The sequence below is a fragment of the Aphis gossypii genome, chromosome 2, assembly GCF_020184175.1.
Source record: "Aphis gossypii isolate Hap1 chromosome 2, ASM2018417v2, whole genome shotgun sequence".
NCBI lineage: Eukaryota > Metazoa > Arthropoda > Insecta > Hemiptera > Aphididae > Aphis > Aphis gossypii.
In genome coordinates, this window is record NC_065531.1 from 15,374,287 (window position 1) to 15,662,644 (window position 288,358).

At 28.8% G+C, this 288,358-nt stretch overlaps 6 protein-coding genes, 1 long non-coding RNA gene and 5 other non-coding genes across 17 annotated transcripts in view; 6 read left to right on the top strand and 6 right to left on the bottom strand.

Annotated features, from left to right (window-relative positions):
* Nucleotides 1-2,401: 2,401 nt before the first annotated feature.
* Nucleotides 2,402-5,800, bottom strand: LOC126550252 (uncharacterized). The gene is made up of 2 exons (XR_007604296.1): nt 3,926-5,800; nt 2,402-2,589 (listed from the first exon to the last, which is right to left on the bottom strand). It is a non-coding gene; the product is annotated as an uncharacterized LOC126550252 (long non-coding RNA).
* Nucleotides 5,801-6,073: 273 nt separating this feature from the next.
* LOC114128327 (growth factor receptor-bound protein 14-like) lies at nt 6,074-92,574 on the bottom strand. Of its 3 annotated transcripts, none has more exons than XM_050201420.1 (11): nt 92,555-92,574; nt 51,395-51,503; nt 50,795-50,951; nt 50,590-50,711; nt 50,386-50,445; nt 48,728-48,859; nt 48,580-48,636; nt 9,575-9,775; nt 9,132-9,490; nt 8,976-9,069; nt 6,074-8,899 (listed from the first exon to the last, which is right to left on the bottom strand). In XM_050201420.1, the coding sequence occupies exons 1-11, from the start codon at nt 92,557-92,559 to the stop codon at nt 8,741-8,743; spliced, it is 1,455 nt and encodes a 484-aa protein (XP_050057377.1). In that variant the 5' UTR covers nt 92,560-92,574; the 3' UTR covers nt 6,074-8,740. The 3 variants fall into 3 exon arrangements, with proteins under 3 accessions (XP_050057377.1, XP_027848615.2, XP_027848616.2); XM_027992814.2 differs by lacking the exon at nt 92,555-92,574 and adding an exon at nt 86,334-86,599; XM_027992815.2 differs by lacking the exon at nt 92,555-92,574 and adding an exon at nt 73,217-73,433.
* Nucleotides 92,575-100,529: 7,955 nt separating this feature from the next.
* Nucleotides 100,530-142,654, top strand: LOC114128322 (amyloid beta A4 precursor protein-binding family B member 1-interacting protein). 3 transcript variants are annotated; one of them, XM_050201419.1, is made up of 9 exons: nt 100,530-101,071; nt 124,572-124,705; nt 135,716-135,833; nt 135,954-136,052; nt 136,145-136,195; nt 136,887-136,999; nt 137,200-137,425; nt 137,517-137,692; nt 138,110-142,654. In XM_050201419.1, exons 2-9 carry the CDS (start codon nt 124,577-124,579, stop codon nt 139,619-139,621), a joined length of 2,424 nt encoding a protein of 807 aa, XP_050057376.1. In that variant the 5' UTR covers nt 100,530-101,071; nt 124,572-124,576; the 3' UTR covers nt 139,622-142,654. The 3 variants fall into 3 exon arrangements, with proteins under 3 accessions (XP_050057376.1, XP_050057375.1, XP_027848609.2); XM_050201418.1 differs by lacking the exon at nt 100,530-101,071 and adding an exon at nt 110,721-110,882; XM_027992808.2 differs by lacking the exons at nt 100,530-101,071; nt 124,572-124,705 and adding an exon at nt 131,085-132,043.
* A 4,029-nt stretch (nt 142,655-146,683) lies between these two features.
* Nucleotides 146,684-160,412, top strand: LOC114121705 (putative uncharacterized protein DDB_G0282133). Its single transcript, XM_050199795.1, has 7 exons — nt 146,684-147,288; nt 152,355-152,518; nt 152,586-152,701; nt 154,796-154,966; nt 155,656-157,193; nt 157,276-157,399; nt 157,471-160,412. Exons 1-7 carry the CDS (start codon nt 147,119-147,121, stop codon nt 159,445-159,447), a joined length of 4,260 nt encoding a protein of 1,419 aa, XP_050055752.1. The 5' UTR covers nt 146,684-147,118; the 3' UTR covers nt 159,448-160,412.
* Nucleotides 160,413-174,741: 14,329 nt separating this feature from the next.
* LOC126550202 (MOB kinase activator-like 2) lies at nt 174,742-183,834 on the top strand. Of its 2 annotated transcripts, none has more exons than XM_050201282.1 (5): nt 174,742-175,354; nt 176,732-176,895; nt 180,016-180,430; nt 181,586-181,797; nt 182,542-183,834. In XM_050201282.1, exons 1-5 carry the CDS (start codon nt 175,182-175,184, stop codon nt 182,646-182,648), a joined length of 1,071 nt encoding a protein of 356 aa, XP_050057239.1. In that variant the 5' UTR covers nt 174,742-175,181; the 3' UTR covers nt 182,649-183,834. The 2 variants fall into 2 exon arrangements, with proteins under 2 accessions (XP_050057239.1, XP_050057240.1); XM_050201283.1 differs by having other exon boundaries at nt 174,746-175,354; nt 181,589-181,797.
* A 2,558-nt stretch (nt 183,835-186,392) lies between these two features.
* LOC114132597 (protein LZIC-like) lies at nt 186,393-188,886 on the bottom strand. Its single transcript, XM_050201617.1, has 5 exons — nt 188,607-188,886; nt 188,255-188,390; nt 187,950-188,105; nt 187,685-187,826; nt 186,393-186,562 (listed from the first exon to the last, which is right to left on the bottom strand). Exons 1-5 carry the CDS (start codon nt 188,687-188,689, stop codon nt 186,522-186,524), a joined length of 558 nt encoding a protein of 185 aa, XP_050057574.1. The 5' UTR covers nt 188,690-188,886; the 3' UTR covers nt 186,393-186,521.
* A 4,765-nt stretch (nt 188,887-193,651) lies between these two features.
* Nucleotides 193,652-288,358, bottom strand: part of LOC114126312 (alpha-mannosidase 2) — a 125,995-nt gene continuing 31,288 nt past the window's right edge. The window contains exons 2-6 of the mRNA XM_050199609.1: nt 275,223-275,324; nt 236,125-236,297; nt 204,397-204,530; nt 196,443-196,732; nt 193,652-196,328 (exon numbers count right to left, since the gene is read on the bottom strand). Coding sequence (XP_050055566.1) covers nt 193,950-196,328; nt 196,443-196,732; nt 204,397-204,530; nt 236,125-236,297; nt 275,223-275,324 — 3,078 coding nt within the window. The 3' untranslated portion in view covers nt 193,652-193,949. The remainder of the gene's footprint in view (nt 196,329-196,442; nt 196,733-204,396; nt 204,531-236,124; nt 236,298-275,222; nt 275,325-288,358) is intronic.
* Trnav-uac (transfer RNA valine (anticodon UAC)) lies at nt 232,329-232,401 on the top strand. The gene has a single exon. It is a non-coding gene; the product is annotated as a tRNA-Val (tRNA).
* Nucleotides 233,647-233,719, top strand: Trnav-uac (transfer RNA valine (anticodon UAC)). The gene has a single exon. It is a non-coding gene; the product is annotated as a tRNA-Val (tRNA).
* Nucleotides 239,084-239,165, bottom strand: Trnas-uga (transfer RNA serine (anticodon UGA)). Its single transcript has one exon. It is a non-coding gene; the product is annotated as a tRNA-Ser (tRNA).
* On the bottom strand, nt 239,444-239,525 carry Trnas-uga (transfer RNA serine (anticodon UGA)). The gene has a single exon. It is a non-coding gene; the product is annotated as a tRNA-Ser (tRNA).
* On the top strand, nt 244,805-244,886 carry Trnas-uga (transfer RNA serine (anticodon UGA)). Its single transcript has one exon. It is a non-coding gene; the product is annotated as a tRNA-Ser (tRNA).

The window sequence follows — 288,358 nt, forward strand, 5'->3', positions numbered from 1 at the left end:
CGACTTGTTAATTTTACGCATTGTTTTCGTTTGCGAAATATTATTTTTTTTCTTAATAAAAAACCGCATACTTTCCGGAGTAGAAAAAATTAAATTCATTATGTGCCAAGATTTAGAATTTGCTGTTGACTCCTGTAGAACCACGAGTTAAAATCTTTTTCTATGTATAAACTCACAATGTATATTTTTTGGTTTATTTGGACTCGAGACCGCAAAATTATTTTCTGTCAAATACTTCAAATATAAGGTCTAATTTTTGTTAACTAATTAAAAATATGATATTAGTTTTTAGTATAACGTGGTAAGCTTATTAAATTAAAAAATTAAAGGCAATAAAATGTTTTTAATCTCCAGTTAATTATCGCGTGGTCTGCATTTTATATTAATTAATATTATTACATTATTGAATAGCCGATAGCCATCAAATAGGTACACTTAAAAATCTCTACAGCTGTTGTAAGCCTAAAACAACTATATCTATATAATTATATTAATAATATGTACCATAATATGATATTACCTAGCGACTATAATGTCTAATGTCTATAATCTATTTATATATATTATAGTATGATGAATATTGATTCAATGATCAATCACTTAGAATAAAATGTTAAAGTATACCCAACAATTAAAAACGCAACAAATATTAGTATTTATATTATAAATTTGGATTATATTTTTCTTAAGTTAAATATTCGTTTTAATAATTATATTTGTGTGATTGTATGTAAAATACGATCAACGCCGTATATGCATAATTAATAATTATACACGTAAGACCTACAACTGGCTAAAACTATAGACTACTGTGGTATAATATATATATATTTATAGAAATGTATACATTGCATATAGCCATGCAATCTAATAAGTATACTTGAAAACATACACTTTTAAATCATATCTACCTACTCAAATACTTATTTTAAATATACTTTCTTAAAGTATCTATATTTATATATATAATCAAATACATACTTTTTCTTTTTTCAATCAAGTAGAACAAAAAATTGAAAATATATTATAATAGTAGTTGATTATAAAACAATAAGTTTTTTTGTACCCTCAACCACAAATTCAAATACCTCGGCAAAGAGAACTGATGCCTAAGTAATTTATTGTTACACCGAATAATACGGTGTATTTTGCTTTATGAAGTATAAATGCTAATAACAAATTCAGTTCAGTTTATTTATAAATTAAAAAAAAATTAAAGTACCTACTTGAAACTTGAAAATATCTTATCATCACATGCGATGTCCGTCACGGCGAAAAGTTGAACTTTTTCTGTGTCGTTTGTGTGACGACGTATATAGTATTGAAAATACACAATGAATCTCCACTCTCCAGAATTGATTATCATTCATTAACAGCCATTAGTCAGGTGGCGATGCACGAGTATATGCATCTGTTTTGAAGAGTATCTAGTCTATACTCGTTAATCGGTAAGACGATAATCCACGTCGTCGGTCGTCCTTCAACAATAATCCAGTTTGTCATTTTATCGAGTCGATGAGCCGTAAGACCGTCTCGAGGACAGCTCATCACATATCAAATAGACAGACTGAATTTCAAAATTCCCAATATCAAAACCGATAGGATTTCAGTTCTCTCACATGCGGCTTTCCTGCAGCTTATCGATTAAGCATATAGAACACTATCAACGCCCTGGAAAACTGACCCCCATAAAATAGACTCTCCTGGACTAGTTGCAAAGCACCGTTCTCTGCCCAACAGTTTTCCTATTTATGTAAAATCCACCATCCGTGGCCATTGCAATCAGTAACCATATCTGAACCACTTAGACTAATGATGATAGCTTAACGTAGAACTTAAGCTGAGTTCAGAACTATATATACTAAGGCGATGATGACCAATATTGAAGTCGAAAATATACAAACAGCCGTCACAACATACTTATACTGATATCGTATGGAACGGCTGTCCCTATAGAAAGCTGTGCTTACGTCGTGTCATGGCGGCAGCTGCACGTTATGAGTTATGACCAGCAGTCCAATGTTGTTTTGAGTTCCCGAAAAACTGTCGCGGGTTTTCGAAGTAGTCGATGTAAAGCAGGCACGCCAATTTATTTTGGAAAACGACATATCGAGTCATCGATAATGCAAGTGCCTATAATAATTTATGAGCGTGGAGCAATTTTTATATCATTCAGGAAACAGACGATAAATTAAATAAAAATAATGAACTTGAGCTAATTAAGTCCACATTGAGTATGTTTAACTGTAAATTGTTAATAGTTAATAAACATTATATTTAACTAAATGCATCCTATATGCTACTCAGCTACTCTTTCTTGTTGCACACTATAGCAACTGCAGTGTATCTAGGTATAACTATAGTTTATAGTGTTATAGATATAAATAACTAATACGTATGATTTTAAAATGACATATTCTCATTTTATTTTTACATATTTTTTAATTTAAACGATAATAGTTAAGTTTTTGAGTTACATAGATTTTTATATGAACGTTCGCTGCAGCGGCGTCACGTACTCACGTAGAATATCCGAAAACGTTAACGGAAAAAAAACACATGGCAACGTTTCACCGAACAGGATGACATCTGTCACAGAAATAAACACAAGTAATCAAAAATAATTATTGTATACTACTCTACTAGCTACAATGACTGGACTTGTTTAAACTATTCTAAAATATTCAACTGTTGATAGGTACCACCTATGTATAATTGAATAATAATTTAAGTTTGAATACAGAATAAGTAAATAATAATAATAATAATAATAATATTAAAATAGCTAAAATAAGTACTGATTTAGTTATAAGGTGGTGGTTATGATAGATATAAAAGATTTCTTAATTTCCCCCGAAAAAAATCTTCTACATACAACCGTGTGGTCAGTATTCAGAATGTGTTATTCGAAAGTGTTTTCACCGAGTGAAATAATATTGTTTAGGTTAAACGATTTCACTAGTTATTAATAACCATATGACCCCTTATTTGTGTCAACAACAATAATTCATTTTAATTTATTATTACTTATATAACATATATCTTCTCCCCGCTATCAAAGGCGGATCCAGAAATATTTCACAGGGGGGGGGGAGGCGCAAAATTTTCTTTGTTTTTGGTTTTCGTCAATTTTTAGCGAAACTTTATGATATCTATTTTTTCTGAGGAAATAGTTATTGTCGACGACAATACAAACGGTACTAATCATATATCAATAATACGTCTATACATATATATTATATACATATATTGATAATGATTGGTCAAATATATTTTATTTTCAAGATTTTACTGTAGAACAGTAGAACATGGGCGTGCGCAGGTCACAGGAATTTTTCACAAGGTGAGCAGAGTTATTCTAGTTACTTGACCTATACCTATAGTACAATTTAGTTAAATAAATATTGTCTCATATTATATATTATAATGAATTAAAATTTTTTAGACGCTTTTTTATTGATAATGAAAATAAAGAATATTACCTAAATGTAAATTTAATATAGTGTAACACTGTATTCCAGCTAACCGAAACTCTTAAACCAATCTTTATGAAATTGTATTTGACACTTTAGTTCTTGGATAGTTTTCAAGAATTGGTTGATAAGGACATATTTTTATACGATTACTGATCAGATACCTAATTCAATTTTATTAGAAGGCAATAGAGTTTCTGGATCTAGAAGGTGCAGGAGAGTACAATTCGACTGGTTAAATGGTAATACAATCTGAAAGTAATAGTAGGTAGGTATATATATTTGTAGATTATAACACAATCTATATGGAGTATAGTAAGTATTATGATTTATAAAGGTTAATGGTTTGATGTGTAATGCACTATACTAACATTTTTAATGATTTAGTTACTACCAATGTAATTTGTACAGTTAGTCAATAAATGAGTAATGTTATATTAATTTATAATTACATTTTTAAAATGGTTTCCAAAATAAACGGAAACCGTTTCAAGGTTTTGCCATCAATGCGTAACAAAATCTGGACGAGCATTCAAGAAGTTGGCGCCGTATATATTATATTGATATAATCGTATGCAAATACATAAGACCATCAGCTCGACAGCATTTTCACGAATTAGCTTTAACTGACTATAATCGGAATATAATATGTATGTCTATAAAAACCGATTAAACGTGTTATTATAAACTATAATCATTCATTAGAGGGGCATCACTTAAGAATATTCAGATGACTATAGGTGAAATATTTCTTTCCTAGAAAATTGACTTACTCATTTACTTGTGAATGAATTTATTAAATAGACATATTATCTATAGTATAAGAGTATATTTAACATTTATTTTATATATTTGCGATATAATATGATGTTTAAATTTAATTTTTCTATTTATTATATAGAAAAGTTAAATTTCAGCGTATAACTATAAGCTCTTTTATACTCTTTTTTGCTGGGAGAGCAAAGCACTATAGGACCTGTGACCCCTTTTATACAAAATTATTTTATAATCATTCGTCGTAACATAAGATTCTATTTTAGAATATTTCAGTGTACCAAGATATTATGACAAATAAACTTATTTTTGTCTTTAGAGCAAATAGGACAATTTTAAATATAATATTTATGTTGAATTATTATATCACACTGTACATTTTTTACTTGACAAAATGGGACAACATTTTCAGGTAGTAACAAATTATTTTTAACATCAAAATATTATCATATTATCATATTTAATTACGTTATTTTGAGCGACCATATTGAGTATTGAATATTAAGGCGTTAAATATAGGCAATTTTATGCACATGCATGATTCAGTCAGTACCCCGCGCCGTAGACGTATGTTATAGCGTGTAGTGGAATCATTAAAAAAAATAATGATGGTGTTAAATTTAAGTTTTGATTAAAGAAAATGAGGGCACTTCTAAATGCGTATTCTTTTGCAAATTGTAGACAGATTAGTTATAAATAATTGGTGTCAGGAATCAGGATTATGAGTACCATTAGGCGTGGGACACCATCAATGGCTTTCTAGATGTGAATTTAAATAATTTTCTTCATAACTTGTAAAACAAAAGTTACGTGAACACTAATGCACCAGACCCCGGTATCTATCAAGTGATAATAAACAGAAAACGAATGAACAAAAATTTATATTAACCGAAAATTATTACTCTTTTCCATACTATCATTCGACACATAAATGAAGCAATGATTGGTATTATAATGCAGCCAATGTACCTACATAGTCAAGGTAGTATAAGTACACTAGGTACCTATCGGCTATTTCTAGTATATTCATAACACCCAAGTGGCTAATTCCATTTAATTAGGCTCATATTATGGTTTATTCCAAATGTTTGTAAATAATACCAATGTTTTAATGTTAAAACGTACCAATTGAGACACAGAACATAATTCATTTTGATAGGGTTTTTATTTCTTCAAAAATGGGTATCAATTTTTGTTGCTCTACTAAAAGTAAACATTAAATGCATTTATGTATATGATATACACATAAAAAACAAAAAATACGGTTTAAGAATAATTCAATGAAAAATAATCAATGGTTTCTTTTATAATTATTGACATAATGTTGTTGTGCAATAATGATTTTATCAAACATTGATGTGCACTTTATGTACTTTATTACTACGCAGTTCCCCATATTACTGATAAAAATGCGCACATGCGCCATACCGATTAATCTCCTTTAAACACATATAATATAATATACAAATTAATAGTAGGGAAATGCAGTTTTTTTGATAACTCTTCCTGTTAAATTGCTGTTTGAAAAAGATTATCAATAAAAAAAATTGTTTACATACATTTTTATCTACTTTTGCATTTGCTTCCTCCTCTACTAATAATCAATATAGTTGTATTTGTTTTTTTTTTTTTATTCAATGAGGTCAGAGATTAGACAGAAGCATCCAAATTTCTTGAACTTGCTAAGGTTATGACGTTATTGCGTAATACCTAGGTTAAGACGTAGATAGAAAATAAACAAAACTTGTATTAATATAATACAAACATGAATAATTAATTGATCTAACCAAAAACTGTACAAAGATGTGTCTACAGAAGATTCAATAGTTCATGAAGTTTTTTTTTTTATTTAAATTTAGTATACAAAAATACATAATATTAGTTATTACTTATTATCATAAAGAAAACATACATCGTCAAAGAATTGACATTTTATAAACTTTCATCATTGTTTATCACTTTATCGAATCTAAAGTTTGCGTAAGACATGTCAGTGTACAGATTTTTTTAATAGTATTTACACACACCAAAATTACAACAATATGGTTATATTGTGTTTTCTATTTCACAATTAAATACAATATCATATGAAAAAAAAAAAAATAATATAATAATAGTTTTATTTTTAAACTGTCTAGGATTTGATTGTCTATAAAATTTAACTATTGGAAGGGAGGGAGCAGAGTTCCATCAAAATACAAATAATACAATTATATAATTTCTTTTTAAATAATACTTATCAACTAAACATTATCGAATTACAATACATGGTACATCATTCAACATAAGATATTGTAAAAATTATAATAATCATACAATTTTTTTCATAATAACAATTCGTAGGAACACAAAATGTCGATATAAAAAACACGACCGTAATCTGCATTTTTATTTTTTTTTTAAATAAATAGTTTTCTTTTGAAATTAATCAAAGTAACATAATAGTTGTAATACTCTACAGGGAAAAATAAATTAAAATTAATGGGTCTTTTGTACTTTAATAATCACATAAACATTGACTTGATAATAATATATGTTTTTTTTTTTTATTGTTATTTATATTCTATACGTTAAATTATTGTGAAAAAGAATAATATTTTTATCGCGTGTATTTATTTAATTGCACTGCGCTTATCACATTTGTTTCCACATATAAATGACTTTTTTTCACCTTGAAAGGAGTATGGAATCAACTTTTATAATATTAATAATGTCATTACCTATTGATTGCTTGATATATCTTACATATATATTCAAGTATATACTTTTATATTTTTCAGACAGAAATATAATATATATTAAATTTCATGAAAAAAAAAAACACACACACATTACATTAATATATATGTATAGTGTAGACATTTAGAACTTAAATACAATATGTGCATGTATGTATTAACAGCTATATTTATTTGTACGTCACAATTAATTAGGTACAATTATATTATTTATGTGTTATTATATTTTTATTTTTTGTAGTTATTGCATACATTTCAAATGACAACACAGAATTTTGTAAACAAATTGTTATAACAACAGCACAAAGGTATTAAACACACATACATTCACATATTATAACTGTATAAAAGCTTTCATATTTTACAGTATTATATATATATAAATCTCATGATAAAGTGTGTGTCTTGGATTTGAAACAATAAATAAATATTTAATAATACCTAATGGTAATGCACATCTTGTAAAGAAAATAGTATATTACCAAGGGGGAAGAATTTGAGATCATATCTGTATGGTATAAATTTATAACATTGGATATTATAGTGTTACAATGTGAGCGGTAAAACAGGATACAGTGCGTTGACTTTGGTCTTCACTCTTCAGATGGAATACAACATATAAATAACTAGGTGTTAAAAGTAATCTACCAACCATGCTATATGCATGTCTCAAAATATTTTACAAAAATAATGATAAGAATATATGAAAAAATAAAATAGTTATTTTAAAAACTATTAAATGGTTATATAATTGTATGACATACAGATATGATTAAAATTGTATTATAGAGGTAATATGAATTATTACTATTTCAAGAGCTGTATACAGTGTTTATTCATTTTGATATGCTATATTATAGAAGGTAGATACTGCTTGCTTTACTAACATGCATAAAGTATTCAGAGTAGATCATGGTACTTTCCATTGTCCCGCGTAAGCTATTGAGAAAAATAACATTGTCCACTGTCTATGGATATATATAAAAATATATACATATACATACATATATATATATATATATTATACATATAAATACACGAATAATATATGACATAACTACTTTAAAATTTTTTGTTTTTAACGGATTTTACAAAGTTTATAATAAGAATTATTATTGCTTTTACATTGACTACTGAATACCATGTTAAATAAGTTAAATAGAATATGTTATTTCCATTTAATATTAGGTATGCTTACATGCTAAATATTTGGTCTGTCATGCTTAAATTGCAAGACAAAAGTTATCACAATATAAATATTATATTATATTATATATTATATTTTATTTTAAATGACAATAATTATTAATGATTTTTTTTTATTATTATTATTCTCTCTAATATTACAATTAAATTATAAGTCCTAAAGGTGCTTGATTGAATGTTACGAACTAGTTAATCTAGGAACTGATCGCGCAAAATTATTATATCCATTAGGATTACACGTTAATAACTAATTGTAACACTGAAATATAAAATTTTTGAGTCCGAACAGTGCAAATAGTAGATGTTTTTTAACGATTCAGTCAAATTTTTTACAATAACGTTACATTACGTTAGAAAAAGAAAAAAGAGAAAAAAGAAAAAGATAAACAATTAGTAATTTGATGGTCGAGATTATTAAAATACCTAAGCCGTAGGTATTTTACCTGTAGAATTGTGTCATTATTTTATAGGTCACACACCTTTTGGATGAGAATATTTTGTGTCAACAGGAACTGTATATGTCGTCTGTGCATTGTATTAATGCAAATTTCATTTGGTGACTGGTACTTGGACAACATAATGCATCAGTCGAGTGGGCAGACTACCTGCATTTAATTGATAAAACTCTACTAGTTGTAAAAGGTCATAAAATTTGATCACACCGTTGTCTAGCGTAAAACAAACTTGATCGTTAATTGGATCCATTTGCTGTAAAAATATTTTTTAAATTTAACTAAATGTAATAAAATTATGAAGAAATTAATAAATAAATTTGAATACATACCGCTACAATAGGTGTATGGATAATTTTACCACCACATTTGAATGTTAGTACATATGAACCACATTTACTTTTGCTCTCCCTTATTAAAAATACCCTGTAATTTTAATTTTTAGATAAGTTAAATTGAACATTTATAAATATAATTATTGTACTTACCCATCTTTATTCCCAAGCCCATTAAGGACATTGGCAGCTTGATCACGGCTCATGTTTTTATGATACCATGGCTGAGATAAGTGAATATCATTTTCAAGTTTTGTAACAGCTGTTTGAAGACCAGGAGTAGTTCGACCACTGGATCGCCAGCTTCGCCGCACACTACCAGTCTCTGCTTGAGCAATGGCAAGTGCTTCTTTGGGATCTTCTACAATACGACCAACATTACCAGAAAAGTCCATAGCTACGTGGGACCGTACGCTCTCATTGGGCAATGGCTTCTTATTATATTCATACTCATTAGTATCGTTATGCTTCTTCACAAATGATCGGTAGTTGTCTCTTAATTGCTTTCCGTACTACATAACCACAAACAAATATATATTTAGTCAATATTTAAGCAATCAATTACTATTAACTTAACAAAATAGTTTAATACTCACTTTCGACAATCTCATAGCGCACATCCAATAGGATTGAGATCTATTGGAACCGCACGCAATGTACTGCTTTATGCCACTAGCGGGCACCAAACATAAGCAGTGATTTGAAGGGGATCCTGGTACGTTCTTAGTAGTGGAGTATATTTTAAAGTCACCTAGGCAAGCCCAGACTTTTACTTGACATTTATCACGCTTTCCAGACTGCAAAAATATAGTAAAATATATTGTAATAAAAAATAAAATATTCAAACTAGTTAGGCAGAAACAAATAAAAATAATAACAACTAATGGTATATTTCAATTGGAAAATGTGACTATTCATATTATTTTATTAATTTCATAGAAAATTTTATACCAAGAAACAACGACGCACTAAAAAAAATAACATGATATTGTGTCAACACAAACGCAAATTCAGCTAGATAATGTTTTAAATCAGCTATTTTGAATATTTATAAACCTACCTCAACATAAAAAACATGAACTATAATAACTTTATGTATTAGCATAAAATCTATGATCGGTACAAATTTATTGGATATATATGAAAATTAAAAATCATTAAACCGTCCATTTTTGTTTTTAAGATACTTAAATTTTAAATTGAAATCATGTTTAAATACATTCCGATGACACCACTGTTGAGTACAACTATAAATCGAAATATGATTTAAATCATGGTTAGAAAATAAAAATGAATGAATCCACATATTATTTACTTCAGTGAATTGATTAACAATCACGTTTGTAGAAATATATTACCTTCAACGTTAATACAATAGACCATAAAAACATTTATTCATTGACGACAAAAAAATGGATTCTTTTTAATCAGAACATCTGTGATATAAAAAAGTACATTAAATAAATAGGTTACATTTATAGTTTTTGTAATAAAACTATGGCACTACACTAAACATATAAACGGTGTGAAAAAAATATGGATACCATATAATATATTTATAGGTTAGGAATACAATTAGGCAAAAACAATAAGTGTTTTAATAAAAAAAAAAATCGACAAAACTTTTTATGACATATGTGGAATACCGTGAATTGTATTATGGTATTATATATGTTGCGGTTTAATAGGTTATATTTTTTAGAACTTTTATTTCCAAATTGTTTAAAATATATAAATAATTTGAATGTATAAGTAGTATTTAAAGTAGAAGTAAAAAGATTTTATAAACCAATTTGTCAGAAAAGGGTCTTAGAGTACAATAAGGGTACAATGGTCAATGCCACTAATTTAAGGTTTTCCCAAGGTAATAAAATCTTAATATATTATAGAATATAATAAAATTTAAATATAAATGTATTATACTATAATAATTATAGTAAATGAAAAAAAAGATAGTTATTAGAAGGATTACAGTTACATTGTTATAAAAATATAATATTAGTCACATTACTATACTAAATACGAATATATTTTAATATTAATACAATTTGTATATTGATTAACAAAACAATTATTCATAGAATAGAACGATTAAAATTTTATTAGCATTATACTTACAAGTTAAAACCTACACTGTAGTTAAAAACTCAACTTCAACAATGCAATTTCAAGTTTCAACTTATAAAATGTATGAAATCATTTTATGGGTAATGGTAATCGCTATGGTTTTGTTCCAAAATTAAATATTACTACAATTATATATTGCTATTTCTACACACGATTCGCGTTATGAAATGAAAAAATGATTCAGTTCCAATTCAGACGAATGAATGCAAAACGTTTTTTTAGAGAGAAAAAGAATTTTTATTTTTAACACAATATGACTTTCCAATTGAAATTTTCGTGGGCTCATAGTCTGAAAATCAACTTTTACTGAATCAAGAGTGCCTATATAATTGTCGACTTGAAGAAAACGAAACTTGAGTATCAGAAAAAAAAACGCTGTAGGCTATCGAATGACGACTGACGAGTTATCGACTGTTTTCTACAAGTCTATAATTCTATCGACAATCAACTAACGTTATAATATACCGGTCCAAGTTATTTATAGTAGACAATTGATACCAAAAACATTGTGATCATAAAAATTAAGATAAGATTTAGAATAATAGATATCGTGTATAAAATGGGACAATTATTTTAGTTGTACATTATTATCTTTGTACGTTATTATTAAAATAGATTAATAATTATGACTATGGGAAATACACGACCAAGTTCAAATTTGGAAATATTCTGATGCGAATTTGTATCGTTGACGTATACTTATATACTATATGTATATATATATATATATATATAAGCACTATATTATACCATGTACGTTTATAGTATATTGTATTACTGTATAATATAAACAGCCTTGTAATAAATTTAAGAAGATGGTTAGTCTAGAATTTTTAACCTATCACTAAAAAACATCAACACAATTTCTATCAACACTGCTAAAATGTGAATTTGAATTAACACAAAAAGACAGACTTGTTGAGGAATCGGCGTTATTAATGGTTACGAAACGAAACAATAATTATTAGCACATCATTAAAAGTTACTAAACTATAACAACGGCATAGTGCGATAAAATCGTAATATATCAGTGCCACGGTTTTGTATTATATAGGTATAGGAATTAGGAGTGGCCAGGCAGTGCAATCAAAATGCATTGTGATCAATCAACTCCAAGGACGAATTTATGACGCATCGAGACTAATATCTATAAAAATGGTGAGCGACGGTGCGAGTGCATAACGCTAAGTACTTATATATACATATTATATAGTTGTAGACACCAAGCCTCAACGTGTTATATATACATTATATTATATTATATTATATTAATGCAAGTGCATGTGCATGCCCGAGAGATACGGACATAGATTGATTACGATAGATAATAATTTAATAACACAAGCGGCATAATAAGACGTGCCTCCCCGCCGGGTCAGCGCACATGCATTTTTGCAGCGTTTCGTCTACTACAACGAAGGTAACGAATTATTGCCAACAGAATATTATGATGTCTTGACAACCGCACGGATTTTTCATCGAGGTCATCTCTCGAAGCAAACGGCGGTAAGTAATGTATTTTATTAGACTTAGACAGCAACACTTTTTGCCATATTTAAATAATAAAATATTATATAAAATATAATATCATCAAGCATGCGACTATAAAAAACGCAACGTTCCGATAACGTTGTATCAATTTAAAGAGAAAGAGTATTGAAACCTGAGTATTATAATAGGCTACCGGCTACCGTATATACAGTTGTATATATTATTCTACTATCGCCAAAAACAATATATTGGACATGGTTTTTGTTTACTTTTACCATTTCATTTTTTAACACGTACCGGAATAATAGGAAACGCTGACTGTATTCTGAAAATATATTACAAAACTAGGAAGTTATTATTCTTAAGCCAACTCAAAACAATCGAATGCATAATGAATAAACAACTAAATGATTTAAGTAAATGGTATAAAATTACATTTTTGATTTAAATCGTCTAAAATATTGTCGTCAGCAAATTGTTCTAGAAAAATAATTCTGCTATATGCACTTTAAGCTTTAAATTGAAGATTAAACTCATAGTATAGATATATGTATATAAAAAAATAGGTACCTACATCTTTTTTAATCAATATGAAGACATTTTTTTTTCGTGAGTTTTAGTATAATACGCAATTACCGTCAATTAAATATTGTATATTATAATATTAATAAGGCGTAATACCTAATATATAATAATAATAATATAATGTATTCATGCGGGTAAAAGATAACAATAATATATTTAGAAATAAACATAACCATATTTTATTAACAGTATTTAATTTTAATAGTAAAAAACTAGATATGCCCATGTATATTATAACACAGGTACCATAATTGAGATAAGTAGCAAAAAATGTCGATTTAATATATACCATAATCCAATATACACGAGCGACCGATAAATTTACAAGATCAAGTAAGTACATTTATCGAATGAACGATGACTCTCAATTAGACAATTTACTTATCGATACAGATACGAAGACGGGTGGTTAAGCAGGACCCGTTTGCCTAGTAGAAAAAATTTACGGAACCAATAAAAAATAACGGGTAATAATTATTGTGCAATCAGACCAACACTTGAGTTGTTAACAAATATGAATAGTAACACCACACACATACACACTATAAGGATACCCGTGGATCGCAAATGTAAGATTTCGAAAAGATAACCACACTTCAGTTGTGTGTAGTGTCAAGTACGACTGATATTGAAATAGTGCACGTACGTGATTAAACCAGAATTCTAAGCTACATCTTCCTATATTTAATATAATCAGTCAATTTGTATGCACTATCCTCTTTTTATTGCACAAGTAATCCTAATAAACCAGTAGTAAAATTGATATCTCTCCAGAAGTAGGTACACAAAATATTCCGTACAACATTTTACTACTAATTAAGAGTAGGTAATTAAAGATTTTTTTTATTGATAATTTGTATTCAATAACTTTTAAAATATTATAAACTAGTTTCAATTTTCTACAAACATTATTATTATTTTTTTACTATCACATATTTTGTAAAAATGTTTATAATATTTAGTACCCAACATCAAACGAAATGCAGATGGATTGGAAAATGTATTTTATTTTGAGGTCTCCTATTATTAAAAATCTTTAGAGATACCTTAAAAAGATATACCTAGTGCACCGCGTAGAGAAGTGTCTACTGAGATCAAGTACATGTATGTTAGAGAATAACGAGAAGAATAATGAGTTCCACTAGGATCAAAAAATTAACCGAATCGCAAGATTTGAAGAAATACGCAAAGGTAAGTTTATTGAAACGTACCTATGTTCTTATATAATCGAATAGTGACAAACCCACACCTATATACGAAACACGCGCCACGGTCACGATCGCCAAACTATTACCACTCAATACATAATATTATATTTTATCGTCTTATATTATTGTCAACACCCACATCTTGTACAATCTTTAATAGTGCGTCGTCTACCGTGAGTAAATCCCACTTGACATTTTACAGCAAAGTAATTATTGTTTATTGATTAATTATTATTTAGAACGGCGTATACGGAGTATATCGTAACAAACGAACACAAACAGCAACTGATATACTTATATAGGTAGGTACGAGAAAAACACGTGGTCGGCGATTTTAATTTTTAACTTTAGGCCGAAAAAAAACTTTTGGATAGAATTTTATAATATAATGACGATGATTCATACGCGAGACCTTCGCGGATGTTGGCCGCAACGCGCGCGATCGGTTTCTCGATAGGCCTCTATCTATTTCGGCCATACACAATAATACACTATAGTATTTTTTTACATTAATAAACTTCGCTCAACGCTTTCCTCCGCTAGTGGGCGCGAACTTCAATACGATATGCCACGTTCACGAATTATTATATATAAATATATGAACGTGTGTGTGTGTGTGTTCTCGCGCGAACACAAAGTTACTGTTAGAGTATTTTTAATTTTAAGCTATGCAACAAATAGAGCCGCGAATAAGTATAGTAAAAAAAAAACTGACAACTGTTTTTCCATATAGTATTTAAAATAAACTATAAATTTTAATCTCTTCATTTTCTAGTGAAAAAATATTGAATATATTTTTACAAAACTATTTGAAAGTAAAAAATTTATTTACGAATCTTTATATATTTTTAAAATACATCAGAAGACTAAAATTATTTATAGTTCTTAAAAGATACTCACCCTAGAAAAATAATAAAATATTTAAATTAAAGTAGCTTTATAAATTTATTTGTTCCTTAACATAGATTAAGACAATAAAAAATGTATAATACTTATAGCTAAATTTATAATAATTTTTAATATATTCTAGGAATTAACATATATTATTACAAATTATTTAATAACATTTGAATTAACTAAAAAAAAATTATGGCATAATAATTTTAACTGATTTTATCCATTTTTTTAATTTTCTATTTGCTGTTTAGAGTAATATCTGATAAAATTATTGATATATTCAATAAGTCCATATATATTTCAAATAACTTATCACAGGCTACTGTTTAATGAATAACTGTAAATATTTTATAAGGCTATTTTATATTATCTACTCATACCTACATATTATATTCGCCATCTACCTTTATACCTACAATATGATTGATCAATAAAATCTTAACAAATATTTAGTTTTTTAATTATTATCTATCACTAAAAAAGAAACAATAAATGAACTTATGTTAAAAAAAATATTCTACAACAAGATTTAGTCACATCAAGGTCTTTCAATTTCATTAAGTAAGCTTCCAAACAACTGAACGTGATGTAAAATATTTTATAGAAATTTATTTTGCTCGTTGTTTTAATTCACGTTCATCTTTTACATTATTGGTTATCATATTTTTCCAACTAAAACTTATACTTCGCATTTGGTATAAATAAATATAAATATTTTTAATTTGATGTATATAGTAAGCATACATTTAACATCAATTTTAGAGGACATAACTAATTTAAAATTACATGAAATTAAGTTTTTTAAATTTTTTATTAACTAAATACTTAAATATACAATGATCATCAATAAATGTACGTGAAAACTAAAATATATTTTGAAAAATTAAAATGACAAGTTGACTGAAACAAAATGAAATATTAACTCTCTTTAACTATTAATCTTAATTATAATAGCAACGTTAATAAATATTCTATAGAAAATCTGAATTAAATATTGAACAACTATTTTTACATAATTTATTTATACTTCAATATTTTATATTATAAAAGGTGCACTCAATGTTTATTAAAGGATTTGTACTAGACATTTTTTGGTTTAATATACATATAATATATATATTATTATGTACACAACTTATAAAATATAGTATATTTAATGGTATATTAATTAATACACTTTATTTAAAAAATATATGATACGTAGGTACAGCTTTTATTTTTTAAACGGTCAATTATGTTGCAATATAACAAAATTATTCCGTAGACTGTATAGAAATACTAAGTTACTAAAAATTAACGTATAATGGAAACTTTAAATCATTATAAATATTAGTTTATGTAAAACAGAGTCAATTTATAATGAACAATTGTAAACTAAGAAAGCTCGATTACTCTTATAAAACGTTTTGTCAATTAAAAAGACCGTTTACTCGTACAGTGTTTTACTCGATTATCTATACTTCAACGGAAGTAAATTATCAATTAGCAATGACAAAATGCAATTAAACTTTAAAAATTGAGCAAATTTATTACTTACCTAACTTGAAAATTAACATTTAGTTAGAAAAAAATTCTCGTTATTCGATTAAATTATTAGATTATTCTCTGCATATTGGTATTATTTTACATTTTGAACAAATTAATTTAATTTAAGAATAATGTACTCAAATACCCAATAAATAAATATGAATTTTACATTGATCATATCTTTGTAGATAGTTAATTTTTGTTATTAGGTAATAAAATATTTATGATAAGGAGATAAGTGATCAATAATTCACGCATAAATAATAAATATTAGTTGTTGAAATACGATAAATATAATCTAACTTCATACATTATAATGTGTTAATACTTTGATAAGGTCAAAATTGCAAAATAACTCTGTGAAAAAAGATCATTACTACCTATACTATATTATAATGGAATTTGGATGGCTTTATCAACAAGATATTATCTACGATTAATTAGGTAATTACCAACGATGTTACACAATATTATCACTATATTATTGTTTATACACATGTATTAGATACTTAAGTACGTAAAACCATTGTATTAGAAATGATTTCTCACGATAATATATAATAAATATTTTCCTTATATATTCCATATTTATATTGACCTATAATAGTATTAAGCTAATACAAGTGAGGGGGATTATTTTTATACCATATTACTGGGGGCTAAAATAACTAAATGTTTGTACTGCATACTTTTTAAGTGACGTACAAAACCGCGAAGCCTTAGTCTTTCATATAGACCCAAATTAAAGTTAAAATCAAGCAAACCTTAAATCGATATAAGTATTTTTTTAATTATTGATTTTATAAAAAGTCAATAATGCAGTATATTATTATAACTTAAAACTTATTAAGTATAGTTAAAGTATAACTTCTATGAAATAACTCTAATAAGTAAATCAGACTTATAGAAATATTAATTTATGAAATTTACATACATATTTTTATTAGTTTCAAAGTTTTGAATTAAATTTTATTTATATTATTTAACAATTATTAAAAATAACGGTTAAGAAATAAAAACCTATTAGGTTTGTGTTCTCATTTGATGTAAATATGTAATGGAATTGAAGAATATTTTAACATTGATTATATGAGACCTATATTCTGGAAAGAGTCGGAAAGACACCTCAAAACAATAAAACTAAAATAATTGTGTATAACTGTATCAGCACTTAGTTGACCAAGATTATTTTCTTATTATATATTTAGTATTTACCCATTATAAACAATTATTTAATTGTAAATTAAATATTGTATTAATATACTAGTCGCTTTATAAACTATAATTAAATATACAGATTTACTAATCTATTTAAATTTTAAATAAACGAAAATATAAGATATTATATTATAAAAAAGAGGTAGATCCGTATTTAATATAGATGCATATTATGTATATTAGAATTTTTAGACTTCTCTATTTGGTACCTGTCGGCTGTCTGCGTTAGCAATTTTCATTAATAGAGAAAGAGAGAGATACACGCGCGCGCACACACACACACACATACACATACATTTTATATATAATTGTGAAAGTATTCTCATGCCATCGGCTACTAGACAAAAGCAGTGGTTGTGTACGCACGGAGTACACCTTCACTAGCAAAGTATAGGCGGGGACAGAAAAATAAATTGGTGGTCTTTTTTATCAGGTTCTAACCGCAGGTTAAATACGTGCAAATAGAAACAAAAAAAAAAAAATTGTAAAGGAAGGAGTGGTCAAAGTGTAGTTCAGTGCGTGTGTAGAGAATGATAGAGCTGATAGAACAATAGTGCAAGCTAGAATAGGATTTGATTGCAATGTCAGTTTCTAATTAGTTATCTTAAAAAAGTATAAACAAACATTTGTGTACCTAATCTATTTACTCCATCTTGATAAAAGTATGTGAAATACTAATACTTGTAAAACAGAAATACAATTAGGTATAGTAATAAATAATATCATAATATAAGATATCGATATTTAATAACGAACTATTCCCTGATGGAATACAATATATTAAAGTATAACATACAATTTTTTACAGTTATAATTGAACATTTCATTAATCATTTATAAGTGATAAATTTAGTAAGATTTTTATTATACGAAAAATAATGTAGGAACCTATACTATTGAATCTACAATAACCAAGTAATTAGAATGTTATAAGTTCAATCGTTAGGAAAACGTAAGAAAAACTGTTAGAAAACTAAATATTTATCCATTGATCATATTTTTAAAATTTTTATTATTGTTGAAAATAAAAATGATCTATACAAATATATAGATATACCTAATAATAGTTATGATATTAAAATACATTTGTTTAATATGAATCGCTTGATAGGGGCGGTTACAAGTTGATAATACAACGCGCAAAGTTTAGAATATATTATCTAGGTGTAAAAAAGAAAAGAAAATTTTGTATTTATTTATTTTGTCAGAATAATAAGTCATAATTACGAGTTTCTTTTGAATCAGTGAGGGACCTCATAAAACTTATTAAAATGTTTAAATATTTAAAATCACAAAGCGTTGTCTGCAAAACCATTTAATGTCTGCGTAAAGAACCTAAGTAGTTAGTAACGAGAATATATTATTTATAATTCAAAATATCAACCCAAAAGTACCATAAACAGAGTTTTTGGTGGTTAAATTAAACTGTATAGAGCAATAATATAGCTTCATAGTAGCCCAGCCGGTTATCAAGATACTGTTTATACTCGTATACAGGCGACATTAACGAATCGTTACTTAACTCATTTAATAGTCGTTTAATATTAAATTAGATGTAGTGTATACTAGATTATTGTTTAAAAAATAAAGATACATTGTGTAATTCAAAGGATAAAGATGCTTTAAGCGTAATAAACAATGTAAATCTCGTAGTCTCGTATACAATAAATACATTATATTATAATACATTTTCAGCCTACTAAATAATAGCTGCAGTTAGGTAACCCTATATTTGCGGCAGTGACCTTTGGGCTTTGAGCTATATTTTTACATGATAAGAGATAAGGAAAATTTAATTTACTGTAAAGAGTATAATTATTATAGTTTTTAAATTATTCTAAAGGTAAAATCAAATGAATTGGTTTCAAGTTAAGCTTTATCGATCACACAGTTAAAATGCAAGAGTAAAATTTTAACTTACATTTTCAATATTAATAGATTGCACATAAAATGTACCTATACATAATTGGTTAAATGCATTTAAACTTTTTTTTTTTCATATTATCGTTAGAAAAATTTTTTTGTATGGCTTTGTTAGCAAATAAGCCCGACAATAACCTACATTTTCCTGGCGGGTTAACCGTTAAAATAAAGTATATTTTATTGTTTTATTTTTTATGTGACATAATATACCAGTATACCACCACCATTAACGACCTATAGGACAAAACAATTTGTTACTAAATTAAACACAAATGTCTTTCAGTTTCACATGTCATAACTATGCAGTGTTCTTAAATGCAGCTCTCAAGCATAACAATAAATTTACAAAATTATCTTAATTGCAGAGGTTTACTTATCTCTTTCCGGATACAAAACCAACTCGCGGCAAAATTGTACGCTTTAATCGATTTTTCTCTCTCTTTCAACATAATTTGTCATCATTACGAACGTGCCTCATAATAATTCTTGGGTTAGAATAGATTTTCATTCGTACACAAAGGAAATTTAATTTTTCAGTATGTCTGGATTTTGGTAATCAAAAACATAAATAATAATAACAATAATTGTAATAATTATTTATTTTAATGTTTTTTTTTTTTTTTTTTTTTTGACAGTATACTCGCCAGTATCGTATTTCAATGTTACTTTAAAATATAGAATTTGCGGAAGAAACTCGATAGTACATTAAAATGTCATACAAGCTTGGATATAAATTATGTGAACGTAGACACTATATAATATTATATAGATGAATATATTACTCATTATAAAAACGACATTGAACTGATCGTACAGTTATATAAACATTTTATAAATTTCAAACTGTAAGTTAATTTTAACAATATATATGCCAGATTGCATTAAAAATTGATTAATTTAATAGTCCAATAAAAGTTATTGGACCAATCACGGGCCACTAAATCATGTTTAAGGGATCATTAATATTCACTGTTGATTCATTAAACGTTAAGTGATAATTCACGCAACTCGACAATAGACTACCTAAAATATTAAACCTGTATTTTATACTTTGCTATCTAGTACATATTATATATTAATTGATGACAACATAACTATATGTAACCAAACTCGTGAAAACGACGGTTTACTATTATCGTTCGAAATGAAAAATTGACGAAACGTTTCAAATCTAAGTACTGCAGTGATATTTAGACGAAATTCGTTTTGACACGAAATTCAAAACCTTATCTCGTACAAACCGCTCAGACGACGATCTACTGAGACAACCGAGCGGAAGAATCATGTATGATTTTGCAAAAAAGAACCACGAACGAATTGGGTCAAAATTTGTTTTTGAAGGTCTCGTATCTAGGTGTGGGTAGGTATATTTTAATTTATGGGGCCTACGGAAATCCGAGATCCGGATTTTCGAGGGAAAAGCAAATGCTGTACTACGGGCGTCGCAATAGGCGTAGATCGTTAAAATAGGAGCGAACGTATAAATTTCAGCGCCGAGTACAGCTCTCGCTCACACACTTTTGTGCCGGGCTTATTGGTGGTTACCAATAACGCCTACGCGATTCGCGATTCGGTTTCGAAAAACGAGAGAAAATCGTTTGCCGAAATGTTTCGCGATCCCGATCGTACGGGACTTCGCAGACGGCGGCGTTCGTCGTCAGATAACAAGTGGGTCGTAGTATAGGTACGTACCTTCTCCTCTCGGTGGTCCTGGGGCGACCGATCTTGGCGAACCGAAAAGGTCGCTGCTGTTCGGGGGAGGGGAAAAAAAGAACCGCTGTGGAAAATTCACTGGCGTTTTTCACGTCCCGTACATGGCGGTCGGCGGTTTTCAGCTCTCTGCGGTCGACGACGCGCGGAAACGCCGGCGATTGACGTTCCTCCGGGACTCGTGCGGCAATATTATTATCGTACGGTAGCGGTAGTAGGTATAGACGACGACAGTGTAATATTATAAATTATAATTTATTATTATCTTCGGTGTTGTTGTTATCGAGAAAAACGACGACGCCGAATCGGCTCGGTGGACGGACGGCGATAAGTGAAATACTGCAAATATATTATATTAATATTGTAATATTTTGTGTATCTCGCGACGGCACGCGATTACTACGGAGGCGGCGACAGCAGTTGTACGCGGTCGGAGACGACGACGACGATTGGGTTTTGAACGCGACGGATAGGCATCGGGGCCGCCGGACGAACACTTACACAAAGGAACAGCTGATATCGAACGGATTGGGCCGTCGTCGGTACTATGTGTAGTGTGTGTGTGTGCGGCGGCGGCAGTGGTGGTGGTGGCGGCGGAGGTGGTGCCGGCGCTGCTCTGCTCGCTCGCTCACTCACTCGACGGCTGGCTGGCGGACCGGCCGGTAACACCGCTCCACCACCACCAACGTCACGACCACCGCCGCCGCCGCGCGCGTATAACGGTTGAATCGTGCCGAACCCCGGTCCCCCCGCCGTCCGACCGCACAGCTGAACCCGCAGTGTGGGCGACTCGCAAACGTACAATTACCGTATCGCGCGACCGGCTGGTTTTAAAAAAATTCAATTCAATTTTTTTTTTCATTTACCATTGTTTCGTCCGTTTGTTTTTTCGCCGGACGACGACGACGACGATACGACTATATTATTATTACTAATTAACACTAATAGCCTGCTCTGCGGCGGCAGTAGTACATAATATTACTACTGATTTTATGATCGACGTATTCGACAGTACCTACCTATTCGAAACGATCGTACGGTGTCATTGATTTTAAAGCGAAGACGCTTTGTCCTGCACACGGGAAACACCACATTATTCAGTGGCGTGGTATGAAAAAGTACACGAGTTCTTTTGAATCGGTACCCGAATGTAATTTAACAGTGAAATCGATAGTTGAAATCTTTTCAAGCCGTAAAATGAAAACGTCCGAAGGCGATAATTTCGACTTCTTGACTAACTGTATATAGGTACCTATATCTGAAAACGATTAGACGTATATTGGTATTTTTCGAAACGTGTACAATATAATATTTAAATAATTTTCAAAATTGCTGAAGATGACGTTTCTTCTTAAAACGAGAAAAAATCAAATTTTCTGAACGTGTATACTATTCTAGTATACTTGGGTGGTTAAATGAATTCATACGAGGAGTTCAAATAATGATAAAACGATATAAAAACGACGATTGAATCCGTCAACTGTTACATATTTTATTATTCATGCACTTGCGACCGATCGCCGATCGGATCCAATATTCCAATAAGGTCATACAATATACAGTCGATGACGATATACAGGGTGTTTTTCGTGAAGTTTATCCCCGCTCGCTTACAAAATACCATGCATCGGCACTACCTGACTTAATCTATGTATAATATGAATTTTAACTTTAAATGTTAATATAACGATTTTGTATGCATAAAAATATAAATAAATATAGATATACTATATTTCGAGAAAATTATCAATAAGAAAAAGTTTAATGACAAAACTAAGTCCGCCAAGACACCCTAATATGACGGTACCCGCACACGGGACTCGGAACATGCCATAAATATATTTTTGAAAAAAAATCGTAAAACGGACCGCATCAAACGCATCAGCTGCGCTCGATACCACAAAGACGATTAGCAGCGCGAATTTTATACATGTGGCCCATGGTAAGCAGCAGATGGTGCAAACGTATTCGGATCGTTTTCCATCCCTAAAACGGAATTCGAAATTCGCGATGACGTGGGTGTCATGTATAATGGGTTCGTGGGTGTATATAAGTATTATGTAGTCCCGTACTGAATCAATGATTGGGAAACGTCGATTAAAAATACCCCCTTCTGCTATCCTCATATAACGGACATCTATACCATATTCATTCATAGGCGTTGTACCAAAAATTTAAAAATTCCATTTCTCGAATAGCCGTCTTCCATTCTGTGACTGTAGGTATAATGAAAAAATTAATCATAATTCAGTATAATAATTCTAAATGTTAGACATATAAAATATTGTTGTTTTCTTATTTAACATTTTTTGAGATAAAGTCAGACTTAAAATATGTGCTTTATATTATTTATACATACATATTTTTGCCATAATGATAGAACTATTTTATTTTACATATAAAAACTAGATACAACAACTCCAATTAACTATAACTACTGAAAAAAATGCTGACAAATACGATTAGAATAACGAATAAGAAAAAGAAAAATAATAACATTTTTCAAAAGTACCTCATCATTTATTATACATATAGGTAGTTATTCCTCGAGGCCTGTGAAAATAATGTAGTCAAGGATTCGACCTAAAATTTAGTATATATTTTGGTCGACAATATAACATGATAACACGCAACCCATTATTTTTATATAAAAGTAAGTAACTACAGTAAAATAGAACTTTTGTCAAATTGAGCACTACGTGACTATTTCACCAAGATTTTACTTGGAGTTTACACACTTTTACTGAATTATTAAATATTCATACAGAACTATTTTGGCGTCCAACACTAAGCAAAAAGGATATTGCCCAATATTGTTTGACCTGGGTTGCTTAAATAAAGAGTGAAGCGATGGTTCAATTCCAGACACTTTTAACTTTTTATGAAGATAAATTGGATGTTTGATTTTGTAATTAGTTGACATTATAAATAATTTAATATAATGTATGCATTTAGAAAAGTGTTAATAAAAAATATAGAATGTGTGAACGTTTTTTTTAAATTACAGTTTTTGACTACCTAATGTACTAAAAACTTGTTCATGATTATGCAACTCAAAAAATATACCCTAGCCATTATTCATGACACTGTGCACTTGTACACTGTGTATACAAAAATAATAGTTTTCATATGAGCTATAGTATCTAAGTTTGTTAATTTCATTCTGTTTTAAAATTTTTCTATTTTTATTATATGTATACAATAAACATATTTTATATTTTTAAAACTTGTCACTAACACATATTTATATTTATAATACCTAGCTTATAAATATTTTATATATTCTATTAATATATAAATGATATTTTTTCTTGATACAACAAGAATTAAAAACTATTATTTTGAATTTAACCTATCTTACATCGAACAGTACAATAAATAATGATATAATAATGTACTTATATATTTACTATTATGTAACCTGCACAGGGTATCTTTAAAATAAATTATTATTGTAGTTCAAATTTTATTAATATTTATTTATTATACATTTTTTGATATAATGTTTATTATAATTTTATAAAATAAAAAAAAGTATATGTAAATATTTTATTTGTCAGACATAATTATTTAAGTATCTAAAAGAATGTAACATTTTTATGCGGGTCTGTGTGATACAATTTATAAACTGAATATATACTTTATCGGTATAATGGTATATTGAATTATAATTTTCAAGGTAAGAATTTCCAAAAGTAGGTGGCCAAAACGTATTTTACAGAAAAAATGTTCAGAGGAATAACTAATAAGCAATATGTTTATTTACTGGTGTATTATACTTAGGATAACGAGATCACATAATTACGCGCATAGAACGTAGCGTAATTTTATCATGTTTGTGGTGGAGAGGGGATAAAATGTTCGAACACTTTGTCTATTACTCCCTGAAAATATATTTGTATGCATCATAAGCACCCTTCAACACAACTATTGTAATATGTGTAATATAAGTACGTATTGTATACATGTTTGCACACTTGAAACAAATAATTACATAATATTTAAATATCCACATACAATTGATATAGTTATACATTGTAGGTATGACGTCGTTGATCCTCGATCAAATAAAACTCGATCATTGTTCTGTATATTTTTGTCCCACAATACGATAGAATAGAATATTGTATTTGTGCAATAGTGTTTATTAATATTAGGTAATATTGTCTTAATTACGTAAGCTAGCACGGGAGGTTTGGTTTTTTTTTGTATTATGTCTAAAATAAACTATAATAGTGTTAAATGTAAGTAAACAAAAGCGGTGAGCTATATATAGACTTTAAAAAAGCTGTGTCAGGGAATATAGACACGTCGTCTAAATCCTTTCCCTCATAAATTACACCACTCCAGTGTTAAAATGAATATATAGTGCTTAATGTTAATTAAAACTATATGCGATGATCAAATGTACCACTTTAAAACTTATTCTAATCAAATATTGAAATATTCAAACAACAAACGATATACCTAATTCGTGTCAATGATAGTAAGAGTATAAAATTGAAAAATAGAATTTAATACATTTTAATTGGCGTGAAATACATGTTTGCTCGGTATAAGAATTTTGGTGACACATCGCTTCTGCATTCGTACATTTAACATTGGGTGTACAAATTACCACCGAGGAACCGGTGAAGTGTGAATAATATATTTAGATGACTGATATACGGTACGTCTTACGGTCCTCAGAGCACTGCTTTTGACTGGTATAACCCAATAGGAAAACTGGCGACATGTTTTGTTTGAATTTTGTCACACTGCAGTACACCACTAAATTATATATTGATATACGTATAGTATATACGCACTTCACGGATTACAAAACGGGTTGATCGAGAATCGGATGGCGCGCAAGAGAAAATAGCCGACGGCGGCAGTCGTTTTTCTATGACTGACTGACTGACCGAAAATATTGCGGTAATCAGGTCGAGCGGGAACACCGTAAAAATTTAAATAATATGGACCGTGGTATGAAATCTATCAAGAATCGACATGGTTGCCATCTGTATTACACGCAGTATTTCCGAACAGGTCAAGTAAACACGATATTTTCCGAAGGTAAACTTTTAGAAAAACGGTTGTTCGGCGCACCAGCCGTTTCCACCGCATCATCCGCGTCCATTGTTTTCCGATCAAATCGTTTTCGAGTTGCCGTCCGCGAGTGCGTATATAGATAAAGTATAGATACTTATTGATACTGTAAAAACATACTTAAACAGTGACTTTACTATAGCGGTAAATGGAGTGAAATGAAATGCCGGCTATCGTTATTACACCGTTGACTGTGACTTTTCGTGAGTTGCGCACGACAGATATACTTAAATTCTAACATTCGCTTCATCACAGATAGCAAGTAATCGCAAACGATGGGTAACACCGATAGATTATTTTGGATTAAATTTTTGGGAAATCGATCTCTACTATAGACATTTTTTTCGAATCAGATAACCGAACAATCTGTTTTTTAATCCACGTGTAATATAATAATGTTATATAATAATATAATATTATGTTGTGCGCTTGAGTGCAAAGAAATTCCGGCGAAACGAGTATTGTAATATAATTGCGAACACGTGTCTCGTAAGTTTATCATCACTTCTGGTCCAACAAAACGCGTCTCTATCATTTTCTGAAGATTACTGGTCAATGGTAGAGCGTCAGATGTGTAAGATGCATTATTCATATCAGTCTCCTATCTATTTGTTATATTATTCACCGGTTTTTTGTAGAAATAAGTCAATGAATATTTTATAAATTTGCCTCTATATATGACTGTTATTTTAAATTGATTTATGTTTATATAATATTATTATATAGGTTATATAAAATACAGTTCAAATTGTAGGTAATAATTCGCATTATGTGCTTCGCTTTTTTATAGTAATAACATAATATCATAGATATATCATATAAATATATGATGTATTATCTTGTATACCGTCGTCGACTCCTGTAGTATTATTCATAAAAGATAATAATACATAAAAAGAGAGAGAGAGAGAAAGAAATGATCTGCATCGGTATATTATATTGGCGTATCTATCGATTTCTCCAGTATTGACTCCATTAGTACAGTCTAAAAACAACCTATTATAATTCCGCCACCTACCAATTTTTATCTGTAGTAATCCTATATCCGCTTTAACTAATTAAAAAAATATATTTGCTATTGACCTAATAATGTAATTAATATTTTTGGAAATAATACTCTAAGTAAAAATAGATATAATACTATTAACAAAATTATAACATACCTATAAAACTGCAGATGGTATTATGTACATATATATTATATAATATACTATGTACATATATATATATATTAAAAAATAACAATATACCTAACCTATAATATTAGTCGTCTTATACGCCATTCTTTACGTTAGATTATCATCCATTATAATGACAAGTGAATATTTCAGAAAAACTCTATAAAATGATATTTTTATATTATACAGGTACCTATAGTATAATTTATAATATAGGTATGTTACTAAAATCAAACTATAATTTTTGTTTGGTAAGATTCATTTTTCACATTTTTGGTTAAGTGACTGAATCGATAGGTTGTTTTTAGATTACCTGTCCTGTCAAAATTTATACGCTGACGGAACCAACCGTGCATATTAATTGCATGCCAAAAAAGTAAACATAAATTGGAAGTCTAAATCGCATAATCTCTTAAAAGGATCTCTCTGAATTGTAAGAAACGTCTTACTTTCAGTCCGAATTGCATGCTGTATATAATTTTATTCATCACAATATATAACATATAAAATCGTATTTAAATGTTTTAAACTTTCAATTAAATTTTGTCAACATAAATTGTAAACTTAATAATATGTTTTACCTGCAGTTATTTACAATTCACGATGTTAAAAATCACAGTCATATGCTACTAATTTTCTTTACTGGCGGGAAAAACAAAATAAATTTATGAAGTTGCTTTTACTAGTTTATTAATAAATATGAATGACTTTAACTTAAATTAGAAACCTAAATAGGAATAGGAATGTACAATGTTACAATGTGATATATATTATGTAAAAATGCGTAGTTCAAATTTTAATATTAGGTGTCGGAAGTATTGTACAAAGATAAATTTATAAGTTTAGCGATGATATAATTATAAAATAAATCAATTAATAGAACAGTATAATATGTAAAAAAATTGGCATAATATATAGTATTGCCCAAATAGAAATAAATAAAAATCGATAAATTTGTAATAAATTAGTATACGTATAAAGTTTAAGATGACAATGTAAACGATATATTATTATTGTAATCAAATAATGAAATAGAATAAAATTATAAAATATCTAATTTTAAAATTAAAACATTTATAGATTTCATATGAAATTAAGAACTATAACTTTTTTTAGTAGAATTACACTGCAGTGGTGTTTAAATAAGATATTATACATTATTATACTATATTTATATATAGGTAGTGAATTGTGATAAGTAAAATTATATACGACATGAAATTTGGATACTGCCAGAATCGATATACCTTTTACCCAAGTATTAAAAGGTCTGGCGAAATCAATGAAACCCCATTATAATGAAGGCGATAACGGTAGTATAATTGGTTTGAGAAGGAAGGTACATGATAGGTATATATTTATGATTAAACTATATGCGGTTAACGCGTTTGATGCCAAAATGTCGCCTATATACGTTATACTTATGCTTGTCGCATAAATAATTATTAATTACTGAACATTTGATAAATCAATAGTGAGCTAATAATCCCTTAAACATGATTTTATGTCTCGTGATAGGTCAATTACATTTTAGTGAACCATTAAGTGAATCATTTTCTTATGCAACTCGACAATAAAATTTCAACCCAGTCTAATGCGGTCGCCATATTTTAGGAAAAACAAACAAAAACATATCTATTTGTATGTTACGTTTATATGCTTTATAGTAAACGAATATATTATACTATTATGCTACACGAATGCTTCCTGCAGCAGACAACGGTCGGTTATATAGTTTTCTCTTTTATATCCATGCCCATGCGACTTGTTTTTACTCTTTACATAGCAATTATATATGGATGTATTAATAATATTGTCTTAATAATCAATCAAATTATGCAATACCAAACTAAATATTATAGGTACCTGAGTTTAGTCTTTTATATTAGGTCAAATTGGTTGTAAAAAGAAACTATCATATTCATTAATATTAAAACATTTGATAAAGTTGTCCTAAAAAATGCACATTTAAATAATATGTACTTAACCATTAAGTAAGTGTTTGTATTGGCACTAGTCACCCAATAATAAAAAAAAAACATAAAACATTATTCAACAACATTTTACGTATTTAATGAATTTATTAAAATTAATGTCTAATACACCATAATGTGGAGAACAAGGTTTTTTCTAAACTAATATTACACATACTTATACATTTTAATCATAACGTGACAGAGGATTACAATTACTATGCTAACTACACCTATACAAATTAGTATAGAAACACTAGAACACATATTTCTATATATATTATGAATTATGATGTACTGCGATCATAATTTATTGTTTGTCAATTTGTCATAAACTATAAAATTACGTAATATTGATTAAAATTTAATAATTATTTTATACGTCTAGAAATTTAAAAGATTTTTATACTCAAAAGTAAGAAAAGTAAACATTTCTTTATCGCTGTAAACAACAAATGGAGTAAAAAACCAACATGCGTTTCCATAATTTTTTTCGCGCATTATTATTTAAAAAGAAGTATAACACAATAATAATAATAAAATATAGATACCTATTTAATCGCCATATAAAAATTATTGCAGTTATAAACGAAAATAATTTCCCAAATATTTACAGCACAATCATCATAATTTCTAATATTCAAGCATATTAATATTTAATTGTAAAAACGAAAAAAAAATACGTGAACTTCGAACTAAAAATTTTAAAACAAACCTAATTCAATTGCTTAACTAAAACGATAAATTTATTATCATTTATCATCATTGACAATCAATATGATATAAATGATCAGTAGGTTAGGTTAGGTTAAGTATAATGTTAGTGCATGTTGTCTGGTATTCAGACAAATATAAATTATAATATAATTTATATAAATTAATATATGTCATTAAATATTAACTACCGCTTTTAAATTATTAAATTACCGCTTTTATTTTAAGTAATAAATAGTTCATAAGTCTTTTCTAAAAATATATTTACGTGTATAAAAGTTTAAAATTATATAATTTAAATTTTCCAATGAAAATAATAATTATATAACTAGAATAATATTTCTCAAAAATATTTTACAGTACATAATAATATTTGTTACTGCAACAGATTATAATATATAGCACTACATAAGGTACCTATTTACCGTGTATGAAAACATCTGTATTTTTCTATATACCATTGGCAAATGTGTTTAAACTGCATTTATTGCTGTACGCCCCAACAACACTTTAATTTCAAAAAGAGTTCTTATATTTTATTACCATTTAAATTCAAATAAAAATAATATATGAGTATTGAGTGTCTATATACACATACAAAACTAGTTTGATTAAACAGAATAAAAACTGGTTGAAGAATTTTAACTTCTAAAATAAAAATATATACTTCTAAATAAATTATCAAGCTTACTTATATACACACAAAATGTAGATTATATAGTTTAAATTAAATGATACTCATGTAGGGTATTCTCGGAAATTTAATTCATAATAATATATGTAGCGATTAATTGACATTGATAAAATATGTATTAAACATACAATTTATGTTTTAATCATTTAATATTGTTACAAGATTGTGAGACTTTTTTTTTAATTTCAAAATAAAAACTGTTTCGTGTTATATAAAATCGAAACGAAAAAGATAAGACAGAATATTATATTTATTATGTTTTAGAAAAAATTTTATACGAATTGAATTCATTGTGAACTATTACGCACAGGTATACTACGCAAATGAATATACTAGGTAATAAACTAGACATAGCTAATAATTAATACAAAAAAATCTTATACACGTTAATCAATTACATTTTGAAACAAACATAACAATATTATAATAGATATATTTTAGAAAATATTTTTTGAGTATAACTTAACTATCAATAAGAATTGTTATTAAAAAACGCATACCTACTACATTTTACAAATATAGAGATGAAAAATTAAGTAGAATACCTAATGATTGCTTATGCATTTTTGTATAAAATAAAACGAAAAAAAAATATTTACTATAATATTATATTTAGTTTAGGTCAAGTATATTGAATGTACTTAGTGTAAGTATATTTATAAATTACAACAAAACGGCTACATGCCATAGTATTTAATACAAGTTAAGTAAGTATAAAAAAGAAAGGAAAATTAAGTCGTAGATAATTATGAACGTAGATATTAACTTCTATCGTTGAAACATAAGTTTTTCAATCAGTTTAACACACGAATAAAATATTAATTCCATTGAATAAATCCAATTGCATATTATAAATGAAAATATACAATAATAAAACGATTGTAAATTAAATTTTATGAACACTAGAATATTAAATATTTTGTGGTTTGCATAAGTACATACAATGTCATGTATGGCGAAACATAAATTATAAATTAATGTTCTGCGTTAAATATACATTTATATACCTAATATAACTCAGAAATGTAAAAAAAATTGTGATATAAAAATAAAGTAATGGAAATAGTTAATAAGAAATAATAATCATTATAATCATCAACGGTGGTGGTGGTGGTATATAGGTTATATATATATATTATATACGTAAATAGAAAATACAAATGACAAAGCTCACTACATTCGAGAAAATATTACCAAGAGCTGGAATAATAACTCTATAATAGTTATTTACAGTGTTTCTTATTATCACGTCGTACTTGTCCTCGTATACGCGCACCCGCTTGAGTAAAATATAAATTTTACCTTCCGACACCTGTCTAAACTTTTAGATTTACTTAACTACCTATCAGAGTAAAGATTTCTTAATGGAAACCTTTCCATTGGAAACTATAGTAATTTCACATTTAAAATATTTACATCAAACAGTGTTATAATAATTGAATTTCGAGAATGATAAGATTTTATGTCATAAAGACATAAACCAACAAACATCATTTGAGTTATAAAAAATGAAGAGCACTGATGCTCTATACTATAGTAATAAGTTTTCAAAATCATACTTAAATCATACGAACAGTACAAAATAAGTTGCAGGTAAATGAACAAAAATGGAAAGCTTGAAGTCACCTTGTATAGAGTGTGCCCATCATACGCGTATGCATAAAGAAAAAGAATATAATAAATTACGAAAATTATAAAAGGTGTTACTGTATACACATATATTATACATTATAGTAACATACTATTTTTTACATCCTATTGTTTGCACTAAAAGAAGAAATGATGGTCATTGTCACTCAAGACCTTATATAGGTTTATACTTAATAATATTTCGTAAAGCATACAAGTACAGTGGAAGGGAGGGATACACGTGTGTCGTATCACTAACGACCGTTTTATTTTTATATTAGGTATCATAGTATACCTGTTGCTTGTACGTCGTTACAAAATAATAGACCTTTGAACAAGATTAATATTTGAGAGATCGTAAAAGTGTTAAGCAGATACACGATTTGAAAAATATATACATTTATTCTAGTATATTCTCCCGAGATAACTGAACATCACTAATTATACATATAGCCTGCGCTATATTAGGACTACCCAACTACCAAATTCGCACTGCATAGAGCGAACTAATTATATAGTATCATTGTCTATTGATATTAAACTTATAGATGCGAGGCATTGTATACAAAACATAACTGATCAGATACCATTACATATTAAATTAACCACAATATATGGTTACAAATTTTTCTTCTATATCGTTAAAATGTAAGTTTCTTTATCACGTAAAAGCTTCTGCGGTGCAAGTGCGAGAACCATAGTTTCTCTCTACGTTATGTTCGTCTAAAAGTAAATAGGAGTGGTGTACCCACATGTTTAATACGCTGCTGCTTATTACCTTAATTCCCCTTTTTCTTTTTCTTTCGCTTAAACGGTCCCATAAGATCGACTACTTGTGCCGCCGCCTAACGCATTCATTACGATCCATTACAAACAAGTGAAAGATAATAAAAATCCAACTCTATACATACCATATAGCAATCGCGTAAAGGATCTTTTCGAGGAAAAAAAAGTCGATAATGCTACACGACGTATACCTATAATTGCAACACACAATAATGATATCTTTTTTCTCCGTATGTATTGTATTTATTATTGTATCGTCGTCGAAACAATGTTGCCCTGCAACACTCGTAGTGCATCATTAATTATTTCACAATGGCAGCGTTTAAGAAGCGGTTTTTTTCCCTCTCCACGATAACCCCCCCCCCCACCTCCCTTACCTTAGGACATTTATTCAAAGATAAATCACAGACAGACTCGAGATTTTGACAACTCGACAGAATAATAAATCGCCAAAAAGTGTGCTCCGCTGTCACATAATAATAATTGGTCGAACGGGAGTGGCGAGTATAGTATATACAATATATACATATACACTATATAATAATATATGTATAGTACTACAGAGTTCTTAAAGTTCTTTATAAAAAGAGTTTATACAAGTTCTTTATAGTTAATTGTGTGTGCACAGGCGTAGGTACACACTCGGGTTTAGGCCTTTGGTGTTCCGCTGCTGCTGCAGCACACACATCACCGCGATGTTACGACATCGTGATGACGATATTATACTCTATATACTCTTGGCATAATGTCGTAGAAGGGTTTTGCATTTCGGATGAAATTTCGAGTGCACGCCGGCGCATTATGTACCTCATCTATATAAGCGGCGCACAAAAGGTAATCAAGGTTAAAACCACATATACCTATACAACACCGCTGGTATGACCTCGGTCGTGTTTGTACAGTGCCGCGAGAGAGGGAGAAAGAGTGGGCGAGCGAGTGACACTAAAAACGGAGGGGAACAAAAATTTTAAAACTCCTGACTACGCACACGGCCACACGGGTAATTATTGGTGTGGCGTATATACTATACAATATAATGCTGCAACAGTACTATATACTGCAGAGACTGTCAGAGACATAGACTAAACTATACTTATTATATCTACATATATAGCTGCCTAATGCATATATATGTATACGGACGCATTCGGGCCGGGCCAGGCATTACACGCGCAATGAAACTAGTTCCACGATATATGTATTTATTTTCATTAGGCTGCGTTTGCTCCGTGCCAGAATAAATGAGTTGCAATTTCTTTTTTAACTCGCTCGTGCGCTAATGTTTTCCGGCGAAAAAAAGTTCGCATCAACGACGATTTCGTAATCCGTAACAACGCCGTCGCAAATGACAAATCGCGGTTTAATATTATATACATATGTATACTGCTTGCACCGCGCGTATATAGTGCAGGTCGGACGACTAGCCAACTTTCGCTACAATGTATACTTAGCAAAAGAAAAAAATTCCAAAATTAGGCAAAGCTCGTGAAGCGTATAAACAATATATAGAGAAGTTGAAAACTGGAACCACAAAAATAGCTACTATGTTATACGTATATACCTATATATAGATATGTCGAACCCCCGCAACAGCATTTATGTTGTCACTTTATATAATATTATGTTCATGTACAAAAATCTGTCCTTACATAATATTATACGGCGCGGTCCATTTAACGCAAAACAAATCATCGTTTCAGAAAATATTTATATACGTTTTTAAAAATATTCCTTTTACATAAACAATTCAAATCGTTACAAAACAACATTTTTAATCGTTATATATTTTAGTATTTTATACTTTTGAATGAACCATTTACATTTTAAATTTCATGGACACAATACTAAAAAAGAAAATATGAATTTTTGTAACTAATTCAAAGCTATTAATAAAACATTTTTTTATCCATTTTTATTTCTTTCTAAGTCCTACAAATTACTAATACGTATTCTATTATTTTATTTTAAATTGGAATTAACTTTCATTGTTTTAATAAATATATTATACACCTGACATCGCCATGGGCTGTATAGGCCCACAGGCCACAGATCATAATACATTATAATAAAGAATAATTTAGTTTAAAGTACGATTTGATAAGAGTTAACCAATTGCTCACTGTATATTTTACAATACCTAAGAAAAACTTATTATTTAGTTATAATTATATAATAAAATTAATACACTAACCGAATTTTTTGCGAGTATTAATACATAATATTATAATATAATATATTATAACCTGCAATAATAAATTGTTTATGATGATGTAGATAGAATTCGATTGAACAACAATATTTTCATATCTGAAGGTAAGAAAATTTGAACACAAGCGCAATTGGTACACTGACAATAAACAAAAACTTTGTTCTAAGCGCAATAATTGGTCCATACCCTATTTTATGTCAAGAATAATGCAGCGGGGATGTAATGTTTCGAACTCCCCAAAGAACACTATGACAAAGAAACGAGTTCTTTGTGGGCAGTTAATTGCTAGATGTGGGTAAGGGAGAGGTTCTAACAGTGAAATGACGGCGAAGTGCGATATTTTTCAAAATAATGAAGTTGATTGATTAATTCTCACAAGAATTCAGCGTAAGAGTTGGGTGAAAGATTTGAACAAAAAATACGATAATATTGTATTTATATAGATGATTCTGAGAGAAACTGCAGCTGCATACTATATTAATTAATAACGACTGCGCGTAAAAGTTGTTTGGTGTTTTAGTGTTTTAGAGTAAAATTTGTAGTTGGATGAAGATTTTTACTAGGGATAGAATATTATAGTGAAAGCTAGAAACAACGAAATTGTCATTTTTCACGGATGACTATGTAGATATATTATACGAAATATATAAGTTGCTCAATTTGGATTTTTTTTAGAGGGGTGATTTTTTTTTTGGCATTGATGAGCATTTTAGGAGCCAAACTTATCAAGCAGTTATATATAATATAAAAGCCGTCAGGTAAAAATAAATAAAGAAGAAAAAGTACATACCTACTGAAAATATACATTGAATATAGACAGGTTAATGAAATTATCTATTTTTAATAATTAAAAAATAATATTCTGTATCAATAATAAAAAACCAGAGAACTCAATTTTGTCGAATAGTATATGTTTCGAGTGTAGGTCTAACATCACTCTAATCTAATGGATAAGTTAAATTTGAATTCAATGTCAAATTATTGTAAATAAAAAACGGTTTTGGGAGATGAGGATGAGTAGATCAATATATGCCATACAAGAAAACTTAATAATTTATTATTATGTATTTTTAATTCGGTATAGGTCGAACTAATATGTTTGCCAAAATATTGTATGTATATGTTTTAAGTCTTTTTTTTTTTGCTGTAATTACATATATTTAAATCGTAAATCATAGTCTCATAATTAATAAAAATATTAAATACTAATATATATAGATAACTGAAATTAATACATTCTATCTTTTTTTGAGAAAATAATATATTCAAATATTATACAATATTACATGGAAACTAAAATTATAGTTTATGGAATAAAATCAAACCGTATAACAACTATACTGTAAAATTTTTGGTATTAGATACTTAAATATATCAGCATTTGTTGCTGTCAATATCAAATATTAATATATATATTAAGAATTTTTTTAATTAATTTTATAATTTTCTTTAACTAATTAGTATTATTTAATTCTCAAATGCTTCCACGTGTATAATTTATTACTGTATACCTACTACTTACAATTTTTTTTTAATATATTATAAATTGTTTATTTCAATAAAATTATTGATTAATAATAATTACACATCTCTCTCCCACCTATATACAATGTATGTATATATTAGTTATCGAAGTTAACATAATTTATACTTTGCAATAAAATAGCTTGGTTAGTAAAAAAAAATTTAAAGCATTATTGAGTTCGCAGTTTTTTAAATGAATATTTTAATATTAAAAATTATCTTAATGATGTATTTCGATCACAGTTAATTGTAACGACTAATAAGTAATAAGAACAACATTAATTTAAAACTGCATAGAATTCTATTAAAATTAACATTTACTTTTCCTTTATATTTATTACATTATACATTCCGATTTAATATATATATTTTATCATTAAACTAAATATAATATTAATACCTACAAATAATCGCATTTATGTTTTTGACGATAAAATGTATGTCATATTTTACAAATAATACAATATTCTATCCTTATTATTATATAATTACATAACTCTCTTTGGTTTTTTTCTACTTTAAAATTTAAATTTTACTTTAATATTTATTTCCACTGTTTACTTGACAAAGTAGAACAAAACACCAATTTATTCGTACAACAAATAACTGTTTATATACTGTTTATACATGACAAGTCGTCTTGATTTATTTAAAATTGCTGTTCTACTTTTATTAGACGTTTGAATAACACGATAATGTATGAAACATGTCTTGATAACTGATAGTTATAATTGTTAAAATTGTATATGAGTCTTAGCTAGTCTTAGGTATATTATTTAAATTTTTAGTTATTAAATTAATATAAAATAAAGAATTGCTTTCGTGAAAATAGAATTACTTTGAAGTTTTTAATAATAACACTATATGAACTACCTGTATGTAATATTAAATTTTAAATTATGATGCGAAAAAACGGATAGAGTATCTAAATGACAAACGTTAAAATAAAATAGCATGAGAATTAATTTTGTTATCATTACACACAACAAAAATTATAGGTATAATTCAGATCACACTCAACTGTATATTATCGGTAGCTATATTATATAGGTATATTTATACACCTTCGGGCTACAGTAGTGCCTTTATAATTTATGTAGCTTACATTTTGAAAATAATGATTAATAAATTTTAATATACGTGACACGATATTTATTATTACATTATAACAGAAGCTCTCAATTATTTTCATAAATTATACATTTCTGATTCTGATATCTGTTGTATAATTATATTTATTTATAAAACTTATATGCAGTTAGAAGTTTTAATGATCCGATTTCATATAAAACCATAGTGAATTATTTAAATTTTTTTTTAAAACCAATTCGATGAAAAATTGGGATTATCCAAGTGAAATTTATTTGAGTACTAAATAATATTATATAGTGAAAGAGGTATCACAACTCACAAGGACGGTTTTTAAGAGTTCAACAATAACTATATTGTAGTATTACAGTATAAAAACACAGCAGCATTACACAAATTAATATGCCATACCTAGGTTGGGCTATAAACCTATATAAAAAAAGAAACATATTGAATGTTGTAAAACATATTATGAAATAAACAGATGTTTGGCGTATTTTAAATGAAAATTATTACTTTATATTTTTTTAAATAAATAAAGTGTTTAACGTAATAAATTTTTAGTCTTAAAACGTACATGTTTTACCTTATTATTATTTTATCAGTTTTGATAAAAAATGCCTATTTTTTTTAGCTTCTATGCGAAACAATAAATAATATATTATATAATATTATATTTCTAATAATAAATTACCAATATCTGAGTTTTGTATTTGGCAGCAATAATAATAACTATCCTCATATCTTAAAAATTGAGGGTGGTTTCTGGTAACAAATTGAAATTAGTTGTTACATTGAGAGAATTTTTACAATATAACAATCATTTGACTGATTTTGTTTAATTATTATAAATTTAAAAAACGAATAACTAGGTATATAGATTTGAAAATTTTTGAAAATATTTAAATTTATTAGGCATGATAATATAATATAATTTCCAACAACAAATGTTACAAATGTAAACGAAAAAAATTGTAACAATACAATTTCTACAATAGATACGCGATTAATGATGAATATTATGAAAAATTCAAGTAATTACATATTACGAGCACAATACACCTATCTTATAATTAAATTAATCAACACGGTCTTACGCAAACGTGAAAATTATCATTATGAGACCTGTTATTATTATAAAGCAAAAACCTTCCATCTTGATTTTAAAATGAACGCATACTTGAAAATAACATTATAGGAAGACAAAATTATAAAACAACGCATCATAAACTTATAGATTCTTGATTTAAGTTTTGTTATCAAGTATAGCCGACTGCTGTCATTAAGTTATTACATATAACGATTAACTTGGTGAAATTTGACATTGATCGATAAATATCCATAATTTTAAAACGCGTTCTATATAAAATATATTATTCAATAATACAATAAATTATAATTCGTATCATCCAGTTGCAACTTTATCTTACAACCACGAAATTTTAGGAACAGTTATACGTAATGTCGTAATCTATAAGATGCTGTAGTAGTTAAATACAGTGGCGTAAAAAAAAAATGTGTACCCAGGGCAGCAAAATCCTAAACACGCCTCTGGTTAAATATTGTAATAAATATAATAAAACTAATGCAGAAAATACAAATAAAAATCATCTACTCGTACACATGTTTATTCTAAAATTAAAATATCTATGAAGTATAGATTATTCAAGTTTATATTTTCAATACGGTAATACGCATACAACATAAATATGTAATACCTATATAATTAAAACTATTAATCATAGAGCATTTTTCAAATGCAAATCTAATTATTTAATTCGATTTATTCTCATCTGGAGTAAAACAAAAGATACTTATTGATTAATAGATAAATAGAATTAATAGATATTTTTAGAATTGTTATGGCTTGAACGAAACTCATTGGTATGATAAATAAAAAATACGCATCTCTTTAGACTGCAATTATTATACCCACATAAAATACAACACCTTCAGACTTTCGCTGATCAGCTTTTCTCCCCTTCCAGCTCAATACACTACTGACACTTAACAGGTACAGTATAGGTACACCCATAGATAATGCTTTATCCTATATAGTTATGTTTTAACTTATAACATAATGATATATTCATTATTCATGTAGGTACCTATAATAAACTATACCTACATAGTAATAACATTATATCTCTAAACATATATTATAATAATATACGGTACAAAGAAAACATTAATATATATGTTCAACATTTTAAGAAGCAAATTAGAATTAAATGTTGTACATCTGTCGCTATTCAAATATGTAGATTACTCAAAATTAATATTCATGAATTTTCTAACGTATAAGTCATTTCTGAGGAAACCAGACTTATCAGAGATTCAATCATCGTAACAACTTTATAATAATAGAAATTATGTCATGTTAAGGAATTCCTTTTTTTTATTGTATATTTTCCAAATTAAATTCAATACATATTATATTATTTCGATCGCAAATGAATTCAAACTTTTCATCCTCAAAAGCATTAGGTATGTACTCATATAGGGGAGTTTGCATCTATTATTATTTATCGTCGAGTTTCATTTACGCACATCGTATTTTTTTGCACGAAATTCATATAATTATTATTAATGTATACGACACGACACGCGTAACCCCGACCTTGGTACACTAGCGAAATCACGTTGCGCGGTCGTCCGTCAGTGTGTGCGGATGCACATATACCTACACGGACGCGCGTGTACCTATACCTATATAATACGTTGTGTGCCATGCGTGTATGCAGCGCGCGCGACCGACCGACCGACCGACCGAGAACGGCGGCGGCGTATCACGGTGGCGGGCAGGTGTTAGCCGGCGGCAAACGAAATTTATTTTTTTTCTTCCGACGACGGCGACGGGCGAGGAAATCCCCACATAGGTGTACGTACAGCGCGTACATAATAATACATTTCGCGTACTCATATATATATATATACCTATATTATAATATTATAAATATAATATATATATATATATATATGTAAGAGTGATACGCGTACTATATAGGTAAAACACCGCCGGAAGGGGAAACGTAGGAGAGGAGTGCGACGTTGCCGTTACGCGTATATGTATATACATCTACGATGCCGCCGCTGTCGGGATGCTGACGACGCTGCCGCCGCGCGAATGCATATTGTGAAAGCGGCGGCGGCGGTCGACGCGTTGCGAGGTTTATTGCACATCGAACCGCGAGAGTCGGGTCTTCCGGTTGCGGTGGGGGGGAGACCCGCGAGAGAGCGGCTTTTGTGTTGCCACGCGGCGTTTTCGGCGAAGGGCGGAATTCCGGGCCAGGATATAGGCATAGGGTAGGTCAATAAAACGTTAGCCGGCCGCGCAAACGGAAGGGTGATGCAGGCCTCCTGCGTGGCACGTGCGTGCGTGCGCGGGACAAGGCCTTGCCCCGCGCCCGCCGTCCGTCGTACTATATTATTATGTTCGTGTGCCGGCAGACAACGGAACCGCGGGCGTCTAACCGGAACGGGCGTCTAATCCCCGCAAGGGCGGAGCGCAAACAGCTGTTGGCGGTGGGGTGGGACCGAGTAGGGGTGTGCGGCACCGTACGCCGCGTGACGTTTCGTCTTTGTGTCGGCGCGACGGCCGTCCGTCGTCCTCCCCCTCGCCCGCCCCGTCGCCGCGGCTGCTGCAAGCGAACGTTGCGCGCTTTGGTGCACCCTCGGACCGACGGGGACACCCTTTCCGTCCATGCGCGCAACGTAAAATAATATAAATATAATAATAATATTAATAATAATAATAATAGTAATAATAATAATAACAACAACACGTCGGCCGTCGATAAACGTTCTATATGTCTTTCTTTTCGGAACGATATTATTTAGCGGGTAGCGTCGCAATATTTCTTCGGTTTCGTTTTGAAAGGACTTCAACGCGGACGACAACGAAAACGCAGTAATTTCTTATTCGACACTTATTATTGTATACCTCTCGCGGATATGACGATTCGGTAACGGATTACATAACCACTCCATTTTTTTACCAAACGATCGTTGAAATAATACCTATAAAATAATTCAAGTGATTTCGAATTGTACGCAAACCGAAATATCTAAAAGAATACTAATCGCCACTCAAATACTCACTTCAACGCATACACCTGCTCTGCACACACAAAGTCTAGAATTGACAGGGCACCCACACTCCCACTCAAAGACAACACTTCACAGTTTCTTTGATAAATAAAATATTTCTAGGAGATATGTTCAACATAAAACACTCAAATTTTAGATTTTGAAAAAGATAAATATAGATTATACTTTCAGACTATATTATGTATCTATAATAGCCTATTACCTATAAAGTATTTACAAACTTGAAAGTTGAAACAAAATGGTAGAAGTATGTATCATTAAAAGTACACTACTTTTATTTCATGATAAAAAGTAGCAAAATATCTGTAACTTACGTTTAACGGCACAAAAGCATTTATTTTTTAAAAATATAAAAGTTAGGTAATGTTTGTCCTGCGTTTATCTTAATAACTTTCCAACGATTTATATCGGCTTAGAAGTGCCGTGCTTTTCATGAGAAATAATGAAATAAATATAGCTATAGTTCCGTAAATATTTTTCTTTGTGGTGGCAAAACGAAGTGTATTATAAGAAAACGTCCAACGTGATTTTATTTTTTTTTATGAAATTAATATATTACATAATAATTAGTTATTGATTGTCGAATAAACATAATGAGTAAGTATTTAAAGTCATTTTCTTATAATTTTTTACAGTAAAATATTGTACAAAACTAACTCATTCTTACTATAATATGTATAATATTGTTAAACTATAAGTACATTGTAGAAAAAACATGAATACCAACAGTATACTTAAGTATAAAGTTTATATAAGACTGTTTTTTAAAGTTTTTCTAGGATACGGGAATATGCAAATTTTATTTTTTTCTATTACTCTGTGAAATGTGAATGTTAAATGAAATAAAGTTTTTTTTTTATTAATATTAATTTGATGAATTTAAATTATTCTAGAGCATTTCTAACTTTATTGTTCAATATGCTTTTATTTGTATTGTTTTGAATATTTTTCAAATAAAAGTTCAAAGCAATTCAAAGACCTCCCCTCGAGAATAATTTAAGATTTTTTTATATCCTTGGGGTGTGATCAGTAGAAAATGAAAAATGGTTATCGGAAGTTCTAGTTAAGCTGAAAGACCAAATTTTTTAAAATTTCAAAGAAAAGCTTTTTGATATATAAATGTACATAAAACGTCAGAAACCGACAAATAATGTAGTCATGTAAAATTAAAAATATTAGGTACCTCAAAACATTTCTGAGAAGATATTGGAAGCAAATCAGCATCATACTATTTACAAATAAATAATAAATAAACTGTGAAAAAATTATTGGAAAATAATTTCCATCAACGGAGAAAAAAGATTTTGTTTGACTATATAATACAAATAAAAGTTATAGTTGTATAATAGATCAATTTAATATCAAAATGTCTTTACTTAAATAATAGTCTATGCATAATAAATAATAAATATATATTATAATGATTGTCGGTAAGAGTAGCAGATATGATTTGAGATTTATTTATTTTTATTCATTAAGTCATATACAGGGTGATTCACCAAACATTAAAGAAGCGTAGTCCTGTATAATAGTAATGCCAACTTTTATTTTAGAAATGAAAATTATTCCTTTACATCATAAATTAATAATAGATAATATATTTTGAAAACACCGATGTACCTATGTATCTAAATTAAAATGAATAGATATTTAATTAAGATAATAGTCATTTTAAAAATGGTTTTATAAAAATATTAAATATATTATACCTTTGTGTACTATATGCATGAATGTTTATAAATTAAATAATGAATTATCTAACATTCTATTTTAATTTTTAAGTAACTTAAAAACTACTCGTTCAGAATGAGACTTCCTACTTTATTTCGATTCAGATGCATTAAAATGATTTGATTAACAAATTATAAGAAATAAGGAAGACCTTCATTTGAAAAATAAAGGTTTTTATTAAAATAGAACACTCTTTAAATGGTATAAAAAAATTTAATATTTCAAAATATGGTTTATAAAAGAATTTGATAGATCCAAAAATCAGAACCAAAATAAATAAATACTTTAAGGAAAAATTCACTCTGTATAAATAGTTAATTTTATTGTTCTTGAGTAGGTATAATAATTGCAACAAATGTTGGATCAAACCCTGAGATTTGTATAATATATATATTATAAACGCGATTACCCAATTTTTGCGAAGATTTATTACCACACCCGCACGTGGCACATCTATAAATCGGATCTTCCGGAAAATCCACCGAGATTTTTATAATCCTGTACCCAATTGTAATTTATGCGAAAACATCACAAGGATTCAAAAGGGACAGTCATGGAATCAGCCATTGTTGAACTGAAGTAGTGAACGGTTTTATTGTTTTCCCGGCTTACCACATGAAACATCGTTGGTGATATTGAAAAATTACCAATATACAAAAAAACACAAAACTACAATTTTACGTTTTTTTTTGTGAAAATTCAGATAAATTCAAGGTTAAGAAAACCACAATGGTTATTAATAATCAATCGAAATCTATTGCCATTGAAATAATAATAGTACATAACATTATACCTGTTATTTTATGCCAATGAATAAAAAAAATACATTTTTTAAGATTCGAAAGAGAACGGTTTGTGTGTTTATTCTACAGTGTTGTTTTTTTTTATGTTTGAAGGTAAAATAGTTTATTTAATGTAGAAGAAGATGCGATCTTCAATTTTGAGAAAGATTTCTTATAAGAAAATGGGTAAAAAATTATCAATTTTGACAAAATCGATTTTATCATACATACACAATACTTATTTATATTGTTTGAATTTTAAATTTTGAAGAAATTTTTGAAATTGAGAATTATTTTATAGATTTATAGACGATTGTCTCTACTCAAAATCTTTTTAGACCGTATATAAGGACTTATCAATGAATTTAATATGACACATCCATCAATGCAGTGACCTACTAAATGACGGGTAGGTACATCAAAGACCTACTATACAGCAGAGCAACTTCCGGTTTTTCTTTAATCCATAGTTGCTATCTTTATAATTTCCAAAATAATTAACAGTTTCTAACAATTTATAACATGTGTTAGGACACCTTTAAAATAATTTTTATAAAACCTAGATAATAACGCAATAATATAACGACAAAAAAAAAATGAACAGTCATCATTTTTATTTAAATTTTAACTACACTGCAGTACTTCACATTTGTCGAATTTGTTCAAATAATTACCAATGTTTCATTTTCAATAAAACACAATATTTATTATTAGTTTTCCATTGCATCGAACATGTTCACGCTTTTACATATTATTGAAGTATACCGTATACGAATTTACGCGCAAGCTGGCAACGTCTCACCATAAGCAATGTGTCAATCAAAAATTATGTTTTGGTTCTGGTTCGCGTACGCTGTTGCCAACTATTCCGAAGACTTATTATTACTATTATTATTATTATTGTACGCTGATAATAATTGACCGAATTTTTAAGGCCAAAAACCGTGTGGCACTGTCCCAAGTTATCTTTCACTATTTTGACGTTGGTTTTTTTCTTACATTAGTCAAGAGATCCAGATAGAATGGACATTCCTATTTTCTTGTCATTTTCAATTTTTTATAGTCATTTACATTGGAGTATATATTTATATATATATCAATAGGATAGCCAAAGGTCATAAGAAATATCACTGCAATTACATTAAGTTTATGCAATTCAAATGGATCCATCTACAATTAATATAAGATATTTTAATATTTAGACGATTTCTTTTCCAAAAAAACTAATAAACTTCAGGTGTCCAATAGTTGATGATAGATTATAATTAAACCTTTACTAAATATATTGAATACATTTCTCTAAAATGTAAAATTTAAAAATAAATGTTCCGAAAAAAGAATACATGCCAACAAATCAAATTTGACAATTGCAAGTATCAACTAGAAACACTTAACTCATAAAATTAGGGGAAACATAATTATGCAGCCATTGGTTTTAATATATGATGATAAAAATCATAACATTTTTAAAAAAGAGAAACACATGCAATAAAATGTATGTACTTATAGAAAAATAGATAAGCTAGCTTATATTTTAATAGCAATTCATATTCTAAAATATATGGATTATAAGTTTTTTTATGTCATTCACTATTCACTGGTCAGTTATTACGATCTGATAAGATACATAGTAAACAGTAAGTAATAATTGTTTTGGATTATACATTTACAGAAGTTTTCATGGTAATGACGTATTACACATAAATTATTTATGGTAAAATAAAAAATTACATCATTGTTTTTAAAACAGAAATTGTAAAATTCAAACATAAATGAAACAATAAATGGAAATCACTGAATTTGTTAGTATTGGAATAAATTATTTATGCTTTCTATTGGTTGAAAATAAATCAAATTGATTTTGGAAGTATATTAATAATAAATGAATTATAAAAATATAAGTTAATAAAAACAATAAAAAACACATGCATTATTGGTTCCTCCTAAGCCATTAAATTCAATGAAAGTTTATTATATTAGTTGCAGAATTGTAAAATTAAAAATATAAAATATAAGTATCTGAAGTATCTTATATCTATAGAAAAAAAAATAAATACATTTTTAAAGATTTGAGTAGATCCCTAGATTACCTACTATGTAACTAATAAAATATTGAAAAGCAAGATTTATAATAATTGATAAAATACACAATATATAGTATACATTGATAAACAGCATATTATTCATAACAACAAAATTAAAATTAAAATAACTTCAACAATAATCATTGATTATTTAAATTATGAGTGTTTAGTAATTATTGTATTATATAAATAATTATAAACTTTAATTTAACAAAGTAAAAAATTTTTATTGAAAAAAAAGGTTTCATCGAGGCTTAGCGAACCTAAACATTTGTATTCTACAAAGAGTAGATAGCAATATGTTGACTAAATTAACAATTCAAAGTTAAGTCTAAGAAAATACAAGCACACCAATTATCTAGGTTTTTAAAGAAAATTTGATATTGCTTATGTCTTTCTAATTCAAAATAATAATTGATATTATATGTACCTAAGGAAAAAAAATAATAACTTTTTATTTATAATAATAAAAATATTATTTCATTTTGTATTTTTTTAAATAGATTTTAATAATAACATATACTTTGAAAATATAGTTATTTTTATTCCCATAATTATTATTTATCTTTTAGTAAAATACTGAATGTTACAACAATAATACAAAAACTGAACAAAACACGACGATCATAGGTTTATCCAAATATGATGATTCTATAAATTGGAATTGATTTAAAAAAATACTTGGACATCAACATAATATTACAATAAATTATATAGAAATCAAATGGTTTTGACTTTTGATCATTGTATATCTAAAATTTCAGTAATGAGATATTTATAATTCAAATCGGGCATAATAACTAAAACAATTAAAAGAAAAATTACTAAATACCTACTACAGTTAATAATTTGACTAATAAATTACTTAGAAATTATTTGAAAAAGTTAAAATATTAGATATTTTGAATGGTAAATTATTTAGTTACATAATATTGTTGTTCGTAGCCTATGAATTTAAATGAATTTATTACATTGGATATAATTAAAGTACATACATTGAAAAATTCAACAACTTTATCTTATTAGGCACATTTATCCTTTAACCAAATCTTGACATAATGAATTTATTTTGTATTCATAAATTATATTTTATTATTTTTATTTAAAATTGCATAATTTGAATGGCATTGTGAAATATCATGTGTTGTTACTGAATGATATATTGATATTGAGTTATTCATAATAAAATTATCGGTCTCTAACTAATACTAAAATAAAATTAATGGTAGGTACCTAGTATGCAATTAAAAATGAATTTAAAATATTCATAGTAAAATTAATAATCTATTATTTAACTAGTACCATAAAAGACGGATCTTACCAAACTGCGAAAGTAGCTAATCCCGCCTTTCTTAATGTGTGGTACAAGGTTTTTGTGCTGAAAAATTATTAAAAAAATATAATTTATTTAGTAATTACTATGTGTACCTACAAGTGTTAGTTAACTATTAGAATTTCTAAACACTTACATTTGTTGAGAGATAAAGATTTTTATCCTTGAGAAACAAAACTGTTATATCCCAGTAGGGTTTTGGATTATTACAATCATAAACCCATACCTGACCATAATGTAATGGACAGATGTCGCCATTGAGAACTTTCTATATAAATAATAAAAGTATTATTTACTACCAAACATTAATAAAAATGATTGAATTAATTAATTAAACATTATTCAATATTTTGAACTATTTACACATATTTTAAAATAATTCAAAATTTAAGCTATATTATATATACATTTTAAATCTATAAATTTGAATATTTATCAAGATATCATGTCAAAATTAAATGTTAACAAGTGGTTTGTGTTAATAAAAAAAAATGTACAGTAATATTTTTTATTAATACGTGTTTAAGAAATACTTAATTTATTAAGATAGAAAATATTTCTAATACGAAATACGAAATACCAAGAGTCACTCAAGATTAACATAAAAATAAACATCATGCCTAATGCCTTGAAATCATAAAAATATTATTCAAAAATAGAAAATAAAAAAGCTTCTTGAAAGGAAAATCTAACTTAATATTTATCAAAGTTAATTTAGTTGAAACAAGTAATGAAAAACACGTTATTAAACACAATTTAATTTAAAAAACTATTATTCAAATATTAAAAAATTGATTTGCTTCAAATTTCGAGTTCAAGTGATTATTATTTATTAATAATCACTAAAAAAAAAATATATACCTACATTAATACAAATTATATTTAAAAATAAAAATTGTTATAATGAATCAAATGATTTACAAAAGATAAAATTTTAAATAAATAATTCAACTTGGCCTCCAATTGATATTCTAAACTTGGCTGAAGTTCAAATAATTAACATTCTGATTAAGAACAATCAACGCAATAGGTATAGAGCTGGAATAATAAACAAATAAAAAATGGGCTGTTCCTCAACCTCATAATATAAGTCTAATTATGAACAACAAAAAAATACAAAATACTAGGTCAGCCAATAAAGAAATGGTTAAATTTTTAATGATGTTACCTATTTTGTATAATAAAAACTAATTAGATAAATTTTAATCTAAGTATTTAAAGTGGAATTTAGTTTTTTCTTTATAAATAATTCAATTATAATTTTAAATATTTACATAAAATATAGGTTATAATTTATAAGGCATTTAATAATGAAGAAATTAAGTAATTATATAATATAATACAGTGATGGCCAACATGAATGTGTTCGCAAGTCATATGGGCAAATACAATTAAGCTGATACGTTATTAAATAGGTACATTTTATATAATTTGATAAATCTTAATAAATGCCTACCAAAAAAATTAAAATACATAACAATAATAAGTAAATTTTGATTTTATAAATAAGATGCGAGCCACAATTTGGTCACCCCCGATATAATATATTGCTTAAATATGTTACATCTATCTTAAACATTTTAGTTAGGATTTAATTTCGATCTAAATTAAATGAAATATACTAATTTACATCAATTAAAAATACAAAAGTTTTTTTCTTCCAAAAATAAAAAAATATAACTTGGAGAAGTTATCAATAATTTTTCTTTTCTTTTTTTCTATGTTCTTATTATAAACTCAAATTGTAACAATAGAAAAATATTTTTTTTCTGTTTAAAAGCTTAATTAAATTACCTGTATAATTTTGGCTTCTTTTTTTTTTTTAAGATCCCATGTTCTGTAAAGTGAGAATTCCTATAAAAAAACATTAATAGTTATAATTGTTATAAGAAATATACATATAGAACAAGCATTTAGAGTTAAGACACTTGACTGGAAAAATAGATATCTTTTAATTCAAGTTCTCATGGTATACTCTACACATAAAATAAAATTTACTTCTGGATGCTTAAACATGTGAAACATTTTGTTGCTTAGACGAAGCGTCAATATCCTGTTTTCATCAGCCCCCATATTTTGGTAACACAATAACACGGATTCGTGATTTTCTATTGTTCTCTCTTAAAAAAAATAAATATAATATATTATTAAGTATAACGACTAATAAACTAATAAGCAAGGGTACAGTTTTCAACAAAATTACCTATTCCTACGTCTTTCCAAACTTCCACAATTGACCAGTCGTAAGATGTGCAGATAACTTCTTTGGCTATTTTGGAGCATATCTGTTCGGGAGTTGTCTTCGGAGTAACTGAAACTGTTTCACATGTACCATCAACATTATAAACTTTAATCTCCGCCTGAAACCATCGAATTTACATAATTACTAATACTATTATTACTACTTACATATTATGGAACATCTTCAAGGACAGTAGAATTTTATATTCCAACTAAATATGTCAAAGTTTATAGTAGATACAAGAAAATAATGCTAAAAAATTGTTGAACTTATATCAATAACATAGCGTTGTTGTTGTTGTTGTTGTTATTATTAATTATTAGTATGATAGTAATATTATGATGATGTTGATAACATTGGTTCTGAAAAACAATTCATGGAGGAAAGCATACGTTCGTTTACCGCGTTTTATTTTAATTTTGAATTGCAACTGTACAGTGCCTACTACCATTGATTTTATAATATACTTATATATTATAAAATCAATGCTACTACCTATATTATAGCTATCACTTTATAATTTGTGGCTTATTTGAAAATTTGAATAGTATTCAATCTTACCGACGACGGAAGGAGCTCCAATTGGTTATCGTCATCTTCGAATTGCTTGTAAGGCAATGACGAAGACATGTCGCGCTTAGGAATTACTTGCTTAATCAAAGACCAAAATCTGTAAAATTTTAAAATAGGTATTCATAAGAAAAAAAATCACCATATTTTTATTTCACGATAAAAAGCATTAGCCAATAGTAGAGTCGGTCGACGATAACCGGTTTACATTAGATCGTATATTTTTGATGCTTAATATTAACACCCATCAGTCAACATATTATTATTATATATTCATGCCTTTCATCTGAAATCTATGCATACTGTGAAATATTATAATAAATGTAACGGCACATGCAATTCATATCCATTATTGATAATATTATCTACAAGGAGATTATTACCAATAAAATTTATCGCTAATTCTGTAGGCGAGGATCGATTCAGTTTTTTTGTAAGTATACTATATAATATACCTAGTCAATATTGTTAATAGGAGTAGGAACTCATTTTCTGAAAATATTTCTCCAATATTATTATAATCTCTAAAATCTATACAAAACGTTAAAAACAAGCAACAAAATTTTACCGAGAAAATAGATTTAGCCGGTTCTCTAACTCTAGCCTAGTGGCTCTATATGGTTAGGTATATGGTATGTATTATTGAGTTCGCTTGTTCACGCCCTCCTACTGCGTGATGTATTTACTCGTTTATCTACCTCTCGACTAAACATTAAAACTGACATAACTATGTTTGAATACTTAATGTATATTAGTAATTCAGATTATAAAATATTTACATAAATCTGGGCAACATCTTTGCAGCTGCCTAATACTATACAGTATCATGTTGAGACACGAAATCAACATGACGAAATACCCTGTATATATAAATAACCATAAAGATACCCCCTATCGTGCTACAGCTAGCGTGTCACGTAAGAGCCGAATATATATTCAAATACTTGCAGACAGCAGTGTATTCAAGTATATTGTTATTTACAACTATATACAGGGTAATCCATTTAAGTGTCTATACAATGTACGCATTGTACACTCTAAGTTCTAACACTCGTTATTTTTGGTGCCTTAAATTTTTTGGAAACATTTTTATACATAATTTGATGTGACGGCCATAACATTATTCGAAGTGTTTCGATATATAGGTACATTATAGTCGAATTTTGGATAAGAAGTAAGTATAGTAACTATTAACTAGTTAATTATTTATGGTTTTATAAGTGTTAAAAATTTAGCCAAGTGGCGTTGAATGGTCCACTACTTCGATGATCCTCTACATTATTAATTCTTATATGTTAATATGTTATAATGACTACTAAATTATATAAACTTCTTAGAATGGTGCATTTAGCTAATAAGGACATCTTCTTTTTTTAAATTATTTATATTTAAATTTTAAATTTTTTGTTATATCTATACAATCAATAAAAATTCAATTATAAGTTTAAATTTAAACTAATTATCACTATTTAATAGCTGTTATATGCAGGTTCAACATTTTATTTTAATTTATTGAAATACTCCAAAAAATATTTTATTTCAAAATGTATAATGTACTGTCAAAAAATAAAAACTTAATAAATTATAACATTATTAAACTATAGAAATATATATAATATATATTATATATATTAAAAAAATTTTGATTTCCAACGACAAAAAATTATGTAAAAATAAAATATTTTCAAAAGATTCAAAACTTTTTGAATAATGAATGTAGACACTTAAACGAATAACGAATTGCTTTATACATATTTATACCAAACACGTGTTACCGACCAACTGTATAATGTATATATAATATTGTATGCGACGTGATACGACTCCATAAAGTGTCGGCTCAAACATTTATTTGTCACGAGGTTGTTTTTATAATTTTTATTTTTTCCTGCACCTGCCGTCTCTATTTTGGATTTACTATATTATACTGTTTATGTATATACCTATACTTATGTATTAATAATGTGTACATGAGTTTATTATAAATTATAATATCCGGACACAAGTATATACGTCTTATTATATACTTTAGATAATCATGAGCTCGAGACTCAAGTCTCAAAATAATATATTTATAAACACCTTTTTAATATCATCTAAGAATTTACTGTCACGTCACACGACACGCTATAGTGCTATACAATATAATTTTAGTGTATCGTGTTTACTGTATAGGAATATATTATATTAGCCTTTAAGCATATAGAATTCATTTGTAGTCTATACTTTACAATTTTTATCTTACTATTATATATTTAAATGTATTGCAGTCGTTATAAGAATACATCAATAGGTAATTTAACTTATTTAATACCTACTAACCTATTATTTTTTAATAATCTATATTTGAAATCCTGTTAATGTTGTTACTGCATATGGAATACAATACTGTGACTGTATTAACCTAACCAATCATCTTAAGCAATGCGTCCTCAGTGATTTTTAATGATTATGTCGGTATTAAAAAGATTTCACTTTTTTACATTTCTTTTATCATTATAAAGCTAAAGCTAAAATTAGGTTACAAATTATTTTACTAACCACAAGAGGTACCTATAGCAGTTTTTTTTTTTATTAAAATATATATTAACAATCTCCATTTATTTTACATAAGGCAGAATAGATATAATAGTAAATTAAATGATTTGATACTTAAGTCTTTATAGATGCTATTTAATGTTTGTACGATAACGTGTTATAAATTATTAATTTTTAAGAGAATGTATTACAGGTACTTATAAATGAATTGTTAATTATGACATATTGACATGTACCTATTTAGAATTAAATACTATATAGTATTAAGCTACTCAATAACTTAGCTTGTGGTTTTGATGTTGTAATATCCTCCCGTGACTGTGCTTATACAAAAAAATATTTACTAATAGTGTTTAAGTGCTTCAAATATGATAATGATATTTTGGTTTTATTTCACATTTAATGATATTATTGTAGACTATTAATTTATGATTTCGTATTTGAGAAGGACTACAACGGAGAGTGTATGAATCCCACCCAAGTTGTATTCAAATCTAAATTTAATACACTCTAAAAAATTTCTGGTTATGTGCTTGTACCTATATATCTTTACCAAACAGCCACCATCGCAGTAATACCAGGAATATTTATTTATAATTAGTAATTATGAAACTGTGTTGACATTTTAATAATATGTCTGTAGAACAAAAAATTTAAAAATTAATTACTGGTTAATCAAACCAAGTGTTTTTTAAACTAAAAAACTCTTTCACTAAATTTGTGGATTATGTAGATTTGAACAACTACTGGTTTTTAGTGCTTACCAGTGCCTGCAGGTGCTGACAATGCTTTTCAAACAGAAAAACTGATAAAATACACATTTTGGTTAGTTTCTAATGAATGTAGGCCTACGGTTAATGACATTTCTCTCCTCTCCATCTCCCTTGATAGGTAAGCGGGTTTTTTTCACTGGTAAAATTAATTTTTAATTGGCGGGGGGCCAACGATTAATCTAGCACTGTACGGGGACACCGAATGTATGCTAATAAAGAGTGTGACTAATATATTTCTTAGCAGCAGATTCAAATAATTTTAATGTTACAAAAACTGATACTTAAACAATAAAACTTGATACCTACCTATACAAATTGGACTTGTCACATATTATATATATAAAAAAAAATAGTTCATGTAATGTAATAGGATATTTAAAAAGATAACTATACACAATGACTATACTGACTATAGAACATTAATTTAACTATACACATAATATTATGTATGCAGAGATTTTATTTCCGTCACAAACGCTTATTTTACATTCATAAATTTACAATGTACAAACATTTGTAATCCTTACAATTTAAATATTAGGTAGGGTTTTATATTTCAATAGAATTATATAATTTATGTATTTTAAGGATTTAAAACGATGAATATATATTGGTGTTACAATAATGATGACTTTATGAGTAGTAAAAATATTTAATTTTTCAAGTTTGAAGGCAGTGGCTAATAGGAAGTTGGATCTAGTTAATGCTTAGGTAAAAGTAAAAAACTCTCAGTCGGTACTTTTCAAATAATAGGAAAAAAATGAAAAGTTAGGGATAAATGAAAAATTGTACACAAATAAGCCAGTTTTAGACAAAATCGATTGAGTATTTTGTTATTATTCAAATGCATATATAGCTGTATATATAGAACTAGAGCTCTATAGCAGTGTGATTTTATAATTACATTTACCTATATTTATTAAAAGTTCTAAAATTTAAAAGATACTTTTGCTATTTCATGTTATTTATAGAAATATTTGTAATCTTTAAAATTTTTTAGTTTATTCTCGAATTATGGTTAAAATTTTTATATACGAGTAAAAATGCTTAAAACTGTAATATATTCTAAAATATGTGAATATTATTTTGTGCGTAACAATTCATAAAATGTTTAATTTTAACACCTAAGGATTAGAACTGTATACTTAGTATTAGTTTTATTAGTTAATACCTAGCATATACACAATATCACATGATTTTAATATATAAACATGGTCGATTGTTTTCAGTATAAATATAAATATACGCCGTAGGAATTACAGTCATTTGGAAGCTTGGAACTATATTCCATAGTTAACGCATAATGTTTATCTTGGAATATTTTATTGCATATACGCCGTGGCTAAATATATTTTACACAACGAAGATGTACGTTCTACAATCTAAACAACTATAAGCATTTATAATTTTATTAAATTTAGTAAAAGTTCAGTAGCAAGAAATAATATAATTGAAACCGGTTGGAAGAAATGGAAGAATATATTATAATAATAATATATACTGCGCATAATATTTGAAACAAGATTTGATTCGTTGCATTTCAATATTTTATTCTTTCTACGCATATCACTATGTTTTCTATTTAAGTGATGTATTACATTGATCATCACAAATAACTTTTTAAATAATTTATCTAAATGTAAACATTATAAGGCAAAGTCATCAGCCAGGATTATCTTCTTGCCCTCTAAACACTCATAATGAACATTTCATTTATTATAGGTATTATTATTAATTATTATGAACTATCTGCCAATTGGCATTTGGTTATTAAAAATTAAAATCGAGCCAAAATATTGAAGTACAAACTATCGGAAATAATAATTGTAACAATTATTATAATTTTATGTTTAAAAAATAAAGGAAAGCTGGTTCTGCAGCTGTCCTACTATATAGGCAAGTACATTACGAAAAAATTGTACTTATACTTCATCATTGAGTAAGTTATTTTAATGAATATTGTGTATAAATTTAATTCAACAATAAATCATTGTTATCAAATTTATGAAAAACTATTTTAACATAACATCTCATCTCGATCAACCTCGATTTCAATAAGGTATTCTGTAATATTATATTAGATAATTATGTTATTTATGATACCCTATATAAGAATAATAAGTTTAACTCAAATTTATTTTTATTAACAATTCTAACCATATCATACCGACATACTAGAAAAATATCACAGTTAAAACCCGAAATCCGTCAAAACTAGTTTCCACAAATCCCTTATTTGGTCAATTCTGGTTTTGACTATAGTTAAAACTAGAATTAACCACAGGTGATAAGTTAGTCAAAATTATTTTAATTGAAATGCGTGTATTATTCGAGTTTTTAATACTATACCAAAACCCCACGCTTTGCTTTTGAAAGAGGTCGAAGATGCGATACCTATATGTAAATTTAAACCTATTATAATGGTATAAATAATTAACTTGAAGTCAGTCTAAATATAATAATATTTTAAAGATGTGACTGTAAAGAATATTATAAAAAATATCAAAAATTGTAAAATCTGTAGTCACAATTTATTTTTTAAAAACGTTTTAACTTAGAATTATTTTTAATGAATTTCATAAAAATCGCGAAAATTAGTAAATTATTTTATTAGAAATTTAATATAAATAAAGAATTGTTATTTTTTATACAATGATTTATAATTGAATTCAAATTTAACAGACTTATATTATTAATAGTGATCCACTTTTCACCAAATGCATAGTAAAGCGGTACTCACCTGCCTTTTTAAAAAATTCTTATCGTATGCGATGTAGAATACCTAACTAATGTAATGTTTGATAATTTTATAATGTCATGTGTAAACAATTTTAATGATATAATGTATAGTATATACTATATATATTGTACAAGCGCTATCTAATTTCGTCGAAACACCGTCAGAGTCAGAGGCTGGTATTGGTTGAGTGATATTTTTTCCAATCCAATTAAACGCTTGAAAGCGTTTGATAAATTTATCTTCGAGTATTTTTGTTGGCCTAATCTACCTACTACAATCCTACATTAAATATATTATACAATCCTCCAAACGACGGCAACTATCTATAGTTATATATTAATAATTAATATATAGGTACTATATATTATACTAATGGTGATTTTACTTTTAAAAAAATATTTACATATATATTTAGTTCCGATATAGCAATGGCAATATAGGTATTTATATAAGTTATAGATACTATTTTTCAATAAAACTAAAAATATTAATTGAATTTTGAATCAATATAAAATTTTAATATTATATGTTTCAATAACTAGTAAATACTTAATACTAAATATATAGCAGTTATAATATATATATATATAAATATAGGCATTTATATTATTATTTATAAGATTACTTTTCTGCGTATAATATAATACATTAATACCTATAGCATTAATATTACATAATATATTATAATATAAATATTATCAACACAATTTCAAATATGTCTATAACCCTATGTATAACCATAAGCAAGAATTGGGGCCTAATATTATCAGTGTTGTCTCCTTGGGTTTTTTTTTACAATATTTAAATTTATGAGCGAGTATAAGCTTTATTCAATTTTAATATTTCACATACTCATAACACGCCTTAAATTAAATAATTGTAAAAACCCAACGAGACAACACAGATAATTGTCTTACACCTTAAGTTTGATAATAGGCAATTCTTTATAATATTTGAGCGAACAACGCAATTATGTAGGTATGACGTCTTTTAAAATACTAATGAAAACGCCAAAACACTTAAATAAGAGTACCTACATTGATTCTAATAAAATATTATTCTGTTAGTAATATTAAATACAGTTGACAACTCGCATTTTTTTAAAGTAATTTTATCTAGTACGAGTATACTATAGTAAATAATAAATGAGAATAGTCTGTATTAGTTTTAGACTTATTTGCAGTAAAAAAAAACAAATATTTTATTAATATAATATTTTTATCATTATTTTTAAATACTAATTTTTCTGTACGGATTCCATAAAATATATGGATAGCTGTAATAATACGCATGAGGCATGAGTAAAATGTATACAATTGGTAAGTATACATAGATGTTGTATAGTGTTTTAGTGTTTAAGGAAAGTAGACTTATGCAAGCGCCGGGATGAAGGAGCTGCTTTGTTTGCAGCAGCTTCAAATTACTTAAAAATATTAACCCCTTCTAAAATTAAATTAAAAATCCACATACGCCTATGCGTTTCTACAATATCTAGGTCATAATATGTGTAATGTATTGGTTTAATTGTACTTAAACTTAAACATAGATAACAGATTTTTGATCTTTAATTTTTATAAACTTAATAAAGATAAATAATTTCAATATAATATTGAAAAAATATTAATATTTATACCTATATTTGTAATTGGTACATTACGCATTATGGGCCCCTCAAAATCGTAATTTTTCAATTAATTTGTTTATTGCAAATTGCGATTTTTTTTTAATGGTGTAGCAAGGTTAGGTTAGGCACTTAGAAAATAAAATTTATGTTATTAATCTTAAATAGTAATAATTTTAGTAAATCTAAATAACATTTTAAAATAATTACGTGGACAAAATACATTGAGGCATCGTATATTGTATTATGATAATATAGCTATTTAATATCTATATTATACAGTATAAACACTCACACATATAAAATTATTTGAAAGGCAATAAAAATGTAGAACTTATATGTGTCAAAATTATGTAAAAAAACCACTAAGGTTAAGGAAAATTTCGTTAAACTTGGTGCATCCAGTACTGAAGATATAGTTATATAATATTATAAGTAATACATGCAAATTTATTAACAATAATTGCATACATTGCATACCGATAACAAGTTTTACAAGAGTATTTGTCTTAGAATGACCATTGCACTTATTTGAATTTCTATTTAATGAATAAGTATAGCCAACATTATTTTTTATTTCCGTGCAATCAAATTAAAACGTACATTGACTACCTAGTCATATACACCTAATATTAATAATAATTAAATTATGAACATTTTTTCATTAGAAAAATATGTATTAATATCGATATTCCTAATAGGTTTTGAATATGTATAGATATACATATACCAATAAATATTATATTGAAGCCCTCTAAAAGTAGTCAAGGTATAAAAAAATCATAGTATTATACTATAAATGATTTATGTCTTTGATTAAAACAATTGTTTGATTATAGATCACCCCATAATAATAATATTTATAACTATAAAATTCAAAAATATATAAAAAATAAAATATACATGAACTATATTATACTCATAATGCATAGATACATCATAATTCTACTAAATTTTGTATTTTAGATCTGAATAAAATATGTTTTTGTATCAAGTGTATAAGAATTTAATAATCGACGTATAAAAATATTCATAATAATTCTTACTTTTACACCCTAAAGAACGTATAATGTATAATATATATTTATATCATATCATATTGAATGTGCGTACCTGTAGCTGGTATGCGACAAAATAAAATATCTAAATATTCCAATAAATTAAATGTCATGATAACTAAAATCATAAGACTGGATAACGCGGATTACATAATATACATAATATTATACATAACAATGCAGTGTGATAATTATTGTGGTACTTTGAAAAATATAATTAATTTTCTTGAAAAAGTTGTAATTTATACACCTCTCTTGTTGTTTTTCACCGTTCGATTTATAAAATATGTTAGCCTTTACCTGTATTTTGAATTTCTTAATTATACAATATTACAGAGTAAAATAATTAGGTACCCGCGGTGTACGCTATAGAGATAGAGAACAAAATTATCGTTATTCCAAAAAACTAATGTGTAGGATATAATAATTCGAAGACGAAAGCGGAAGGAAAGAAATCACACGTGCACGCGTAATAATCACTGTTATCTATATATGACTAATAAACCGTGTGAATAATACAAGTAGATAATAATATAATACTATATTCCATGTATACTGTACAGATACTAAATATTAGCGAAATACCCGACATTGACATAATTATCAAATACCACCATTTGTTTTCTCACTGAAAAAAAATTATACATTACATGTGAACAATAAGACCCCGTTGTGGTATTTGCAGTGTTATGAAACGAAAAAAAAAATAATAAATTTATTCGGTCTAAATATTATAATAAATAATAATGGCGAATAGTTGATAGCATTGTATATTATTCTACGTATTACGACCGCAAATATACTAATAATATTGTAGACGTGTGTAGTAATATTATGATTAAACAAATGAAAAATTAACGGCCTTATAAGTACATATTTTGTTAATGTCGGTATTCAACGTCAAAATTTCCCGTGCGTGTGCATTATATACAAGCCACACACATATGTTCTCCGTATAACTTTGGGGTGTGTACGAGGACACTTAACTGCTATTTTTACGATTGTCAGCGTCGAAATTTCATCTGGCGCATTATTATTATTATAAGCGTATATGCACTATAAAGTATGTATATATATTTATTTTTAAAAAATCCCCCTGTATACCAAATGACAACGTGGAAAAACGTTCAATCTTGTGTTGGTGACTATATTATAATATATAAGTATGGGTCATGGGATTTAATGTTATAACGTAGCACACTATTTTTTATAATATACATACAAACGGGCCTTAATCTGGTAGAATAAAGCAACGTCTTTTGGAATTAACAGCGTGTGACCCGCAATGTGTGTAATTATGTTTTTCTTTTTCACATTCTCTCGACGATTGTTATTATTTTAAAATATTCATATATATAATCGTGCTTATTGTATTGTTCCAAAAAACGTCGTACTATATAGATACTACAAAGACATTATTATACGATTTATACGCCGTATACATGCGTATAGACTACAGAACAAGCTGCAGCTAAAATTTAAATGCACACATATCGATTCATATAATGACGTATCGTTATTTAAAATCAAAATTAAGTCATTCAAATAAAATACATATTATATTATTATGTAGATGTTTGATCGATGAACTCATAGGGTTTTTTTTCTTAATATCTGATGCGTTTCGCAATCAGACATAATACTATATTATTCTTATTGAAAACGACTACCAATTATACTACCATAATAATAATAATAATAATAATAATGTATTTGACCCTTTTTATACACTCATTAATTACAACGACATTGAACTAGTAATCATTTCGCGATTTTTCATTTAATTGTACACTAATATAATAGTGATGTGTCGCGCGTAGGCAATGGTACATAAAAAAAAATAAAAATCACATCCCTTGCACTCGGCGAGAAGAAAATTAGAAAACTTTTGTATAATAATATAGCTATAATTATTTATTAGACCTTTATAAAAATCATCGATCAGATTCTCGCGGCCACGCATGTGATATTGGAGTAATAGGTAAAAGTAAAAGAACAAGAATTAAAAACGATAAAAAATAATAAAATGCCTTCGAGTTATTGCAATATTATTCATGATTTACATTAAATTGCTGCTGCAGAATATTATAGCAACATAATCGTCCATCTCGACAACAAAGGATTTTACCGTATTAGCACTTTAAGTTGTGTGATTATAATACTGCGGTAGGCTTACGTGTGAATAAATTATACGATTTGGTGAGACATATATAATATTATTATATGTTTGCGATGGTATTTATGTATATTATTATAATTATGATAATATAACGATGTGTGTATAAAATACGATTTTATTAGTATAACAGTGTTTCGTCAAAACCGTTCCACTGCAGTGTTATCCGGTATGACTTTTCTGCTGCAGTTATATTACAATATAAAGACACTTAATTAACGGCTTATTTAGATGGTTATGGTTATGACTTATAATATGTATTTAGTGTTATTGTGTTAATGACGGATTCTCTGTTATTGGTATGTGCACTCACAATGCTGTGGTAGTGCAGCTGCAGTTCATACATCTATAATACGAGTATATAATATATATATTATTATCATTATAATAACCGTTATACGGTTCTTGTGGAGAAGAGAAAGGTCGACCGATGCAGAGGCGACGTCAAAACTGGTATAGTATTGTGTATCGAAGGTCTGACGAAAACGGTATCGTATAATATATAGATAGAGAGATACTCTGCAGCATCAACGCCTATTAATATTATATACACACACTGAATAATATAGGTAAGATTAGGAATCGAAAAGTATGATAACGCGTGTAAATCGTGTGCAGCCGTTTCCTTTTTCGGCGTATAGGCTGTCATTAGTTTTACAAGGCGCACCGAACAGAACCACAAAGGTTTAGAAAGAAAAATACAGTTATTTACTATTTTTTTTTTTTTTTTGTATACGTTTTTAGATGACAATGAATCGTGTTGCAGCGTACCATGCGATTTGTGAGAGATGATGGTTTCATCGAAACATCGTCTAACCTTATATATTATAATAATTATAATAGGTACGTATATACTATATACGTATAAAAACTTTAAATAGGCTTGTAAATAATGTTCGTCATCGTTTGGAGTTTATAAGATCACGATTTTAATAATACATTCTAATCACATTTTATTGATCGTAATGAGTTTTATTTTCTATTCGATTTCGTCATATTGTGAAAAATGCTGCTATATTTTACGGCGGTATGAATATAATGCGGAAAACGATAACAAATCTTATTAATGCGGTACCTATATTGATAATTGATATACGTACCTACGTATTAGAACAGATAATATTATATTTAAATCGTGTATAATATTTATATATTGTTCGGTGAAATCGGCCTTTTAACATTATTATCGCCGAAAGTTTATAATTATTAATTAACTCGTTATAATATAGAACATATAATATTCTTTGAGCAATAATCGTAATCTTATATAGCGATAATGTTGTTAAATAGTTTTAATTGGTGCGATAACTGTTTTAAAATTGTCTCTGTAGTCTGTACTACCTATATAATAATTATTATTTAACACATAATATTAATTAATGTTATTTTTTAATTTTTTATTTTTAACCAAATATATGGGACATGGCCGCATGGGCTTGTAATGATAATATTATGTTGGAAATTATATAATTCAAATTCGAATCAACACGCCTTCTGAACAGATTGTATGCTTTTAATATTTTTATTATACTTACGGTATTTTACGGTATTATAGTTACTATACTTGCAAACGGTTGGTTTAAAAACCCATACTTAAAACTTAAAAGCTATTACTATTTTGTATGTATTATACAATTTTATAAAACTACAGTCAACAGAATAACAACGACCTTTTATATCTCATCAAAACATCCATTTTCTTATCTAGTTTATTATTGTATGGAAATGAATAAGTAATTTTAATTTTTAAACCTCACTCTACGCTGTCGTGTATCATCACAGTTTGCCTACGAGAAGAGGTTTCTTTTAAACACTAATTAATATTAAAACGGCTTGAGATTTTAGGGCATAGTTGAGATTTGCAATGATGCACTTCAATCATTGCATAAACTCATACTAATTGCTAATTGCTAATTGCATGCAGTTGTAATAAGCCCATATATGCTATGAAAAAATCTACGATGAAGATATAGTCAAAATAAATACAATTTTAATGAATTCAAACGTTTAAAAAAATATGTTCAAATAATATACATAGATAACTTTTTTAGATTTGTATCAAGTTAAATAAATCAAAAGAAATAATTTTGTTTTGTAGAAAAATTTTCAGTTTTCATTTCAGGTGTTTGTATTTAATTTATTAATTATATTATTATGATTAGTGAGTCAAATAAAATGTATTAAATTACCTTATAAGTTATAAGTATATAACATATTGTGTTACCTAAGTATAGGTACTAGCCGCTAGGTACCTATATTCGTAACAAAACACCAATAAAGATACAAAATATCATACTAGTATTTATAAAAGCAATAAAATAATATAATATTATGATTTTTATTAGATTATCGTTTAAAAACATTTTTCCTGAATTAAAAAAAAAAAATTCATCTATATCAAAATGAACAGAATTAGAATTGGGGTTAGTAAAATATATATTAAATTTTTTTTTTCATTTTAAACATCATATTATGTACTACCTATGCCAAATAAAATATTTATTACTTTTATGATATACTTTTTACGGATCGTATTTAGTTTGATTGAATGTATTATGGTCTGAAATAAATAGGTACATTATAATTTATAACATATTTTATATATCTATACAGGCTATAATACAGATAAAATTTAAAATGATTTAATTTATGCTTCACATTGTAAAAAAAAATTACTAATCGAAAATTACTGTAGGCGCTATCAATACCTACCTATAAAATGCAAGTATTTGTATATGTTACACTTGCCTAATTATAAAAATACTTTGTATATAAATTCTACAGGGAAATACAAGCCAATTAATAACATTCATATAGTTAATAAAAAAATGTTATAATATCAATCAATAAATTAAACTTGAAATTGCTAAGGTTATAGTTATAGACTTATAGTCATGGGTATCTCCTAATCAATGGTTGAGTTATGTATTTTATAATTTATGGTCAAAACACGAAGCCACATTGATAACACCTATATATATAAATAAAAATATATTATTTAAAATATATGAGTTTATTCATTCAATTTATTATTCGTACCACGCATCTGACAGTTCATTAATCTGATGTCAAAGACAATGCAATTGACAATCATGTTAAATTGTTAAATAAGTTATAGCCTTATAGAAATTCATATTTCTTTTTTTTTTTTTTTGAGTAAGAAGATTTAAATAATTAGTTATATTTATTTTCTACGTGCTTAGAAACTGTTAAAAGAATCTTATCGGGCAAAAGTTATGTATTTTCTTGTATTATAATAAAGATTCAATTAGTAGTATTGTAAAAAGTAAATTTACTGGACGTTGATTAATATCAAATATTATAACGATTAAAGATTAACATGATTATAATATATAATATTATATAGGTAGGTAGGTACATTTGATTGATTAAACTTTTCTCATAAATTATTAATAACATTCTAATTTTTAATAAAAATAAAAGTTAATAAATACATTCAAATCAGAGTCAATAATATATTATGTTATTTTGAAATTATATTCAGATTCAGTAGAGTATGGATGACCTGATACGCGATGCTTAAAGTTACCAAAATAAGATTAATACTGCACTTGTAAAAATGTATATTATATTATGTTGAAATGTAAGCAGTGGCGTATCCAGTTATTTTTTTCAAGGAGGAGGTTATAATTCTCTAACCAGCTTAACCCCTCTCAGTAGGATACGCCACTGATTAAGACTGTGTAAGAATATTTCTGATTTAGTGAAGAATTATTTTATCGTCAGATCTGCTGAGAATTAATCGATTCATCAAGATCATAATATTCGACTACTGTTCATTTTATTGCATGTTATTTAAATAATATGATCTTATTTTCCAACAACGGTTATTGATATTTGATTACATATTATACAAATAACTGTGTTCCGCACCGAAAATTGATACTTGTAAATGAATCATCGTATGAACATCAATTGCTACTCGCCTACTCGGGTAGTTATTAATCAATAATGATTGTATTACCAGTTATAATATAGGTGTTATTGACGAGAAAAATTAATATCCTTCACTCGAACTCTTAAACACCTATTGTCCGTTATAGTATTATGTAATGCAATTAAACATTACACATATTATATTGTATTTGTATAGTACTCAAAATGTTCAAATATAATGTTTTCGTATGTAGCCGACGATATTGAATTTTAATAAACTCAAGTTTTTGTTCCTTATAATAATAAGGATATCATTAATAATATTAAGTACCTATATAAGACAATTTTTCGTATTACACGAGTTTTAAGATAAAAATACCAATTTAAAAGTTATTTGTTTTTATGGGACATACAGGATGTCACATCCAGAGGGATTTTTTAGATAGATATCTAAATAATATAATAAATAGAATATACCTACATACCATAGATACGAGACAGAAAATGCTAACCTTATTTTTTTGATTAACTGCTTATTTATATAGTCTATATTTATCATATAGACTGAATTTCAATGCTATCCAATTCAAACTTATAAACAACAATTTAAACACATTATTTAAAGGACGATTAAAAATTTAAATATTTTAAATCAACACAATTTAAATATTTATTATTTAATACTTTAAAAGTGATCTATACCAACTATATTTACTATTTGAAATTCATTTTATCAACCATACAATATATATTTTTTTTTATTATTAGTAAAAATAGTGGAAACGATTAATCTTAATAATTACAGAGTACTGATATAAAATAGTAGATACAATATTATTAATTATTAAACATTAATTATCAACAAAATAAAAAATTCTTTAAATAATAGTAATTTATTAAGTTTTTTTATATCACGTCACGTCATGTCACCTTCTTGTTTAATCGAGTTTAGTTTCCTAGAAAATATTCTTTCAATCACGAACAAAAAAGTTCTAACTAGTAAATAAAAAAATATATGAATAACCAGGTTTCGTTAATTGAATACTTTGGTCATTAGCTGCAATTTTCCACTTTATTGTATTTTTTAAGTTTAGCTTAAAACCTATATGAGAGAATTTAACGTAGTAATAAGTTAATTTTTATTTTTGACAATAATAAAAAATTATTCACTGTGAAAAAAGATATTACCTATAGCAGTTTGAATTTAAATTTTTTCTCCCGAACAATATTTAATATGTTGTCATTTTGACATAGCATCTTTTGATTTTGAGCCCGAGTCACTGTATCTGACGCACAAATCTCTCTCAATAATTTTTTCAAAATCTTTGGTATGAGATATGCAAGTACGATTAACTGAAAATAGGACGAAATATATTTCAAACGCGATGTTGCGTACACATCGAATGAGCAAACGTGTTTGGAGATGAAGTTTTTTGTACATATGGAAAAAGAAAAATTATATTAATAATAATAATACTGTCTTATGGATATTCGTGGACCATAGCAATACTCGTCCGCGTGTGCTCGAGCCGAAGCTTATAAAAATAGAAGACTTGTATCGGTATAAAAAATCGGATAGGCGCCAAAAAATAATGGTACGCACATATAATATAATAATCTCACAAATTCGAAATGTCACAAATGCTTAATTTTTTTTTTGGCTGGCAGTTTTTAAGCTGCAGGAGTGTTTTTCTCTGTAGATTGTAATAATATGATATAGTATGTCATTAATTTACTGACTCGTCCAAAACCAACTACTGGATTGATCGCGCATGATGCTTATACATGTCTTAATAAAATAAAAACGAAAGCTAAAAAACTATAAACTACTATTTTTACAATTTAAAGGAATGGAAGTGAAGTAGTCATTCGATTCCACATCGCCTGTGATTAATATTATATTCTTACTGTAACGCGTATCAATATGATATTTCACCATTTTAGTAAGTACCTACTATGTATTATAATAATTAATATTATGTTTGTAATATACAGACTTATAGAACCATTTATGAAGTTGTGGGAAACTGAGTAACAACAAAACGCACGTGTTATTCAAAAACCGTAAACAAATCCAGACTATAATATACACGACGTGATTTACTTCGAATTTTGATTTAAAAAAAAATGTATATGATAATAAATAAAGGTATACTTGTAGCAGCATTCAATGTTCTAAATAAAATACACATTGAAAAATCAAAACTCAACACTACGTCATTAAATGCACGATATGTCTAAATTATAATATTATATGTACTCATCTAACACTATTTTTCCCAATATTTATATTTATATTATAACAAGCGTTTGTCAGGCCATCACAAACCTATATTACTCTTGGCGGCGAATAATGTCACCCCGAGGTGACAGGCAAGCTGATTGGATCCAGTTTTTGCTCATCATCGCCCGCGAATGAAATAGTTTTACTACACTGGATATATATAAAACAAGGACACTGTAGTGAAAACTAATTTATTTTAAAATTCGTTCGTGCGTTTTTCGAATAAATTATAGAAAAAGTTCTAGTTGGACATAGTTCACATTACTTTTCGAAGATTAATAGTGTACAAATAAATATTCCAATACTGACAATACCATTATAAATAATATTATTATTTATAAGTGCGTAATGAAAATGAACTTTTTTTTATATTTTCAGTATTTATAAAACCGTTTGATCAATAATATAAACCTATAATATATAATGTATCTAACTTAACGGAGAAACGATATTTTCAACGGTTGACTAATTTAGTATGGACTATACTATAGTTAACCAGAAAATTATTAGAAGTTTGGTGCGATTTATCTATGAAAAATTAATCTAATATTTTAATAGAAATTTAGTAATTTTAGTATAATACATGATATATTTGATTTTATGGCATTTTATATTCTATTAAAATGTCGACGCGTGTCATTTTTAGTTATAATAGTTTTTCAATTAATTATATATTAGGTTTTATAGATGTTTAGTAAAATATTTTTATTGATATATTTTTTAATAAATTATTTTTTTTTTTTTTAATCATGGGTTTTATAGAACCTGCTGCGACTATTGAACAGCAGCTTCATTTTCATATATTTTACAAGAAAGGTAAAAAATTATTTACAGTTGGTTAGAAATTCTCAATGCAGAATCTATTAAAATGTTTATTTCTGTATGAGATAATAAATGATAATAAAAATAAAGATAAAACCTTGATACTATTGTGTTTCAGACTATTGTAATTTAATTTCTAAAGTTAATTTAACTACTTTTATGTTGTCTAGTTGTAGCGCTTTTTTCATTATATTTTTGTTTTATGTATATAAAACTTGAACTATAAAAATGTAATTTATTTAAGTATAAACAGGTTTTATCGTATACTCGTATAAGGATTGAAATAAAAGGAGTGCTGTCTTAAACTTTGTTGCGCTTAAAGTCAGAATCGGACAACTCCAATGTTATTAATAGGCAATAATTCAATGAAAAATAATTAAAGATATCCATTTGTTACACCCGTCTGTAGACATTTTTTCTCTTAATATTTTAGATGAAAAACTGTTTTAATCAGAATATCGGAGTTGTCTGGCAGTCGCAAGTAATATTTTGATAGGTATTAATTTTAGATAGGTAGTCCACGTACAAAATTTGTAAATATTGTCGGCACGGACCGCATTGTGCGCACCATAAAGTACCTACAGACGCGTATTATTGTTTTTTAATACCTATATATACCAGTTACCTATATCTTCTATTATTATTTATAACGCGTTCGTTTACCGCGTACGTGCATATAGTAAAAACTAAACGATTTAAATAAATATAAAAAACATTCAATAGGTACCAAATAACATATTGTGTGTAATATTATATGTTTTTTAACATTTTCAAAATTCTGACATTTTATGGTAAGTATGTAAAATTATTATTGTATTATTTTATGTCAATCGCGGCAGATATTATATAATTATGGCTACCAAAACCTACTTGACGACAAAAAATTACTCACTATGACTTACATATTGTTTACACAAATACATCATACATGCACATTGCACAGACGCCACAGAAGTAGTAGGTACATGTGTAACGTATACAATATACATAATATTATTCAATTATTGCATTGTTTTGGATTTTTTGGAATATGACGTGAGCGACTGTGAGCGTGTAAGATTATGCACTACAGGCGTATTGTGTCTGGTGCAGTATGTTACACGTACGATAAAACTACAGATATAATATTATACTTGTTATAATAATATATACCTACTATATAATATTATAATACGCTACAGTTCCATTGCGGTTCGTGAAGTCGGATCGAAAGACTAAAGAGTTTATAAATGAGCAGTCCTTGAAACAATTTAGGATTTGTTTTTAGATTTATTGTGTGTGTATGTATTATATACTTTAAAATTCAAAACGTACTCCTCCGTATATATTATATTAGCTCCGTCTACTGAAACTTGCACTATCTCTCATTAGACTAACAAACGACAAGATAGTATCTACGGTTAGAAATCACTTCAAAGTACTTATATATATATATATATTTTAGAAACGTCCCAAGTCCATAGAGCTGTAACGATATTATCGTATAGACATTTTCAACGTGACAAAATTGACCGTGAAAACCACATTTTTCAAAATGTTAAGTTGTAAACTCATTGCACGTGGCATAAAATGGTAGATAGAAGATTATGTAAAAATACTGTATAGAAGGTATACCTATATAGACATATAGTTTCTGTACCTATCAAACGTCTATGATCAAATTACATATGTCTCCATCACGAGTGTGTTATAAAGTGTGTACCATATTCTAGTGTGATGTGGTAGTCGTCTATCTAACTCCAACTGTTAAAATAATTTTACGTTCTCAAGAATTACCTAAATCACAAAGTTTGGGTGTATATTGTTAAATAATATAATGTATGATTATGTAAAACGTTTTCTTATTAAATTGATGTTTACCTCTATATGTATACTGTTACTGCATATATTACATTACCTATTTAAAATTATTATTCAATGCTAGACTGCTAGATCACAATAATTATTATTTACATAGGTTACATATCTACTTATTTCATCAAGTGTCGAAAATAAAAATGTAATGCAAAATAAACGAGAATGCTCAAGTTGATACCTACTACTTATTTTAAATACAATATATTTTATAGTTTATAAAATAATATAAACACCAATACCTATACATATTATATTTACGTATATGATAAGCCATAAGCGATTATTTTAAACGTACCTATATAAAGTATACAGTTTCTGTTTTATTTTATACATTTGTGCACGAATTCCATGTTTTGATGATTGTCGAACAAAGAAAGTATATGAATCATGATACACAATCGGAAATCAAAATGTGGTATGATCGATAAACGCAATAAAAAATTATTCGTGTTTTTCATGTCTAATATACGATACAATATCCTATACTTAGTCACGTATATAATATACAGTGAGAAAACATAAATTATTATTTATATCCCCAAATATAAGATTTCATGATCACCACATGCCAATTTTTAATAATAATAACGAATAATTTGTTTCAGATTCCATTCTGATAAAATATAACAATAATATGACTCCTTAAACACGATTGTTTCGTAAACTACAGTACCACCAATGAATAAATAATGTACAGACAAAAAGTAAAGTTGTACATTTATACAACTACGCAATTTCACATATCACGTGGAACGCTATACATTTATAAACGTTTTTTTTTCTAATAAAAATAGGTAGGTTATTCGTGTTAATTATGGTTTATAGTAGGCCTGTGATAAAAATAAATGTGTCAGATATTAATCTTGATAAATCTAACTTTTAAGTATAAATATAAGTATTCGCTGTTCATGTTATTTGACTAATTTTATCTTAACAATATATCAGTCGGCACATATAAATTCATATATAACGCATAATATTAATGGACAATTTTTTTTTAGATATAGGTAACGATTTTCTATAACAAATCAAAACTGAAATCGTATGTCCCTACGTCTCATAATAACAGACCGAGTTTCATATCTGAATAAGCGTTAGGTTTCAATTTCAGCCAAAAGTTGTATAGTGTAAAATCATGACACTTAAATAAAAATAGATTAATAGATATAGAAAAAGTTTGTGTTCAAGTATACGAAAAATCGTTAAAAATTAAAAATAAAATCAAAACCCAAAGCTTAAACCAATTGTTTAACAAAAAGAGTGATAAAACAACCAAAAATCACTGTTGCAGTTGTAGATATACTTACACAGTTACATTATTAAAGACGCCGATCAAACATGCGGGCATTCGGTCAATATTTTTACATCGAATTTAAATTTTTTATAAAATTAATTACATAGTATTAAACATTATTTCTAAATATGGAAAAAAAATAATAAAAATCATAATATAGGTATTTTATCATCCATTGAGTACGAGTGAGTTCATTATAAAATCGGAAATGTTCTCTTCGAGCAGTATACAACAAATGAAATAAAGTAAACAGGAGGATGATTCAATTTAGATAAGACGATTAATTTATTATAATAATGCGCACTCGACATTTTCAACAATCAATCTTAATTTTATCAAAAGCAGTGTTCTGCGAAGAAAATACCGAAACACTATATTATAAAACATAAACTTAATCCAAAAAAAGTGAAAATCGTTATTCAAGTCATTATAGATTTAAGATTATAGGAGGTATATTACAAACACGATTTGTATTTTTATTTAAAAGACAAAGTGGGTTTATGGTCAACGACGTTATATTGTTATGAGCGCATCGACAGAAAAATAAAATACCTAATAATAATATTATGTTGTTTTAACGTCGAACACATAACACGACACGCCGATGACCATCGTCATATATACTGCAGCACGTTATCGAGCTCGAGATTTAAAAATATAAATATCATTAAAATATAATGTTATACCTAATAATAATATGCAAAGTTCAAACGTTATTTTTATAAATTTTACTGCGCATTAAAATATACGTACCGTATAATAATCGAACGGAAGAATATATTGCTGCGGTTGCGTCTGAACAATTTACAATAAGTGCATCAATCGCGTTAAATGCGTAACGTCTATCGTGTACTGCGACGACGGATATCGGACCAGTGGCCTTCCACACGCGGAAAACGATCAGACGTCGAATATCACTGCTTTGATATGATGTAATGTTCGCCGGTGCTGCAACCGCGATGTACAACGCCGCCGGTCCGACATATCATTATTATATATGTACTAATTATTATTATTTCACCGTACGGCCAAGACCCGCGATTGGCTACCTCCCCGTGACCGGTCTCACGGTAGGTACGCGCATACATATATTACAATACGCGTACAATGATAATATTATTTAATTAAGAATTTTCTAGTGCATCGCGCTCGCATGCATATTATACAGACATTATTATTATGCATTTATGTGCATATATGCGCTTACGTCAAAACTCGCGATTAACTTTACTGCAGGCAAACGTCTGCTACGATCTTCCGTTATTCATATATGTATTTATTATATTACGCGCTATTACAATACCGCGAGTATGTACCTACCTTCAATTATATACGTCTAAAAATATTAATATAATTACGATTAAAATCGATCGGGTGTAATCGAATATTCTTGTTCGTTATTTTACGACGAAATCCAATCGTCCACGCGGATAGAGACGCATTATGCGGCGTAGAGTGTAATAATTAATTATTGTTTTTCGGCGCAAAAGGTTTAGGTTATCCTTTTCCTTATATTATTACGCTTTTGCAGCAGTTGTTCGTTCTACAGTTGTCGTTTTTTTCGTCGAATAAATGTTCGTATAAATTAAATGTCGTACCTACGTACGTACTATATTGAGTCACAAAACATAATATGTACCTATACATATTTTTTTAAGGGTATAGGTAGATAATAATGAGTAATTTATTTTACCATCATGTAAAAATAAGTATTACGCGTATTTATAACCTTTCAATAATGTTTACATCGTATAAAACAATATGGTTTAAAAAAAAAATGATAGAAAATCAATAATGTCGTGATTTTTGAATCTGAATATTTTGCTATGAATTATGTTTTAAATACAATCATCCATTAGATGTCAAATGAACGATTCAATGTTGGGTAAAGGATCCGTGTAAGTACTTCAAATTTTGAGGTCTAAATCCATGAATCCATACGATCCCTATAAATATGAACCTGCAGTACCTACATAGAATCCAATGTTTTATCGTGGTATGTATATTAATATTATATACCTAGGTACTTTTTTTCAAGTTTAATTAATGAAATATTAATTCACGCCGGCCTTGATTCACAGGTTAAACTTAAAAATGTTTCTAAATGAAGTTAACATTTTTTTAGCAAAATATTTTACTCTTATAAATGTAGCTTTACTATGCATTATTAAAATGATTTGATTTAGCACAACATATATCTATGTTCTTGTAAAATGATGTTAATTTCACTAAACATGATTTGATGTCAGATAAAAAATCTAATACTAATCGTTCTACTGTAGAGTTTAAATGCTTTAATTATGCAATTATGTTATAAAAAACACGATCAAGCAGTATTCGGTTTTGATAAACAATTTGGGAATATATAACCTTACATGTTTTCAGAATATCGCTATACAATTCATTCTTTTAGAATAAAAACAATCCATTTAAAAGCTGCAGTATAATCTTTACTTGACCAAATCACTTCTCAAATATGGAATCTCAACATAATATTATACTATTCAATTACAATTTCTTCCAATACTGTCGAAATTGATGATGAGCCAAATATATCGTTATTTCTTTCCAAGTTAAAACTTTACAACATAACTCATCCCGATGCAGTGTACGACAGACGGAAGAATGAAATTTAATTTTTATTACTCTCTGTATTCAACAATACACATGCGTAGATAATTATATTATTATATTATTATTCATTGACGTCCGCTACTGATTTTACAAGAATACGTCCGATAAAAAAATTGCGTTGTTCTTTTATTAAAAAATCAATCATAAAGAACAAGTGTGGTTTGTATTTTAATGAGTGCCAGCCATTTATAATACTTCAAACGAGCCATCTTAACGGCGTAAAATTATTTTGAAACGTGTGATTTCACTAAAATGAACACCAGTCCACAAGTAGTCCTGTACCTATATCGATTCGTTCGATAATCATTATTCGTTTTCCTCGATTAAACCCTCTCAACAAGAGTGCGGCGACAGACGGCAGTATAATACACGCGCCATACTTACACAGTACGACGAAGATGGCTAATGGAAATTTCGCGTGCAAAAAACACAGGCGTGGCATCGCATAAAATCCGTTTGCGGTCCAACGAATTTTTCGGCAACGCAATTTACGAAATTAAAATAATATAATGTATTGAGCAGAGTTGGCGCCGCACGGAATACATAGATGTCATAGATGTCATAGTTATGTGACGAATCGTCATTCGACTCAAAATTTAGTCATTTTCCAACTATATAGTTAAGTTACGTCAACATTAAAACTAATTATAAGTTAGTTCTTGTACTTTACCGAATTCCTAAATTATAATTAGTTAGTAGTTAGTTGGTGAAAATAATCTTAAGTTAGTTCAGAAGTAAGAGTAGGTTATTTTTTTATAACTTAAAAATATAAATTTAAAAATCCGTTTATTCAAATGTAAAGTATTCATTAAATGAATAATTGAATTATACTAATTATATTTATATATATATATTATTTAATAAATATAGTTGTGCAGGTTTAAACACTTTAAACTATATATACCTATCACAAGAAATATAAGGTATTAATAAAAATAATATTAGAATCAATGTACCAATATAATATTATCGAAAAATACTAAATATTAATTATTGATTATTATCTTGTAGCATAGATTACGTTTACGTTTAACGGAACATTAATTTTTTTGTAGTATCAAATATAGATATACCTTTCAATAATTAATTAGGCGTATTATTTTTGTTTTTAACGCATTAGATTAGATTATTATATGTATTGAATTCAATTCATTAAGTCACGATGTAATTATAAATTAAAATCAACTACCTATAGTCTTAAAGCGACTTTCTAACTAAACTTCAATTATCTATGACTAGTTAATGCCCAGCTTTGCTATTCGTCCTTAATATAACGACGCTACTCAAGTCCAAATCCTTTTTTGTTAGTAAACCTCGAACGAAATGCCAACATATTTTAATAATAATACGTCGCGCGATCGTCATCGGGGAATCATTGGCAGATTGCCTACACGAAACGCCGTGCACCGCTTTTTCGCGCGATTTCGCATTGAATTTTATTAGCACAATTGTATCGTAATAATATAATCATACGTACAGACCGTGCGAATTCCCCCTAAAACGTAGACCAGAACTCTGTCAGCGTTGCGATTTATTTATCTAACCGTCGACCGGACGGGGTACACATATGCATTGTACAGCAGAAAACTTTTCTTGCTCGTTCACTTCCGCCGGAATGCGTGCACATAGAGAAGGGTCTCCCGTAATCGAATTATTATCGTGATTGGGATTTACAATACGCTCGACCGGCCGGCGACGCTTCTACGATCGCATAGATGTTTCGGTTCCGCGGGGCCAAATAAATACACTCAATATAGGTATGTATAATACGTGTATAATGTATATGGTTTGGTGCTTATTCGGGAAAACGTCGTACATGCGATATATATATATATATATACGAGTATATGGTATAGGACCAAATAGAGTATAGCGACTGATGGGGGAATCGAGCGTGAGTCATCCAAACACTTAGCCGGGATCTTTTGTGCCTTTTGTCGTCGTTTTCGCACAGTGTTTTGTTATATAATATATATATATCGAAAAGCTTTTTGTCCGCAAACGATCTAATAACAAAACCGTCATACGACTAAAATGTTTAACGATTTTTTCCATTTTTTCGTTTCTTATTTTCGTAAAGTACACCTTTGCTATTGTTTGACTTACATCACACACCGCGACTGCTGTGACTCACGTGAAGATTATGAACTACGCCGATGTTAATTTATTTTTATACGTTTATTTAAAGTGTATTTTTGTCAACCACTTTCAATATGTGTATAGTTTCTATATACAGTACAGACACACACCTCCCCACGCACACACACGTGCGAACGAACGCACATAAATATATTCCTAGGCATTGAGACTTTTCGAGAATAATATGAATTTGAGAATAGTTATGTTAAATACGCGATAAGCGTCGTTTATCGACTGTATATTGAGCTAGGATTTATAATGCAACAGTATGTTTTATTTTGCGATTTCTGATTATTGCTTTTGTCAGTATAATGTCTACGAATCACCTCGTGATGATGTAAATGGTGGTGTTTTTATTTAGCATATTTTTGCATATTTTGGACCAAATGCATATTATAATACATGATATGAATAAAATGAATATGATTGCGTATTTTGAATATACGAACGTGAAAAATGCATGTTTTATGCCTTTAGTGGTGTATTTCGTTATACTAGATGTTTTTACTTCATGTAAATGTCAAACGAATTTTTAATAAATGTAAGAATTAAAGGTCAAGCAGCAGATCTTTCAGTTTCGAAAATTTAAAACACTATGAAATTACTTTGTGTTATACATTTGAATAGATTTAATAATATTTTTGGCGTATACAATATTAGTTGAGCATTTTTCACAATTTTTTATTGCATATAAATCCTAGCCCTTATGATGAGTGATGAATGACGAGGTTTGGGTTTATTTAGGTAATATATAGTACACATTATACCTATACCTACTTATATATTTTCCTGTTTGGTGTAGAAATTCGTTTTGTCAACTTTCCAATTTTAAGTTTTAACCATGTGTTTCAGATCCAAACGAAAACTTCGTCTGTCCAAATACATTTCAGAGATAATAAACCGAAATAGTTCCGAAACTGTATATTGGAAATATTAAAGCTTAACGAATAATCTTATACGACTTATTCAATACAACAGTGATTTTCAACCTTACTATAAACCCATGAAGTCACAACTTATTTAAATTAATATTATTATTAACCCATGCTAAAAAAAAGACAACTGATTGTAAATTCTATTTTATGTGTATACTAACTGAAAAATTTAATCGGTTCAATATTATTATTTTAATTGCTTTGTAGAACTCAATAAAATACATTTTTCTTGTACTTATAATTTTAATTTTAAGTTTATCGCGACTCAAATTTAGGCCACCAACCATCGGTTTAAGACTACTATTATAATATAATGTACAGTTTATATATATATATTATAAACAGAATCGTTATCTTAAATTCATTTTTTTTTTTTTTAGTTTTATCGACAGCATCGTTAATCACATGTACTCGTTTTACGATTAATATTTTATATAATATTTTTATCTAGAATCTATAACTATTTAAGTATAATAAAATATATAATACACATATTATATCGATAATGTTTTTAAAAAATCCGTATATATGTCAAGAAGTTATAACCTAGGATCTAGATAACGAAATAAAAATTGTTTTTCAAAATGACAAGACTGATGGGTTAGAAGAAAAATATAATGACAGTTCTGAAAAGCCAACTGATAAAAAATATATATGAAAACTTAAAACATTATTATTTACTGTTGATTTTGATTTTGACATTTTACGAATAGTCTTTGTGTCTGTAATATAATAACTAACAATCGCTTTATAATATTATATTCTTTTTTACAACTACAGTTATTGTTTAGTTTTGAATGATACATTTGACAGATGAAATGTTCATCTTTATACTAACGCTATGGGGTTAGAATAATGTCAAGATATAAGAATACAATATTATACGTGGTCATAACATGTTTTTATAAACGTTTGATCAGGAATGCGCATAATAATATTATAAGAGAAGTACAATACGTATTGTACAGTGGTACACATTATATGTTATATGTATACTTAGCTGTATACCTATACAGAATTCGTCAACCTGTGGGCTATATGTTAAATTTATGTGTCCGTAAGGTTACAAATGGGGTGTGTGGTGCGTGTTTAATATTTATAACGCAACCATTTAAATATTAAAAATATTTCATAAAGAATAGGGCATCGATAAACAGTGTTGAAATGACCTTGATGGCTTGATGTATTTTTAATGCATGATACTTTCTATTCTTCCAAAAACATTTTTGAAAACGGAATAAAAAACAGCTCATATACATTATACATTCATTTTGTATAATAGATTTTGTATTTATAATAAGGATTAATACAGGTGACAGTATTTATGAAATCCGATCGAGGTTTTTAAAAAAAATATATATAATTCAACATGTTTTGGAAAAATTAGTATGTCTGGCAAACTGCAGGATATTATACTACTCGATATTATGTAGGCATAATTTTGATTTGAGATACATGATGTGGTATAACAAACCAAAATTCCTTACAAGATAGGGCCGTTCAAACTATTCAATGGGCTATTAATATTATAGTTATAGAATTGTTATACTTGAATTGGTTATAAATAGTGTTTTTTTTTTTTAAACTAAAAATGGAATATAATTATAACTATTATAACTTTTTTATTGATAGTTATTAATTTCATTGTTTATGAATTTTATTAAATGTAATAAAATATTACACGATAATCAGCATTATTTTACCTTTTAATTAGTTATTATAGGAGAGATTGAAATTAAAATAAACATAATTATTATTATCTGTACTCTGCAGTCATCAAAACTTGAAATGAAAAGCCTATTTGATTTTTACACGTACTTGTAAATTATATTTTATGCTCTCAGTGATTGTAACAATGTCATTCTAAATCAAAAAATGCACCAGTAACTAGAGAAATCTGACACAAAGAAATATCGCATTGACATAATCCGTCATTATAAGTGTACACTCAATAATAAAAAAAATAATAATAACAACAACGAAAAAAATTGTTAGTGGTATTGATGTATGAATCTCATTGTTTTCTCTAGTTTGTTAGAACTAAATAGCTCGATCGTTGTAGTATTTGACATTATATTATTGTTATCGTACAGTTGATTAAAAAAAAAAACTAAATATCAGACTATAAAATAAATGTAAATAAAATTTTACAGGCATAACTCAAAATAAAATATATTCTTGTTATAATTTTTTTAATTATTTAATACGTATACCTATAAATAAATGTGCTAAACAAATGATATTACAACTTTACTGATAGGTATAACTGAAAATTTAAAAAATTTGAAAAAAATTATTTTTACAATCATGACTGTAAGTACAAAGTTAGGATTTAAATTTATGCGAAATGAAACTAAACGTAGATTTTATTCAAAAATAATATTTTTAACTTTTTAAGACATGTTTTATACAGAAAAAATATAAATATCATATGATATTTTTAATCGTAATAATTTTATCTATAAATATTATTTGTAGCAAAAAATAAATAAGTTGTTTTCCATTATTATTAAAAACAAAAAACAACTTTGCGTTGTAGTGCCTAACATAAATTTTTTGATCACAATCAAGAATAGAATGTACATTATTATCTGATTTAATTAATGCCATCCGAGTATTAAAACGAAATCTGTTTAGAATTTCAAACCTGATCCATGATCACATGTGGTCCTATGAATTTCACCGAAAATTTTGATTTTTAGATAAGCTTTAGAATATATTTTTTGGACGAAGCATAACATTATTATTATAATATTTTTTTATTTAAAATGATTTAGCCGAATACCAGGTTTATCTTAAATTCCTGATTCCGCGCATACTAATTATTGAAATCCAGATTGATATCCGTGTATTTTTTAATGAATTCGGTCTATTTTTTGTAAAAATTTAGAATTACTGCATTGCGTATGCAATGTTTCCATTAATCGTTAAAACTTACTACTAACCATGAAAAGTGGGTATCAAGTATCAACTAGTTAAAAAGTTTATTTTTTTAACTCGTTAGCTTATTTTTTAATTAACATAAAAATTAAACTGTCTTGATTATAGTTTAAAATTATCCGTTACAACAACTTAGCTTTTTCTAGTTAATTTAAAAAAAAAATTAAGTATATAATATGTTAAGTTAAATTATATATTTATTTATATTTAAAATAAAATACTAAGACAAGAAACAAAATCAATGTAATTTAATTTAAATCTTTTTAACTTGATTGTAAATAATTTATAAAAACCAATTATTTATACGTAAGTATTAAATGATATCCATGTACTAATCAACTTAGCTATTCATGTTTTAGATTTATATAAAACAATTTATGTTAAAATATTAAAAATTAGGTAATCAAAAAGTTTTTTTTGTTTAACCAAGCTGAGTACAATAATGATTTTAAATAAAAATAAACAATTAAATAAGTAATAAATTATTTTTGAGAAAATATTCTTCTTTGTGTTGTTACATAGAGCTATATGATTTGTCAACTTTTAACTAATAGCAGAATGTTAATGACGTGTTGTTCACAAACTCAAGTTAATTTTTGTCATTAACTTGCTCACCTTTGCTAACCTCCGCAGTGCTCAATATTGACGACTTTCTTTTATCTATCGCAACTTTATATTGGGCTATGCAAAGTGAAAACTACAAACAATAGCTCAGATCCTATTTTATTGTCTATTTTTACGAAGATTATAACGATTACTTCATCATGTTTTAGTCTTTCGCAATTCATCAATCCCCGTCCCGTAAGTATTGTTGCCTAATCTTTCACGCGTATATGCATTATTCGCACTCCTGGAACTTTGCCTTATTCTTGAAGAATTCCATGGATATAGGACTTTGACAGACATATTATAATAGTATTTTTTGTCATTCCTATCCATCTTCCTGAGAGAACGTATCACTTCCTCATGTTACGCTTACAACAAGTTACTAACTTGCGTAAAACCGTATATTTGTTTATAGTTTTAACATTTAAATTTATCTTGATTAAATTCAGAGAATAAAATAAAATTAATGTACTTATATCATCAATTACATTTAAAATAGAAAATATTTTATTTTTTATTATTATTATAAAAGTATCATGAAATAATTTAATTTAATTAAACGTATTTAAAAATACTATGTATATATGTCATATATTTGTTATCTCTGATCATGAAATTAAATAATGAATTATTTTTGTAATAATAATACAATGACTTATGAATTCGAATGACACAGACTTATAAAACTTGAAAATGTTTTCCAATGTTAAAAAATTGTATTTGTCCAAAACTATAAATAATAAACAATAATTTAATTATATGACTTAATGGACATAAAAAATAATAAGAATAGTTCTCAATATAATAAACTTCAATAGATTCATTTAACAGTGACTAATTTTGCATTGAATTTTAAATAAAAAGTTTCAATAAAACAGGAAAAAATCCATTGATCTTCGACATAAATTAAATGTGTACCTAATGGCAAACAACGATGAATATTAGTTGTAAATGTAGTCTTATCTTCTTCCAGGTTTGAGCGTTAAGTTCGCAATTTAACGGTGATTTTTAACCTTTTTAATGACTGTGTATTCAATTCGACCGGTTAGATAAGTCGTGACGTAGTCAGATCTTCACTCAAATATATTTGAGACTTGGTAGTTACGTTAAATTATAACCTAAAGTATAATGTAACGAAATAATAAATATTTTGTTGGTGTTGTAAATACAATACTAATACACTCTGAACTACGTTCGTAGTGATTAACACTAATCGTAAATAAAATATAAATATTAGTATTGTATGAACGTTGCGCTTTTCCCACATTTCTCTGGACAGAAATTGTGTTTCTATATTATGCCTCCAACATTCCGATTAATGTTACAAGTGATTCAATATAGTCGACCATTAATATTTTGTTGTGAAAACTGTTACTAAATAATGTGATAAATAATCGATTGCGCACAATGATACATGATCTATTATACAGCTGATACTATAATATTATTATGTTTAATTAACATAATATGCTATAGTTTCGAAAATTAATTTTTCTTCACTTATTCTTATCTCTTGCAATTATTGAAAATGTTTGTATTCTTTTATCCGTATAACATTGTGAAGGTTCTAAATGACCACACTTCGTATTATAATATTACCAGCATCAAGACGTGTACAGTAAATTCGATTAAATTGTTGGCGATAATTATTGTTTGCCGATTCGTTCCGTGTGTAGCTGCTCATAAATTATTCTTGTATTTATGCTTAAAATCGGCTTACTCAATAATTTACCATCGAATGATCTCGTTAACAATTTAAACCATGTTGAAGCACTCTAAGTTATAATGATTGTGTTATAATCGAATTATAGTTGTCATTAAATATTTTTTCGAATTAAAATTTCAACATCCTAAATTGCTTTTGTTGTATCCATGTTTTATATGAAAATATCCCATTGATTATTTTTATTTAGTGTTTCTGTATAATCCATAATATATTATGTGCCATTTAGAAGTATATTTATTGATGTTACCAGTAAGAGGCAACAAGTAATGTCGATTTACCTAGACTTACTACTTCATAATTATTACTAAAAGTATAGACATCTCTTAGAGTAAATTTGAGTTCGATAAAATATGGCTGATCTTGAATGTATCAATTTTTAACATTTTACTTATTCAATAGTAATAATAATATTTTCAATTTTCCGGTTAAAATTAATAATTTTATTTTATACCTCACATTTTATTTATTATTATTATTGAAAAATGTACTTAATATATCTGTTATATCTTCGTAATGTTTTATTATATTTGTTTTCTATTTAAAAGTTAAACATTTTTAATATGTGTACTCGTATAATAGTTTCAGAAAACATTAGTCCTGATCAAAAATTTTACAAAATGGTCATCTATTCACATTTGCTAAACCTAAATTAAATATTGTAATTTGAAAACAAGTCATATCTACGTTCGATCAATTTATTGCGTATTGGTAGATTGGTCACACTTTTTTTTCAATAAAAAGTTCATAATTATTATCACGAAGATGTTTTAACAACTTTGTATGTACTTTCTGTTATTTTAATACTTCTACTGTATTGATTGTTGAATGGAATTTGAGTTGGTAAGTCAATTTTAATATTTTTATAAGTAAGTACGTTAAAAAAATAGATCTAAATTTTCTAAGACCCACTACGTAATTTTGTTGGCTTTTAATTTAATTTTAATATAATTTATAACGACAAGAAAATTAATATAGACTTAAGATGATAGTTTACATTTCCAATATCTTAACATTAGTTAATATTATAATAATGATAAACTTAATGCGATTAAAGACATTTTCGATGAAACGTTATTTACAATAATATATTATTTTATTAACTTTATGCAATCAAGAATATAGTGTAAAATTAATAATCATAATACGAATAATAAATAAATAGTATGTAATAATTAACTATACACACTTAAGTGTAAAATTAATAAGGTATAATACAAAATAATAATCAATTATTATTTGATAATTAGGTAGGTATCTATGCGTATTCAATTAAGAATATAGTATAAAATAGATAATTCATAATATACAAATAATAAATAATTATTATTTGATTATAAATAATAATGCGAGATCGTGTATACCAATCGTTAGGCACATTTTATAATTACAATTTTTTTTTTTATCTATTTGTATTGTTGGAATTTACTAAACAAAAAATGAAACAAGTCAACGCCATTCGGTACGGTTATCGTATTATTTTCTCAAGAACAAATTCCATCTCTTCTTTGAGACTATGGCAGAGTGTAAAATAAATGGTGACCAGATAACCGTTCTGACTATTTGAGGATAGGCGACTAACTGGTGGCTGAAACTCTATACCACGTTATTGTTTTTTGTGAATTGTAAGGTTATGAACGTGTGCCCGTCAAAATTCCAATCTTTTTACATTTCGTAATGGATATCATGACTAGCTAATGGCTTATTATACGTTCTTCGAATTTCGATACCGTCCCATATTCAAATGATTTATGTCGACTTGAATTTAAATTAATAAATAACTTACAATTTACACACGCTGTTCAACGTGAAATATGTAAAACACTTCAGTGTCTAGCTTTCTATAGTTAAATTATTCTCGTACGACTAGTACCTACGCCACAGATAAATTTAAAATTATATTAGGAATATCGATTACGCGAATCCGTAAATCGTATGAAATAATCATTTACAATTATTATGCTTAAACTATACAAATCATTTAATTATTGCATAAAGGTAATGTTCGTTTCACGGTTGGTATACACACTCGAGCACACATAATTTATTATATCCATATAAAAGTATCAAATATCTTTAGATACCAATACATTTTTTACGTCGATTGATATTTAACTTTCTCTAATTCGAGATACAACTTTTTATAAATTTGTTACACAAGTTCAGCCAAAACTATAAAAACCTAAATGTTATGAATATTTTATTATAGGTAAGTAAAAATAATAGTCGACACTCTGTAATGATTAAAAAAAAATGGCTGCAATTTTCTATCAATACGTCGTTCAAATTAATATTTCAACAACATTATGAAGTTTTTTTTAAAAAAATAATACTATATTGAAAAATAAAAATCCTTTTAAATGTCTGCAGTTAAAATTAAAAATTATCGTGTAAAAATATTTGTAATATATGTTTGCAATGTAAATTTATTTTAAATATAATTAAATTTGTTCATAAAACCAATACCAAATTAAATTAATTATATTTTTTAATCGGTCTTCTTGACGTATTCTGTTTCTTGTAAAGTGAGATAACGATAATAAGTTATTAGAAATAGAAATAGAGAACAATCATTGTACCATAATCTATAATATAGTTCAACTGATTAAACTATAATCATAGAGTAATTTCAGAGTTCTAGATTTATACAATAGTTTAATTGTAAATTTAATTTTAAAATATAAGTAAAATAATTTTTATTAATTCTAATTTATATTTATTAAAATAATGTTTAAACTTTAAACATTAGAATTATTATTTATTAAATAACATAATATAGTATGTATGCTTAGAAACTTAAAATATTTTGATTTGAATAATCAAATTAATATTACGTTAAAAGTGTTTTAGTTTTATTATTAGGTATAATAATATAATATATTAATATACAGACCTTGTTGGTGCCATTGTGTACACTTTAGTGTATTACCAGTATGTCGCTACCAAAATCGTAGTAACAAAAACTCTCGTTGATGCAGTGGTATTTTTTATGAAAAAAAAATTAATTTTTTTTATATTAATTATCACGAATTCACGCAAAATAAAATGAAATTATTATCAAATATATATTTGAATAATGTACGTAGACAATAGTTTGTATAACGTTGAGAAATAATTTTTATGATTTAAAAATTAAACTTTAATTTGTATTTGTATGATGTGAACTCGTGAAAATAAGGTAAGAGCAAAAGAGCCGCTACTGACGTACTGCCGTACTGGTTCGATGTATATGGCCGACCACATTTGTAGGCTGCTGCATGCCAGTATAACCACTACCCTAGATCGCCTGGTTCATTCGGTGGGAGAAATCGTCGAAATAATAAAGGCGACGTGGAAGACAGAAACGTGGTTAAACACTGCATACTACTTGGATTACTAATATCCAACACGACCGTGACAATTTATTATGTTTCCAATGCTTCAAAATAGTTTTTTTTTTTTTCGAAACAGTAAAAACTGCTTTCATATGTTGATGGTTTATACACATGTACAATAACATCCCTTTGTAACTACTTTTGACCTGTTATTTGTATACAATATTATATTCAAACAATATAACAATATAAGTAATAAATATATCAATTTTTTTTTAGGTTAATAGTTTGTATAGATGTTTTATCTACTATTCTTGAAACGATTTTAAAACCTATAAAATATAATACGTTAAAAAATGTTTTTTTGTGAAATATTTCTCAATTAGAAATACACATCTATATGTTCATATAATATATATATTCACTTTTATATAATAAGAAAAAACTGTATAAACGTGAGTACACGAATAACACGAGTAACCTATGCTATACACACTAATAAATAAATGTTAAAAATGATGTGAATATCTTTATAGGTAGATATGAATATTAAATCAAATAATAAAATATATATTTTTAATCATAATTTATTTGGTAATATTATGCCTATAGGTATAGGTATCAGTTAGGTAGGTAGTCAATACGTTTTGTATTGAATAAAATTTCTTGCATTCATTAACCGGCCGATGAATTATAAAAATCGTAATTATAATTTATTTATTAGTACACAATAAAAATGTGTAAAAATGTACAAGTAATAATATATATAACATTAAGAATTACCTACTATATTTAATATTTTTAACTTTTAAGTTTTAACTCAATTTACTCCGAATTAAATTCAAAAATTATTAATAGGTATACTTATTATAATGACGTGAGTGATGAAATATTCTATTATAAAATTATTACATTTCAATAAGTTAGAATTTTTAGGTCTTATCAAGTATTATTATATTTAATGACAAATTGACAATTTTAAACTTTGATTTTCCTAAGAGTATTTATCATAAAGAGAAAATTCAAAGTAATTATGAAGCTTCATCAAAGTTATAATTAAAATACCACGACAATGGTTAAATTTTTTGATTAAAAATTTAATTGCTCATATTATTTATTATTATAAATTATAATATTATTAAATGTACAGTTATTTTTATATTTATAAACTATAAACTTCTAAATAATATCGTGAATTTACGATATACCTAAATAATAATAATAAATAATTTTTTTAAATAATAAGAAATATTATTAGAAGTTCTAGTACAATTTATGAGTTATTACTTATAAAAAATTATACATTTAATTCAAACTAAAGAATTTTTACAAGGTGACCTATCATCATGAATACATTTTGTCAATATGTACAATGTCTACTGACGTATTATAACTTTATACATATGAATGATATAATTGTACATAGCAAACCGTAGATAAAGTGTATTTTACTGAGATGTGATTTCATTTATAATAATGATTTGAACGACTATAATATCCATGGCAATTTCTTACTACTTTATCACAATGTAATCATTTTTAAATAAGTAAAACACAATATTTTAATAGTAAAAAGGTAAGAAAAAATTGAAAAATTAAAATCGACGAGTAATAATATATAAAGAAATACGAATAATATGATACAGATATAACATATCGTATTATTGTAGAACAAGAATGTTTAGCTTTAAAATAATGTCTACATTTTATAAATATGATGAATATAAATAGTGAGAATAAACACTAACTCTGTAGTTTGTACTGTGATCTAAATTCTAAAATACTTACCTATAGCAAAAATTAACAAATCAAATCTAAAATAAATAAAATGTCATAGTCATTATAGTTTGTCCTAACTAGGTTTCATTATATTTTATAATTTTGATAATCGGTGGTAAACATATGTCTTGTATCTGTTTCATATGCAGTGTAAAATGTATGTAATGAATATAAATTATAATATAATATAACTAGTGTAGTCGTGTTAGTACTCCATTAAATAATCACTAACTCACTATTATAAAGCAGTGGTATATATATCAAACACTAAAGTTTGAAAAAATTAAAGTTCATATTTTTATGGTTCTATTACCTATATGAAATATTTTTTGGAAGAAACAAAAATAAAAACATACCTACAACAATAATTTTTTTTATATTATACCAGTCCATCCATAATAATTGTATTAACATTACATTTTAATTTTAATTTATTATTATTATGTCATCGATATAATTGATAAATAAATGTGGGTATGTGGTCTGTAAATAGAATTTTGAAAATTATTTATTTAGAAGACCGCTGAAATAAATAGAACTAAATAATGAACCATTGTAATACACATTAAAAATTCTGATCTAAGGATAGGTGCTAGAAGAGATCAGAATTTATTTAAAAAAATAGTTTATCTCATATAATACATTTTTATTATTATTATGGATATATTTTTTCAATTTAAATTAAATAGCATAATATTTTTAAAATTGCATTCAGACAAAAATATAAAATGTCATAATCATAAATTGAAAAAATAGCTAATAAAAGTGGAATATTTTAAATGTCTATAAATAACACGAAATGAGAAAAATAATGCATAAAAATACAAGGTCATTTATTTAAGTGTCAACCCTTGTTATTTCAAAAAGTTTTAACGTTTTTGAAAATATATTTTTTCATACATTTATGGATCTTATTTCTTTAATACACAATCTAAATAAGAATTTTATATAAGCTATAAAACATTTAATTATTTTAATTTTCTATGAAGACATTATACCCTAATGTATTGTCTCCATCAACTGTCTTACTTCCGAAAAAAAATTTCAAATTTCACACTTTAAATAATCTATTTTCTTTGTTGGTTTTAATATTAATGAGAATTTATCAAAAATCAAATATAAAAAGTAGGTCAGCGCATTTCGGTGGTGGATGTTTGCCCATCGTCCCTTCGGTCTTCGGACAGAATAGTGAAAATTTACTGTAGGTATTCGATTTGAATGCAATATGTTTGCATTCGATAAAAAAAGATTCTGAGTGGACGAGGGGATCTTTTTTATTTAATTTTATTCGTTTCTATGGTGATAAATAAAACCGTAATTATTTTATATTACCTACATGATCGTGAAATTGTACATTTTTCTTCTTTAACCGTTTTTATTTCGAGTATTATTTCGAAAATCAAAAAATGACCTCTCTAAAGTACCAGCTCAAGAACATTAACTTTCAGAAAATATGCTACACTTGTACTTTTGAGCAAGTTTAGAGGGAGAAAAAGTGTTTACAGAATAAAAAAGAAATTAACATCATTGTAAACCCAATATATTCCTCGCTCCGCTCAGAATTTAAAATCTTACCATTTTGATAAAAGCAACTACCTAATAAGTAAAAAGTATTTTAAAATTGAAGATTTCTATTATAATATTGACTAAGCTATATTCTTTATTAAGCTAAATCATGAAACCAAAATACAAAAAATATTAAAACATTGTACATAATAATAAGTCCGAAAGTAGACAAAACTGTAGGCTACAGACCTATAGTATTCGACTATACCTCCAATAATTCATATATTATGTTTGGAATGAAATTTGAAGTATCCGATGGTTTGCTGTAAAAATGTATATCATGGATGTGAGTATAAAGTTGTGAAATATCCAGAATTATAATAAAAACTATAGATAATTGCGTCTCTATACAAGCAATATGAGATTGGTACTTTACCTTCGACATTTAAAATGCTATAGCTATATTTATTAACTACTACTACAGGCGGGATAATTGTGGTATTTTTGTTTTCTGATTTTAAATTATCGAACAATTATTAACTAAAAATAAGATAAACCATTCACTTTTAAATTTTCTTTAAAGTTAAACCTATCTATTTTTATCCTAAAATGAGTAACGATACCTAACGAAAAACTTGCGAGGTTTTTTGTAATTGGTAACATTAAATAATCACTAATTAGTAATTACCCGTGCCCTAAATAAAGTTATTGACTAGAGCAGTTATTTTTAAACTGAGTACCTCAAGATATTATTAAAAAAATAATAATGATAAAGAACGAGCCCAGTATGCCATATTTGAAAAGTCTGAAAACCACTGGACTTAAATCTAGAAATTATAAATAAAATGATGGCAAATGAGTGTCGCACTTGTGTACGCATCAGACCATCAGTAGTTATCTTAAGAGTCACTGTAGTGGATGTGTTAAATTTTAATTCAATAGTATAGCATTGTATACGAAAAATAATATTCTGAGTGGAGTTTATCAATATATATTACTAAATATATTACAAACTATGTTTACTTTGATATAGCTATTAAAGTAATTTATTTTACTGGTATTAATAATAAATAAATATAATAGGTTGGACTAATTTTTAACCAAAACATTTTAATTAAAAAATTATTGTGTGTATAAAACATAATAATATACTTAAATATCTCAAGTCTCCACAAATAACGTTCGTCAAAATCAAAATCCTAAATTTAAACACTTATAAAAATATAAAAAAGAAATACAGTGACCTTGTGTCGATGTATTTTTGACATTTTTTGATTGGTAAATGAAAAATGTATGAGGAACCATGATTTACGTTTTCAAGTATCATAATTCAACTAAAAAATTGTATCAAACTTTACGAAAAATTGTTTTTTAAAATTCAAAATGTTTTTAAATAACTAAAAAAATATCAAAATTTTAACATGTAAAATATGACTATGTATAAACATTTGATGAAATTTGCACCATAATTATTCGTTCAAAATATTAAATAACAACAGTAAAAACCAAGTCGATTTTGTCAAAAACTGTGTAAAAAATTTGTTTTTCTTTAATTTTGTTATCATTTTTTCCGGTTATTTTAAAAAGCACTCGGTGTTTTTGATTTAGACCTCTCTGAAGTATAAACTAAATCTAATTTTAGAAACTGCCCAAAAAGTTGAAAATCGAAATATTTTTTTAAACTACTTATGTATACATGATCAAAAAATTACGTAATTTGTAAATCAATACAAAAAAAGATCGTCATTCAAATTCGCAAACACTATAGCAACGACATACATATTATACGGGGTTTCACGACGGTGCATTTGCACCCCTTAGCAATATATGGCAGGTGCAGAAATATGCGTTAGCACCTGCTGAAATTAACTAAACTCGAAGTATAAAAAAATATATATAATATACCTATACATATACCTATACATATATATATATATAGGTATAAGTTAAATGAATAATTTTTCAAAATAAAAATAACTATGTAAAAGCTATAAGAATAATAAATAGAGATTTAATAAATCATCTAATATATTATAGTTATTGTTATGTTATGCTTATGATATGAACTCAGAGGGGGAAGGGAGTTTCAAGACTTGGTTGTATTTAACTAAGTCACACTTTTCACAAAACCTTATACCAAAAAATATAATATATTACATGAGCTATAAGGGGGAAAGAGGCTGGAGCCACGCCTTTTTACACCTGCTGAAATTCAATGGAATTACGCCAATGCACTACAGTAAGTATCAACAACGCAAAAATGTTTCTAAAATAAAAATATTTAAAATCAGGCATATTATTGTTTAGATCCACGCGCCAGTTATCATATTTAATCAAAATCACGAGATCATAATTTATAAGGAGAGCACGATTTTTATAAAAAAATTTTAAAAAATTGACAACTAGTGGCTGTGGGTCCAATAAGAAATAAAATTTTGATATTTTTATGCATATACATTTATTAGTCATCGCATTAGATCATAATATATGTGAAATTTTGAACGTGAAAACTTACCCCATCACCAAGTAATGTACACAATATGATTTTTTCAAAAAAACGGTATGTCGTGACCTTTTACTTGCTGAGCATGTGGTTGATGTAAGACCTTTTTATTAAGTTAATTCTGAAAAAGTATGAATATTAAAATAGAATAATAACTAATAAATTATAATCAAATGTATGTTATAATAAAATGTAATAATCTTAAACTAATATAGAATAATTAATTTGAACACAAAATTTTTCTATCGATGGAACGATAGAAAATTAAAAAGCACACACACATTGCAAATAAATGTATTTATTCTAATTAAGGTCATTATTAAGGTTAAATGTTATGATAAAAGATAATTTTATTTTAACGAAAATAAGTACAGAGAGATTCTTTTAACTGAAAACGTTCATTATTTCGAAAAATATTAACGTTTTTTAAAATAATTTTTTTATATAATTTGAATTTATTATAAATAATATTCTTGGAAAAAATATTTACTTTTGCTATTAGAAAAAACATTTATATATTTTTCGAGATAATATAATAGTTAACTGTTAACTGTTAATTGGATCCACCAGTGCCTACATGGCTAATATAACTTTTTAGAAATAACTAAATTGTGTTTAGTATTTATACTTAATAAGACTTTGATTTCTCATATTTTGAGATATCAATTACCTCAATGCCGATTTTTTTTTATGTGAGAGTAGGTGCTGATTTTGACATTACTTTTTTTTAGAATAATAAAATAAACATTAATTTATTGGTACAAATAATATTTTTATACACAAGTTTTTATTCGTATTTTTTAAACCAAGTAACATTTGTCAAGTAGCCAATAGATTCAGTAATTTTTAATTTTTAATATATAATTATTTAATTATAAATAATTTAAATGTGGTTTGTTATTAAATATCATTAAATTCTAATGATGATGATAATAATAAATAATAATCAAGTTAAATTTTAAAACCTAATGATAATAATAATAATCAAGTTAAGTGTTAAAATATAAATGCCTTAAATTTTATAAAAAGAAATGAATAAATACATTTTCAATATTTTTCTGATTTTCCTATGAATATTAAGTGTCGAGCCATTAAATTGATTTTCATTAGTAAGACACCAATCCCGTTTACTTCTTATAAAAACGAACGACATTGCCAATTTATGTTCAGCAGTTCCAATTTTGTACAGTAAGCTTTAATAGTAGAGTAGATATATTTATATATAATATATATATTTTATTTTAACTTATATCTAAAAGTATATTTTTATCAATGTTTGAACATTAGGATTTCTTTACTCTCCAGGTAGGTACATATAGCATCCAGTTAGCATGTTTGTTGGATTTGCAAAATGTTTTTGTCTTGTATTCATCATTTATGTTATAAGTTTTACCTAAGTACCTAACACAGTATTACAGTTGACACTTAACTCGGTTGCTTTTTGGTTACCTACAACATTTAATATTATAAAAATTATATTAATATTTCAATAATCTTCGAGGTAAATCATCATAATTTTATCTGATATATTATTATTGTTATTGAATTATTAATTTGTATAAAATAAAACCAAAAATAAGATTTAAAAAGGTGGACTGATAGTTATTACTTATATAGAAACTTTGCATTTATTAAAATTGTTTTATAAATTTAAAGCCTTAAAGTAATAAGTGAAATTTTCAAATATAAAATTGCATATTTATTTTATATTGTGAAGTGGATAAAAATGTTTAGAATTCATTGATTACACATCCATATTTTAATATTTAACAAATTCTATATACCTAGTATATATATAATAGTTTTGATAAATCAACAAATCTGACTGTAAGTACTTGACATAGTTCTTGTTATTGATTATGAACTGCAAAAATGATAGAATGCTACAATACTTTTTAGTATTTAAATTTATCAAAATATTGACCAATTTAAACTATTTGAGTTATTCTTTATTATTGATAAAAAGTTAAGCTTAAAGATTAGTTAGATTGTTAATTTATCAGATAATTAATGTAAAAGTATTTTTATCCAAATATTTTTTTCATGTATGACAAATAGAGATTATAATATAATATACATAACTACATATATAAAAAAATTTCAAATAGTATAAAAATAACTAAGAAGTTAAAATTAGTTTTATGTTGTTAAGTTTAAAATGTTAAAATATAAAGTATGATTATACTTAAAATTTATGTATTCACAATAAAATATTTCACTTTTATGCAATGCCAGCTGATAAGAACGCAATTACCACACAATATATAACAAGCTAGTTCGCTTATGGTCAATATTTGCTGTCAATGTGATGAATGAATTCCAAATTTTTGTTTTTAACTCGAAATAATTGATGATTATAAAAAGCATAAACATCAGTTTTATACTTTTTTTTGAACATGTTTATGTTAAATTTGATAAATAATTAAGAGGTTGTCAGAGCAATATTTGTTTTCTCTCACAGACCCACGCACAACATATAGATAAAACGCTTTCACCTAAAATCGTTTTTTTTTTTTATGATTTTTGAGGGTATGATATATTATATCTTTTTGTTATTTGATTTTGTATTCGACTTTCAAAAAAAAAAAAAAATTCTGTACATTAAAATGATGTTTAAATTGTTTTGAGATCATATTTTATCCTTTAAAAAGTCTAATTATTAACAACTACTGACTATGCAAAAAATATATCACGGTATTCTCAGTCTTCAGGTACATAACCTGTACAAAAATTAGTGAATAAATAATATACTTAATCTTCAAGTACCTATAATATCGACGCCGAATAATTTGAATTAAAATATGATTTGAGTAAACACCACATAGTTAGTGACTGTTACTTATATAAAGAAGAAAGAAGAATACATTTTCACTAAATTTTTCATTATTAATCTACGTTATGAAATAAGTGGATAGTATTAAATATAATGCACTTATAATAAAGTTTATAAAAAAAAAGTAATTAAAATAACACTTAGTGTTATATACTTTTATAGTTTTATCATTACTTATATAGATTAGTGGTTTATTTGAAGTATATTATTTTAATAGCTAAGTAGTTTTTAAGTGTGTAAACTAATGAAATTATATACTTACTTAAAAATATTATAACTATACTGTAGCTAAATTCTGACAGTAAAATATAATAGTGCATTAGTACTGGTAAAATGTTAGTTGTCTGTCACTGCACTGCGTGCAAATCTCAATAAACTTGTGTTATTAATAATTTACCTCTGTGAAATTGACATTGAAATGATCACTAAATAAGTATATAGCTATAGGCAGTTACTTTGTAATATATTGGTCACAATGACTATAAAATAGGCATTAAATGGCCAAAGCTAAAACCAAAAAGGTATTAAATGAATAAATATAAAAACCAACTTAAATTATATTAAAAATGAAATATTTTGATGGCTTTTGTATATAATAAATAATAATGTTAAAACTCTGTAAATAACAGTGGTTTTGAAGAAATGATAAAAAAAAACACATTAAATATGTCATACAAAGCCAGACACCTTTTTACCAATAAACATATTTTTGTTATTTTATCGAATTGAATTTATGATGAATATTGGAAAATCACATTATGCTCTACAAGAATTACAGACTACATTTTATCGATAGCCGACAATGATATTTTCATAATAATATGGACGACTTGCTAAAATTAGACACATTCAGTATGCAAGTATAATTCAATAGACTATACAGGTACGAGTTTTTATGACATAACAATAATATAATGTATTCCAACCTAGATATTATACGAAAACGAGCATTGCAAAAGACATAGAACAGTGCCGTCGAGTTTTCGACTAAAACAGTGGGAATCAGCTAGTTAACATTTCAAGTGAATGCATCATATATTGCCGCAACGACGATAGAACGGCGTAAGCGACATTATTATTTAAATGAAAATATTGTAAATATAAATAAACTTTATTAAAATTATTTATATTTAATTCCACTGCTATATTGTATATAATATCTAATAACCGTTATCTCTGATTGTTTTGTTTACATATCATATACTAATATTATATCAATAATTAGATAAATGTAGCACGGTAAACTATGTATTAAATAAATGTTAATAAATGTTAATATTGTTGTTAAATGTTATTATAAAACTAATTGTCAGGGCATTATTTTGCTGAAACATTTTAATATACATATGTAAAAAACGAAAATATTCGAGAAACCTTATTTGTTACACATATTATATTATACAATTGTATACAAATGATTCAGGGTAATAGGAAAAAACTAAAAAAGGTTAAAAAAGACAATTTTTTCTTGAATTACATACAATTACCCGTACCAACCGTAACACAGTTAGCAATTATGTTTATTGGAGTTAAAAAATGTTAATTGTAAAACATACTCCAAATCTATAATACTAAAATCTGAAATACTGAAACGTCTGAAACACTGGAGTGTAAAGTCAAATTCATGATACAGAAAGTATTTTACTCAACAGGTATAAAGTATAAACTACCTTAATTTTAGAATGATTTATGGTTCGCTTAGGGCATTTTTAAGCTATTGTACAGTTTTTATCGCGGGCCTGACGTGGTGACTGAAAAAACATTTTTTTTTTTTACGAAACACCGTAAGACGTAAGATCTTATTGTTATTATTATCTGCGGTCGACGGTGTCGGTGCCGTGTTCTGTCCCTGGCGCCAAACTGGGGGGCGCCTTCTGGTCGCCCTCAAAGGACACGATGGGACCGGCCGCAACAAGTATCATCTTGTTGGTCTGCACGCCGGCCACTGCGTGCTATTCACAGACCCGTCCTGACAGGTACTGGCCACCACCCGGGGTCGGTGCCGTGTTCTGTTCCTGACTCGGCTGCCGTTGACAATGCCGCGAACATCCAGAGTTTATCGACGCCGTGCGACTACGTTCAATAACCAATCACAGACAATCGTGACGATTACGCAGCGGGCGAGACAAGGCTTATAAATACGAAAAATACGAGTGCGGAGCACAAAATCATCTCAGTGTTTGAAAAATTTATAAATTTTTTTATTTTGTTTATTTCTACACGGCTATTCTGTAGCAAGACTCACCTGGTTTTTTTTTTCGGTCACCGCGCTTAAAACGTGTAACATGAATTAATATCATACAAAAATAAATATTTATAAATACACGATGCATAGCTACAAAATTGCTATGCAATGGCTTTACCGCGGCAGTCCCCGAGTGCCTCAAACTTTTTTTTTATAAATAATGTTGATAACATTTTTTTAGCTAAGTCAAAATACTTGAAAATTTAATATAAAGTTCCTCACGAGTTAGTCTTTTAGTGATTCGAAAATTATAAGAACATGACATGGGCTCAATTTTTTCTTATTAGCCTTTGAAGTTCAGATATTGATAAAATTCGTCAAAATCATGAATAGTTGCAAATTATTTTGAAGTTAAAAATTTATAAAAAGTGTTGTATATGTATAGCTAAGAATTGAAAATGTAATACAAGATTTTCCATAAGTTTGGCTCATGGTATTATTATTATTAAGTTTGGCATCTCTTATCCTCTATCTTAGTCTTTTGTGTCGTCCTGTCAGAAGTTTTTGTTTATTTTATTATTATTTCTTCTTTTTTTATTTTATCGAGTAAATAACTCCAAATTTACGTTCACTAATGAACAAAATAATGACTACCTAATAAAATCGTTAATATATAATATTTAAATTTAAAAGAAGATTCGTTTGTATATTATAGAGTTACATGAATATTTTTATAGTCAATGCCGGGCGGACGACCCCACAAATTCATCACGCTTCGCAGGGTCGTCGGAAAATGTGCACTGGTGACTTGTTGTCAGGACACAGTCCGTGCTCTTTCTCGTAATATCCTCTCGTCCTGTATATCGTTGCCTCGGGCGCAACAGCACATTCCCAAAAGAACGCGTTTGACGCCCCGCCACACCACGGTTGAACGTCCTCGTCGTCGGTGGGGGGTGCGTTGTTGTAGGGGTGTCTCGTCCGAATTCAGCCATGCCAAACTGAGCATTAACATTAGCTCGTTGTTTTTGTCAGTGATGTCGTTCTCTTCCATAATTTTGATTAGTATGATTATGTGGTAAATGATATTGTGTACCTACGTCTAAGATTTAAAAATGAGAATAAACTATTTCAACAACCTTTTTTTTTTTAATTATTTTTAATTATCAAATTTAGAATACAGTGTAATATATTATAAATAATAAAATAATAATATCATTTAATTTAGTTTTATACAGTATATACAAAGCTGTAACTGGGACCACGTTAAGTAGAAATATATTTTTATTATTAAAAATTAACGATCATGTAAGTTTAATATTATAATGGCGACATATGTTTTCAATAAGGATAATACATACATTTTATATTTTTAACTTAAAAATAACAAGTATTCCAGTATCTATGTATTTAAAAAAATGTTGAACCACCCCGAAATTTTTTCAGTTACGACCTTGAGTATATAGTATATACACATGATTACATATTTATTTTACAGCATATTTTAAATTTTAAGTTTAACCATCCATTATTATAGAAATTATAAGTAATTGATACATTTAATTAATTAATTGAAATATTATATTTTTTTACTTTTTTCCCTGTTTCAATAGCATTGCAGGTTTTCCTATAACATATACTTATAAAATTCCGAACAAATTATTTTGAAATTAAATTTGCATTGAAATATTGAATGGTTATACTTTTTACTGTTTCTATTTAAAGATATTTACGTACTTTATCAGTGAAGTATCCTCGCAACTTTATAGCGTAATAACTAAGAATGACATATAAATATTAGCACATCAAAATTAAACTACGTTTTCTTTACAATTTATCAGCTTTTTGAAAGAAATGTTACCATTTGTAATGCATGTTTTTTGTTTTCCAATCTTCATCAAATTTCTGTATGTCAATGAAGTTTTTAAAGTACAATATTCCTTCAAAACAACTTTCCGTTAAATCAATATCCTTTTCTTTTAAATAAGTTATTGTCTTTTCAACATCTTAGATACCATTGCAACGATGAACGAAGAAGTAAAATCAATCCATTAAAAGAACTCAACTTTTCTGAGAGGGTTCCTTCATTGTTGTTTTAGAATATAAATTTTAAAATATAATTCATAACTTTTGGCACTTATTTTATTTATACACTTAATAGGGACTTTTGGATTGTCTATTGGGACTACCGGGACCGAACTCAACCGAAGTCATAAACTAGTGACACATCCTGGTATACCGGAACTTATGGCAACTTATAAATTATAAAATTGTATAATAGGATTCAATTTCTATAAAACTAAAATAATACAAATAATATATACTATATATATTATTATAAAATAATAATATAATTAAAAAAACATGACAAACCTAATTCATTTTCCTATAGATAAATAAGTCAGTTTTGTTCCAGTAGCTTATTTTCCTCGTGTATTTTTTCCTATAGATTCCACGGACCATTACGAAAATTCGTGTTGGTGAATCATCCGTTTACACTATACACGCATTAACGCATCCGCCTCGCGCGGTTTTTTTTGCAGATTTGTCCGGGAAATCGCATTGAAGTTTCGTGGGCTTCGTGCGGAGATCTATTACTGTCCCTCCTCCCCCAAAAAAAAAAAAAAAATACTGACGTCACGGCCGTGTCGTCGAGAATGCGTCATTACGTCATACGTATTATTATAATTTATAATATATATTATATAGTATATACGGACGGTCTTGTCGCACGGTCGACGGACCGCGACGACGAGAGAGGTCTCCCCGTCGTCAGTATCGCGGCTGACTCATCGGTCCGTCTGGCCCGCGGTCGACGCACGACCGACCCGTCCGCGCGGCTAGATGGCGCTCCACGTGCACCCGGTCGATTATTGCGTTAACGTTGTGCCACTGGCGGACGTCCGCGTCGCCGTGCCCTGTCGGATGTAATCGGCCGCCGCGCTCCACGGCAAATCATGCGGCGTAGCGCGTTCGTTGACTCATCCTGTGTGTAATATCATTTATCGTCTGCGACTGTGCCCCGGTCGGTGGTGCTATATTAGCGTTAGCAGCGCCAGTGATCGGTCCGGCGTTATCACACCGACACCACTGTTGTTGTTATTGTTGTTGATACTATCATAGTTTTGTTTTTTTTTTTCACAGTAAGACATATTTTAAAGTAGTCGTAGTACGTTATAAAATCGCATTATTCATTATTGAGCCGTCGCGTTTTACTCGGGCACGGACCGAACGGTAGTCGCCAAAACGTGTTCGAAAAGTCCCGCGTAATTTTCAGCGCGATTTTCCAAATTCGGTGGCCGCCTAATGCCGTTCATACCGTCGTCGTAAACCGTTGTTCCGATGCGTACCGGTACGCACACCGCGTCTAGGCGTTTCTGTTCACGCGCCCGTAACGTTTTATCATTTCGATATTGAATTATTTGATATTTCACTTTCGTCGTACTATCATCATCATTGCTCCGGCATCGGCGGACATCGTGTACGAAGACGAAGAGGCGTCTCCGATCGCCAGGTAAAACCCGTTATTATTATTATTATTATCTATTATAATCGACGTTGTACCTATTATAGGTAATATTGTTAAGTATATTTTGTATTAGTTTAAGTTGGTCTATGTATATAGTGTGTATCATTACCCAAAATGAATTGTTGGGTGGGTACCATATACTCCGTAATTATAAAAATAAAACGTATAATATTCGTCACACCGTTCATATCATATTATTTTAAATATTTAACAAGTTTGAATTCATGAAATGTATTCAACTTAACAGGCGTCGTGTTTCGGTGCTATCTTACAACTGTGTAAATGTGTAGACGTGTAGTACAAAAAATAGGTTTTGGTTAGAATTGGTTTTACTAGGGTGCGGCGATATCGGCCATAGCCCATAATACGTCTTGTCGCGCGGTTAAAAATACGAATTGGATTCCCCGAAATGTGCCCGTGTATTTTTATAATGTATTTTTCTCGGCAAGCACAAAGTCCCACGACTAACCGTGATTTCGATGTTTAAATCGTAGCCCACGGTGTCCGATCAGTTGGTAAAAAAATATAACGTACGTGATTTGTTTTGAATTGCGCTGACAACGGGGAATCTGATGACGGACGACAATAAATTAGTATACAATTAAGATAATAATATAGAAATGTGACATGAACCGCTCAAATGCTCAACAATCATTAATCAATATTGTCGAATGTCTGTAATAGCGATGAGGCAGTGTAGAAAATAATATCTCGGTCTATAAATATCCTGTATGCGTAGGTACCTTGGGCAGCATGTTGGTAACACGCTCGGTAACGTGGGTCTTTGTCTACGGCATTTTTATACTTTATTATTATATTATTCAGGAAAACAGTGACGATCAAACACGATTATCGATGCGTTTTTACTGACAGTGAGCACTCTTCTCGTCAAGTCGTAATCGAAAATCATAAAAAAAAAAAATACGAAACGTTGAGCAACCAAACCTTGAAGGTTTTGAACGCCAATAGCTTTTTATCATGCTCCCGTGACTGCGTCACCGACCAAACGTATTTGTATATTTTTATCGTACAGTTTAAACCGTTTAGCCGCGGTCCCGATTTAACGATATTTCCGAGTATTCGAGTACGTCATGGTGGCGATGGTTTATAATAATAATGTTAATAAGTAATCACGTACCGCGTATACGTTATTCGGTTCTGCGGTATTCCATTATTATTATTATTATTATCATCATCAACGCGTTTACGACAAGGACCGGGGGTTCTCCGCCTCGGCGGGCGGAGATGGGTGCGCGGGTACGACCGTGTCGTGTCGACGACAGTCACGGCTACCGCGGTCGTCGCACACATGTGCCGTCGCGGCGGCGTCATCGTCGGTTTTCCAGACCCTTGTCGGGCGAACCGTGTGTGTGTGAACAGTTGGTTTCGTCGTCGTCTCGTCGGGGCAAAGGGACGATCTCCGCACCCGAGACGTGTTTTTATTATTTAAAAACTTGTCGTGGACGTCGTTAGTAGGGGTCAGGTAGTAGTGGTAAGTACCGCGTTCCGGGTACATCGGCGACTAAAACTGGTTTCGCGGGGCATTTTCTCTCCGGACGGTTTTTAAGATCGTGTTCACGCGATATGGTCGGATAGTCGTCGTCGTCGTCGTCGTGGAAGAGAATAGCTGCAGTGGCGACAACGGCTGCACGACGGCGCGCCGCTTGCCCTTACAGTATTATATTGTCGAGAACGTGACGGCGACGATAACAGATTAACAGCGTGCGATCGAAAAAGGCCTGGGCGGCGATGTGACAGGACGTCGCGTTCGACCACTTTTGGGGAGGGGGGACAAAAGAGTGTCCGAGGTCGTTAAAATAATAATAATAATAATAACATTATTGTCTATTAAACACTACTGTAATATAATATCTTTATTGGACATGCTGTGTAGTTCATCAGTTCGTGATATTTTAAGTCAGTGTTTTTATGACAACGACAGTCTTCCGGCCGTATAATATTATCCACGGTCGTCGATCGGCGGCGTCCCTCGAGTTAGTCCCCTTCCCCGCCTAATTTGCACCCCATATAATATGACCATACCCGATATTATTTCAGTTGTCGACTACAACACTATACGTACATTATTATCGTAGTAAATACTGACGTTTTATTTTTCACTTCTCATCGTTTGCGCTCGCGTATTGTAAATATAGAATAATATTAACGGATCGTGTAGTTCTTGAAAAATAAATCAAATTATTATCATTATTCCAATTTGACGGCTCGTTGTTCACTAGCTGGTCGGTCGCCGATGATGGCCCCGACGACGACATTAATATATCAGTACAAACGAACCGTTATCGCGCGTCACCAGAATGTGACTGTCATGGTTATTTTTAATGGACAATAAACAAGTCGTCAGACGTAGTAGTAGTAGTAGTAGCAGTAGTAGTAAAAGTAATAGTTGTAAGTAGTAATATAGTAATACGGTTGCCCCGAAATTAGAATTCACTGTCCGCCAGCGAAGTGTAAGCCTCTTTATTATTCTTTTTAGGGACAATGAGTTGAACTCGGTCCAAAAATTCTGAAATCCCGACAGACGTTGCAACGGGCAGCCTAAAGCGGATGCTGATCTTGTGTTTAATTCACATCGATCATCACTCAGACACGCTTAGTGCGCCACGTATCTGTTACCCACCCCTCGCCACCGTAAATATATAATATAGGGGAACGAGATGATTTAAGTGGCGGCCCCGACGACGTTGAGCAGACGCGGATGGACGGGAAGTCGTCGGTAATTATTTAATTGCGAGAACGCGTATTTAATAATTATTATTGGCGTCAACGTCATTTCGTCCAAATTCTCCGAGCGACAATAAATTGTGTCAACTATGTGTTATGCATTTTGTTGTTGTGCTGCAGACGTCATTGTTGGTATATTATACATCGACATAAATAAATGACAGTTTCTCGCCTAGTTGTCATTACTTTAACGTACATGTAATAATAATATGATGTTTATCGAATTACAAGTTTTTTTCCGCACTGTTAATAATATAATGAACAACGATCGCACGCAATGCCATAGCGCATCAATTACAGAATAGATAATACTTTTTTTTTAAATTTTTAAGTACCTAGTGTTAAAAAATTTCGCGAACAAGTTTAAACGGTAATTATATTTCCATCGCGTCTACAAAGAAACTATACGGTATGTCGTCCTAAATGTACACCTGTATAATATTTTCATTTATTTTTTTTTAACTTAAAGTACCTTAAATATCTAATGCGATTATTATAAATTACTTTTAACGTTGATTCATTTACACTCCAATGAATTCTTTGCGATTCCTAAGTAGGGAAGGCACTTTCATAAACTGTTTTTAGTGCAAATCATAAATAGTAATAATGTCATACAAGGTTGTAACCTTTTCCGTAATTATTTGAAAAATATGTTACATTTAACGCTTTCTAAAAACTTTTGTTACGAGATCGTAATTTTAATATTCTTTCGAGTCTTGACGCAAATGTTTGAGAAGATTTAAAAACCATATAGTTATTTAAGCCTAAAATTTATTACGGAGATAAAATGCCTATTTTTATAATTCATTTCGTTCCCTAAACATAATGTAGGTATAGTGTTCAAAAATATTATCGAATAAAAACTGGCATCTACTTGTACCATACAAAAATAATATAATTTTTCTTAAGTGTTATTACGATGTAACATAACCATAGATAAATACGACGCCATGTTAGTCACGTATCTATATAGTTTATTTTACCAACTGAAGTACCTTTTTATATTATTATGAATTGTTATTGATTTTATGTCAAAATCGAACTCATATTGACCATTGAGCACTCACGTATACTTTTCTACTGATGGGATTTAGGTAATATTAAATTAGGTTGGTGCCCAGGGGTTAATGCTTAGGGGATGTCATTAAAGTTCATTTTTTAATCCAACGAATATTTTCAAAATATTATATTTGAAAATAAAATACTATTTAAATTAATAGTTTCTACAAAATATTATTATGGTTAAACAAATTAATTGAACTTAATTGTAGCTGTTTTTTAATTAACACTATTTTTAAAGAATTCAACGCCATTTCAATTGTTTTATACTTATAAACTAAATTTATTCTTTATGTATTTTAAAATAAATTATTTGTATAAGTATATAAAATAAAAGGAACATTAGTTTAATTTTACATGACAGGCTTCCATGTGTATTATAAATAATTTGTTTATTTTCAAGTGTCCGGAAACATTTGGTGGCTGTCCATGTACATATTATAATGTATTTACTAAGGGTACATCGCGACGTTTTAGTTATTTTTAAGTGGATTGATAATATATTTTCTACAGTCTCCAAAATTTAACAATAATACAATACCACGGGATAGCTTTTAAATCTGTCTTCACTTTTAAAGAAAATTGTAATCCATGGTTTATAAAAATACCATTTAGTAAGATCTACCTAAATGTTCAAGTATCGTCTAAAACAAATCATTAACAAAAATAATGTATATTTTGTTTGTATTGTATAGCTGATTTATATTTATAAGTCATTGTTTTATAATTTAAAGTTTAGGAAATAATAATCTACCGGATAATATACCACCTAAACATTTTGTTTGATGAAATGTATATCGTTTACCCACATTTCTCTCGCTTAATCTAACCTTTGTCTGGTAAAATTCAAAGTATATAAATGAAATATCATGTCTACGGTAGGTGGAGTACTAAAAAAAACATTTATACCATTTATTTAATTGTCATTGTGATTATGATTTAAGAGCACAGTAATAGTCTTAATGTTCATTATTTAATTTGATATTTTTATGCTTTATACGCATATTTGTATTTTGTTTTTATTCATTTGTACACATTTTAGTTGCATTTGTTATAATAATAAACGTCAACAAGTGTCGAAAGTCAGACAGTTAATTTATTTAATAATCATGTAATTTATCATCCCAATTATTATCTATTAATTCCTAGAAATAATATCGTTGCTTTGCTTTATTGATTATTAAAAATTAATTTACCATCTATTTTGCATTTATTATATTCATAATTCATTAATTATATAATGTGACAAAATAATAATTAATATCGCCTTCGTGTATTCTATATTAGTAAACCCGTGTCCATTAATTGTATAAGGCCAATTTATTTATGTTTTGTATCTTCTGAATATTGTTTTTGACCCCTTGTATACTGTATAGAAATTTCTAAAAATATACTACTGCACATTTTTTCTTTTATCCCAAGTCGGGATCTATACTGTTATTTATACGACGAATATATTCCTCTGCAGTGGGTTCTATCCGTCATAACTACTTGTTGGTTTTAAATTTTCGAAAAATAAGCATTACGTTATGGTTTTTAATGTAATTGCATTCGCGTGGGAAGGAGAAAAATATTGTTACTTGTTTGGAGGCACAATGGGCCCGGTCTCGGGATTCTGTGGCGCCAGACGAACACGGCATTAACGTCGAATAGGTGTTAAAAAAATACATAAACTCACATAAATATGTATAACTTGCCCTCTTCTTCTATACTATAATCTACGTCGTTCGCTTGAATATTTGTAAACAATTTCACCCTAATTTTTATATTGTTCGTAAGCATAATACAATGTTATTCAACCGAATAGCAATTACTATTTATTTAAAACACTACGTTATTTACTTGACTATTGAGCATTTGATAACTCATAAAACTTAATGTATTAACGATGTTTGAATTCCTCTGTAGCATTGTATTATTTGAACGATCAATGGATATGGGAGTATAATGCGTTTATACGTAGATATGTAATATGTTAATGTACTGGTTGACGTATACTGCAGGATAATATTATGTACTCGGCGACGATGACGTATTAAAACGATGATCGACGATTTAAAAAAAAGTTTATTTATTCGGCCTCATTACAAAGTGCTTGTAAGATTTTAGTTTCTAAAATTGTATGTTTATTTTTTTATCAACCATATTTCACTTTGGATGATTGTAATTTAAAATACAAAAGGGAATATGAAAAGAACAATATTTTTTTTTTATATATGTTTCTTTAGGGTTTTTAGTTTACTTCACGGCTAGTTTTGACAATGGTTATTGAAATTTAGAAGAGTAACCCCGGTGTCTTGGGAAAGAAAGATATATAGTGGGTTGTAGTTGCAGGAAACGTGGGACGTACCGGAAACGATGCACCTTGTATATTCACGGCTGCTCCTACTTTATGTTCAGTGTTGCCAAAACATTTAAAAATAGAGCTTTATTTTTGCGAAATGATCACGTATGCTAACATATACAATTCGATTAAATAAATGATTATTGAATTAATTTAATAAATATCTACTTAAAACATAATGTTTAATAAATGTGAGTTATTGAATAGCAATAAAAAAAATTGATTTGATGAGTACTTATTGTCTTGTGTTGTGTCCCAATTTATAGAAATGCTGACCAAAACTAAAACAATTATAGTCAGAAATGGGATACTGCCATACTGGAAACACTTTTTACACTTTTACAAGTTATTTTAAATTACGATTAGTTTGTGATTTTTGTTTGTAAACATTCCTGGAAAGGTGAAGTGTGTAAAGAATGCTCATTGCTAAGTCACGACATCTGAGAGATTAAATATTATCAATTTTGTACTTTATCAAAAAATATTAAGAACAATATGCGCATTCAAAATAATATTATTACGTTTTACCTACATAGGAATTTGTTATTATTCTTTCACTAAAATACGTTAAGTATTTATCATCTGATACATTAGGTTAGCCACGTGCATGACTTACATTCGATACTTCTTGAATCTTCGAAATTATTATTTATCATCACAGTAAAGTGTTTATTTCAGAAGATGTAATTTATTCTATTTTATCAGTTATGGCTTATTATAACTGATAGAAATTGATATTATATGGAATACTATACAATCACATATAGGTAAAAATAGTACTATACAATTTAGTTACCAAGTACTTACGTATTAAGTTAATATTTTGTTATGTATTAAAAAATATTTAAATCATATAATATTACATAAATTAATTAATGTTTTATTTTTTACTATTCATATTATAAACCAATAGGTATTCACTAAAACTAAACTAATCTCATTTGTATTTTTAAATTTAATTAAATTTAGATATTTTATTTTTAAACATAAAAGTAAATTTTATAATGCTATGTAGTTGCTTATTAGACGTTTTTTTTCTAATATTTTATTTTGCATAATAATTTTATGTATTGTGACATTTTAAACGTATTCATAGTTGATTGAACATACTTCAGATTTTGTTTTGTAGGTATTTTACAATTTATACTATGTCGATTAAAAAAAATATACTTGTCAATACTTTAAAATAAGATTAATAAGAAAATTATTGAAAACGTGTAGCTATAACTATTATTATAGTGATCTATTACTAATTTGGATGTTAAATATATAATATATCAATTATCAATAATCAGTATTATAATACTATGCTCATTTTCTTACCTTCTTATCAACCAGGAATTAATAGATTTTTCTTTTGTTGGTTTTTTTATTTGTAACACTTCTTTGTTAATTTGTTTGTGTGTTAAATACGAATTAGTCATCTTTGAATTTGTATTGATTATCTTAATTTTTGCATTATAGAGCTTCTTTGTTTACTTGGCACAACTTAAAATAACAACTTTAATACACACTTGAGACCGTCACTGTTGGTACTGAATCATAATAACATTCGTGTTCACAGTGCAATTGTCAATTGATACTAATCATATTGCAGTTTATCGTTGGGTATTTTCAATTTCAGCGATAAAGACATTGCCTAATCTGCTTTAGGCATTACATTATATATGTTATTGACGAACGTCGCTAAGTCGGTAATATATATATTTATGCATAAAATGTACCTATATAGTATAATATCAATGCATAAAATCGCGTGTAATACAATATAGGTATACACAATACACATAATATGATAATATGCACATTCTGTTAAAAATGTTGGTCAAAAACTTATTGTACAGATAATTTTTTTTAAGGAGAAACAACACGAGAAAAAATATTATTTTTTAAAAAATTTATTATTATACGTTCATATAAATTTTATATTTTGATAAATTATTGTTCTATGATAATTATTTAGAAATATTCAGTTTTTACCTATATCTATTTACCGAAATGAATTGTTAAAAATGTAGTAAAATAGGTACTCATTTGTGCTTGTATATTATAAAAAGTAAACTAATGTACTTAAATGTCTTAAACTGCCTTTGAAGCATAAATTATTATAATATAGTTTATTTACTTATATGTATAGCTATTAGTACATTTTGTGTTATGGTAAAATTTAAGAGATAAAAATTATAATCCTTCATAAAAATGCTGTATAGACATTTATTTTGATTCGTTCTTCATTTTTTACAGGGTTTTCACAAAATTGTAATTTTATATAATTTTGAATTTAACCAAATTAATTATAATTTATTAGCATTAAAAATATATATGTATATTAACTATAAACATAAGTTATAATCATAACTATTTTTCGAAATTTAATAATTAAATGATCTTCTTTTTGACATTTTTAAAATTGTCTAAAAGTTTTGTCGATGCATTACTTAAAGTATATTATATTTTTTTGTTATTTTATACTTAAATTAAAAGCAATAAACATATTCTTATAAAATATTTTGAAGTATAATTGGTTTAGATATTAGGTATTAATAGATCATTAAAATAAATGGGCATTAATGTTTATAAAACGTCAAACGACTCCAAGCGTTTTACATTCATGTATAATGAGTTCTGCAAATTCCAAGAAATTATTTGCAAAGCTATTGTTTAAGAACGATTCTACGAAACTAAAAAAAAAAAAAAATGATCGTTATTTAAATAAACATGTTTTTGGCTATATATAGGTATATTATTATATTACACAATCCAAATGAATCAATTTTTCACTACACTAATAACATATCATATTGTATTTTTTATGTTTACTCTACAGATTTCATAATACCATTATATAATTTTACATCCTACTTTTTTAAACTTTTTACCTACTGACTAAATATATATTGATCCAAGAGTCATTTATGGACCATATTTTTTACGTCGCAGTCGTGCACTAGGCTTTACATTTTTAATTTGTGTCGATGAATCCTTGTAAAGTTGTAAAGTCTCACGCTACACATTATATAGTAGTTGTGGTTAATGTAAAAATAATCGTGACATTAAAGTATCCGCCAATATAATATACAATACTAACCAATTAAAGAAAAATTAATCATCAGACCCTTTTATGACAGTAATTAACATTTGTGTTTTATATTCATTAGCTAAAATACATGATATTATGCTTCATAATGTTGAGAACAATTTTTTTGGGATTGCATTATTTTTTTCAACGTTAAAAAAAATTGAATTGATAGAAACCAAATTATATTATAGGTACCTATATACAATAATTGGTTAATTTAAAATAATACTAACAAAATAATAATAATAATTATTGTTATAATATTAATGGTAATAAGAATAATAGCGATTTTAGCATATCCCCCAACCGTTTTCCTATCGCAAAGTCCCACTCGAGACATGTTTATATTATATTATTATACAACAATTTGCGTGTGAGTTTTTACGGTACGTGCTACGACGCGGCTCAGCGGACCGTTCAGTATAAAGCTAACGTTCGCGCGGACACGATATGTCGTCCATGCAGTGAGTGCGTTATCACATTTTACCCGGTCGTGTCTAACGGTGCGTGTAGTTTGTGTGGCTTGCAAAATTTTTGTTTGCAGTTTTTCCCTTAGCAATATAGTATAGGTTAGTATCTGTTTTTGGATTGTTATTTATTAGATATGTTTTTAACAGCATAATATGTAAAACATCAGACTATATTATATTATTAAGTACCTATAATTGTGAATTTGTAACTATCTTTGCAGCGAAAGATTCGAAAATTATGTTTTTTGGAAACCCAACTATATATTAACGCTTTACTTTGTACTGTGTTAGCTGATAGCTGCTGATTTTAATTTTTCTTATTTTTTTTTTTTTTATTTTTGGAATAATTTACAACAACATTTAAAACTGTAAAACATTTAAAACATGATAATATCATGCTCATTTATTTATTATAAATATTATATTACACATATTTATTATAAAGTACCTACTCTTTTTCACAAACCAAAACTTCCAGGTTGACAAGTAAATATATATTATTTATTTATTTTATTATTAAAAAAATTAATGTCATCGAACTAATTTGAAACGTTTTATATAAAATTAAAAAAAGTATATTTTTTCTTTAGTTTATATAAATAATTGATGCTCAAATTTCGATTTAACCTTTTCGCCACTGAAGTAAGACAAAGTTTAGTTGTTTCTTCTCTATATGTTGTTACTGAATGAAAAAATGATTTTTCAATTTATTAAGGTTTCAATTACATATAATATGTTATTTAGACACCCAGTGGTTAAAGTTTCCGCGGATTTAATCAATAAAAAACAAAATAATATACCTGTATTTAAACGATTTATAAATATAGTTTGAATTATATAACATATTGTAATATCTATTGTAATATTCGTATATTATTTGTTGTGTAATATACTATAATATAGCAATATACTAGTGTTAGGTGTATCGATCTATATACACTTGTAATTTTAAATAAATTATATTAGTATATATTTATACTTATTTAGCGTTACATTGTGTCTGAAAATTAATCTGATTAAACTATAGTTTCATGTTGCGCAATATAGGCAATTTAGGGTAAAATGTCACTTATACCTTGTTATATTTTAGACTTTTAGGATTAAATCATGACTCATGAGGTTTAGGATATCATATTTAAATGGTATTGTTCATTTAAGTGTGTGGCGAAACATTCCCCCTTGATAATTATACAAATACCGTACGATTTCTACCTTAATACCTTAGGATTAATTAGGATTGATTTCTATATAGATTGAAGAATTACCTAATAGGTATTAAAGTTATTACTAAAAGCACTTAATTCATATTCCAAAATAATTTTCAACTAATTTAAACGCTATCGTCTTACAATTATTTAATTTTCTATTACGAAAATAATATTGGTATTATTTTGACTTATTAGCTATTATGTTAAAAAAATTATTATTATGGTTTTTGTTTTATCACAATAGAACAATCAAAGTTCGAGATTGAAAGCATCATAGACATTTTTGTGTTTACCTTTTTTAAATATTTGTTTAATGTGGCGTAACAATTTGTTTAGCTAGAGTCTAGTCTAACTGCTAGACAAGTAACTATGTTTGTATCATAATCTTAATATAATATTATACTTTTAAAATAAAATAAGTAACAAGTGATCTTACAAAGATTTAACTATTTTGCAATGATTTGAATTATCTATTATTTTGTCATCAGTGTGTACCTTCTATTATATAATATATAATAGTATAGTCTATGTTAACGAATTGTTTAGTGAGTCAATATATTTTATATAGCAACATAATCGTTTTGAATAATACTCAGTCATAAATTACTACTTCTGTGATCCTATTTCTCTTTATAAACATAAAATAAATAATAAATAATGTCAGGCTAGTTATATTTTATTTATTATTATTATAAATACATAGCCACAAGACCACAATTTTAATTCAAAGTGTAGATTTTATATTATTTATATAATACCCTGTTTAAGTATTTTTGTCGTAGATAAATATTTGTTACAGGCGTAATTAAAAAATTTAAAATACCAAATGTTGTTTTTTTTTCTAGAAATGTAGATACATTTTAAACAATATTGAGTAATTAATAATTAAACAAAAAACATTTAACTGTTTATGTCGGGAATTTGAATTAGCTATTCGTGTTTTAATTATTACCAGTATAATATTTAAGTATTAAAATAGTTTTAAAAATATATAAAACCAATAAAGAAGCAAATTAGAAAAAAGTTATTTTGCTAGAACATAAAAGTACTAAGTATAATAACATGTTTACACGTTAAATATGTATTTTAAATAAATATTATTAATATTCTATATGAAAATATTTCGTTGTAGATATACCACACATATTTTATTTTTATAGAAAAATTATATTTTAATAACCTCACGATGTGTTTTTAATTTTTATTAATGAATAAGACATTATAATGTAGTTAATCATATTTTTTTGGTTTATTCTTATCCCCTCTTTGTATTGTGTATTCGTATATAATAAATTTGAAAACAATGCGGTTAATTTCTAGGAAGTTTTTATACTTCAATTGTGTTTGCTTTTATTTCAACAAACATGTATTTTTATGTATTCATTCATGTATAGGCTGATATTTAATTAAGGTCAATGAAACTTTCGCGCTGTATTGTCGAGATACTGCCACATGAGTTTTCACAGCTTTTTTTAAAAAAAAAAAAAAATGATATGTTAGTATTTCGTCGCCAAACTCGTTCATGTGGTTGGAGAAGGGAGAGGTTGGTTAAAAACATTTTCATAAACCGTCCAAAACGTGACTCACGAGCTTTGGCCTTTCATGACTCGTTTTATAAACAGATCAGCATTGGCAATATCGGACGATACCCCAAGGAAAAAAATTAAAAAATATATATATCTAAACAATGAGTTCAAAACTTTTTTTATTTTCATCATCTACATAAGTCTACATAATTTATTCAAACATGTATTTAAGAGCGTGGGAAACAATCATGAATAAAATGAAAAATTATCATAGTATATACATAGATCCAATTGTTAATCAATAATGATAATCCTAATCCTGAAAAATAAATCAACTTAGACCTTTAATACTACATTTTTTTCGATTTATATAGAAAATATAACCTAATTAATTAAACTAGACTAATTATCTTTTAATATTTTTATTATATTTACCTATACAATTAATTTACAATAAATAGTGAACGTTGATTATAAATATAATATACTCAAACTCAATAATATTTCATATTTAGTTTTACAACAACTATTTTAGTTGACATATATTATATAGTTCATATTTTTACTCTAAAATTTATATTTTATATAATATGTTGACACCTTTTTACTTCATAATCATATAGCTAACAAGTGTTTAACTTATCGTTTCGCAAATATAACCGTTAGCTAAATATAATAATTAATTTGATAGTTGATAATAATTAGTCCATCAATAAAGAGTAACTATATAATACCTATCATCAAGTAAACCAGTTTCTTTGATAATTTGATACCTTGACAACGTGGTACACTCCGTGTTTTATTTTATTACCTAATTTATTCTGTCGTGTTCTAAATATTTTTTCTCAAGTAGGTACCTATAGGTTATATATTTTTATCAATTATTTTAATAATTATTAAAATTAATGACGAAATATATATTGTTTTTATTATAACATATATCCACGTAGTGTATTTATATTATACACATTTGTTACAACGAATTACTCATGCCTTAGAGGCTACCTTTTTTCCAAACTCTATACACAACAAATGCACGGAGATCCCGAGTAACGATTGGCAGTCGATTGTTGGTAATGTTGGAATTATCGAAAGAATTTTAAGAATGTAATCTCATGCGGCTTGTCGAATGAATCGATTCTTTTAAAAAATTATACAAAGCAGTTTTTCCATCACCAACCACTTAACAGATAATCGGTTAAAATGTCTTGATGTTCTTTTGTTTCAAATTAGACTTCTCCATATATAGTGCAATAGGTTTTCAAGGTGAGCAGTTTGTTTTAAAAATGCACTCGGAAAATCCTACAACTCGCACTCGCATGTTGTTGACCCCTGTGCATATTCGTTTGGACACCACTGTGTGCGCACCATATGTTGTTCAGAATCCGTTCCCCCGCCCTACGCGTCCTGTCACCCAAACCGTTTGTAGTAGGCCACTCGCACGTCTCGAATATACAGCGCCTGTTTGAATTATCGGGCACCGATGGCAGACATCACGCACATGAGCCTTCGTAATAAACTAATATACATGAAACTTTTTTTAAATAAATGCCTTCTCCCCTTTTTTTTACATCGTTGGAATATAATTTTAAACATTTAAATTTAATCGTGTCAACCCCGTCGTTGGCCATTTCTAAATGCAGAGTCGTCCGTATGGTGGAAATACAGCTCCACTATTTATATTTTAAGCAAAAGCTATTGGTTCGGTTTAAAATATTACGTCTATTGTAGTGTTGGTCGGTGTATATTATGTAAGAAGACCTTTGACTGTACTCGTGACACCAGCTGCTGATCAGTGGTTCACATCATATACTTATCGCTTACTGGGAGGTCGACGAGGCGTGTATAATTGCGGGTCGACCGAGAAGAACGGACTCCCCATGGTTTTAGGTCCACTGGTCACGGTAATACGCCTCTTAAAACTGGCCACACTTTCTATGAGAACAAAACTGTAGGTGTCGCATGCCAACTAAATCTGATATAATATGTGATCAACCCATTCGATCTAGATATTTTATCAATGCACATCCAATATAATATGTATGCTTTTTTTCAACGTTCTTATTTATAGAGTATATATTATCAAAAATATAGTTGGTGAAAATGTATTCTAGTGTTTTTTGTACAGTAGTCTCCATTTATAATTTATTATTATAAGTTTTTATAACGAATATCGAAAATTGCAAAAGAATTATCTTTAATTTAATAATAAATTGTCATCTGCTTGTTTTTGAACATGTATCATACGTTGATTAATTTTTAAGCGTATTATTTCAACTTCCTTTTCAATGTCCATAACCTAGTTGCCTGTTATTTTCAGATTATTCTTATCTATATAAAATATGTGGATGCATGATGTTTATTACAAGTTAATATTTGTGAATTTGTGACTACTTCCTCTGTAAAAGTATACTGTAGGTAGGTACATTTGGCTTTAAAATATAAATATATATATTTTTTTATTGCACGCACTTTACTAGCAATAATACATCATTGTGTATGACAGACAAGAGTTTAATAGACAATAATGGCAAAACGCTGGAGCATGATCGTATTCATTAAAATTAATGTGCAATTGTCATGAAACCGGCAAAAGACAGAAGGACACTACAGCGGTCACGTACATCCTACATCCTCTCTATTTCATTTTTTTTTCAATTTTCACTCCGGATATTATAGTCAATTTTAATAAACCACTCTGTCTTTATGTGTGTGCATTATATGAGTATATTTGTCGTTTAGGGCCCGTAAAGATTATCAATAGCATAATTATGGGTCACGAAGCCACATCGTACGTATTACCTTTGTGGGCGTTTTGACACGAGTACATTTTAGTCGAATAAATAAAACTCCCACTTTTATGTCGATTAAGGTTTATGTTTAAATGAAAATAAAATAAAATACTTACCATCTGTTCAAAATTAAATGTTTGAATGCATTATGTAAGTGGGAAGCGAGATCCTTAGATTATAATGATAATTTTTATTTTATTTTGGTGGCAATAAGTACAATCATAGTATAGTATCTATCGTCAAATGGTTTTTTAAATAAAATAATTTTAAAGTGTATACTTTACGTATACCGTAAAATGTAAACTAATCTGTTAATTTAACGAAAACAAATCAAATTACACACGCATAAAAACATTACAGTAATGCTATATAAATTATGTCAATACTTTACAGTTTTACACTATACATATATTAAGCTTGTTGAATGTTATATATTTTAAACTAATATCTCAACTAAGAATTACTGTATAGATATCAAAAAGAAACTTTTAGCTTTATTCTACTGATAATAATGGTTGAAGAATTTATTTGTTTACGTTTCAACATTTAAGGTTAAATATTTTACGCATATTACTCATCATTTATAAGTGGTTAACTTGAACGACAACCTTTTTAAAATATTGAAATGTTCTACTATTTTTATTAGTTCAGCATTAAGCTGTTCATTTTCTAATAAAATCATGTCGACAATTTATTTAGATTTTATCTACCTAACCTTTATTTAAATAAAATAAAATAAAGACTTGAAAATAACGTCACTTAGATGTTTGATAGTTAAATTTACAATAAATAGTTATAAGGTGCGTATAGACAGTATTTGCATTATTTTGTTCCATATAAATATGAAGTGCTTATGTTCAATGTGCATATTAGTTCTATTGTTCTTTGATACGTTGGGCTCATCATGTTTTAAGAAGATAAGATATTATTTACGATGTTTGTGTCGTTTTGTACTAATATATACGATTAAAAAAAATATATTATATAATATAAAATAATACAGGATATAAGTACATTTTATTTTTAGAAGTTGTTTAGGTTTAACATTTTTAAATATTTACACAAGTTTTTAATTATATTTGAAATTCAGTATTGTAGTATACTTATAGGTATTTATTTTGTAAAATAAAATACCTCTTGTTTTTGGCTCTTCTCTTGTTTATTTAACATAGTGGAAAATAATTATTTTCTCTAGTTACCTTCGGTTTTGTATTTTTCCTCTTCCGTAATCTTATCGACGATTGCGCTATCATCACTTTTAGTACCTACTATTTTTCATGGCGTAATGTTTCTTCACCAATGTGTTTTATCAATTCTCTGGTCCTTCACCATTCATGGCTGTTAATTTAACAAAATTATTTTGATTTTGGCGTATACGTTAATCATATTAGACCAATTCATAAAAAACACATAGGTTCAATTATAAAAAATTCAAATAATGTTATATTATATTTCTCTATAATAATTATTTTTTAAAAGTTTTTTCTGATATTTTCAAAACTGTGTAGCATTATATTTATTTTATTATACATAGGTATATTATCATATGTTTTTATATATACTTCAAAGTTCAGACGCATTCAAGAATACCATACCGTTACACTTTCCCTATTTTTTTTTTTGTAAGATGTGTTAAAACGTTTATTATATTGTGAACATGTACGCATAATTAAAATTATATTTGTGTTGTATGATTGGTGTTGCTTATATGATGAAAAGGTGGAGGGGTGATGCGTTGTAATGAAATTCTAGGAAAAAATTGTTTAACCTATGACTCTCCCATATATTATGTAGGTATATATAATATGCATATTTTCTCAAGGTCATTACGTGAGCCGGCAAATAAATTTAATTCAAATTTCATAGATAATATAATTTTTCGACTTTCGCTCGTCGTTCTGGCGTCAGTGTAATAAACACCACCGTACGTTCGATGTAAGTCATAATAAGTTGCGCCATTAATGATAAGAGACGTGTAATCCATAATAAATTTAATTTCTAATAATTAATAAATAATAATTATTGTACTGTCCCAACTGCAGACGACGACGTTGGCGTTGACGCTTATTTAAAAATCTATAAGAATATAATATTTTATAGAATATTGTGACATGCGTTTCATAGTCAAGTAACAGCGCGTGCACTGAAAGTGTACAATACCATTTTTTGAGTCGGCGGCCGTTCGTTTAAATTATAATAATATGCAAGTTGTTTATTTTTTCTAGATAACGTGCACGTGTACTGGTTGAAAAGTTAATTTGTTCAATTTAACGTACTCTGTATATACAATGTGTACCGTATACACTATACACCGTGCTTTAGAATGGGCGTTACAGTCCATAAATACTGTAAGATATGCATATTATCACCTACATAGATGTTTGCTGGGTAGAAGGTTTTTGCAAACAATGTTTTGTAACGACGAATATTATTATACATGTACCACGTTTAATCGTGCGTACAAAATAATTTAAACGTATTTTGGTAAACACGCATGTTTAACATAATTTCATTTCATCGTTCGTTTTCAAAAGCAAACCGTTTGGATTCTATTATACACTGTTTGGATGGTATTCCTTTTTTAGGGCTCTAGGCAAACATTTTTTTTTACGTTTGTTATAAGTATAACTAATGTCACTTTATGTGTAACAATGGTTCGTTTTTTGTTGTTGATTTGGACACGAGTGGCGCTGTAGGTTTTATAATTTGAACATTGAACCGTGCGTTCGCTGGAAGCAATTGTTGTTTTAATCGTTACGCCGTAGACTGTATAATGTGATAATGCGTGATAAAAAAAAATATATTCTTGATATATCTGTTTCTGGCAAACAATAATAATTATTTTTTTCACGGCGATTTAAAATAAAAAGTAATAATAAAGAATAATCGTTTGAACAATTGGGCACCAACCCTTCATTGTGCATGCGTGTTGATTTTTTTCCACAGTGATAATGTTATTAATTATATGGTATATACATAGTAATCTCGTGGCTATAGTATAAATAGTATATAATACATAACGGATTTATAACCGGTCTCGACGATTATATTAATATTTTTGCGTGTGTACTTTATAATATTTTAGACGATAAATTATTCGAAATTAAATTGTTTGCACATATAATACCGTTTCTATATTCTATATTAGCACTTAAGATGTGTTTGAGAAGCATATAACAAATACTTTTAAAAAATTTGCAATTCGATAATCGCAATTAAAGATGATAATTTTCTATTCATAATGATTTTGAGTAGGGGTTTAATTATTAAGTATATATCATAGTTTTTATTTGAACATACATGTCATGTATCTATGTAGTATGTGGTATAAACTATTAATAATTAATACCATTAATAATTTAGAAACAATTTTTATATACTGCTGTCTAATAAGTTTATGTATTATTCCATTATAAATTATTATAATATTCTGTACTTATCAGTTATCTGATAATAGATTGCGGTTTTAGCAAAATCCTGTTGTTAACACATATGCATAACTATTAATAAAAAGCAGTATTGATTTCTCAATAAAAAAAATCAGACTGAAGTTCAAATTCGACATTTGATAGCATGTTAGATATTATTTTATATACATACTGCATGTTTCATATTTAATAATGTATAATAACGTTTTCTTTGTCTTATGCAAATAATTCAGATCGGCATTCCATGTAAAATTTCAATTATTATTTACCTACCTTATATTTCAACAATGCTAAAGTTTATATAAGTTTCTTTGAACAAAAACAGAATAAAACACTTAAGTTAAACAGCTGTAATAAATTAAAATATTTTAAATATGATATTCGTATCAAGGAAAAGGAAGAAGCTATTTTGGTTTTGCTTTGATGTGAGTTTTATTTTTGAAGACTCATTTGAATTTTTTGAGTACCTAATAAAAAATCTCAAAAGTTTATAGTATCAGATAATAGCACTACACTCTGTTTTAATACAACAGATACAGATGGTGGGTACTTAAGATACTTATTTTTTTTCCAAATTCTTTATAATTTTAATTATAAATAATTCGAAGTATTGTTTGTTGAAATTATAAATTGGGTGTTTAATTATGATATGATTTATTGATTTCACATTCACATGTTGTGTATATTTATATTTAAATATTATTGAATTAGTTATTCTAAAAGTTTTACTCGGTAGTAATTTATTTATACTTCTATAATATTCATATTTAAAAAACAAAATGTGAAGAAATGTTTTTAAATTACGATGATTTATTATTGTTTATAGAATTTAAAAAAAATTATTGAATATCTTGTGTGAATGTGGGCGAAACGAAGCGAATGTGCAACGCCCAGTTTGTATTGTTTAGCATTTTAAATTATCATAATATTATTTGAATATAACTTAAAATTTTTAAATGCAAAAATGAGCACAAACTTAAAAAGATTTAACTTACGATATTATAACACTAAATGTCAATGGCAATTAAAGGTAATGTAGGTACTTATGCTAATTATCGACAACACTTAATTTATTTTAATTAGCTTTTAATACAAGACTAATAACAGCTCGACAATTAAATTATTCTACATAATTGTATACAGTTATGTATAATTATTCACCAATCATTATTGGCAATATATACATATTATGATAAATATTAGCAATACAATTTTTAAATGACAAAACCAGCTTCCATTATACGTAAAGATGATAATTTTTTTTATGGCAATTTCCGTATTAGAGTTGAGGATGGAGAAAAGGTTGAGAGGGATATTATATACGACGCATTATAATTATTTTGGTATATTATATAATATTATAATCCTCTATATGATTAGTGTTGTCATTTAGTCAGTTCAGTATTCGAATTACTAATAATGTGCGCGTGTTCAGTGTGCAAATCTTATTAAATTGTTGTTTATTGTTTATTTTATGCTTTCAACGGAAGCTAATCCACGAGGTTCCATTATAGGGCTGAATCTGAATTACAATTTATTATATACATTGTATAGCATTTATGCATTATATTGCATTGCTGTCTGCTGACAGAGAGGAAAACAAAAGATTTAGGCTACAAATTTAAAAATATTATATCAATTTAATACGAAAAAGGAATGTGCAATTATAAAAAGTACAGATATCAATAGGTCTATGCAAAATATTTGAAGGTCCACTAAATAAAGTATCGTATATACTAACATAAAAATATCGTAATATTATTGATCACGTAAATAATAATATAAATAAATTATCGTTATTACGATATAATATATTATAATATTACAATTAAAAATATATTAATATAAATAGTAAATTGTAATAGAATAGTATAATATATATATATATATATATATATATATATATATATATATATATATATATATATATAGGTATACGTTAACCGAATAGTACGGCTAGATATAGAAGGGACATATAACATCATAATATATGTATTTTTGATATATGATACATCCTGTGTGCAAAGGGTGTCAGTGGTTCTTATCTCAGTTGTTGAGTATATTATATAAAGGAGGGGTCCCTCAGCTGTGCGAAGAGTTTGTCTATTGTAATGTCTGAGTCTTTATAAGCACCTTCGTGTCATGAAATTGTGCTCTGTGTATCATATCGGTTTTCATTTTTCCACCATCAGTTCCATATTCAATAATTGTATTTTCGACAGAAATTATCCATTCTAAAACAATTCAAGTCGTGAAATACATATCGTAACATATTATTTTCTCCGTTTTGATGTCGGCATTTATTTCATGAAGCATTTTTTATTATTTATTTACTTATACCTACCTCATGATGTAATTTGTATTGTTTTTGTATTGTATTGTTTCTTTTCAGACAAAACAATAACATTTTTATTAACTCTTTGCAACAATTAACGTAAAAATGTATATTAAACCTATATAATACCTGAAATGCAAGCAGTTTATTTTCTTTGGAATTACCGAAATCGCGAGCCTATGGGTAATCCAAGTTATTTTGAGCAAACTCGTGTTGTCTGCTTCACAGTTTAAATAAGTGATCATGTTGATACTATGTTATGTTTTTATAATTTCTGACAGAATTGTCGATCTCCACAAGCCACGTGTCTGTAACGTGTATACAGTGTGAACTCGACCTTGGGTGTTTGCCTTGGTTGACGTGATAAAATATGAGCCCACATGCCAATGACAGGTGAAGATTATTAAACCACCAGAGGGCGTTCGGTGATTGATTATCGAAATATAAAATATAATTCGGTTCGTCTGCCAACACAACTAGTAAATAATAATATTAACGTCTAGCTTGTTTATATATTACAATATTTGGTTTTATCTTAACGTGTTGTACTATATTATGAACTCTGTGCGTTACTTTTTAGGCTTATGTGACTATATAGTTATTTGTTATTGTAGAAATTACGTGATTTTTGTTATGCGACAATAGATGTTTGAAGGACAGTCGTGCTTCTAAATTATTGTAATATAGGTACAATGAGTTTATTTCTATTGTTCACTAGTTTTAGTCCCCGAATATCATATTGATTATTAATTATTATATTATAGATGACTCACTAGTGTAGGTATATGGTATAAAAACGCACAACTACCGAAGAGAGTACATAGCGGTATTGATATATATGTATTATAATTTATAATTTTTACGTAGGATAAGATAACACTTCTTACAGTAAACATTGAAAAATCTATTTGATATATTATACACTTGCAGTATTACATTTCTAAGCTTATTGAACGGTCGATTTTTAGTGTTTTTAAACAATTCTAAAAAAAAGAAAAACATTTTATTATTCATGATGCACTTTTGAAAATCATGGCGCTATCGTTTTGAAAAGTTCATTATTCAGACTGTTATGGAGGGTGATTTCAATAAGAAACATTGCATTAGGGTCAAATGTTATCCTGCATCATCAGCTGTTAGGGGGGGATATAAAAAAAAATCACTCGTGGTGATAAGGTTAAATATTTGTATAACATTGGATGCCTCTTATTGTTGTTTTCAAACAAGTTTTGTGTTATTTTAACTAACACATAATGCCTTTTCATGATAATATTATGCTCCCTAAACTTTTGTGCAAGGCATCGCGGTATACAAATCTACCAATTATACCATTGCTATGATAATATAAAGTGCAATTAAAAAGCGAGGTGGAAACGTTATATTTTCTAATTATCTAATGAACATTTTTGAATATTAATATTCATCATGCAATGCACATTTTAAAATATTTTTTGAATTATGAAATTATTTCCACTAAATTTTACAGAAAAACTAACTGTTATAAATGTACCCTATTCAAAAAAAAAGAAAAAAGAAACATATAAATAAAAAAAAGAAAAACCGAAGGTGTTATTAAATATTTTAAACTTAATTTTAAAACAAGTGGCAAAGTAAACTCTGCTGTGTAGTAGGTGTCGAGCATCACTTTAATAAAATTATATATTAAACAGATTTAAAAAGCTTAGTCAAGGTAGATCAATAGTAACTTATTAATTATACATTAGACTAGTGCCACCAAGTTAACATAGGTTATAGCAGATACATAAAAATTGCAGTACTCTATCTAAAGTTTGCACTTAAGATATTTTATTACATCAAATATACTACGAAGTTAACAATTTGGAATATTTAAATCTAGACTAAGTTGATGCAGTTATAAATTTGAAAAATGTATTCTTGATTATATTACTGAAAAATAACTAAATACTAATTGAATATATATAGTTGGTAAACTAATTATTTTTATATTTATGGTATTAGATTTTCACACATATAGAAATAGGTTACATTGAAACTGAAATCGAATATAATCAATTTTTTAAAGTCTCTATAGATCAAAGTATTTGTATCATTTTTTCAAATTTAAAATACTAATTAATAAATGCACTTCAACTAAAAAATGTTTAAGTTTTTCAACTATTTTAATTTCACAATAAATTATAAAATTATATTGAAAAAATATTTATGATTACAACTATAATTACAATTGATTAAATTTCAGAATAAATATATTTCATCACAATCTAATTAAAGATTTATTTTTTAATCCCAATGAAATCGTTGTGACTAAAATTATAGATATATATCCTTTTTAGCTTAGCACAACTAAAATAAAACAACTATTATATCAATAACGTACTTAGTATATTATATAATATGCCGTTTGGTTCCCAGTAAAATTCAACAATTCACCATATAACTCGCCTTATAATGTTAGTCGGTTATCACGCTTACGTTTTATGTTTCTTGATTGAAGTAAAACGATGTTTATGATTACAGCTGTAATGAGACCATATGAGGGCAATTACGACGTCGATTGTCCAGTGGACTCCAATTACTGTGGCGACTCGGAAGAAGAAGACCCAGAACGATTGTTAGATGTTTGGCTCGGTGAATTGGACTCGTTAGCTTCGGTAAATATATAATTTATAATATATACATACGCCGTTATTGTTAGAATATATACTGATTAATGTGTTATTCAGCATTGTCAATAGCTCTAGGCGTTTGTTAATTTTTGCGTGTTGTTTCAAAATGACTCGGTGTTTTAATTATAATCAATAAAAAAATTCCGTCCGGGAATATATAAATATATATATATATTATATTTCTGCTTTTTGAAATAAACCGTATATTCGTTTGCAACAGCTATTCGCTTTATTTTTGCATATTATAAAAAATAAAAAACAATTAAATGATGCTTACAAATTTAAAAAAAAAAGTTTTACAACTTGTCTTTAATTGGGAATAGCTGTTAAAAAAAAGATGGTGTTAAATGTTGATATCAATGAAAAAAACTCAAATAGAATTACAATTAGAGTTCCAAACACACTACAGTAGAAATCGATAGTTTGTTTACCAAGCCTAAAAACTATTCTAGCAAAATTTTATCAAAACAATAGATTTTGAGAGACATATTTAATGTCGTTAAACAAAAAAAAAAAAATGTTTGATTAAAATACTAGTAATCAAAATAATACTGCGTAGATGTGTATGTTCAATATATTGTACCTTCAAAGTAGTCCAGTAAAATTTTGATTTATCTAGGTCAATGATGGTTCTCAACCTTTTTGTATTCACTGTTCATTGGTGTTTTATAAAAATCTCGTGGGGCCTACAATGCCAACAATACCTACATATTATAATATGTACCTATAAATTATTTATATTTTAATTTACTGTTGCACACCGGTTGAGAACTACTGATCTAGGTGACTATTTGGTAGTGTCCGGCTAATGCCTATCGCAATCTAAAATTATTTTGATTAGAAATAGGTTTATTGTTTTAGTAATAGATAATTGTAGATAATGTTTATAGAACTGTAGATGTATAAACAGTGTTTCTTTATGAGAAATTTTGTATTCAAATGTCAAGTAATAATATTTAATATTTATAACATGTATGGCGTACAGTTTACTATAATCTTAAGCAACTTTTTATTTTTACCGCCTGTTGTAAAATGTAAAAAAACTTTTGTGACTAAAATTAATATATATAACCTTTAAAAAAAAAACGTAACGTTATAAGTTATACGCTACATAAAACTTTTGCGATGTTCTTTTTTCCCGAGAAAAACATTTTATCAACATAATATAATATAAACATAATAAACTGAGGAAAATAAAACCTATCGTTGTAAAACCTATGGTGTAATCACCTTCTCGCCGATCTAAAATCTAGAAAAATCATCTATATAATAATATAATATAATTTAAGGATCGATTTATATTATTATTACTTTATAATGGTGTTATAGCGTGTAGATTGAGTGCTTTTCAAGGTGTGACTAAAATATATGTATTGAAATGTTATAAAATGTGAATAGTATTTTTTTTTTTTTTAAACAACATTTATTTTATTACGTTTTACGATTTGGGCGTGACGCGTCCACGAACTCCGCAGCAGCATGCAACCCTCCAATCCCAAAAGACATTTTATTAAATGGAAATAATATTATATTAGGTACATGTCTCAGATCTCGCTAAATATATATTACAAAAATTGCATAGTCTATATACCATAATAAAATCAAATTTTTTCGTTGCGATAACATTAATGCGTATGACCAATTTCTCCATAATATTATATTATATTTGTGAAGTGTTATAAAAACGGATTGTTATGTACCCAATAATATAAAATATAAAAAAAATCGATCAATTTTATTATTGATACAAAAGTAACTACAGCACCTACTTGCTAAAATATGACATTATAGTATCATAGTGGGAATAGATTCTCATAAAAAATATTCCCTCTAACCTACCGTGCATATGGATTCGAGATGTATTGTTTATAAAGAAACTGTTGATTTTAGAAGTGATCTAAAATAGATAACATGAATCTAGCAAAATGTGAAATGATTAAAAAAAAGGTTAAAAAAGCTTTCTAACAATTTGTAGAAAAATCAAAGACTTGAGACGAAGCAGCATAGCTCACTGAATATATAGTGTAGGTATTATTATATAGTAAAGTAAGCTATAACTTATAATAATGATTGAAGTTGGAAATACAAGATACGCACACGAGGAGTACTTAAGAGAAAATGATATGAGATATGCAAGTATAAAATAATAGATATAGTTATAATAATATTGTCGTTATTTCTAATAATTATTTTTATTATTTCGCCCCCCCTCCCCATCAAATTTAGTTTGCTCCTGAACATTTGATGTGGCACGGGTCTGGTCCGAATAATAGCATCGACAACAAATATAACCATAACAATAACACATACAACGTACTCATATAGGTACACTCAAAAAACTGCTCGACGAATATAATAATATATTTATCTCTGTCTCTCGATCAACAAGTCCGTCACGGTTATGTAGGGATTTCGATCGTCAAGGACGATTTTGCGGGTCACGTATGGAGTATATAGGTATATAGTGTGTATATGTATCTAGGTAGAACCCATAAGTATATTAATATTCGGCCCGTCAACAGATGGCATGCGCCCTTATTACGGCGGCGGCAACAGCAGCTGCAAACCTATATCCTTGCCCCGCGCCGACGTGTGCACTGCACGTGTCTGGTCTTCGGCGGGGCAGGTGGCGCGTGTTGTAAGCACGACCAGGCGAGCGGTATGCGCACGACCGCACCTGGCCAGGTGTTCTGCGACGGTTTAATGTCCATGATTTATACTTCACTTACCGTCCGCCGTGTGTGTAAAATAGGTGTATAACACCCGGGTCAATTAAGTCGGCGGCGAGATGTGATTAGAAAAAAATTGATGCTGCTGCAGGACACGCGTTAAATCTGTTCGGCGAAACCCGAACTGCAGGCTCCGGATTTGGTTTTCGTCCACCGCGCAATACAAACGCGTTATGATTTTGTTTGGTTTTAGACAGGCACACGCGATCAACTCTTTCATATAATAAATAATATTATAATATAATAAAGTATATAGTATATTATAATTGTGTGTATTTGGTATAATAGGTTATCAAAACAAAAACGATCCAAATATCGGAATTTAAATAAGTTCGTTATTAGAGGGAAAAAATATGTGTGTAAGCATGCCGGATGAATCACCCTGCTGCAGTGTGTAATGTGTATGAACTATAAAGGATCGCCCGAGGGATCGCCTTTTAGTGATTTTACGTTAATGATTCTGTTCTCATGTAAACACCGATAAACTGCACAATGTATATTGTACGCACAGATAGTGTACAATATATTATACTTTTATGCACTATCGGCCGCCATTATCGGGGTTACATTATGTATTGTTCGACGTTTTTTGACTGAATATAGACATGTGTGGCACATCCCGCGAGGATACGATTACCCGCCGTACAATATGTATACTGTTCGCAGCGTGACATTATGGACTTGTTATTGAAATACATAAATTCGTGTTTGCGTCGCGTCGTTTACAAAGACCCCAGAATACAATCCATAAGTAAGCAATAGTTTAAGACGTCCGTCCCTTCGATTGAGACGGTTTATAATGTTGCGGCAATTTTATTTCGTTTTGATTAACTACACGTGACAATGAAATAACGGCGGTGGCGCAAGATTGTTATGCAACAATGCGCGCACTCGATTATCATTTTTAAGCGATTCACAAATATATTAAAAGTAAGTCATATAAAGTTATTTATTGGTTCTATAAACATTCAATTAAAATCCAGCATCGTTTAACTGCCACACATACGACATACTGAATTACATCGGTTATCTTTATTACGGGTATAGAAAGTATGATATGTAACAGTTTCTTAATAACTGGTTTCAAATTTAATGATAATTATACTGTAAATTATAATACAGTTAGTTGGAATATTATACTTAAAAAAATAAATGTACTACTCGCTTCGCTCACCTCTGAACTGCAGGGATAGTGGTGCGTATTCATATAAGTTATTTTACATGCTATAGTACACTGTACTATATTTCCTATCATATTCAAAAAACAATGTTCGAACTCAGAAAATATCAAGATTATTAAAAAACGTATTCACGCTTACATTTCTTTGTCGGCTTTCAAAATTTCATTTATATAACTTACTTGTTAAAAATGTCATCAGATCTCTAATAAAAAATTGCAAATTTTAACTCGTTTTAACTACTGGAAAAGTGTTTTGCTTTTTAAAACTATAATACACATTTTCTAAAGTTACGATGTGCATTATTTTAATATTTAAGAAATATCGACTGAATAGTTACGACTGTCGACTACTATATTTTGCATTCCACCGGAAATATAAAAAACTATCATCGTCATTATTTATAACTATATATATATATATATATGTGTCAATTAAGTTTATGCGTTTCTAGAAATAAAGATAAAGATAAATAATCATACGAGCTTATTATTTCAACTTACATACGACGTGGTCCCATGAAACACGCATGTTTGAGACTATTTTAAATAGAGTTTATAACCGCTGTATAACTTTTGATGACATTTAACATTAACCACGCTGCAGTCGTGTAAGGTTTTAATAAATAAAAGTTATTTAATGAAATTTATGACGATATAATATCCTTAATAGTTCCAAAGGACAGAAATTGTCATCCATTCCAACAACTGTCCATTATCAGTGCAGCACATTAATTTTAAAATCGGAGTTTTAAAAAAATTAAAATAGTGTACTTATAATACCTACTAAATTTTTTTTTGCTAAGAGCTTCTATTATTGTATAACATTAATTTTTCTAATTAACTCTAGTAGCATTTTATTGTCTATTTATTATTTGGGCTTTGTTACACTACGGTAATTAGCAAAAATCGATAAAATAAGCCACGAGCGAGGTCGCACTTTATGAGCGTTAGGTTAGGACGGTTAAGTAACTCTATACGGAGTTCAACAATCACTCAGGATCTGAAATAAAACGGTCCCTTCGTCATTCATAGGCCATTTCATTTGTGGTGGGTATACGTACTTCCAACGTCGAGTTTTATTTTTATTGTTATATACCCAAGTCTTAATTGTTTTTCATTCTTCCGGGCGCCAACGTTATTTTGAAAAAATTTATCGATCGGCTGATAATAATAATTCTAAACTCGATTGTGCTCTATACGACCACCACCATCAGTTGAATCGGGAAAAGCTGAGGCGGTCATCAGTCATCACGTTGTTGATGTATTGCATTTCCGCCTGTCTCGTTCGCGTGACAGCTTCCTTTATGTAATATTGTGTATACATATAATAAATATAACAATACACACATTGCGTTGTGTGTGAATAGAGTGTGTTTATAATAAAATATGTATCATGCACTCTGCTGCAGTTATCGACGATGACCGCGGTTTTCCGGTTTTCGCGCAAGTCGTTAGTCATCGCGACTTGGACATAATGTAAAACGACTACATTCCCTCACGTCACCCCGCCGCCGACGGTCCACTCATTATCCGCGGAACTATTACGTTACAGTCGTGTCTTGTACGATACGATTGCGTTTTCGCCGCGCTATCGCGGAAAGTCGTCGACACGCGAATCCTGCAGCAATACCTAATAATAATAATAATAATGACGACGATAATATTATCATTATTATTATATTATATTTTATCACGGGCCTTGTTAGACGCTGTGTTTCTACACACACGTATTTATTTATTACAATGGCGTGTGCACGTCGTAAGTCCGACTGGTTTATTGTGCGCGGCGGTCGTCCTCGCAGCGTGTGTCGCGTTATCGTCGTTGCGTCGTCGACCGCGATGATGGCGCCTGCTTACACGAGTCTTATTAATTCTCGTTGCACAGGTACGTTTGAAATAAATAAAAAAAAAATAGGTACATTAAAATAAAAAATATAGCCGCCGACCGTCTGGTCGGCCATATGGCGGTGCCAAATCGCAAAAAAGCCACACACACGCACGAGATTTGTTGTTTATCGAAATCCGTGCAACGCGCATTCCCCGCAGAAGGGCGAATAATAATAATAATGTCGGGGACGACGACGACGACGATGATAATAACAATTAATAACAACGCGCGGTGGAACCACAGGTAACCGACGCGCTTAAACCGTATAATATACAATATATATTATTCGTTAAACATATATATATACACGTACACCCGCGTACCAAACACATAACAACACGAAGTAAACGAGTTTCGATGTCGGCCGAGAATCGGATTTCGAGTATTATTACTAGTTGCGTGAACATCTGCCGCTCATCGATCGTCTACGGCGGAGTAAATATACGGTCTCTCTCTCTCTCTCCGGATCGCTTCTGCTGCTGCTGCTGCTGCTGAATCTGGTGTCTCTCTGTCGGGTATACCTACATTGTGTGCTACTCTGCGGGCGGGACATGTGTTGGACTCGCACTCACGCACATGCACCGGCGGTCTCTTCGAGATTGCACCTGGCGGACCCGAACGTATATGCCGCGCGCGGCAGCTGCTCCGGTCCCCGAGACACCCGGTCGTAGTCGCTCATCGCGATCCGACGACCGGCCACCCATCCCGAGACCCGGAATCAGTTCTCGACCGACGTCCGCGGACTACTCATCGCCGGCGCAATGTTCTCGTGCAAGACCCGGTACGCTTGCGGCGGCCGGAGCCGGCAGCAGCACAGCGACAGCGACGAGGACGGCAGCTATGGGTTCGGGGCCGTGGGCAACCGGACCAGGGCAGCAGCCTCCGCGTCGTCGTGCGGAGGTCAAAAGCCTTCCGAAGAAGAAGAAGGAGACTATCACATTTACGGCAACCTGACGTTCGGTTACAAGCCAATATTGAAGACGAGGCTGTCGAGCGCCGCGAGTTCGGTTCGCCGACGGACGCCCGTCAAGCGGACCGTTAGCTTTTCCGGCGTGCAAAGGTCTCCGCCGTCCCCGCCGTCGCCGCTCAGACGTCGCAACAGCTACCGTCCACCGCCCCCGTGCTATTCCGTGGCCGTTCGCCGCGCCTCCAGTTTTTCCACCACCCGGAAAAACGCGGCCCAGATAATCGCCCAGAGGCAGCGCATGCCGTTGCCCGGCGAACGGGTTTTCGCGTTGCCACTGCCGCCGTTACCCGCAGACGGACGACGCGTTTTCCCGACGCCACCGCTGCAACCAGCAGACAAACGATTCCTCTTCCCGTCGCCACTGCCGCAACCCGCAGACAAACGACCCGTTTTCTTGTCGCCACTGCCGCCGTTACCCGCAAACGAACGACGCGCGAACGGCTGCAGCGACGTTCCGCCACCCTCCTGCACCCTACACACCAGCCGAGTGGTCGTCGACGTGCACAAGACTTCCGATAATCGCCCGAAAACGCCCACGACCGCGATCGCGCCTACTGCAGTAAGTACCATATTATACTCGAACGAGCGTTTTGCTCGCGAGGTCGTTGAAATTACTTTTTTCCTCTATACGCGTCTTCCTCGTCACTATATATGTATATGTCTTTACTTGACGTGTGTTACACCATCGTCGTCTTCGTCGTTATATTATTGTTACTGTTTCTCAGACTCGGCACACGCGTGAAAAGCGCGCACGTAACGTACTTTTCCTTTTCGTTTAAGTACGTTTCAATAGCAGTGAAAATAATAATAATATACGGTATAATGCATATATCATACATAGATGGTGGGCACCACGCCTATTGCGTGCTCTCCGGTGTTTTTTAAATTATAGTTGTGACAATTACATTATTATTATTATTATTATTATAGTTGTTGTTGTTGTTGGTGTCGCATATTATATACGACTCAAGAGCACGTATATAATATATTATACAATAATAAAATATTATGTATAGTAGCCGGTGCAGGTTCCTGATTACCGAACGCGCCTTGTAGGATAATATATTGTGATATTCGACTAAAAATAAAATTATACCAATTCAACACGTCGTCACTGCAGGACTGGAGGCCTGACTCTGAATCACGGATTAGAATATATTATACACTTGATAAGATTATTTAAGACGTATCAAATTAAATCTATCACATTAACATTCTAGAAGTTTGAGTAAATAAAAATAAAATTTAATAGAATAAGCCATCGAACAGTGCTTCTGTGTGTAAATTGGGCGGTTGTGACTTAAGGAATTAAAGTGGGAATGGTTATCCTTATCAAATAGAATGATTTCTGCAGAAGTAGTTCCTACGTCTACGTGTGTTCGGAGTCCAATTTAGGAGTACAATCTTTTGAATTTTCGTATAATATAATGAAGTAATTATTGCTATATAATGTTGATAGTAATAAACTAATAATAATAAGCATTTCCAATGTGTGTATATACTCGTATGTTAAGGTAAAAGATGTTATCTAGGTATGTCTTGTCTTGCATGAAATTATATAATAATATATAATATGCATTTATCATGTAATATTTATATGTGTGATGGCCACCTAACACCTTTCTGTCGGAAATCATCATTTATTTATTTATTAATGCGTAAACATTTTTTTATCATATCAAATTGTACGTATTATAATATTGTTAATTATTATGAATTATGAACGAGTAAAATACAAAAATAAGAATTCATTAGTGGCGCCATCTATTGAATCTATCCACTGAATATTTTAAATTATTTATACAAAATAGTAAATACACACATTTTACAACAATAACAATCTATCAGTAAACAATGTAAGTTTCATAGTTCAGTGACAAACCCCAATATTAATCAAACATTTATTTAAAAATGAACTATTTTAATCACATTGACATTAACATTATAAAAATGTAGTATTATTTAAATATTATTTTCATAGATAATAAGATTTACGTTAAAAATAAAATATTTAATAACGACGTGGTGAGATAATTCAGAAATTCCGTTATTATAGTGATACGGTATCACTGCTGATACCATGGTAGTTATTAGATGTCGAAAAAATCCTGAAAAAAATAACGGAACGTCACCCCTGCCATCACTGCAAACCGATCAAAACGAGTCAATATAGTTCTCGCAATTTCGTATTATACATACACAAAGTTGTATTAATAAGTGCTTGTGATGCATACATTTTTTTTTTTTTTTTGAGATAATATGTAAAACGTACAAAAATTACATCCTCCTCCCCCGCTTCAAACACATAGTCAATTACGCCACCGGTCTTACGTCGTGCGTTTACATTAATAATATTTTAATATAGGTACGCTCTAACTAATTATTAAACGAATATTCGGTGGTTTAATGGACGAGATACCATCTATTTACTTATTATTATGCATCGCGTATGGCATGATAATGGTAATCATCGTTACGAAAATATATATTATTATAATATATAGAGGAACGCGAAGAACAATGGCGCATTAAAACATTATATAATGTATTATAGGCTTTCGAGTCTTAAAAAAAAAACGCATAATTTTAATCGAGTCAGTTGACCTAACACAATGAGTATATAGGGATCATTGTTTCCTTTTTAATTGAAAACATAATGTTTTTTTTTATTTGTATATTTAAAGCGAGTGGTGACCGCGCGCGCCGTCTGCGCTGTATATGTACCGTATGCATATTATATTATGCGGGGTTGAGTTATACTTTATATTAACGAGTAAATACTTTTTTTTTTTTATAGAACTATCGCGTTGTTTAGGAACCGATACTTATAAGTTACAACGCTCATCCGTTTAACGCCTTGCTTGTTATTATTATCATCGGGCCGACGTCTAGCAATGACGATAAATTAATCAAAAAATCGCGTGAGCAATATAATTTTATACTGTGTACGCTACAGTTTAACTGCGTGCTGTAATAATATACGTTCGGTTCGAGAATATAACTATAATTTTTAAACTTGCGCCGTTCACAATAAACACACAAACGCCGCCTCTGCTTCGATCGTTGTTAAAAATGTCAAATTTGCAAAATATAGCGTTGAAATAATATTGAAACGTGTGCGCGTGATTATAAACTTAGAGAACAGGGTTTTAAAGTTTTTACACGTATTTATTGACCTTATGCAGCTTAACGGGGGTGAAAAATGTAGACGACTTATTCGTGACAAAAGTTGTAGAAAAAATGTATCTTGCATATTAATGCGTATTTTGAAAGAGGATATTCAGCAAATATTTCTTGGTTATAAGAATAATTTATTGCGCTATTGTCGATAAATATATATCATACTTGTTCATTTTTCTAGCTGTAGTTGTTCTTTTGACGCAGAAAAAACACGTTTTTAATTTAAAAATGAAAAATAATAGAATAATTATATTATTTTATATATGATCTACAATAAATGAATAATACATTTAAATATTATGATAATTTTTTAAGTTTGAAGTAAACATATACAATATACTATTTATACTTATTATGTTTCTTAGGTATAGTAACTTTTTTTACAAAGTTTTATAAACTATTTGAAGTAAAAAATCCATATTTTCAACATTTTTTTCAGTTTAAAGACTATGATTAGGAGAATATAATATTTTAAATCCTCTCTTTACTTACAATATAATATTATATATATATAATATAATTGTTTGCGTCAGATTATAATTTAAAATCATATACGTCGGAATCTTGCGTGCGCTAGAAACAACGGTACTCTATGTAATAAACGGTTGAAAGATAATATAATAACTATATCGATGGGGGAAAAAAATTGAAAAACTTCGTTTCTTTCAGTCGTGTGTTCGTAGTTGGGGATTTTAGTAAAATAGAATATACGAACCGAGGCGGATTCGTTGTATTGGCCGCGAGGGGGAACAGTCTCGTTTGTGAAGAAGTTTTGACGTCGCACGAACAAAAACCAAAGTATAATAATAATAATATGTAGGTATATAATATGAAAACCAAAAACGTCTGAGGGTTGTTCCCCTCGCCACTTACATGCAGGTGGTTCGTGTATGGTTGTGTGCGCATAAATCGAAGACGCGTACCTACTGCACACGCGTATAACTATATATACCTATCATTGAATATTTATTCGATTACGTTCGACTGATGGTTTTTGTTATTATATTATTATTGACGTTTTTAACATTTTTTTTCTGTTTTTGTTTTGTAGAGTTTGGATAAAAGCCCTTCCAAGCCAGTCGACAATGTCGTTTTGAAAGCACCCAACGCCACAGACATAGCTGGTCAGCGGATGGATTCTTATAGATTTTCAATGGCAAATTTAGAAGGTAAGATCGCTGATACAAACGCGATGCCGTTATTATAGCTGCACGCATAACATAGTCGCCGCCGTCGTCACTACGCAACGATGTTTAATAACGTTCCGTTCGTTTTTTTTCACCTTTCAGATACTCAAGACGTAGACTTAGACGCCGTGTTGGGAGAGCTATGCGCCTTAGAATCCCAATACCAGAGCACGAATAGTCTATTGGATTCGGAAAAAAACGGTATGTAAATCGTATTATTGTCGTCCGTTTCGCGTTTATAAAATATAAAAATATATAAATGACAATAATGACCATTTTATTGTTTATTACAGATTACAATACAATAAACAGGATGCTGTCAAATTCAAATCAACCGGGAACAGGTAAAACCCGTCATATTATTTGAATATCAGCTGTTATTGTGTTGCACCGCGATTTATTCACGCAGACAACAACCGCATAACCCCTTATCGTTATTATAATTCCCCGGCGGGCGGCGTGCATTTCGGGTTTTCTGATTGTGCGGCAAATCAAAAAAAAATCTTTTCTTTATAATTTTTTTTTTTTTACGCAGTAGATATATATATAGTCATTTCCCATTATATTATTATAACTTACTCACAATACTGTTATCGTTCCAATAATAATACGACGTCTGGAAGGGTCAATATCAGAATAGAGGCACCTGGCCAACGTGTATAGTAATAATAATAATAATAGTTTCGCCACTATTCTATACTCTGGACCAACAATCGCGGTTTCATTTTTGGCCATGGTTCAAATGGTAATGAATCAAAGAGACGATTCGTGACATTCGGTCTCTTTATACGTTTAAACTGAGTGGTAAGCCCAATTCTTTGGACTTTACCCAAATCTGATAATGTTATAGTCACTCGGGGGAATACCCTTGTAGATAAATCGCATCAGTCCGATTTCACTTATCCCTTTTTTTATTCATCACGTTTTTATCCCGATGCGTATTCCACCACGACACTATTATGTATAGGTCTACACCGTATAAATATAATATACTATAATATAAATCAAAGTGTTTAACTTTACTTTTTTTTCTAGTGAGGACCGATAGTCCGGATAACGATTCCGCGTTCTCTGATTGCGTATCGTTGTTGTCGAGCAGCGAGAGTTCAGCTTCGAGCGGCACTACCAATCACTCTGGAAACAACAAAGTATGTAATATTATTATGCAGTTAATCGGTTTTATATTATTTATTTAGTGTCATTATTGTGCATATTAAGCATATCACATTCTATCGTAAACTGTCATCCAGCTATATAATATACATTATCGATTATTACAATATTATATTACGCATTGTGCCGCGTCGACGGAATCGTTTTAATGATTGTTGTTCGTGTTTGTGCGCAGGAGTCGTCTAAAGCGGATAAAATCCGTCTGGCCCTACAAAAAATGAAAGAGGCCAGTGTGAAGAAACTATTCATCAAAGTGTTCAACGACGACGGTGGAGCAAAATCGTTATTGGTCGATGAGGGTATGCGCTGTAGTTACGTGATGCGATTGTTAGCCGACAAACATCACATTAATCTCGGACCGCGCTGGGGGCTCGTCGAACATCTGCCGGACCTTCATATGGGTATGTCAACTAAAAAAAAAAAAACCAACCATATTTTTGCAACACGTGTTAAATTTCTGTTTTTTATTTTTCTTTGTATACGTTTTTTTAGAACGCGTTTACGAAGAACACGAGTTGCTAGTAGATAATTTAATGCTGTGGACCAGAGATTCCAAGAACCGTTTATTGTTTGTCGAGCGGCCCGAGAGGACGTTAATATTCGAAAATCCGTCGTTGTTTAATACCAGCACTCAGTCGCTCAGCCACGCGACTAGTAACTTTGCTCAAGTAAGTACAACAATTATATACTTGAAATCTAACAATAATATTTTAGAAACAATCGTTTGTTCGATTATGGCTTCTTTCTCATTCGTTAACGAAAGAACGAAGAATGTTCAGATCATTTAAAAATTATCACGTGTGGTATAAATTCAAAAATATTATTATTACAATTTGTAAACTAACTTGTAATATTAATATCTACTGATTATGATTTGATATGCGTTCTAACTATTTGAAAAAAAAACCGTCGTTTTTAAATATTTTTGATTATATATTTTTAAATGCGTACGGTATTTTTGTTCATATAATAAGTCACTCGTCAAATCGCAATCCACCTTTGTAACACTTATATTATACGAATTATGTATAACATCAGAGTTCTTTTTCTTTTTGCTAACTCGTGGTTTTTCTTTTGGTTTGTAGGAATACTTTTGCAACGGTGGACTCCCAAGCGTCGAAGGCCCGCTGTACATCAAGACGGACTCGAGGAAGGGCTGGAAGAAGTACCACAGCGTGCTCAGGGCTTCGGGTCTGTACTATTACAAGGACAAGGCGTCGCGATCACCGAAGGACCTCGTTTGCCTGGCCACGTTCGACGTGAACCAGGTGTACTACGGCGTGGGCTGGCGTAAGAAGTACAAGGCGCCCACCGAACACTGTTTCGCGATCAAACACCCGTGCTTGCAGCAACCCAAGTCGACCAAGTACATAAAGTACGTGTGCGCCGAGGACGAGCGAACGCTGCAAAAGTGGATGTCGGCCATACGGATCGTCAAGTACGGACAACAATTGCTCGACAACTACGAGTCGGCGCTGGCAGGCGGTGACGGCGGCGACCCTACGCAAACGTCGTCGTCGTCGACGATAATGTCGCCGACCGCGGTGTCACCATCGTCCGGTGGCACTTCCGGATCGACGGGACGTGGGTCCGTGGGACTCGACGACGACGACGCGGCCACCATGATGCTGGACGATGGCGAGAGCGGACTGTCGTCAGACTCGGGAGGTTCGTCGTCCGGTTGCGACGTGGCGTTCGAGTCGGACTACCCTCCGTGCGGCACCATCAAACGGAAGCCGCCCAAACTTCCACTGACGGCCACCACGCGTCAGCTCGCCTGTTCCGCAACAGAGACGTCGGCGTTTGCATCGAACACGGCGACTTCCGGCCACCAACAAAAGCCCGTCAAGTCGGTCAAGTTTGCCGACCACCACCTGCAGCAACCGCCGTCGTACCAACACCACCAGCAGCAACAGCAGTACCTGCAACAACAGTACCAGCTCCAGCATCACCATCACCACCAGCAGTTACAGCAGCAGCACCACCTCCAACAGCAACAGCAACAATTGCAACATCAACAGCAACAGTACCACCACGTACAGATGATGCAGCACCGACGGACGCCTAGTCTGGAATCGTTGCCGCCTCCTCCGCCCGAACTGTTGGCCGACGACGACGACGAGCTGATGAACTCCGTGCCACCCCCGCCGCCCAAGCTGCTGTCGCCGCCCAGCACGGCGTTCCTGGCCGACCTGCACCGAGTCGTGTGCAAGAAGTGGCAGGTGGCGCAAAAGTGCAAGCTCGACACGATGGCCACGCCGCACGAAGTCCTGGGTTTCCGGGACCCGGCCCTCGGAGGGCTCCAACCGCAGTACGCCGCCGCCGACGGCGCCAACAACAACGCTTACAGCCGCGAGGCGAACGTCAGCAATTGGGTGGCCGAACACTACGGGCCCAACAATCTGTACGAGAACGTGTACCCCAAACAGCAACCCTCGGGTCCAGTCCCGGCTTGTTCGTCGCCGCCACCCCCGCCGCCGCCGCCAACGGCCCAGCATCTCCTCCGCGGGACCAGCAACTGCAAGATCAACAAGCGACCTCCTCCGCCGCCACCCCCGAGGTCCGAGAAGACGCAACTCACCACCGTCGTCTCGTAACGAGTCGTAGTCCGTCATCGTCGTCGTCGTCCGACTCGCTCTCCGTTCGTCTTTCACGCTTTCGGTTTTTGTCGCGTTTCTATGATTTACCACACCGTTAGTCGTCTCGTCCGCTTCGTGTACTATTTATATCTACTCATATTATTATTATTACTATTTTTTTTTTCTATACGATCGAAACATTTTTGTTAGATACCTATTGTTTTTTTGTTCGATTTATATAGTAATAGTACAATATATAGTAGTACCGCTATAGTGAATATTGGAAAACTTGTCCTGGATTGGCGCCGAAGTCGTACTATTACGTGATGCGTTGCAACCGACTACTAAGCAGGCTGCGTTTAAAACTGCAATTATTATTGTACGCGTTTGAGCCGTCTCGATTAAACTCTCGATTGTTTTGTCATGTCAACATGTTAGTCACCGAAATGAACTACGGCTTAATTATTTTGGTAATAAATGTCAACTTAGCTATGCAATCATGACAATTGATAAAGTCAATATGATAATACCATAGATTTGTTTACTTTATTCCATTTAGTATTTAAGTTGATTTCTGGTGGCAAACTATCCTGATTGTTTATTTTTTTTTTGTTGCCACTGGCGTCCAAAGAAGGCAAACACATCATATGGCGTCTTCTTTTACTCCTGTGTTTTGCTTTTATTTATTAATTTTTCTTTCTATGAATAATAATATGTTACTAAAAGACTGTATTTTTATTTTATTTTTTTGTGTTGATAAATAATATCATAATTGTTTATATACATTTATATTATATGTTAATTCGTAATGGTATTACAAACATAATATTGCAGTTCTGATATTGTCTTTGTTGCAATAGTATCGTAATTGGTGCTTAATTTATATATTCATGTAATAAATACATAATAATGTATGTAATATGTTAACATTTTTTTCTTCATATCATAACGTTATGTTACATGGTACGGTGATTATTATTATTATTATTTTGCCCGAGTCTTCGAGAACATTTATCTTTTTATTGTACATTAATTTCCAATCATTATGTTTTTAATTTTTTTTTTTTATATATATTATATTATAACTATAATAATTATAAGTTATAACAAATAAAGTAATTTGTGACTTTTATTGTAAATCAAGTGTAAAAAATTATTTTATCACCATCGATGATGCTGAAGATAGGTATAATATCTTCTCATTTTTTAGAAAATTATATTTTGCCATGATACTATCTATTGGCTATAGCGTATGCCATAAATTTTGATTCATTAAACACTCAACAAATTCCATTTTGTTCTAAATGTTGCTGTATTGGTGTAAATTCTAAATTTGTATTGATTAAGTCAATCTATATTATGCTATATATTCCTCCATTTTAAAAATGTATCAATTTTAATTACTGATAAAATGAGGAAACCAAATACTTCAAACATATAAAAATAATTTTAATTTTATAAAAATGTCAGATAAAATGCAATGAATTGTTTAACTGCTCAAATGCATACAGACCAAAACAGTCATAATTAATTTATTAAGTGTCTTTTTTACTTTTTATAATCACACAAAATTCAATAGATATCATTAACAATTTTTAATAGTCAAATTTTGTATAAAAAAAAAACTTATTGTATTTTACTCAAGTTTTAAAAAAATTGTATTTTTTAATATTATTGAAAAAATCTTGATGATAATTTGAATTGGTGTAAAACATTATTTAATTTATAGTTGAAATTGAGATCAATTATGATGTATGAACTCATTTGTAGTTTGTTCAAAAAAATAAATGATTGGTAAATCAGGTTAAGTAGAAAATGTTTTGATTTTTTAGAATGTTTTTATTGTTATCAAAGTTATTATTTAGATTAAATTTGATAGTCCTGTTGCTATGGAACATTTTTTTGGAAGGAAATTATTAATAATTATAGATATTATAATGTAATAAATTATATTCAAGCATATATTATAATTACCTTTGTTATGCACATGCAAGGCCATATCTGGAGGGGGGTACAAGGGTCCGGATACCTTCTACCCCGAAATTCCTTCAATATATTTCAAATGTTTAAAATAACTATTTTTTGTACCAACATTATTATTTTTAGTCATGAAAAAATGATTTATACTCCAATTAAATAACTATAATTTACTGTTTTCACATCATCATGGTTTTATATCATAACATATTAAAATATTATTATTGAACCTAATAATAGATTATTTGTTATTAATGGATCTAAATTTAATACAATTACATTATACATAATTTAACTCCCCGCTAAATTTTTTTCCGGATACGGCCTTGTACACATGCAAATATGCAATTCCAATCTTGAAATCCAAAGTCTATTTATACTCTTTTATATTATACCGCCGCACAGTCAATATTCGTTTGTACTTGGAATGTAGGTAAATATAATTTAAGTAATCAAAATTAGTGATTTGTTTTTATATAAGTATAAACTTAATAAAACTATAAAAATGACGTAGTTAAAATATTGAAAAAATAAAACATCAACAACAACCATTCTCCCTTGTTTATAATGGAAGACCAAAGTTCAATAGTTTCATTTTAATTTTTGTTTGCTGAATAATGTTTGATTTAGCAGAAATGTTTTTATTAATTGTTTTTATAAGCACATAGCAAGCCCATAGAAGTAGGAAATGCCATAGTGTATTATAGAAATTACTTCACGCTTGTAAATCATTTTGTAAATATATTTATTAAAAATATATAATGGTTCCTTTTCAAAAAAAAAAAAAAAATGTGATTTGAAAATGTGTTATTTTGTATAGGTATTATAAGAACAGATAAATCTTATCGATGTTATTGTTTTTTTAAATAGACTTATAATATGTTCAGTGTGACAATGCTTGTATTGTATAATATGATGTAGGCATTTTTTTTTATATGCAATGAAAATGCTGTAACTTGTTTTTTCAAAAATACGTTTTATACATAGAAAGTTAAAAACCTTTGAAAAAATACGTTTTTCATCTTTATAAAAAAGAAAATAATAAATATATGTATACATTATTACATGATATAATATTGTTATGATTATATTTTTTTAAACCCTTTCTTTTGGTTGCCTATTCAGAACCCCTCAAAAGAAGTGGGATTGACTATCAATTAATATGGTACTCAAAATCAAAAATATGATTTTGTACTTTTACAACATATTACATATTATATAACATTATTGTAATAAAAATACAATTATATTAGATTCATTAGAAATATTTTAAACTTAAAGTATAGTAATTTAGATTAAATTATTTAAAAGTTGTACAGTGAATATTATTTCAATAATAATATAATATGTCATATTGGTTATAAATGTGGTTTTCCGAATATGGTCATACAGTACTCTAGTTTTTGTCGTCGTGCAAATGTAAATTTTAATGTATTTACATATTATATTACATAATATGTAACTACATTAAATTAAAATAAAAATGTAATAAATATATTCAACGTGTCCCGGTGGAAAGTGACCAGTTGGCGCCATAGGATAGTATATTATACTATACGACCTGAAGTTGTAAAAAAAACAAATACCTATACTCTTTAAAAGAGAGGTGTAACTTTTTTTTTTTTTTTTAATTACCGGCAAATAAACTTTATTTTGAACTAAACTAAACCCTATGTTTGCTGATGTATCTCCAGAATGTTTTAACTTATACCTATCGTATTTTTTCTTTTTTGAATTTCCAAGTTATTTTATTGTGCTATCAACTATATAATACACAGAATTGAACCGGTAGTTTTTAAACATTGAATTAAAAAAAAAAAAATTAATTTCAGAAAATAAAATGCGTAGGAGTCTTAATAATAACGTATTTACTACAGTTTTTATTTTTATTTTATTATTATACTATTGAATAATATACCTATATAGATTTCCTTAGAAGTTTTGTTTTCGTATTTTCCATAATTTTCAATTAATATACTGCTAAATGTAATTAGCTTAGGAGTCTTAGAATCATTTATATTGGTTTATATATGATGTTAAATGGGGCAAACATTTTTCATACCGTGGCTCGTTTTAATATAAAATGTGTATAATACCATGATGAGTTTATTTTGTGTTGTATGTTCGTTAAAGTTTAGATTTTCACATCTAGATAGCAACTGTACGGCATGTTTGATTTTTATCAAAAACAACAAAAACAATTAAAATTTCATAGCAAAAAATTATAAAAAAGTTAGATTCACATTTATTTTAATAAGTACCAGTATAATACGGCTATTAACAATTTGGACTCAGAACAGGTTTTTTCTACTAGTACAAACAAACATAATACACAACAACACAATATGCTTATCTTAGGTAATATTAATTCTATGAAATTAAATATTTTAATTTTTAATATTTATAATAGTACCGTTTATACAATTAAATTAGATATTTTGTTTAAAGAGGTTTTTTTTCATGACTTAAGATATTATACTATCATATTTTGACGCCAGTCTGTCACTCCCCTCGCCTTCGTACACACTGTATACATGCGAAATTGATAAAAACTTATGCAAATTATATAATGATATTAGGTATTATACTATGTATACCATATTATAATTTTATACTGAACAAAAAACGTTTATGAGCTTAAATCTTTAAGTTACAATTTAATACTTTTATTGGTCGAAATAATTTTTTTTAATATCGAAAGATGTAGTGAAAATATCAGAGAATAAATACATGTAATGCATTTATATAATTTTAGTTTAATTTATTCTGGGATGGGTTTACGTTAAAATAATTGCTCAGTAGACAGTTGACCTTTAACAGTTTAGTCTAGCAAAGCGTATGACTTATACGATTGTACGTCATAAATATAAATCATAATGTAGGTACACGAGAATAATATGCCGAGCCGACTTCATATAATTCACAGTGCAAACATGGAAAAAATCAAATTATAATTTTCGTACCGTTATAATCATACACATATTATTATAATCGCTATCGTCGTCATCATTGATTAAACATACAATATATTTAATCTGTAATGTCTTCACACACATTTTTTTCCAAAATAAAATAAAAATAATTAAAAAATATCATGATGTACATTACGTAATAAATTATAATATATTATTCGTTATTCTTTTAAAACAAGGTAATTGAGACTTGTGTTAGATCGTGAACCAACGTTTTTTGAGGAATCCCTGTGACCGTGTGCCACTTTGTTCATCATACCTTGAACTTTAAAATTATAAATTATAATATATAATATTATTATAAGTTCATAAAATATTCAGAAAAATATTTTACTCGGGCCAATAAAAACAAATACATGTATTTTTTCGTATTCTAAACAGTTAGCTTAAAAATGATAACAATACTAAATAGGTAATAAAAGTAAAAATTTGTTAGTCAGTATAGTCATTGAAGTATATAGTTTTGTAAGAAATTAAAATAATGTTAAATTATTCGATGATTATGATTATCCATAAAAATTGAAATTAATATGAAATGAATTAAACAAACAAAATGAACTCAAGAAAAATGTATATATATATTAGCTAATAATAAAAATATTTTTAAAAAAATAAAAAATAAACAAAATATAACTTCTTTAAGAATTTTAAAAATGTTTTATTAATTGTAAACAAATTAAGATACTTGATTCGTTAGGGTTTTTACGAGTACACATACCTAATAGTAAATATAGATGAAGAGATTTTTTTTAAAACTACCTATATAGATTAATATTTTACAGTTGAATTTTTAAAATGCATTTAGAAATCGGAAATTTAGAACTGTCAATTCTTTCAAAATGGGCTTTCACTTTGCATTTCGATTATAATTCCAATATTGAAACTTCACTTTTACAGTCATCGGATCCATTAACTCGAATTACGAAAAAATTATAATTTATTATGATTTGTAATTGGGGCAACTATTATCTGATATCACTTAGTCGGTAGGTAATTAAGCCGAGCAGTTTATTTCGAAACGAACCAACAGCGTTTACATACTATGCAATACTGTTTCAAATTTTAAAAACACGTCCTCTCATTTAAAAAATATAACTTATATATTAAGATACACCATCTGGCGTCCATTGTGGTCGTCAATGAGTAATGACTATTGTTTACGAATTGGTGTTTTTGAAATATGAGGCCCAAAGATCACAGTTTTTATAGTATTACAATATAGATTACAACTGCAGGGAATAACAATATTGTATAATAGTTTATTTTTTTCATAACGTTTTATTTTTAAATTTTAAATGATATTACATGACAGTAATGCGTATTATAGCGTTCAGAGTTTAAACGGCTTCGAGAATCGGATTTCGATCACATTTTTTCAGTCTTCCGTCATAAAATTTCAAACCATATCCTAACTATTATTGTCATTTCCTATCACAGTAAAAACAACAATAATTGTGAATTTTCCACCGTCGCTCGCAAACAGTAGGCACGCCCGAATGTATGTAGTGTTAACGTGTTATTAATATTATTATTATTATTATTATTATTATTATTATGATGATGATGATGATGACCGAGTATCAAAAAGTTCACCGAGGGGTCACGGGTACCCAAATATTAATGGGCTCTCACTGGCGATTAAACGTAAAACGATGCCTATAATATAATAATAAATATATTATATTATACATAGTTAACCGATAAAATCGATCGTGTTATTATGATATATAACATAAAGGCTATTATTTTTTATTAAGCCGTTTTATTTTCATTATTTTGAACGAATATACTGATTATCGTTCGTATATAATATGTCTGATTCGAATTATTATTAATTATACGTTATAAAATACAGCGTACACAATACCAGGATGCAATCCTATACGGTATACACACTATATATGATTTTGTGATAATGAATAATACCTATAAAATATTTATAATAATAATTGTCCATTAAATATGAACCTATATATTATTATGTGTAACGATATTATATTAATTATACTATTATTATACAAATTCGATGTTGTACGGTAGTGCGATAAGGCCATGTGGTGGTTGACTATTATATTATGGCCTACGGGTTTTATCGCGATTTAAATATTGCATCGAAATCATCTCCGACTCTATCCACGGTCAGTCTCTCCGCGCGTGTTACTATATAATATTATATTTTTGTCGTTTTCTTTAATTGAAATCTGAAAATAAATAACCTATAACAGTGTTTTTTAGGTATCGTGATATCGCGGCGCGTATGATTATATATATATACATATAATATGTATGTAACTAATACGCTACGGCTAGGCAAATAGATATTATTAAGACCGAACCAACCAGTTTCACGTCTCCACTTCGCAGCGGTAGTGATCCGCGGCGGCAGCTACGCTAGAAAACGACTTTGCTCCTCCGCGACCTCGTCGACTGAACAACCACGGTTTAGTGCCCACTGCGGTACCACGCTGTAAGTACGTACACGTTGGCGGTCGTCTCCTTGTGCGAAAAATATTCTACCATAAAAATTCTCCGTCCGTCTTGTTGAACGCGAAAGGATAATATTATTATGTTTCCTGGATCCGTTTCCGCGAGGAACACCATGATCCTCGCCGTCGCGCTTATTGTCTCGATAGCCGCCGTTACGTCCGAAGAATTCGCTAACACGTGCGTGTTCCAAAAAAGCACAGTCGTCGCAGAATATAAACTGGATACGCTAAACAATGTCTTCAAAGAAACGTGAGTACAAGCTTAATGACATTATATTATATACAAAGTGCTCTGTAGGAGGGGACACGAGACGGAGAAGGACCTAGATCTTCTGTTCTACCTTTATTTTTTATAAGTTGTTAGCATTCAACTACCCTTATCTGTATCCAATAATATCCTTTTCGGTATAATATTTAAATCTTAAAATTAATAACTACAATTTGTACTTCAATTCGAACATTGTACCTAGGTCCTAAAAACATAATATATATTATATAATATTGATAATAACGAGACAAAACCAACAAACGTGATGTAATTTTTAAAAAACATGTCACATAATACATTTTGTGGTTTTTTGATTTTTCCATTGATCTGAGTATTTATTTTGACAAACTATAGAATAGTTTATACAATAAGACATATTTTAAATATAATTATACTAAAGAACAATAATAAATTTCCTTTTACATTGATAGAATCTCTTGAAGATTCTCTAAAATAGTTTATATTGTTTGTTTTATATTATCAATAATATTTTATGGAACTTGGAAATATTGCTGTACCTACATCATAACTGTATACATCACTACAACAATATAATAAATAATATTGTAGAATACAATTTTTAAATACCAGAAAATCTGACCGTGAGATGGTTTTTAGATATAAATGTATGTACTACCTAATTAACTAATGATCAATTGTCGAGTTGGTTTTAATTAGGTATAGAAAATAGAAAGTATTGATCGCAGTATAAATAATTGAAAATTTAAATTTCTGAAAATAAATTCAGAATGTCATATAATAATTTTATTCGTGGTTATATTCAAATAGATGTTCAATATTTATACTCGTAGATACATGATAATTTATAAATTTCTAATAACACGAAATATTTGAACACGTGGAGTTAAATAATTCAATTGAAACATTATGCTAAAGGAAAATAGCTAGATAACTATATTTTATTTTTATCATCATTATTAATTATTATTATCTTTTATATATTTATATAATTATACGTTCTGTATTGCATTTTATAGGTAGATCGACACATGATACATATAGTAGGTGCTTAAATCTAATAAATTTTAATATCAAACTCCGTTCATCATTAATATTGATTATTAAATATTAAAAATTAAAGAAAATAAAAAGTAAACCTATAGTTTTAGATAAACTTAATTTATATACTCTTGTAAATCGTTTTATATTTTCAATTTAAATAATTTTTACGATTTCTTCATATTAAATCCAGCAATTAATTACAGTTTTCCGTGTGCGTCAATCAAATTGCATATTTTTACCTATTTGGTTATTTTTCTTACAATCGCTTAAATATTATAACCTTGTTTTAATGTACGTGTTTTTTTATTCTAATTCTAATAATATTTTAAGAAACGAAATTGGAGTACCTACATTTAAAACAATTTTGAATTTTGATTTCGAATGAATAATCTTAGTTAAGTAATAATTGGTTTACCGATACATAGATATAGTCTTGTCAATGTCTGAAAATAAATGCACATATATATTATTATAAGCCGTATGCCAAATGACTATATTAATAAATACATTTAGTGATTAAAAAATATTATATGATCGCATAAACACATCGATAAAAAACAACCAATACAAATGATCCAGATAAGTTCAGATTACATTATAAGCATAACGTTTAGCAGCTCGGAAAGATTAATATAATGTATTGACAATTATTATATTGGATTATGTAACTTTTTTATTTTCAGATAAATTAGAATTTTTATAGAATATCGATTTTAAAGTAGATAAATAATTTTGTACATCGAACGCTACGCATCGTCGTCGTAATTTTCAGTACCAGTTTTATTTAGTAGGTAATATTATAATATTAATAACAGTATTATTATAATAACATAGCTGCAGTCACGGGTTTGTTTTTATTTTGGTTTTTTTTACTATTTATCTAAAACGACGATCGACGAAAAACACTTATTCGGCCACTGGAGCGCACAGAAATTTATTTAATTATATTATTACTATCGGTAGAGGCACGTTGTTATTTATTCGGTCAAGGCGTGTTTGTTGAGTAAAAAAACATATTTATCGTCGTTCGATGTTTTGTTTTTAAGTTGGATATACTGGAACACACGATCGCTTGGATACCTGCTGTGGAGTAAAAAAAGAAAAAAACAACGTAGGAATGTTTTTCATTTCCATATTTGTACCCGTTGGACGACTAAAAACGGATTTATATCATTTTGTGCGTTCGTTTTATATGATACATTATTTAAATATTACACTGTGCGAGACGTCGATCGTCAGAAATGCCGTTTATTAGAAATAATAACGAGTTTAATAACGACTGTATTTGTGATTCGTCGTTGGGTCAGCTTTTACGTTGTCAAAACATCGTCTCACGACGTTAAATTCGTATCAAAATTGTCGAAGATTCGAAGATTTTGGTCGCAGTGACCTATGTATTATTTTATATTATTATGCTAATCAATTATTTTACGAATATTATATAAGGCAGTTGGTATAATGAAGTTATGCGACGAAAAAAATTCGTCAAACTAGTTAAACGAGTTTTCACTGTACATTCGATATATACCTATATTTCACATTTTCCAGCCCATACATTGTTTTTTACTTGGGTTTTAAGCAGCGTATTCAGTAATAATTATAACTGACGACGAATATTTTAATTCGATATTTGTGTTCAATAGAATATGCGTAAAAACGACTCAATACATATTAATGTGACGGTCACGATTTCGTCTATGTACAAATAATACAAAAATTGTTTTAATTCGTATACTATACGAGTGTAAGTACATTATTTTGTATAGATTAGTCGTCATTCCTCGGACAGTAAAAACATATCATTAACGATAATTAGGTAGACCTACCAATATTATATGCCTAATGGCACAGCGGCCAAGTGTATTTGGTTAGAACGCTGTACAAATATATTTATTTTCTTTATATACATTATACAATATACGTATAAGAAAATGGAACGAAACATTACGTTTTTATTACACTAATAGTATTGGGTTTCTTGTACACAGGTTGTATTGTATAATAATTATTCCTATAAAATTAAAATAATATTATGTTTCAATATTATTATTATTATTTATTGAAATTATATTTAATTTCGAAATTGTTTTCATCGTCGTGGATTTGATATACGAAGGCACTCTACATTATACTACACTTATCATGCGATAAAAGTATGAATCTATAATGTGATAATACGTCCTTGAATACCATATTATATTCTTGGCAACAAAAATGTCCATGCCCAATTACTTATATTCAAAATAAGCCAAGTTTTGTTGTACGTATGGCAATGTATTTTCTTACTAAAAGGTATGAAATAACTAATGCGTAAACCGACTGACAAAAAAGACTTATCTTAATATAATTATTTAATGCTTAGAATTCAAATAATAATGTATATATGTTGCAAACGTTGAGATATCGATGACATTAATTGTTTTATTCTATATTTTAATTATACATTGTATGGATAACATTTATATGATTAATAAATTCGTTATCGGTTTAACTTAGTTTTGTATTAATATCAAACAACAGTGATGAACTGTAAACTAAAATATTACTCAAAGTACCTAGATAGTTGATAAAATAATGATTTATATTATGCCTACGCAAATATAATTATATTTTTTAGTGTTTGTATTAATACAATTTTACCGTGTATAATAAATTGTAGTGAGATCAATATTTGCTTACTTAATAATTTATAAAATTAAAGTATTTTAATTAATTAATTAATGAATTATGAAATTATCTCTCGTATCTACATAAGAAATATAGGTACAGATTACAGAGCATTTCATAAATTTACTCATGAGCGGGTCTTTTCGCTTTGTATTTATTCTTATTATTGTACATTTTTACCTATCCAATATTAATTATTATTAATGAATGAAGCTTTTATTGTTCAACACGTGTAATATATAGCTTAAAATCCAAAAAAAAAATTGTATAATCTTCTATTATTAGATTTTAAGCTGAGCAAAGAATGTATTTTACAATGACTGGTTTATACAATATATGATTGAAAAATATTTTTATTTTTAAAAATAAGAAAAACAAAAATGTGCACTCAAAATTTGTTTTTGTATTTTAGTAAGGCTTACTTAAAAAACGAATAACTTTAGATTAGCATTACCTACATATAAGTAATACAGTTTTTAATTTTGTTTTCTTGTTTATTAAATTAGGTACACACATTTGACAATTTTAATTTTTTTTTGTTTTTATTTCCTATATATACGACGATAACAATTTTTTATTGCGTCTATAAACTTGAAATATTATGCAAGATTCTTCACATAAATAGTTCATGCTGGATAATATTAAACTTGGTTTTTTTATAAACGTAACATTTTTAGTTATTTTATTGTAGTTCAAAAATATTTTTAGTAGTGATTTGGAACCCTCTCGTGTATTATTAACTTTTATATTATGCACAAGCACAATTACATTTTCAAAATGTTTACTGGGTTAATTATAAGGTATTTTAATATTGCCCATTAATAATTTATATTTTATACCATATTAGTATAATATTATTAGTAGAAAAATAAATGACAATAAAAATTAATAGCAATATGTTAACTTTTAGATTGACAATCTGAATCGTTTTTTGTATAAGTAGGTACAGTTATCTACTTATCTATTATTGAATTTAAATTTAACACATTACAATGATCTATTGAATGATTAAAGCACAGCGTTTACCTGATTTCCTCTTCTATTTTTATTTACTTATGTCGTAGGCCTAACTCAAAATTATTTATTTATTTTTATATTATTTGGCAATAATGCCTAAATTGTATTAATACTTGTTAGTAGTTCTTTTAATATTTACTCATATTTACTTTTATTAATAATTGAATTATTTTGTTATACAGTTGTTTAAATCAAATGAAACCATTCATGTTTACGTTCTGTAATTTTTTTTATTTAATTATATAAGTCATTAATAATTGTTTTTTATCTAAACATCAGAAATGTAATAATTAATATGAAAATTTTTATTCAAAAATATTTTCTTCTATTTTTCTTCACAGACTAATAACTGAGTCGAATGACAATGTTTATGTTGTATCAATTTGCCGTCATGTACCGGAAATGTATTATGATCCCAGAAAAATGATTGGTGCTATTAAATTGACGGCCGATGGGAAAACAATCGATCTTGGACACATCAACCAATCCAATGCCACCGTTAACGGTTTGATCTTATTTTCTCTTTCAAAATATCATGTAAATATGCTTTACTACCTTTATTACGTTTCTAGGTAATAGTGTTGTGCTTACATACATGAATGATCGAGGTAGAAATTCAGAAGACACTTGCAAAGGTCTTCGATGGAAAACACATCTGAAGTTTTTGTGTGATCCGTATGCAAACCACGTAAGTTAAAAATTTTGTGTTTTAATATAAAATACATTCAACAACTTTCAAAACACGAAAACCGAGTACCTACATATAATTAAATTAACTTTCAGTAAAACAGTAGTTATAGATATATATTAAGTCTTAACGCAGTTCAAAAATATTAATTACGATTGCAGTAATAGTAAAGAACGTGACCATAATTTTTCCACTCAGAACGGAACGCCTGTAAAATTTAATAGGAAAAATACGATTATATTTATTATTTTTCGTATAAAACGATAACAGTCGTAAATAAAAATGAATAAAACATAAAAAAATAAATTATTCTAAATAAATGAAATAATATTTTGTTTAATATTTATTTATTAGGAATTATAGAATAATAAAATAGAACTTATCTTGTGCAATTTAGGTGTGATTCCCTATACTTTGTTCGATGAACAAAATTTGCTTTTAAATATTAAGTTAAATTTTTAATAATTAGGAATGAAAAATTTGACATGGATTTTTATTACATAGATACTAGTTATTAGTAATTTATTACTTATTACTTATTAGTAACATACCTAATCACTAGACCGGCACCGATCTATTCGCTATCATTGAATGATTGTATTGTGTGTCAACTTATATAATATTAAATATATACGAGCGGTTGATGCTGCGGCCGTAATAACAAGTGGAATTTTATGTACTATTATAAGAAAACAGGTATTTATTCAAGCCTTTTTTAATCGAATGCAATGCTACAGATCGCCATTTTTTTTAAAGCATTCTTCGGAGACAGCTCAGTACATACCTCAAAAGTGGTACTGTGCCACCCAAAACGGGACGATTGGTCACGTTAAGTGACTTAAACTGTAAACAATAGTCAAAAATTAATTATTCTTTTTAAAGCACTTAAAACTTCATTCGATTAATTTTGAATAAAACAGTAGTAGTAGACACCTTTTAACTTCTAATTTTTACATTGTATTTAATGGCTTGAATAGTGAATACAGCCATATTACCTACATTTATAGACACATCCTATAACGAATATAACCTAACTTGATCTAGTTCATACAGTTAGTATCGTATAATATTTTTATATAAAGAGCTTAAAATTTAAATGATGTACCTACTTAAATAAATTCTTAATATAAATAATTATTGAAACAAGTTATCGTATTGTTATCAGTTAAGACACTTATAATAATAATTAATAAGCTTGATACACTATAGTTATAACTTATAACGATTGTAGTTTATGACTTGTGAAAGGGTTTTAAATTTTAATATATATATTTGGAATATATTTATCAGAATTGTTTTTTCTAACAATTGTACTTATTTCGCATTTATTTTTAGAATTTTAATGAAAAACTACGTTTTACATTTTATTTTTATCAACACGATCATTTTAGACTAGATATTATCATATTATCCCATCCATAATAAGTTTAAAGATTATTATGAATTTATTTGTGCTTTACAAAAATTTATTTACCAACATTGCGTACATTTTTAGTTGGTACAGAATCATTTTTATGCTATAAGTAATGGGATTTAGGCAACGGAAAAAAAATGCTATCTTTTGGTTTTTATTTTTTATCTCGACATTATGAGTTTTCACTAATTTTTGGTAATGTTTTACTAGTTTAGCACTAAGTACCACAGATTTTTATTTTTTATCATTTTAGTTTTTGCCAATTAAAATATAGTTTCATACACACTCATTTTATTTTTATTTTTAACCCAGCATTACACTTATAGGTAATACTTAAAAGTTTTGCTATAATTTTAACGTCATTAGTATTATGTGAGTGTTTCGCCAAAATGTTGGGAATATAGAAGTACTGTATTATTATTCCCAATATCACGAAATTTAAAAACATCAACACTGATCTAGCTCCCTTTATTAAAAATATTACTTTTTTGGTGGAATTTAAAAGCTGATCTATACATTTTTGATAATTAAACACATTATTATAGAATTTTATTATTTTAATTTTAACATTATCACCTATAGTATACATAATTTTTTACTTAGTATAACTTGTTATTTTTTATATTGTTTTAATAAAATACAAGTATATACACTAAATAAAATATCTTTTCATGTTTTAGGATATTTTAACATTGATTGACGAAGATCCTGAACAACCTGAAATATGTCAAGTGTGGTTTGAAGTAAAAACATCTAAAACATGTAATTGGCATTCAAACATACCATTAGCTGTTTTGGCAAAAGATTTTTCTACTCGTAAGAACTCTGTAACCAAACCTGGAGAGTGGACGGTAATAAATTATATTTTTAATACCAATATAAATGAAGAGTTAATGTTAATACTAGTTTTATACCAATATAACTGCAGAGATATTTTTTAACAACTCATTTTGTGATTACTAATTTTATCTTGTTGACTTGTTACTAAAAAATATCAAAATAAATTAAATCTTAGTTTATGAAATTAATTAAGTTGGTAACCTGAATTTTAAATTTAATATAATAAAAAATTGCAAATTACAAATTTCTAATTATTTTTATAAGTCATAAATTAATTGTGACAAATTTAGGTAAAACAGAACGAATATTATAGTATTTGTATTAATATTGAAGTGAATTGATTTATTATTCAACTTAAATTTAAGAAAATTTTCTGGGATTTAATTTTTACTTGTGCGTCTTTTTATGATACTTCAGTTTGTATTTTCTAGTTATGAGTATACAAATTAAAATATCGTAAAAATCCAACTTAATAACACAGTAAATATTCTTAACTTTATGTCTAATCATAGATACATTTTATCTTATTTAAAAGCAAACAAAATAATAGTTTTTTTAGCAAAATGTATGTATTATAGTTTGTTACACGGGATGTAGATCAGTGATAAAATAGAAAAATAACAGCTGATATCTTCTTAGAATATTACACTAAATCATACGTATTAGAAAAAAATCTAACCACTCGTAATTATTGTTTCAGGCTGATCATGAAAAATACAATGCGAGGGAGTCAACTAATTCTAATAAAATACCTTCAACTAAAAATTCATTGGATCACAAAATGTATAATTTCAATAACAATAATAAAACATTTAGTAACGAAAATGATAGTATCAGTAAAGAAAACAAAATAAACAATGAAGAAATTAAAAATAGAAACTCAACTCAAAATATTTCAACAGATCAAAAAAAACAACCAGACAATGTAAATGAAGATAATAATTTAAATGAGTATGAAAAATCGATTTACGAGAAAGATGAAACGGAGAAAGCTAAAGAAGGTAGTTCAAAAATAAATACACCTGAAAACAAAATATTAGCAGATCATGAAAATAATAATAATTATTCAAGTAATGATTTGGAAAATAAATTTACTAATCTCAAAATTAACAACACCGTTCCTAGTACATCGTATAATAACGAATACGGTTATCCCGGAAAAAATGAAACTATCTTGCACTATAATAGTTTAAAAAAATATTTAAATCAAAATAAAAACTCTGAAGGTAAATATGAGAATTCGGTTATAAACAATATAAACGAATCAACAAAATATGATAAAAAAAAGGACGACATATTAAATCAGAATGTTCCCGAAATGGAAAAAATTTCGAAACGAAAAACATTTGAAAACAAAACATCAAATAAAGAGATCAACGATTCCGTAGATAGCAAAAAACCTTCAGATAATGAAAAAAAGTTTAACCCAGAGTACCCACAAAAATCGAATTTATATAACGATACTAATAATAATGCTTTGAACTTGAATAATGGGATCAAACATAATATAATTGACGAAGGAAAAAAAGTCGATATTTCAAATCAAAGCCAATCAAAAAACACCAAATCGATTATTCATGATGATAGCAAGGTACCAGGTGAAAGAGCTAAAGAAAATAACACAAATCAAACGCATTCGCAAAAAAATGATTTGGTGGATTTTAGATCTCAAGAAGTAGATTCAAAAACTGTAATCAAAAACAATGCGAGAGACATCAATGGTTCAATAATCCCTCGTGATGACGATGAAAAAAAACCAACCGATGTTGAAGATAAAAGTATTGATACTAATAATATTAATACAACAAGACATAGTACAAGAGATGATAATAAAATTATCGATGCTGATGAAAGGAATATAATGAAAAATAATTATAATATAACTAGCGATAATGATAAAACCGCTTTTGTTGTTACAATTAAGCCAACGAAAAATAGTCCATCAAATATAAATGAATCTGGTGAAGTAAATGGTTCGTCTACTGAATTACCGATAAACACGTCATCAAATAATATTGAAACAGACACTAAATTAGAACCAAACGGTACAATTATAAGTTATATCAATGGCGTTCATAAAAATATAAAACCAAACCAATTGGAACCGGTACCTAGTGAAAATTTATCAGATAATAGTAAAAGTGATGATTTAAATACGAATGAAGATAGTGCAAACCAATCAGAAAATAACTCCAGTTCGAAAATACGCGTCTCTGCAGCTTCAATAATTGGAGGATTGTAAGTATTTATTAAAGCTTATGACAAGATAAAATAAACTATAAATATATATTTTTAATATTCCAATATTTTTGTTTTATAGAGTTTCATTGATAGCCGCTACTGGAGTTATTGGAACAGCCATAAATCGATATTATTATAAAAAAACTGGTATAGATCAAATACCCTTCAAAGAAACGTTCCAGTCAATTTTTAATTTATTTAAAGTAAGTATAATATAAAAAATTTAAAAAATGGAAATATGTTTGTATTTCAACGTAATATAATTTTTTTTCAGACTATTATAACAAAGTTTTGTTGTTGTTTGCCTTGTGTTTCTGGTGTTTCTGGTGATGACTTAGAAGCACAAAACTCTACGAATGAAAAAACACCTCTTTTACAACCTAAATTCGATACTTCGTCACCGGTAGTCGTAGATGAAACTTCTCAAAAATCCAAAAAGCGCAATAAAAGCAGTGACGATGGAAAACAGCAAAAAAGTGATAGCGACGATAGTCAACAAAATAGTAATAATGAATATGGGAGTATGAAAAATGAAAGTAAACCATTGGCTGCAAAACGTAATAGCAAAAATTCTACTACAGACAATAAATCACTTGCGAAAAATCTCGAAGAGAAACTTACTAATGCTGAGAATAATTTGCAAGGAAAATCTATAAAAGAAGTTATAAGTGGAAAAATTAATTCAATATTCGCTGAAAAATTAAAACCTACAATTAACGGTATTTTTGAAAATGTGGGGAAAAAAGTTGAATCAACAGAAGAAATAAAGAAAAACTTGGATACCATATCTAAAGACGCAGAAACAATCTCCAAACTATTAGAAAACGAAAAACCAGTAAAAAATATTGAAATTAAACCTGAAAATAAAGGTAAATCACAAAATAATTCAGAAAAAGAACCTTCAAATGAAACTGAAATAGGCAATGCCGTAGTACAAGAAAATATCAATAGTACAAAGCTTGACGAATTGCAACAGTCTCAAAACGTTAAACCTATTAATGAAGTTATAATTCCAAAAGTGTCTGTACCGGATCTTCAACAAATTGAAACAAATAAACAAGCATCTGACTTGAAAACAGCGAGTACATTAGATAAAGTTAAGACCGAAGAATCAATTGAGAATACAAATGACAAGAATGATGTTGTTACGAAAAATAAGACTGCACAACTCGGAGACTTAGTTGTTACGCCCATCTCGGAGACTGCGAGTAAAATAAATGAATCCAAATTGAAATTCTTAGGATTCGATAAAGAAGATAAAAATGTACAACAAGAAGTAGCAAACGAATCCATTGAATCTGAAAAAAAAGAAGAAGATGACGACGACGATGAATCAGTTGAAGTCATTGAAGAAGTTGTATACATTGACGGAGCTGATGGGGCCGAGGATGAAGAAATTATCGAAGAAATAACAGAAACTACTACAATCGACCCGGACGACGTGGACGAGTCTGGGCACGCCAAGGTTACTGTCCATACAACTCGTAAAATATCGTCATCTTCGTTGCCCGGGGAAGTAAAAACCTTCGAAGAAACTGTGGTCACCGATGGTTCACCGGAAAACGAGAAAAAAATGCCTGGTTTCCAGTTTGGTATTGGAAAATCCGGAGTCAGCATGAGTGTTGGTGATAAAAAGTTGAAGATCGGTATGCCCGATTTGAAGCTGAACCGCAGTAAAAGTAAATCGCCGAAAAACGTAGAAGATGACGAGCCTGACAAACGGGACCCCAAGTCTCCGGAAAAGGTCAAAAAGTCTATGTCGTTGCCCAAAATATTTAAGCGGTCTATTTCTCAACCAGCAGACGATGATATTCAAGAAGCTGAAAGCGAGTCTCAGTTGGACTCTGCGCCTATTAAAAAATCGTCCCGGTCTAATTCCGGTCTATTGAAATTTGGAAAGTCACGATCCAAATCTTCGTTGATTCCTGAGGCGGATGACGTTAAGATAGACACGGATACGATGTCAGAATTCATAGATAAAGAACGGAAGGCGTCTATTATATCGAATATAGGATTAGGTGAATTCGACATAGCCGTAGGCGATGCAGATGTTGCCAACACGACGGTTGTTCGTAAAACATCCACAACAAATAATAAAGAAAAAGATGCTCCAACATCTCCAACAGATTTATTGTTAGGATCGGCCAAAGTCCAACCATCGACCAAAACTACTGACTCCAGGTCGAACGGCAAAACTAAACGCGAAAAAAAAGATAAAACGAAATTAACTACAATAACGCGGCCATTTTAGATACACATAAATCTAAGGAATATTTTTAAACTTACCGTGTAAGAAACAAAATATTATTGGTTCATTTGTGTATTATTTTTTTAACAAATATTTTTCGTTGATATGAATTGTATCTGTTGAAATTTCAATTTTAACTCCCATTATTATAAATTTGTTAATGTTTCGATTTTTTTTTTTTAATTCAACATTAATTTTATTTGTGCATAGGTGTACTAATTATACGGGAATTTGTTCATCTAATTTTAATTCTATATGTATTTTTACAATTTTCCATTTTCTATTGGTTCACTTATACTTTCAATAAAATTGTATTTTTAATTAAAAATGTTATTCCTAAATTCAATTGTTTTTATGTATAAAATTTAAAAAATACTAGTTTAAAATTATCATGAATAAAATGTTTTCTATTTTAAATATTGAGATTGTTATGAACATTCGATGCACACAAATTTTTCGTATCAATTTATTTATAGCCTTGGAAAATAGTTACATAACTGTTGTCTGTTTCCGAATTGATTTATGAATTACCAACACTCAGACATCAATGAAAACTATGATAAATTTACTATGTTAGGTTAATATCAAGTATTATAACGTCATATTGTAAAAATAAAACATTTTTTTTTTTTTTTTACAATAAATTTTACATTTTTCTAAAGTAATTTATTGATGCTGAATGATAATTATTACTAATTAATGTATAGATTCTACTCAGTCAATTTTAAATATCGATCATAATACGTTGAGTGTGATTTAAATCACAAATAATTGTGTTCAATGATTTGTTTAACATAAAAATGTTGTTTTAGTGTTTCCGCTTTATTCCTCTGATCTGTTTCTTTAATTGTTTTAATGCGTTTTAAACATATATAATCAACGACCGGCCGAAGTTGAAAAAAAGGGTATTGTCATAACATAAACTTTAATCACATTATATAAATTAAAAATAATGATTATTTGATGTATTATTTTGTAATTTACTTAACTGATATTGTTATGAATATTAATATGTCTCATGTTTATCACTGCAGTATGTATCCTTATAATTTATCATTTTATGATAAGTCCATTTTCTTCTTAAAAAAAACCCGAAAAAGTTAAAATAAAAAGTGTTTAACCGATTCTAAATGTAAAATTGTACAAGATTTTGATCAATTTTTGGATAAACGTTATTTTTAGGCTTGATTTACTGTTAAAAACGTTTTTTGCTGTTTCTCAACAACCGTGTAGAATGGAGTAATCCTATTTTCGGTTAGCGCGGCAGGTTGAATAAATTAACCTAAATAATTTACGGCATAAATAATACATAATTTTATATATAGTATTATTAGTTATAATGATATAAAAATAAATTGTTACATCAATGAATTATAATTTAAATTGTGCGCTATTGCAGGTATTATCTTAAAACTATTTGGTCGTATGTCTATTAGTTTAGTCACGAATAATTTTTAATTTTTATAAATCGCTGAAATTAATAAATATATATAACAAAAAATACTTTCCAATTTACGTTGGTCGAGGTTTTTCAACACACATATTTTAATTAACGGGAGACACTTCATCATAGACCACTATTGCATGTAAATTGTTGAGGTTGTAGTTATATTAGATGAGTAAAATATATATATTTTTTTAAATTTCACAAATCACTCGATTAAAAAAAAAAAAGTTTTTCTAATTCATAATTTTCGCAAATAAGCATATACATTATACACATATATGTATACAAATCGCATACAATATTTACAAAAAATAAATAAACAAAAAATTTGTACTGATGAAGTGGAAGGGGTAGGGGTGACCTACGTCAATAATATAATGTCGTCTGCTGCAGTCACTGTGTGTTCGACGGTACCGATAATATTAACATAAATAAATAATTATCGGTCTTGCAGCGCGCGTGTCCGACACGCGCCCACTTGAGACCGTCGACGACGTTTCCTATTTATTCGTTTTTCCACGCCGATTCTGGTACGGACATAAACCAGCCGCCTGCCAACCCTCTCAGCACAAATCCCCCGCAGACGAAACCGAATAACCCACGTTCGATCATTCGAACGTTTCGAACAGTCGTCGTTGCGCCGTCGTCGACTCGCCGCTGCCTACTATGTATTGCATATATTATATTAAATATAGTATACGGACGACCGCAGAAACGCGTGATGAGATTTAATCGTTTATTATTGTCATACAGCCATCGCCAACCCTTTTTGTCGAACATCGACCAATACTGATTGAATCTTTTGAGTGGTTATCAACTGTAATGGCTGTACGCCTATGTATATCTACACTAATTTTCCAAGTCAATCGCTTTATTTTTACTTAATAGTAGTTAGCATATGTATCGCGCTTGCGCATAATATTATATGTACATAAGACTGCGTTCTTGTACTATATTATAATGTTAACGTATTAATATTGACCATTTGAAAAACATATTCGTTAATCATATTTGGTCGATCTGTCCCGATTGCTTGAAATCAAAAATGAGCATTATACCGAAATGATCGTCACCAATCGTCCCATTCAACCACCATCGTCATGACTGCAGGAAAAAATGTCTAGACTCTAGGTCTACAATCGCCGGGATTGGTAAATTGAGTTCCAAATAACCTTAACTCGGTAAATTGAGTCCCGGGGAACAACAGGTAGTAGGTAAGTATTGAGTCCCGGAAAAAATAAGGTAGTAGTATGCACTCTAAAAAAATAAACTTCATTATTATCAAAGACCGGATTTATATGCATTTTAAAATCAAAAATATGCAAGCAAACATGCGTTAAAAAAGTCAAAATATGCAAGAGATAGATGCAAAACATGCAGAATAAAAAGTTTTATTAAAATTTTCATAAACAAAAAGAAAGATGTATAATATAATACTATGTAATATATAAATGTAATTTGTTAAATTGTAATTTAATTTTTAATCATTGATACATTGTAAAAATATTTTATACAAATTAAATAGTAGATACGTTGGTAATCTATTAGTAGGTATAAATAGGAAAAAAGTACGAACAATTTAATGTAGTATGTTAATTGGAATAACAATAACCTAACCTATTTTTAGCGTCTGAATATTCTTTGAGACGTGAAATATTTGATATTAATATTATATAATATTATATAAACGTAGGTATATCTATATTTTTTTTGCTCAACACCTTTTTGGATCGTTAGGAGTATATTTATACGGTTTTTTGTTAAAATATGCAAAAATATGCACTATAAAATTTTGATACTTAATCAATCGCTTTTATAATTTGTTGACACTCATTGACTGCATGTATATGATTTTGAAAATAGCAACATGCATTTTATGCAAAATCCATTATCTAAGATCAAAATATCCCATAATATATCCTTATAAATAACTCAACATCAGCCAAAATATTAACTTACTACCAATTTTTTCCCGGAACTCAATTTACCGCCTTCAAAATGCACCAAAGTTATCTCGGACTCAATTTACCTAACCGTCCTAGCCCCACAATCACGTACCACGAAAAAGAATAATTAATAATAAAATATAAATATCGTTAGTCATTAGTCATTACAAGCTTATATACAAGACTACAGATGAATCCATCACTATGGTTATTGAAAACAATCAAAACCAATAATTCGCAATTACCGTTATATTTTACATACCACACGTGTATCACGGGGATACGCGTTGTCGTAATAGTAATGTAATAGTTCTGAACTAAATAAGTTAACTCTTCTCCAAATCTCTACTCTAGAAATTTCAATAGCCCCCACAAAAATTGAAACTTTATTATAAATGTTATGAACACTCTTATTTGTGTTTTGATTAATCTAGCCCTCCAATTCTGGACAACATTTTATCTAGATAATTATACAAATGTTTTTAAGCACAATTATTTTTTAAAAAAAACAATTTAAATTCGATTAATTTTCAAACATAATTCTTATACTAATATATTATAGTATAATTTATTATAATACTAATTATAATAAGAATACATTTTTCGTTTTGTAGTAAGTCTACTTGTATGATGTATATACCTCAGTACCTAACTTATAAAACTATGTATGAATATTGATTTAAAGGTAACCTAGTGGATAAATAACCCATTTTCAGTTCTCACTATTCTCAGTACTATTAATCTTCGAATTTATAATAAATATTATTCTATTTATAATTAAATCAAATTACTTATTTTAATCGAACATTATGTTTATACTTTATTTATTATCAACTCATTTAATTCTCGTCTGACTTAAAATACTCGCAACTACGACTAATTTACCGAAATTCAACAAGCCATTCACAGGCAGCAGACGATAGGTATTGTTGCTTTTAAGAAAAGGTTATTTTGGAATTTACTCTGAAAATTCTGTTGTTGGTAAACATTTCTCTACCGGTTTCTGTAAGTCGATGTGATTCTTATACACACTCATTAACATAATATAATTAAACATAGTATACGACGATTTTGAAGTACGTACATGATAGGTACGCGAACTTTTAAATATGCTTTTAAAGGGTACCGTACCTATACATAGGTAGATCTGACGTATTCGACCGCTTTTCAATGCATTTATATAAATCCCATTTACCTAACGTAACCTAACCTTGGGTAGTTGGGTTTAAATTATTAATTCAAAACGGCTACTATTGAGAGTATTGGTTATAATATTGTACTCACTCGAAAGCTGCAGTGAAGGTCGCGTGCATCATCATCATCGTCATCATCATGTACTGCTGCAGATCATTGTTTACCGTTCCCACCACCATCGCGGCGTGTGTTTGCACAGTCTTCGCGGTCGACTTCAGGTGCTGTACATGTTATATATTTATACGGAATAATGAAATTTTGCCCACACGCAACAAGACCGCGGGATGATGAGTCCGGGAGAGAAAAAACAAAACGTGTGGGGGGTATATATCATATTGTATCAACACGATTATTATACGAAGGTATACTCGCAGGTACTTACAACAAGTATCATGTGTGGGGGGGGGGGGCATCGAGGGATAGATATTGTGCAAATATTTGCGCTCAGACCGAAAAAAACATACTCATCGTCGTTCGGTCCCATCGAAATAATAATGCATTATATTATTATTGTACCGGTTGTACGTCGTGTAACCACTAACCGCGCGCGTATTGTTGTGGGAACCCGCGACCACGGTTAATGGGCCGTCACTAATATACCGCGCGCGGTCGTCTCCCGCGCCATTCATTACGTCGCTCTCGTATGTATTATTATCATATATTTTATGCGTGATAATATTGCAGTCCACCGATCCGGTCTCGTTCTAATTCGGCGCGTGTGCTCGTCGTGCAAACGTATCCCAAAATCCTACCCTCGAGGAGTGTGCGTGTGTACAGTGTCATCGACTCGGCACCGAAAACCGGCGCTGCTCGAGCCCTTTCGAGAAAAAAAAAACGAAAATCACACACAAAGGCCGCGGACACTGCAGTTCGCGTTATCGCCATAAATAAAATATGTCACCAGGAAATATTTTACCGAGCCGCGTCGGACGTTTGGTCGTCTGCACTTTTGCAGTGTGTATAATCGCGGTCTCGGAAATGTTATACATTATATTGTTACTATTATTATTATTATTATTATTGTTGTTGTACTATACATTTTATTCTCCCACGTGTCGCTCTTCGTCGAGTGTGTTTACATACTGCGTTGTCCGACACGCGACTTTTACGAGCCGTTTTGATCATCGTCGCAGTGTCACCGTCGATTAATACATTATACGCGTGTTTACCGTATAATATATCGTGGATAGCCAACGCGCACGTGATATTATTGTCTCCGCGGTCGACGATTAGTAAGTTTTACACATATATTATTATATTTATTATATGCTTACGTGTGGACTGTACGACAGTGGTGTGCTCTGCGGGACACGGGGTCGCAAATTGTCAATATTAATCGACGGACGAGTCTCGAGAGCGCTTACACATCATCGTCATCATCATCCGCTTGCTCTGCAGCCTATAATTGCTAGACGCTTTTATGGTATACTGCAGTGTGATTCGCCAAGTTGCTTTTGTACTACTCGGGCGGAACGTCCCGTGGTGATGATGATACTTACCTACAGTGAATTTTATTGTAAATAATTTTTTCGAAAATTTCGATGTAAATAATTCAAAACTTAAACCTATCCTTACCTAACCCAACACTCGCGTATATGTTGTCTCCGTCTACGAACGCACAACAACAAATTTGCGTTTAGTGGAATCGGTTTTATGCTGATACCTTTAATATTAAAGTCAATTTACTCACCATCAAACTTAAAAGTAATGATAATATTATCTAGATTCTATAGAGCACCGCATAGACTTTTATTGATATTTTAATGTTTATATTATATAAGAATATGTACTTAAAAATAATTTTACAATAGATGTAATATTGGATAAGTATTCAGCTTAATTTTTCGTAAAAATTGATTAAGTGTTTTTTGTGTAATTTTATTGTACTGCGTAATATGTCATATATATGATACATGAGTTACAAATCATAAATTGAATATTATTTTCTTTTATTTTCAAAAATCACATAGCATGGCAGGTTGGCTATTATACACTATCTATTGTTTTTAAATGTCATTTCTTTAACTTCTTAACTCTATTTAGGTAGGTACTTATAATATAAACAAAATGCTATCCGATTTTCGTGAACCAAAACAAAATGCATGCTTAAACCTTTCTATAGCAACCTAATAAGGTTGAACCTTACTTCAAATTGTGTGCAGATTATACATATGTTGAATATATTTGAGATATATTTTGGTGTAACTGACTACAGTCATAATTTTGTAATTATTAGTTTATACTTTATAATATACTATAGCTGACCCCGTGCACTTCGTTGCCAGTTAAAAATGTCGATTCTATAATATAATTCAAACTTTGTTTAATTTGTTACTTAATATTCGGTTTAACGGTGTTCAAAACTTAAAGATTTTCATTGACCATTTTGAATCTCAAAAAAATTGTGCAAGCACTACTTTAAAATGCGAATTTTAACCTAACCTTTCTTATTGCACACTAAATTTATGGTACGAATGTGCCTTGTATAAATTGAAAACTTCGATCTATCATTATTCAGGCTCTACGTTTATCAGTCAGTGAGTTAGTCAGGTTATATTATAGTCATTCCGTTTGGCGTTGCACGTGAGACTGCAGTCTTATGATTATGTGAGCAGTATATTATCTGCAGGTAGGTATAGGCGGACCCCACGAAATATGTAAGTAAGTTTATAATTTCCAACCCTTAATTTTAAAGTTATTATCAATTTTTCTTTTTTACTTCGATGGATTAGTAACAATAATGTGCCGTCTTGTGGTTTTTTTATATAGTTGGTAAACAACCTGACTTATGTGTTGACACATCCACCACTTTATTATTGCAACTAATTATTTTTAAAAAGTAAAAACCAATAGCAACCATTTATAAATCAAAATTTCCATCTTAAATCTCAAAATCCCTGTTTTAGCACCTACCGGGGTGGTGGTAGGAGGATGAAAAATACTTTTAAGACCTATTCTCATACCCACTAAATATACAAAAAGAATTTGAGCCAAATCGGCTCAGTCGTTCTCAATAATTGATAAATTACTATCTATGCATTTTCACGTCATTTTTATGTAATAGATTAAAAATGTTTTAATTGTGTATTTGTATGATTGTTATACAAAATTAAATTGCTAAAAAATTAAATGTATTTAAAAAAAAAAGAAAAATGAACTTAAAAAATGAATATGAATAATTATTTAAAAAAAAAATAATTAATTAAATTTTTTAAAAAGAAAAACTTGCTAAATGGATAATTTAAATTAAATATGAAACAATTATGAAAACATATTTACAAAAAGCCTATCGCAAGAAAACGAATTTATTGTATAATAGAAATAGTATACTAGGTATAATATTTAATGAAATTAGATTTTTGTCGCTTTATTCTCTCTTGACTAGACTTCGATGGGTTTGTCGGATTTACGGAGGAAAAAATGTGATTACCATCGATTATAAAATTCGTATTTATTGTATTTGATAAATCCGGTACGGTCTGATTACTGGTTGACGGTCGTGTTCAACGAACCGACCAATTGTTATGTTTGTTTGTGTCGCGGTCGTCCGCCGCGCGCCGGCCCAATTGCATATTATTATTATTGTTTTCCTCGAGGGCTGCGGCGGCAGTACGTCCTGAACGTATGGCTCCGGCGTGCGACCAAAGTGCCGTGCGAGACACGTGCGCGCCCGACGGACTGGACAATAATTTTTCGTAATCCCTCGGGCACGTTTTACTCGGATCGAGAAAGGTTTTTTTTTTAACTTCAATCGTAAGAGACGAACAAAAATATATACATACATATGTACATTGTTCGTATAACATAATACAATATTAAATAATATACGCTATAACCGCGAACCTAATTTGCATAATATCAAAACGCGGACGAACACGCTGCGAACACACGTACACGGTCCAACACCTATACCGGCGGTGGTTGAACTTGCGGATTTGAATTAATTAAGTTCTTACAATTATTCTGTATAGATGAAAAAAATCGAACGGCGACGATACGGCGTTAACACATGATTATTGTATAAGAGATGATTGACAGCGACGTCTGCCGCCCGCGTCGGTTGTATTATAACTTTATTTTATAATATATAATACTATATAGGTATTGTACTTAGTCGTACATAATATTATAGTTTATTAGTGCGAACGACGCACACGCGGACGTTCGGATTTTCGGTTAAGTCTGCGGTGACGTTATCAACCCGATACCCGGTATCAATAATACTCAGTGCACACACGCATCGACCGAGTTTATTATATTATTATTATTAGGTATTATGCAAATCGTCGTTTGGACTTTACCCGTTCCCGCGCTCGGTTCCCGTTTCCGCACACTTCAAGTCACTATCTTTTCCTCGTTTTCCTCCTCGAAATTAGGTTTCTATGTTTGAATTATAGAGTATGGGGCGTCGGAGCACCGAAACGCGCTATATTACAATTTTTGAAAGTGTTCACATATCACAATATAAAATATGTTTAAAACGCATGAGTAGGTAAAGGAAATAAAGCTTTGTATCAGGCCATCAGGAATTATCGATAATCATAAATTTATTGGTTCTCAATTAGTTTCACCGCTTTATATTAATGCCCATAGCTTTCAGAACAGCCCACGTAACTTTTTAACGCATACCTATGTTGTTCAATAATAGGTACATAGGTAATGACATAATGCTAAAATAAGAATTTTTTATTTAAAGCTATTTTCTTAAAAATCTAACTTATTTTTCCACTAAATTCCATGTACTGCCGGTTGGGAATCACTGTGATATTAAGCTGGCCTCCTTTGAATTTATTAATAGAATTATTCCCTGCTATAACATTTTAAAATAAGTTAAATATTGTTCACCATTATGCCCGCAACCCTTCTAAATTATTACGCTTTTTACACACATTGTTGAATTTATTTTTGAAATAATTGACAAGGGTTGTACACCTTATTTTTGCAATTGACATTTTACTATAGCACATATATGTAGCCAATAAACAATATGCTTGTGCTTTTTAAATGTATATACTATATATGTATCATTTAATTAAAATGTGTTTGCTTTTATTATACAATTATGAATTATCGATAAGTGTAATAAACAATCATATTTAACTCAATTTAAGTAAGTAAACTATAATTTCAATTAATATTATATAATATCGTCCACTAATATTATAACTTATAAGTAGCATACTATAATAAATAATTCAATTTTAAATTATTTAGTTACTGCTAAGAAAATTTAACTTTGTTATATATAATTATTAAGAGGACGTTATATCCTAATAATATGCTGTCTGTTGTCTCCATCTTACATAGCAAATTTTTGTCAGCATAATCCATTTTATGTTGTTAGCCTTAACATAAGAATAAATGTACCTGTTATCAATATAATATGTACCTAATATTATAAAAATATATATAAAATAGAAACATAGTCAGAATCTCACAGTTTACTTGAAAAATTGAGACTGCAGAGTTAAACAATTAACAGTTTTCGCGTCGAAGGATACTGATCGTGGGTTGTTGTCGTTATTGTAATAAAAAAAACACCAACTAATTACGAACAATAATAATATATATTAGCCCCGGGCTTTGTACGACCGGTAGGAATAAAAAAATTATTCAAAATAAAAGGGGTGTGCCCGGTCGAAATTCGACATGTATATAATATGTACAACGCCGCACGTGTAAACACACAAAATATAATATATAATGTTATAAATAGGGTGGTGACGGGCTACTCGACGACGACGTTCCCGCGCTCAATCTTTATTTACCCTTGAGGGATTTGTTGTTATTGTGTTGTAATATGTGTATATTTTTTTTTCACGGTCCTCCGTACCTATTTCGCTATAGCCGCGCTTCCCTGTTATTATTGCGTCCAAATTGGCCGTGTCCGTCACACGATCAAAATAAAATAATATTGTATATTACTACAGATCGGCAGCGATCCGCCCGTGTACACACGCCACCGCCGGCACCGGTATGGCCGTCGACTACCCAGTTGTTGTGGGGTTGAGGGTGATGTGTGGTGTGAGGTGGGACGGAAAAACGCCGTCGCCGAGTAAGAGTTTTAGCATTTTTCCGCCCACACAACCCGTTCTCGGACGCTAAAATTGTTTTTCTCACGGTTCCGCTTTTTAATAATTACCGTATAACATATTATATTATATTTTATACGGGTTGTCACAGCCGCTTACGATTTCCGTATTGAATTTTTCGATTGCACCTGCCGTCTCTTAAAATAAACTGTGTACTGTATTTGCACTATACTGCAGTCTCAATTTGTACGAATGATGTGTCACAACCCAATACATGAGCTGAGTCCTTTTCGCATTTAATCATTCCATACGGCGATTATCCGTGGTTACCGCCGAAAATTATTGTAACACGTAGTGTCATTTTAAATTGTATTCATTTTTTTTTATTAAAAAAATTGTAAAAATTATTATGTTTAATCCTCTTCGTGTTAGTACTTAGTAGTACGTATTATTGTATCACAATAAGAATAAAAATGTACAAGTACTTTTTGTGTGATAGAATGCGATATAATGACATTTTAAATATCTTCCGCCAAAAACATAGCATTATCTTTATCTGTTAATATTATTAACAACTTATAAATCAATACTATGCAGTACTTTATAACGTTATGAACAAATTTATGGAGTAAATAGCTTAAAAATAGTTTAAATCGTTTTTAAATGTCATCGTGTATAGTAAATAATAAAATATAGTGATGGGCACTATCGAGTGAAAATTATAGAACTACTCTATTGTTTTAAACTATCTATTATAACTATTTATTCGGTTGTTTTTATAAATTATCGATAGTCAAAACTAGTCGGTAAATATGTAGTGTCAAAAAGTTTAAAACCCTTAAATATACCTATAATATTTTTAAATTACAATAAATAACTATATTAAATCGTTTTTTTTTTCATTTAAATATTTCTGTGTGTTTACATAATAGACTGTCAACATTTGAACTTTCAGAGTTATTATTATTATTATTATTATTTTTAATTTGTTCTGACTAAATATTTTTGAGGTTTATTGAATTTCTGCAAGAAAAACTTATCAGAAAGTCATATTAAATATTTAAGCTCTTTTATTTACAAATAAAAATGTAATCGTACCAGAATAAAAAGTAAAAAAATTCATAAAATATTTTATCTTTGTTTACTGTTAAATTGAAAATTTAAATATTCACACAAAAATACAAAATAATACTCATTATATTATACTTATATATAGGTAATATATACTCTCATGCAAATATGATGTAAGCTAATTTTTTTTTTTATTTAGGTAGGTACTTATACAATTTATTACTCCAGAATTTAGATTTCATTAATTATTAATATTATATTAATAATACAATATACTATCGCATTTTAAATATTTTTATATAACAATACCAATGTAGTAATAATTGTATTCAAAGTTCAAAACGCTCATAATCATACACGACTTGAATCCCTATGAATAATTATCTCTAATAAGTTTTCACCTTATTAGTGTTACCCATGATTATTTCATCAATCATATTAATTCGGTAAGGTATAATAATAGTATTTTTAAGTTTCATAAGTTATTTTTCGACTTGTAAAGTTATTTGTAAGCCAAAAATCTTTTTTTTTTAATATTTATTTAATAAAGACTGTTTTAACACTTAATTCCATAATGAACTCTCACACCATACATATTTATAATATACAATACACATATGATATAGGTGCACTGTTGAAATATTCACTCATTCATTAAATCGTATTTGTGTATATTGATCAAGTATTCTGCTGTGCAGTACCATATCTGATTGGTCGGTGTGCGTGTGACAGGTCGATTCATAAACTGAAGTATTCACCGCCGCCCTTATTCGACTTGCTTATACATACCACAACCACTATATACCTATATTACATTAACAGGGAGTTTATTTTATGGTATATGTCAAACGCACGACTTTTGGAATGGGTGTACCTACTCTTTCTAATCTTCCTCTCTCTTATACATATTATGTGTGTGTGAGTGTTTATTGGATAGTGTTTGGAAAATCTGATATTATTTTTCTTCGATATCTAATATTTTTTATTTTATAGTACATGAAAGATTCGCAATAAAGTACATTATAACATTAGACAGATAAATATTATTTATAAATATATTTCGAATAACGATAGGTATGTAAGTCGATAAAATGTACAAATGTATACCATAAATATTTAACAGAAATGGTTGTAAAACGAAATATGTTATAATACGAACTCTGTTATACATATTATTATATCGTATTAGATAAATACAACAATATAAACTTAACTTATATTATAATAATGTCTAATGTCTATCGTACATTTATATTGTTTTAAATTTAAACAATAATCAAAAAATCAAATAATAATAAATATATATAACCTTTATAATTTACATATCTAGTGCACAATTATATATATAGGCTATTTATTTTGATTCTTGAAAGTTGAAATTTATTCTTTATAAATGATTACATAGGCATAACAAAATTGGAAATTGGTTCATTCAAGGATTAGTCGTTGAAAGTGGAGTTGATACTAATGATACTTCAAAAATAATTAAATGATTTGGTATTCGAACTCCAAGCTTTATCCCCCAAGTTCCTAATACTAACTTTTCTATTCTATGAATATTCAACTATTATCAAAAATGATGCATATATAAGTATATAACTTCAATAATATGGTATGTTATAATATAAATATTTACGTTGTATAAAACCATAATATATTATATCATATTTCGTATTATTTATTAGTTATTACAATTAACTATTTATATTACATATACATTTTAACGTGATGAATATATTGATTCTACAATGAAGTGTGTTTTTTGTGTCTTCAGGAGTGGATTCCGGTGGTAAATTAAATACCCTTGGTGCATTATAAAAGTTAAAAGTAAGAAGTTTTCAGCAGTTTTAAAAGCATCGTGAAAAAACCACAATAAAGTGATAGAAAAACTGGAATTTTTACGCAACACCAGTTTTCGACATAATCGATTTTTTTATTTTGTTGCAACTAAAAACGAATCACTATAAATACTTAAAATTTTCATTAAATGTTTATACTAACGTTATCTATACATAATTACATTTTAAAAATATTCTAGCTTTTATGCGTTATTTATAGACAATTGAAATTTTGGATTTTTTTAAGTATTTTTTTTTTTTTTTTGGTAACTATAATATGCCCTAAAACACATGAAAATTTAATATAAAGTTTTTTTTAAGTTATTGTTCTTATTTTAGCTAGACAAAATTCAAAAATCGTAAGTCACAATTTTTTTATAAGAGTTTAAAGTTCAAATGTTTCGAATTATGTTAAAATCATGAAAATTTGCAAGTAACTTTGGTTAAAAATTAAACACAAAGTTTTCCATAAGTTTCTACTTTAAAGTACTATAAATAAAACTCAATCATCATTATAGAAAACATTTTTATAGGCATCTGAATTTGAAATTTTACGAAATCGAGTAACGTTAATGATTATAATAGTTGTTATTATTCAAAACGTTTAAGTCGTGTGGATACTTGAAACCTCCGCCAGCTATTTAAATTGGCATTTTCTTCACATTTTTTAATTTTCAAAATATTTGTCTTGTTTTGAGGTCTTTTATTTAGGCATTTGGACAAAATTTAAATTTTAAATTTTAAGCTACCTGTTCAAAATAACGTTATTTATTGTTTTTTTTTATTCAATAACACCATTTATAGGGATATGGCACTTTTACATACATTAAATTACATAATTATATTTTATATACTCAATTACATTTTAAAATCTAATGTTATCAACAAAAATTAATTCAACCTAATGTATTACGAATATAGTATAATAAATGACTTTAATAGTAATATCAAAAAATATAACATAAAATATACTTAGTGATATTATTGACAGTTTTCCTTCCAGAATACATTTTATATACGAAGGTCGAAGATATATATTATATACTATATACATATATTTATATGTATATAATTGAATTCAAAATTAATACAATCAGCATAATAACTATTTACTATTGAACCTACTGTACAGTAGAATGTTACTTACTTGGCCACTTTTTTATAATTTATATTTTGCTTGTACCATTGTAAAAATACAAACAACGATAAATGTATTAAAAATAATTTTTAACAACTTACTGTGATAACTTTTATAAATAATTTAAACATTTATGAATTACGAGTATGATCAATATTAGACAATTTATTCAGGAATGAATAGTAAAGATGAAGTACCGAGTACACACAGTCAATCAGTCAATTAAATAAGTCAATGTATTTATAACTTTGAGAACATGTATCTAGTCTTGTGTTTCTGTATCAGTGACAGCTTAGACTAATTCCAAATAGAAGAATACGAGAGGATTTTTATGCTAATGATACTAAACAATTGACGAGACACTTATAGTTATACTGAATAGGTATACAAATTAATATTTTATTAAGATAAAATATTTTATGTAATTTATTTTATTTCTAATAAAACTCCAATATAGATAATGCCTTAAATTATTTATAACATATTATAATTAATAAATAAACCACTACCATTTTTTTCTTTTTTGTAAGTATTTAATGTCTTTATTACGATTAAACAAATGTTTTTTAAACATTATTTAAACAAAATATATATTAAAAAATCTCCAATTATAAGTTTCAAAAAACATTTCTTGTATAAGAACACGAGATTGTTTTTCTTCATCGGTTACTATAATTTGTTAATTATTTGGAAAAACTAGGTTTTTTGTTCTACCGCCCGACTATAAATTAAACACAGAAATTGAAAGAAATAACCTGCAGCAGTCAGGCTTTCAGATACAGACACGATTAATTCAACGAAGGGATGGTCCGCCATTTTCCTGTGTAATGCTTTGGCTCCGCCCAAATGGGGTGAGCTCCAAGCGCAAAGGGACGAGCAATGGTTTTAAATAGGTCTCCTCCGCCGTCTGAATATCAGTTAGTCGATGGACCTCGTTCGCTAAAACTGGACAGATTTGTAGTTTGGGTCATATCTCACTCGAAATTGTTAACTTGGAAATTATTTTGTTTTAATGTTTTCCCATATTGCAATCGATACGACTAACCTATCAGCCGTAAAACTGTTATTAATATGAACCATTCGATGACGCCGTCACCGGACATGCACAACATTTACGGTTTTCACCATCATCATCATCAACAACAACAGCACCAGCAACAATCACCCGATTTACTCAGAAGTGGTGGTCACGTTGTAACCACTAAAGCCGATTCTTCATCATCTTCGCCGTCACTTTGTTATAAGTAAGTATATAAATATAAGTAATTATGAGTATGAATTTTATAAAAAATAAATTTTTTATTTAATTTCGATTAACTTAAAATTGTTTAACTACTTAGCTGATTGTCAAATTATGGTTTTTTTTATTTTATCAAAAATGTTATCATAAAATTTATTATATTATATTAAAATAAAGTATTAATAGGTTGTAGGTTATTCTATCATAATATAATATATAAGATATAAAAAAATATAATGAAAGAAATAATGTTACCTTATGAATTTTCAGTAAATAATAAATCCACTTCTTTTAAATTCCAAAATAAATAAATATATTAGGTATATATTTATAGACATGTACGACTAGTACGAGTAGGTAATATTATTTAATATTTATTAATTTTTATTTTTTAATAACGAAAATAAAACGGTCCGCGGCTGCAATGGCCATTGGATGTAACAATAAATAAAAAATAATAACAATAATAAAAATACATTACATAATATAAATATATAGATTAAATAGGTAATATACATATTAGGTACAAATTATTAGTATAATTGTACGTGCTTATATTTTTCCACCAACATTTTATTAACAATATTATAATATATTTGTCTTATGTATATAACTAAAACAATAATATTTGTCTTGCATATGAATTCAGTTTTAAAAATAAGTATATTTTTAATTATGTACCGAAATTTTGTTAAATAATGTTCTTACTGGTAGTAAATTCATATCATTGTAGGTACAAGCATTTTGTATGGTATCTTGAGTCATTTTTCGAATATTTTTTATTTTATTTTAATAGATTTATAATTTATTCTACATCGTACTTACCTATAGGTACCTATCTTATAACCCGGCGAAATAGCAGAAAACCCTTATATTATTTGATTATTTTTTAAATTATTATTTGAAAATGTATAATTGACTAACACCAAATCTGGAAACACGGTAAAATTATTAAAAGCAGATAAAAACTTTCGTAATCGTGTTACCGGAAAAAAAGGAATGTTCGCAATCGTGTATTAGGTACCCATAACTTTTTGGTACACACCTCTTAAGTCCTCAGATAGAAATACCATAATTAATTATGAATTGAATTAATGTTTTGGTGTTAAATTAAAACTAGTCGATATATAAAACAAATTTTCTATTATAATTATAAGTTCTATTATGTACCATGAGCGAATAAAAATATTATATAAATTTATATACGATAATTACTTGAATGATTTGAGAATGAATTATTAGGAATTATTAACGACCTACTCGTATATTATTATCATTGATTTCGAAAAACACTTATTTACTATTTAATCTACCAATGGGGTTTATAAGTTAACAGAATACTCAGTACCTACTTGACTCTGACCATTATTTCCAATTTCAGTAAAACTTCAACTTTCACCCAAGATTTCATGTTATCCAACAACTCGTGTCAAACACAACAGCAACAGGATGACGACAGCTGTAGCGATGGCGAAGATTCAAGTCAACCCAGCTGCACTTACCGATCTGTCAACCACAGTTTTTCAGGGACTCCGATAAGACAAGGTAAACATTCGTAATATATTCAACGCTAGTTTTTATAAAGATATCAAATAAATGAGACAATTGTTACACTTAACTTTGAAAATATTGAGGTGGAAAACGGTCAATCCTATTGAAATCGATGAAAGTATGAAATAATAATAGCAAAAATCAAGTAAATCTTTTAACATATACCTATTATAAATTAATAATTATAATATTATTATAATCATTTGAAAAAAAACCGATCATCTGTGGCATTTAATATAATATTATATTTAGAAGTACCTAAGCATGCTCGCGTACGTATATAATTATCTTTTGTTCTACTATATCTATTGTCGTACTCATATTGTATTCTTAGATAAAAAAAAGTGCGTATATCATATATCTTATTATTAAAAACGCTAATATAATATTATAAATTCCATTTTCGGCACTTTGATCGTCGCGCAAGGGTATATTGTCTTACAACCCGTATATGATTTCTTGACTCCCTCTCATTATAAATTAGGAAATTTATGCAGAATACAAGTTGGTGAATTTAACGCTGATGTTGAGTATCTAGTTATCACTTATCAATTTATTAATTTTTTTATTCATTGATTTTTTTTTCAAACCTGTTGTAAGTGTGTAAAAGCTTGTGGTGGAAATACGAAATGCATATTTATATATTTAATGTGACGCCTTAAAACTTGTTATGTGTTTTCGTTTGTATACTGTATAATATAAAATGTTGGGTTTGTTGATAATTTTGAGCGTCTCGCTAGTTGTTTCCCGTAGTCTTGGTAGTCTAAATATATTATAATTGCACTAATATAATATTTTTATAGTTATATATTATGTATTTACTAGTGTAAACCTGCAATATTGCAGTATAAAAATAAACTTAAATCGAAAAAAATATCATAAATTACTATATTATATAATATACATTGGAAAAATGTTTAATTGATTTATTCAAACTAGCAATATAGTTAATCTTTCTTTAGTTTGTTGGATAGTCAGACATTTATAGCTATAAATATGTCAGTGAAATTGACCTCCTGCGGAAATTGTTTGATAGATATGAAAATTGTAACAATATTTTGCAAATAATTACAAATTGATTTTTATAATTTTCAATTCACAATAATTAATCCTGCGTGTTATATTGTTAGCATTAGTACTAAAGTAAATTAACCAATCATTATAAACTTAAAGTTAAGAATATTATTTTGATATAAATTATGAATTTATGACTTTATTCTACTATGCCTACTAATTATACTAGAAATTTCAATCCAATAACATCCATAACTTGCTTTAAAATTTAAATATCGTAAAAAAGTCAACTAATAATATCCTGAACTTGAAGTTTAAATATTTTATATTTTATCTTGGTTCATTCTAATACTAAAACTAACAAGGTTATAACATAATTAACGATTAACGGTCCATTTTTTTAAACCTAACCTACGTCATATACATACCGGCCGGTAGTTACCCTTTACACGATTACACCGATCAAGTTTAGGTATTTTTGGTGACAACGATATTAAATTATGATAAAACAATATTTTAAAATATCAAAAGTACCGATTATTGGTAGTTAAAAATTAAAATACAGTTAATTACAAGTATAGGTACCTAAAATACCGGCAGCCTTAGCAGGCACCCTCTTAATAAACTGTATAATAAACTTATATCGTAATATACCTATATAAATATATTGTGTTGTCTACCAATAGATAGAATAGATAATATTATTATTACTATATCTAATGATACTTCTACTCGATAATGTTATTATAGGCTATTCCGTATAGAAGCAGCAGAAGCAGCATTAAATATTTTATTGTGTGATTCGGTAAATTTTATCTTCATAAAGTTATATTTTCTCAAATCATTTAATTATCTACATTATAATACAACAACAACTATAGATTATAGAATTACAGCCATATAGTACAAATTCAATAATAAATTTATCTGAAACTATATAATTTTAAACTGTGATTATTATCACACAATTTAACCATTATTTTATTATTACAATAGTAGATAATAATATTATAGTTAACGAATTTAAAATAAATTTAGATTTTTGAAAAATGCATCTTATTCAATAAAACTTAATCAAAATAACAACTAAATAGTACGGTTTTAATGTTGATACTTATATTAGTTTTTACTCACTTAAAAATTTAATTCATTACAATTCTTAAAATTCTACATTATTTATAAACTATTAGACTATATTAAAATAGATAAAATATGGGTTATACGATATTTATAATATATAATACTACTTATTACTTAATACAATAATATTTAATATAGGTACTAATACGTTATCCTTACTAGATCGAAAATTATTTAAAATAAGGTATAATAATTTTTTAAATAATATGATAAATTACTAATTGTCTACTACAGAGAAATATAAACATAAATCTATCATAAAAATTGTTTGCTTACTTTAATTTTTTTTTCTTAAGATAAATATTATTATATGTTATGGTAAATATATGGAGGATACTGTAATGAAATGAAATCAGAAGATTTTTAAAATTCAATTATGTAATTATCAAATTCAGAGCACAGACTTACACAGTTATATAGATGTACAATGTGAGATTTAATTCTATTTTTTTTATTAAAGGTGCACTTTAAAATAATATTAAAAACTCAATCGAGTATAAACCGAGTGGCGCAATCAGGGGTGGGGTTAAGGGGTTGTAACCCCCCCTGAAATTTCTCCTTGGCCACAGTACTCCTTCACGTTGGTTAACTTGGTGGTATATATTATATTAATATAACCCCCTCCCGAAATTTTTTTCTAATTGCGCCACTGCACGTTTATATTAATAAATTATATATTCACTATTATAGTATTTGTAGAATATATTTATATTTGTTAATTTATATAAAATATTATTAAATTATTATTGTATTATAATAGTTATAATATATAAGCGTACAAATTTCTCAACGATTTCTAAGTTTCGAAATACAGTCTCAAGACTCACACAGTCACATAACTCTTGTAGATAATATCAACGTTTTTGTTTTCTTTGATTTCTATATTATATCCTCAAGAAAACATAAAATTTGATGGATTATACATTTTAATAGGTAATAATGATTATTGTTTGCGATCAGGTGCTGACTTGTCGTCGCCCGGTTTGATGGGTCGACACAACATGGTGGCGGTGGCCGCGGCAGCCGTGGCGGACGGTTACTACGTCGGGGGTACCGGCAACCACAGTAGTAGTGGTAGCACGGGCCATCATCATCACCACCATCACCATGGTCACCATCATCATCATCACCACAACAGCAACGGAAACGGCCATAACCACCACAACCATCATCATCATCACAACGCTCCGGCGGGAATGGCGGCGGCGACGATTGTGGACGTACAAGGCGCGGCCAGCGTCGGTGCCGGTGGAGGCGGTGGAAGTGGCGGTTACAGGGTCCAGAGGCAAGCGGCCAACATACGGGAACGTAGACGAATGTTGAGGTCAGACCTGGCGCCGACTCGGGCAGCGGATAGGCCCACGCCGGTCAAAATGTAAGACCCTGACGCGGCGCACGCGCGCGTAAACGCCAATACCTACGTTCGACCGTCGCACGGCGATCTCACGCGAATGAGTAAAAAAAAAAAATTAAAAAACCGGAGGCTCCTTATCCGACATGCACTCTAAAACGACGTTTTTTTATGATTTTATTAGAATTCGTACGCAGATCACACACGATAACACGGTAGATTAGGCAGATTATGACGTAGAGGTGTACTTATATTAATTTTAAAACTTTAAAATTTTAAAAACTGATTTTTATATCTATTCTATAAATACCAGTCACTTAAATGTTGCGTTTTTAATTATTACTTAGAATTAGAACACATTGCCATGATATTTACATAGGTACCTAAACAATTATTGATTTATAATTTCCCGTACCACTATGGTATAACTGCGTATAAGTATACGCGTATTTATTGCAGTTTAAGAATTTCTGGTATAGACAGTATATTATCATCGTACAGATAAATTTTACATAAAGGATAATATTATTTTGTTATATTATGTTCATTTAGTAAGAAATTCAGAATTTTTACGATTTGTAAACCACCCCAAACCGACCAAATGCATCTTTTACATATGGGGTTTTAATGACGTGTATAACAGTCGTAAGTGGTATTAACCGATTTTAAAATTGTCGACACTCTACACCAGAGGTCACCAATTAATATTTTCCGTCACATTAAGAATTCGGAAAATTCTCGCGGGCCATAAAAATTCGAAGTACATAATATTTATTATAATATGCCGATTGAATTAGGTTACATATTAAATTATCAGCTTTTTCTCTCCTTGTCTGCGGGCTAGTTAAAATTCATCCGCGGGCCGCCATTTGGTGACCCCTGCTCTACGCCCTCCATATATATTAAATACATTTCCTTTAATTACAGAAGTAAATAATATATTATCATCAATAATATTTGAAATTTCTGTTGCCACACGATCTTGCGCGAAATTCCAAACTAAGACGTTTTTTTTTCGAAAAGATATATAACTTAACCTACGTCTTACACTTATGATAATAATAATATATAGCATGTTGAGTTCTCATCGTTATATAATTATAAATAATTACCGACAAACGACGTTTGCGGTCACATACTATGGCGATATTTTATTATAATGAATCGTTTGGTGTTTAGCAGCATCAACTCGGCGTTCGACGAGCTCCGCGGTCATGTGCCCACGTTCCCGTACGAGAAGCGGCTCAGCAAGATCGATACTCTCCGGCTGGCGATCGCGTACATTGCGCTGTTGCGCGAAGTGCTGTCGGCCGACTGCGACCCGTTGACTTATGTCCAGCGGTGTCTGAGCGGCGAGCGGACTCCCGAACGTGCCGAATGGAACACCAGCGGTCAGTGTATACTTATATACGATTTGTAAAAATACTTCATTATTCCAGTTTTCAAAACACTCGTCTAAGTCACGACACTAATGTTTTAATATTAAAATGTCGAAAAAAAACTCGCTGCAGAGACTGCAGTGAACACTAATAGTGTATTGTAACTTAAAATTTGACAACTTTTGACGCGTTCATTGCGTAGTATTAATATATTAAAAACCAGAAGAAAACTAAACTATGTACCGAGAAAGTACATAGTAATATTTTTTTTTGTATTGCGAGCTTGTAACACATAAAAAATGCTTTATATTATATTCCTATATGTATTATACCTAATGACGTATTAAAAATTGTAATTTTATGAATACACTTTGATTGTTTGATTCGTCCAATTTTATAGTTGCGGCCTGCAGCGGGTTTCAGACACATTTGACAGTGTAAAAATAACAAAAGTTTAAATTAAAATGTTGATATCGAAATATTTTTTTATCTATATTGAATATTGATATTTCTAAAATAATTATTATTCGTTATTTTTAAGTTCGAACCACTCAAACCATAATTTGAATTTGTCTCATAGTATATACTCATATAGGTACTTGTTTGTAAATTTCGCAACTGTATATACCTGTATACTTACTCTTTTATAGATTTTATCTATGATTTCAAAAACAACGATCAACATTATACCCTAATGAGTTATTTTATTTAGTTTGTACTATTTATTGATGAATTGTGTTTGTTTTGTTTCTACAGATCTAACAGCTAGACTTTCATGGATCAACTGGGAAAATTTAGGCGTGAATCCCAACAGGCGAGGCGTCTTGACGTCTTACTCGATTCCTGACAACGTGAACAACTAATAGATAGAAATTTATGCCGGTGAACACTTAGATTGTCGGTTAAAATTATCATTGTTGTATATTATATAATAACATGTACATAATTTTTGTTTTAGGGGTTTTTATTCACTGTTAATATTTTATTATATCTATATTAATAAATTTTTAGTTATTATGGGAAATGTGCAATAGGTACTTTCTTAAAAGACAAAAAAAAGAGACTGCATATTGCAGTAGTTTTTCGATCATTATTATTGATACTTAATTGCGTATGAATGGTATTTAAGGGGATTTGTTATCGATCGTTAATATGGAGTACAAATAGTACAATAATATATTAGGTAATATTCTAAGTGCGTGCTTGTGCTTATTGTGAAATAAATTGATAGAGCTTCCAACTAAAACACGTAGGTACATATGTCACCACTCACCAACCTGTGGTCAAAAGAAATATTTTTCACCTACCAAATATTTTGTGAATCGTATTAATAATATAACTAAATATTATACTAATATGTTAAGAAATCTGAAAACATAATCGTGATGAAGTTTAATTCGATCATTTTAAGATCGTTCATGCCAATTTATTTATTTTTACAATTCCGTACAATTAATAATATTTAAAAATTTTTCAATTTTAACATTTTAAAATTAAATTTTAAGAGACAATATAACATGTAGTTAAAACGCGCAAAAGTTGAACTAAAATAAACTTCATAAACCATAACAAACTCAAATATTTATTTAAATTTCTGATCTCATCACAAATTTGATCGATACCAATATGAACAAAAACAAAATATAGATGGTATTTTTTCTTTAAAAAAAAGTTAAGTATGGAATTCCTTTAAATGCTAATAATTAATGAAATTAAAATAAACAACTATTTATTGTTCAAAATAAACTAAAACTAATTTTAATAATTCAAATATTAAATTGAGTACATATTCACAACTCATAGTGTTATAAAATATAATACATTTATTTACGATATACCTAATTTATAATTTGTACTTACATTTAAAATATTTTTGTTACCCAATGAAGTAGTAACGTAATAGTTTCTGAGTCCTGACTACCAAAGAGAGAGTTATTTATTTAAAAATTATATGGTTTTTTTTTTGTTTCCTTTGTAAAACACTATTTGAAACATTAATAAACTCCAAAAAATCTATAGGTAATATAATATTATCTCTGATGCCTCAAATGGTTGTAAATTATTAGAAGTTAAAATATTACATTTTACATATCTATAATCTATGGTATTACATTTTCAGCAAAAATGGTCAAATCGTTTGATGTGGAATGACGGTATAGTTGATAATTATGGCCAAAACACTATAATAACTGGGTAGGTAGGTTAAAGGAACAAAAAAAAAAAAAAAAAATGATTATACATATTTTAAAATATCTAATCAAATGACATTAGACAATATTATTCAAAAAGGCTACCTACAAATAATATTATTGATAATGATAAAAATAAATATTGTACATTAATTTTGTACTTGATGGAATGTTATGTTTATCGATTAAACATATTCAAAAATGAAATATCACTGAAACTAGCTTTTAAGTACCTATCATATTTAACTTATTATGCTTGGACTTAGGAGAGATAATTATAAAGTTTAATTTCTATAACACGTAACATGACAAACTTGAATATTGGACTCAAACATTTCACAGGATAACATTTTACTATAGATGACATAAATCCATAAATGTTAATGTGACGTTTTACTGTTTTATATTAACCATAATTTGCTTGGAGCTAACCACTTTTAAGTTATATCAAAGTATTAAAATGAAATAAATAAATGAAATAAACTGTTATTAGAAAAATATAAAAAACCATAATATTTAAATAAAGTAGTCTAAGTATTGTTTTTTATCCAATGAATCCTACATTAAATAATACCATTATTTTAATTCGACATATTAAATACAATTTTTAAATACAACCTGTCCCAGCTTATTTTATATTAAAAAAAATTACATAAAAAAAATAGGTAGTGGGTAGGTACTACTCATTTCTACAGTAGGTCATTGCTATAGGTACATATGTTAAATTTGAATTTGGTAATAAATTATTTTATACAAAAAACGATTCTGAAAGGAGACAAACTGCCAACCTATATGCTCTATTTCACTAAATATATTTTATGAAACGATGAGTATTTTTTTACATATAGCTGCTATTAAAGTTATTTATTTTACTATTAATATTAAAATAGTATAAATAGATAATATTTTAAAATAAATCAAAAAATAATTATTAAAAAGTTTTATATCCCTACAAGGCTACAAATAATGTTTTTAACTTATAATAAAATCATTAATCTTTCTTAAAATACCTACATAATTTTGTTCAAATTTGATCTTTTTCAAAATGTCTATAAGAAATAATTGTATTTGTACACCTACCTACCTTTAAGACATTTTAGTTTCAGTAGGTATAAAATACTTATGATAATATTATATTACATTTAGTTAAAATAATAATTAAGGATTTAATAAATCTGTTACTACGAAATACCTGTAACTTGTAATTTTCTAAATAATAACAATAATAATACATTTGTATATTTGTAAAAATATGAACATCAAATGCTTTTTTTAAAAAAATTTGCGCTCATGTGTTTTCAATAATTTTATACAAATACAAGAATAACTTATGAGAGATTTTTACCTTGTATTAAAGTTTCAAGAATTTTGAACCATAGAAAAACCTAGAAAAAAAATAATCGTTTCTTATGCATATAAATAGCTCAAAGTAAAAATATTTTGAAAATTATATCATGTAATTGTAATATAGAAATTAATAATAATACAAAAATTCAAGTTTCTACGGTTATTTGTTAATTAATTATAAAATAATAAACAAATCAATTCAGTTAAAAACTGGTTAAGCTAGCATAAAAATTTCTGTTTTTTTTAAATTTGTTGTGTTTTGCTGGGCCATAAAAAAAAATGTTGACAACTTTACTTCTTTAAACTATAAACTAGATAAAATTTGCTAGCTTAAAACAACCACTAAATTGAAAATTTAAGAATTCTATGGACTATTTACTGTGTATACATATCAAAACAAAAAAATTAAAAAATATATATATCATAGTGAAGTCAATACATTCATCATTCTACAAAGCCCACTCAGAATCTTAAAGAAAGCTATATCGTTTAAAAATGTTGACCTAACATGTGTAATTATTGCAGTACTGTACCGAATTTAAATAAAAATTAGTACACACTATAAGTAAACATTTATCTTTAGATAATAATTGACTCCTATGTAGTTACTATATCATTAAGATTTATCTCATCATTTGAAACCTGCAGTACCAACTAAGAATACTATATACCTACATAAAAGTTATAAAGTGGTCTCAAACTCAAATTACCAATCAGACAGCTTTAGACCACTAATTTAAACAATAAACAAAGAGAATCCTTCTTGATATTATACAATTTAAAATATAAAAGTTAAATAAGAAACATGATTTTATAATATTCTTATATTATACGGTAAATAAATTCAAATTACATTTTACATTTTATATAGTATAATAGATGATTTTTTAATATAAACATGGCATTACATGGCATTTAGTTGAGTTATTGCACTTTTTTTTATAAAATTATACTTCTTACAACAATAAAATATTAAAATTATTCAAGTTTTTAAAATAAAATTCACAATTATTTACAAATAACATAATTATATTATTAGAACACGAAATACAAGTTTTTAATAAAATGGTGAAAATTTGATCATTGTAAATCACGATTAAGTACCTAAAAAAGTACAACAATCAATCATAATATAACAAATACTATTGATTACGACATTGGTTAGTAGTTGGTAAAGTTTAAACATTAAATAAGCCTTGTTTACGTTGTAGTGTCGTCCAGTTTCAAAAACATATTGTAATCTGAAAAAAAAATATATATATAATAATCTATAATATATTGCACTTTCTATATTTACCTATAACATATAAACATAAAAAATAAAAATAAATTAACAAATTAATAAATACACATGTAAAATTCCAAATAATAATATTATTTTCTCATTATCATTATACATTTGTAATCTTATTTTTAAATCTAAATGTACCAATATTATAATCATGGTTAAATATGTAATATGTATGTATATTATGTTTTTTACATTATCTGAGTAGATATTATACTATAAAGAGTCTTATATTATGATATTGTAAATTATTAAATTAGTATTTTTGTAGAAACAGTTATTTACTAATAAGTGACCAAATCAATTATTCACAGAAAATTTTTAATGATGTTTTATTGTATAGTTTATATTTAAAATTGTATTGCTTACAGAGCTTATAAAAAAAAATAATTATTAAGATAATGTAAAAAGACTAAGCCATATGGAATTGATGAAATGATCAATGAAAACTATTTTTAATTTTGTATTTAATTAATAGTTTTAGTACCTAACTCTTTTGTTGATAACAAACCACTAATATATTTATTTTATTTTATAATCATTAGTTTGGGAACGATATAAAATTGTTTATAGATTTGTCTTAGGTGTTTATTTTTTGTTACAAATATTATAATTTTATTAATGTTTTGAACACAGAATTTTTGTTTTAATTGTATTGTATTACAAAATAATAATTTATATAAAAAATAACCTAAAAATATTGTATATTTTATAACAAGAAAAAAAATAGAAAAGGTTATATGAAATTAATAAGAATGATATAAAGTTAATAAAAAAACCATATTCACATTTAAATATCTAACACAAAAAAAAAACCCTCCTTTTATGGTTCAGAACTGATGGAATATGGGAAAATTATTATATGAAAAATAAAATTAAAGCAATTTTTCTAAAAATGTACCTATACCTAGTATAAAGTTGAAAATTACCCTATGATTTTAATTGTTTATTATTAGCGTTATTTGTGTTATATCTTTAACAATTAAAGTAATAAATTTAATTAATTCAAACAGGTAATCAATACAATATTTATATACAAACAATTTATGTGATTTAAATAATGAATTATTCATACCAAATCCATTTAAAGAGTCTGATATATTAAAACCATTTGATGACACATTGCTTTGAAGTTTGCTTGTTTCTTCTTGAATAAATATTTTATCACTATCTGTCAGTTCACAACCAAGATGTCTCAACGCAGTTAATACTTCAAGCTGTTAAATGTAGAATAAATCATAAACTAAACAATTAGATCAATAAATTTTATTTCAATAAATCAAACACAAAAACATATTAAGTATACTGTACACATCTATTTTTATTTAAATGAGACTAACCTTTTGTCGATTTCCAACCTCCACGCTCAATTTACCTAACTTCAGATCCCTTTCAATTTGATTGCGTTTGTCTTTGAGTGCATTTGGTTCATTTTTAGCAAACATCTTAATGATAGAAGGTGTTTGAAATGCTTTTGTTATGGCTGCACTAGTTGCCTATGAATAAAACATCAATATTATACAGTTGTACACTTACTTTGATTGATTAATGTTTAATTTTAAAATTAACAACTTAACAAAATGTAGTTAATAATATTTAAATGTCAAATGAGTACTATGATATTAAAATTTATATTAATACTAACTAAACGCATAATGCTCAAATTGTCATGTATAGTCATATCACCAGCAGTAATTTTACTTAGTCGATCATTAAATTCTTTTAACTGTTCGACGGTATCTTCTTTTGACTCGTTGTATTCATCGTCAGTCATGTCGCTTCTGTAACATAATTTTACTTTTTAAACAAAAAAACTAATTTCTGTTCTTGAATCAGATATTCAGCAGAGATTGAAAGTGTCTTTAAATACTTACGATTGACTGTAATTATTATATCAATGGTTTACTATCATTATAAAATGTGATCATTTTTATGACAGATAACATTTAAGTAAATGGTAATAAGTGAGTATTGCACATGATATATTAAAACTTTACCTGCACTCCTCTAAATCGCTAAGTTGTTGGACTAAACGTTCCAATTGAGCTTCTAGATTTTCTCTTAACATTTCATTTGACATTTTGAACAGTTTTGAATAGGTCTAACAGTATTTGATAAGGAACCTGATTTTAAATTAATTTTTTGTATCCTAACTTCCTAGGTAATTGTTGTAAACAAATACTGTAATTTATAGACTACTCAGTTAAATAATAAATTGTTGAAACACTTGAATCTTGCGAATTGTCAGTGGTCGTCACTCGTCAGTTTATCACTTTTAAAATGATATCGTCGAATCTGCCTTATTCGGTCTGTTGTTATCAATATATTTTAAACCGCAGAGATAATGCAATCACCGGTTTTGAGTTGATAATAGCTATTTCAAATCCGTAAAAATCTCAGGTACAAAATATAATAATATGCAACTAGCAACTGTGATAGATGCCCATTATATAGTTGATTCGATTTTAAGGTAAAAATCTATTCTTCCTCAGAATCTAAAGAAAATAATAATAAAATAGCACAAAATAATATGTATATTAGGTATGTTTGACTCCATATTCCTCGTATGTAAACCGTATGGTTAACTCGTTATAAGTACCAAAATAAACTTAATATCTAGTTGAAAATATTCAGTTATTTCATGAAGAGTTATGTGATTTTTTTTAAATGAGGTTATTTATGACTTTGTCGAAACAATACTATACCTACTTAATCACATTGGTGAATAACAATTCTGAACTTGGACCGCGTCATACGGAATACGGTGGTAATAGTGTAATAAAAATTTGTTGAGTATAATATTATTTTGTACGTAATGACTTATGTTGTAATGTTTAATGTCGCTTCTTGATAAAATATGGATAATTTGTGAAAATGTACCTACATATGTGGCTAATTTATAGTATACATGCAATCGATATCAATACTGTATCAAACAAATATTTGATTAAAAATAGGTATTATTATAATTTTTTTTTTTTTTTGAGTAAAGAATATTTTTACAGTGTTACTGTTACATAATAAATTTATAACACCTGGCGGAGCCAGCCTTCGTGCTCAAGAAGCGCAAATATTTCTGGAAAATCTTAACTCGGATTATTTATATCATATTGTATATTGTACACAATGACTTGAATGACTCGTTCCGTTCAGAATCTATGAAACGTCTCATATTGTGTAAAGAACTTTTTTGTTTGTTTAGGGGGTGCCACGACATACCCTGCACACCCCCTGGCGCCGCCTATGAAACTCCCAAACACACACCCATCACGAATAATATGTTTCCCATAGTTGTGCCACTGAACCGAAAACGATACCAATTTGTACTCGGAAAGTCGTGAACAATTATACAACTATAAATGGTAATATATAACTGGTACAACAATAACGTACATTGATAATGCTTTGTCAAACAATGTCATAATTATTGACAATACAGACTGTATAATATGCATACAGAAGAACACTACACTGTCAACTTCAAAGACAATTTACCCATCTAATTATAAACTGCAGCTTATTTCTGCAGTATTGAGCAGGTATAAATGAATGTTGGCGACAACTATACCAGATAACAATTGACGAATAGATTCTGTGAAATTGTATTGGTGTCTAATAATATTAGTTGAAATTATGATTTGTACCAGTGGCGGTCAAATGATTTTGTCATGGGGGGGGGATGAGGCTGATTTTTTAATATGCACTACTATTAATCATTAAAATATAATTTATGGTTATGCCTAATATCAATTTTTTTAAATTCAGGTAAATTGTTACTTTATTTATAACAATGTAATATTACTAATATTAACAATATTTGTATTATATTATTAAATCTATTTTTTTGTTTTTTTTTCCAAGGGGGGGGTCTATCCCCCTCATCCCCCCCCGTTTGACCGCCACTGATTTGTACAAGGGTTTACGATTTTAATGTTCTCTGTACACATAAAAATAAACCTGATCAATAAATCAAAAAATCTTACATCTTTTTGTAAACGGATTATAATTTTACATCGCAAGTCCTCAACATTGAATAGGTACGAGTAGATAAACACTAAATATAGGTACTTTATATATATCGCGGCGACCGGAATTGGGTGACACAAGGATGATTGCTTCCCGACGACGATATGACTGACTCGCCCGGTTATACTCTTTTTCCTACCACCGGAACTGTAAATGTAAACTTAAATTAAAATCTCCGCATGATTATATTCCATACAGTAATACAGGAAATCGGTCTCATCTCACTGGCAGACAGGTGAACTAACGTTAACGTAGAGTTTTTCGAAAAACTGGTGAAATACTCCCTCACTTCTTTCGTTGATCAATTTTAAAACTCCTTTTCGCGCTACTAGACACCATAATATTATGTTCTTTTCGTAGTTACCGTGCACACTACTAATTATGGCAGAAATAATCCGTTAGACCGCATGGTGTAGTTGGCCAACGAGCGCAACATTTATCGTAACTAATAAAATTATAATTACTCCTACTATACATAGTACATACATATTATCATTATTATAATACTTGTGTTACCTATTATCTTATTAGGTGTTTAAACGTATATGTGTGTAATCTGTATCGATTATTCAAACTGTAAACTGTATTATATATTTTAAACTGTTGTATAGGGCTCAGCCCGTTAATAAATAATAATAAAAATAAGTATTTTATTCTTTGAAATATATATTCAAAGAAGTACCTATATAGAAGGGTGAATGGGTTGTGATCTATGAACATTATTTTATGTGTTAACCGGAGGACTTTGTCTCCAAAAATTTCTAAAACCCCTCATCTACTCCTTGCTAAATATTTTTGAATTTAATTTTGTCAGAACAATAAAATATTGTGTTATCGTTTTATTTACGACTTATTGTGTTGGATTATATGTTTCTAGCTACCCCCTCCAGATTTTTAATCATATTTACGCTAGTGCGGTTCGTCAGTGCCACCCACAAGTAGGTTTTGTTCCATCTAGGATTTATAAAATACCTACTGGACGTGAGCACCACTAAGGGGGTCTACGTCGGAATTGGAAACATTGCCGTGGTTCTCAGGTACGTGATCGAAACCGGTTTACACAACTATAGGTGTAATATGTACACAATACAACCTAATGATCGATTAGTATATTATTGAACATTCAGTCAATATTGTACGTTTACCGTCTTTTGGACTCGAGTCATACAATATGATTTCCAAAGATAATAGCAGTAAATCAATAAATATACATATTGTTAAATAACACGATTTACCATAACATTATACTGTACATAATATAGGTACTTTATAGGTTTATACGCCCGTGTCCATAAACTGATTTTCATAAAATTAGCGTGGTTTTTTTTATATTTTATATTATGTTTTTTTGTGACAAGTCAAGGATACCACAATCATGTAAAATACTAAGAAATTTTAAAATTCAACATATTTTCTATTCAATAAAAGTCGTTTTAAAAAGAAAATACAATATATAGGTATTATATAAGTGTAGTATGATTTTAGTTATAAATCCATCATACACAATACACCAGTACGCCCATACAATCACAATTTGTTAGTTTTATTTCATAAATGATGAATAATTTAATCCATTGAATAATGTATTAATGTATTATAATATGACATGGTAACTGACAACTGTCTAGACACTCCGAATAGAGATAGTAGTCGCCAGATTTTAAAATACACCCAACATAAATGTGAGACTCGTTCGCTCTCAAGTAGTCAAGTCTCAACTAGATCCGCTTATAAAACATCAGCGGTTATCATAGGCAATAGAGTAATTTTACACTGACAATTTTTTTATTTTAATGTAATATTAACATAAAAATTTCAACAATTATAATACAAATAACAATAATTAATATTGAACAAAACAAATAACTGAAAACGTTGTATAGTTATCATAAATTACTACAGGAATATGAGTCAATGGAGTTTGGGAAACTCATCCGTATAATAAATAAAAAAATTATATCAAAACAGTTTCTTATAAATGTTTTTTTTTTTTTTATTATTATAAATAAACACCGATCCAATTATATTATATCACAATTCCTACAGCCTATAAATATATAAGTTAACAATATTAACACATGGGTAATTTTTTTTTTATTTATAAAAAATAACATATAATATAATATATTACACTACTTATAGTAAAAATTACTTATTTGTATATGAGTATATGACACACCTAATTTCCGTTTATCTTAACGAAAAATGAAAAGAAAAAGTAAAAATAGTGCTTAAACTTAATAATAGTATTATGATATTACCAAAGCTACACAATGTAATACCCAAATAATAGTCAAACACAATAAGTTTAAAATGAACGAAAATTAGTACATAATAATATGTTTATCATCGAGATTTGCGTAGGACATGTGACTAGAAATAAAAACATTTCCATAATTTCTAAAGGTAAAAAAAAGAACAATATTATAAAAAAATTTATGCAATATTACGCTGTGCAGTGATAATTTCCGGAACATATGTAATAATAATAATAATAATATAACGAAAACTGCACACACACCTTATAAATATTTGATTTTATATGTAATATGTTTAGTATTTTTCAACAAATTTTAAATTCAAAATATAACATTATATAGGTATAATAATATATACTGTTGCGAGAAAACAATATACAAGTTTCAAATTAACATATATTTTTTTACAAACAATTTAAAGTCATAACGATATTATAATCGCTAACGCTTAATTCTATATTACATTTCTGCGCAACGAAAACTTTGCGAACATGTTACGTATTCACGCATGGTTTTCACGCTAAGCGACTGCGAAAAACTTCCTTATGTAAAGGAGCCTCGTGTCGATGTTTGCATCCCCATTAACGATCTACTGCCAGTGGGCGTGTGAGAAACTTAAAAATTAATACCTGATAGTATACAATCGAGTCAATTATAAAATATAATATTTCTAGTTAGTGGTCTTAGAAATGATTTGTACTCAATGTCAAACTCAGAATACATTTTCGAGTCGAGGGCTGTGAAATATTATTAAAAAAAATCAAATTTATGTTAGGTTACGTAATCCGTAAAATTTTCAAAGAGGGGTGATGTTTGAACTAGCCCAAGGTACAACCCTGCTCGTATTGTATGCAAGTATGTGATATATAATATAGGTGTGATATCGTAATCTGAGGTGGAATCGATGTACTGAAACCAGTAATATTATTCGACATTTCGTTTTCATAACACAGCGCAAGGTTCTAGAAATTTGGTCGCAGGCAGATAAATTACAAACGTATTAAAATATTAAATATAATATGTTGCGTGGGAACGCGATTGTGACAAATGACTTGTTCAATCGATAAACGTGACGTTAAATACGGCCAACTCCATTGGTGCCACCTCCACCTGGTCGAGTCGGTCGACGGCGTCCATCGGATGCATACCGGTGACAGTGGTTCTGGCGATCTGTAGTCGTCCGAGTCCGGTGAACACTGTGCCCGAGTCGAATACGCCCCTATCACGTCTGAGCTGGCACTCGGGTATCCGGTAGCCCTTGTCTACCCGACAGTCGAAGCCTTTCCGGTGCAGCACCATGAGTGCGGAAGGTGACGGGAACTGCTGAAACACTGGGTCGGTGTTCGTCCGGAAGTTCATCAGGTGCACGTCGCACGGAACAGGCCTGTCAATCATGGCTATCGCGGGCCGAAGATGGTGTTCGGTATCCGGTTCGACGACGAATACTTCGGCCGGATACAGAAGACTTTCGGACAGCTGATTAGCCACCAGGCTGGGGTTGGACACCCGGTCACCGCCCTTCGAGCCGCCTCCGTCGTCCGACAACGTCTCCAACAGTATCCAGTATTTTGTGAGCGTTGGCTTATTGTCCACCACCCCCTCACCCATTCCCCTCGAATCATCGTACAGCGTCCGCCGGTCCAGCATCAGCTCGATTCGGCCAGGCTCCCATCCGGCCGCGCCTTGCGCGTGGTTTACCAACACGGTCAGCCGGTGGTGGTCGTCTTCGATGTACGCGGTCGTCGTAGTCGGATAGTAGTTGCCCTCGATACCCACTCTCTTCACCGTTACGCGCTTCTGCATCTGGAACCCGTTGGAGTCGGTGTAGATGACTGCAGGTTCACCGTTGGCGATGCCCGACGATAGCCGCATGAACAGCTCCGTCTCCCGATTCTTGGGTGGCTGTTTGAAGTCCACCACATTCTCTACGTACAGGCCCTTGCTTTCCACGCCCTTTCCGTGGTAAAGCCGCACCTTGTGCGTCACAATGCCGTAGACGACCGTGATCTCGGATGATAGCGGACCGGAAGTTATTATCACTGTAGACGGCCCAGGATAGTCGTCCAGCACCTTCTTCTCGGTGTCCCTCAAGTTCGGGTCAGGCATGAACAGGTAGGCGCCACTGTGCAACTGAGCCGCTTGGTAAGCCGCGAAGTCGATGTTCACGTATTGCGACACGCCCGTGCCCTTGTCCACGATCGAGCTCATCAGACCCGTCTTGCCGTCAAACAGCACCTGCATGTGATCGTTCTCCAACTGAATGTCACCAAGCCTCATAGGCTTGACGGTGAACACCGAATGTCCAGCACAGTTTTTACAGTAAACCAGAGCCAGGCCTTCCGGGTTTGGCGCCTTTTGGATAGTGAACGTGGTCAGGCTCAACGGGTCCAGCACAGCGATGAACAGCAACTCGAAGCATACTTTGGACATTGCCAACGGCTGTTCAGCCGTTTCGCTCAGGTTCCATACGGGGTTTATCTGGTGCCGAACAACTGACCCATCGCTGTCCACCACCCGGACGTTTGGCTCCGATACCAACACCTTGATGGGTTCCGTTTTCCGGCGACCGTGTGGATTGAATACGATCACGTTTCGGGGTCGAGACTTATCAATGTTTAACGCCAGTCTGTACGTCGGCTGGTCGTACGTTTGACGATCGCTATCGGGCACGACGATTTTGGCGGACAACGGCGCGCCCGAGTCACCAGATTTTGACAGCAGACACTGGACCGCGAAGCTCTGGATCGCTGCGCAATTTTGGATGCCCTCGAATAGCTTCAGAGCATAATCGTTCATCACGAAAGACTTGGACGTCCCCGTTATAGCATCGTGGTGTTGAAATAACGCCAAGTTCTGTCTGGCTCGAGTTAGTTTCTCGTAGTTCCGCTCCAGCAGCCTTACCGTCTGGAGCTTTTTCCGCCGGGCGTCGTTAACGGCAAAAGTGTACAGAATTTCCGTCGACCTGAGCTTGGTTTCTAACTCCCGATCTAACACCTTCCAGTATGGCCGGGTAGTGTAGTATCCGCTCCAGTAGGCCGGCCGACCCTCAGAGAAAACGTCACTGTACACGAAAAAATCGCCACGCAACGTAGGAAACTGACCGTCACTTCTCGCCCTTAACGCACGGAAGAAATCTGACGGCGTGCCGAAACCTACTTCCGCTCCATGGTATCTGTCTTTGTTGGCATTTATGTAGTTAAACAGCTTCATGTAGTTGGTGTACTGCTGGTCCCACTCGGTGTCATGATCGTACCGGAAGTCGTCTCCCAACGGTATTAGAGCCACATTATACGGCGATACGGAAGCCGTGCGGCCGTATTGATCCATCAGTACGTCGGCCTTCTGTTTCACGTTCTGGTCATCAATGAAAACCGCTAGTTCCGAATAGTCAGTGAACTCGCCGGGCACTTTTCGAAAGTCGTAATTGATGCACACCTTATTAAAAAAATAAAAAAAATAATACACGTTAACGATGATTATTATACTACCTAATGTTATTGTATCAATAAATTATGATAAAAAATATTATAATTTCATCACTTCACGTACCTGTGGATGAGGACCACAAGAGCCTCTTATCGAGTATATGGAAAACGGCATATTATGCACCAGTGTGTCGGTGTGACCTGTCCTATCCCAGTTTTGTCTCCACAAAAAATCACCGTTTTGCGTTCGTGCAAACCATTCTTTCCACGCGTAGTGCAAGCGTTGGATGACCGTTCCACCGGTGATCTCGGATTTTTTCAATAGATAAGGTACTGTAGGACCATGTCCAAACGGGTCCACTGACCATCCGGTCTTGATGTTCACTCCGAGGTTGTTCTTTACCCATTGGTGACCTACATGGGCAAATGAAAAATATGATAAATAATGGCTAATAATTACTTAAGGTTAATGAAACGTAAGTATAGAATCGTTAATTATACATGCATAACCGATGAATATTAAAAAATTAATTTATCCGTGAACAGTTTTATATTTTATTTTGTCTTATTTGATTTTTGAACGTGGAAACAAATCAAATATAACGAGTAAAACAATAATCTTTTCTTTTTACTATCCGTACAACTATTGATCTTTGTACGATTTAATCTATCGGTAGTATATAAATAGAAATTCCGTTTACAGATCTTTGTTGTCACAGAAAACAAACAAAATAATTCTGACATCTTTGCTGGAATAATATGTTTCAAATACAAATTATTTACACTTAGATTGTTAACACATTAACACTTTATTTTTAGAACCATCCTGTCACACACGTATGTTTGCTATTCAAAACTAAAATTTAATTATAAGTGATATACTAGCAGTATATTATATACCTATATTATATTATATATAAAATTTTATTAAAAAAACGCCTGAATTTAGATAAAATTTTGTATTAAAAATTCGAAAAACTGAAGTTATGAAAATATAGCTTTAATAAAAAATGGCTATTATTGTTTTTACTTTTTGATACAGATTTAAAATATTATTGACAATAACTTTTATACATAGTTATAATATTATATAATATATAATATTGACTTAACCATCAACCCAGTGACGTTACAATAAATATTGTTTTTTTGATTTTGAAAAAGCTTTATATCATTATGAAGTACAACATAAATTACGTCTTATTACTTAGGGTTATGATAAAGTAATGTAATGATACAGATAGGTACACACCAATACAAACATTTTTCTTTGCAATAAATTTCAATTGAAAAATAAATACATTTCAAAAGTGAGACATTCGAATGCGCCATAGACAGACAGTTTCGGGCGAGTTTATGACTTTATAATATAGTCAAACAAAACTCGTTAACAAAGTTCACGCACGTAATAACCTAGTTAAATATACGCACGTGCATTTAACCGACGGTGTTTGCCATAGACATATGCGGGACGTAATGTGGCGCGGTGCAGCTTTATTTTCGACGGTCGCGTGCCGGTCGCGAATTTCACCTTATTTAATACAATAATCATATATATACGTATAATGGTTGATCAACGATTTTCTTAAGGAGGGCTTCCGTGATTCGATAATGGATTACGGCTACAGTTCCGGTCTTAATTAAGTACACCCACGCACACGCATACACAATATAATGGAAGCGTTTCTCGCAATTATTCTGAGCCCTTGTCTTGCGGACCTACACGCACTATTAAACATATTGTATTTAGGTATATGTGGTAGGTATATAAATATACGGGGTGATCAATTTAACGCGAGACACGTTAAATTATTAAAAAAAACCACTAATATGTTTTTGAAATTATTTCTTTTACATAATTATAAGAACAAAAAAATTTTTTTTTAGGTTTTAGCACGGTTTTAAAAGACATCATAAAGATAGTACATTTTTAATTTCATATTCCGAAGCAGAATTTTATTCAGAGTATTTTGATCTTTAAAAATCAAATCTCAAACAAATGAGTTTATTAGTACCTAGATCGAAATTTTGTGTGGTATAACTAACTACCTCTGTCCTCTGCAGTTTGTTTAAACTTTAAATACTTATAACTTGTAAAATTACGTATTATTTTATTATTATTTATGAGAGAAATGTATGATCCGTACATTTCATTATTACAATAAGCCGAAAATATTAATATAATATCTGAAATTGATTTGACAAGCACGTGTGGTTGATTGAACAAAGCGATGTCAAGATGGTACTTCGTCCAAAATTCTATTTTTTTTCTTTTGTATCGAAGTACTCAAAAAAATATTTACTATTTTTTTTCTGAAATAAAGAATTGTAAATGTATATTAAAAAATTTTCTTTTTGAAGTGTTTTTTTTTAAATTGTATGTAAAAAAAAAAACAAAATAATATTTATAAAAAAATTTAATGATTTTGAAAGTAATTGATGTTTTGTATTGAATGGATCACCCGGTATGGGAGAGGTTGTGCTTTCAGACTCTCTATTTTCCGCGTGCGTTTGTTATTATTATTATTATTATAACGTCGAACTACGCGACTCTGCGTTTTTAACAAGCCCCGACTATTATTATCGTTCCGGAAGAGTTGTCAAGTGTTGTGCGTTTGTCTGCAGTGTGTGTGTGCCTACCTGACTGCTCCGGAGGGTCCTAAAACGAAACGGCTGCAGTCGACGGCGTAATACGAATAACGCACGTATGTATATATGCGAGTACTCGTCGCCCAAGCGTCTAGTTGAAGTAGGTACGCGTGTGTACATTATAATATTATTATACTTTTGAAAGCTACGAGATCGATACACCATTAACGTATATTATACTGCGCAATATATGTACAAATATTTTTCATCGCGGGAGACAAGTTTTGTCATTTGGTTTTCTATCGACCATCGACTATTCTTGCAGCAGAGCAGTAATGGACGCTCGGGATCTTGCCCGGCCGAATGATGATGATATTGTGCGCGGTATACCTCACTTCTAACTCTCATAATATTATAATATACAATAATATATAACTTGCAGCAGTATACCTAATCTGAATTGGATGTAGCGATATTACTATATATGAAAACACTGTACCTAAAGAGGGTAGTTATAGTTAATTAATAATATATATTATGTTTCGAGAATTCCGTATACGTAAGTTATAACTCGTATACGCAGTTATGATTTGTAACTTAACTAACTATCTGACTCTGGTGTAAAAACATATTATTGTTCTTATATTTATAACATTTTGCATCCCTTAACTTACTTTTTGATATTATGCATACCGAATCGTAGTAACGCATCTCCAAATGAAAAATTGTAATGTTGCTAAGTAGGTATACAGTATAACGCATTAATAATATATGCATTATAGTTTTCACGGAAATAGTAGACGTACAACTTTGAATTTAATATATTACACTACAAACTACTATATAACTATAGTATTATATAAAACTAAGCTTTATCCATATAATTGTGGTTAACAAATATCTCTAGATATTAAATTTAGTATTCAGAGTATTTCCGATGTTTTGATAACCTTATTATTTGTTTTGAACAGCTTTGACTCGTTGTACTAAGTGAAACGAAACTAATGATTTGATTAAAATAATACTATGTTACTCGTCCGCGGGTGGGTGAAATAATAAATTCTGCGTTTGAAATTTTGAACAATGTCCCGGGCGAGAAAAACAACGTACCGTATTATTATTATATTGTTATCGACACGAGTATAATATAATACATATACTATTACCATATAACCAATACCGCGGTATAATACACGCGGGTTAAAATATTGCTATTATTATATCTTTGTGGAGAATTTACTGAATTTTTCTCCGGTCAGATCAGCCTAATATTCAGCGCGATAACATTGTAATATTATTATAATATATCGTACGATATTCACGATATATTACTTTTAGTGTATATTATCGCAGCGTTTTTGTACACAGGTATGGGATATAAAATTATGTTGCGTTCGTCCGGTCACGGGTAGATGATTTACTCGCGTGAACATCGCAAAGATGAGTCTACCGTGGAATAATATTTGGGTTTCTATATACGAGATCAGGCGGACGCGGACGCGAGGTGGACGTATATTTTTTTCGTCGAACAGGACGCAATATAACAGCGATCCATCATATTATTATTATTATAGTCGATTACTCGAACCGATTATCTTTTACGCCACAAAGTCATAACTCTCTCTCTCTTTTTATCTATAATGCACCGTCTATACAAACGCAATGGGACCGCGTCCAAAACATATGAATAAATAATAATCTTCCGAGCAGCTGACAAATCGTACATCGAACTACATACAATAATATTATTTTTTTTTTTCATGTGTACTTATCCGCGGCGAATCACGAAAGACGTTCATGGAATCGCTATACATTATATAGTACGTTTGTACCTTTGGTATATATCTAAACCACGTGTATGGCCGAGAAAAGAAATTATTCCGCGGTTGTACCTATACATGTATCGTCCTCCAGAGAAATCACTCACTGCGCGAGTCGTGAACGGAATTAAACGACCGTGTACCGCGACAGTTGTAGTTAAACACGATATATATATATATATATATTGTTATAAAACAACCGTCTCCGTCACCGGTTAATATAATACGGTATAAACCTTCTCCGACTTCCGATAGAGATGGAATAACGAGTAAATAAAACGCGCGGGATTGAGAAGGTATAGATTAAACATTGATTAATTCGTCTGAATAAACATATTTTTAACAGACATATATTATACACACAGATGTACGTACAAATCGAGTTGTATCTTCGGTTCAATCATTATTTTACCGTCGTATCGATAAAGTTTACTCAGGTATTTAAGTCAAAGGCACAATGGAATTGTGCTCCTTCATCTTGCTGGATTTATATATGACATATAAATACCTACTGTGTTATTATGCGTATATTAAAGACAGTGTTGTATGTATATGTTTGCGCGTGTAAGCGATCCACGGCCAAGTCTCGCATTTACCTATATATAGTTCTCAGAACTCGCAGATTCATAAACCTGCAGGTAATACCCGAGGAAGTGCGTCTCGAAGCCAATATTTAAAATTTTGAATTTAACGAATAAAGACGAGGGACTCACAACAGGAATCTGTTAGGTATCGAAAAACCAACGTTTTGTAATTATTTGTTGGTACCTATACTATTTGACTATTGGAGATCGATTTAATAATCAGCGCTCTTTGAGATATTTGATTTGACATAATTTTATAAATAGTTTCAAATCTGATAAACATTGTAATGGCATCCATCAAATTAGAAGAATACAATATGTACGAACACGGATAATATAATATGTTATGCGTATTATTATTTTTGTATTATTATAAGGACGAGCTCGTTTTTTATAGGAATAATATAAGAATTGTCGCAAAACACACATCGTCAGCCAAAATATAACAAGCAATGACTCTCCGGGTTTATAATGTAAGTATATTGTTACGGCCATAATATATACGTTCCGCCACGCGCGAAAATATTATATACGTAATATATATTTAATATTATATTATATGCGAAAAAAGCTCACGCTCGTGCGTAACGCGAAGAACAATGCTGTAGCGTAATAATAACAACGTATAATGTATGGCGTTCGATGTAATATTTGGCACGTCAGATAGGAATTGCCGTACCCACGTATAATCTGCCCGGCGGGGTTGTTTCCACAACCCCCGAAAGCGGTGGCGGCGGCGGCCAAATACGGCGAGCAGACGAATCTCGGCGGAATACTTACATTATTAATATAATATATAATATATGTGTAAATAATATTTTATGCGATATAAACGTAGTATTATTATAATACGGGTGTACAGGCGCTGTGAGGCTGCGTGGAGGAGGAATTCGTGATGGGTCTCGTCACGAAGATTTTGTGAACACACACATTTATATACGTCGACGGGGTTGGGCGGTGCCTGGGTTTTTTTTGGGGGGGGGGGGGACACGCGAGTCTGATATGGCGCACTGTATATTATGTAATAATAACGATATATATATGCGTGCAAGCAGCGCGTATAGAGTTGTATGCGTACACCACGCGTCATCCATCACCCATAAAATTCACGGTCTCACGATTTCGCGTCGTAATCGATGCAGACGGACGGCTGCTGCAGGTTGTCGTGTATACACATAGGTAAAATTATGTTTTATGACGCTTGCCGACTACATATTATTATTATTATTATACTATATGACTAAATATGGCCCGCGATCCCGAGACCGAACACGTGTACAAATGCGCTATTATAATATTATACGCGTAATATAGCCGTTGTTATAATTATTTTTTATCGCCACAAACAACGAGTATGACGAATTAAAATTGCATATATAGTATAATATGCTTATATAGTTGCCCGGGATCGACACTGATGAAGTTCACCACGACATTATATATATATGTATAATGTATATCTAAACAGGTAGATATAAGTGTAATAAACGATAATTCGCCAACGTCCATAAAAAAAATAAAAAACATACGAACTCGGATGGAAATATTTAATAATTTATTAATTTATTATATAATCCACCGGTGCACGGTTTATTAATGTATTGACTTTCGATTCTGAACATGAACGATCGTCACTCGTTTTCGTGTAGCGATGACCTACGTTTAATTATTAAAATATATTTTTTTTCCGAGTACTTACATTACTTAAGAATTAATCGGCGAGTTATTGATCAATGTTGCTCCAGCGAAGTGTGGTACAAATCAAATATTAAGTCAAAACTACCCCTATATAAGCCATAATCATATTCCGTGTTCGCCGAAATAAAAGCGGCCTTAAAATGGTAAACGATTTTTCATTGTATATATACTACTACGTATATAAGATTATATAAAACGTATATATATAAGAATCTCTAATTTTTCACCCTACCCTCCTTTATTATATAACGACGAAAAAAACAAAACGCGGTAGCAGATTATTTCCCATTAAAATAATGTACGCAAAGTGATTGCAATTTGAGCGCGCGTTCCGCGGAGAAGTCTAACAAAGTGCCGTTACCGTCGCCTGTTAGCTACTGTTCGAAAAAACGAGTAAAAAAAAAAAAAAAACGTGTACGCATACTTAAAAAGGGTATTATAGCAGTAAAACAGTTAGTTATAGCAATAATAATAATGGAAAAAAAATGAACAGAGTATCCTACGCCCCCCGCTACAGTTGCGGAACTATAGAGGTTTGAGTGGAATGACGAAACAACGACGAGAAGACGGAAAGCTGGAAATTATTTGAGTTATTAAAAGCGTACTCGGGGAAAAGCTAATAAATTCATTGTGCTTTTGTGCGTCTGTACGTCAGTGAATGCGCGTCGAGCAGACGGTATAAACGGCCGAGTCGGGATCGTGACCAATAACATTGCACAATAATAATATTTGATTAGAGGAGCAATCAGCATCCGAGCTGCTTTATATAGTCTTGAAAGAGTGCACAAAGTGAGTGCATTTAAAGTTGTGCGAAATAAAATATACATATTTATATATGTATATTACAATAGTAACTGTAATAAGAGTTGTGATGTAGAGATGAGAATACATTTTTTTGTGAAAACTAATGTTCAAAAAAAAAAATGCAACGTTAAATGGATTTATTGTTTGTAAAAAGTGTTCCGATAAAAGAACCATACATATACATGACGAGTACCGACATTAAAATTGTTCTAATATTCATAAAAGATAATCGTTGCGATTCGAGTGTTGGAAAACGGTTAAAATGGCAGTTTGATAAAATGGAAAAGTGGAATCGTTTTATAGAGTTACAAAATGCAATACAATAACTGGATCGTTGGAGATTAGATCTGAAGACAATAATAATTATAAACTGACATAATACTATATTGTGCTCCGCTTACATGTAGCAATGAGAAACGTTTAGTTGAGATGACGACCGATACCGCACAATAATATAATAATAGTAAATAACTAAAATAACGGTGATGTACCTATATTGCGTCGGTAGACTGTTTCATGGCCACATAGGTATATTGTTGTGATCGTTCGTACTATTAATATGATTTCGCTATTATTACATTACCTTCGATTAATTGATCCAACATGGCATAGATGTGTGTTGTGGCTTCGTCCGTCATCACCCATCCGCCGGTAGTGATCTCCAAACGTCCTTCCGCCAATAACCGTTGGACTACTTTCTTTTTTGTCGGATGAGCGCTGAAACATTGTAATAAAACAATAAAATAATTTACCAATACTATTATACATAGTTTAAAGAGTAAGCGGTCTTATAAGTAAGTATACATACTTCTTTTTATAAAATTTGTAAAACAGTCAAGTATAAAAAAATATAAAGGTAGTTTAAAACTTATTGAAAGCATGCGGGCTCGCGATTTAAAGTTTGAAGAAGTATAAAACTTTTCACACGATCACCTGCTGTTTATTTATTATAATATTTTCAAATTAAATGTTTATCAGAAAATATAAATACAGGTTTTCTTTAAATATTTGGAGGTATAGATGATGGTATATAAAGATAAATTATAGATATGGTAATGAGAAAATTGAAATTATTTTAAAAAAATCAGTGATACCGTGATAAAATATTAACGCTTGAAATTTCTGTGTAATACAGAGGGATCCATAATACAACTACGGTTGATTTTAGTTTTTAATTTTTTTTTTTTTATTGCTATAATTAATATTTACTAATACTTAATAATAATAGTATTTGAAACACTAAATTTAAACTTTGAACTTATGAGGTTTTTTTTAATGAAGTGTTATAAATACTCCAGACTATAATATCTATTATTGTAAAACTTTTTTCTTCAATAATACAACTATACAAGAATTGGTAAAAAAAAAAAGGCAGTATTTTATGATAATTATTTTATACTTATTTTGGGCTGTAAAACTTTCCGTTTCAGAATATTATTAATCGTGTGTGTATACTTATCAGGCGTATCAATAAAAACGCTTTTAAATGAGATCTCTTAATATTTTTGTAAATTGGTGAACTATGATATTAAACGAGACTTGAACCATGTATCCATCATTCTCTGTTTTTACCTTTTTATTCTTTCAATAATACCTATAGGTACATACTTGTAGTTCATATACTCATTTTTGTTTTTACATAACATCAAGTATATCTTAGAATTTTTATTTTTAAAATAAATTGTAGATAATTTCTTTAAAATTTATTCTGTTATTCGGTTACATAATATAAAAAAAACTATATTGAATGATGAGCATATTTTACAAAAACACGTAAATATCGATTGGCATGACCTTTTGAAAAATTGTCCCGGAAAATGTATATAAGATTTGATTTAATTGATAACCACGAGTATTGCAATATAATTAAAAACTGTATTTTATATGAAACATATGACGCGTCAAAATTGATTTAGGAGATGATTAAACACGTAAAATGGTTTTTACATTTCGAGTTTTTTATTGGGTACAGCAGCATCCTATCAATAATATATTTCATTAATGTCGAATTTCAATTAATGCTTTAAATTAAATAATATTTGTATCAGATTATGTGTAGTATAGCGTGCGAACACTATATGTAGAATTTATAAATAATAATATGGGAGTATTGGAGTAGTAAGTGTTGTATATAATAATCGTTGTGTTTTATGCAACATTATGATATACTGTGTTACAATGAATAAAAGTCGCCATTTGTGTAAATACAAGATTATTTGTTCACGTAACACAGATGAAAAACAGATTGAGTTATTTTACAGAAAACGTTTGAAATAAAAATAGTTATAAATTATAAATAAGGTTGAAACAATTTTTTCCGGTATATAATATATTTTTATACAACTCATACAAGCTCCGATTTTCGGTGTCATTTTCAACATAAAGGGAACGGAGAATATATAGATCAGATAGGTTTTTATTTCTGTGAGTAATCTGCGCAGAATTATTTCGACCATATTATTTAAGTATAGACAAGAGAAGCGAGCAAAGAAAAAAACGCTAATCCGCTATTGTACTCGTGGGAACAATAGTGTATTTATAGGAAGACCTCTATGCCTAAAATAAATAAATATATATATATATATTTAAGTATACTGCTCGGAGAGTAAGTTTGTAAACGGTATGCGGTTATTTTTTTTCCCTACGGCAAGAGATTTATTCGTGAAAAACGTCCGCAGTAGTTTTTTCACAATGTTTTTAATTACTATACACCGAATAACAGTTATAATTTAAAACGTTTGCTAAAAATAACTAGAAAGTCTTTGAAAATCTCTACCTCAGCGAATTTGGCTCTTGTGTATTATTATATATATATACATAAATGATTGTAATATACTCGTATAATATTACTGTAGGTCATTAGAAATTTAAGATATTTTGTCTCAAAATAATAACCAAATGCGAATATAATAGCCATTATGCCACAGTATTCGACCACGCCGATATACTATCGTAACAGGAATTTTTTTTTATCCACTTTTTTCAATTTTAGTCGTTGCTTACTCTTTTTCAAATATATGAAGTTTTTATTTATTCAGATGTTATGTTTCCGTGGTTGTTTTATAAATGCAAGCAAATTTAATTAATTTTGAATACTTATACAGTGGTTCTTAATCTTTTACGAATGACGAAACACTTAACATTTTATAAGATTTTTGCGGAACATGCAGCTGTGAAATAAAACAGTATTTATATACATTTTTAATTTCTTTGTAAATTAATAATTAAAATAATGATTTGTATATATAATTTAACGTAAATTCACAGAACATTTTCGATAATATTTCATTAACATTTTTCGTTAGCCAAACGTTTTTGGAAATTCGAACTCGTAACCATCAATAATAATTCTTAAAGGTTGAACGAAAAAAAATTATTCGTCTGATTAAGATTTTAGAATATGTAAATATGCTATGTAAATAATTTGCGTACGCCTATTTTCCCGTAGTTTTTAATATTTTGAATTATGTGTGTGCGATATTCGTTATAATATATTGTATACAATTTAACGTCACCTCTATAACACAATTATTGATACGTATAAAATATATTAATTTTTCTTTAAGTACACCGTAATACCGTATGAATCACACCGTGCAGTCGAGTTTAATAAAAAAACAACCAACATATTATTACATTTTAATCGAACGCAAATATAATACAATATCTGAAAAATCACTCTTTCACGACCATTTTCCGATCTGCTCGTATCGCGGACACTTGTGCGTAGAGCGACCAGCACGCAGTCGCTGCGGCTTTCAACAAGGCTAAGCGTTATAGAAAATTATTATAATCATATTTTCATAACATAAGCACCATCGCGTTAAGTTAAATGACGTTTTCAAATTATATTTATCATGCTCGTCGATACTGCTTGTCCATATTATTATATACTTATTGCAGGGTACCTATACATCCTCATAGTTTCGAAATTGCACGTTTTAAACAAATTATTACAATTCAATAATAATTATAATACAATATTGACCACACGTGTATGGTTACGAAAGGTACGTCGAACCTATACACCAAACGATTATAAGTTGATTATTGCATATTATTATTCCGATGACACATCACAGTTCCACGTAAAATCATAAAAATATATATAAATATCAATATATTATATATCGTCTCACGCTTCGACGCGTTCGACGTTCTTTGAGATTTAAATAATTCTAATCTAAAATATTTATGTACTACACAAAATAATATTAATTCTAGTATTACGCGTATACAACAGGTACTTTGATTATTATTTATGCCTCATATGTAAAATAATAACATAATCGATTCATCTACGCACACACGCGCGCGCACGTCGATTTAAGAGATTTGATGATGTGCGCGCAGCGCAATCCGCGTCTAAAAGCTATATTCAGTGGCTTAGTCGTGTCAAATGTGATATTTATTTTTTTTTAATCGAAACATTTTATATTTACATATTATATTCATATTTGTACAACATACTTTCGTGTACCTCTGCGATATATATATACGTATATATACTATAATATATATATATATATATATATACATATATATAGTGGTAGCCGGACCGGTATAAACAACGTAATTACAATAATATCAATGCCGATCTACGTGTATTGCGTCGATTCAATAATACTGTAGGACTTAAGAGTAATATTAATCACGTTCACCTGACGGATTATTCTTAAATCTGTATTAATAACCGGCTAAACACGACGATAAGAAATGCGTGTATAAGACATAAATATATAATAATATATATTATAAATATTTTAATACATTCGTATATTATAGGTATATATACGTGTGTATAATACTCGTATATAGGCGCTTATAAAATGCGAATCGTATATTATATTAAATAATCGTATCATCGCATACCTATACATAGGTACTAAAACGCCAGTGGACAAAACGATCTATAAAAGCGACTGAAATACAATAATATTATTACATATGTAGATATTTTATGTATGTTCGCGGTATAATGGCAGCGTTTGATATATTCATAAAATATAAAATACGCAGTACCTGCCTATAAAATTATGAAATATTTCAGTGTGAAACTATTCTCAATTCATTAAATTATGTTTTGAAAATATAAAGGAAACATAACGTTTTGTAGTTTTGTGCATCATATATATTTTAATAGGTATGCAATGAAGTCTCCATTCTGTGGTACCTTAGTGCCTTACCTGCGCAGTGCGCACGCAGCTAAATAGAATTAGAAGAGAAAAAATGTAAATGTAGAAACTTTAATCTTTCGTTTTGGAAAGATAATAGAAACGAAACGAAAAATGAATCTAATTTTTCGGAGAGACGATTTTTAGGTAATAAAGTATTTTACAGCGACCACCCAAACCAAAGTGCTGAAATCACAGAAAACGGTACGAAAAAACGATTCGACGATGAGAGTGGGCAAATGAAATACACAATAATAATTTCGCACATATATATATAATCTATAAATGGCTGCAGCCGCGCGATGGAAGAATACCGAGGCGAACGCGTTTTCTTAATTTTCCTCTGGTAAAACATAATATATCGTATAATATGTATTATTAGTATTATTTTTACGATTGTAATAATATATGCAACGAACGAAAATCCGGTCTCGTTAAACGCTCGCGTATACATTTGTCATTCTATGACAGCCCGCGACTCTGTTATATTATTTCGCGATTCCAACCCGTCGTATAATTCTTTACACAAATATTGTGAATAATTCTTAACAATAATTGGCCGGCATATTAATAGACCTGTTACTTTTTATAGTTGTGTGTAAAAATGATCCAAAACGAATTTAATTTATATAATATACGACGTGCAGTGTCTCTAGAACGTATTATTATTAGTTCCACATTCGCGTTTTAAACTACTTATTATATATTGTGTATATATATTATAATACATACATACACACATACATATTATATATATATACTTTTTTTGTCACATAAAAAACGTACGATTTATTTATCGTACGTTATAATAGTTATAAGCGTTGCGGCGTTATAAAAATGTAAATTTTTTTCCTTTCAACCAACTTGTTTTATTATTATTGTTCATAAGTTGTTACGGGCGCGAAATAAAAAAAAAATCAACCGGAGAGCAATCGCAGTTCGAAGGAATGCAGTAACAGTCTATTTGCATCGTTCAATAAATAATAATGATATATACAACATTGGTTTTATACAATCTATAATAGTTCAATTTTATATTTTAGACCGTCACGATATGCGCATATAAGAACAGCAATTACAATAAAACTTAAGTACTTATAATTTTTTGATATACATATAGATAAATATTTTAGGTGATACGCCGAGTAACCTAACTCAAATGTTATCACTAACATTAATTGCAGGAATAATTTTTTAAGACTTAATTATAACATCGATTCTTGCAAAAATACAGCACGTACTAAAAAATATTTGCGGAATCAAATATGAAATTAGCAACCGACTCCAAAGTGAAATATTACTGCAGTATATATACAGCACACAGTACTATATATGGTTATACTTAAATCGATTGTATACCATCTTACGACCCGAGAGTGATTTCTCAGAAATATCCAAGTATTTTGGATTGAAGTGTTTCTCCGGAAAGATTATATATATTTATACGTAATAAGACTGGTCGAGAGGTAAAAAAAAAAAATAATATATTACATCTTACGGAAATTTCGAGTTATACCTAACAGCTGTTGTAGTATAAACACCATAAATGATTTCCGGCGGCTGCCCGTTAGCCGAAAACGACACGAATTCCGGTAACCGATAAAAAATGATTTAAAAAAATATAACGATAATAAATGATATAAAATATTATTATGTATTATACACACGCACACGGCGTATGGTCTGTTCGCGAACGTTTATCACCACACAGAGCGCCGTTGTTGCCACACCGCTGTCGAAATTTCAATGTCAATGTCGATATCAATAACATAATTTTAGTGAATATAGACGATCTTACACATTAATGATGAGAGGTTCGGTGGATATGGTAATTTATTAAAGCGAATAATAGAGAGTGTACATGGTAAACAAAATATCGTCGGGCAAGGATTTTATGGAATATTTACCTAAATTTATATAGTAGGTACTTAAGTACAAAATAAAAAATTCATCCCCCCGATAATTATTACTTTATTGTATTTTATATACATGGGCCGATGTTATTATTCACTGTTGTTTTATAATGTGTACAAGATTCAAGAGATGTTTTTTACAGCAGATATTTGCAGAGACATAATAATAATGCGCTGGGTGATTTTAGAGGAGTTATACACTAATGATAATTTACTACACAAACAAGCAGTGACCGCAGGAAACAAAATAATTGTCACACAATTTCTTAAAAATATCACGTTTGCAAGAGCCTTAAGTTGTTTTTCAGACGTGACACCGTAGATGCTCAAACACTGTCTATATATGAATCAATAACAACACCAAGATGATTTATGCGGTCTTAATTTTAATGAAGTAATTGAATGGTGAATAAAAACTTAAATACTTTATAATATCTGTAGATTATCGATTTAGCTATTTTAGAATAGGACTACTAATATACAATGATATTTTAACATTCATGAGAAGCATAATATTATTATGTGTCGTTTTTTTTCAAACAGTTTTTAAAAATACCGAAATTAGAACAATTCATCGTCAAAGTTTCAGTCTTTAAACTAAATCTATATAATAGAGTAGGTACTTATATAATATATATAATATACTATTGGCATCCAACATTCACCTAGTTACCTATACGTGTTGAGTACCGTATGTATACGGTGTATACAAGTATATGTACACTTGTTAAATTTATTAAGGTGTACGAAAAATGTCACAAAAGTGAATAAACCAAAAATTCACTCAAATATAGTAGGTAGGTAAGGGTTGTGTTAAGCGAAACTGTAGTCGTAATTTCCGGGCATTCTGTTATTGCGTGTACATAATTGGCAAGTGCGTTATGGAATACGATAGGATATACGAGGTAAAGCGTTTTTTGTTTGTTTTTATACGGTTCGTTTTTTATCTCTTCCGGAGAAACAAAGCTGCAAGCACACCACTTCAATATACACGCCATGTCGCGATCTGATTGAAGTCGGCGACTTATTGGCCGGGAGAAGGAAACTCGCGTCTTTATTATATAAAATATTATGTCTATACACGTCGGTGCGGATCGTGATATTATAACGTCGTTGTATTTATAGACAGGTCGGGTAGGAAATTTATGCTGACAATTTTTTCGCAATACATTTCAATAAGCCGCGGTGCATACAAAGTGTTCATTATAGAAACGTAACGGGTAAGAAAAAAATAACAAAATCTCATTTATATATATATTGCACATAATGCCAACAGGGGTAGCGAATATCACGAAAAATAAATTCGCTTATTTTTTTCCCCGTTAAAATATTAGTTGCGGACAAAATAAGTATATATACGCGTAATATAAATAAAGAGAAAATATAAAGCGGTACAGTATATCGTACAAACACGCGCGCGCGCACACACACACCACCGAACATAATATTTGTATTGTTGAATTATTCAGGCCTTCTAATGAAGACATTAAAAGCTCACTATATATATATAATAATAATAATAATTTATACGCCCCGCCCCGTCGCGCAGGCCGTATCTGGCGCGTTAACCTTATCCGGGAAAACATAAAATGTACGATTTTCTTTTCCCGGCAAAGTTAATGAGTTTTTTTTTCCTCTCGCGTAACTGGTGTTTTCGTAATTATTATGTCGTAAACGTTTTGGCTTATTTTCTCGTTTGTTCGCCGGAAATCATGTATATACGTCGTATATAAATATTTTTGGCCGTCGCGTGCTCGACCATTATTTGCTCATAACGAATCCAGTCCGACGATATCGGCCGACCCATTATTCTTCGTCTTCGCGCCGCTATAAATTACTATTATTGACCGACAACGCCGCGTACGCCGTACACATGTAATACTGCGGCGAGAGAGCGGCGGCGGCGGCGGCGGGAGCGACGATAGAGTATCCGCACACGCACAATTGACCGCACAATACAAATTATATGGGAGCAATATAAAGTCTCTCGATTTTTATATATTTAACCCTCTAAAACAACACACGTCTGCATTCGTACGTGTACGTATGGCGATGCGCACATAGTAGTGTTTTCCCATTATTTTTCCTTTTATATTATATGTTTTTTTTTTTTTTTTTTGGCGTCAGTCCACTGCCGTACGCGCGCGAACACATAAATAATACACCGCCGGACGACGGACAGTGCTGTTCACCTGAAGTGCTGTATACGATAATAAATAATAATACGTTTTGCCATCTTCAAATAATATGTAAAAATATTCAAACTAGATTCGGCGCGTACCGTAATCGCGACATCGCGCGAAACACGCATTTACATGTAATCTGCGTGAATTATACACGTGCCTACAAAGTGTATACCTACCTACCACCGATACAAACGCCGACAAAAAAAAACAAAACAAAAAAAAAAATCACAAACATATATGTATATGCATACATTGAGTTATATAAATACACAAGTTTTGAGAGTTTTTTCTTCTCTTCGAAATGCAATACGCGACTTATACGTATAGACGCTGTCGCAAAGTGTATACAGGTATATATATATTTCACCCAACAAACAGAATTCTACGGTTTTTATTTCTTATTTTATTGTGATGCTAAATTTTAATGTTTTTTTTTCCCCGTATATATTAATATTAACGCAATGTGCCATTCTAACATTTAGGATTAAGTACTGAGCGGGGAATACAACAACTATAGTCGACATTATAGATACCTATTATATATATATTATATGTTATACAATCTGACGAAATTGTTACAGCTATTGTGTGCGATGATAAAGCACGTCGTACCATGTATATAGTATTTAATTTAAAAACAGCCAAACTTTTTCCATTTTACGTCATATATACATAGGTAGGTAGATACAATAGGTAAGGACATGGGTACATTTCGTATTTATATATATTATTACCTATTATATTTTATATACGCTTTCATCGTGACCGTTTAAACTGGAATATATATGCGTTGACCGCGCAGTGTCATATATATTCGGATTGAATATACGCTCACCGCATAGCAGCTGTATATTTACGAGGAAACTATAGTATGCACGTGTTACGCTATACGAAAAATTATAACAAGTTTATGATTTTGAAACCAACTCGGGTATAATACAACCACGCGAGTTTTGTCAGATTATAATTTTTTTTTTTTTTTTTTTTATGATATAAATACGTATCGCATAACATACAATATATATGTAATATGTATATTATAACTTAGTAAATACATTTTATATACCTATATATGTTTCATCGAACGGACAAAAATGCGTTTATACATATAGGTAGATATACATCGCGTTGGTACCATGCGTGTAATATTATTACAGGTACATATACCTACTCAATGTACGCTCTGTACAATAGCGGTGAATAAATCGTGTATCAAACTAGCATAATATACCTATATGTACAGGGTGATTTTTTGGATCGCGCTTTCATTATATATTTATATATGTTTAAAGACAATAGTTTTTGAATACTTGAATATTTCATGGAACGTAATAATAAGGGTGTACGAACTTTTCTAACTTTATTTTTCCCAGTGGTACCCGCTGGTGTTCTTTTTCTATATACCTATTCAAATCACTATAGGATATGACTTTGTTTGAATATGTTATGTGTGCAATTGAAATTTGAACGAGTAGTTTCTGATAAAATGTATTGGATATTTAAATAAAATATTATAAAAATATTGGCTACTTATAAATAAATCAACTATAAATATTATCAATAAACGTCTATTGTATATTTTATTAATATAAGTTTAACCATATCAACCATATTAGGTTCTCTAAATACGTTTAAACCTATTACATATATTATAGTACATTTAGTTAGGTATTTTTAGTTCATAAATTAGAATAACTATCAATAACAACTAGATTTGTCATAGGATTTTAATTTTAATGCATTCACAATTGTACGGAATTCAGTATGTTAGAAAATAGGAGATACCTATGTACTATATTATTGAAGTTTGAAAAAAGTTAGTATCCCCTTTATGGGAAAATTGTGTACAAATCTTAATATTTGTGACAATAAATATGGTCTTTGGATGTGCTTAAAAATCTCAAATATCTGCAGAGTATGAAAAAAGTACTCTCGGTTTTAGCCACATTGTTTAAAAATTTCAAAAACCATAAGTCCGTGTAAATCAAAAATCAACGCACAGTTTGAGTATAATATAATATAAAAACGGTACAGACGCGAATGATACAATACCATTTACCCTGTATAAGATATAATGTACCTATAATATTATATACTCCGCTTATAAATATTAACATATGAGACGCACTATACATACACGTTGTTATAGAATTCATCCGATAACGTTTCGCGGATATATTATACGAGGCAGACTCATAGGTTTTTGGTGCATGTACCTGTAAGCCGCGAGGTGAATATATATGGTCGCTGTAACATGTACTGGGCGTACACCGGACAAGTATATATGTATATGAGTTGATTTGCTCTTAGGTGCAATAATGCAATATTATACCTAACGAAACGGATTCGGAAAGGTCGCGAAAGCAATGAATATTATACGAAAACAACTCTTACGGAGACTACGCATGCTTTGATCTGCGAGGCGTATACAGGATATATTTTTTTTAAGGAGAGAGGTTTAAAACACTCAGCAAAACAACCATTCGTAGAATTTAATAGAACTCTTAGGTATATACAAGCATAATATATACACAGGATGATTCTTTTAATAGTAAACAACAGTCATTATTATATGAAAAATATTAAATTTTTTTTAATATTCTATTTATATTATTAAATGCTGAAATCATTACAAAAAAAAAAAAAAAAAACATTTTTGAGAAAAGAATTATATATTTTTAACTTTTTTTTAAAGAAACTTTGTTGCTTTATTCAAATGAGAGCAGCGTATATTTTTAATTTCATATTCTTAAGTAGAATGTTCTTCTGAGAACTATAGAATGTGGATGTCAATTTGCAAAATTGAATTTCAGACAATCGTTCAGTTCATCATTAGAATAATAAAAAGTAAAATAATTTCAAAAACAGTAAAATTTTTATTTTTTAAATACATTTTGTGTTGTTATGATTTCAAATAGTATAAAAATAAACTTCCAAAAAAAAAAACGTTGTTATTTTTGTTATGATTTATGTTTACTGGTAAAATAAATCACTGTTAATTAAAGTCTTAAACAAGTTATAATTTAGGTATGAATTTATGATATTGATAAATCTACGTAACTCGAAACACTTGAAATACTGCTACAATTTAAAGGAGTATTTGCTGATGTCCTAAAAACGTTCCACAAGTACCTACACCACGACGCAAGTATTTTTCGTTTTATTTTCGTTTTCACCGCTTTCGGTGCGTATATTACTACTATTATTATTATTGCTATCATAATAAAATGTGACGCCTATTGTCGCAATCGTATTCAATTTGTTCAACGCACCGCGCACCGGTGTCGCATTAATCTGCGGCGTTTTTAGATTTATTTTTCATTCTCGGCGAAGTGTTGTAAATAACGTATAGGTAGGTACTTACGCGCGTAGGTAGGAATTAGGTATATAAACCGACTGTATATTATATATTTTTATGTGCAGTGGCGGCGCTGCAGAATGTGTCCGGTATATGAGGTATTGAAACGGCGGTGACAAAAGAATATAATATACGATTCGAGATAATATTATATATAATAATATGATGTATAAGAGCTGGGCGGCAAACGGCGCGGTGCGACGTTGACCTTTTGGCGATCCTATGCGCCAACGAAAAGAAGTGAAAAGAAATGAGGAAAAAAACGACTGTATAGAACGATTCTAAACGTTCTGTGGGCGCGTTTATGCGTATAATTATTATTTATCACATAGATCGGTGGAGAAGAAAAAAAAAACGAGAAAGAGAGAGAGAGAGAAATAACGAGTATCGTCTATATGGCACGGACGCGATGATATACCATTAACAATATAATCCATCACGCGTGGTATTTTTTTACTTTTTTTTTCTATATATTTTCTCTCGTCTATTTTTTCTCATATATCGCGCATACCTCTCTATACTCGCGAGAGGATGTGACTGCCGACTATTATATAAATAATATACATATATATATAAATAATATTATTATTTATTCGTTCGAGTTGAGTAATAACTGAGGAAAAAAAAACCAACTAACTGAAAATAAGCGATAATTATCATTATCGTATAATTACGTCGGACGAGACGGTGCGGTTTACGAGATCAATGATAGGTACGTGCTATAAGGGTGTTTTGTATTATTATAGATGCCGTTAATTATAACGGCGAGTGAAATATTTTATGTATTTCGTGCAGTGTTTAACGATAATCGACGGTTGGTATACGGTCGCAAATAATTACATTGTTGTAGCAGTATAGTGCGCGCGCGGTAATCATTATTGAAAGCGCGATGTTTACGGCAATGATTTACACGCGTAGGCACCAGCTATAATAGCTGGATTCTTTTAACGGTATACTTACATAATTTTTATTTTTTTTTTGATTCGATATTCTATTAAAAAAAAAAAAATTTGCTATTCAGAAAAATCAGTTGGAATTATACCGCCTTTTATAGCGGTGAGTGATAATTTATTTTTCAGACGAATGCGGGACATTTTCGCCTGAAATAATTATAATAACTCGGCCAAAATTGACTCTCGGCCCGTCGAGTCATTACGTGATTATTCTGTATAATGATCTTTATATCATCATCGATTCAATATTAAATTATAATTGTAGGAAGTAGAACACGTCTGAAATATGCAATTAATAAATCGGTACCTAGGTAAACTACTGGTTGTGCAAAATAGTTATTTTTTCTACTCGATATATAATTATTATTAAATATGTATACGTCGTCATATGACGTGATACATGATCGGAATGCATACGTTAAAATAGTCGAACAGCAAACAGCGGACTCTGAAACAACCTAACCTATAGGCTATAATATAATACTGATGTAGGACGTAGGTGAACGTACAAAATCGTAATATAAATATTAAAATATATATAAAAATATCAAAAAAATGTGTGTTTGAATAAAACACTTAAAAACGCTCGAGGCTGTAATTAATAATAAATGTATTCGTATATAAACATACAGAACAATTCACCATGTCTAATAACCTTCATTTTTTTTATTATTTAATAATGAATTTATTCAAATTCTGATTTTTGACATTTTTGAATATACTTTAAGACCATATTTTTAAAATCTTAAGATTTTTTCGTAGGTAGGTATACTTCTTAGGGTCGTTCTTACAATGTTCGGTTAGTGCCTGATAACGCTAACCGAAAGAATTTCTCATGCAGTGTTAACTGATAGAATTTTACCGGTTAGTCTTAACCGACACTTAACCGGACAATGTAAGAACGGCCCTTAGAGAGTATCCTGTGGTAATACAAATTTATGTTTTTTAAATGATTAACCCTTTTTTTTATAATGTAATTATTCAATGGATAATTTGTTTGAACATTTTGTTGTACATAATTCAAAATTCGTTTGAAAAACAGTTTTTTCAATAAATGTGTATCTTAAGAGGATGCTATACACCCACATTTATTATTTCCGTCTTACAGCGCCTTACATAGCAAATCTACGCTCAGTAGTTTACATTTAGCTTCGTTAGGTATATAAATCGACCTATTGAGAAACTTAATGGTAAGAACTTTATCAGTATCCGTATGTTGGTTTTATGTAATAATTCCGTTTTAAGCAAGTTTTGGGCATTTTTAATCGATCTTGTTTTATAAACGCAAAATTTGAACTACCGTAACAAGTTACACAATTTGAACACAGATATAATTCTTATTAACTTGCAACATCAAAACATAATATTATATTATACTATTAAAGTAGGTATTAATTACAACAGAATGTATCCACGGAATACGAAAGAGAAGACATTTTTCAACATATCCAACCATTCCAACCACAATAATATGATATCCCAGAACGACCTCAATTCGAATTAAAAAATAAAATAAATCCTAGTTATAAAAATTTTTTCAAAACAAGTCTAATCGTAGAAATGATCAATTTAAAGAACGTAATTAATTATTGTTAATGATTGTAATTTATAATAATTTTTGGCAATATTAATAAGACGGAGTAAAAAAAAAAAAAGAACAAAATTCAGATCTATATATACGACAGTTAGGTATTAAAACCCAATACACAATACACATGATGTATACATTATGTGTATATATCTTTTGGACAAACGCACAGAGTTATGATATTATTATTTATTATTATATGCGCGGCAATTAAATTAACACAGCACACGTATAATTTGTAAGACAGCTTAACTGATTTATTTCTTCCCCTGTACAATGCACATACCTACATATTATTATATCACAGCGATAATAATAATATAGTTACCTATTATGACGTGCTATGTAATAACGTGCTATAAAATCGTGATGGGGCGACGTGCGCGTATACGAAACGGTTATTGTACCACACTTTGCACGGATACGCATATATACGCGTGAATATAGGTGTTAGTACTAGTCCGTGTTATTATGTCGATTTTTTGGTATGTCTGGAGCGTACGATTTCGGCACGCCACCGCGCCGATTACGTTAATATCGTATCCTATAAAAGCAAAACGGTCGGATATATATACCGTGGGTATACCTAATAATATAAAATACAAAATGCGCGAATAGTGTTGTTCAAAAGCTCCGAGTAAACTTTAAAAATAATAGCTCGAAATTTCTCGTACTCGCGTCGAATTCAATCATTCATTGCAGCCGGCTTAATGAGTTTCGCTTTCGCCGGAGTTCGTTTTGTACACGCGTCACTATAACTATATACAACGGTATAATATATTTATAGAAAATTGACGTTTTGGTAAATTTTTGAACACCCACCCGTTTTGTTCCGAAATATACGAGTGCTTTATACTTACTTCGCAAGTAAGTATAAATACTCTTATTGTAAGTTATCACCATTACAAAGCAATAGGGCATAAATGTGTACAGTTGAACCCCCACGCGTACATTATATTAATACAAACAAGTTTCAAGTACAAAGATATGGGTTCTTAATAATTTTGCACTCTCAATTATAAAATATACTCCACTCGTACAAGCCTCGTGAGTACCAGCCGAGTGCGTAATGTTGTAATTTAAGATAATAATATTTTCCTACATCGTGTATGACCACCAGTTTATTCGTATGTCGTTCAACGAAATATTATTTGCTATACTGTACTGTACTATTGTGTATATCATAATAATTGTAGGATACTATTGATACTAATACCTATATACATGGGCGTAGCTAGGATTTTTTAAAAAAATTGTTTTAATTCAATTTGAGGCGCAGAGGTGGGCAAGTCCCCCCTGCCCCACTTTCGCTACACCCATGCCTATATATATGTTTTGTTTGAATACGAAAAATAAATCTATTATAACGATAAACCAGTCGTTTATTTGGAATTGGTACTGCTCCGTGATATCGGTCGGCAGAAATAATAAAAAAGCTTATATTGTCAGTTAATTTGAAAATGGAAAATGTTCGTGGAATTGTTTTAATATACACCTACGTATAATATTACGAAGAATAATGTGCTTTGTTGTATGTCTGTCGAGTATTATGATTGCGATCACAATTGTCTATTCCGTCCGTTATTTCAATTATAATAAAAACAACCGATCGACAGTATAGGAAATTTGATTTAATTATCGAAACACAAGTTTACTTCGACAAAAGCCGTTGCATTGTCATTTCCATCGGATGCAGTTCAATTATTATAATATATATATAACTAGGCGACGAAAATGATTACGTGTCAACAATCTCAACATTTAATTTTAGAAATGCATTCCAATTAGGTAATAATAATTATAAATTATTTTTTCCTATCATAGCTAGTAGATCTAGAATTTTGTAGAAAAATGTTATCCATGTATTCAATAGTACATAATTAACTCTGAATATGTTTTGATTATTTCATGGAAATTAAAAATTAAAAAATTAAAAAAGATAATGAATTACCATCATATATAGGTTATTTATAGGATGGAAATTTAAAATTAGTACTTAACTTTTAAATGTACAGCGGACAAGCAGCTTTTAGACGAAAGTAAGCTTAGACGGGTGGAGGAGTGGATCAGCAATGGATTTTGCGGGATACTTTTGTCCCATTCCAATCCGCTAAACGAAACTTTAAATACATTATAACTAAATAAATTAAAAATATAACTATATAATTAAATAAATATAAAATAAAACTATATTACTAGTCAAAAATTTGATTTATAACGAACGAACTGCTCCAAAAATATTATTCTTTGGAATAAGGAATACCTAATGTTGAAATTTTTTTTTCAGAGAAATAAGTTGGTTGTAAATTGTATTTAATGATGGTGATGATAGATTGTGAGGCAACTTCGGTTTCCGGCGACGGTATTATATTAATATTATTACAACGATAATTTTTTTTCACACAAAATGAAAAATCGCCAATTTATACTCAAATAGCGTAATTGCTACAATGCAGAGAAAAGTGGCAATTTGTTTAAATTTCGAGTAATCGCCATATGTTAAAAAGTAAAATCTCACGAGGAGACCACACATTGGTGTGGTATGTTAATAATAATATTAATACATTTTCATTTAAAGTATTTAACGTAAAGGTAAAACGTATTATTTTGATTTGTAGCAGAAACTGTTATGTGAACGAACGAAATAAAAAATTCCCGCACATTATTTACTACATCACGTCACGCAACCGACCGATGATCAGAAACTCGTGTTTCGAAAATTTTGAATTTGTATGTATAATCATTAAATAAATACGATTTTTATGATATCCGGCGATAGTTTTTACAGTCATTATTTATGTACCTATGGTATTATTTTTTTTCTTCTTCTAAACAAAATGAAAAATTGCCAGTATCCACAAACATAGCATATAATTTTGTCACCGCCGTGATGGAAACGGGTCCGGCGGCGATGATTTGTTAAAATTTTGAGTAATCGCTGTTGCAAAACATATTGCAGCGAGGAGAGAAGACGCGCGGCAGTCGTTACGTTAATGCCATTAATATATTTTCATTTGAGTACCACCGTAAAGGTAAGATTTATTATTATTTTTTTTCTCGTACTTAAAAACCGTCCCGTCTTCGAACGGAACAAATCGCCGGACATTTATTACACGTCACCACAACCCTATCCGATCGGTATAAAAATACGAGAATTGATAGAAGACTTGTCGTGTGATAGTTTCGATTTTGGTTCGCTCAGTGCATGAAAACAAAAATACCCTGTCAATAATAGAGCGTAACGGATCTTCTATTACATAATACATAAACTGATTCACCGACTATCATGTTCATCCACCTTTTTATCCTTAAACAATGCATTTATTCCGATTACTGTAGGTATATATTATACTTATACTTATAATATATACCTATATGGCTATATAAGGTTATATAACCTTACTCTGATTATTGTGATTTTTGCAAAGACCACCCATTGTTGATGTTTGTTAATCGAATGATTTTTTTGAAAATGATTATACATGACACATCTAAACCAGCGTTTAAAAGGGAATTTAGTTTCCGAGTTATTAAAATATTAATATTAGGAATAAATATTATATAATATATAGTCAATATGTACAAAGTTATTTAGATTAAATTCATAGAAAATAGTATACTTGCACAGAATGACACTGCCTAAATTGGCTATTATTGCGGTGTTGATATCATGTCATCGCAACGAAAATACTCGCAGCCAGCAGTAGACGTTGGCCACCACTGATCTTCTCATTACTTATTTTTATAAATATGAGTATGTTAAACGAAAACATAAATCGTAAAAATCTCTTCGCAATCAAACGAACATAGTAAATTATATTTAAATAAAAATAAAAATACCTATATTCTAATAATTTATTAATAATTACACCAGGAAGAAGACGCTAGTTGCTAATATTATGCATCCCATATTTTATATATATTATATATGCAAGTAAACAGTGTCAAAATTAAGTATTTTTTTTTTCATTACTGCATCTCGGGAAAATAACCAGAAAATTGTATTTTAGTTTTAAAATTATTTTTTTCAAATAATATAATATTAATATAATAATGGACCACATAATCATCTCTGAGGCCTAACCTGTTGCGGCATTAAGTCAGATCGTGGTCTGACTGACATCATTGAAAGTTCGGGTTATACGTGTATGTACGTAACGAATTATCAAATTATCAATACAGTTACGACGAGTTTTCATAAAAAATAAAACGATATATTTACTTACAGTCAGTTTAACATTTGATATCGGATATCTTTAATAATAATATTATATAATGTACGGATTATATCCCAAAGGAATTCTTCAAGTTAATGTGGTAAAACTGCGTGTATAGAATATAATTTAATTGTACATTATTATTGTTATTATCATTGTTTCGGCACTCCGAATTAGTGAATTCTCGTGGGATGATGGTGCGGTTTACAATGCAGGAATAACACATTAATTTATCTAATTCCTTGCCGACAATAAAGATTGTTTATTTTAATTATTCCTATGATAAAATTTAATGGTAAATTATAAATATTAACATTAAGATGATACGTAGGTATTTAATATTTCGATTTTCGAGTATACTTATACATACTTATTCGTGTAAAACGGTAAAACGAGTATAATATACACGTCACGCGACTTAACAATATGTGTTTTCTCGAGAAATACATTTTATTATTATTCGATTGAAATCCGATTAATCGACAAAAAAGACGGTAATATATTATATTGTCTGTTCAAAGTCAACAACCTGCAGGTGTTGTCGAAAACCGACCACAATGTTGTTTTTATGAATTTAGCTATATAATATAGTATTATAGAGGGGCAATGAATCTGAACCAAAGGGGAACATGATGGAAACCACAGCGATTCTGAAAAACTATTTGTTTAACATTGTTTAATTAATGCCGCAGGAGTTTAACAGAAAAACTCGTTTGTCACTCCGAACCGTTTGTTTTAAAGGTATATCACTTAAATAAATTGGTTCTCAAGAAAATAATATTTAAAATTGCTGCTGCGTTAGGATACTTGAAAAAGTTATGGTGTTCATTTCAAATCTAGGAAAAAACCGGGGCAATAAAATCTACGCGAAAAAATTCACTTGAAAATAAACCGTAAAAAATTGACTAATGTGTAGGTAGTAGGTAACTATTTATCTATAAAAATAAATTAGATCCATAAATTATTATAATTGTATTAATAATTCTAAAGTGATTGAGTCATATTATATTATAATATAATCTTATATCAATATATTATTTTTTTTTGGAATCCAAAATGCATATAAAATAAAAATAAATGGAAAATATTATAGTTAGGCGTGTTATTGAATATTATGGAAAAAAATGAATTCATTATATTATTGGATAAATATTATATTTTTTTATATTAAATAATAATAAAATTGTGATAAATATAGCATGGTAACCATCACACATAATTTAAACATGATATAGTATATTAAGACTAACCAATTTTACTAAAAACAAAAATTAAATCAAATTTGTCTTTACTTTTCTTACATAATTGATTTTTTAAAGTGAAATAGGTGAGTACTACCTAGTACCTATACCATGAATTTACTTTATAGAAGCGTTAGTAGAATGCGAGTAATTGCCAAAGTTTGATTTGAATTTCAACGAAATACGCTTTACATAAACCTAACGTACTTAGGAGGTACCTAAATCTAAAATACCTAGGTAAATAAATGTTTAAATTTAATAATATTATGCTTCACAAGAATTTTGCAGCATTCATAGCCGTCTTTGTGACATATATATTATAATGATGTAATTATTTGATTATAACTTCTTAATAATGTATGTGAACAATTTGGACATTAGAATCATATTTTACACGATAGGCTTAACCTTCTCAGTGGATTCTTCATCGTTAGTGGGCGATTTGTACATTTGTTAGGGGTAACGTGATGGTGAACCCACGCGAAGTTACACTCTTAGGATGGTATAATAAAATTGTATTGAAAATTAAATTGTCAACTGTCTGGACCAATTCGATTTTAACGGCAAATCGGCAGAAATCATTTTTGTTTTTTTAGCCATTACTCATTATCATTATTATTGAATAGGTATAGTATATTGCTACTCGGGGTATAATAAACCATCAAAACATTAAAAAAAAAAATCCATGCGCATCATTGTACATATTTATTTTATATCTATCTCGATCGATACTACTTTATCATTGTTTGTTATATTATAGAAAAGGCATGGATTTTATTATAAAAGGTATAGGTGTATTGTACATAATATTATGCATCGTTATTGTGTTATACTAAAACGTTACATAGGTACATTCGACGAAATTGTGTACTCGTATTTCGAACCCGCTGAATTCGCACTCTATCCAATTATACCGCCATCTGTCGACTGTCCCAATAATAATATAATATGGTTATACAATATACATATATAATACTGAATATCTACTCTTTACCACAAATATTACAGAACGACGATAATGCATAATAATAATATTTAATAATTATAAACATCTCCACAGGATTTCAACAAGGTTCATTATTAGATAATTAAGATATGATAAACACACGTTAATTTTTTTTGTATTTATAGTCATCGGAGCCAAAAATATTTTTGGACTTATTTTTTACAGTTATTTTGTAATACACGTGAAAGTACTTATCAACCTTAATAGTTTTGGATCCAGTAAAAACGTTTAGCCTATCGATTATCGCAGTTTCCTTGTTATACATCCCCGCCTCTCATAATCATATTATAGGTATAACTATTAATTAATATGTATGCTTATATAAGCTTAATATTACCCATGAAAATTATTAATGTAAAAAGCGACGGGACGAGAGGACGATTTAAAAGCAAAATTTGAAAAAAAATATCATTGTATTATACGTCATTGATTTACCATACTGTCACCATCACTGCTTATGTATTCATGTCCATAAGCTTGTGTTTATTACGACCGTTTGACAAAGGCCAAAACTTTCAAAATCCAATTCGTTGCCACGTGTGTGTCATCCCGTCAAGACCCAAATGCAAATGAGTTTCGAGACCGGAGCATTTGAAGGGTATTATTTTTTTCCTCTGGCCCTGTAGCTATATACAATTGGTCTTATTTACCGTATAAAATATATATAGGTACCTGTCGTCGGACTTAACAGTTTTATCTGCTGCTGGATTGTTTCTATTTTTTTTTCGGAAAACTGCAAAGTGTTTTCAATTCTCCTCTTAAAATGTGTACGAATAAACAAAAGAAAATATATATATATAAAACCTACTTTTCTCGAAACAATAATATTATTGTGGCATTGTCGTTGCAGCTGAAATTTCCATTGTATTCCTATGTCATTTGCGCATATATACTAGAAAACCACTACGACTTTAAGTATCTATACTTTGATAAAATTAAACTTTTGAAATATTTAATTTTTATCTTTTGTTTCCGATTAAAAAAAAAAAAGTGCACTTCTATATCGCCATCGCAGTGAGTTATATATAAGTGTAATTTTGACAATGCATTAGTTTTTCTTTTTTGTACAATTACAGTGTCCTTATTATAGCTTATGACAGATATATAATTATATATTGACAACAAATAATGAAATAAACTATCAATATTTTCAAGTTCAATAATAAAAGTTTATAACAAGAGATGTTGATTTTGTTTAAATTTGTTCAACCGGTTTTATTTTTTTATTATTTTTAATACATACAGTTAATTATTTATTTAATAAACTTCTTCTTAACGAAACTATTTTTCTATACAACAAAATATTTTATAAAACCATTAAATGTTAATTTAGAAATAGTTTCTAAAACGTTTTTTTCTGAAAAAATTCTATTTAATGAATTAATATTGTGCATATATTTTATAAAATACACACTTGTTAATTAAATAAAATATGAGAACGAACACAAACACGAACGAGCGCTATCATACCTCATTAAATTGTATTACCTTATATTAGATTAGTATCTTATACATTATTATTTTTATCGATGATGAGACATTGAGACTATATATAAGTAATAAAATCAGTTGTCACCAGTACGTTTGTCGTAATTTCGTAAACGAAATTCGAGTTTTTTTAAGATAAAAGAATATGCCTTTTTAACGAATTTTCTATACAATTTTTTTCAAAGAATTTTTAAGGTTAAATAGAGGTTCAACTGTACTTTTAGTTTTTTTTAATATTATTTATTTTCATTGATATATTGTATTCGTTTCAATATTTAATTATTATGTCATATTAAAAAAAATAATTGTATAAAATTTAAAAACATCATTTTTTATTTTAAACTTAAAATCATTTATTAATATTTTAAAGTGTCACATACGACATACGTTTCAGATATTTTATAAGTTATCACTTATTACCCTTATTGATAATCCTGCAGTACAACAATTTGTTTTAAGCTCTGCGTTTATTATATCTAACATAATATGTATAGGCAATCATTATAGTTAATTAATATATTAATACTAAGCTTGAGGTACATTTTAAATCTAAATTAATACCGATTGGGTAACAAAGTCAATTATAATGATTTTAGCATAATTTAATTTAGAACAAGCACTTGTAACATCATTATCAAAGTAATTTACCAACCGTAATGATTAGAATCTAATTTAGGTAATATAAATATATTAATATATAATATTATAATTTATGGACTTTTGTCTTTTAATATGATTGTGATATGTTTCCATTTATAATAGACAATAAACAGTTAAATATTATGTTATGTCGTACACATAATATAGTTTTAGCAGACAGTTATGTTATGTAGACGAGTTTTAGTACCCAAAAGAAATAGACAAAAACAATGGAGAAACAAGTTTAATAGATATTTTAGTATTTAATATCCATACAGTACAATGCGTCTATACGGGGTTAATTCTCATTTAATATAATGGTAATGTGATAATATATGACTCACATTTCAACTTGAAATCTATACACAGTCGCAAACAGATAGGAATTAAAGGTCATTAATGGGTGACCATTGAAAAGTTTTAGTTTTGTGTATATTATATCATTATACGTATATATATACTCGACGAAAGTCGAAAACCAAAAGCATACATGACCCGGGGCTCAGAAATAATTATTTAAACCCACTGGAATTAATGACGGTGGTATTATATATCTGCGGCAGTATTGAAATTCAAAACGTGTAAAACTTTTACGGGCTTGTTTTGATGCAGAATGCATACTTAAAAAGTTTTAAAGCTTATATGAGACTTATACACACCGACAATAACTGTGGGTTCTATTATTCCGTGTTTTCCAAATTAACATAATATCTATAATAATATTTAACACGCGTGTATATATATACATATGTGTATACGGTAAAAAATACATTATTTTAATTACTGTTGACTTGATGTGTTATAATATTGTTTATTATAAAGGTAGGCTATGTGTATAATGTATAATTTACAAAGCTGTAATTTTAACTTTGGTTGATATTTTAAATTCGTTTCATTTTACATTTAGTCCTCAGAAAACGCAAATGCATTTTCGGCGAACACAACTCTACCAACGGATCAACACTAAAAATAATTACAATTGCATAAAATTAATTATAAAAAAATGTATCTCAAACGATTCTCCTAGACCTTATTTTTATGTATTTGTAAGTATAAATATAATTTATAATTAAATGCTCTTCGAATAATTTTATCGAGTTCTCACTTTCGGTATATTATTTCATCTTTGCAATTTAAATTTTATGATTTTAAAATGTAAGTATATACAGATACTAAAACCGTGTAATTTGTAAATATATTTACTAAATGGTCGTTTAATCAAAGCTTAGTATACTTCACTAGAAATTATTATTTACCATACATACGAGGAATCACATACTTATCACTTTTATGTCATAAGTCTGCAGACTACATTAGTTATAATAATTTACGTGGAACTTTATGGACATTCGTAAAAAGCAGGTACATTATATAAATTATAAAGGACAACCAATAAAATTACTAAACTAACTATAAATCCTGACTAAACTCGTGGAGTTGTTACATTTTGTAATTGTAAAAATAATTCCATTTAACTAATTTGAAATTGAATTACTTTCAACGGTGTTTAGTTTTCATTTCTATAAATTATGCCATAGATTTTGTTTATATACTTAATACTTTATATTATAATATCAAATGTCTTCGCTTTGTTCCTATTACAAGTGTAATATATATGTTTTACTATGTAATAATATGTATACTGAAAAATATTACTTTTGTGATTTGGATTAACGTATCTACAACTTACATTTTCTACAATCGGGAGTGAATGGGCGGGAAAATTATATAAACATCGAATCAGATTTATACATAAAAAAAACATTTATAAAACATTTGTTCTGAGTTTAAAAACTATAGACCCTTTGTGTGCAAAGATAAACAAGAATCGTATAAAAAAAATGATAAATGATAAATTATGTGGTCAATTTTAAAATATTACTATAATTTTACAATTCAATGATGTTTAATAAATAAAAGAACTTTGGTCTTAGTTTTCAGTATACCTATATAAAAAGTTTGTTGGGAATAAAGTTTTCATTTTATTTGTATATTTCGAGTAACTATATATACATAGTTATTTTTATTATTTAAATCAGTGCATACGTCATTGATAAAAAAAATATATTTTAATTACATGCACCTATATATAATTCAAATTATTCATCAAATTTGAAAATTAATAAAATGTATATATGAACTGTGATAATCACAACCATATAAAGGGTATAAACATAAACGAAAACACCAAACAACCAAACCTTGGGTCTACAAACTGATTATATGTATACTGTATAGTGTATACCTATGCATACATCAAGATATTCATTGACAAAATTGACAAAATTGTCAAAAAAAAAATAAAATCAAGTGAGTTAAAATAAAAAATAAAAATAAAAATATTATTATTACAATTATATTGTGCATTTTAATTTATTTATTATTTCTGTTATTCAATATAATTACACGACGCGACGGGTTATTTTAATTTTAATATAATTTAATCAACGATTTTTTATCCTGTTGCAGTGAAAAAACATGAAGTATTTATTTAAAATATTCAAATCAATATCTAAATATATATTATGCGCATTTATATTTTTGTCATTGTTGTCTTAGTATTTAGATTTTATCAATATTATATAATATTTTGGAGTAAGAACAATTTATTAATAGTCAATGAGTATTATTGTTAGTTAAAATAATTTCATCAAACATAAATGTTTCAATAATTTGTATTTAATATTCTATTTTGAATGAATCGGTTTAGGAAATTGCTCGTTATTCATTGAACGTAATTGAGGACGGGCAGGGCAATATCACAATACATTATTTCAGATTTGGGCGTTTACCAAAAGTCAAAAATAAAATAAATCGAAAGCTTGTTTTTGTACAGTTGAAGGAAACATTTTTAACAGAAATATGGATGGAAATGATAGATTCGAATTTATTTTTTATGAACCATATAAATAGTTAAAAAAAAAAAAAAAAGTATATAGAATTAGAGATTGCGATATATTATAAGAATTTGTTACGAATATGGATCGCAGTTGACAGCTGACCCACAGTTTATTTTCTTAATATTATATACTTTTTGTTCTGACATTACTTCTATGATATTACAACTGTTATGTTTTCATTTTAAAAATATGTGCAATGAAGATATTATCATTGAAAAATATTTCGCATGCAATGAACTCTCTTAAATTGTTATACTATTTAATAAAGTATCTCTTAAAAAAAGATAATACTTTTTAAGTATTATTACAAAATATGCATTGTTAACAGTTATACTGCTATCCTCTATACTCTACTATTCAGTCTACTCTATTACAATTTAAAATATAAAATAAGTTCACATTAATATTTAATATATGACGACAGTCAATAGGTATGAAATTATTGTACAATAAGAAATTAGTTGCTTAAGAATATTAATAAAAATTAAGAATCTTAATTCATGAAGAAGAAAAAACCATGTTTAGACTACATTTGGACGTTATACATTTATACACCACGTTCATGTAAAATCTACCGACTGAACAGTGAACATATCATTTATATAAGTATTGTAAGGAATATTTTTGCTTCAAAGGCAATAACTAAATACGAGAAATTTATTACGATCGTTATATAGGAGTGGATAAAATAATTGTTTTTGTCCAGCACAGTTTCGAAACGTTCTTGACCGATCATCATATCCGGTATATTAAATACATTATATAGGTACTCCGCGAGCATTATGCATAGCTTAATTTCTCGTCGATCGACAACTATTATTGTGTATTATTGACCTGAGTATAATATGAATAATATTATATACCTGCGGTATCCTGCAGATATCGGTACACGCATCATCCCCCAACCCTTCAGCCGAGTGCGGTGCTCGACGACGATCGTGGACCGTTATCGGGTTTAATTAAAATACGTGGGGTCGCCCGAATTTATTTGCTCGGACGGCTTTTCAATTAAACGGCGTTTGTCTGACCGACGACGGTACTGTATGTATACTGTATATGTATACCGCTGCCGCCGCAAAGGCCAACCGCCACCCTTCTACCCCGTCAGATCGACCGCACTGTATATATACCCACGATATGGTCTCCACAAATTTTACTCACACACTCACATAATATAATATATATATATATATTATATACTAAGTGAATATTTGATATATTATGTACAAATAAAACGCATTATAATAAACGCGGGACATACTATATCGTTTTATGTTAAATTTGTACACATAAACGTATCGTATTCGGTGTAAACTAGTATATATCACGAGAATACGATACTGCGATTCCTATTTTTTATTTGTCGGAATCATCGTTTTCTAATTGTATTTAAATTTAAAAGTTTACCTGAGAAAAGTATAACTTTTTGGCCGATGGTGCGGAATCTTTATGAATCTAGTGAAATTTCATTAGACTAATACTTATTTACACCATACTATATAATTATTTAGCATTATGACTAATTCACTATTATACTGTTTATTCCAACTCATAAAATAATTTAGTCGATATTAAAATGTTTCTATTCGTTTTATTTTGTATTACCGTCATAATATTAATTTCGATATCTAGTTAGTACAGTAGTGTGGGGAATCTATAAAAATAATTTAACTAATTTCGGGATAAAGAAAAAATGTACAGCATTTACACCACTTGAATTAAACCAAATATATATATTTTGGTGTTCAAGTTCAAAAGATCTAAGTAAAAAGATATGATATACGATAAATTTTATATATGCGGAAGGGCTTTGTATGTTACTACGCATTGTGTCAACAGTTTCATTCAACGTAGTTCCGTGGTGTAGCGGTTATCACATCTGCTTTACACGCAGAAGGTCGCCAGTTCGATCCTGGCCGGAATCATCTAATTTTTGCTGGATTGATTCTTTATTAAAATTTAAACATAATTTTTTTCTTGATTTTTTTTTTTTTTTAGAGCACACTATTTTTAAAAAAATTTCTTTACATACAATACGTTTAATACGATTTTAAAATAAGGCAACAACTAATGGTTCACTAAAATTTCTCCACGGATAATTACAAAGTTACATTTTGCAAATTTGTAAGTCAAGTCACAAATTAATAATTAAATAGGTAAAATACTTAAACTGTTACCCATTTCAAGTGTATAATACGTTTAAAATGGAATTAACTATTGTTTATTAATAATTTGCTTAATACTTATAAAAATGAAATAAGTAGGTACCTAATAAAAAAATAAAAAATATATAAATAATAATATTACACTAAAACTGAGGTGTTTATTTCAGTAACAGATATACTATGTAGTGTTGTGACTAATGACTATTGACTAATGTTGCAGGTGTTACTATATTATGTTAATCAAATGTGCATTTTAATCCTTTGAGCAGTAGCATCAGATTATATTATTATAATATTTACTACTTATTTTTTTTCAAGTTTTTTTTATATTATTACAAAGGTAAAATAATAATAAAATTACTACAAAGATTAAATTTTTCTATCTTCAATACTTAAATTAATACTACTATTACAAAATTTAATTATTGTTCAATTTATATAATTGTATTTCTTAGTTCTTTATAGACTACATTAATTATCAACATTAATTAAGTAAATATATTATTATTTAGTAATTTAGAATGGCCTGTACTCCTGTTTCAATGTATTATTATACATACCAGCTATATTATATTATGTTTAAATGTTTAATCTACTTCAAACACTTTCCTCACCCAAAAAATTGCTGATAGATAAAGATTAATATAATATAAATATTATATATTATTTAAATGTGAGTAAAGGTATATTATTTAAAAAGGAATACTTCGAAGTACATTTCACATTTCATGCTTTGATCAACATTTATAAAATAGATTGCTTTAAAAAATCAAGAGTAGAAAACTCCCTCTCAATGATTAATAATAATGAATGAACCTTATTAAAAAATTTAATCGATATAATAGTTATGAAAATGTCTGAATATTGTTATGATTTTTGCATAAAATATAAATTTAGAACGATTTAAAATTTATATGATTAATAAGGCATTAAGCTATAAAATTATAAAAAAAATTATTTCAATATTTGCCTTAAATAATGTTCAAACATTGATAATCACAAGCGGGTTCCGTGGTGTAGTGGTTATCACATCTGCTTTACACGCAGAAGGTCGCCAGTTCGATCCTGGCCGGAATCACAAATTTTTTGCACATTTCTTTCATCAAGTATAAAAAGTAAATCGTGAAAAAAGTTACGCTGCTCTTAATAATTATATTTGCAATTTATTTTAATTTTTTTTTTTTTCATCCACAAAGGATTTTTAAAAGACTTGAGTTTATTTTTTTTATTTAAAGAAATTTAACAATAATTAAATCAAAACGTAATATTATGTAAATTAACACTTTGCACTTAGCTTTAGAACAAAATAATAATTCAGCGATCTGTTCACAAGAAAATATGATAAAAACCTCCCCTGCCTATAATTTTACAATAAATAATAATTGCTTTCAGATAATGTTGAACTGAACGACGATAGCACACGACACCACGAGTTTATGATCCTGGAATATGCACTGTGCAATATCCGCCCTTAAAGAATTTTAGATTTTTATGCTACACGTCATCAAAATAACGTACTCGTATTATGGTTACATAAACGACAATTCAAAACGAAAGTTCAATATTTATAATCGAACGATTCAAAAACGAACTCGTTTTTATGCGCTCGTAAAATAAAACCAAACGACGTAAAGTGCAGAATCGACCGGGTGTGAGACGGAAAAAAAATCTCATCGAGTCTCTAAATAAATAACGTGATGTTATTATAAAACGTATCGAATATATATAATAATATTTTAATAATGGCCAAGCAAAAATAAAAATATTTTAGTTTTATCTCTATAAAGAAAAATAAAGATAATAATTTCAAGTCAAATAACTTAACAAAATTCCTCTCATAAGATCAGTTCCTAACAACTACAATAATATTGAAAATATCTATAGACACATATAATATTATAAATATTACAATACTGCAGAATGTATAATAAACAACGTTGTTATAATATGGCTACCTACATATTATAATATTAACGGCGGCGATGGTTATATTTTATAAATTAATTAAACGGATGTATATATATATATATTAAATAAACATTTTCTTTTACAGTACATCTACTTATATAATATGGTTTAATTGCGTTAAAAAAACATATTTTTTTTTTATATAAGACCTATTTTAAAATGTATATAGCTATAAGATTTGCCACCAATTTTCTAGTTGGTTAAATATACTAAATTATTCATGTGGATAGTTTGATGAAATTTTTTCTCATAACTCCGCAGTAATCTGCAATATTTACTTAAAATAAATCCGATCTCTTGGAAAAAGTAAATGATAACTTAAAATACATTATAATAGAAAGAGAGTATATTATAAGTAATATAAATGGTAATAATTAATATTGTATAATTTGATTTATTTTTAATAGAAAATTCGATGTTATAAGTTATAACGGTATAACAATTATTACGAACTTAAAATATTGTACGTCATAGAAATATAAAATAAATAATTTTTTTATAAAGCTAAATTCGAGAAGTTATAATATTTAATATCGATAAACAAAAACGGAACAGTTAGCCGTTAGGGAACTGGTCAAAAATTGTCGTCAATTATAATAGAACCTACTATATACAACTTTAAATAAAATCGACGACATGTGATTCTGCACAAGGTATGAAATTGTTTAGATTTTGGATTTCCTTATTATAAACTCATCTAATATGCATTAGCTATCACTGCTTTGATTTTTTAACGAAATATTTTTGCGGCTTTTAATAGAAATGTTATCATTTATTTGTTTTTTGAATCGTGAACCGATAGTTGATGACCGGAAAAATATAAATAGAGTATTAGATTTTTTTTATTTAACGTTTATAATAAATAAGAATATATTATTTTACATTTTCTACGATAATCACTGATTATTATATTATCTTGTTTGTTCTTGGATTGAAAATATATATAGGTACCTATTGCAGGTATATATATATATATATAATATATATATATATATTATATATATATATATATATTATATATATTATAGTTCCTGTGATGTATATAAGTTACGTCAAAACGTTATCCATTCCCTGCTTACTGCATAGATCACACTGTGTGTATATATATATACAATACGCACATATACCGAAATACCGGTCAGGTTAATAAATAACAGTATTGTGAAAACTTTTGGTGATTAACTGCTGTACCTTTTACCTACGTATATATATAAATGTGTGTGTATAGTAGTACGCGCGGTTCTAGCACGACGAAGAGGGTCCCTCGCCATTCGCCTAAGCACTGAAACTTCAACGATACTCGAAATGTCCAGAGACAAATGTATAGTTTTGTGTCGGAGAACCGGACGAGACGCATATAAGTAATGGGATGGGGTGTACACACACACATAATAAGAGTAATTGCTTTAGACGAATATACATATATATATATACGTCTGCAAAGTATAATAGGTATGTATATGTTCACGTGCAGGGGACTATAATAGGGAGTATTATGAACGATGTAGGCCTTACCTTTCCCACCACAGTGCCAAAAACGATATTTCAGACCAGACGAACGTCATGTTTTTTAATACTGTCATTTTTTCCACCATGTAGTTCAGCACTTTGCTTGTCTGCAAATGATAGTAGCCTTCGAACGTTCTCAGCCATCCCGGGTCGTTGTGCGAATGGGGCACTACGATAATCTGGAAAAAAAAGAACGGAAACGAAATTATAATTTATAATATTATTATTATTATGCTCAACAACAACAACAGCAACAACAACAACAACAATAATGAAAAAAATTGTAATAAAATAATGTTTAATAAAAATGGATGAAAAATACAATGTGTCTTGCGAGAGAGATGGTCGTGTGTCGGTGTATAAGAGTGCTCGGGAGAAAGAGAAACTGATGTACAACATTTGCATAGAAAATATTATTATTATTTTCTTCGGGTTCTTTGTGTGTCAAAAACTCTGACTCTTTAAATCTATGAACAAGCTCTTATCATCCGAGAACACACAAATCGCTTTGAGCGCGAGTTATATTTTTTCCTTTCATTCGCCGCTCCTTCGTCTGTCTAACTATATAATATATTTAAAATACACTTAAAAAATTCTTAAGTTCTACTTCTATCTAGTTTAAACCTTTATAAATTTATTTTAACAATAACGCTTTGAATATCAACAGATATAATATAATAACAACAACATCATTGTGCAGTGTTAAAAAATGCTTACGAACAATAATATTACAGAATAAGATATAAACAGTTATCAAAAGTTACAATATAAGCCAATAATGCAGTTTCAGACGATTCGGTTGTAATTTACAATGCATATTTAATATCGCATAAAGTATACAATATACATATTATATGCGTTTATAGTTCGTGATCGCAGTCGCGTGTGTTAGTGTTTATTTATGTTGTATTTCACGGAGATTTTTTCGAGTGTCACATTATATTCTGTTGTTCAAACGTCGTTAAACAAATATAATATATATAGATATTATAATAATCGAATCTCGAAAACGGCATTAACAGGCTCGACAGAGATCGAGTAGAAAAAAAAAAAAAATTGCATATTTATTATATTCTAATAAAATAATAACTCGTTTTGCGTGCGCACAGAAACCGCTGCAGGTATATATGAAATACTTATAATATTTTATAATATATACGTATATATATTGGTACTATATATCGCGGTGTACATAATAATATGAAATGAGCGCAATTAGATTTACATATATAATCGAATGATTGCACAGTCCGCCGAGCAACCACTCCGCGCGGCGCACACCGCATAATATCAAGGGATGTTATTATTCAATTAACTGAAACCATGATGGCGAGCGGAATCGTCGTCGTAAGGATTACGAGGCCCGGCGATAAACGAGTCGCAGGCGGCTCGGCGCGTTATATTAATCAATGCAAACAAGTGGATACAGATCGCAAATAATCGGTACGCGTTTATATAATATAATATATTATACACAATACGATTTATTATTTATTCAATCACACACCGCACTACAGCGACGCGAAATGTTAATAATGGTCTGCCTAACAATATTTTCTCTCGCCACCTGACGTATATTACACTATATATACCTACCATTCTCTGCTCGAAAAAAACGAAAATTCCCTCAGACCGCAAGAGTGTTTATATTTTTATTTTCGAGTGCATTTATAGATTCCCAGTAAATAGCGGCCCGTATTTATTTGCGCCTGCAGCTGCGGTTGTTTTCGAGACGATTTTGTATTATTATTATTATTATCATTATTATTGTTACACCTATGTATTATACTATATTAAAAAAATATTATTCTAAGATTCAATAATGGTAATGTACACACGTTAATGTAGTAAGTATTTTATATTGTGTGAAACCAAACCGAAAATTTAGAATAATTAGTATAATATATATATGTCCACCTGTTCCCTATATATAGGTAGTATATATTATAATATAATATTATGGCAGTTGAAAATATTATTATTTATTTTTGAGTTTTTTCACCTTGAGATAAAACAAAAAATAAGTCGAATAGAAAGATCTAGGTCCAATCGTTATAACTTAGTTTCATACTTCTCAAGATGTATTTACTCTATTTTTTTAAGGACCAAGAGCTTCAGCAATTGATGAAGTTTTAAATATTATATACTTGGGGCCAAAATGTATGGTAAATGAAACAAACATCAATATTTAAAAAGCTATAATATACTCCAACATAAAAATTAGCAATCACGTTACGGTAAGTACCTTTATTTTATAAATTATAATATTTAAAATAATTTCATATAAAATACCAACCTATATAAAAAAAAAAGACAAGAGAAAATTTAATAACCTTTCACAACAACTCAAAATAAATTTAAAAACTTTTTTATAAATATTTATTATAGAACAAGTCAATTTCAACGAGTAAATTTTAAATAATGATGATAATTAACAGAATAAGTTAGTTCCTTGTATATATTTATTATAATATTTCAATGATACTGAACTTCAGATAAAGTTGAAGCCGCAGGTGAAAATGAACTTTGTGCAACACTATGGTAATTATTTTTATAATGTGTAATGTAGTTGTTGGTATCGCATAAAATAATTTTATGTTGTTGTTTTTTTTTAAATTAAATTAATTTAATTTATTACATAACATAGTAGATAGTTACTTGCTCCTATAAAATTCAAATTCTTCTTTTTTAAATTCAAAGATAAAGCAAAAACATGTGATGAAATAATATTTTTGTATTATGTTTACTATTTAGTAATTTAAAAGTATTGCATATACTTTATGTACTATAATGTTACAAAAAAATTAACGTGATTGTATCTTTAAACATTATAAAATAAAACTATGTAAGTATGTAAGTAATTAATAAACAAAATGGATGAGTTTGTTGTAAATTAAAAATATATTGAATATAGACAAAAAAAAAACCGTTGAAAAAAACTGCAAAAATTTTTCAGAAACCACTTCGCTGTGGACAGGGTTCGAACCTGTGCGGGCAGAGCCCATTGGATTTCAAGTCCAACTCCTTAACCACTCGGACACCGCAGCGGATGGTAAACCTATTGAAATGTATCGTAATTATTGTCGGAAAGTATAATCATCTTTAAAAAATGTTGAAAATTAAATTTTTTTTATGCCATTAGGTATTGTTATACAGTCAACTACTAAAATATGATGTTATATTGTAACATTCTACTGTAACAAGTTTATTTGAAATTCATCAAAATATTTTTTATAATCAATTGGCACTGATATTACTTCAATTTCATAATTATAATTCAAATATATGGAATCTAACTTGCAAAAAAATTTTACGGAAACCACTTCGCTGTGGACAGGGTTCGAACCTGTGCGGGCAGAGCCCATTAGATTTCAAGTCTAACTCCTTAACCACTCGGACACCGCAGCGGATGGTGAATAAGATAAAATGTACCATAATTATTATCGGGAAGTGTACCTACCTTGACAAATGAAACTGAGTTGAGTAATTCATCAGTGGTGAGCAATTGTCATATAAGATTTTTTTCTTACGTGTATTTTTATTATTGCAGTCAGAAATTAACTAATAATATGTGGTTAAGATCTTTATATGATTAATAGCAGTTATATTATAAGCCACACTAAAATAATAGGTTAAATGTAGGTATTATCTAAATCTTCCTCGAATCGTCAAAATTGGACGAGTATTTCTTTCTATAGTATAAGCTTCATTCTTATACATTTCCTTTTATATAAGTATAAAATGATATAATAACTGTTATACTTGTCTGTTCTGTGTTAAATTTCTAATATCTATTAATCTTACGGCTGAGATTCAAAATAAAATAATACGTGTCAATCGATCTCGATTATAATCTATCTACCATTTCTGTTTCATATCATTTAAAATATTTTTAATTGTTGTTTGTCATAATCGATGGAATATTTTGTAACAATACACTAACTCTTTTACAAAAGAGCTGTTCTTAATTTTACATTTATATAGAATAGCTATTAACCTTAAAGAAAAAAATAATATAATACAGAAAATTATATATTATCAAATCACATAATAACTATGAGTATTTGCTTATTTGTAACTAATGGCATATAAATATATAATACTATACACAAAATCAAAATATATTCAATTTTAGCGAATCATAAGGTTTGAAATAATAAGATTGTAACCCCTCTCGAGTCTAGAGAAATCTATTGATCAATACATTTTATTGAGACGGTCCAATAATTTTCGAGTCAATAAAAGTCAAAGAAAAATAAAGAAACATTGATAATTCATACAACTATGTATAGATGAATACAAATTGTACAATATTGTGTATAACTATATACCTATTGTACTAATGTATAATAATTATGACTTAAACGACAATTTTTAATTATTAAAATACTACGAATTTGCGACAAAAATGCGTAATTTTAAATCAATCAATATTCAATAATACAAAATATTCTATATAGTATATATACTTGATAGAAAATTGGAAAAACCAAGCTAGAGAAATATATGGATGTTAAACTTAGTTTATTGAAAGTCTATTTATTATTAATTATTCTACATTGTATTATTAGGTGAGATAGAATATTATAAGATAAGCTAATAATCGCTGCCGAAGTTTATAGGATTAATAATAATAACAATATTATGTCTGATACAGTGATACATGTACCTATACTATTAAAATTTAGCAGAATTATTGATAAAATACTACGATTATCATATAACATATTATCTATAATCTATATATTATATTATTTATTATACGATGGAACGAGTAATATTTTTAAATGCTGCTAAAATATTTTTCGTCGATTATATGAGTTTTGATTTCAATAGTTTCTACTTTCTAATATATAAGTTTACAAGACTACATGAGAGGTATTAATATAATATGATCTTATTGTATGGCATAATATTACATATTATTATATTGTGCATTACAGCATTATAATATGTTATGAATTGTGATAATAACTATAATACGCATTTTCACGATCATTATTATTATTTTTTTTAAGTAAGTGAGCCATATTATTGTTTTGTACGCAAAAAAAAATCATTGGTATAATAGCACACGTATGAATACTATACTAAGACCGCATAAATATTTACAATAAATGCTAAGTAGTGTAAGTACACTAATGTAATTAGAGTAAATATTTAAAAAAGTATATATTATATACCGGTGATCCATTTAACGTAAGATTATTTTTTGAAATAATTTTATGGAATTTGGATGAATAGTTTATGAGCTAAATAGGTATTTAAAGTTTGATTAACAAAGTGGAGTGGTATATAGGGTTAGGTTCACTATACTCGGCTCGTTTAAACTTTAAATAGGTACTCATAAGTTATAAGCTATAACTAATAAACTACTTGTCTGAGATTTGACTTTTATAGATCGAAATAATGCGGGTAATAATATTTTACTTCGAAATACGAAACACGAAAGTGTGTTGTAATTCAAAAGAGTAAAAAAATTCAACACTGATAAAAAAAATAGCAAAAATATAACTTAATTTTCAAAATATGTAGTTTTGTATAACAAACTAAAATTATGTAAAATAATTATATATAATAATTAATAATGAATTTCTCACGTTTAACGGATCACTCGCAGTACTGTTTTATATAAAATACGAATTAAGAAGAATTTATTTTATTGGTACTCATATAAGTTATAACACACGTACAGAATATATGCGAATGTGTATGTGATATGGGTTGATACTTATCATACATGGTAAATAGCTTGATATACCATACACGCATATATACCTCGGTAAATAACACGGTTTTATTATAACGCATAAATGGGATATGTTTGAAAAAAAAACTGTGCACACACGCAAAACACCGCGCCTATATCGATTTGTAAAATATTAACACGCGGCGGTTAAACGTCACGTACCTACGCGACGCGCGTACCTACGTGTATTCGCACATTATTAAAGAATACCAATAAATTTGTGTGTTTTATTGATCAACGGTTTGATTAATAATAAATTCAGTTCGTGGAAAACCAGAAAAGATACGCAGTTCAAAGTACCTAAATAAACTATACATATAGGAATTATATGGATGAGCTGCAGATATTCGCTGCAGCGACACCAGTTTACGTTTAAATACCTAATAATAATAATGTATACATAATATTATTATTATAATATAATATAGTAATATCTATATACATCTGGCGCTATGTTTTCAGAAAACGTATCGTTAAAAATAACTAATTAAGGTAAATTTATATTATTAACTTATATAAGTAACGAGTTATTTCCGAACGAATTTTTTTTATATACATTTACATACATTCAATGTAATACACATTATTCTCGCCAAAATATACAATAAAAAAAAAAAAAAAAAAATGTGACTAGAATTAATTTCCATGACAAAACTAATAAAAAAAATACACAATTTTAAGTAAAGTTTTTCTAAACTAATATCATTTTCGGAAATAACACGTTTACAAAAAAAAAAAAAAATTGAATTTTATAAATAAAAATCTAGGTTTTATTTTTATTGCACATAATATATAGTTTATAGCAGCTATATATCGTGTTTAAAGTTACAATTTGCAACAAATAAAATGAATAAAATTTTTTATAAAAAGACATATATTTAAACGATAAAATCTTAAAATTGGAAATGTATCGCAGTAACTTACATGTACAAACGTAATATAACACATATTAAATAAAACAAACCACTATAACTATATAGTATCATATTATATTATATGGACATATTATGTAATATATAGGTATGCATTTATTTGGACTCGAGTACAAATACATTTTAAACACTTTAATTAATAATTCAACGAATATACGACATAAATTAATATTATTCTTACATTTGTAAGTAAAATACATTAGCTTAAGTATGACCTCTCATATTACCCCTACTTTAATGAATGAAATAAAATATATACTTTAAGTTTTTTCGTGAATTATTATGATAATAATATGTATAATAGTTGTCAGCAATATAAGAGCCCATCACATCATGTGAGTACCTGTTCCAGCATTATTTTATAGTGAGTAGTGACCACGGTACTTAAGTTCAGATATTCTCATACAACAGTTCAGGTTTCTTGTGCTGCGTTCGCACTCATAACGCCATCGACTACCTATTATAGGTAGGTATACCTACTCCAGAGGACGGCTATTTTATTGGTATTTACATATTATATTTTCTCAAAATTTTAAGAAACATAATAAACCTAACAGTGTGACAGCGACAAGTGTCAGCAATATAATTTTGTTTTCGAGTCACGAAATGTAAAAAGTTATATTATTATAATTCTTCTATATACGACATACCTACTGCATAATATTATAAATATTTATTTTCAATTACTGAACATCAGTATTTAACTATATTTATTTTTATTTTTGTCTTTATTGACCAACTCATTTGACCAATCGTATAATTTTTAACATTATATATACTCAATAGGTACCTTTTTACTTATTTTTTACATTTAATTTGTAAACACCATATCAAGTGCCGATTTTTTATCTTCTGTATTCTTATCGTTTCTATAATAATACTAAATATTTACAATTTAGTTATAACTTATTAATTATCATACTATAATTCATCGCACAATTAATTACACAAACTCGAGTAAGGAGTAGCTTATATTGCCTATAAATAGATGTTTCACAATCAATCCGTTTTTGTCTTGTATTCCATGAAATATTTAAGATCGCAGGACTTTAAAATTATTATGTTCATGAGAGACAAGAGTATATGGCGTATATTTAATTAATATGTACCTACTACTAATATGTATTTCCTATCTGTTACGATTTCGATTTTTGAGTTGGTGCATCTAGCATCATGCATCTAATTGCGATAATGTAATATAACGCATTTTAAAAACATTTATAATAGTATAATTAATAGTTAATACCGCACAGTGGCGTATTTTCAACATTTTTCTGGGGGGGGGTCCACAGTTTATACATAATTAAATAATTTACCTATATAAACTATGAGAACTATATTACCTATTGCCTTTATGACAATATTTATCACATATTATATTTAACTGTAACTTGGAAACCGTCGTCAGAATACACAGAATACCAATTTCTATACTTATTACTTTACTATACTGCAAGGATATGTATCGGTTTTTTTCTCTGGGGGGGGGGGTCCAGACCCCTGGACTACCCCCGTAAATACGCCACTGATACAGCATAACTATAAACTATTATTGCAATATGTAAACTGTAAAGTAAAAGGGTTTTAGTTGATAGGTAGGTAATATTAGTTATTAACTGGCCATTGATGTAGCATTGTAGTATTATGATTTATTAATTATTATAACCCATTAAAAGTAATTTTATCTTAAGCTATGTTGTTTACAGTTTACAATATAACGAACTTATAAAACACTCAAGCTAACTAATCATTAAAACAAGTTTAATGTGCGATACCTAGGCATTTTGGTATTACAATACGCTATGCCTTTTGGTCGTTTATTTTCATGACACGTATCACAATATATTTTGTATTTATTGCATAGAACATAAATCGTGAGTTTTTTATAATAATAAAAATATAATCATCGTTAGTTTTTAAACGACTTATAAAATTATTATTACGTGTTAGTTGTATTGATATTAATTTGTTATAAAAGGTACTGTTCTTGCTAGTGCAACCATCCGCTGCGGTGTCCGAGTGGTTAAGGAGTTGGACTTGAAATCCAATGGGCTCTGCCCGCACAGGTTCGAACCCTGTCCACAGCGAAGTGGTTTCCGAAAAATTTTTGCAGTTTTTTTCAACGGTTTTTTTTTGTCTATATTCAATATGTTTTTAATTTTACAACAAACTCATCCATTTTGTTTGTTAATCACTTACATAGTTTTATTTTAAAATGTTTAAAGATACGATCACGTTAATTGTAGGTATATAATATAGTATCTACCATTATTGATGCAATACTTTTAAATTACTAAACATAATACAGAAATATTATTTTATTAATCTATGTATACAACATTGTTTTCTTTCAGATTTATATTTTTCAAGCGCTTTATAATATTATTTCAACACATGTTAAAAAGAATAATTTGTATTTTATACTTTTTATAGGAGCAAGTAGTATCTACTATGTTATGTAATATATTTAATTAATTAAATACAAAAAAAAAGACAACAACATAAAATTCTTTTATGCAATACCAATCATTACATGCCGATTATCCGAAAATGTTTGCAGTTTTTATATTTTAAAACACAACTTTATTCTTTCGGTATAAAAGTTATAATAAAAAGTTTTGTTTTCACCTTTTTAACGGTGCAATACATTTAATTACTTATAAAATAATTATATTTATACTTACAATTTACTTTTGAATTTGATATACATAATCTATAGCCGCAATAGGTATCATTCATCATTGATTTACAATATTCCTACTGTATAAATTATTATGGTGTTATATCTATCTAGTACCTATCTATGTATATTGTAATAGTCTACGTATATCATTCACACCTCATTTCATTTTGTAAATAAGTATATTTTTTATTTAACTTAAAAGATTTACTGCACGTTTACGCAAAATCATAGTTATAGTGGCTGGTACCTGCAGTGGCGTATTTTAGGTGATTATTCGAATTTTTCGGTACCTATTCAGAATATACATATAGAGTCAAGACGTTAGATCTTATAAAATTAATTTCACTTTTGTAGTTTAGATATAAATATTTTAATAGGTTTATGAGTAAAATACAAATAACTGTATGGACTAATTTTTTTTAAAAATCGAGGGGTGTCAATAGACACGGAGGAAACCTCCCTCCAAAAAACATGCCACTGACTGGTATAATATAATATAATCGTGATTGAAAAGTATAAACCAAACAATATCATATGACTGTTTCAAGTGTGACCTACCTATATGCTTTATTATATATTATATATGGTACGCGCTTGCAGGTCATTGATATGATAATTCACGTATGACCTACTCAAATAATGCGCTTACAATAGATACAGTATAATATAATAACGATTCAAAAGTATCGGTCATTGTTTTACGACTTGTATATACGGTACGGAAATAAATAAAATCATGCAATGCGCATCGGAAGCGTGTACAAAATTTAGGCGAAATTGACATTGGTGCGTTCGTATATTATATCGGCAGTATATCATATATATATTATATTGGTCGGATACGCTGTGATGTATATAACATGTACATATTGCTCGTGTACGTATTATACATAGATTTTGTATGTGCAGATATAACGAAATTGGACATCCGAAACAAAACAATATATATTACGTTATAATATAGAATATATATATATAATATCTGGTGTACGCTGCAGCTATCACATTTTGTGTACGTGACAGCCGATCGCGAGACAGCTGATGACGTTTCAGATACACATCGCATCTTCGTTATTGATTTTTAAATAACCAAGTGCTCACGAATGATCGCGTTGAAACAGTATTCGATGACGATAATGATAATAGTAATAATAATAATAATAATAATAATAATAATAATAATACGATAAGTTTTCGGTTTGAATGGTATTCAACATTGCTCGTAATGACGTAAATCATAAATTATAATATAATATAATATAATATAATATTCGATATTATGTTACCGGTGTCTGGTATAGTACCTAATAGCGATTTAATATGTATATCGTATACATATATATTCGTGGGCGCCTGTAAGTAATGAGGAGGGGAAAGAGTGAAAAAAATATCTCAAACTTAAGCTAAATAAAAGCGTAATGTTATATTTCAACATATAAATATGTATTTATATAATTAATGTTTTTATTGGTATGTATTATAGTTAATTCAAATAAGTATAGGAAAATAATAGAAAATCAAATACAACCAAATACATAGGTATATATATTATGAATTATCGAACAAATTAACTAAGTACGCATTTCATCGTTTCATTCATTTCGTCCTATAATGTAGGTAATTAAAATATTTATTTTATGATGTCTAAGTCATTAGGTAAATATCATGGTAATATTTTATAAGTTAGTATTATTTTCCTGGGGGAGGAAGTAACACGTCCTCGCAAAAATGGACGCCCATGCATATATTTATTATTACCTATATATAATTATGCACTGTATTCATAGGAGGTATAGTATATTTGTCATTACAACACGTTACAGGGTATGTTATTATTATTAAATATATTATAGTTAAGCCGTTTTCGTCGTACCTACGTATAAAGTACTTCGTAATTAGTTCGAACTATTATATAGTTAATACATCAAAAACTCGAAAGTGTAGCAATAAAGAGTGTAATGATTTAATGCCATTAAAAGAAGAAAATACATTAATTCAAACAAGCTAAAATGACAAAAATAGATAATCGTTTACTTTAAGCTGCATTCATAGAAGATAATTTAACACAACAATCTCCAAAATCAAACTTTAAATTAATTGTTTTCCGCTTTATTTTTTCTTTTTCTCTTCTTATACAATGCAAATAACAAAAACGTATTACCTATGTATAATTTTATTTTATTTTTTTATCTCTTTTCTATATGTATGTTTTACAGTAATTAATTAATTTGTGATTATAAATACATGCAGTTATTAAATAAATCCCAATGGGGCATGTTGTCAGGGATTACTATAAATAATAATAATAAATTAATATAACAATATGTATTTACATTATTTTACTTATATTGTTTTATAAAACAAGATAAAAGTGCCTAAATCAAAAATTTCCGTGGTAATACAATGGCTTATAAAAATGTATAGTTGATACATATTCTAAAGTATAACCTAGCACTAGGCTGATACAGTTATATATTAAATAAAATATATATAATAGCCACGGATAAAAACAATTTATACCATAAAATTGGGTATAGGTATAGGTACTCACGTAGTATTACAGGGTATATATTTTATAAGCATCATATTCTATAATACAAATATTATACTATTATGTACCGAGTAATATTGAGTACATTATTATTAATATATAGCGTATTATTAGCTAACAATTAAAAAGTATTAAATATTTTATACGTCACGTTAAAACATACACATACGTAATTAATTAAAATTCTCAATGAACATGAAATGGCTTTTAATAATTGTTGTCACTAAATTTTTCTTCACTATTATATTATTCTAAGCATAATTTATTATTAATTGATTTGATTTGTTACAGGTTCAAATTCATTTCACTTCAAACAATTTAGAGCTAATTCATTCCTATCTCTAGTTTTTGTATGTTTTTCGAATTAACATCCAGATAGAAAGGTGTGAATAAATCATTAATTTTAAAAAGCTATAATTTTCCATCTATATATTATTAGTTTGATCATTAATTTACTATAGTTACTGTCCCTTTTGTTATGTCACATCAAGTATCCACCTATATTCCAAGGAGAATCTGACCGTCTTATGTTTGGAAATTCCTATTTATATTGACCATTTTATATCAACTGCCCCAGCGAAAAAGGTAGTATCTCACTTTTACGAAATTTTTTTTTTTTTTCATTTTTTATATTTTATATTATTATGTGTATATTTCTAAAGCTATTGGCCACATTGTGCCTAGACATTTTCACCAAATATCGATAGATAAACATTCTATTATTATCTCATCAAAAGATAAATATTATAGGAGGAAAAATAAACTATAAAAAAGTTAATTGAAATATATTATTACAATAGATTTAAAAACTCATCTTTCGCATAAATAAATGAAAAAAAATCCATACAAAGTTAATCGAGTAAGACAGTTTGTTTATACATAATATTAATAAACTATAAAAATGCATAGTAAAAGGTTATTATTATTAATACATAATAACTAGATTATAGTATTACATACTAAAACTGCAGTAAAGTAGTAACCAACCTACTATCAGCTTCTGTAATTGTAAAAATAAGGTATATTATTTTTTAAATTGTGTTTATTAAAATATGGTATGGGTATTTTATTGAATAAAACTACATAATAATATGTAATAGTTATAGGACGACAGAACAAAGCAAAATGTTAATAATTTGACGAATGTGATTTCCATAATAAAACATTGTTATTAAAGTAGATTTTATATTTTATTCGTATCCATTGACATTTCATAAAACTTTCTTCTATAACTCAAATATATAAGTATATTATATTATTGTAAGTGTATTAAAATGACTGAGAAATGTGTCAAGCACTTTCTTTTGAAGTGACATCTCGATATTGTACTTATAAAAGACTGAAAACTATGTAACCTTCCGAAAGTAAAAAGTGAATTTAGCCGTAACCTATTAGGTATAATTTGTTAGTATTTCATTAATAGTTTTGATACAAAAATGATTGTCAAGCATAAAGTGAAACTTAAAGTACTATTGAGGTGACGTATATAAAAAAAAAAATATGTGCCATTTACGACTTTCCAGTTTTCGGTTTTTTAATAGGTAAGGTGTATAATATATGTGCTAAAAAAAAAAAAAACAAAAAAAAAGTCAACAAGGTAAACACGGTGTTATTAATTACATATGCACGATATAATACAGTGTAAATTATCTGTATTGTCATCATATTGTATAGTTTTCAATTCATTAAAAACGCAGTAAAAAATTATAATGTACCTATCTATAATCGCGAGTGAGTCAAAAATACGCATCTAGCTGACGTGCAAGTCATTGCTATTTTCTATGTTTTTGTTTACGGCGTGCTTAGAACATATAGTAACATAATAGTGCATATTATGTTACGATATATACTATTCAATGTAAAATTTATGTATACTACGGACAGCGTGCTATTGTGCGAGTATAAAAGTATATTATATATACAGAATGATTCACTAAGTATGCTCATCACATTTTTTTTTTCAAGAATACTGCAGTCGCTTAATATCTGTTTTTCGAAATTTTTAAAAATACTCCCTTATCGTCCATCATATATACTTTCAAAACATAGAAATTGTATAGGTATAGTATACTTAAGTATACTTCTGTAGTGTGAAGATATAAACTTCTGTTTTTGAAATGATAACCCTTTTTTTCTTGCAATTACAAATTATGCAGCAAATAATTTTTCTAAATATTTTTATTTACCTATCAAGACCAAAATTCAAATGAGTTGTTTTCGAGTTATTTGATTTTTTGTTTACTACAACAGATAATAATAGTTCCGTGATGTTGGTTTGAAAGATATGGGTGCTATGATGATTTTAATATTTTAACATTTTAATAACTGAAAAACTAATAGTATAGTTTTAGATGCAGTAAAAAGGGAAAGAGGATTGTAATTTTAACAACTGAAGTTTGCAACGCCCACTATACAAAAAAAAAAATCTCGAGAATTTGAAATCACGGTCTTAAGGGATCTTAAAAATTAGAATTTGAATAATGGAAAACGGAAAAACGGGTTTGAGCTTATACTTTATGCGAAACACTCTGTATATAGGTGCGTCGTACACAGTTCTGCGAAAACGCTTTCACCGAAAAACGACGTATTCACCGTAGACAGTTTAGATATTATAATATATATTATACCTATGTATAGGTACCTATTATGTGCAGTTCCTTTTTCTTGCGGAAAACGTGACCGACCTGTCCGCGGGGATCTCTCAATGTCTGCGGCACCAGTAACACTATGTGCGCGTGTGTTGTATGTGTAGCGAGTGGTTGGATGTTGTTAACACGAACATTGTAAAAAGACGGACGCGCGTATACACACACACACACACAAATATACACGGCGTTTATTATACTCGGTTTCGCCGCAAAGAAAATTGCTCGTGAAGACACGTACCTAACTATATACAACAAAAGTTCGTTATACAATATATACATACACATCCGCCCACACACACACACTAAATATATACGATTTTACAGTTGTGAACTCACTCTTCTCGACATTTCGTCTCTGCAAACAATATACAAAATCTGCAGGCGATGGCGGCGTGCGTATATACTGCTGTGACGCATTTATAATGTTTAATATATTTTCCTATATACTATAGTATTATTATAATTTATTATAATATATCATTTACGACTTTATATTATATAAATATGTTAATGTTGGATATTATTATAAACGCCAATAAGCGTTACCCAAACGGCGTCGAATCGTTTTACCGATACCATACAAATATATATATTATTTAAATATTATAATATATATTATTTATTTCGATAATTATTGCCGTCGCAAAAAACAGATTTTTCACTGTAAATCAAAGTCGCTTAATGTAGGTAGTTAAATCCCATAATATATTCCACAATATGAATAATAATATTATAACTACCTACACTATACACAAGTCGTTTTCAATAACATTTATTTAGTAAACATGTATATACCAACCATCATAATAAAAATAATCAAGCTTTGGTGGACGTCACATATTTTTGCAAAACTTCTGGGTTTTTTTTTTTTTTAAACTTGTACTCTTAAACCATCCTCAAATATCACAAAGCCTTACAACGGCCATTTTTATAAATATTATGGGCACAGATCGTCAGGAGTACATAATTTCGTATCCAGGAAAGAGAAAACGAGACAATCATATATTGTATACCTTTGTATATTTTTTGACGTATTATAAAAAGTGTATGACCTTGTGACAGTTTCTACAGCAGAACTATTGATTACGGAGAATTATAATACTGAATAATAGTAGGCATTTTTGAAAATAAAAATGCAAAAACGAAAAACACTATAGGTACGAGTCTAAGTCGTAAAATTGGCCGAAGGAACAACCTATAGAAATGCGTAATATATAAATGCACTACGTTCGATCGTCCTAATTTTCTAACGGTTAGCTACGAGAAAACTTTCAGTCCCAGCGACCGTCATAAACAATGAAGGCAGAGAAGTAAGAGAACGAAGAGTTTTGGTCGGCATAGGGAAGAGATACATATGAGGGCGGGTCGGTGTGTTATTTTGTCCCGCAGCCCCGTGAATACCTCCAGGGAAAAGCAGATATGACGGGTTATATATGAGCCCAGAGAGACGAGTATCGCGATCCGTTTGCACATACAAAAAAAAAAAGATGGATGTAATAAAAATATATAATAATAATAAAAATAAAAAAAAAAATCGAAACGACGCAGGTACATATCGAACGTTGATGTGTGTTTCCCCAGAGAATTGCGGAAAATCCTAGTCAATAAATCCTTAGTAATTTTTAACTACTTCTCCACAATATTGTCACTGCAGGTCCACTCCGTCCACTTCCGTGGTTTTTATGTCACATTTCAGCATACTTCTCCCTCCCAATTTTCATTTTTTTTTCCAATATTTATTATTATAGTATTATTGTATTACGCTTAACATTAAACGTTATTACTTATTATTATTCATTTTACATTACTTGCTCAGTTTACACGTTAAACGATAACGAGTGTGGTCGGCGAAAACGCGTATAGTATTGTTGATATTATATTACTATTGAAACGCGCACATGAATTACACGTTGATCTCGCGTTTTGTAGACACAAAATAATTCCTTACAATACATCTGACGATTCTATATTTTTGTTTTAGATAAATATTTCAATTTAAAAACTGTCACTAAACTTTCAGTTTAGAAATTGATAATTTCTAGGAATACAATTTGACAGAAACGTGAGAAAATTCAGGGAAATCTAAGAGAAATTGCAATAACTAATAATAATTCAAAAATTATTTTTGAAGCATTTATAATATTTTTAAACAGATTTAAGGATAATGTTGAAACTTGTGTTAATTTTTTAAGCATTTTGAATCAGCGAATAATTTAAATATATTGTAATATGTAACACAATGATATAGTAACAGAAAAAAGTTAATATTTTTTTTGGTATTTTCGATCATAGCTTGTTTGGGGAATATCAACTTTATTTCTGACGGTTTCATACAAGACTATTTAAGAAGACAAGGAACGGTTTACATTATGTTTGTAAGAATTTGACAACAAATAGGAAAAATCATAAATTGCTACACGAATTATATGAAGTCTATTTAATTGTAACAATACAGAATATCTGTAATTTCTGAAACTTGATATTCCTTATGATAATAAAACGATCTCCGACTGACAGGATTTGAAGATTAAAGTGAAACCCTCACCCGGCGGAGATGAGAAAATTACGTTTCGAAGATAGCCAACTGCAGCAGTAGTATCTATTATAGCGTGTGCAAAGCTCGCAAATATTACAAGAACATTAAATACGATGATATATTGTAAGATACAGTAAGATAAACTCAACAGCATACATATATATATATATATATATTACAATACTCGTAAAATATGTCTACGGAAAGGTGTTATTGATAACATGACGGGAAATTGATTTTTTGAAATTACAATACATTAATTATTATTATATTACATAATGCGATCGAAACAATAGTAGAGAGATATTTTTAATATTTAGTGCATCTTATGTGTCTAACGAAGAAAGCTGTTATATGTAAAAAAAATTAACGAAAAAAAAAACATTCTAACTAACTGTGCCTATAATATATAATTTTATGGATTTGATTTAATTGTTTTAACGTGGGGCAAGGGAAAGGAGAGAATAATAGCTAAATAAGATTAATAGAATGAGTCATATGAGAGTATAATACAAACGAATCATCAAATTTGATCAGACTATAACTATATATTTTAACGTAGCGAAGACTATATAGGTACATAAGCTATACTTTACACTAGATTATTATAGATCGGTAATTAAGAGTGTCTGAGATCTTTCGCGAAATCTTGTATGGTTTAGATATCACTAAGGCGGACATTGTAATATTAAAATATTACATTTTTTTTTCATAATAAATCAACGGAACTTAACGCACAGGTCCGAGCGATTGCATATTATATTTCGCGGTGTGATGGATGCTTTAACGAAATAGATCATAAAATAAAATTCATAATAAAAACACGTACGCCATACAATATAATACAATATATCATACAGGCAGGTCATATAAAATTAATGAATCAATTAGACACGTTTTCCGAATTATGTACGTACGCATACATTAAATATTTAAACGTATTTGAGTGCTTTTAATGACACGGTCTAAACATAGTATGACACAATATGGTACAAGTTTATTGATCATTTTACGGTGTTTAATTATATTATCATTATATTATCATTATTATTATTCAATGTGATTAAGACACCAAGTCATAGTCAATTGTGTATAATATTACAGTAAATCAATTCAATTGTTTAATTAATTAGTTAATATCATCATAGCTGCTGAATAATTAATATTCTAAGTTTATAAAAAATACCTAACTATTTATGAGTAACACGCGTAGGTACAAACAATAAGTAAAGAGGACTTTATTGTGGTTTATAATATAATATAAGCAATAACTATGTCCGTTAGTGTAGGTACACAATGTAATACAATTAAATAATATAAGCGTTTATACAATGATATTACTCAAAAATTATCAAGAACAATAAACATCTGGAAGAAATAAACATATTACAAGAAGTATTTAAAAATTAATTTATGCTTAATATACAAAAAACAAATAGCGTCAGAGATCTAATGTAACAGTCGAAATACCTCTCGCATAACATTTAAGATTTAAAGTTTCTCTGGGGACATTTATAATTGAAAAAGAGAGCAGAGATAAGATGGTTGAGAATCTTTTGCAAAACATTATTATATAAACGCAAAAAGGTTATCGTCGTATATAATGTTGAAAATGGTACGAAGATAATAATAACAATAAACTATCTAAATTCACTCTTATAAAATAAATTGTACGTTTTAAACGAACTGTTCGATTGCCTCGCAGAAATAGCTTGCTATTACGGTTTTGCGTTCGACATAATATAATTCCACATAAATACATTTGTGGTTTACTATATATTACCTATAGGTAGTACTGTGCAGTGGCGGTTTTGAGGGTGAGGCAAGTGAGGCGGTGCCTCACCTAAAATTTTGTAGTAAATAATACTCTAAAAATATAATTCATAGCTCACCGATAGCACACATTTCGCCAACAATTGTTAACGTATTTATAAAATAATCTTGTTTACGAAGTTTAATAATATGAATTATCATTTATTTTACTATTGAATAATATTATTCCGCGTTTATTAACAAAAATAGTGATAAACTGATAAGAAATGTACGAAATAATTATAACGTAAACAAACCCTCATATTTCAGCCGGCGGCAATATTCCGATGACGTTGAAGAGGCACCGTGTAACGTCGCCTCTAAATTGTTACTTGTGTACATGAATTACACACACACACATGTAAGTACGCGAATGCACGCGACTATTTAATAAGCAAAATTGCGCATGCGTAATGATCATCGTGAGGCTCGTTTTTCATCGCCTCTGAGTACTAAAAATAGATGAGTAGATAATGTGGTAAGCCCGCAGCTGTAATTGCAGCACGTTAAACAACAACACATAGATATAGATATTAGATAATCATAAACTGTTACTATTGTCACAGAGCCTAATGAAATCGATTTCAGTATAAGTTTAATTTTTGTTATGAAGGGATGGGAAGTAATACACAGGTACGTTGCCTCACTAAAAAAATACATCCAAAACCGCCACTGGTACTGTGATAATATAATATAACGAATCATAGAAATTAAAAATCTTAAAACAACTACAATAAAGACTATTTTTGAACAGTAGATGATATATTTCTGTAAAATTGATTACAAATAATATTAGGTTTAGGTTTGATACTATCTAGCTAAGCCAAGTACACCAAAACGTATCGTTTTGATGTTCGCACCATTTAAAATACGTATATCATAACTACCCTCAGCGGATGTTTCTAATTTACAACTTAAAATGTTTCTATTGATAAAATCTTGGATTTGGTTTGTCGATCCTCGATATGGGGTACATTATGGTTAAAATAGCTACGAGCGAACACGACTGAACAGCTGTCTACGTATTATAATAATATTTTATACCTATTTCAAAAACGCATGGCCGCGCGCTAAGGCCCAATTTGTGCCTTGGAGACAAGTCTGCAGTAATGTAATGTACATAGGTAATATATTACATACATATGCACTATATATAATGTATATATGTAGATTTGTATGTACGAAAAGGACGATTTTCACCTGTTATCCTGTCATCCTGACGTATACAAATTACGGCGTCCGACGAAATAGTAAAAATAACCATCCTGCTGCAAGACCGGTTAAAATATATATCATATCGAAACGCATGTTGCAGCTGCAGGTGCTATTTAAAAAGAAAAGAAAATAATATTTATATACACATATTATATGTTTATAATATTTATTCATATATATCAACTGTGAAAGGCTGCAGCAGGACGTCATCGCGCGGTCACGATATATATTATTATATATTATTGTAGATACGCGGTCGCATTGCTCAGGCCGTTTAACGGGTAAAAAATGTGCGGTCTGCCGTTGTCATAATATACGAGTTGGTGATATAATATATGGCTTACTGCACTCACACAGAACTTATATCCCGTAACCGAATTGGGTTCAATACATCTAAACGGATTTGACTAAATATAGATTATATAGGCACATTATGACCACATACCGAATGATATTAGATAGAAATAATGGATAATAGAATAACAGGAAATAGTATACAAAACGACATTGTACAGAATTAACTAGTTCGAGAAGTTCCTCCGATTGTCAAGACTGTATTTAACAGTTTCGATAATGATGTAAAGATGTAGCTAATAAAAAGTTTACGTGAAATTCAGTCTAATAAGTAATACAATCAATGTATATACATATATCATCCAATATAATAATTTAATCAATACTGTAATGTACCTAGAAAATTAAGTCAACTTTTCAATAGTAAGTATAAGAAAATCTAGGAATCCCATGTATCAGCTCTTATTATTATTATTGTTATTGGATTAAAATTGAATTATACTGAATTAAATAAAAAATATAAATATATGATTGCATATAACACGAAAAAAGCTGCAGTAACAACCAAAAGCTGGGATTTCATGCGCTGAAAATAAATCCGAAAAATATGCATATTTTAACACAGAAAAAGAAATAACACTAATAATACAACATGCAATAATATAAATCCACATTATACATAATAAAAGTCGAAAAAGAAACGGAATTCTTCATATTGTTTTCTATACTAATTATTATAACAGTGTTGGAAAAAGTAAATAATAGGAATGCTTAAATTAAATCATTTTAAACACCTATAAATAATATAGTACCTAGTTCATGTTGAAATCACTTAAACCGAAAATGTCTATTTATTTACATTGAAAACTCGTTGTGTTTTGTCGATATAACTACGTCTTTATTGCGGGCTTTCAACATTTTTTTTCGCATAATTGGTCTCGTTATATTATATAGTAGGTTCAAAGCGTGAGCCTATACTACTGTGCGATTTTACGTTTCTAAGTCTTAATTGTATACAGAGCGATTCACCAAGACCAAGCATACTCAACTCCTTTTTTTCTATAATGATGTAGTAAATCAAAATCTGGTTTTTGGTATTTTTAAATATACAGACTTTAAACACCATACTTTGAACATTTTGAAAAAATATTTTTACTACCAAAGAGTGCCTTGCAGCGAATATATTATATATTTATATATTTCAAATGAGAATTCTCTTTCCTTTTTGAAATTAAAATTTGAATGAGTATAGTTTTTGAATTGTTTAAAGATATAAAATTTATGGTGACTGGCGACTGCTTGTTAAAATTTTCAATTAATTTCTGATATCAACATTTTTTAAATTTATTTATAAAATAATTTAAAGTAAAAAAAGAGATTCTCATTTGTAAAACCAAAGTTCTTATCACCGTAGTACAAAAAATGTCAAAAATTTGGGACTATAATATAATATTAATGTATTTATTCAAAAATCTAAAAATCAGGAATTAAATAAATGCATTAGTAAACGAAAAACTAGAAGTGAGCATGTTTAATGAATCACAAAGTATATTATATATATACAGGGAAGCTCGATTCGATGATTTCCCATTTTCCTAAGTCGTGGTTGAATGAAAAAAAAAACAGGAAAATACTGCAGTAGTGTTCCACGCTTTATGTATATGAGGTATTGAGGTCATATACCTACTGTATACTCATTTGCATTATATGTACATATGCTTGCGGATGTTATTATAGTCACCGAAGTAATGATAATCGAAAAAAAAAATGCTGCACGTTTCGTTATTTAGGCGAGCATGCTTGGTGAATCACACCCTGTAAATATACCATAAACATGATAAAACGGGAAAACGTTGTATATATATATATATGGTGCAAAGTTACAGATTGTGCTCGTTATTATAATACATTATAATAAACGTCTCGACGTCCGGAAATGATGCTGCGCACAGCTATAATAGCTAAATAACTGTCACGCACGCCGCTCGACGACCGTTATCAATCGCCAAACCCATCGCAGTATCAACCACAGCTGAAATCCCGTCGCCGATAAACGAACCGAGGCGAGGTTTTTTAACGCGCATATACTCAGATTTGTTTTATATTATATATAATAATATAACGCCACGTATCGTCGACGATGGATATTGTTGTTTTTAAACGATTCGAGTCGAAATTATTAAATATTTATAATAATATGTACGATGTATTATATTTTTACCTATATGGTGTACCTATATACTATATAGATAAATAGCCAAAAAGCGAAATGTGAGTAAAGTTACAATAGGTACTATTTTTTTCTTCTAGTTAAACAAGTATAAATATTAAGTTGAAAAATAGAACATTTCATTAAATTATAATTGTCACTGACAAAATTCTTTTGCGATGTTAATGAAAAAACCGTTTTGAAAAATGTTCAAAATGTTCAATTTTTCACCTCTGAAACGCGTATGAGATACAAAGTTTTATATAAAATATTATACATTATATATAGTGCGTAGTGAAAACTAATTTTTCGAGACAGCTTTATCGTGCAGAAAATAATCTCGTTATGTTTACGTTACTTGTATTTTGATGTTGAAAAAAACTTTGTTAAATATATAGACATATAGTTATCTTAAATAAGTAACTGCATTGAAACGTTAATCTTAAGACGATCTAATTTAATAACGTTAATATCCATTGCCTCGAAATGTGGTCGAAGATTAAGAGTTGCCCGATAAGTTATATTTATTTCTGTCGTGAAAAATATAGCACCTGTTTGGTTAAATTAAAGGTCCAACTCCACGCGACACCCACATTTATAATAATCGATAATTACAATATAGATACAATCATGTGAATGGTTAAAAATAAATATATATATTTTATGGTTTTGAGTAAATCAATATAGGTTTGTGGGTATTAACAAAAAAAAAGTTTTTAATATTAATAATTGTTTTTAATTAGCCCAGTCAATTATACTAAATAATAATAATGTAGCATAGAAAAGATGATTATATTTTATTTTTATTATATTATATTATGTATACAAAGGAACTTATTATCGAGTTTTTTAAGTGACTATATTACGCAAAATTTATAATGAATCTTGTATTTTTTAATGTATTTATTGTCGTTGAAATATACGTCATAATTATAAAATATTCAGATTAACCGCGCACTATCTTAAAATAATAATAATGTACCTACATAATTTAGTTCTATTTATTACAGTTTTATGTTAAAATAATTAGTAATTTTACATTATATGTACAACAATACACTATAGAATAGCGGAATGGATATTAAAAGTCAATTTACTAAGTAACATCAATAATTAATAATTAATGAACGATAATAGTTATATTATATCGGTCTAATATGTACCTGAATACAAATTATTTTAATAACAAAAAATCGTACATTCTTGGCTCACTATATTATATTAAATTAAATTATGGATTTTTTAGTATTTTTCGTTGAAACATTCATCAATTCATACAATTATTTGAAATTCAGCACGATAAGTTAATAAATAACTAAATCACTAAAACTTGAAAACTTTAAGCTTGATTAAAATGTATTACTACAAAACGCCTTTAAGATTGTATGAATTAGTTCTATAAAAATGTTTAATAACATTTGTTTAAAAAAAAATACATTTAATTTCGCAATACTATATATGGTATACACTACATATATAATTTTCGTGAGAACGTTTCTATTCGCATTTTTTATTACGATAACAATAACATCAGGTGATGGTATTATTACTTATTAGTTATGAGGAACATTTGTATTTTACATTTTTATTTGACTAGATAGTATTATTTATGAAAGTACATCAACTAAAATTAAAGTGAAACAAAATATAAAATTTCGAGATACACGATGACAGACAATACGAGTACCGGTAAGATATTATATTATAATACATGTCAAAGGAAAAGTTTTTTTTATCTGAAATAGTATTATTTTTAAGTTCAAAATAAAAACGACCCTTCGTTTTTTTTCTGCACATTGATGTATTGCACAATGCACAATAACGTCAGTAATTATACAATAAGGTAAATATAGAACAAAAAACCAAAATACAATGGAATGGTAATATATTCAAACGATTCAAACGGTGTATTTTCAGTAAGTTTTTGTGTCCAACATATAACGGCAATACAATCGTATAATATTGTCAGTTATTATTATTTATATACGTACTTTAAAGTTCACGCGATTTTTCCCAATAAAATATTTAGTACATACGAATATATAAGGATCACATTATTTTAATCCTGCGTACGCACACACACACACGCATATATTATAAAGATGTTATTAAATTTTGAGTTATATAGTTATATAAATTGATATAACACGATATGTACCTATTTCTATATACAGTATTATAATAATCCAATATCAGTAATATAATAAATGCAATATTTTCGGAAAAAAATTTATCAGCCTATGTGTCGTATAATATTAAAAGTTAAAATTTGATTGAGACATTTTTGGATTATAAATTTGTGTATTATATATAAAATGGGTTTATGACAATAGATTTGAAAATTATACATGTATATATCATATACTTATATTTTATATAATATCGCGTATTATAAGCATCATTTTAATGGGTCGAACAATATTAGTCTGTACTCTGTAGTGTGTGCGTCACACATAATATGTTCAATATACCTATATAAAATATTATGATATCATGTAAAACGAGCATATTTTACTCGGAAACTGTATTTAATGTAGACGACGATAATATCGAGTGGTGCAGATCGAGCGCGTGCAAATAAAATATATAATATTATTGTCTATGTGTTATGTTTTATCGTGGATTATATAGCGTAAGTCTATATCTCTATCGGTTTCAACACGCGAAAAATCGACAATTTACGAGTGTATGTACAGGATAAACGGTGCCAACGAAAAGTCAAGTGTCGTTGCCTATTTCCGCCCACGGGATGAGTTATCCCCTGCAAACACACATTAGCAGTCATGATTGACCAAAAATAATATGTGTATTTAATATTATGTCGTATGTTATACAGCCATTACTACAATAGAATATACCATTATTTATCCATAGTTGATGGGTGTTATATTATGATAAAAACGAATCTAAAGACGTGAGTCCAAAAAAAATATGTGCTCTACGACAGTTTGATAATATAAAAAATTGTTCATATGTAATTACTTTTCCATTGTGAATTACATCAACATACCGAATAACTTGAGCCATAACAAAATTAAAAAAAAAGACATTACAAAATAAATATAATATTACGTTTACGGATCGGTGCGCAGTAATGAAAAATATTAAAACATTATATTGTCAATAATATAGTACATATTTACAATAATTAATATTTTTTCTTAAGTTAATCATCTAATATTTTTGCGGCCCCCAGCATTAGGAGCCTAAGGCAAGTGCTTCACTTGCATCACTCTATAGTAACGGCTTTGATGAAAATCGTTTTCAAACGCAATATTATGTATCAAAGCTTAAAAACATAATATTATGAATTTAGTTTTACATCTTGGTGATTTTATATTAATATAATTTTCTTATTATTTATATTATTTTACTTATTTTTATAAAAATTAATTATTTTTTAAATTTTAATGTATATAAATTGAAATTCGATTCATGTGATAAAGATATTAGTAGTTATTAAAACACTTTTAGAGAATTGATGTCATATTTAGATTTTGGTATTATTATTTAGTATAGGTACTTTAAAAACTTGAGATTTTTTACAAATAATAGGTAATATAATTCAAATAAACGATTTTTTTAATATCTATAGCCATATTAGAGTGTTTAGCCTTTCCCTAATGTCTTTCAAAAATTTCAACACAGACTAATAATTAAATAACTCAAAAACTAATCATTCAAATTTTTACTTAGATATATCGATATTCTTTGCTTCACAATTTTTGCTAAAAAGGTAATTTAAAAAAAAATGAATAAATATATTCCCTTAATATAAATTGTAACTGAAAATGTTATTATTAAATAATAATAATTAAAAATTACAAATATAAAAATATATAGAATAAATGCATAACTAAAAAAAATATACCAAGTAGGTTTGATGAATCACTCTGTATTGTCCATAATATATAGTGTATTTCACAACTATTCGCACGAATTGTACCTTTCAACAAAGAAAAAGGATCGTGGACCAATGTCGTAAATTAATTCAGATCCAACGTCATTCGTGGGATCGAAGGATTTACATAAAAAGTGTAGGTATAGCACGAGTGAGGGTAGGATTCTTTTTTGTCTCTCCGGGAACTATCGAATGCTACATACATATAGCTGTTTACACGAAAATAATACAGTTTTTGTTCAAAATAATTGGTGTTCGCTGTTTCTTTGCTATTTTCAACAAAACTACTTGAAATTGAAAATAACTTCTCCGATCGACGGTGCTATGGAGGTTGTTATCTATTTTCAGCATATATATTATATTTATATACTTATTTTATTCTCAGAGCATTGTGGTGTTGTGAAATGTTCAGTAACCTAAAACAAATATTAAAGCTCGTCCTCAGGGAGGAAAGCAAAATCGTTTTTAATCAGTCTATAGGTACGATCCAAATAGAGGAAATCGGCGAGTGCAAGTAAGTCTTTGTTTAAATGTGTAGAAACTGCCAAAAATCAATAAATAAAAAATACAGTAAAAACTTCTCAGAACCCATTGTAAAGTCAGCTGGGCTGCTTAGAATATTGAAATAACAAACTTATTAGAATCCATTACAGGACCAGGATTTTTCGTCAACCGAGAACTTATTCAATTTTCTCTGAAATTTATGACCTTCGATTCAGACTACTTGGCATAATGTCAAAATCTTACTTATTATTTACTGTTACAGCTAATGGCGTATAAAGGTACCATACAACTAATATAGCTATCGTGGAATTATTTTAGTTTTTAAAAATCAAAGTTATCACGTAGTGAAATAATCATAATTAGCGCCGCGCCGTTGTCGTTTTATAATATTCACAATAATTATTTTTATACCTATTGTCGAATGGAAATTAAAATTTAATAATAATAACTCTGATCGTAACCAAACACGTACCTACCAATAATATATATAGGTAGCAGGTATATCACGACGATTAAAATGATGTTATGTCTGTGGTACGATAAGCGTCGAACGTTATCGTGATGGTATGGTTGATTAAAACCGTTAATGCGGATTCGTGAAAACTAACAGTATTTAATAGGTAGATAGGTATTGCATTATTATATATTCATCATGTACCTTTATAGTATTAGTATATAATGTGAAAAAAACAATTTGTGGAGAATTTTTTTGTTTTTGATTATCATTACCTACTGCGGTGACTATGACAACAACCACAAATATAATACACATACAATAAAATGAAAGCAATAATATTATAAGTATAATATATCGTACATGATATTTTGGTGTGTACAGGGTGAACACCATAGCGGTGCTTTTTCGTTTTTTTTTTTTTTTTATTCAGTACAAGAAAACGAGAAATCACCGCTTTACTACCTTATAAGTATAATAATATATACAGAATGATTCATCAAGTACCTATGCATATCCTTATTTCTCAATTAACAATGAATTTATTTTAATTCCGATTTATGATATTTTTAAATATACTTTTTGACTATATTTTCAAGTTTTTGAAATAAAAACTTATGTTTTTCAAACGATTAACTTCTGTTTTATGAATAAAGTTAAATAACTAAAAAACTATTTGTTCAAATTTTGATTTTGATGATACGTAAACATTAAAAAAAAAAAATATTTTCTAAACAATTAACAGTTGAAAAGTAAGGTTTTTAATTAAAATACGAGTTTAAATGTTTTGATCTTCAGAGGAGACTTCTTAGGTTAAAAAGATCTTTAAAAATTTCAAACATCAGATTTTTAAAAATTGCATAATATTATCTAAGAATAAATGCAACAAACGAGTAGACAAATGAGTGAATATATATGTTTGGTTAATCGTCCTGTATAGCTCGGCAAAGGCGCAGGTCGAGGGGTATTTATATTAGGTATAATATTGTAGAAAGATATACGCATAGGTACGTGTTTAGACGTAGTTAGAATAATATTATGTACGTTTTACGCGCTAAATGCTTTGAGAAGGGACAACGGCGTCGCGGTTATTGGCAACTTTTATATTAGCGACACCGTTACGGCGGCAAAGGTATAAGGAATTTCGTTCGCGTGATCTATACCCACTGATTTTAAAAAGATTGTGCGAACCCATATTATTATTATAAACGGGTACGCCGCACATCACGTTGTTATAACTAAGTTTTTTTTCACTGTTTAAAAACAATAAACGTCAATTAAAATAAATAAATACTAATTGGTCGATAATAAGGCTTCGGGGCGGTACCTATATAATATTATGTCATTACGAATTTAACATTGAGCGTATACATCATCACTGAATATTATTATTTTAACGTGTTACCGTTGGATCGATGATGTATAGGTATATTTATAAACCGTGAAACTGAAAAAACTAAAAACCGTTTTGTTCGACCGGTTGACAGGTGTCGCCCTAGAGCACATTTCGATGTTTGATGTGATAATATATATTTATTTATTTTACGCACAATTGTCCGATTTCAAATTTCAAATATTGTACCAAATAACTAATAGTAATAACAATATTACATATAAATAATAATTAATTAAAAAGTTGAGTAAATGGACTAAGAACAAAAAAAAAAAAAATTATATTATTATTCATAATAATATTAATAATAAAATTAAAACTTAAGCATAAAAATAGGGATAATTACTACTTAAATTTTATTTACATCTAAATTATTGCCACGCTACTTAGAAATGTTAACGGGGTGATTTAAAACATAGTTTTATGAGAAATATATGATGACAGTATAATGGTCATTGTGAGTGTTGTGATTATAATAACCTTAAATTTTATCAGGCTCAATAAAAATGAGTTATCGATTATATTATTTGATAATCTATAAAAATAAATACATATTATTGTAAGTAATAATATTCTAAACGTTTTTAAAAATTCATTTTTTAGATTCCAAGAATGTTTTTGTATAACTAGTCGTGTGAGTACCTACTTGATGATTAATTCGATTATTGTAACATTTAAAGCGACGTGTTATTTGACGATATTATTCAAGTTTGTTACTTTGTCTTATACCATTGTTTTCTCAAATTATCAATGCATATTAATTATGACGTAAACTGCAAAGAATGGATAACTTAAGTACCTATAGAGGCTTAATTTTCGCAAAGACGCATTTACTGGCCGCATGCGTTCCTTAAGTTTCTTCCTACAAAGGTATATAATAATATTATGTATGGCATGTACAGCTTATAAAATAAATTAGAAATTATAGAATTTGCCTTTAATTCGTTGGAGATTTTCACGGTTTATCCGCGACGAGAGCGCGTACTATGTAAATCGTTAGGGCGGCGTGCGCTTACGTTATAACACGTGAAAGACCGAGATTTCACCCAACTCCATTATTAAGATTGTAAAACATCGTTAAACGCCGCAAAGATTCCATTTAGAGCGTTATTTCGTATTCGCTTAAAGTTTGCGCGTAATTCAATAGTATTAGCATTCTCACAGCGCACTTACGTGAATAATATACACACTGTTTTGAAAATTAAAGCTAACACAATGCGTACCATATTTTGTGTATACATACATTACATAAATAATATAATGCGTGATGAGTATATAATACTAAACATACAATGCAATATTCAGCGATCGTATTATATTATATATGTAATATATAATATAAATATAAATAATACCTACGTCCTACATATTATTGTTTATTGAATACAATTTATCAAGAACCGTATTAGGTATATTTAAACCGTGTAAGTACGTCATAATTCAAGTCTCAAAAGTGCACCGGCTTAATGCATACAAATAAGTATATATATGTCTCCAGTTATAAGAATATTTGTAGTTCTAAATGCATAATAACGATTTGAATGAATATAGAGTAATATCGTTTTGACATGCGATAAATACTATAAGTCGTATTATGGTGATTCTACACCGACAATAACAATAAGCTCGTGTACAAAATAATAATATACATCTTTTACGAGACAATTATTTGGTATAATAATATAGTATATGTATTATATATTATTATTTTATATAATAAACTGTCATATTTTTATCAAAATATCATATATTAATTCAATTGAAAAGTTATGATGAATCACGTTCATTTAATTATAAACGATGAATACTTATTAAAATACTTCATAAAAAAAAATCAAGATCACATATATTCATGAAATCTAATACCTAGCCAAAAGTCTGAATAAAACCATCTGACAAATATTATCTATATATTGTTGTATATATTGCCTATAATTTTGTATTTTTATTATATATATATAGTAACCCATAATTAAAGTTTAAGTGTTTAAAAAAAAAAAAAAAAAAAATTAAAAAAAAACAGTTAAAATTATTTTATGTAGGTACCTATATCTTATACACATAAATTCCAATCAATGTATTTAAACTTTAGTGCGACTGGGATTAACCTGACCTAACCTGACTGGGATTCAACACTGTATATACCAGAAGACGCATCATGATTGAATATTATATCTATTTAAGCTTTAGAAAATTATAACAAGACGCGACGTATATAGAGCAACGAGTCACACAAAATATTATATAATATACGTAAACTCATGTATTATATAATATCACGGTACAGTAATAGTGTTATAAGCGTGTATATGCAGAAATAGAATCATCATCACAATAATATATAATTTATAACGCATTATTCGACAATAGTGTTGTCGGGGGTAACAATTAATAAAAGCTAAGGGCTCGTCGTCGGAGGTTTCCGTAAGTGTACAATGTATGTATTCAGTTGCAGGCCGGGTTATTACTCAGCTCTAATGTGACGACGGCAAGCTCTCAGCACCCGTTAAACACACATTTTCGTATTTATTTTCTATTCCCGTCCTGTTCATCACACACACACACACACGCGCGCGCGCGATCTTTATATACATACCTGACCCATTCGTTCAACATGTACACCCGCTTCTCACTATTTTAACCTCTCTCTCTCTCAGGTCTCTACACGTCGTCTCCATTCGGTCCCGACTTCTCGAGGGTGGATTTTACGTTGATCTCCTGTGACGTTGGCGTCGTTTCAGTCGATACTCACATTTTCGCGAATATGCGACTGCAAAAGTCTGTGTGTGTGTGGTGTGTGTGTGTGTGAGCGAGAGAGAGATAGGCGCGAGTTATTATTATTATGCGTACATAACACGACTGATGCACTGTATATTATACGCACATAGGTAAACACTAAATAATAAATTTGAATAGACGTCGGAAAGGTACATATTACTATATACATACTATATAGTACACAGATATACACACAATATATTACATTCGTCGGGAGAGAAAAGAAAAAAAAAGAGTATACTAACATATTATATTATATATTTATGTATAACGTTTGCAAATGTACAGGCGTGTGCATGCGTGTATATGTTCCGTCTACGGCGTCGCTTAATCGTACTCTAGCGGCCGTCGACGTGTAAGGAAAACATAATAATATGACGTGTGATATAGGCAAGAAAAATTATTATTTTATCATTCGTTGAGCGTATTATGTACAGAGTGGTTATCTTATCACTGCGAACCAGGCAATATCATAGAAAATATAAAAAAAATTTAATTTTTCATATAGAAAACTGTAAAATATGGTGTTGCCGGTGTTGGAAGTTTTTAACATGTTTATAGAGTATATATATTATGTATACACGGAATAGGACTTAGAATTATAAAAATGTAACTTGAATTATAGGCTTTCTCATGATCTATTGAAGTGACGGCTTATAAATTTGGACGCTTTGTTTAGTATAATATCAACCAAGAAGTAACTGTTTCTAATTTTTATTTGGGTAAAATTATATGTTAATTAATATAATAGGTAGACAGAAAAAAATCAATAGTACAATGCATTTTTGAAAAATTAATTTCATTGGACGATTGAATTTAAGGTGCTCTGCAGTTCACTATAACGTTGCATGCGTCATAACTTGTGATTGATCGTTTATTTTGAGCATTTATATGTATATTTTATATTATTACTACGATGGAAATGTATTAAAATAATAATACATTTGTTTTTTCATGATTTTATTTACATTTTTATTTCGATTAAAATTATTATTTTAGTGTAACACATGCAAAGAGTTTAATACATATGTACCTTCAATTTGTTCACAAGTTTATATAGGTGTACTTATAAATATGAAAATCACAAAAATAAAACGAGAGAAACCGCAGGCTTCATTCATAATATAGTCATATTATAACTTTACAGTCAGTTTGTAGCGCGTGGCTCAGCGGAGGCAATAGAAGAGGTTCCCACTCATGATTATTTTCAATAAAGTTAACTAAAAATATATTTAATGTTTTTTTTTTTTTTAATGAAAATTTAATGAATAAATATATAAAATAAGATAATAATATATAAAGCTGTGTCATATATTATAATTTAATAATTTATGACTTTTTTCTTTCGAGTATTGCAATATTAAAACCTTTTGAAATTATATTGTACATACACGTGTTTCACAAAGATGAAATAAGACTATTTAACAAACTTCCATTACAAATGTTACTATATTTGTCACTCTGTATTATATATTATGTGAAATAAGCTGATTATATAATATAGTTAAAACCATTATTTAAAAATATTATTTAGGCGCGTGGTTTATATTTTACTGCTATAAATATTATATGATTATATTACTTTTTCTCAAACATCTTTTTGAGATATCTTTTTCAGTTTCACAATGACCGTAACAAACTCACTTATTTATACAAAATTATTCCGACCGCGTATTTTTATTGTTCATTAGCTTAAATCAATTTTTCTTAAAACTATTGAAATACATCACTTCAATAAAGTTGATTGAATGCCGAAGCACTTCGAGGGAAATGTTTGTTTATTTGAGAGAATAATCATATTCAAGATATCTTAAATATATAGAAGTAAAATGGATAGGTATGTATAATAGATATTGACGTGAAGAAATGCGGTGAGAATGGTGAGATAACTGCACCATATAAAATATATATTATATATCTATATTGTACATATTGTATAGGAGTGATCGAAGAAAGAAACGAGGAAAAGCGACCCGGTAAAGTGAAATAAAGGCAGAGAAAGATCTTTACAAAGTATTATCCCTTTAGATTACACGAGTATTTCACATCACAATAAGAAAAGTATATGGATTACAAAATAAAAATAAAATATAAGAAACTCTCTATCCCCGTATAATGTGTGTGTATATACATATATATAGTATATACGCACAATATCTTCAATCTTTCAAAATAACGTCCTCTGAACTTTTTCCATTCTATGACTCAGTATACGTATATATAGATATTGTCACGTCAGTGGTTGAAATATTAATCGGAAAGTATAAAACTAATTAAGAACAAACAAATTAAATAGTTTTATATATATAAACTAAAAACCGTGATGACATCGCTACAGGAACATGAACTTACGAAATGACCGTTGTGAAGGTTTATAACACACGTATGTATAGAAAAGAAATAACCGTTAAAATTTTATAGTAATACTATTACATGAGATATTTTATAAAATAATAGTCTAATAAATATCGGTACGGAGTATAATTATAGTGATTTCATTAAATTCAATACGATTGAGTTTATGTATGTACTACGCACTGTCTAAATTATTAATGTATCACTAAACATCGTGTTTTTTCAATAAACATGATTATTTATTAATATTACAAATAGTTTTGATTGAACAGTAGCATAATTTATGTTAAGACGATTAAGTTGTTTGGCTTCAGTTAATCATAGTTTGGTAAAATACAACGCATGAAGATTATCATACAATAATAAATGTTTTAAAAAAAAAAAGAATTATTATATGTTATAATTTTGTTAAGAATACGCACAGAAATTTGTAATTATTAAACAAATATGTTTTTAAGTTGAAATAAAAATAAGTACGGGAAATATTTTTTAACAGACATAAATTCGAAACTTGCAATTTTTGGTGTTGTTTTACGATGAGGAACAAATGAATAGAAAGAAAATGCGCACCGAAACTTTTTTAATTGATTCATAATAATAAATAAATTAAGTATTGAATTCCAATAAGTTTTTATACCGAAAAGTCATTGAAACGTATGTAACTAAAATAATAATACAAACAAAACTTTGATAGACCAATAATAATGTATACAATTTGTACATTATACCATCAACAATTTGATGATTGAAAATCATTATAAGTTCTGTAGCTATTCCATAAAAATAAATATTAATACAATTTCCATGATTATATACATAACTAAATCTCGTAAACCATTATATAATAGAATATAATTGATTATTTTGATAACCATTTTAAATTCTCTCACGTTTGTTGATTTGCGTACCTATACACACTAAGTACAATTACATTTATTACAACATTAATTTTATTTTAAAACAAATGTACACTGTCTATTTGTTAATACACTCACTTGTTATCAAATAATTACATATTCAACAATGCTTTATAAGTTGTAAGTGTTGTAACAGTGTTACCGATTAATTTACTCTAAATTATATAATAGGTACCTACATAGTTTATTTGTGTGTAAAATCATAAATTGTTTATAACATACCACCCGTTAGCTTGCAAATTTCAGCCAAATAATAAACATAATTCATTCACCTTAATTAACACAACAGAAATAACCATAAATTATAATTAAATTAGAGTTGAAAAAATGTAACGCGTTAAAACCACCCTATGTAGTAGCACGTACATTTTATAAAACTTCAATAACGCGAAACGGTAAAAACGTACATTATTCTATATATTTTGGATTTTTATCGAAACCGGTTTTATTATTTCGTGTTGTTTAATTTTTAGTTTTTTTGTATTTATCGAATTCAAGTATAATATTCAAAATATTAATTATTAAATGGTTGAAGTTCCGAACATTAACCCTGGCACCCATTCCCTTGGTTTTTTAGACCCCAGTGAAGTTACAAAATTGTTTTTGGTAGTTACAAGTTGTTATACATGATGAATAACATAATACCAAACAATTATCAAGTCTAAAATTTTAACTTAGTGTGCAGGATAACATACCTATAAAAATATTTTGTACAATCGTTCTTATAAATATTTATTTGACTCCTAATTATGTGATCAAACAATGATTTGAATCAAATCAATTTTTACTCAAGCGAAAATCCAATCTAACCTATGCAGACCATATACATTTTGACCGTCAAATATTATAATATTATAATATTATAAGTATTTACATATAACTGTGTAAGACATAAATCTAGCATCTACTATAAAAGTATAGAGTCATTAATGAATAGTTATTAAATATGTATTATACAGTGCCTATAACTAGTAAGGTTATAATATAAATAACTGCAGTAATTGTTGCACATATAAGTTTATTTAAAATCGAAATGTTTTGAGATTTTTTTCAGTATTTATAAAAACAAGTATTTTTTTGTAATTGCTGATTCAACGATTTTGTAAAAAATCGTTTTTCATAATTTTACACGAAATTAAATAATCGATGGTTAACGACATAATATATGACTGTATTTATTGTTTATACTTAACATGATTACGACGTTACGAATCACCAATTATTTGTTCATTTGGTAGAATACTTTTTCACCGATCGAATACTGACTCATACAACAAATCTACCTTATTTTAAATCACAATACGGAACTAAAATAATGTGTTAACTGAATTTTTCCAAAGCATAACGAATAACAATACCTATACACGCATACAATACGATTTTTCTTTGTTTAGTATGAGTTAAATTTTTAAACAGTATTTATAGCACGACTTTTACACGCTCGAAAATATACACATTATATTTTATTATAAAATATGTATTTCATTTTTTTAATATTTAGTTTAAAAAAAAATATTAATGTTAGCAGTCAACAAATTTAATAGAATAATATTAATATACTTATTAAATACAATACCTATCTAGTAGATTACATGAATAATAAACCATCAAGAAGCAATAATATACGAAATTATATTCTAATAAAGAATTTGATTTTTATCTTAACTGTTTTAAATTATTTATTTAAATAATTCCTAACAAAAATAATAATAATAATAAATGATAAATTAACGACTTTTCTCGTCTATAGACTCCGAAAGTCCGAAGATAGTGTAATAATTGTGACGATTCAAGTTTGAAATTGGAAAGCGTACCTTTGTCGCATTTGAAAAACAATTCTAGATGAATTTCGGTTGCAGACGTTGTTTCAATTTTTTTCGACTGTAGAATTTTTTCTAAACGAATGGCTTTGAAAATGTATTGTAATGAGAAAATCGAAAAATTAGCACTTCAAAGTATCGTCTAGACTCTAGATACACAGATATTATACACTGTACCATGTTAGTTTATAAACTCTCATTCTATACACAACAGTAATAGAAAAAGTAAAAAATAAAATAAATAAATAAACAAAATTTATAATAAAACAAAACTCCGCCGTAAAACCAATACACTGTATTGTTATTCGATAGGTTACAGGTCTTAAGCTAACCTATTTTAGAATTTAATATGCTAGAGTTAACGTGGAATGTGTACATTAAATCGATCAAATGGATTATAACTTTATACTATCCGAGAAAACAAAGATATAAAATAAAATAAACAATTAAATGTTTGATGTATATGATATAATATAAAAACAATATTGCATACCTACACATAGTATATTATATTATTATATGAAGTATCGTACGGAGACCACTTCAAAACGTATTTTTTCAGAACACATGTTACAGTGATTGTACCGTCTCTCCAGCTACAGAATGATACAAAACCATACTATATATATGATTAATATTATTTCCGACAAGAAATGAAAAAGAAGTTTTGCTGTAGTTTTAGACATTAAAAGACGTGTACACCCCATCACTGGCGACCACACACATACGTCACATATATATACACATAATAAACTACGCGCGTGTTGTACCATATTATATAATATGTTTTCGTTTAAATTATTTTCTGTGCCTCTGCAGACTATATATATATTATAAATGTATACGTATACTGCACATATGTGTGGACAAGGAAGGTACGCGTATGAAATATTTTCGTATATATAGTTGACTTCCGCGCGCGCGGCGTTATATATTGTGTCGGACCAGTAAATCCTATTACCGGAAAACGAAACGTGACGACGAAAGGAATAATTTCGTACGAATACGGTACGGTGGTGAAAATAAAAATAAAAAATATAAAATACTGCCGTAGTGGCGCCGACCTGCCCGAATTAACTTCTTGTACAGCGGCTGCAATTTGTTTTACCCCGCTCCGGGCGGCGTATTACAGCGGTCGAGCAAAGAGTTGTGGGTGATGGGTACATCAGTGGACGGGGAGGTAAGTGGACATTTTTATTAACGGAAACGAATAGGCCGCAGTAAATAACCAATTTCGTGGGTCACCTGACACCTCGTCCCACAATCCCCCACGTACCTACACCCCGGGTAACTGTATACTCGAGTCCCTAGAACCCTAGGTTCCGGAGTCACTGGAGTAAATAATAATAATAATAACTTTCGTGCAATTATTTAGGTTTATTATGGGCATTAGAGAGCGAAAAGAATATGAAATTTGCTGGAAAAAAAGTCGTATAATACTATATTATTATAATAATTATTGTGCTTTCGTGATTATTTAAACGATGACTGCCAGGAGACTTATTTTCACCGATTAATAACAATTAGTTAATTTAATTGCGCATAAGTTATTCGTATACCTATACAATATAGATATATTGTATATACAGATATGTATACTCTTATATACTTATTATAATAGTAGGCGAATGTGTAAAAGTTTTTATCCATATGATTTAATGAGAAAAATATAATAAAATATTATAAGAGGTTCCTGCACTGAAGTACACATGGAGATTTTTAAATGAAAAATTAACTTAAGTTTAAAAAAAATGTGTGTGTTTGTTAGGTACTGAAAACGTAATTTTAATTATGATAACTATTACTATTACTATTACTATAGTGTATATTATATTATATATATACATGAATAATACAATACCTACTATGAAATAAGTTTAACTTTTTCGAAAAAAATTACATTAAAATAAATAAAGATTTTTTATTTATCGAAATTTCGATACAAATAATTTTATTTCAACTATATAATATAGGTAAGGATGTAATTTACAACGAAAAGAATTAAAGAAATGTGTTATTATAAGTTAAGGAATTTGTATATGAAAAGTTGATATTAATGGAAGGGAAAGGATTTTTTAAAGTAGTTATGTTCAACTGAAGTAGCGGCACAGTATAATAAAAAAGGTGAACAAGGTGACAGAAGTCGCCTCCACAATTGGGAAGGGTACACGACGGTCTGTTGTAGTGATTCATCCCTAAGTGTAGAGCGCGTGTAATAATAAAAAAAAAATACTTTATATACGGAAAAATGTCATATTCGTCACGCGTAGGCATTAATAAAACATTTCAGACATTATTGTGTTTTCTTTAAACTGAAGTATAATAACAGTAAGACGGGTTTTCTAGAACTTACCTTGAGTGGAAGTCGTTTTTTATTGATTACGTCTTCGTGGAGTTTCTTGTAACGTTCGTCGAAACTATTGTTCCAATATTCTTTACTTTTCATCCAATAAGGCTAGAAAAAAAAAAATAGTACATATTTGAGTTTATGAATTTTAATAGTATGCATAAACTTAATAATTATTTGTTTTATTGATCGCTTCGTTTAGTTCATCAAAAACTAGTCTGATTCACTACTTCGTTCTTTAAAAATGCGCTTAGACATCAAGTATAAATTAATAATTATTATTGATATAATTCTACTGTTTAATAATAGTTGACGCAATGACGCTATTTATTGATTATCAACTGCACAGAAAATGTTAATTGCAATATAAAGTCGCGTAAACGACAAAATAAATATGATTTCTCAAACCACACGGAGTCTAAAATAATTTTAATAACAACCAATATTTCACAATAGAATGACAATTATGCGAATCGCATTAAATTTTATTATCGAATTCCAATTTAATTAAATAGCATGTGGCAATAACTTATAAGTTTTTTACTTCCAATTCAATATTAAATCAATGATAAAATTTACCTACCAAAAAAATGGTTATACCTATATAATATATATATATGAAAGAACACATAATTGGCTATCGATAAAACTGAAACGTATACCGGTGGTGACAGCTGATTCTTTAAAAAGTTTAAATAATAAACACTCATCATTTCGAAAAGTATCAACGTTTTTGGTACATAAGTAAAATTTTAATTCGAACCACTTATTAATTATTTATAACAAACATATTTAAGGTTTAGTTGAGCAGAGTAGTGTTACACTAATAACACTTATAACTTAACTAATCAACTTATTCGTTTAAAATTCACAAAAAAGTATTAGTATAGCTTCAAAATAAGATTTTTAAAACACATAACTACTTAAAAAATATAATTGTTGAAAGATATTAGTGATTTCAAATTATTATTTTATATCTATAGTAATTTTTGATTTATTGTAATGACTTTTAGTTGATGCTATAATTTGTGTTTCTTAAATTTTATTGTTTTTATTACTTTTTATAATTTTATAAATTGTAATACAATTTATCTGGTTTTAAATTCGTCAATGTTTATTTATTATTACGATAATAACATAATATTATATATAATTTTTAAAAAAAAATACAATTCATACTTGACAAAAAGGACCATTGCTATTTGCTTTAATTGTTTATAAAAAATTTTCCATTTACACATATTTTGTCTTTCCTTTTAGAGTTTAATTGTGTTTTTGTAATGGTATTTTTCAAGGTTTACAGACAAAGTGTATAAGTCATTATTAAACTTTTCGTTTACGATAAGATATTTTAAATGCTTAAGTAATACGTAGAGTACGTTTAAAATAAAGCCCTAAATTTATATTATAAAACATAGTATTTTTAGTTAGTTTATATGCGTAATGTAAAGTAATGTAAAACAGTAAACGTATTCCTACATACTGATTGCAAAAGAAAAACAGACATTATTTTTTTATTTTTTTTTTTTTAGTTTCACATAAGTAGTTAGTTTGAATATTATATCATTTTGAATGGGAATCTACACATTTTCACAATATAATAATAAATAATTTATAACTTGAAGATTAATATCGTGTACACTGTACATACCTAATTAATTCATACTTTTTTTTTGCTTATTAATTTTATTAATGACTATTTTACAAAATTTACAGAGACTAATTAAAATAGGAATGTTATTATTATTTGTTGACGGCCAAAATCTTAGATCTCCGTGTTTCTTATTCGGTATTATGAATTATTTTAATTAACAAATATCGTTATCGCATTTTAAAGGTCTTTACTTTTTTTAAAGACAACATTCAATATTTATTTTCATATTCCAAAGCAGAATATTTTTCGAAATATTTTAATGATTAGAAATTGATATTAAAGTAATTTATGAGTCATTATATAAGTATTTAAAGTTTAGGTAAGTGAAATAATAGACAAACATTTTGTGAGGTATCTAAATACGGCCATACCTCACTCGAGCTTATTGAATGTTGTTTGTTAAAATATAATCATCCTGTATAAATGTGGGGTAAATAGGACATAATATTAAATACTTACTTATAAGTTATAATTAATTAAACAATATAAATTCGATTTTTATTTATAGAAATATTATAAAAGAATATTGTGATTCAGAATATAAAAGGTAGGTTATTTTTAAAATTTTTTTTTTTTGTTAATTACTTGACCTATAGTTCAAAACTTACAGCTGTTTTAAAATTAAGAATTATTTGATTTAACAATTTCTTCCATAAAATTAATACACTCGTATTAATTAAGTGATTTTGGTATCCCTTAGGTATCATATTTTAATTTAAGGATATCATGGTTGAGATATTTAGTAATAAATAATAATTAAGTTCATTATACAAGAAGTGACACAACTGTATACAATACATTAATATTGATACGTTATTAAAATGTATACATCATATATTTGTATGTTTATTTTAAAAGCTTATCGTGAATGGAATAAATTTTCTTTGAAAAGTTTAAATTTCCATCGGTTCATTATGTACAGATATCTCTGAATCAATACGATGGCTTCGTGCTAACGAATAGTGTTCTTTTTAATCATTTTGATAGCCAATTTAAATTCCTTAATTTTATAATGTAACTTTAAAAATAATAACAATAATAATTTTAGAAACAAAAATAGGATATTATATTATATCATTAGTATAATAAGCTAATTAAATAATTGAATGTATTTGTAGTGTCAAACGTGTTATCTTCTATTTCAATAGGTAAGCATACGAGTATATGTATCTTTGTTGAATATTTGGCAAAAAAAGAGGAATTAACTTGGTATACTTGTATAATTGGCGTTTCTGATTAAGAGGAAATCGTTTTTTGGGATTACTCTTCTATCATAACCAATTGTCACAGTTACACAAATATATTATTATTATAAATATTTAATAATAATGATATTTATATTATAAAATAATAATATATTGGCAATGGTTCAAACATTGACAGAGTCATAAAACTTCATCGGAATATTATGAAGGTGGTTTATTTCTTATAGATATTTTAAAAAACATCTTTCACGACACTTGAGATTCAAGTGTAGTTTCCCATTTGCAAAATCAAGTAAAAAGCTTTTACTAAAAACCAATCGAAGGTCAAGGGCGTCAAAGCTTATTATTTAGCTATTATTATATGTTGACCTATTTTCAAAATCATACCACGTAGTTTTCTTCTAAGGTTTCTTCATTTCTAAACACAACAGCTAGAATTCATCCATACGATTTGTTATTTATAACAGAAGATTTATAGCCATAGAATTGATTACATATAGTCACACAAAATATATAGATCGGATGATAGAATTCACTGTATAATATTCAGAACGAAATTGCAAATTGTTTACAATTTTATTTTATTTAAGTATTGTATTCGGCTATGTCTCCACGAAATATATTTAAGCAGTAATATTTAAAATATGATTTATTGGAAAAAAACACATCTAGTCTTTACTCAGACACTTTTCGGAAAGTACTTTGTTTCTGACAACTCCAGCACAGAGTGTATGTTATAATATTATTTTGCTATATATTTATAGTGTAGTAGTAAATATTATACGGGATGTGGTATCGTGGTACGCTTAAAATTTGTTATTAAACTATAATACGACTTGAGGCGCTGTCGCCTTCGGTACATCACTACTCGTGCACCCTCAAACAATTTAACACGAATACATAATAAACTGAATAACAAGCGACTGAAAACGCAATTTTATATATTATAAATTATCATAATTGCGATCGAAATAAATCTGCGCACTTTGCAACACACAAACAGGAGTACAGCGCATTGTTAATTTTAGAACAATCAACATTACAGTTTATCATAGCTATTTTATGTATCGATATATATTTATTAATTTAATTTTTTTTTTTTTTTAATGCAGTTGACGGTAGTCATAAAAATAAAAAAAATAATCAAATTTAAAAAAACGTACATAGGTACACCTTATTTATGAATAAATATATTATGTTTCGAGTGATTATTTTAACGATAAATAAATAACTATATCTTGATATCTATGTATTCTTTTTTTTAGAGTTTTTTTTAATGAGTATTTTAATATTAAAATTATAGGATAAAAGTGACCATAGGTAGAACGCAACACGGTACTAAGCTATTATTTAAATACTGTTGACTAATCAACTATAAAAAAAAAAAAAAAAACGAAATCGAAGTTTGATGTTCGTATTTTTTATATAATATCAAGGATTCTTAGAAAAAATATTAAACTAGATATACTTAAATTAATGTTAACTGTTAAAATAATCCAGCTGCAGTAGTTTTTAAACTTTATTTTTACATTTTTACAGAGTTCCGAGTAAATCGTTTCAATTGTTACGAAAATTGTTATTTTTATCATAGAAGATATATAATATAGTTACTAGTGCGAAAGCTCGTGTGCTCAACGTTTCCGGTTTTTCAAGGGCAGGCTAATAAGATTGAAATTTTCGTCGGACGACGGTTGTCCGGAAAATGTGTGTTTATTCGCAGTGCATATACAGTGTACACGGCATGCCATCGTTAAATATATTTATACTACCGTGTTGCTGCCATACGCGATTCGTAAAACGGCGTTTTCGTTCGAAAAAATGCGTCCGTCACTATGAAACGATTAATATCTTCGGGTCCGTTTCACGATATTAACGGGCAAGTAGGTACTCGTCGTGAATGAGGCCGTACGGCGATGATACAATAAAATGGTATCGGACTCGAACGGACTAATAACAGCCAACTTGTAACAGTCATCGGCAGCGATCGGGTCAGTGATATATAAAGCGGAGTACATGTTATCGGGAAACCGAATCGGTACGTGATGGTGAAAGACGACGGACGGCTAATGGGCGGGCGATGACTCGGAAGACTTTGCGTCCGCCGAGCCAAGCCCTTCTTTTACTCACTTCGATAATAACGTCCGTGTTATAGAAAACGTCCACAAATTTATATCTACAAGCCGATCATCCGAAAGTGAAGTATTAGATCCGACGCAAAACGATGTGCGAATAATATAAACAATGCATTATGATAATATAATATATTTTATCGATCATTATTGGACAAAAAACAATACTTTATTATCATTAACGAAGCGGAAATATTTTTCAGAAAACCGTATAAAAAATGTTAGATGCTGTTGTTATGGGACTGCGTTATAAACTGCACATTGTTATGGTCTAACTCAAAATGACGTTCAGTGGGTATTCCAATGACCTGCACGTAGAAGTACCGGTTGGTCAATGCGCAAACACCGCCGGTTGACCAGCGTTTTGTAATACAATTTCATTAATATCAATATTTGTGATTACCTATACCTATATCATATATTGCGATATATTGTACGAATATTCCAACTCATATTGTTGTTTACATTTTAGCCTGTTATATGTAATAATAATAATAAACACCTCTAGTCTTGTGCAAATGTACAATGTACCTACCCAGTATAATACATAGGTTATCTGCATCCATTATTCGAGTAAATTGTATTTAATAAACAATTATTTCGTTTTTTATCTGACACAAAATTCAACGTAAAATAAATCCGGACAAAAAAATTATACTTAATTGAGAATATTCGAATAATAGATAGGTAGGTATTGTACAGGTCTACCAATGAAATTTGATATATTTCAATTTGAATTATATAATTTTGAATGGTTTACTGCTTACACAATAAACTAACAATTAAAATATATAATATTATATACACTGCAATAACTACGAATAAAAAAAACACTAAAGGTAAGTATGATATTTATTAAAAGGAGAAAGAGTCTATAAATATTTAATCAATAATTATGATATTACATTATTAGGTACTTATAAACTCAAATAAAGTAGTTTTTATGATTAAATATTAAAAGTTTCGATCCCGCACGTGCCGCGGTTCAAGTCGCATGTCTGCAATATAATATTGTACCTTACTATAAATCATAATGTTTATTATACATTACATTTATTTACATAATATAATATTGAGGGTATTCATTTTCAAACAAATCAATGAAGATAGCTTCTTGTTTGAATTAAGTTATTTACAAAGAGTTTTATTTTTTTAATTGGTTTGAAATTGTATGGATGTCAAAAATATACGCGGGAGTATAAAATTTGATAAATTGTTCGAGTTAAATTACAAATATGTATATTGTATAAGCTGGTATCATCAACTCAATATCAAGACGCGTTGAATATCAATAGTGTATCGAACATTATTTGTACCACGTGTTTTATTTTCACAGTAGTTTAGTGACCAAAGGAAAAAAAACTAATACATATTTTTTATAAAATCAAATATCTTTGTAATTATTATTATTGTTTGGCGAAATTACTGCAGTGGTAAGGTTAGGTTATACAATATAGATATACAATTATCCCTACGATTATTTACACATGCAATTTGCAAATTAATCACGCATAATAATATAACACACGCCGTTCTGGATATTTAAATATTAATTGGATGTATAGGTATGTGTAATCGTTAAAATTGATCAATAATTAATTATTTACATTAAATATTAACGTTTACCCAAATATAAATAGTATATAATATTATACTTTTTCACGTACCTAACAACTGTAAAAACAAACGAAAATCATGAAATCCATTTGACAATCTATCACATTGTAAAGTAATTATTCATATTGTAATTTGCATTATTTTACGGGATTTTTTTACTAAATTATTATTTTGAAAATTAAAACCATTCACGATTCACTCTTTATTATATATAGTTACAAGAACAGCCGTAGGAATAATTTCACGTATTTTTCTCGTATTATAGATATAATGTAATAGTTGCAGTTAAATAAAAACTGTATAATAAATCAATGAAACGCATCCGTTCGTATGACATTTGTTTTAATTCAAAATAACATTATAACGATGAAGGGATGTTTTTATTTTTTTGTTTTCCATTGCACCTCATAATTTCATCATTGCAGTATATTTCAGACACCAGTCGAGTTCCCAATAACCGAAAATCCTGTACATCTCAACCGCCTAATATATTATATATATTATACCTTTATTGATAGTAATTTAATATTTTCGAAAATATTTTTAACGAATACACTATTATAATTTTGTCATGCGCTTAAAGTGATAGAACGCCTGTAAATCAAACTTCACTCATGCGTAATATATTGAAATGTTTTTAAAACTTTTTCTGAATAAGACTTGTTGAATGTTGATTGACAAAATTTTTAGAAATTCTATCTGGTAGAAATGAGTAATGTTCTCTCTCATGTTAGAATGCAGTGTGTTTCATTCGGTTGGACTAATATTGTGTCATGACTGATGATTAAAAATAATTGTTCAACATTCAATTTTGAATTTTTGTGTATATAATTTATTATTACGTGTTTAGATACGTTGATTTATAGGTTTTATAAGCCATGACAGTTCTTTTCCCCCGTTGATGACTATGTGTATAATCTATAGTAGTCTATGTACGAGACAATTCACTAAGGATGCACTTCTTTCATTCAACCTAACCCTTCATTCATATTTATTTTAATAATGAATTCTAGTTTAAAATGTTTAGACACCATATTATGTGTTTGTGATTAATACAAATTATGTGTGTTCAGTATTGGCTAAAGACTAATATAGTAATAATAATAAAAGGGCATTAGGCTTTTATTAAATATTATGAAAATATTCATTCCTCAAAAAAGTTCTTATTATAGGATAATATTAGGATTATTTGGACCACTGGGTCTCAATCTATAAAAAACAAATAATGTACTGATTTATTTTTTGGTTTTCTATTTATTATACACAAAGTTGCTTTGCGGTAATATTATAATTTTATATAGGTATGTATAATGTATATGTACAATGTGTATACCGATATACATTATACATGTTTGGCAAGTAAAGATTAAAATATATAATAAATGTAAGAATATTTCACGTTTTACGCGATAGGAGGGAAATTCATAATTAATATTAAATTATGGGCGTACCTATACCTTTACCTATATACTAGTACACCTACCACATGATACTGTGTATTACCAGATATATGTTATAGGCACCCGGAAATATTGAAGTTATCACTAATATTATTTTTTGCAGGTGTTAAGATGGCTGAAAGATAAACAAATTCCGTCGAATTCCGATAATCATCTTTATTAGCTTACACTTGAACGTTATTAATACTTATTATACAGTCAAGGTTACGACTGGTGCAGAAGATGAATTTAATGCCTACAGGACTCAAGCTAGGATATAAGGTAATATGTCTGCTCCTCCCTGTTTTGCCAGAGGAAGAAAAACTTATACGCATGCACTTTATACTGTTATTTGTAGATGATTAAGTGATTTTCATAAGGAGCAAATTAAAATCGTCTCGAATGTGATTTATGGTCAACCACTCGAGATAAAACATCGTGATTCCAGACAGAACTTCACGGATCTCTTTATATTACTATTATTTTGAATAATATATTAGCGGAGAAAAAAATCATTAATTATCACTTTTTAAGTTTATTGTTTTATAATTATCTGAAATCTAAAAATACCAATAATAATAAAAATGTATACACATGCTATTATTATATTTTATAATATATCATATAGGTGTCATAAATACATATATTTTATAAGAGTAATTATATTTAAATATTGCTAAAAAAGGATTTAATAATAATTATTTAACATTTTATTAAAAGTGATAAATCGTATTAAAAAAAGGAAATTTAGTTTCAAATGTTAATAACAATAACGAATGTCAAACAAGAATAAAATATGGGTTTATATACGTTTGTATTTGAACAGTGTATTTGATGATGAACATAAACATATTACAATACAATACATATGATTAAATATAAACCTAACTTTTATTCTATTAAAAAACTAATTTTAATAAAAATATTGTTTGTTTAAACAAACAATTAATAATAAGTAATAACTATGAATATAATAATATTATATGCAAAAATATACAAATATCATATACCAATTAAGTGATTAACAAATTTGAAAATTCATTTGAAACTTGTCTAGTTCAACTCAATAACTATCAAAGTTTAAAAACAAACATTTGTAAATGAAATAAAATATATCATTAAGTTCTATATTATACCTACTTGTATATTTATCATATTTTTATGCAAATTAATGAATCGTGTCAACACGAACCATATCATATTATTATACATTGTTTTGTACATAGGTATTAATATCAGTATTGGTAACAACTATAAATAAGTACACTCATAAGTATATAACAAATATGTACTTATAAATGAATTATAAACCGGGAGCGGTAGTGCAAAAAAAAAAAATCAATATTTTGAATTAACTGTAATTATTGTAATACTATGTAGTATTATTAAACGTCCATTATTTCAGAGATTAACTTAAAACATGTATTAATGTAAATTAAATATATTTAAATATCATATAGTATAGATACTCATATGTAATGCTAACAGGAGTATATTTGGTATAAAAGTATTTAATTACAGATTATGTTGTTAAATTTTTGTGTGTATCTATTCCTATATAGTTATTTACCATTTACAATGGAAATAATAACCATAATAAAATATAAATCAATCATTTAAACTAGTGTTTTTAAATCATAACTTATTAAAATTATTTTGTTTAAATTATTTTTCATTTAAACAATGTTTTTCGCAATATCGTATTTGTATAAACTATATCTTTACTGACTATTCATAATACATTTAATAGGTACATACTATTGTCGTGTTTGTTTTTTTAAATAAATAGGCTACAGGTTTAAAAATTTGAACATTTTTGCTATTCATACCACCGCCACAAATTATAATGTTCTAAAACAATGTATTATATCAATGTAAAATCAATTTTTCAGCTCAAAATCTATTATTTCTTTTAGCTTTAATTTTTCAAGATTGTATAAATACGTATATAGTATAATATACGCATTATTCGGTAGTAAAATAAAACGTACAAACTTTTTTTTATTTTATATGAATTATGAATTAAAATTAAAGTTGAATTAACAATTCCTTATGTAAAAGTTATTAATCTAATTATTATATTTATTTTAAAGTCCGAAGAGAAAATTATACCTATTAATCTATATCAATTGGTTTTATTTTTTTAACAACCCTTAGAATCAAAAGATATAATTTTTGTTATTATCATCTAAACTGGATTTCTATGGAAAAAATGACAATACTCGTAAACTATCTAGATAACCCTTAAATTCATTAGAAACATATAGTCTCTATGTAATTATTTGAACAACCTATTCAAATGAGTACAATGTACATACGATATTTATAATATAATAACTACCAAGAAACCGTATAGTTTTCGATTGTCGTTATAGCCTATATATTAGTTGTTGGGTATAACAACTATTTATACATTTAGTTGAAATTATGTTTATTAATACACAAATGTACTACGTCAAATGAATATTCATAAAGTTTACCTAATATAATAATATTACATATTATAGGCATCATAATAAAATTATTTCCATGTAAACCAAGGCCATAACGAATTTGGGAAAGGACACTGAAGCCGAGTGTTGGGTCACCGCCTCGGTGCACATGGTACATATAAATAGTGCATTCATTTTAATAGAGAATTTGTTAATTTTAGTAGATAGTTTACTTAAAAATGTAAAAACTCCATTTAAAGACCAATGAATATTGTTTAGAATACAAAAAAGTTTTTAAATATCGAAATTCGTGAGATGTTGTATTTTATTATTGTGTTGTATTAACAAATGTTAATACATAAATGTTAGAAACATTTAAAACTTCGAAACATGCCAAATGTAATTTTGTATTTGACTATAACGCAGAAATATTTATGTCTCCCTGTATTAGACGTCTCCTCCGTAGCGGATCAAAATAAGGAAGGAAAATGCAACAAGTCTCACGAGCTCCGCCGCTTATGAATAATCTAATGATTTCACTCGAAACTGTATACATGTACAATATATATATATATATATATATATATTACGTACATACTACATATAGTATTCAAACATTATAACCGTTGTCGGTCAAAAACATTGTAAATGTAATTTACATTTTCTTTATACTTCAGTTACAGTTTGATCGCAACTACTCGCGTTATCTTTTTAAACGCTTCTCAAACACATATCCGAACACACACGTTCAATGTAGAAAATACATACTTAAAACATCGTAGGAGGGATGGAGGAAATAATGAATTCCTTTGTTTGCGCGGATTATTACTGTCTATTCATAAAACTCGTTTAATTATATTCAAACATAAGCGTATAAAATATACGTAGTACAATATATGTATATGGTCGTAGGTACCGCAATCGATTCGGACGATTTGGTTGGATTTGGATACAACAGTAAACATAAAATCGGTATTCGACCGCGGTTAGGATGACGGTTTTCCCGAGAGAGCTTATGGACGAGCGTTTACCTGCCACTCGAAAAAGACCTAAGGTTTATTTTTTTTACATTTGTTGTTCAACCGGCATATATCTATATAATATATATTATCCCGACTAAGCGATCTATAACGCATTAAAAAAAAAAAAAAAAAACTACCACAGATCCCGGGTGAGGTATTCAGAATTAGGCACCATCTGCTTACGTATATTATATAATATAAATGACGAGATAGAAATGCGAGTTGTTGGCCAGAGTGACATATTATTATAAAGACGCGGCAGCAATATACGAGTATTCTAACGATATGCATGATACACCTTTATACCTTTTTATTATGGTCTCGATCGATTTACCCATGAGAATAATCTATATATCTATATCTATTTATAATCATAAATCCTAATTTATGAACGCGTCGAAAAAAATTAGTAGCGCGGTATATAATCAAAAAATTATTTATTATACGCAAACGAACGAATAAACGCACGCGCGAGTGAGGTATTGTTACATCCATAAGACTGCTGCTGCAGGTGTTCGGTTTTCCGTTCTCAGGCGAACGAGTGCGAATATATATACCTACGGACGAAAGCGTACATTCCCCGAAGCAACAAACTGTGAAGAACGCGATCAGCGGCGTACCTACAGCAAACTTGACGCCATTTTCCGAAAGCGACCATTTTTTTTCATTTTTTTATTTACAAGCACCCGCACCACAACTGTACGGTGACAAATATGTCTTATTATTTATTTTCAATATAAAATAAGTTTTTATTAATGTTCATCGTGATTTATGGGAGCACGGGAGCGTATATATAATTTGTTAATAAGAATAAACCTGCTCCTTTAGTTAATAGGTATTTATCGTTTTAATTATCAAACCTAACGAGAAATCAGAACACACGAACTCATGTCCATTTTAATGACAATATATTATTATAAAATTTTGTCTCGTTTGAAGTTAAAAAAAATCGAGTTGCGAGACGCACGGTTTCCGTGGTACACCAAAGGACAGTGTACGAATAACGTATAGCATATTATACCTAAGTACGATATCGCGTAGGAGACGAAATCTAACTGTTTTGTTGTTTCTACTCCGATAGAACCCGAGGCAATGCTATATGCCGTCGCTGCAGATGTCTCGAAATTCAGATCAAGCCGGACACGAGAGACTTGATATCGAAATATTGTAGTTATCATTAAACACATACTATATTATAACGCGAAATCCTTATGACGAAGGTAACTGTAAATATATACAATATACCTACATATACGGGATTTATAAACGGAAACGTGGTTGGATGTAACCGTAGACGAAATACTCCCCCTACAGGACCTAACCTAGCCCAAGTATACCCATATACACACATTATATGCATAGAAAATATAGTATTAAATCGTTCGCCGCACAGCATAAAATTAACGAACGCCGAGCGGTGCATAATATTCTACAAAGTATACTTATAATATAATAGTCTGAGGATTTCGTACGGCGTGCAGTGTAATAATATGTGGGTACACAAGACTCATAAGAACAATATTATCTCTTTCCACATTGAGCCGACACTCGTAAGTCTCGCGTCTACGTTATACATATATATATTATTATATATCGTCTTAACAATATATATATATAAGTAAACACACACCTCGGCGCGATGAC

Bases quoted from the DNA above. Each gene is read 5' to 3' on its own strand.
- LOC114132597 (XM_050201617.1), bottom strand. From the start codon at position 188,689: ATGTCAAATGAAATGTTAAGAGAAAATCTAGAAGCTCAATTGGAACGT. The intron at 188,391-188,606 runs GTAAAGTTTTAA...ATTATGTTACAG, and splicing joins AGCGATTTAGAGGAGTGCAG to AAGCGACATGACTGACGATG. The intron at 187,827-187,949 runs GTTAGTCTCATT...TACATTTAACAG, and splicing joins AGGTTGGAAATCGACAAAAG to CTTGAAGTATTAACTGCGTT.
- LOC126550202 (XM_050201282.1), top strand. From the start codon at position 175,182: ATGAACCATTCGATGACGCCGTCACCGGACATGCACAACATTTACGGT. The intron at 180,431-181,585 runs GTAAGACCCTGA...TTTGGTGTTTAG, and splicing joins AGGCCCACGCCGGTCAAAAT to CAGCATCAACTCGGCGTTCG. The intron at 181,798-182,541 runs GTCAGTGTATAC...TTGTTTCTACAG, and splicing joins TGCCGAATGGAACACCAGCG to ATCTAACAGCTAGACTTTCA.
- LOC114128327 (XM_027992814.2), bottom strand. The intron at 48,637-48,727 runs GTAAGTGTTTAG...ATAATTTTTCAG, and splicing joins ATCTTTATCTCTCAACAAAT to CACAAAAACCTTGTACCACA. The intron at 9,776-48,579 runs GTAAGATCCGTC...ATATTTTTGCAG, and splicing joins TTAGCTACTTTCGCAGTTTG to TCTGGAAAGCGTGATAAATG.
- LOC114121705 (XM_050199795.1), top strand. From the start codon at position 147,119: ATGTTTCCTGGATCCGTTTCCGCGAGGAACACCATGATCCTCGCCGTC. The intron at 154,967-155,655 runs GTAATAAATTAT...TTATTGTTTCAG, and splicing joins CCAAACCTGGAGAGTGGACG to GCTGATCATGAAAAATACAA. The intron at 157,400-157,470 runs GTAAGTATAATA...ATTTTTTTTCAG, and splicing joins CAATTTTTAATTTATTTAAA to ACTATTATAACAAAGTTTTG.
- LOC114128322 (XM_027992808.2), top strand. From the start codon at position 131,279: ATGTTCTCGTGCAAGACCCGGTACGCTTGCGGCGGCCGGAGCCGGCAG. The intron at 136,053-136,144 runs GTATGTAAATCG...TGTTTATTACAG, and splicing joins ATTGGATTCGGAAAAAAACG to ATTACAATACAATAAACAGG. The intron at 136,196-136,886 runs GTAAAACCCGTC...TTTTTTTTCTAG, and splicing joins TTCAAATCAACCGGGAACAG to TGAGGACCGATAGTCCGGAT.